At 40.0% G+C, this 288,358-nt stretch overlaps 13 protein-coding genes and 2 long non-coding RNA genes across 27 annotated transcripts in view; 7 read left to right on the forward strand and 8 right to left on the reverse strand.

Annotated features, from left to right (window-relative positions):
• Positions 1–6,185: 6,185 nt before the first annotated feature.
• dusp4 (dual specificity phosphatase 4) lies at positions 6,186–16,444 on the reverse strand. Its single transcript, XM_085165482.1, has 4 exons — positions 15,653–16,444; positions 14,223–14,350; positions 12,226–12,445; positions 6,186–8,811 (listed from the first exon to the last, which is right to left on the reverse strand). The coding sequence occupies exons 1-4, from the start codon at positions 16,020–16,022 to the stop codon at positions 8,423–8,425; spliced, it is 1,107 nt and encodes a 368-aa protein (XP_085021608.1). The 5' UTR covers positions 16,023–16,444; the 3' UTR covers positions 6,186–8,422.
• A 278-nt stretch (positions 16,445–16,722) lies between these two features.
• LOC146514502 (uncharacterized) lies at positions 16,723–73,390 on the reverse strand. 2 transcript variants are annotated; one of them, XM_085165475.1, is made up of 11 exons: positions 72,873–73,390; positions 72,096–72,173; positions 71,872–71,956; positions 71,553–71,588; positions 69,572–69,711; positions 69,115–69,238; positions 68,624–68,768; positions 67,601–67,711; positions 64,949–65,076; positions 56,345–56,432; positions 16,723–17,208 (listed from the first exon to the last, which is right to left on the reverse strand). In XM_085165475.1, the coding sequence occupies exons 1-11, from the start codon at positions 73,060–73,062 to the stop codon at positions 17,065–17,067; spliced, it is 1,269 nt and encodes a 422-aa protein (XP_085021601.1). In that variant the 5' UTR covers positions 73,063–73,390; the 3' UTR covers positions 16,723–17,064. The 2 variants fall into 2 exon arrangements, with proteins under 2 accessions (XP_085021601.1, XP_085021600.1); XM_085165474.1 differs by lacking the exon at positions 16,723–17,208 and adding an exon at positions 47,293–48,776 and having other exon boundaries at positions 72,873–73,386.
• Positions 33,752–35,814, forward strand: LOC146514503 (uncharacterized). Its single transcript, XR_014874951.1, has 3 exons — positions 33,752–34,410; positions 35,226–35,398; positions 35,718–35,814. It is a non-coding gene; the product is annotated as an uncharacterized LOC146514503 (long non-coding RNA).
• Positions 73,391–75,285: 1,895 nt separating the features above from the next.
• On the forward strand, positions 75,286–134,951 carry LOC146514504 (5-hydroxytryptamine receptor 4). 2 transcript variants are annotated; one of them, XR_014874949.1, is made up of 8 exons: positions 75,286–75,454; positions 96,419–96,500; positions 98,213–98,386; positions 99,191–99,391; positions 100,498–100,651; positions 103,082–103,746; positions 133,034–133,119; positions 134,377–134,474. XR_014874949.1 is itself a non-coding variant. In XM_085165472.1 (7 exons), the coding sequence occupies exons 2-7, from the start codon at positions 96,478–96,480 to the stop codon at positions 134,468–134,470; spliced, it is 1,311 nt and encodes a 436-aa protein (XP_085021598.1). In that variant the 5' UTR covers positions 75,287–75,454; positions 96,419–96,477; the 3' UTR covers positions 134,471–134,951. The 2 variants fall into 2 exon arrangements, 1 of the variants encoding a protein (XP_085021598.1); XM_085165472.1 differs by lacking the exon at positions 133,034–133,119 and having other exon boundaries at positions 75,287–75,454; positions 134,377–134,951.
• Positions 134,952–139,654: 4,703 nt separating this feature from the next.
• Positions 139,655–143,946, forward strand: LOC146514505 (G2/M phase-specific E3 ubiquitin-protein ligase-like). Of its 6 annotated transcripts, none has more exons than XM_085165480.1 (11): positions 139,655–139,980; positions 140,071–140,567; positions 140,680–140,783; positions 140,939–140,972; positions 141,088–141,149; positions 141,467–141,550; positions 141,935–142,146; positions 142,323–142,504; positions 142,730–142,902; positions 143,178–143,392; positions 143,509–143,946. In XM_085165480.1, the coding sequence occupies exons 5-11, from the start codon at positions 141,112–141,114 to the stop codon at positions 143,742–143,744; spliced, it is 1,140 nt and encodes a 379-aa protein (XP_085021606.1). In that variant the 5' UTR covers positions 139,655–139,980; positions 140,071–140,567; positions 140,680–140,783; positions 140,939–140,972; positions 141,088–141,111; the 3' UTR covers positions 143,745–143,946. The 6 variants fall into 6 exon arrangements, with proteins under 6 accessions (XP_085021606.1, XP_085021602.1, XP_085021605.1 ...); XM_085165481.1 differs by lacking the exon at positions 139,655–139,980 and having other exon boundaries at positions 140,071–140,375; positions 140,476–140,567; positions 140,740–140,783; positions 141,935–142,251; XM_085165476.1 differs by having other exon boundaries at positions 140,939–141,149.
• Positions 143,947–144,016: 70 nt separating this feature from the next.
• LOC146514506 (uncharacterized) lies at positions 144,017–148,262 on the reverse strand. 2 transcript variants are annotated; one of them, XM_085165473.1, is made up of 4 exons: positions 147,776–148,262; positions 146,433–147,162; positions 145,224–145,442; positions 144,017–144,622 (listed from the first exon to the last, which is right to left on the reverse strand). In XM_085165473.1, the coding sequence occupies exons 1-4, from the start codon at positions 147,918–147,920 to the stop codon at positions 144,412–144,414; spliced, it is 1,305 nt and encodes a 434-aa protein (XP_085021599.1). In that variant the 5' UTR covers positions 147,921–148,262; the 3' UTR covers positions 144,017–144,411. The 2 variants fall into 2 exon arrangements, 1 of the variants encoding a protein (XP_085021599.1); XR_014874950.1 differs by lacking the exon at positions 146,433–147,162 and having other exon boundaries at positions 144,019–144,622; positions 147,776–148,258.
• A 4,187-nt stretch (positions 148,263–152,449) lies between these two features.
• On the forward strand, positions 152,450–171,084 carry slc26a1 (solute carrier family 26 member 1). Of its 2 annotated transcripts, none has more exons than XM_085165471.1 (8): positions 152,450–153,364; positions 164,625–165,108; positions 165,196–165,402; positions 167,205–167,451; positions 167,551–167,782; positions 168,143–168,326; positions 168,803–169,090; positions 169,190–171,084. In XM_085165471.1, the coding sequence occupies exons 2-8, from the start codon at positions 164,701–164,703 to the stop codon at positions 169,769–169,771; spliced, it is 2,148 nt and encodes a 715-aa protein (XP_085021597.1). In that variant the 5' UTR covers positions 152,450–153,364; positions 164,625–164,700; the 3' UTR covers positions 169,772–171,084. The 2 variants fall into 2 exon arrangements, with proteins under 2 accessions (XP_085021597.1, XP_085021596.1); XM_085165470.1 differs by lacking the exon at positions 152,450–153,364 and adding an exon at positions 159,777–160,472.
• An 8,947-nt stretch (positions 171,085–180,031) lies between these two features.
• On the reverse strand, positions 180,032–185,430 carry paqr3b (progestin and adipoQ receptor family member IIIb). Its single transcript, XM_085168677.1, has 6 exons — positions 185,234–185,430; positions 184,873–185,035; positions 183,441–183,596; positions 183,120–183,317; positions 182,878–182,968; positions 180,032–180,221 (listed from the first exon to the last, which is right to left on the reverse strand). The coding sequence occupies exons 1-6, from the start codon at positions 185,428–185,430 to the stop codon at positions 180,079–180,081; spliced, it is 948 nt and encodes a 315-aa protein (XP_085024803.1). The 3' UTR covers positions 180,032–180,078.
• Positions 185,392–205,138, forward strand: LOC146514509 (anthrax toxin receptor 2-like). Of its 3 annotated transcripts, none has more exons than XM_085168673.1 (18): positions 185,392–185,501; positions 191,208–191,279; positions 192,577–192,648; positions 192,752–192,833; positions 192,956–193,060; positions 193,825–193,893; positions 194,973–195,053; positions 195,151–195,211; positions 197,022–197,117; positions 197,863–197,932; positions 199,895–199,973; positions 200,164–200,259; positions 201,500–201,550; positions 202,445–202,540; positions 202,670–202,843; positions 202,924–203,004; positions 203,737–203,922; positions 204,126–205,138. In XM_085168673.1, the coding sequence occupies exons 3-17, from the start codon at positions 192,584–192,586 to the stop codon at positions 203,773–203,775; spliced, it is 1,245 nt and encodes a 414-aa protein (XP_085024799.1). In that variant the 5' UTR covers positions 185,392–185,501; positions 191,208–191,279; positions 192,577–192,583; the 3' UTR covers positions 203,776–203,922; positions 204,126–205,138. The 3 variants fall into 3 exon arrangements, with proteins under 3 accessions (XP_085024799.1, XP_085024798.1, XP_085024797.1); XM_085168672.1 differs by lacking the exon at positions 185,392–185,501 and adding an exon at positions 188,652–189,145 and having other exon boundaries at positions 202,670–202,827; XM_085168671.1 differs by lacking the exon at positions 185,392–185,501 and adding an exon at positions 188,717–189,145.
• LOC146514510 (ras-GEF domain-containing family member 1B-B-like) lies at positions 204,182–217,864 on the reverse strand. Its single transcript, XM_085168666.1, has 14 exons — positions 217,636–217,864; positions 211,620–212,159; positions 211,366–211,488; positions 210,836–210,973; positions 210,486–210,701; positions 210,234–210,308; positions 207,772–207,864; positions 207,514–207,616; positions 207,346–207,425; positions 207,091–207,186; positions 206,907–207,002; positions 206,592–206,715; positions 206,406–206,478; positions 204,182–206,295 (listed from the first exon to the last, which is right to left on the reverse strand). The coding sequence occupies exons 2-14, from the start codon at positions 212,151–212,153 to the stop codon at positions 206,262–206,264; spliced, it is 1,785 nt and encodes a 594-aa protein (XP_085024792.1). The 5' UTR covers positions 212,154–212,159; positions 217,636–217,864; the 3' UTR covers positions 204,182–206,261.
• Positions 217,865–233,539: 15,675 nt separating this feature from the next.
• LOC146514511 (uncharacterized) lies at positions 233,540–246,618 on the reverse strand. Its single transcript, XR_014875395.1, has 2 exons — positions 243,473–246,618; positions 233,540–243,426 (listed from the first exon to the last, which is right to left on the reverse strand). It is a non-coding gene; the product is annotated as an uncharacterized LOC146514511 (long non-coding RNA).
• Positions 246,619–247,465: 847 nt separating this feature from the next.
• LOC146514512 (chondroitin sulfate proteoglycan 4-like) lies at positions 247,466–266,645 on the forward strand. Its single transcript, XM_085168658.1, has 22 exons — positions 247,466–247,693; positions 250,801–250,964; positions 251,546–252,652; positions 252,752–253,162; positions 253,234–253,355; positions 253,999–254,107; positions 254,196–255,524; positions 255,630–255,722; positions 256,422–256,919; positions 257,031–257,159; positions 257,936–258,121; positions 258,210–258,392; positions 259,207–259,383; positions 259,601–259,799; positions 259,878–260,009; positions 261,173–261,351; positions 261,453–261,648; positions 261,740–261,911; positions 263,495–263,891; positions 264,002–264,154; positions 264,433–265,011; positions 265,155–266,645. The coding sequence occupies exons 1-22, from the start codon at positions 247,630–247,632 to the stop codon at positions 266,286–266,288; spliced, it is 7,713 nt and encodes a 2,570-aa protein (XP_085024784.1). The 5' UTR covers positions 247,466–247,629; the 3' UTR covers positions 266,289–266,645.
• On the reverse strand, positions 266,626–279,619 carry LOC146514513 (sorting nexin-18-like). The gene is made up of 4 exons (XM_085168667.1): positions 278,374–279,619; positions 277,755–278,048; positions 277,090–277,472; positions 266,626–271,750 (listed from the first exon to the last, which is right to left on the reverse strand). Exons 1-4 carry the CDS (start codon positions 279,093–279,095, stop codon positions 271,524–271,526), a joined length of 1,626 nt encoding a protein of 541 aa, XP_085024793.1. The 5' UTR covers positions 279,096–279,619; the 3' UTR covers positions 266,626–271,523.
• Positions 279,620–279,656: 37 nt separating this feature from the next.
• kiaa1958 (KIAA1958 ortholog) lies at positions 279,657–283,876 on the forward strand. 2 transcript variants are annotated; one of them, XM_085168669.1, is made up of 6 exons: positions 279,657–279,755; positions 281,572–281,881; positions 282,354–282,834; positions 282,919–283,098; positions 283,214–283,405; positions 283,489–283,876. In XM_085168669.1, the coding sequence occupies exons 2-6, from the start codon at positions 281,579–281,581 to the stop codon at positions 283,794–283,796; spliced, it is 1,464 nt and encodes a 487-aa protein (XP_085024795.1). In that variant the 5' UTR covers positions 279,657–279,755; positions 281,572–281,578; the 3' UTR covers positions 283,797–283,876. The 2 variants fall into 2 exon arrangements, with proteins under 2 accessions (XP_085024795.1, XP_085024794.1); XM_085168668.1 differs by lacking the exon at positions 279,657–279,755 and adding an exon at positions 280,329–280,678.
• Positions 283,877–284,169: 293 nt separating this feature from the next.
• The window catches only part of LOC146514515 (SOSS complex subunit C-like), a 6,253-nt gene continuing 2,064 nt past the window's right edge, over positions 284,170–288,358 (reverse strand). The window contains exons 2-4 of the mRNA XM_085168678.1: positions 286,475–286,571; positions 285,383–285,470; positions 284,170–284,565 (exon numbers count right to left, since the gene is read on the reverse strand). Of these exons, the coding sequence (XP_085024804.1) occupies positions 284,467–284,565; positions 285,383–285,470; positions 286,475–286,571 (284 nt within the window). The 3' untranslated portion in view covers positions 284,170–284,466. The remainder of the gene's footprint in view (positions 284,566–285,382; positions 285,471–286,474; positions 286,572–288,358) is intronic.

Below are 288,358 nucleotides of genomic sequence, written 5' to 3' on the forward strand. Positions count from 1 at the left end.
ATGTTTAGGCCCAATGCTGAATCGCAGAGGTGAGAGTCACAGGATGTGAGCAGCTATTGTGCAAAATGAGAGGAAGAGAGGACTTTGAATGCCAGAGGACAAAAGGGATATTCCAAAATGATAATGATCCAAAACACGCTGCCAAAATCACTATGACATCACCAAATATTCGCGTAATATCTATCATCATAAATAAAGGTCAATGTCAAAAGTATCGAAAAAGTAAATGATTTTTATCATACATAAGATCAGCTCAAACCTGATAACATCTAGAAAGTGCAATAAAACTCAGCCACATAAACTATCACGCGTTTAAATGACAACAAAGTTGAATCAACATTATTGATCACCTGACATTTTATTGCAGGGCTGTTTCATTGGTTATAATTCAGAATCAGAATACTTTACAAATCCCAGAGGAAATTATGCACATTTCAGTTTCAAAGTGCATACTGTATACCTCCCTAAAGCCCCAGCTGGATTATTTGTTTCACACTTCTTATGTGCCACTGCACCACTTTACAGCCCGCTTTAATGAACGTAACACTAAATCAGAGTCCCAAACATAGAACATAGACTGTATATAAAAGGTGGATGTGGGCACTGCGGTTTCTCGTGTAAAGTCATGCACACATTGCTTTGGAGTTGTCCACCATACTAGATGTGATACAACCATTGGTTGCCAGGGGAAAACTACATATTCCCTGATTGGTTGGCAGTGGTTCCTGGAGGTCGTAAAGTCAAGTTCAAGGTAAACGTTATTATCCCCAAGAGGCAATTTGTGGTACAGCCAGCTGCAAACATGCACACACTACCTAAAATCAAACAGACACAAACATGCAAAAGCAACAACACAGCATTCTCATTCAAAACACCAATAGCAGCAGTGACAAAAGAATAAGTACTAGATCAGTGGCAACACATTTTTTAAAAAGTGTAAATGGAGAAGGTTCACCCCCCCCCCCCCCCCCCCCCAAGTTAATGGTATGTTGTTAGTTACCACATGTGTGGAAAACCTCAATAAGAAGGTAAAGCCAATACAGAAGTGCTTTACACATGCATTTTTTCTAATGGCCAGCAGGGGGCAAAAACAGTCTGGTTGTACAGAAGCCTGTTTAAATTGACCCCTACTTCTCACTTGACCTTTGACCTCAGTGAACAATTTTCTGGTGAGTGTTTGGGCTCAGTTGCTAGCTTCATGTCTGATGATCACAATCCAGTCTTTAAGTCTGATGTCACTAGCCGTGTCTGGGCTCAAACTCCGCTGCAGGTCCATAAATCAAACGATCACTGTGGCATCACTGAGAGTTGAAAAACTGTCTAAAGTCTTTCGACTGTAATAAAATGATCAGCGTTCTGCTCTACCAGGTGTAACAATTGAGTTTAACATCCAGGCATCCATGAAAACGGAATTTATGACATTTAACGGAGTTAGAAATTAGCAGGAAGTTAGCTCGCTAGCTTCCTTCTAAATACAATATAGCATGTCCTGACTGTGGGATTTTGGAAACAAATTCAAACGTAAAGCTCTGTTATCACTTCCAACATAAATGAAGACAGAAAACTAAACAGCAGTGACGTTTGTAGGGTTACTGAAGTTTGGCTAGCTGGTATATAACGATGTGCTACATGGCCGCTAGCGACACAGCTATGTGAGCATAATATAAACACGCTAACTTTTTTCCACTCTATAAAAGTTAACGTGAGGATTCTCAGGAACAAATTAACAACACAAAAGCCATATTAAACGCAGACTACTTTAGGCCCAGAAGCAGGATTCGTCACGTCATCACTTAAAGACCGGATAAGTTGATAAGATCATCTGGTCAAGCCACTGTCACTGAGAGTGCAGTGTCCCTTTGTCTTGCAGTCAGATGTTTGCTCATCATATCTGGTTTCAAAATAACACAGCAACAGCCAAGATGTTGAGCTCAAGGTCTCATGCGGTCTTCAGAAACCAGTGGCTGACAGCCATCTTTTATTTACAGTCTGTATACAATTGCATGTTCTTCCCTGAGATTAGGAAAGCTCCATTTTGCTTACCATACTGAGTTTACTTGTTTTCTGTACTAGGAGATAAATGACCAAGGGGGTTTAATCATTTGGCAGCATCAGTGTAAGTAGATAAGTAAGCACAGCAATTTATCAAGAAAATGTTCCCCGGGAAGGATGGCGAGAAAAAAAGAATAATCACCAGTAACCCACACAGATAACAGTGAGAATCACCATTTATGTAATACTCCATCATCATTTGTGGTTAAGGTAAAACGCCAACACAGGGTTCAGACTGGAACCAGCTTAAGAGCACTCAGACTGTTGTGTAATATTAAAAATAAACCCTTTCCGCCTGTGCTCACACAGTGTATTTAATAAGAGTACTTTTAAATGTTTTAAAATCAATAATTACTCTTGAAATGTCAATTTAAAAAAAGAGTACCTGAACACAAAACACAGGGGTGAGCTGTTACTGTGATAGCAAACCATTACTATGCATTTTGGTAAACACACAAATGGTTTGTGTTGGATTTTGTACTTGTAGCACAGCTTCTTAGCTTATCTAAATAACACAAGGGCTACTAACATCAAGCTACTAGCTAATCACATGGCAGCCACTCAGCTCATTTAGACAATTAGACACGGTCAAGACGACCCGCTGAAGTTCAAACTGAGCGTCAAAAAGGAAATTTAAGCAACTCTGAACGTGGCATGGTTGCTGGTGCCACACAGGCTGGTCTGAGTATTTTAAAAACTGCTAAACTACTACTGAGATTTTTCCTGCACAACCACCACTGGGGTTTTACAGGGAGTGATCCAAAAAAGAGAAAATAAGTACATTTGTTTATTATAGGACTTTTTAAGACAAGGAACAGTCACAAAACACTTTACCGAGGTATCAATAAAAGCCAGACCACACCAAAGGCAAAATGGACACGCATGGACTGAGCAAAACACCACAAAGATTACCTAAGCGTGGACGAAACAGCTGCGTTTTCAAAAATACCCGTGTAGGTGTGGACGTAGCGTAAAAGAGTTAGCAGTTTATTTTCTTACTACCTGTAAGTTATTGCAGATTACTTGTATTTACTTAATTGTTTACTAAATATTTGAGGTGTGAAATAAACCGCAATGGAGCAAAATATGGGTGCGTGCGGTTGGAGGATGTGTTTGTGCGTGTGCGTGTGCGCGCGGGGGGGTGGGGGTGGGGGGGCAACATATTTCTTGTAAAACAAAGGGGGCCCAGCAAAAAAAGTTTGGGAACCACTGAATTAGATGCTTTAGATAGATGGGAAAATAGTCCACTACGATAATCCAAGCGTGTTCGCTTTTTGAGACAACGGTCCTGAGTTTAGTTATATTTCTTACATGAAAAGAGCAAAAACAAAAACAAGAGCAGGTCAGAAGTTGATGTGAGGATCGAATCTTAAAGACTGATTGAAAATAATCCCAGGGTTCTGCACATTAGCTTTTATGTTCGGTGAACAGGAAAAAAGCCCAAACGTTGTCTGATTTGGGCAGTAATGCTCTCAGGGACAATAATTAGATACTGTCTTTTCTGAGTTAAGCTGAAAAAAGTTATAGGCCGAGCTTATAGACCAACAGGTATCAGGCCTAACATTGGTCCAAAGGAAATTGCATTATTTGACAGGGTTTTCGTGGAGTGATTGGAACCATTAAATGTCTAACCTTTGAGATCTGATTGTATATATTTTGTATAGATGGGTACTAGTCCCAGCAGTTTTACCTCTATAACCTGTTTGTGTACCGTCACTGGTTCATAATCTTTCACAGTGTACTGCATCCCGTCAGTGTGAATCGGTGTTCTCAGCAGTAGGTGGCACTGCAAGATCATTTTCACACCAGTTTAACAAGTGAAGGGGTAAACAATGAAGAATACACGCAGCTCTCATTTATTGCTCCCATTTTTTATACATTTAGACAAGTTTACTGACTAAACTTGATCTGAGTTTAACTGATCGCCATCATGTCTCATTAACAGAAGAATTTAAACACCATGGCAGTAACAATAGACTGTATCACATTAGATTTACAAGAACCTACTAATGTTCTGGTTCCCTTTCACTTTCTCGCTCTAATAGTTTAAAGCAAGTTTAGAGGTTCAACAGTGTCATCAATATGTGTTTATGACGATTAGTTACTGATATCACCCCTTTGCTAAGTCATTGCTGCCCTTACACCTGTGTATATGCATTCATTCCTGTTCTTACATACTCTAGAGTGCTTCCCAACTTTTTTCATCTGACCAACATCTAAAGCCCTCTGGAATCAAAAATCCCTTCATCAACACCCTCTTTCATGTTCAGATGTGTTCATTTGAGCCCCTTTTAAAACGTTTTGCTTTTGCTCTTAATGGTTTTCATTTAGCTTTATCAGTCAGTGTCACTGAACCTTCTCAGTCATTTAGCCGTAACCACTGGCAACCATTTGTCCACTAATGACTTACTACTACATTTACCAGCTATGCATTCAGTTAAATGTATATAGCACCACATAACAACAACAAGTCGAGGTGCTTTATGCAATAATAGAGAGAAAACCCCAATAATCAGACGACCCCCTGTGAGCAAGCGCTTGCCAGCTGTGGGAAAGTACTGATATCGCACCGTGAGGTCTTTAATGATACGATGGAGCCTGATTATTCCAGACCTTGTATGTAGGGAGAAGGATTTTCAATTTCATTTTGAATTTAACAGTGAAGAAAAGACAGCATGTGAGAAATATGCTCTCGCTTTCTAGTGCCTGTCAGTAATCTCGCTGCAGCATTTCAGATTAACTGAAAGGTAAGCCTGATAAAAGTCCAGTCCAGTTCAATAAATGCTTGAACTAGATTTTTTAGCATCACTCTGAGACAGGATGTTTTCTAATTTTAGAGATATTCCACAAATGCAGGAAAGTAGTCCTACATATTTGTTTGATATGCGTACTAAAGGAATTATGCTTGTCAAAAATGACTCCAACGTTCCTCATGTTCAAAGTAATCTTCCTGCGCACCTTTCAACCTCTTAGTGGAAATCTCAATATGCCCCCTGGCACCAACATGAGCTGTCTTGCCCATCCAGGCAGTGGAAAAAGATAATCTCTAATGTTCGGATTTGGTGGGCAGCCCACCTCCAAAGTCATCCACTGCCCACCGTCTCAATACGCCGAGGCTGAAGAAACTGACTGCTCTGTCTCCATGAGCACACCAATGAGTCATATGTTGTTCAGGGCATTTTCTGTGTGTAAGTCTCTCTCCCTCCCTGTTTGGCTAACAAGTTTCTTAAAAATAAGCAATTAAAAAAACTCCTGTGAACTCTTGTATCAGAGTTCAGATCATTCTCTTTGACTGTTCACAGCCGGACTTTACAGTCTCATCTGAAAACTGCTCGTCTTGACCAGAAATGATCCTTCACACAAAATCTGCTGATGTTTCCTCTCTGAACAAGCGTGAAGGGCCGCGGTGAAATCGCAGAGCTAAACACTGTCGGGACAGGAAGCAAAAGTTGACTTCAAATGTGAGATCAGTCAAACACATGAAAATATTTTGACGGCTCCTTTTTTTCTATTTTTTTTAAAAAATCATCTGTAAATTTGCTTTTACTTGCCTGTTTCTACTTTTTATCCATTATTTTTAATCAAGTTTTAACTTTTCTGCTCAAACCTATTCCGGTCCACTTAATTCCTAGATTACATATTAATTTCTGCCTTTTCTGAACACTAATTAACTAAGATAATCTCTCAACCTGCACCCTCTGGAGTACAACCTTTGGTTGGGAATTAACACACTAAAATGCCAAGTACAGTAAGGTTGTTATAATTAACCAAAACTAAACTTAAAACTAAACCTAGATGTGAAAAAACATTTTACCCATGTAAAATATTTATAAAACTACAGTTTGGGGAAAACTAATTATATATTTCCTCTATTTTTATTTTTTTTTTAAATTAGTTTTAGTATTGTTAATTTGGTCAAATTTATTATCCCAACTTGCCTTATGAAGCTTTGATGGACATGTTTTCAAGTCAAAGTCAAAATGAAATAAAAATGAAAAGCAATTACAAAATATAAAACACAAACCAATAATAAATTTTACCATAAGCTGCTACAAATGCTAAGTGGCAAATTGTATGCTTTAATAGATTGGAGATTATAGTAGTTAATCCCATCATTAAAAAACCCACAAAACTTTAATTAAGAACATTATTTATTCAACAGTGAAGCTTCAGTAATAAATAAATGCACAGATCATTTATTCCACAATAAAACCAAAAATTTGTTTTGCTTTATATATAAGGATTGATATTGCCATTATGAGTGAACAGCATTGACCAGAGACAATCAAGACAAGACACTTAACACAGAGAGGCGTATAGACAGACAGATGTGTATGGATTACACAGATGTGTACAAAGTATTGCATTTTTCACTGATTGGCTGTTTTCTTTCTCTCTCTCTTTCTCTCTCTTCACAGTCTAGTCAGTTGAGCATTGCCATGATGTGCAAATCAGTCAAAGATTACAAATACAGTATTGCATCATTTCAAAGTGCTACAGAGATAAGTGTCGACAATCTTTTGAAAAAGACCAAATTTTGTTTTTTGTTTTTTTTGGTTTATTCTGGTGACTAGTTGGATTTGGATTTTTTTTGCCTTTGCTTGTCTGGCACAGTGTAGAGCTCAGCCTGGTCAGAAGCAAACATAATATAAAATATTATCTCAAATCGTGATATAATAAAGCTCTAAAATTAAAAAAAAAGAGGCAAATTTTATGTTTATTATAAAATATATAAATAAATCAAACGAATAAGTAATTTTTTAAAACCTGGATTCTACTTTTTATGATCTTCAATGGTGAGTGGAAAGAGCACCCGTGGTTTAATGTCCTACCTTTAACATTTCTCCCATTGTCATCATTGTGTTGTCCATTCAAGTACCCATTCAAGCATGTTTGCATGTTTTTGTGGATTGGGAAATCTTTTGCACATATAAATCTACTTGTGTGTTTTTGTGTGTGTGCTTGTGTGAGTCTGGCAAATGATGAACGGAGACAGTTTTGCTTTTTCGATGCTGCGGCGTAAGAGTGAACAGAAAACAATGCTCCACTGGCAAATCCATAGGATACCCTTGTGAACAAGGCACAAACATCTCAAAGGACCATTTGGTGATGATGCACATTTTAGCCTGTTATATAAACAAACGACAGCTTCCCAAAATACCTCATATGAGGCGGTGTTCGCTTTATTTCAGTACTCTATAAAAAAAAAAAATACTGAGAAGGTTAGAAGCCAGTGTCTTGTGTATGTTTTGGAAAATTATCAGTAGTAAAAACTTCATGACAAATGATGGTTTAAAAAAGTACAAAACCACCATGATGGCCCTTTAAGTCTCTGTCGTCCAAAACTACTATGCTCTAAAATCTGCACTCTGATCTAAAAGGAGACTCCAGGAAATTTGGAAGATGTTGCCACAAAATGTCCCAAAAAGCATGTATGTATGGGACCAGTAGAGGGGTTTCCCCAGTCTATTTACACAGACCCTGGCTTTTTCATTTATTTGGCATCTTATTACATTTATTTAGCCTCTCCAGTGTTAAGATAAAGGGCGGATGAGGGGGGTGGGGGCAGACAGGAGAGGGCGAGATGAGAAAGGAGAAGGATGGAAGGAGTGGGCAATATAAAAGGATGAAAAGGAAAGGAGAGGAAGGTGTGGGGAGGGGGAGAGACAGGGAGAGGAAGAGGACGTATGAAAGACAGGAAGCTCCGGTCGGAACGCCGGCAGAGCACCTGTCACTGAAGAGGCTCCTGCTTTCTATCACCGTCTCCTCCCCTCGTTTTTTTCATCTATCTTTTTTGTCTGGCAGAAGGAGGGACACCCAAAGGGGGAAAGAGCGGGTGCTTAAAATTCTTCCTTCCTTCCTGTGTCCATCTCCTCTCCTAAAGACCTGTCGTCTCCATAGCAACAGACCCTGTCTTCATACTGAGCTTATTCAGTTGGCAGTCATGAATGTGTGTGTGTGTGCATGTGTGTGGGAGAGACGTAGAGAGAGGGGCAGAAAAAGAGAGAGAAAGACAGTTTTGCTGCTGTTCATGCCTCTCTGTGTCAGGGTTGTGTGTCAGTGTGCCTCTGTCGGCGTGATTGTTTTGTTTTTTTTTTTCTTTTCCAAGGAAGAGTTTGTATCTTTAGTAAACATCAGTCCAACACTCCATCTGAACTCAAAAGCCAGTTCATTTTTGGTTGATTTAAATAAATGTCAATGACATGAAAGGAGCATTGGCTGGTTTTTAAACTGTAAAAACAGTTTCAGTCTTTGAGTTCTGAATCAGGCACCATGACGCTTCTCACCTCCGTGCTCTGAAGCATACTACCAACGGCAGCCCCAGTCTGTGCTCGCTTTGTATTGAGGGAAGGCTTGGATTGTCTGTCTATCAGCAGCCGGGGGAGGTCGTGATGGGGCTGTGGTGCAGGTAAGCGGGGTTCACAACAGAAACTGGGAAGTTGAAAATGAACGGCGAGGTGGGCGTGGCTGCCTTTGAGGTGGTGGTTGTCGTGGTCTTGGGTCCGAGCAGCGGGCTTGCCGTGGCGGCGGCTTCGGCGGCGCACGAGGTGGCAAGGAGCTGCGACTCGAACTGCAGCAGTTGGCCCATGAAGCTGAAGTTGGGGGAGATGATGCTGCGGCGCCGCCGTACAAACTCGAACGCTTCGTCCAAACGTACCCGCTTTCGCTTCATCAGGTAGGCCAGGCAGATGGTGGCAGAGCGGGAGATGCCTGCTTGACAGTGCACCAGCACTCGCCCACTGGAGTCCCGTACTGAATCTGAGAAGACAGAGGAGAGCGGGTCGGCAAGGTCAGTAAAAAATAAAAGATTATTTTTTAAGCGAATACATAAAAGACTGAAATCTCTTGACAACTGTGAGAGGGGTTGCCGTGGAATCTGTGAAGATGTCCATAGTTTTCATAGAATGACTGTTATGGACTCAGTTAAATGTCTCAACAAGTACTGAATGAATTGGAAATATCCAGCAAACAGTTCAATGTTGACTAATCACTGGCCGGTGGACTTTTATTAACATCTATTCATGGTTAGTTGCAAATAATTGCAAATGGCAAGGACTTCCCTGGATATTCTTGTAAGCTTTCTACTAAGATAAAGTATGTGTTCAACAATTATTTTTTTTACTGTCTTGAGGCTTTCTGGTCCAACTTTATTTTCTAGTGAGCTAGCCATGGCCCTGGGTTTGTGATGCTGACAAAGAGGCAACGTTCATATTAGTCTGACACTTTATGTTAACTATGCTCAAATAAGACAGAAATTAGACAGAAACATAAATGGCTTAAAAATGTTATTTTTTTGTACAAAAAAAAATATGTGGCCTTCTATTCAATATCATGTTCTAACCAGATTAGTCATTGTTTTAAAAAAGCAGATTTAATTTCTTCATTGTCACAATATGATTAATATGTCTCACTTTGTAAAGAAATATTGCTTAGACCTCTATTCTACATGGAGATAATGTCAACATCTGTTCCTCTATAAATTAGTTTTCACAGTCTTACCATTGTCAGTTTTGACCAGGGATATGATGCCAGAGTTTCAGGCATGTTTGCTGGGTAAGTTTATACAGGCCTAAGTAATTAACAAGCATGTACCCTAAGATGAAGCATCAGTCTCTGAACCCTTTTTTAGTGTAAGCATGAGGTCATGTTTGATTTGTTCTTATTGAATTGGTATTTAGGAAAACTAAGCATTAAATGTTAACAATGTTTTCAATATTTTGTAATATATTAACAAGGTAACGTTGTCAATCTGCACATGCTAGCATGCTATCACCAAGCTAGCTTAGTAGCGCACTTTTTGTTTTGTTTTGTTTGTTTGTTTGTTTGGGGGGGGGGGGGGGTTGTTCTGTTTTTATTTTTATCTGAGCACTAAGCTTGTGTAATTTGTTGTAGCTAATTTAAGTTTGAGCTTTCCATCTTTCTATTTAGTTTACTGGCCCTAATTAGCATTCAAGAGTCAAATAATGTTTTAAATAAGCTACATTTACATTTTATAACATATTAACATTATGCCATGTTTGATGTAACATACTACTTACATTGTCACTAATGTAATCATGATTTTTCTATAGTAATTTTGTATTTATCTGGAAAAGTTAGTTACCAAGTTATGACCAAATACAACACTGTGTTTATGTGTAGCTAAACTTGCTTGAATGATTCTGTTGTAATGACACTTTTATGATTTTAAGTTGTAAGTGCTTGTGGAATCTGTAGCACTTTATTTAAGAGTGAGCTTTCCATCCTATTATTTAGGTGACTGGTTAGCAATGAGATAATGTAAATCTAATTTTAGATTAAAAATAAAAGAAATGTCACTAGTTCCTTCTGAATAGAATTAGCACTTTCAAAATAAAGTTAATCAGCAACAATTTGATATTTTAATATTTTTTTAAAGAAAAATTGCAAAAATCAAAAGGTCTCCAATTCTCAAATACACATTTTTTTCTCTCTCATTACTGTAAAATAAATATATTTTGGTTTTAAACAAGACATAAGAGGAAATTATGACATGTTGTGCTTTTTGTAAGCTGATTAGAAAAAAATATTTTATTCATGATTTATAATGAAGAAAATGAAATACCTATCAGTCACTAATCATCGCTTAGTACATACACTGTGAACAAAGTGTCACATGAATCTACATTTTGTTTACAGCCACCAAGTATTTTTAAACACAGCAGATGTACAGTGAGGCTTTGCCTGTTTTCATTTCCTGTCCTCCACACTTTAACGCCTTCTCCTCGCTGCACAGTCAAACCGATAACTAACCTCAAAGTGAGAAAGCAGCGAATCACATTTTACTGACACGCGCAAGTGCAAAATTTGAGTCATCAGCCTTTCTTTCACACTTCCTCCCCCAACCTATTTCTGCTTCTACTTCTTGAAGTATGTTTAGATGCATGCCATTACTCCATTAGGAGAATAACCAGATTTAGGTAACAATTTAAGCCAAGCATTTACAGTTTCTCCTCTCCCCTAAAGCCTCAGTTAGTGTGAATAGTGGGACATCGTGTTAATTCCTGTATAATGTGTATGGCTACCTGCAGGAAGTCAGATGCACAGTATGAGAAGAAAACAGAGTGAATTTATGTAATGTGTTATTTTTTATGTTTAATCTAATCTAATATCCTGAGTTCTCACTCCACAACCTCTTGGGCACATGAGCAGAATTACACAACATCAGATGTTTACTGGCCTTTCTTTAAATGCATAGATTGCCTGATTGCTAACAACCAGCTTCCTGATCTCTCACATCAAATATCTAATTTTTCTCCCTCAGTTATTCACACACAGACAGACTTCAGGTAACTCCACCACAGTGCCTGTTCCCTCAGTAACACTGGATGAGTCAGACTCGACTCTGGTCCCACAGCATCTAACTATGACGCATACCAGCACCTACACAAACACACGCTCACAACACAGAAATCACACACACCGTGCCTTATGCACAACATGGATATGCCAAGGAAAAGCAAAGCTTAGACTCGCCTATAACACACACACACAAAACAAGATTATGGTGCAGAGAAATTACTGATGGTAATATTTCATCATTCCATATAATCTGTCTTATCTCTCAGTGCTTCTGCAGTGTCTGCTGAGATGTATACGATTAACCTGGAAATAACAATTGGTGACAGAGTCCCATGAATAAATGTCTGAATTGTCATCATCATCATCATCGCTGGAGCTTAAAAGCTTTTCCATGACAGGTCTCTGAACAAATAAAAGCTCCTTTATGGGAAAAAATTCTCAAACTCTAGACAAGAAGTGATGTTTTAGATAAAGAGGAAAGGAGAACTGCATCAGCATGAACAGTGAAAAGCCACCATTTTCCGGATACTCGAAACTACTGAATCCACAAAGAAAGAAGGAACATCGCAGTCCAACCCCCACTGCTCGATGGAGGAGGAATACTGGTTAAAAATGCCAGCTCAGTCTACTTAAAGTAGACATGTAATATGTTGACCTGCAACTATTCTGATGTTCTATTAGTCTTTTCCTATAGCTTTAGACACATTATCAGAAAAATAATAAGTGCATTAATCAATAATGAGAACAAATCTTTAACGTGTATCAGCAAACACTGCAAAAACTCATACGACAAAATATTCACCCAAAATAAACAAAACTCTTCTCATGCATACGACACACTTACACACTGACCTATGAACTCGATAGCCTCCAGGAACCAGGAGCTGATTTCTTCCTTGTGGTTGTCCTCCACAGGGATACATTTGTACTGGTAAGCCCCCTCGAAGTGGTTGGGACAGTCAGCTGACACGTTCAGCAAGGCAGAGATCCCTATACTATCCAAAACCTCCTTCTTCGAGGCGTGAAGGGCGCTGCCAAGGTAAAGGAAGGGAAGGATCTCAACCGGGCCACCCTGGAAAAAAAGGACAACGGCAAGTTGATCATTTATTATCCATCCATCCCTGCGTTTTCTTCCGCTTATTCAATTCAGGGGTCGCAGGAGGGTGCTGGAGCCTATCCCAGCTGTCCTAGGGCGAGAGGCGGGGTACACCCTGGATAGGTCGCCAGCCTGTCGCAGGGCTGTCATTTATTATTATATTTTAATAATCAGCAGTAAAGGCAAAGATTTACTGTTATGAGGCAGCTTGTAGGAACATTTCCTGACCCGAGCAGCATGTGGAGCTACACTGGAGAATAGTCCTTAGGTGAAAGCCAGTGTGCATGGCAAGACAAAGAATTCATTGTCTCGGTAAGTCGCAGAGGCCAGATACCAGATGACTTCAGTATAAGCGTGACCGCCCTTAAATATTTTGTTAATCACATTAGCCATGCTTCTCAGCTTAATATCTGTGTGAATAATGCGAAACTCACTTGATATGGGCCATTTAGTTTGTCACTTTTTCTCTTCAGCTGATTTATATTTTCACATCTGGAGACAGAGTTTACTGTTGGAGCTGAGCGTCTCATCGACTGGCTTATAATTATGAGCACAAAACCACTGAATTCAACGTGAATGTCTGTGCATCTTTATTGTATCAGCATATGGAAAACCTTCTTTCAGAAGCTCTACTGGGGAAAAACATGCTCTGCGACAGCATTTTCACAGAATGTGATTCTGTAAGCACAAACGCGTGAAAAAATGTGAAACAGACAATTAAGCACACGAAAAATCGTTCAAGGAAAACAGGCAATTTCGCTGTGATTGACACTGCACTGGTGCAAATTACATGCACGCATATCGCACATTTAATAACACGTATATTCCAGTTTAGAGCCGGATTATGTCACTGCTCAGCCACATCTCAGAGGACATGTTAAAGTAAGAGCTGACGTGCCGTTTCCCCTTTACTGGATCTGAAAGGTCAGCTGATCAGCAGTCTATACCGGCGCTTATTGACAAGAGCTGCGGCTGTTTGTGTCAGTGCTGCTGACGAACTCGGTAGTGACACAGCGTCAGGAAATGATCGATACTGCTAAGAGGTGTAATGTGAGGAGGGGGATGTTTGTGGTGGTGGCGAGCAGCCCGCTAAATCTATACTGCCGCTGCTGCTCGTGCAGGAAGTGGAAGCATTTCTTGAATTAAAAATGCATCTGATGGTTGAGGAGATACTATCAGATGTTTTTCTTATAAAACACACAGAGGCTGGCTTGTCTGTGCCGCTCCCCTCGTGGGTTCCAGGGGAATTAAACCCTGACCACATGTGACTGTGAGCATTGCGTAAACTCTGCAGACTTGAACAACAGCTTACTAACCAGCAAAACAAGGCCAACCAGGTCACAGGAAGTGCTACAGAGGTGAATCAATGCCCATCTATGACATCCAGGCCAGCGTGTTATTATGCGCCAAAAGACTTATTTAAATAACAAGAAGATATTCAATTTTTGTGTTCATAATTATTATTTTCTCTTGTGTTGTTTTCTGGCAGTCAGAATGGCAGCTGACCTGCCCCTGAGCAAAGCAAATAACTGTCAAGGTGCTCTGTGTCAGTGTGATACATAAAAAAGGACGTTTTCTTCTTCATGTTTTTATAAACTGAATGCTGAAACACATTAACATGCACACTACTTGCAGCACAGAGAGGACTTCCATCAGTCTGACACTGGCGGATGTTAATCATGTTATTACAGGCAGATGTTATTTTAAAGGCGAGGTGCGTTTAACACTTTTTCTGTGTCGCGTTGCATTTTACCTGGTCATAGTGCGGCGTTCCACACGACGAGCAGGCAGAGTCGATGCTCGACTGGCTGGTGAGGGACGGTAAGGATTTGGCCTTTAAACAAAACTCTGGATACTCTGTGAAAAATCTGTCATATCCCCCTATAACATACAAAAACAACAAAATACATAATGTCACAATCGCATATGCAGTGCTTTGCTGTAGGACATTAATAAGTGGTGCAAAATAGTACGCAAAACATGTAAGAATGAGTACCACGGGAAAATATTACAGAAATAGCAGCTTCCTTTTTTAGGGGTGGGGGTGGGGGGTTGTTTACTTCTCAAAACACACCACAGATGCACATATGAGGACAAACGAAGCCTGCATTCACATCGCAGCACAATCTACAGCAGGATTTCCAGTCTGCATTCAGGTAGCTTGACGCAAAGTCTATTAAACCCCTGACGGGCTGTCCTGCGTCTGCTTGCTGTGGATTTGAAAACAGTTTCATCACTCTTTTGTTTTGTTTTATCATATATCTGTAGGCAGTATGTCGCTCTCTGCACCTCAAGGATCAAATCAGATCAACTGAAATGTGTCAGATTTACAAGCTGCAAGCATACATTTATGTTCTTCGAGGCATCAGCATCAAGAGGATGCACAAAAAAAGAAAGAGTGAAAAAAGAATACGCCACAGCTTTCAACAGCCTCGAGATTTTTCAGCAGTCTATATATAGGGTGTGTAAATCAAATGCTGATTTTAATATTTCGCTGCTTCCTGTGGGTGATTTACCCGAAGCGGACTCTGTGTAGAAAGATTATGTGTGTGTCCTGTAAGTCCCTCCGGTTTGATGTGGCTTCTACGCATCAGCATTACCTCATTCACTCAGCTCACAGCCATTGGTCTGTGTGTGAATGTGTGTAGATGTGAATGAGTGAGTGAGAGTGTGTGTTGTTTAAAAAAAAATACACCAGTGCATTTGAAGGGAGAACACACTGAGCAGGATATATTCAATATCAATATAATCATATTCAATATTCAATATAGTTTATTGAATAACAATTTATGTTACACACATAAATTTTTAAATATCCAATATCTCTTAGTGAAAAATAAAATATCTGGTGGCCTAGAGAGGATTGTAGGTTAGCCACTGGAATATAGCAATTCATTAAAATGTGGTCATTATTATTATTAATGGATGTCAGTACATATATTCCAATTCTTATTTTACTGTTTTTTAAAAATCAGTTGTTAAAAAAATATAATTTATTGCTAAGCATAATGCCTACTGCTTACACTGTATCAGTTATTATAATTACTACACCCAGCCATTCATCAGTTACATTACATTTACTGCTCTAATTGAAATAATTCATGTCAGTCATTAAATTTTATGATGTAACTGGCGCTGCTACACATCACAGGCTAGGATTAAAGAGTAAACGACATAATTTACCTTTGAGCAGGTATATGCGCGTATCGGAGGAGTCCCTGCACAGCGCGTGGAGCACCAGCGTCAAGGTGCTGTCCTCCTTCACCGTTTCCGAGTCCGGCGTCCTCTCGTCGTACAGCACTGCGGCGGAGTACATCCCGGAACGCAGGCGGACTCGGACCTCCTCGTCCCCGGCCAGGATCTGGTCCAGGCTCAGCACGGAGCCCTTCGCCCTGCGGCGGACGATGGTGTTGCAGCGGGCGTTGACGGCGCCCCGTATGTGCCCCGCGCTGAAGGCGAGGAAAGAGCGGCAGTCCAGCAGCAGACACTTGGCACTGTCCTCCTTCAGGAGCCGCTTCAGCACCGTGCAGTCCATCTCGTATAGCTCCTCCATTGGCACGTCGTTTCGGGCTGTTAGGCTGTGCTTCACGGTCGTTAAATCTCCTCTCTCGTTCTTTCTAAGCCCCCTCCCGACCACCGGACCTCTCGGAACCCGGAGAAGGCGCACGGATCCTGCGGTGGATTCCCCTTGCGCTTCTCCTCTATCTGCGCATCAACACCGTCATGATCATCATCATCATCATCGTTGTAACCGCACTACTTCTTAAGCTCAGTCCGGTCACTTCTGTCTCTTTCTCCTCTCTGCCTCTCCGAGTATTTTCTCCACAGGACTCTTTCTCTTTTTTCCTGTTTTTATGAATGGGTGCATCGCGTCACGGCGGAGGTGACGTCAACCAACCAGCAGCCTATCGCAAAGCGTCCAGTTTCCCGTGCCCTTTCCTCCTCTACCGTTCATTCATAAAAACACACACACACGTCAATGAAACGAGAGAAGAAGAAGATTAAGCGCAGGAGAGTTTGGCTTCATACCATAACAAGCTTTTCTTCATAACTTAAGGATCATTCTTTAGGTAAAAAATAAATAAATAGGAAATTAAACATATTTTAAAAGTGTGTGTCAAAGTAAGCAAAGCAGTACAAATAAATGTAAGTGTTATAGAAGTAAATTTGAACTATATATTTTTTTTATATCTGACTGATATTTTACAGTTTAAACTTACAAATGATTTTTTTTCATAATCAAATGAACCAAATAAGACTCATAATTTGTAAAGGATATCATTTGTCATCACAAATGTAGGCTACTATAAGCTGTATTATAGTCAGTCTACAAGTTTAAAAAAATTCATAAAATAAATTAATCTAAATTTCAGGTTTTCGCATGTGTTGGAATTCAACTGACTGCATATGTCAGACTTGAAAATCCTCAGCTCAGTTTCATTTTATTCAAGGCTCAGTGTTAGAAATGCTGCTGGTGGACTGCAGGTGGGTGTGCGCTTACGTACAAGGGTCCGTGTGTGCGTGTGCATACGTCTGGGTGTGCATCTGTGTGTGTGGGTGTGTGTAATCCTACAAGCGGATGCAATTTGCATCTTCTATCGCGCAGCCTTGGCGAGCGTGCTCAGGTATTTGCATGTTGATCTCATTTCCATGGTTACGAGAGGAAAGAGAGCAGCACGGCGGCGGATGACAGGAGGAAAATGCAGACACCCTGACACAAACAGGTGGAGAGAAGACATCTGAAAGAGACAAACAAACAGACAGCAGGGAAAAATGTTTAACACTTTTATGGGTGGGCTGCTGTGGGAGAAAATAATGTGTTTGAGTTCCCGTGAGTGTTTGGATCTATGTTGTGGAGGCTGTCTCTTTCATTTTCATGACTTCATCTGTTCACTATAAGTAAAATCTGATGGTAAAGTCGAACAAACCCTTGAATAATCCTTACCGCTATACTGCTTGTTAAAAACGAGGTTGTCTCGGTGCAGTACCATAGCAATTTGGTACTATGGCAACTTCCTCAACAGACAGAAAGGTATAGGCAGTGATGGAGCAAAGGCTGACTTTTATCCATAAACTGATGCCCACGTTTCCCACAATGCAGCCGAACACGACTCCCTTTTTTAGTACAACAGGAAGAATAGTAATGCCCAGGATTACAAAAATGATCTGTAATTGCCTCACTGGGTGATGTTGGAAAATCCCAAAACTGTGCCTTTAAAGATGGATGACAGGAAGCAAATAATGAAGACAAATGGACTTCAGGCCTCACTCATTATTTCTGTAGTGATTATATGATAGAATATGGTCATTCTCACTCCTGGTATTTGCTGTAGTTGCTCTTTAGTATTCACCTGACAGGGGATATATCCCTGGTTTGATTCCAGGAGAAGACAGAAATCCCTTTGGGGTTGCACGAGGAAGGCCATCTGATGTAAAATTGTGACAAACGTCATTGTTTGCCAATTTTCTACCAAGGTTTTTCCTCTTTATTTGTCACCTTATCAGACTTGATACTCTACATCTGATTTGCCCATTTTATATATAAAAAGAAACAGAGAGTTGGAACACCATGTTTAGCATATGTGTATGGACTACAATGGGCAAATAGCAGGAAAAAATGAATGAAAGGACTGTGACTGTTAAGCCGGAGAGTTGACAGAAGGTGAGATGGAAGCTGACACAAAGAAAGGCAGGGTGGGAAGGAAAACGGAGAAGGTGAGGAAGAGGAGGGCGGGAGGTAGAAGAACAAAAGAAGAGGTGTCTACTTGTGCTGGACTGCAGCCTCTGGCATCCCATATAAACACAGACACACATGCACAACACCGCACATTACTATCAAGCCTAAACAATGCCTCCAACAGACGGGATGGTGCTGCTGCCGTAGCAACAAGGGAGAGGTGTGGGAAGGCGGAGACAGAAGCCAGGGGGGCTGCGAGGGGATTGGCCGGAAATCAGTTCTGTGCTGATGTCATCCTCCCCTCCCTCCCTTTGCGCTCTCATGTCCACCCATTCATCCCCTCACATCACATCCCTCGCTGGCATGCCGTCATCTGTCAATACAGCAGACGGGAGAGAGACAGAAACACAAAGAGGGAGGATATCTCCCGCTTCTGTTTACTCCGTTTCCATCTTACACATCTGACTCTGCCCATTCCACGTTTAATTTTTGCTTATTCACAAGCTCTCCTTGTGAATAAGCTCAGGAGGACAACAGGGCTGTGAATGCAGCAGAGGCAACCAAAGGGTTATTTATTTACCCTTGTTTTTAATTGTGCACTAAGTAACAACAATGCAATAATAATAAATGTCAGTGTAAATTATATATTCACATACACAGCACATGTATACTGTTGACTGATAGCAAGATTACAACAGCATATAAGAACAAGGCACAAAAAAGGTCGCCTCTCACAGGCCCAGCTCCTTATGCCTGGATATCAAAGTGCCTTTGAGCAAAACACTGATTCCTTCTTTAGTGACAGTTTAGGTTCTGGAAAATTATTCATGGTCTTTCCGTGTCAATTCTGTGTGATATAATAAACTGGAATGTAGAGACCAGAAAATTAAGGAACACAGAAAAGAGTTTACATAAGAATGAAATAACTGAGTGTTTCAGAACAAACAAGTGGATAATGGCAATAAGACCGGTGACATTAGAGGAAAAAAGAGTAGGAAAATTGTGGAATCAAAGATTTACAGAGTCTGTCTATGTGTGCAGCACTGATGAGTCAAATATCCAAATGTCAAAGGCCACTATGTATCTGTAAAATACACAAAAGCATTTGTGTTATAGTGCAGATCATTCAGAAAGTTGTGAGCAATTCTAGTCTCGTAGCAAAACGTTTTTGTGTTTAATAATTATCACCGACATTCAAAATGATGCTTAAAGTTCCTGGTTGGTTCAAGTTTTCATTTTAAGCTACCATGTACATCCTGAGACCAAAAGTTCTTTGGTTTGGTTGTGGAGACTTGCACAGACAGACATGCAGCTAAGTGATGAAACCAACATATCTACATGTTATAGTATTCAGGGTAATTGATGAAACTCCACACTACAGGTGAAATGTTATCATATCGAGCGACCATACACAGGTGTAGAATGTAAATATCTTGGAAATCAGTTATTGTAATTGACACATATTTGAAATCCAGAACAACTAGCACATTTTTAGCAAATTTGTAATTAATTGCATGAATGGACAAAAAAACGCTCTGTCTGGAAACAAAAACAACACATCAAAGCTTTCCAAATATCTGTGAACCTAGCATGCTAACCACTTTTATACACAATCTATGACCCTAACACAAAGCTAGTAGACAAAGAACTCTGGACCTAACATGACAGGTGCGCAACCAAGCAGCTAGAACTCAATTTACAACAACAGCAGAAATGAAAAAGGCTTGTGGGATTGTACATGTCTGCCTGTAGTCTTTCCTACACTACAATCACTATCACCAAATTTGTTGTGACCTGCACCATGGCTTGTTTTTCTCTGACTTTGTGCCCAAACGATATTGTGTGACGTATTGAGTGATTTAAAAGTGTTGCTATTTTGAGATTACATTTTTTATTGCATGTACATGCATGCTATGAGTAGTCAGCCATCGATGAGAGTGTGCTGAATTTCCCCATATATAGAATACAAAGTCCAAGATATGAGATAACTTAAACACCAGCATACTATAAAAAAACAACACACACACACACACACACACACACACACACACACACACACACACACACACACACACACACACAAATCCATGCCTCCCTTTAATCCCATAATCCAGTGGTTAAGCCTTGACTGAGTGCTGCTACGTTCTCATGAATGAGTTTGTGTTTTGTCATGTGTGACTTTGACAGAGGCAGAGAGGCAGATGTATGTGCTTTTTTGAGAGTGAAAGTAACATGTAACGAAAAAAAATGTCAAAAAAAGCACGAGGAAGCAATAAAGAAAGCAAAAGAATAAAGTAAAGAGAAAGGGTGAGGGAGAGAGATGGCATGATTTAAGCAGCGGAAGTGGGCAAGCGATGAGGCGGGGGTTGTTCCTGTTTGCAGCTGATCTATTTTTTCTCTCAGAGACATGTTGATGCTTATGCTTTTTTTTAGCTACTAAGAAATTTAACCTTTCCAGAGGAATGCTTAAAAATGCTGATTTTTAAATCAGTCATAAAGTAGCGCCCCACCAAATAATGGCAGCAGTTTCAGAGGCCTAAAGGGGTAAATTATTTACTCATCACAAGAGCAAATGGAAACTGTCTTGCTATGTAGGAGAATATTTATTCTCTTTTGTAACCAGTAGTACCAACTCTGGCCTGAGTTTGTGATCAGCAATGAGTGAAGTGAGGAATTATCTCCAAATCTACATTTTAGCATTTAGAAAAGCTAAAAATGCAGTCTTGATTTTAAGAAACTGTTCTAATAAACCCATATTTTATAGGTTTGAACTATTTTAAGAAAAATATTGAGCATATTTTAAATTTGATGGCAGCAACACGTCTCAAAAAAGTTAAGATGGGGCAACAAAAAGTTGGAAAAGTAAGTGGTACTAAAACAAAACAGCAGGTGGAACTGGCAAAAGGTAAGTAAAATGATTGGGTATAACAATTTAACAATAATGTTTCACAATTAATATATGCAGTAGTTTTTTTTTAAATCTTGTTTCATTGCAAAGACTTTGAATATCTCATCCTCTACAGCACAAGGTTCAGAAAGTCTGGAGAAATCTCTGTGCGCAAGACAAAAAAACAAAAATTAATACTGGACAATGGAGCTCCCCGGGCCCTCAGGTGGCACTGCATTAAAACAGGCATGATTCTGTCATTGAACTCACTGCATAGACTCAGGAACACTTTGAGAAATAATTTTTTGTGATGCCGTGCCATCCACAACTGCAGGTTACAGCTCTATCATGCACAGAAGAAGGCATATGTGAACATAATCCAGAAACATCATCATCTTCTCGGGCTCATCAAAGCTCATTCAACATGAAATGAGGCAAAGTGGGAAACTGACCTATGGTCATATGAATCAACATGGATGTCACTTTCCCCACAATGAAGAAGAGAGGGACCATCCAGCTCGTTCACAGTTTTCAGTTCAAAACCCTGCATGGTACGGGGGTGCGTTAGTGCCTATGAAATTGGCATCTACATATCTAAAAGGCACATCAATTCTGGGAAGTATATACAGGTTTTAAAGCCACATATGTTCCTATCTTTTAGGCCATATTTTATTACTGCATCTATTCCAACAGCATGCATCGCAGTGGAAGAGTCCAGATGCTGAAGTTGCGTGCCTGCAGTCCAGACCTTTCATCAGCTGAAAATATTCGGTAAATCGTGAAATGAAAAACATAACAAAGAAGATCCAGAACTGTTGGAAAAGAAAACCTTTGTGAAAAGAATGTGAATAAGATGTTGGGTTTATGAGATTTACAAATGGTTGGATTCTGTTTGTATTTGCATTTTACACAGCAACCCAACTTTCTCAGGGTTGGGTTTGTATATTATAGATTTATCTGCATTTCTCTTGCTTGTCTGTCACAGACAACAAATGTTGCTTTTATACCTTCATTCTTCGTGATGGAGTTCAATGGCGAAATGCTTTGGGCTTGTTTTCGTGCCAGTGTAATGTTTGCCCAGACCTGTTTGTGGAGACTGCATGCGTTAATGAGTAATACATCTAACAGGTCACCAGCTACTTATTCCCATTTCAATGCAACTTAGCGGGGGCACACACACACACACACACACACACACACACACACACACACACACACACACACACACACACACACACACACACACACACACACACCAGTTTCCTTATTTGTTTTTTTTCTTGCCCACTTCCTTCTTAGCCTTAAGCACAAACAGCCTGACTTCTCCCATGAATGAGCCTCAGTTTGTGGAAACTATTTGTGCAATTTTCAGTTTTATCCTAAAGGCTGTTACTTTTAATTGAATGCAAACCCCCCCCCCCCCCCCCAAACAATAAATACGATAACCACAGAAAATATAATAGAAGTAAAATTGTAGTTTTCAAAAGATTCATATAGAAATTGAACCCTTTTTGTAAAGTATCTTTGGACAGAGCCTAGCTTTGTTTAGCTGCTGAGCTCACTATCTCTGGTCATTGCTCCAGATTCACTGACAAGATGAGAAAGTGGTGACAAACTACTAAATGTTTTTTTCTTTTTTTCTAAGACGCTAAAAAAATTAACCTCTGTGAGGAGCACTATGAATACCTGCAATCCACATTACAGTGTGAATCAGCTTGGTTTCCCCTTGGTCTCTATCTCTTTCTCTCTCTGTCTTTCTCTCTCTCTCACACACACACGCACACACACACACACATACACACACACACATAGAAAAACTCTCGTCATTCAAATATCACTGCATATTTTGAATAGTCAAAGCAGCACAGGATGAAACAGTGAGATCATATTCAAAGCTATTCACATTGGATACCAGAGGACGGGGGTGCATATTGGGGTCAGCGGGGGAGCTGGCCCTAGGGAGGGACACCCTCCCCTCCCTTCTTTTCCTCCCCATCCCCGGCTGCCTCCCTCTTCACGCTCCACCACACCCACCCACACAGGTAGGGCTTTGGGGTGCGGGTGTGTCACCAGGGTGCAGGGGAGACATTCCCCCCCCCTCTGTCCTCTTCTGGCCACCTGTGCCTCAATTTTATCTCACAACTTAGACATCCACATTACTTACACTCTCATAACACACACATATATATATATATAGGGCCTTGAGGGTGGGCACGTTAACGGCGTCCAGTAGACGGTCTGTGTATTCAAACCTGCCTCTGGCGCCGGTGCCCACCTCTCAATTTTAAATCCATGTAGACATTGAGGGTTCTCGGGAGGGGCCGTGCTAACACCTGCTGCTCTCTGGCAGCAGCACCATGCTCTCCCTTGTTTTAAATACACTTTAGAGCAACACGCAGCAACACTACACTTGAGCGGGAGGAGGGAGGTATGGGGTCTTAACACACCCCTGTTCTCTGCTAGCCATCGGGGCGGGGGGGCTGGGAAGAGATGCTGGCTGTCCGATTGGCCTCCCTGCTGCTGCGGAGCCTGGGGCGGTCTGCTTGCCTCCACCCCGGAGGGAAGGGTAACATCTCTTGGGTCTGGGTGCCGTTTCCATCTCTGGGGGTGAGGATACCTGGACCCGGGGTATAGAGTATGTTTGGGGAGTGTGATTGTGTGTACATGTCCATTTACGTTTATTCCTGCGTTGGGTGAGTGCTGAGTGTTTGTATATGTGTGCATGAGGGTGGGAATGCATGTCTGTGTCTGTGTGTGCCTGTTTGTCTGTGTCTATATGTCAGGTCGGGTCTTAGACTTCACCTCTCTGGGAACTCCAAGGCCCTCCAAAGTGTGGAGGCCTATCTCCCCTCACCACACTCCCTGCCGGTGACTGATGCCCTCAGGGGTCGGTGCGTTGGTGGTTCTTGGTGTCCGGGGCTGGGCGCTCAGGTATGTACCAGCTCACTCCCGGTGACTACTTGGCGGGGCCTGGCGCCTGCTGCTCGGTCAGGCCTCTTCCGGGGCGCGGGGGGCCCTCGGGCCTCCGGCCTCTGTGCCTGCGGCTCGGTTCACTCTGGCACAGCTGGCTGCCGGCAGAGCCGGCGGGCACGCCGGTGCAGCCCCCTCTAGCTTCTGCCCGGTGGCTACTGGGTGACCCCTCATCTGGGGATCCTCAGCCCTTCCCATGAAGGTGGCACGGATGCCCCTCCGGTGGTCCTCCTTGGGCTCTTGCACTCTGGGGCCTCTGGATGTCTGGGGCCTGGATCTCCTCCATGCCTGCTTCATGCCCTGGGGGACGGGGCTATGGCTCTCTACATCCTCTAGCAGACCATTACATGGGGAAACCATTTGAATACAAGCGCGCCGATCCACACAGGTGTGCACATGGGTGTTCACTATTCGTAGACTTAAATCACACCTTTCTTGGCTGCTACTTCAAAGCACATTGTGCGCTGTCTGTCCTGCGTGCTGCACAACAACATTCAATATTTAGTATTTACTGCTGTTTACACTTAGCTAGATTAATGCGATGGTGTTGTGTATAGTATGTTGCATTGTTTTGTTTTTTTTTTTTGCTTGTTTTCTATTCTTTTTCTCTCAACAGGTGATCCCGGAGATATTTTTTCTTCCCCCCTTTCTCACTGTCCCTCTCCCCTTCTGTTTTTCTTTTCCTTCCTCTTTCTTTCTCCCTTTCCTATCCCTCACTCATGTCTGTCCCGTCTGTAACAACTGAAAATAAAATAAATAATAAAAACAAAGGTCGATCAAATGGACCAATACGGCAATGCCATGATGATCCATTTGGCAAAATAAATCCATTGGGTGTCCTTGTTGGTCTTCAGACAACAATTCTGACGGCTAAAGAACCAAATGGGACAGGCGAAAAAAAAAAAAAAAAAAAAAAAAAAAAAAAAAAAAAAAAAAAAAAAAAGCTATTCACATTGTGTATGACTACAGCGTTCAAACTACGTTTTTTAAATTACCGCATTAAGACAAATATTGTTTCAGTTGATGTGAACACGATTACGATCGTGGCCAGGATGAAGCTATTGCTCTTTTGTGGTACCTTCCTGTCATAAATACTGTCTCACAGCCTGGGCATGAGTCCAGAATGCTTTAATATTTGGCATTTGGCATAATATAAACAGTCTAGTGCGGAGGGGTGTACAGACAGTTGGACTGCCAAAGAGCAATGACGATAGGCAGTCATCATGTAGTGGAAGATATTAAACAGTGCCCACCAGAGTTTTGCATCACTTACTGTTAATGCTTACGTTCTATTGGAAGCTTTTCTCCTGTACTGAATACTTGTACTTGTGCGTGAATGGGCTGTTACCTGACGTCAAAACTGAAGCCTTCTCCCACACCAAACAGTCCATTTGACTGTTTTTGTACGAATAGCTTGGGTTAAATGCACCAACAGAGACATTAATGAATGCCCCGGTAACACTAGAGTGAAAACAGGAAAATCTATGGTTGCCTGTGGATTGCATTGATTTATTTTGCTAATGGAGAACAATTAAAAATAGTTGTGGTTACCAACTGGTTGCTCAGAGGTTGGCCATGCAAAACCCTCAACCTCTAAGCAACCATCTTTTGATCGTAATACGATTGCACAGGTCGCCTGGTGGGGGGCAGCCTATTTCCAAACAGAAGGGAAGAGAGTTCCAACAGATTGTTCTGACTCAACTGGATGCCAAATATTGCATGATACTACAGCCCGTTCTCACTCCCGAGGCGTAACATGCCGACGTTTTGTCTCGTCCTGCGGCGTTCCTGAGGAACGCGAAAGGAGGCCTTCGGCGTTCTTATGGTACGCGGTGGGTTATGGCCGAAATCCAGTGCAATGACGCTCCCGCGGTAATAGACGTTCCAGCCCTGTATTCCAGCCCTAAACCTAACCGTATCCCTAGCCCTAACCATAACCTTTTTCCTGACCTTAACCAGGACTTTAGTGATGTTAAATAGCGTGTTTCTAAGCAATTTGAAGAAAAAGGGCGAACATGTGTAGATTGAGTCCATACGGTTCTCATATTTCCTCATTTTTCCGAGGTCGTCATTTAGGAACGTGGTGGGTAGCCGAAAACGTAATATTTTGACGATTTGTCACCTAGCGTAAAATGTTACGCTTTGGGAGTGAGAACGTGTTGCGGATACTAACCCCAGGTTGTTCTGCAGTGCATCCTTCTGAGTGTGAACGTTAGATAGAAAGCACTTATGTAGAAAGAGCATAGAAAGAAAGTGCTTGGGTGAATGAGGCAAGTTGTGTAAAGCACTTTGAGTGCTCAGAGTAGAAAAGCACTATGTAAGAACCAGTCCATTTACCATTTAATTGTCAGCTTGAACCAAACTGATAGCAAACTGACTCTGTCTGACTGATAGACCAAAATTGCCCTGAAGATGATAAGTGGTCACAGGCCTAGTCCCTGTCTTTGAAGCAACCATTTCAAAGACAAAGAGACCGCAAGTTCATGGCGGCCATAGCTTTTATTGTGCCATAGTCTCTAACCATTATTTTCCCCAAAGTGACTGCAGCATAATTTTACGAGTAACTTTAATGACGGCAACTATTCACTAGCATTAAACTCAGACACACAGTTCGCACAACAAGAGAAACTAATCTGACTTCAGAAAGCTAACTGCAAGTTGTTCGTCAGCCAGCTGCTAAGCTAGGTAGCTTGTCTGCTTATGCTCCACATAAGCAGACAAGCTTCCCTCTGCTAAAATTTGCCAGAAGAACGAGTTAGGTCATGTGACATCTAGCGATGCCGGAATGTGACCAAAAAATGCAAAAAATCAAGTTCAACATCCGCAGGTCATTCAGTTCATGGAGGAAGCTTTTTTTTTGGTCTGCAGATCAAAAAAGTTCCCATAATCTTAAGTCAAATAATAAGGGATAAATAAACACTCACTGTCAACATGACTTACTATTGGTACACAGCATGAGTTTGCCATTCAAAGTTCACCAGTCTTGATTGAGTCAATCTACTGGAATAAATTGCCTTTTACCTAGATTTGCAACTTGATATCCACCTATTTAAGACAATAAAATAAAATTAAACGAAATATACAGCATACAATAAACACTTGAATGTGTGCACAAAGTAAACCGTTTAACAACCGTTAAAAACCTTTACATTGTAATGGTTCATCTTCTTCTTTTTGTGACTGACTCATCCACAGTGTATTTGTGAATGAATGACTGTGAGGATTATCTGCAGGTCAAAAACAGGGAGGACTAACGCGTGACATGCCCGCATGTGTGTATGTGAGTGTGTGTGTGTCTGACATGTGGCAGTGTAAGCAGAACACAGACGCAGGGATTAAAGACAGGAAACAGCTTGCCGTTGAAACCCTTTCCACATCTGCACAACAACACACACACACACACACTCACACTGTTGGCTGTTTACGTGTCACTCTCTTGTAGTTTGTTTGTAAACGGTGCAATTAATTTGGAAATCTGTATGCAAAAGTTGTAAATTTTCCTACTGCACACAGACAAAGACACACACAACCAGGCACCACTCTCTGTGTTATGTGGCAGAGGTGCATCCGACCTGACACAGGTTGACGTCATTAGTCTGTCATATTTTTTTGTCTGAGAGTGTGACAGAGCAAGAAACTGTGGTTACTAAGGCAACGACTGGGTGGGGTAGCAAGTACGACCAGAAATGACAGGTAGAGACGCAAAAATACGTATTTGTACATAGGTCCTCAAATGCATTTATAAAGAAAAGCAAACTACGCTGAACTCACGCTGACCTGTGTCTCCTATGACGTCCTGTTTATTTTCCTAGAAAACAACAAGAAGGCCAGCTGACCATGATAGAGGATATAGGAGGAGGGGAGACAGGGGTAGGACGGGAGATTAATAGGGGAGGAACGGGAGGAAGTGGAGTGTCCTTGTTAATGTGACATTGTCACATTTAAGTGACTAGATTTCCTGTGTGTGACTGTGTGTGTTTGTGTATGAGTGCAGTGAGTCAACTGCCCAATTGCTTGACAGCCAACATGACCAACACACAAGTGAAAATCTCCCTCGCCGCCTCCCTGGTGGCTCCTTGGTGGCTCAGAATGAAACTCTGGGTTTGAGGTGTTATCACAATCTGCCGCAGTACAGCATCGCTGAATCACTCTATGTACTGTCTGTGGTAAGATCTGACAAGCTATCATTTCCTGTCTGTTTCCTACAGTACTCATGTGTCTCCCTCAGCAGTAAAAATAAGCACCAACAAAGTCACGATGAAATGTAAGGTTTTAGTTGTTTCCACACTTTTATTCAAACTCTGTGGTGCCCCATGAGATTTAAAGAATAAAGCTGTTAACTGTTAAAACTAATGTCGCTTTTTAACGTTTTTTTGTTTGTTTGTTTGTTTTTTGTTTTGTTTTTGCTGTAGTCTGCAGTGTGGGAAGATTTCTTTTCACCTACACTTCTTCAAAATGAATTCAAGATTCAAGAAATTCAAGAAAATTTGGTTGTATTATGCAATCATGTCAAAGTTTGGTTTAGTTCCAGTTAGTTTCCACTGTGGGTTTGTTTGGAACAATTATTACATTACAGACACAACATATAATCTGTAGCCAGTCACAAAAATACATATACATCAATGGGTCCTAGAACATGTTGGGTTAAAAGATTTAACAACACTGACAAAGACTAAAATAAATGAAGAATTCTGTATATTTGTTTTATTTTATTCACATTTGTGAATACATATCTTAAGTCTCTAATACTGTGCAAAGTCTTGAGCTAACCCTATTTTCTTTATATTATGTTTCCAAGGAACCACATTTATTTATATGTTTTAAAGTGGTCTTGATCATTCTCCAGGCTTTCTAGAAGTCTTTCCCTATAGATTGGATACATGTCAGCAGGTCTTATGGAAGGATGAATCCAAATGTGACATTTTTGGTTGTTGTTGTCAACATCTACAGAAAAAGTCAGGTGAGAGGAACAACCTAAGAACAACAGTGATTGTCTGCAGCTATCTGTAAAACACGGTGGAGGCTCATGATTTGGAGCTGCACTGCAGCTAGCGGTGTTGGGGATCTTGTCCCGTCTTTCTCCCCTCAGCCCAACCAGTCATGGCAGATGGCCGACCCTCTCTGAGCCTGGTTCTCCTTGAGGTTCCTTCCTGTTAAAGGGGAATTTTTCCTTCCCACTATCACCAAAGCACTTGCTCATGGGGGGGAGGGGGGTCACATGATTTTTAATGAACATGTTTCTCAGCAACTCTGTACTACACTGTAAGAAATTTTTAACTGTTACAAACTAACTACTTCTGTCAACTTTTCTATTTCAGCTAATTTAGTGACTCATATATGGTATATTTTTACATCAAAACCTTGGATAGTGCAACTCAAGATCAGAAAAAAGCAGTGAGAATTGGACTGGCTGCTAAAGACGACCAATTTAAATTCACAGAACAATAAAAATACTAAGTAGATGGAGGCGAGAGCGGTGCAATCATGACTCTGATGCATGTGTTTTATTTTTAATTCTATGAGTCAACGTTTCAGCAAATACTGCCCCGGAAAAACCCACAGTAGTGTATAGGGCATATTCACCTACAACTTGAATCACCACATAGGAAAAAACAAAAATCTAATTAGAGGTCATTAACAGCCAGACTTTTCAGTTCATATTGATGTTTATGCTTGGATAAATGAAAAACATAAAAGAAAAGATTTATTCCAATTAGTCAGTGATTTGCCCATACTGCGTGACTCCTATATAAATATAGACGATGGAGAAACTAACAACAAACACCACACTATCCAGCGGCCCTACCGATGAGGGCACTGCTGTCCTGAAAATGACTAATCACATTAGGATAGAAATGTTTATCTGCAACAATACAACTTTGTATGGAATCATGTGACAAGTGGGTCTAAATCACGACACCAAATGACTCCAAATGACAGCAGAGCCACTCATTCCTCACTGAAAGTCAAGGATTAAGATTTTTGTTTCATTTAACCCCATGATTATCATTTGGTATTTTACTGCTCAAACTTAGCAGCTTTTTAATCTAAATAACATGAACTTTTTCATGCTCTTCTGCCTAAGTTTGTTGTAACAACTGGCTAGTATAGTTACTGTTTCCTTCCTATTCCATTTTTTCTGACCTCTGCAACACTTTTCTGTTTTGCTCAAAGATTCATTCAAAAACTTTTTTCCACACCTTAGCACTTTCACACACATTCACACTCCAATGAAAGAGAGCTGCTCATTGGATTCTTTCTGTTTTTTAGAGAACTCTCTGTAAACGTAAAGATGGTTGTGCAGTGAAATCCCAGTAGATCAGCATTTTCTGACATACTCAACAAACAACAACAATACAAATGTGTATTCCCTTTCATGTGATTGGCTGATTAGATATTTGTCTTAATGAACAGTTGAACAAGTACACTTAATAAAGTCTGTGAGTGTATGTATCATGAAACCATGAGGGTAAACAAAGGCATAATTGATCTGAGTGAGTTAACCTCCATTAAGCTGTGTCATGTTCATCATCACATGGGAAATTGTTAACACTATAACACATGTGCTTTTGTGTTTTTTCTTCAAATTTCTCTTTATGAGCAGGACCTGAAAACTTTGAAGTTTTAGTGACAAGCTTTTCTTAAAAGTTGCTGAACTTCCCGAGTCACCTGTAATGGTCAAACTGCTCTCTGCTGTAACAGGTTAGCGCAACTTCACATGGTTCTCATTCTGCTTAATCTAATCTGACGTATCCTTTTTTAGGATTAACTTCCAAGCAGGCCACAAAATAGCATTATATTTCAGAAGTGAGGGTCGAGTCACATTTACTGGACCTCTCCGCTGACCTTATTGTGTTGTGGCTGATATGACATGATATTTTGCTCTTTAAAAGCACACTCCATTATCCACTTTGACTTTGCCATGGATACCAATTGTATGTTTTTGCTGCAAGCCATTTTGCCTGTGCCCTTTGCTTTAACGTGTTGTCTCTAAATACCTACCCCTGGGTAAGGGCAACTTTTGAACAATATTTATCGTGTTTTGCTGTGAGAATGTGAGGACCTTACATAATTTTGAGATTGGACCAAATTCAGGGAACCAAAGATAGTTAAAGGGATTTTCTTTTTTAAAAAAGAAAGATGACAGCATTGCTTGTTTCAGATACGTCCTACTAATCAGTGCCCACTCTCACCGCAGGGGAAATGCTTCCATACTGAAAATGTTTCCCATGAATTAAGCCTTGAGCAGCGTCACACAAATGCCTCAGGATTGTGCTTTAAAGGAACTGAAACTTGTGGTTGCCAGGAAACACTTGATAATATTTTCGGCCACTTCTCTCATTTGCTGTCTCCGGCTAGGAATTCTTCCCATCTGTGCTGCTCTTGAAATTCACCTTGTTTATCATATTCAGCAAAGACACTATTGTGGGTAGTTTACTTAATTATATCTTCAACTCTTGAAACCATTGAAACCCCAAGAGGGAAATACACTGAAGGTTTGCTGGAAGTCAGTCCTACATCCACACAGAGGCCATCCTTCAGTCTCTAAAAATATATATTTTTGTGCAAGTATTTTCACAGTGTTGAAACGGCTGTTATCCTTTCTAATTATCCAAAGACAAACATCTCCTAAGCTCCCAATGGGATACATTTCCAAGGAAAAACAGGATGGGGAACACAGGGATGACACAATTAAAATAAGTCTAAATGTGTCTTTTTCTGTCCAAAGACAGTTCTTACATAATAAAAACACAAATATTACATTTCACCACATGTGCTCAGATTGGACATTTTTAGATGGGCTATACTAAAATCGAACTAAAAACTTGAAGAATTACTCTATGAGAGTTTGTTGTTTTTGATCTTCTGTATTTATCTCCTTTGTCGTGGTGGTGTTAAGTACTCTTTTTGTTTGCCTCATCTTTTGTAGCTTATTTAATCTATAAAGTAAATATGTCCACTTTCACTCTGATTATTATTACAGTGTATTTATGCACTATAATGGCATATTTCTATGTCATATAATGGTAAATTGTACTGTTCGTTTCTTGTGACCTTGCTTTGCTAATGCTGCTTGTGGTCAATACTGTGGTTAGACTCACTGCATTAGTCTAAAAACAAAATGTTGAAACAAGGAAACTGACCCTCCAAAAGTTGATTCTGTTCATCTGGACGTAGCGTTTTGTGGGAGAAACGTTTCGTCACGGAAACTGACATATTATTATCTTAATAATATTGTATCAGTTCTGTGTTCCTGTTGACAACGCACTTCTTTAGGCAGTTAAATCACTGTACTTAACAGGGACATTGTGTTCATTCACATTACTTTTTTAGCAGTCTGCATAAACACATTTGCATGCAGATATTTTCACCTACTATGTGAAATACAATAGAGGCTCTTTCCAAAAAGAAAGAGTACTGTCATTGGTCAGCTGTCTTTAGCACTACGAGTGCAACTAAAGAAGAATTAGACGCCTACACGCTTACATTTTACATCATTTGCAATGCTTTCATCTTATGGATATGAACTTACTTAAACTGTGATAACACTCAATTATCAACACAGCTCCAGTTCGATCTCTTCACCTATTTATGTATATTGTTACACACCCCCATTTTCTCACTTTTTTCATTATCAGTTGTGGACATCAGCTTAAAAATTAAAATTAACACTAACAAACAGAATCTTTGTAGGAGGAACGCCAAGGTGTGAGGAAAAAAAATGTGTATTCCCTATTCGTTTAGTAAGCGGTTGCTGGTAGTTTCTAAAATTGAAATTGGTTGCGAGATATTTGTGGTCTTGCAGGGTCTTTCTGTGTGGAGTTTGCATGTTCTCCCTGTGTTTGCATGGGTTCTCCCCGAGTACTCCGGCTTCCTCCCACAGTCCAAAGACAAGCACTTTGTGGGGATAGGTTAATTGAAAAATCTAAATTGTCCATAGGTGTGAATGCGGGAGTGAATGTGAGTGCGACTGGTTGTCTGTCCTGTGTGTTAGCCCTGCGACAGACTGGTGACCTGTACAGGGTGTACACTGCCTCTCGCCCTATGACAGCTGGGATAGGCTCCAGGCCCCCCGCGACCCTGAAAAGGATAAGCGGAAGCGAATGGATGGATATTTGTGGTCTAACACTGAAACCTTCCTAATTTCTTTGATTACTAGCAGAATATCGCAGTTGCCTGTTGCATGGAAGATGCCAAATTTTCTCTTAACCCTTACCAACTGTTCACTAAGCAGTACTGAAACAGTCAAAACTGCAACACAAACTGGAAGACAAATTCCCATCAAAGTAAAAGCTGTGCTTTCTGAAATCTGTTGGCTGCAGCAGTAAGGCACAACTTCTACTTTGAAGATGAACATTCTTCATTTCTGGTTTGTGTTCTAACCCTTTTTTCAAGTTAGTTAGTAGCTGGCAAGTGTTTGCAAGACAAGTTAGCATTTTCAGTGGACACTACTGTTACTTTCCCCTATAAAAGGTCCAGGTGATGAGGGAAAGTAACAAAAGGTGTCCAGGTTGAAAAAAGGAGACAGGGAGGCAAAATGGTTAGATTTAAAAAAAAAAAAAAATTATAAATATTTCTATTACTAACTAAAGGAAATGAGACGGACAAGCCGCTAACACCTTTTAAAGAAAGAAAACAACAAAGCTCAGATGTTGGTCAATAAAATGAAAATATGTCAAAAAGGGTTAGTACCAAAACACACTCCTCTCCACAGAGTCGGAGCAATCAACTACCATACACACAGCTAACTAGCTGTATATGGAGGACCACGAGAGCCACGCGCATCGAAATAAAAAATCCTGTGCTTAATTAATGAATTGTAGAATAAAATCTGCATTTGTAAATTCATTTTTGAATTCCAATTTAATAAACTGATTTTTAAAATGCTTTTTAAGTCTTCATTTCAAAAAACGTTTTTGAATTGCACTTTAATAAACTTCATTTCAAAAATCTTTTTCGAATTGCACTTTAATAAACTGCATTTCAAAAACCTTTTTCGAATTGCACTTTAATAAACTTCATTTCAAAAACCTTTTTCAAATTGCACTTTAATAAACTGCATTTCAAAATCCATTTCCCTTTCCTGTTCGCTCAGGGATTAACATGTGGATTAGCAGTTGGATTAGCAGTTGGATTAACAACTTCATTTTAAAAATCCTGCTGCTATTCAAATTAGCCACACTGTGGGATGTAAGGAGCTCTCTGATTGGTTGGTCAGACACAGGCTGTCTGGCAGCCTGGATTTTTCTAGCTCATAGCTTCGCCCTGCTAAGAAGCGTGTGCTTGTACAAAGGCGTTCGGCCTCGACTCGACACGGATATGTGAAGAATGAAGGGACCCTGCAGCAAAACGGAGAGCCCAACCTCTGACTGAGTGCCTGTTTACAAAGTCTGACCACCTGTGAAGGTAACGTGCTAACGTGGCTAACGCTAGCATCACCGCACGTAGCCTAGTTATTTTAAGGTCATCTTAGCTTATGAAAGTTTTACGTCGCAGCTGTACAAGCTAGCTACGTGTTTTGTAAGCTGCTGTGCTCTTCACAAATAAAGCTGGAAGCAGCTCAGACTGTTAGAACCAGCACTGAGGCCCGTTACATTTATACAGTGTTAGAGCAACGGCTGCAGCCTACAGCCTTTAAACTAGCGATTAAAATGAGTAAACTCGTCAGTCCAGATGTTACCACATTACTTTGTGATACTTGTGAGTTAAAACAACTGAGACAGGCTGATTAAAATAACAGCTTTCAGTTCTCTCATTCAGCATATAAAGACTTGAGATCACACTACTGATTTCAGTTCATTTAATATGTGAGTGCACAGATTCATTCTCAACTGGACATAAACGATGATCAAAGGTTGTATATATGATGAATTCATCAAATCCCAGCCTGTAACACAGTGAGCTGAATCTTAGCTTTGAATCTCCAGTATATTCTAATCAGTGCAATGTAAGCATTCACTGAACCTACAGTATCTACACCTGTGTGGTAAATGTGTGGTAAAGCTACAGATAATGAAATTTAATTATTAATACAATATACATCATGAGAAACGAAAGCTGAAATTGATTCAGTTTAGTACTTTTCTCTGTATGCTCTGTGATTATAAAGGCCTTAAATTCTGTGATATATACTGTAAATGATTTTCACAGAGGTCTTAAAGTACTTAAATCATTGCTGATAGTCTGGTTGTTTATATTTTCACATGTTTTTGTGTCTGTAGGGCTGTTTGATGACAATTTGGACTCCTCTGGGAGATGAGGACACACCCACATCTGTTCCATACTGCAGCCATTGATGGTGTTACGGCTCTGAGTCAGCTTTGGGCCATCAGATGCACACACTGGAAAACCAGCACCTGGACTTCATGCAGGAGAGACGGCCTCAGTGATTTAGGTTCATAAGCGAGTTCAAACATTTCTAGCCTCTTATCACTTAGATTTCTTAATCCTAAAAGTGAATGCATTTAAAGCAGGAACTGCACACCTAGCCATCAGAAGTGTGGCAGCATGAGTACAGTAAAGTTTTGTAGGGTCCTTGTTAAAAATTCCACAAGCACCACACCACATTTGTCATATAAAGTTCCATTTTTTACAGTACATTGTTGAAATTATAAACTATATATTCTAGTTATTCACTTGTCAGTAATTTTTGAGTAAATGGATGTCAGTGGTGATTCACCTGCAAATATTTTTAACAAACTTTGTTTTTGTAGAATTCATCAGCAGCTGTGGAGAGATGCATTTGAATATCTTCTGGTTCCACTTCTCCTTACCTGGAAGCTGAGCATTGCTGATTTCTGACAAGGACACACACCTTGTCACCACCTATACCATGATGTATATTGTATTAATAATTAAATTTCATTATCTGTAGCTTTACCACACAGGTGTAGATACTGTAGGTTCAGTGAATGCTTAGATTGCACTGATTAGAATATACTGGAGATTCAAAGCTAAGATTCAGCTCACTGTGTTACAGGCTGGGATTTGATGAATTCATCATATATACAACCTTTGATCATCGTTTATGTCCAGTTGAGAATGAATCTGTGCACTCACATATTAAATGAACTGAAATCAGTAGTGTGATCTCGAGTCTTTATATGCTGAATGAGAGAACTGAAAGCTGTTATTTTAATCAGCCTGTCTCAGTTGTTTTAACTCACAAGTATCACAAAGTAATGTGGTAACATCTGGACTGACGAGTTTACTCATTTTAATCGCTAGTTTAAAGGCTGTAGGCTGCAGCCATTGCTCTAACACTGTATAAATGTAACAGGCCTCAGTGCTGGTTCTAACAGTCTGAGCTGCTTCCAGCTTTATTTGTGAAGAGCACAGCAGCTTACAAAACACGTAGCTAGCTTGTACAGCTGCGACGTAAAACTTTCATAAGCTAAGATGACCTTAAAATAACGAGGCTACGTGCGGTGATGCTAGCGTTAGCCACGTTAGCACGTTACCTTCACAGGTGGTCAGACTTTGTAAACAGGCACTCAGTCAGAGGTTGGGCTCTCCGTTTCGCAGCAGGGTCCCTTCATTCTTCACATATCCGTGTCGAGTCGAGGCCGAACGGCCTTTGTACAAGCACACGCTTCTTAGCAGGGCGAAGCTATGAGCTAGAAAAATCCAGGCTGGCAGACAGCCTGTGTCTGACCAACCAATCAGAGAGCTCCTTACATCCCACGGTGTGGCTAATTTGAATAGCAGCAGGATTTTTAAAATGAAGTTGTTAATCCAACTGCTAATCCAAATGCTAATCCACATGTTAATCCCTGAGCGAACAGGAAAGGGAAATGGATTTTGAAATGCAGTTTATTAAAGTGCAATTTGAAAAAAGGTTTTTGAAATGAAGTTTATTAAAGTGCAATTTGAAAAAAGTTTTTTGAAATGAAGTTTAAAGTGCAATTTGAAAAAGGTTTTTGAAATAAAGTTTATTAAAGTGCAATTCAAAAAAGGTTTTTGAAATGAAGTTTATTAAAGTGCAATTTGAAAAAAGGTTTTTGAAATGAAGTTTATTAAAGTGCAATTTGAAAAAAGTTTTTTGAAATGAAGTTTATTAAAGTACGGAAGCGTAGAGCTGCCACCCAGGCAAAAGAAAAATACAAGTGTATCACGTTATAACGTGAAAAGTTTATTGTTCTAACAAGATACTTTTCCTGTTTGTACAATATACTATCATGTTTGTACAATATACTTTTCACGTTTGAACAACATAATATCACGTTATTACAATATACATAATTATCACGTTCGTACAATATATTTATATTGTACGAACGTGATAATTATATTGTACGAACGTGATAATTATGTATATTGTACGAACGTGATAATTATATTGTACGAACGTGATAATTATGTACATTGTACGAACGTGATAATTATATTGTACGAACGTGATAATTATGTATATTGTACGAACGTGATAATTATGTTGTTCAAACATGAAAGGTATATTGTACAAACATGATAGTATATTGTACAAACAGGAAAAGTATCTTGTTAGAACAATAAACTTTTCACGTTATAACGTGATACACTTGTATTTTTCTTTTGCCTGGGTGGCAGCTCTACGCTTCCGTATTAAAGTGCAATTTGAAAAAAGGTTTTTGAAATGAAGTTTATTAAAGTGCAATTTGAAAAAAGGTTTTTGAAATGCAGTTTATTAAAGTGCAATTTGAAAAAAGGTTTTTGAAATGAAGTTTATTAAAGTGCAATTTGAAAAAAGGTTTTTGAAATGCAGTTTATTAAAGTGCAATTTGAAAAAAGGTTTTTGAAATGAAGTTTATTAAAGTGCAATTTGAAAAAGGTTTTTGAAATAAAGTTTATTAAAGTGCAATTTGAAAAAGGTTTTTGAAATGAAGTTTATTAAAGTGCAATTCGAAAATGTTTTTTGAAATGAAGACTTAAAAAGCATTTTAAAAATCAGTTTATTAAATTGGAATTCAAAAATGAATTTACAAATGCAGATTTTATTCTAAATGGTAAATGGTAAATGGACTGGTTCTTATATAGCGCTTTTCTACTCTGTCCGAGCACTCAAAGCGCTTTATACAGCTAATTCATTCACCCAATCACACCCATTCACACAAGCACTTCTAATCTTAAGTGCTAAGTATCTAACATTCATACACATTCACACTCCGATGGATGCATCGGAGAGCAACATGGGGTTAGTATCTTGCCCAAGGATATTTGGCATGCAGACTGGAGCAGCCTGGGATTGAACCACTGACCTTCTGGTTAGTGGCTGATCCGCTCTGCCACCTGAGCTACAGCCACCTCTACAATTCATTAATTAAGCACAGGATTTTTTATTTCGATGCGCGTGGCTCTTGTGGTCCTCCATAGCTGCAACCCAACTGCTCTCTGGCAGTAAAGCTCACCTTTCTCTGGCCTTAAGTATTCTTAACTGCTGATGGCAGGACACACCCACACATCCATTTTTTAAAACCTGTGTCACTTAACATCCATCAGGTCACTGGCAAAATGCTTTGATTAAACCCCGCACCCTTTTTTAAAAGATTAATTTGAACCTGCACCTTTGCATCAGCCTCACAATTTACGTGTCACTTACACTACCCAGTGAGCTAAGCTGGCACTCTATAGTTTCCCCCTTTTAAAGAATTTACACTTTTTGCAATAGAACTTTTGATGCAAACATTTTAATGCTAAAATGTACGAGACTTCTTTTTAAATGTAACATCTTGTAATTTCTTGCAATTTGCATTTTCAGTATGCAGCTATAACAAAACCCAAGCCTGTCATGTGAGGCTGTACGCAGGCAGGAATGGTGGTAAGGAGGATCCAATGTGCAGACGCTCGGAGGCAGAAAGTAAACTCAAACTTAGATTTATTGCTAGATGGCAAATAGAGAACTGGTAAAACTGAGAATACAAAAACTAACCTGAAAATAACAATGAACTGAACAGGCAGGCAGACGGAACACACAGCATGAAATGAGGGTAGATCACAACACAGACCAAAGAAAACACAGGGTTTAAATACACAGAGGAAGCAATTGGGGAATGAGAGACAGGAGGGAAACACAGCTGGAGCAAATCAGGGCTAACGAGACAAAGGAAGCAAAACCAGACGCATTAACATGAGATACGGACTTTCAAAGTAAAACAGAAACCACAGACTGAACTTACAGACACAGACTCACAAGCAGGCACTGCAACAGAGGGAACAGAGACGTGGGACCAGGGCAGACACAGTCACTGACTGGACACAGAATAGAGGGAGTATGGAAACCAAAATATAAGAACTACATAATCACACACCAAGAAGAACTGGGGAAAATAGAAATGCAAAACAGAAAACAAAACCATCGCAATAATAAACTAAGATCAGAACACAAATAAAGGTACAAAACTGAAACCACCAGGTCAACGACCAAGGTACCCTAACAAAGCCTAACTGTTTCACTTTAAAGATGTTAAAAAGAGTTTTCAAAAACTACAGAGCTGAACTTGAGAAAACTTGGTAGAGAAGTGAAGCATAAAATTTTTAGACTCTCAATTGCTTTTTTAAAAAAATTTCAAAACAGAGTACTGTCATAGATGTGTTCGCTTCTAGTTTTTAATAGATATAAAGTCAGAAAATGCTAACAAAAACCAACTAAGTTTAGCAAAATTAATACCTTAAAAAACGACTGTCCATTAGTAATACAGCTTTGACATAACTCCAGAATTCAGGCATATAGTCGAAGTTAATCATAATATTAGCCATATTAGCCACACATCATGCTAACACTAATAATCTTCACAAATTACTGCTAGGAAACTGCCATAAAAGGTAATTGAAGGGAATGCTGTTGTTATTTGACACTATATAAATAATATTTAATTTACTTTAAATTTAGCAAGAGAAGCTGCTCTGGCAATTACAAAAAGGTCAGACTATAATGCAGCTGCTCACTCTTTTTGTGAGGCATACCAAAGTACCTGTATGTTACATAGTGATGTGAATAAGTCACAAAAATAAAAGCTGGACTTCAAATGAGGTGGGTATTGGATAACTGGATACTGGTTTTGCAACTACAGAATTTTTATCACATGCAAAATAAACAGAAGTGAAAGTTGGATTCTTAGTGTCAGTGTCCTGACATTTTAATCTGAACTGTGTGAGCATGGTTAAAGCTGTAAAACAAACAAGCCTGGTATTGCTGTCTCTGTAACTCAGCGTGTTAGCAGGCGACTTTCCTAATAGCTAAGGATAAACATGCTTTTCAGAGGTGTAACTCCAAGGAAACTGCACTGCACTGAGGGTAAAAACCAGCAGTATTTGTGGATGCTGTTTCCTTGTTTCTTTTTATTCCTTGTCTGCTCAATTGCTTGCACACTGAGGGGAATGGGGCAAGATCAGTTTTTTAAATATGAATATATATATCTCATATATATTACTACTGTCTGAGCAAAAACATGGCTCTTTTCCTGGACAAATATCTTATTTTATTATTTACCTTTAAACATGCATATCATTACCAAAATCCCAAACTTAAGCAAAAATGTCATTTTAGTGGCAATACTTAAGAGATTTTATATTCTTAGTAGACTCCCGTACACTTTCTCTGGCATCACAGATTCATGTTATAGTGACCGTTTTAAAAGGTGGATCATTATAAATGATTATATAAGTATCTGCAACACCACATTGGAACATTTTGCCCTTTGCAACACTGTATAGCTCCTGGATGTTTTTAACAGTCCCCTCCTATTCCGCCTCTTCCTCTTTTTTCGTCTCAAGCGGATGTCACCAGAGACATAACTATTACCCCGGCAGCTAAAAACAGGTCAAGTGTTGCTCCGTGATGTTGGCTGCAGTCCCAAGGAGAGGAAAAGGTGGTGAGATGGAGGGGAGCGATATGGGAGCAGTAGAAAGTGTTTAAAAGACAGAGTGAGTACATGTCACAGAGAGAGCGAGGGGGGAGTCTAGAGAGCGATGCTTTTACTCAACTGTGTTCCCGGCCGCTCATCCAACTCCCCTGTTTCCTCTCTGGCTCTCCCACTCTCCCTCTCACATTACGACCGGAACATCATGGAACGACACTTTGATTTTGAAATCATAATGACAGTCACAACAGGACAGTGAGTCTTAAAATAGTCTCCATGCACAGTAGCCTACGATTTTCAAGGTCAAGGTATTGCCTATGCAAAGACTAAAAGCAGCAGGGCAGATTGGTTTAATTAATTCCTATCCACACATCAGAGTGATCATTTCAGTTTAATTTTGTTGATGCCAGAGGTCACAGGAGGATGGCCAGATTGATTCGTGCTGATAGGAAGGCAACAATAGCCCAAATACCCACTTGCTCCAACCAATGTATGCTGAATGCACAACACATGGGACCTTAAAGCAGATGGGCTACAGCGGCAAAAGACCACACCGTGTGTCACTCCTGTCAGCTAAGAACTGGAAATTGAGGCTGCAGTTCACACTGGCTCACCAAAACTGGGCAACGGACAACTGGAACAATGTTGCCTGGTCTGATAAGTCTTTATTTCTGATGCAATATTCAGATGGTATGGTTCAAATCTGCCATAATATACATGAAAGCATGGACCTATCCTGCATTGTATTAATGGTTCAGGCTGCTGGTAGTCATGTAGTGGGATGTGGGGGATGTTTTCTTGGAACATTTTGGCTCCTTAGTACCAAATGAGCATTGTTTAAGCACCACGGCCTGCTTCCAACAGGATAAGACATCATGTGACAAAGCTCAAATCATCTCAGACTGGCTTCTTGAATATGACAATGAGTTTACTGTACTCCTCCGCAGTCACCAGATGTCAGTTTTATAGAGCACCTTTGGGGTGGGGAGGTGTGAGGAGATTCGCATCATAGATGTGCAGCTGACAAATCTGCAGCAGCTGTGTGATGCTGTCATTTCAGTATAGACAACAATCTCAGAGGAAGGCTGCAAACCACCTTATGGAATCTGGGCCGCTAAGAATTAAAGCTAAAAGGGCATTTAAACCAGTCACAGGAAGATGTACTTAATGAAGTGGCCAGTGAGCGTATTTGTAGTACACAGACATTGCAGACCTTTGGCTTTCTAGCTTTTAGTTTGTTGAAGAATTTGAAGAAATACGACAACTTGCTTTCCAAATCTCTTCCCACAAGTTGGACTGGAATGATGGCAGGGTCACGTCAAGAGTAGGGCCTGGCCTTGGATAAGCCTCCCTCCACCAATGCCAATAAACTAGAATACTGTTAACCTTACAATGCACAAATCTACTGGTCGAGAGCATGGGTAGGACCAGTGGTGAGTGTCACTGACTAAATTTGTTTGAGTAAAAGTACTAAAGTAGAGGTTTAATATACCTTATTTAAATATATCTATTTTATGCTTACTCCTAATTCTACTACACATTTGAAAGCAAATGTTATACTTTGTACTCTGTACCATTCATTTGAAAGCTTTAGGCACTTATTGTTTTGCAGATTTTAAAACATAATTCTGCTTTGGTTCTGTATTAGTATAAAGATACCCAGCAATCTATAAGACATTACAATCTCCAGCAGTTACCTTAGAGTGAGTACATTTACTTTAGATACTAATAATATTTAATAAATAATATAATCACATTCTGAATAAAGTTGGGGGGCTACGCCACAGGGCAGTTAGTAGGTCTGGGCCTGAATTCTTCTGAATGTCGAATCATCAGCAGAGCTCCTTTTTCATTTCATAAACATAACATATTAACTTGTGGACACGCCGTTTAGAGTCATGGAAAGGTGAGTCAATACCATGGAACTTTTTTTTTGACATATTTGCACATGTATTTGCATATTTGCAAATCCATGACCCCCTTGGAGGCAGTACGTGCAGATATAGGGGATGCACTGATGACAAACTGATCACACAAAAGTTCACTTTTCATAATCATTTTCATAAATACAACAAAACTGCATTCCCAAACAAAGCTGGTTTTGTGCTTTTGTTGACAGAGTGAAAAAGTCTGGCTGCAGTTACAGTAGACGGCTTTTCAGAAGACCCTTAAACCATCTGTGAATTGGTCGGGGTTTGGAGTTGCTTCGCTGCCTCAGGCACAACGCAGCTTGCAGTTATTCATCAACAATGAGTTGTGCATCATGTGAAAGATTACTTGAAGATAAGGTGAGGACATCTGCCTGACAGTGAACCTGAATCAGAAGTGGACCTTTTGGCTCAAATTCCCAAATCCAAATAAAATGTCTTGAAAATTAGCAGCGAGTTATGTCCCGGTCAAAGCTTACATCTGAATCCCACTGACACTTTATGGAGGGATTTGAAACAGACATAAAAGACAAAAAAAAACAAAACAAAAACCCTCAAAACATCATTGAACTGAAGGAATTTTGCATGGGAGGTTCATAAAAAATTCCTGCAAGCCAAATCAGAGACTGGTTGAATATTCCATCTGTAAATATTGAGTATGCATATCAAGAAATGTCCAAATATGTCAAAAAAGCAAAAAGGTTTTCTACTGGATGTGCTAACTTTTTCTACATAGCTTGAACTAGTTAGATTACTTCTACACATGTTCAGCATAAAAGCTAAATATGAGCTTTTCCTCTTAATTAAAGAAAACATAATATAGGCACAATTTTAAATTCATACAGCTAAATCCTCTCATGAAGGCTTTCATTCTTTGAGCAACCTGAAACTACCACCTCAGCTTCTATCAGACACAGACTGGGATATTATATGAACAATTTTGTGTAATAAATGATGATATACTTGTATCTGCTCCTGAGGCCTCCCAGGGTGAATTCGAGCGGCAGTGCAAGGTTTAGCAGCAAAGGGAAGATAAATGAGACAATTAAACGGGGCTTGATGGCACCTCTGTGACTAAGGGCTTTTCCTTCCTGCCTGCTTAAGTACAGACAAACAATAGTAAGCAGCAAAGGACAGTGTGTCCAACACTGACGGGCACACACTTAGGTGTTTATGTGCATGAGAGTGTGTCTCAGTGTCTCAGGTTTGCTGTAGGAATTCAGTCAGCAAACAGGCAAAGACTTGTAGACACCTAACAAGACTGTGGCTGTACTGAAACATATCATCAGTAATGCATCAATTGATAATTTCTTACACATAGTATTACTGTGATAGATCTCAGTCTTATCGTTTTGTACTAAAGAAAATTAGTACTAAAAGTACTAGTAGTAAAATTAGAAAATTGTTATTTTTGAATTCACCCAGAAGTTTGTTTTCAGCCTTTTCAAATATTATAAATAGAGTGCCGAGAAATTCTATACTGAAAACAAGAGCATCTTTTTTTTAAATAAAAGTCAGCAAGTTCAAGACAGATCTGCTTTAGTTCTTCTTTTGAAAATGGTTAGTTTCAGTTTAATTTTTTATTAGTTTCACTATTAGTTTTTAGGGTTTTTTTTATTATTGCAGTGTGATTGGTATTTGTCATCAGCAGAAGCTTCAGAACAGTTTAATATTTCAGCTGGTTTTATATTATTTCTGATAGTTTATTCTTATTCTATTTTTTTCTCATGTAGTGTTAGTTTTTAGTTTGGTTTTAATTACTATGACACCCAATAAACATCTACTACATAATGTTATCAAATCATGTGTAGGCCATTTGTAGATGTTGGGTTTCTTGTCTTTACTTCCTGTTGTACACCTCGCTGCAGGCCAAGAGCTCACTGGAAGTGGACAGATGGACAGTGAACAGTGGTGTAGTAGTTAGCCCTGCTCATTAAAACTGACCTCAGGCTTTGTTTTATCATCTGGATGCAATGTCCTACCCCCAGTCCTGTCTGCCATGTGACTGATGTAACTGCCTGGTCCTTGGTGGTGCTGTTTTTTAAAAACCTTCACAGAAGTAAACTGTTTTCAAAGCTTTGCAGCTAAGCGGTAACCAGAGAGCAAACAAAGTCAATGTTTTTTCTCAATTTTTAGCAATTAAAGTCCTTACCAATGGCACTGCATCTGATAGGCTAGTAAATATGTTAGTTTACCTATGAATGTGCCGCCTAGAATGTACTCTATCAACTAGCTATCAGCTTCAGAGTGATGCTGTCACTTGATCACGTCTTCACTGCACAGAAAGCCAATTTACTACCCTGACTTTTTCTCTATAGATCCACGCTGTTGTTGCAGCGTGTAGTTTGGCATTTTCTTGGTGCAATAAGCAATGCATTACCTAAAAAACACACTGAACCATTTTTGGCACCTCCACAGATGATCTTGTTACCTGTGGCATGTGCACTGATCCATCCCCGCACCTCTCAGATGTTGAGTTTTGAACTGTCATAGCTGAAAATGGGTGCTTTTGGATAATCTTTATGTATGTATTATCTTTGCAAGTGGCAACTTTTGCAAAAAAGCAAAAAACTTGTTCAGCCTTCTTCTACTCGAACTTTAGCATTTAGCTAACTCGGGCCTGTACAGTCTGAGATGTGAGATGTGTGTTTTACAGTTTCTCTGAGTGTTGCATTGCCTGACCTTGGGGTGAATCTGCTGGGATGTCCACTCCTGGGAAGACTGGAAACTGTCGACGTAGAATGATGGACTTAAAAATGTATGGAAAAGGACTAATAACCCTTCCCAGATTGATGGGCAGCAAACGTTTTTTCTCTGAGATCAATTATTTCTGAGATCATTGCTGATGTCTTTCCTTCTTGGCATTGTGCTATCAAATACCTGAATTCTCCATGTCTTTCATAGAGGTGCTGATGCTCAATTAATCACTTGCACTTGATTAGAGTCCTATGAAAGCAGTAAGGGGCTAATTAGTTTTTTCACACACTGCTTCTGCTTTTGGTTTAGTTTCTGTTATTGAAATAATGACACGGGGTAATGTGTCATGTGTTGTTAATTTTAGAACCTGCTAACGAGTAGCTGATTTTTATTATGTCCTGTTACATAAAATCTTGGGATTGAAAGAGGGTATACTTTCTTTGTTACCGTGTACTCAGTTGCAAGATGTTTCAACAGACCTTTTTTTTTTAATATTAAACAGCCTTCGAGCCTTTTAGTTTCTCTGTGCCAGCTTTAGTGAAATATTTTTGCAGCACCATATTCAAAATAAGAAAGAAAACTCTTAGTTTTGACATTGCTTATATTGCAATTCAATAAAGTACTGAGTTTAAATGGTTCGCATATTTTCACATTCTCTTTAATTTCACACATCGGGTCATATCTTATCATCTGACCATTTTATAATACATAACATGTCAGAGACAGTGGGAACTCTCTGTCTTTGGACAACAATAAGCCCTTAGTTTTAACTCTACAATCTGTGGATGTGATCTATCTGTTAGGACCTCCTTCACTCCAGTGTGCATGACAAACAGTGTACATTGTACTGCAAGATCCTTTCTACATAATGAACACTAGAGCTTTCACCTACTTCTGGATGAACTGAATGAACTTATCATTATCTAGCACATTCCTGAAATTCACTCAATGCTGAATTCACAAAAACAGCTTAGAAGATCATTGTTTAAACTAGACCTAATTTTTAAATCACGTTTTAAAATATGATTATGTGGGCAACAAGACAGAGTGGTATGCAATAAAACTGCAGATATCTCAATAAGGCAAGTTAAAGGGTACACGAAGGTGATATACTTGAATGACGTGAGAATTTCACCAATTTATTTTTTAGGCTAGGAACCTTTGTTTCTGTACAGAAGGAAACATCAAGAAAATGACAAGTCTCTCTAAGTACATTTTCTACCATAATGACGTAAATTTAAAATAAGCTAGTGAAAGAATCTTTAGACCAAATGAGCATACTCTGAAAAATAAACTGCTGAACTTAAACAGGGAGCATTTTACTCAGCGCACTTGAACACTTTAGTCTGCCAGTATTCTCGCTGGTGTTTTAAACTAGAAGCAGAAAGTGGATGGTTAAATGACGAGGGAAAAAAAGCTCCAATAAATAAAACAGAGCCATATGTCCTTATGCATAAGAGGATACACTCTAAGTCGCTTTTGCCTGTCATAAACTGTGAGTAGGAGCGTCAGCTAATGGACAAGTGCAGGCAGAAGAGTGAGTCATACCAGTCTGCTCACAAGAACCTCATTTTCTGCCAGATCCTGTGTGATGTATGTCTGCAAGTGTGCGCATTAGAGAGAAACAGTGAAAAACACGGAGACGAGCAACATGCATGGCGGCAGCTTAGCCGAGTGCGTGCGAGAGAGAGAGAGAGGAGTGCAGCAAAGGGAACAGTAGGTTTGTTGAGCAGCTCCCACAGGACAAGAACATCTTTCCGAGACGTGCCTTTAGCTGATTATGCAGACAGCGCAGCTTACATTTCACATGTTAGACAGCTTAGGTGTTACTTCACTGACAAATCTTTATTGGAACAAAACAAAACAAAAAAAACAGAAAAAAGAGTGCTCTTACAGCACCACCAACACTTCATAAATTACAGCATTAATAACTTGTTTTTAAATTGGGACATTTTAACTGTAACTGTATGTATTTTTAATACACTTCAAAATGCTTTTAAAAATACTGGCCTGTAAACAGTCTTTGCCCTGTCACCTTTTTTTTTTTTTGCTTGACAACCTCTTAGAACCATCCTGTGGAAAATCACTGCACAGTAAAACCTAAAATCTTGAGGTCAGAAAAATAAATTACTAATATTTACTAATATAATGCATAAAAATACTACAAGAATTAAATTTAAAAGTTTTTTTCAGCCAATAAGATAACATTCAGATATTCAGAACATTGCATGAATCCTATGTCAAACCTCACGATAAGAAAATGCAAGTAACAACAAGGTATCTAAGTGATACAGCACAATATGATGCATGTATACTTCAGCTGCACATTAATAAATATGACAAACTGATTCTTATAAATGTAGGAGGCACAGAATCGTTTCCATTTATGACTCAAATCATTCATGGTGCTTAAAATTCAGACGCGTGCTCTGAATTGCCTTCTGGCGTCATTTACATGGAATTCAGATGGCGTGCCAAGTGAACGCTTTCAAAAATAACCAGGTTAGTGTGTGTATGGGTGCGCGTGTGAGACTTGCATACTAAAAGGAGGCAAGTCGGTATGACGAACTGTTGCTAAGCACTGGTGGTTGCTAGGTGGTGGTGGTGGGGGAGACAGGTTTGCAGTCAGTGATGGAATCTGAGGGTTTACCTCGATTTTCATCCGTGCACGTGTCCCCCCTGGATGGATTTTTTTTGGAGCTTTTCTGCTCTCATTCTGCTCTCATATATACAAACATAGAAATGAGCACAAGGGAATTTTAAGCAAGAGGCAATGTTCATATTTCTTGTCAAAAATCTGGTCAATGTTTTAAAATGTTGCAAATTACTCATTAAAAAAGGCAGAACACAAACATCCGTTTAGCAGTTTCAGAGTCAACAACTGAAGAATGACTCATTTATCTCGTCTCCCATTGCAGTCATCAAGGAAAGCTGCAGAATATCTGGCAGAGGAACAGACAGTGAAACCAGCACTCGCTCCGGCTTTCCCCGGGATGATTACTGTACTATATACAGCGGGGAGGGGGAAAGCCTCACAGTTTGCTGGCTTCCCTTGGCGTGTCTTAAGATATTCTCCAGTGTTTTCTGCACAGGCATGTGTGACTTTTAGTAGAGTTTTTAGGTGCATCGTGGAGCATACTGTGCATCCCTAGGTGGCGTCACTTCTGCCAGATAGGGTGTGATCCCGCTGGGTAAAGGTGACGGTGGGGGGGTTGGCAGGGCGAGACACGGGCAGCCATTTGTACTCGAGGTTCTGCACTGGAGGGTCCAAACACCAGTCAAAGTTGTTTAACAGGTACACGCACGCTTCCTGGCAGCAAAACACAAAAATACTGTTTTCTGGTTGTGCTTGCTCCATTTTACATAAACGAAACTTATGTAGAGTGAAGAGCTGCATGGGTGTAAGTGACAATTTTCTATTTTACAGCCGAGCGAAAACAAAATGTTAAAACTGAAGGCACTTGGCAGACCTAGAGCATCCACCAACGCTGAATAAGTCTCCAACTTGCAAAGCTACAGCCTCCACATCACTTAAAGCCTGTTTTTGTATGTTCCTTTCCAGGTTTGAAAATAGCAATGCAACAACTTTTACCAGGTGAGCTGCAATGGAATATTTGGTCCTTTAGACCTGCAATCAACAATGCTTACATTCAGACACAAAATCGTACAGTTAGAAACACATTTTCCTTTGAGCAACACAGAAATCTGCATAATTTGAAGAGAAGACCTTTATTTAATTCCATATCATTCCTCTCAGTGTCACTCCTTTGCATTCCCTTCTCTTTCACTCATTCAATATATTGTTCTAGTCATCATTCTGTTTTATATATCACTATTAATCCATTCTATTACTCTATTTTATTATTTTCCAAATAACTCTATTCTATTTTGTTTAATTACTTTTTACTGTATTTCAATTTTCACTTCTGTTCAGTTCGTCTAGATTTCCTTTGCTTTCCCTCCAATACCCCATCATTCTATTGTATTGTATTTGTTGTATTTATTCTATTCTATTTCATTACTTTCTATTTTATTATGTTTTTTCTACTGTGTTTCATAACATTTCACATAATTCTATTCTCTTGTATTCAATTCTATTACTTTTTTCATGTAATTATATATATTCCTATTTTAATCTATTTTATTCTATTCTACTCTATAATGTCTATTTTCTTCTATTCCACATAATTCTACATTCTATTCTATTATTGCCAGTCTATTATTCTATATTGTCCTATATTATTAAGCATTACTTTCCATTCTCTATTCTATTTCATTTTCCCCATACATATACTATTCTATTCTATTTTATTCTAGTAAGAGCACTGAGAGCTCAGAACTGGTGATGTCATAGACAACACTCCTTACCGGCTTATCCTCAGCCATGGACCTGTCTAACCAACACATATTTCCCCTGCGTCTCTCCACTTTATGAATGAAGATTTTCCTTGTGAGGGGGAGGATGAATGAACGGGGAAGGATCAAGGGAGTAACGGAGAGGAGGGGAGAGGGAATGAAGGGAGAATTATGAGAGGGGGGTGGGTAGCGAGGACGACAGGGGGAAGGATGAAGTGAGGCGATGAGTCACATCTCTGACCTAGATCCCTGCAGTCTACTTTTTACTCTGGTCATGCCCTCATCCTTCTGTGTGTGTGTGTGTGTGTGTGTGTGTGTGTGTGTGTGTGTGTGTGCGCGCGCAAATGGTCACCCTGCTGAAAGCCAAGCAGATGTACTTTAATCTGCCAGTCTGATCTTTTCTGTAATTAAGCACGGTAAGAGATGTAATCAAACACATGCATCATTAAAGCAAAGCAGATAGCTCACACTGGCAGTTATAAATTTATCATAATTAACTATTTAAAGACAGGATTAACAACTTAAAAACTGAGATAAGGGAAGATTCTGTTTGAGCAGCAAAATAAAAGCAGTAAAAATATAGTGTACATTTGTGTTGTGAAGCAGCATCAAACACTGTTTCAGTCCTCTCTAAGAGGCAACGCTGCTCATTGCTATGGATGCCAGTCTGTGTCATTTAATTTAGAATGTACTTAAAAATATCCAGTAAAGTCAAATAAAAGAAATTTTATTAAAACTGTACACATCAAAAGTATATAATTTTTATAAATGTAAATTAAATATATAAAAGTGTAAATAGTAAAACAGGAAGAGAATACCTGTGTGATCTATTCCGAGCTCTACATCTATACAGCTTTAATAAACTACATAATTTCTTAAGCATCTGCATTTAACACTTTTTCATTTTTTTTTACTTTGTGTATTCACTACTGTGGCCAAATATATCGATATCTCCAGAGACAGAGACAAATCATGACAATCGTAAATAATCCAAAACAAGCAACTGATTATCTATGATGAGTAATCCAATTTGAAACAATAACTGTCCTGCTGAAGAGGGACAACAGCCGAACGAGGAGAGACATTAAACTGCTTTGAAGTACACCTGAGCTTCACTCAATCACACCCAACATTTTCAGTGACTCATAAGTGTGAGTGCAGGGTTGAGTCATCCCTCACTGTTGCATTTTAGATGGTGTGCATTAACACCCCCATGTATCTTGCTGTTTTTACTGTTAAATAATCTGAGAACAAAAACATATAAATGATGTCTTAGTGCAGTGGTTTCCAAACTTTTTTTGCTAGGCCCCCCTTTGTTTTACAAGAAAAATGTTTGCGCCCCCCCCCTTCTCACGCACACATCCTCCAACCACACACACCCATATTTTGCTCCATTGTAGTTTTTTTCACACCTCAAACATTTAGTAAACAATTAAACAAATACAAGTAATCTGCAATAAATTACAGGTAGTAATAAAATAAACTACTAACTCTTTTAGGCTACGTCCACACCTACACTGGGATTTTTGAAATGCAGCTGTTTCATCCACACGTAAACGGCGTTTCCCATCACTAAAAACGGAGATTTTTTAAAACTCATTTTTTTGCTTTTACGTGTGGACGAGGAATACAGAGTTCGTCACGCAACATCAAAGGTGCCTTTTTTCACATCACGCTGTACGCCACGTTTACATGAGATGAATTGCAGAATGGCAGATAGAGACAAAATACTGTTAATCTTACTATCTTCAGGTTTTACACGCTTACATACACACAGGCAGTTACTGTCCCTCCATTTAGAAAGGCAGAGGCGTCACGGTGTAATTATTTTACGTGTAGTTTTTTTTCATGTGTAATAATGTTCAACATTGCTATCAATGCATTTTTCAAAAAATGCCTCTCTGTGCAAAATGGGTTTAAAAATATAAACAACTGTGGAATACTGTTTGTCCGTGTTTTGAACAGCCCTGATGAAGTGAAAACCAATTCTGCATGGGAGACCTACCTTGTCACTTGTGCAGGTGAAACCAAAGGGAAGATATGTTTCACCATATTTTCTAGTCTTTGGCTTAGAATGAAGTTGGTTTGGAAACATATTCAGCTATGCTTCATCTCCTGCTTTGCGTTTCTGTGGGCACCCCGTGCTAGCAGTGTCCAAGCGTTTTGTCCCCCCCCCCCCCCCCCTTTCATACCGCGCCCCCCTGCGATGGCTCTGCGGGCGGGCCCCACACTTTGGGAAGGTCTGTCTTAGTGAATGTAATCTACCAGCCGAGGTTCAATAATATACTTAGCGTTTGTCACTTATCTGGCTCAGTGGATGTGGACAGCTGCGATAACCCTCTCATTTCCTTTCCTTTTCTCTGCTCAAATGTCTTTCAGTGAAGAAAACAGGACAGCTCTTGACCTTGGGAGACTGCTGCCCACTGGCTAACAATAAAATGCAAAATATAAGCCCTGTCACCCATCCAAAGATTTTTCTTTTTTTCTGAAATGTGCTTGCTCTTTTAGATGTTTACTGGAAAAGTCTAATATTTTTGTTTGTTGGTTGGTTATAGACTTTGACAATGATGCACCTGCCTCCTCAAGAGCAGCGGTCCCCAACCCCCGGGCCATAGACCGGTACTGGTCTGTGAGTCGTTTGGTACTGGGCTGTGAGAGTTGAGGCTCGGGTGTGAAATTTATGGGGGTTTTTTTTTTACCATTAACTCGGTTTCCCTGGATCTTTTCCTGTGTTGTAGTTGTGTGTCTTATTTTGAAAGAAATATTTACGTGTTACCATAGCGACCAGAGAGCATTAAGGGGCAGAGAGGAGGATGTTACTCTTAATGTTGTTGGCACATTTCAGGAGGACGCTGCTAATAAAGTTACACAATTACACAGTGAATTCACATTTATTATTATATTTACAAAATACCACAGTTTTTTTCTTGGTCATATCATTTTATTTTGTTGTATTTATCCGCGACACCTTAAAGGCCGGCCCATGAAAATATTGTCTGACATTAAACTGGTCCATGGCACAAAAAGGTTGGGGACCGCTGCCCAAGAGGGTTCCTCACCTGGTGAGGTGTTGTGAAGCAGTTTTTCTCAACCATGAAAATAATTCTGTGATCATCCACCTCAGTTGTCTTCTGGGGTCTTTCACTGAAGCAGTTTTTCTTTTTTGGTTTTTAGCCACTCCTGAAATGTTTGCTATCACTTTGATATGTTTGCTTTTCATCCTTTACTTGCATTCGATATATTTTAAGATTTTATATTGCCAGTACCAGCAAACAGCTACCAAATGCAAGTTAAACAACTCCAAGGCTCAAATGTCCATGAAAATGCTGATCAGTCAATTGCACAATAAGTTTTCTAATTAGTTTTAGTAGATTTTAGTCTAAGTAGATTCATTAGCCAACTACATTTTGTACAGATATAGTTAAATACTAATCACACATATATGCTCTGCTTTTCCTGGGTGTGTGGAAGATATTCCTGTGTGTCCTTCATTGTGGTAATGTTAGCATCTGAGTACCTCTTTTGAGGAGGTTTAGAAAAAACTAAAACACTGTTCTAACAGTGCTCTGAGAATCCAGACTGAGTTATTACAGTCACACTAATATATGACAGAGCAATACAAGAACAAAAACACTCCTTTACTTCAAAGTCTTGTACACAAGCAAGTGTTGTTGTCTTGTGAGCAAGGGGATTTTTTTTTCCTGAGGCATGCATGCATGCAGCTAGGCTTTTCATGGCCATCGAAACATTTAATTCATATTTATGAGTAATTTAACAGGACTTTTGAAAAGAAACATTGTAATACATAACAACTCATGGTGCTAATGTTATTAAATGACCTACTGGATAAAATCTGTAGCCATTTCAACCAAATCTTTGGCAAATATGCAGAAATAAGAAGCCTGCTTTCATCTACCACAGCCTAAAAACAAAGTTGGTCACAGGTAAATCTGTAAATCAGTGATGACTGAAAGTCTGTAATATTTTCTGGAAATCCACTGGCTCACAGCATTTGTTGTTGACTTGGTGTCACCGCTTTGACTTTCCAGTGTCAAGCTGACAACACATACGCACACGTTTATTTACGTGCACTCCTCTTTCTAGAAGGAATGCCCCCACATGGGAAATTAAATCTCTTTGCTTCCTGTTGTCACACCTGTAACACACCTGTCTTGTTCTCATGGCTTTAATGGGCTGCGTGTGTATATGCGTGTGCCCAGTATATAGGCAACGGCAGCTATGGTGAATATACCTTTGGGATTGTGAGGTGGTTAAAAGGGGACAGTCAGTGCCCGGATCTTTCCCTCTCGTATATCTAATAAACACACGGACAGCCAAGCATTTCGTCATTCCCATGAGCAGTGCTCTATTTACTGAATGGTTGGGGGATGGTTTCCTTCTCTGAGTGGTTTTTCCACTGTGTGTGTGGAGGCATGTGTGTTGGGGGGGGGGGTTGCACAGCCACAATCAGTTGAGCCGCAGCTGTCATCCACAGCTGGCTCGCTGTGAGCGTTTTTCCCAGTGCACTTCAGAGAAAGGTAAAGCAGTTGACCTGTTCTGCTAATGAAGCTCTGCTAACTCTGTGTTAAACTGTAGGCTATAAAAGAAAGATGCGGCAACCAGGTCTAAAAAAAACCCCAAAACAATGAAGCCAATCCAGCCAAGTGCCGCAAACCTGGACTCTAATGTCTAATGGCCAGCCAGGGGTTGAGTTCTTTGATTACCCAAGGAAAAAGGCCAGTTACATATCAGTCAATTAGAAACCTACCTTTCTGCTCACATGGCATGCAATCTCAGTGGACTCTTTATTGGTAACTCTGCGGGCTCAATCACTGGTTTCACGTCTTAATATATATATGTCATGATGTCTATGTTGTAACTTGTGGTCCTTGCTAGTATAGGGTTGGACCATAGCCACAGTTTCTTGTTCTTAGCAGACAGAAAAGTTCAATGTGTTGTGTGTTCAATACACATTAGTTGGAGCAAGTAGGTATTTAAGCTACTGCTACCTTTCTATCATCTTGAAGCAGTCTGGCCAGACTTTTTTGGACGGTTCTCTATAAAACCTAGAGATGGTTGTGTGTGAAAATCCCAGCAGATCAGCAGTTTCTGGATTACTCAGACCAGCCCATCTGACGCCAACAACCTTACCACATTCAAAGTCACTTAAATCACCTTTCTTCCCCATTCTGATGCTCTGTCTGATCTAAGGAAGGTCATCTTGACCATGTCCATACATTAATGAGTGTTTGAACAGGTATACCAAAATAAGTGGCCCCATGGTGTGGAGGTTTACACATTCGCTTAGCAAGCGATTCTCCTTTTGAATTGCGTCAGAAAGGAGATCCAACATAAAACTTTGCCAACTTTGCATGTGGAGCAACTTGCTGTGGTGACCCCTTGTCATTAAGGAGCAGCTTATCAAAGTAGCTTGATAAACTGCTATGCACAAGTTAGCATTATCCTCTGTTTCTCTGTTCTGACTCACACCTTTCATTTACGTTATATTTCCTCTAACTTTGAACAATAACAGCATATGTCAGTTTACTAGCTTAAGCTATTACTGTAACCGCTACAAATAGCAACCTCTTTACAAATGACAGATATGGTTAGTTTAGACCCCCCTCCCCCATTTACATACACAATTAATTACAGTTAAAATGATATATAAACATACAACAATAACTGAACCCTTTAATCACACTTAACACAGATGCAGTAAATAGATTCACTCTTAGCTGTTTTTGCATTAAAGGATTGACATGAGAGGCTCGAATAAGATCTCAGTGCAGGAGGATTTTTGTAAAGATGCTGTTATAGGTGCCGTGTCTCTGTGGTTTGCATAACGTTTTAACGCATATGGCCTACATATTCCCAAAAAACCCCCAAACAAGACACTGAATTTTTGTTTGACTGCGGCAAACACAAATATCTTTTTAAGAGGATTATGAAGTTTCTATTTTTACATTTAATGATAACTCTTTAACTAATTTAACCAAACTTTTAAGACTTGTTTACACAACATCTAGAAATTATATTGCTGATGTTCAGCATCCAGAGTGTGAAAATCTAAATTAAGAACTTCAATTTTTTTTGAAAGATATTAGTTTTGTTAGTGAAATTATTGGGGACAACTACAGACAACCTAACTGGATGCCTCAATCTCACATCAGTAATATTTCGCTCAACTGAGACCTTACTTCACATCTGATCAGCTGCATCGCTTGCTGTCTCTAAATAGGATAAATCCATTGCAAGTAAACTTTCCATCGACTTTTCAGCCGATTTTCCTCCACATGTAACCCAGAAGCCCAAAATATAAAATGCAGAGCTGAGGCTCAGAGACCACAAATCTTTCAACAAGCCATTAAATGCACCAGAGTCTCAGAGAGGAAGTAAAAAAAAAAAAAAAAAAACAGAACCCACATAAAAAACCTTTTATGTTAAAGAAGTCACTTTTACAGTGATAATTAAAGAGTGTGTGTCGATGTATTCTTTGTCACACTTGTGTGTGAAGGTCACCTTCAGAAAGACGTTGGTAAGTTTAGCTCCAATGCAGCTCCTGGGCCCGTTGCCAAAGGAACACAGGAAGTGCTCATGGCCTTCGTTCCTGCATATGCAAAACACAAGAGCTACAATTAAATTTTGCATAGGGTAGACAAATCAGAGATGCAAAAATCAATCAATAATCTATCTTGAACAGACTTCACAAACATCAATCAAAAGGTATATCTTGAAAAAATGGTTTTAAAAAAAGATGCACGTTATGCAAACTTATCCCAAATGGTATTTGAGGTTGTTTAAAAAAATAGCTTTTAAAGTTGTGTTTCATCCATAAGAAATTCACAGCATGGCATATGACCATATTTAAATCTGATATAGACCAACCAGAGATGTATCTTGTAGATTTTTTTGTCAATACAAAGTATTTTTTAAGTTAGTTGTTCAAACTAAAACACCCTGACTGTTTTTATTTCAGGTCATTGTTTCACTTTATGTTTCACTTTACTAATGACAACAAAAAGGGTACTAAGAGAAAGCAGGTCTTCCACCAAAGCCAATTCTCTCATCTCTCACTTTTAAAGAAAATGAACTGCAGCTTCTCTGTGGGCTCTTCTTTTGCCCACACTCCACCTCTGCACCAAGTTTTATGTAAATTGGCTTTGTAGTTGTTTGTCTATATGATAAAAATGCTGACAAATGGCACCAATCGCTTGCCTCCATCTCAGCTCTTGGCTGGGTGAAGAAAAAATGTGTACAAAGAATAAGGAGAGCATTGCTGCACGGTGCTGCTCATCATCAAAAACTCTACAATGCATCATACAAAGCACCCAGAATTCTCGATCAATCCAGCTGACCCCTCTCTCTTTGGCACAAAAGGCAAATAAATTAGACCTCAAAGGAAACCAACCAAGAGTGCAGCTTAGAATGAAGTTCCACAAGACAAATGAACAAAAATCAGGGACCCAACTTTACTCCATCATGCCTGCTTTCTAATATTTCCTAAAAATATACTTAAGAAAGCAGGTCCTTTCCAACCATTACTCAATATCCATCTGATGCAGGCCGTGTCTTGCCTCTAATGGATCCTGTCTTCCTGAAACCTGAGCTCTGATTAAAAGCAAACAGGAAGCATTAGTGGTGCGTATAGTCTGGGTCCACTGTGTCAGATGGTTTGTGTGTGAGAGAAGTGTTATTATTAGTGTTCTCGCTAGCATCTGACTAATGGTTTAATGTACTATTAGGTACATCCTGAAACAGTAAGATGTGCGGCGTACACTATAGGAAGGGAAAGGAAGTCTTACCAAGCACTCCATTGTAATGCTATATCAAATATGTTGAGTGGATAGGAAGTGAATCAGAGCAGTATACTCTTGTGTGAAGTATAATTCATTTTTCTGCAATAAAGTGTAATGAGAAAGCTCTGTGAGAGATCATGACTGAGGCCAAGAGGGTATCATCAAATTAATTATTAGATAGGGAAGACAGGGAAGAGGATGAACAAATAGCTGCAAATCACTTAAAAACTCTCATCATTTATTTTCCAAGTTCAATGGCAAAAAAAAACCCCTACATCAAAGTTGCACTCACCAGTCACTTCATTAGGTACACCTGTTCAACTGCTTATTAACACAAATATTAACAGCATTAATGACCTGCTGAAGTTCTAAGTGAGAATCAGAATGAAGAAGAAAGGTGATTAATAAATAAAGTAAATATATAAATGACTTAGAAGGTAGGATGGTTGTTGGCTCCATGCCTGCTTCATGCCCTGGGGGACAGGGCTATGGCTCTCTACATCCTCTTGCAGACCATTACATGGGGAAACCATTTGAATACAAGCGCGCCGATCCACACAGGTGTGCACACGGGTGTTCACTGTTCGTAGACTTAAATCACACCTTTCTTGGCTGCTACTTCAAAGCACATTGTGCGCTGTCTGTCCTGCGTGCTGCACAACAACATTCAATATTTAGTATTTACTGCTGTTTACACTTAGCTAGATTAATGCGATGGTGTTGTGTATAGTATGTTGCTTTGTTTTGTTTTTTTTGCTTGTTTTCTATTCTTTTTCTCTCAACAGGTGATCCCGGAGATATTTTTTTTTCCCCCTTTCTCACTGTCCCTCTCCCCTTCTGTTTTTCTTTTCCTTCCTCTTTCTTTCTCCCTTTCTTATCCCTCACTCATGTCTGTCCCGTCTGTAACAACTGAAAATAAAATAAAATAAATAATAAAAACAAAGGTCGATCAAATGGACCGATACGGCAATATGGCAATGCCATGATGATCTATTTGGCAAAATAAATCCATTGGGTATCCTTGTTGGTCTTCAGACAACAATTCTGACGGCTAAAGAACCAAATGGGACAGGCAAAAAAAAAAAAAAAAAAAAAAAAGGATGGTCGTTGGCACCAGATGGGCTGGTCTGAGGATTTCAGAAACTCATGATCTACTGGGATTTTCCCACATAACCATCTCTAGGGTTCACAGAGAATGGACCAGAAATGAAAGTACCCAATCCAAGAAGGCAGAGCAATGGTTCTCTGCCTTGTTGATGCCAGAGGTCAGAGGAGAATGGCCAGACTGGTTTGAGCTGACAGGGAAGGCAACATTAACTCAAATTACCACTCAACACACAATACATCAAACCTTGCAACAGCAGAAGAAGACCATGACAGGTGCTACTCCTGTTGGCTAAGAACAGTAAACGTAGGCTACAGTTCACGCAAGCTCACCAAAACTGGACAACAGAAGACTGTAAACAGCAACAGTTCGGGCTGGTGGTGTGGGGGATATTTTTTTAGCACACTTTGCGCACCTTAGTACAAACTGAGCATTGTTTAATGTCCATCCCTTTATGACCAACACACCCATCTTCTGATGGCTGTTTCCAGCTCGATAACATGACAATTACTGTACTCAAATGGCTTCCAACACATCTCAATCCAATAGACCAGCGGTCTCCAACCTTTTTTGCGCCACGGACCGGTTTGTGCCCGACAATATTTTCACGGACCGGCCTTTAAGGTGTCGCCGATAAATACAACAAAATAAAACTAGTACCGGTACCGAAAAAAAGAAGATTTATTCATAACACACGTGAAAAGAGTTAACGATACAAACGATAAGAAAATAACGCTGAAAACCGATAAAAACCCTGAACCCTAAGCCTCAACTCTTACGGATCGGTACCGGTCCGAGGCCCGGGGGTTGGGGACCGCTGCAATAGAGAACCTTTGGGATGTGGTGGAACAGGAGGGTCACATCATGGATGTGCAGCTGACAAATCTGCAGCAACTGTGTAAAACTATCATGTCAACATGGACCAAAATCTCTGAGGAATGTTTCCAGCACCTTGTTGCATCTACGCCATGAAGAATTAAAGCAGTGAAAGCAAAAGTGGTCCAACACAGTACTAGCAAGGTGCATCTAAGAAAGTGGGGTGTGAGTGTATAGCCTAGCTCACGTGTCAAACTTGAGGCTTAGGAACACTAGTGCACAAACTAATGGGCGGCATCTTGAATTCTATGTGTCATTTATATGCAGTCTATTATTTTAAAACGTAAAGCCTATTATCAAAACTGTTATACTTAGTTCAACTAGACTATGACAAACTCCTGGCATTATCTTTATGAACTGGTGACTCTGGTTTGTGTCGTTTCTAAGAATTCATACAGTGGCTGACGTACGCAAACACAGACATTTCAGATAATTTCTACTTCAAATTAAAAAAAGATGTCTCTCGCTATTTTTGGAGACAAGAAGAAAAGTCCCTATTCTCGGATTTATGTGAAACTAGCAACACAGCCCACTGCAATAGCTAAGATTTTTATCTGTGCTTGGTAGCATTTCTGATTCACTTATCTAGGGCCAGAGTCTGTGTGGGCGTTGAGCTGATAGGATGTTAACTTGCCAGCTCCAATATTTGCCTCCAACAGGAAAAGCACACGTACACAATATACGACGAGTATGAACGGGAACACACACGGTAGATAATACACCCAGCTACTGCGCAAAAAAATAAAAAATAAACAGATGAAACTGTGGTGATTGTAGGTGGGCTTGTTATGTAACAGGACTGCAGTCATTAAATTAAACAGCCAGGTGGCAAGTATATGAGCTGGGCAACTATCAAGAGAGATAGGAAACCGGTCACGAGGAAGACTGGCAGATGGAAAACCAGAGACAGGAACAGTTGGGAGGAAAGGGAAACAAACACGGTGATAAATGAAAAATAAAGACAAGCAAAGACAGGCAACAGGTTTGCACGGCAAGGATGAAAGATATATCAGCTTTGGTCACACAGATCGCTTCTCGGGGTTCAATAAAATGTACTGACAGTAGGAAATATCAAAAAGGTGACCAGAATCATCCACACAAATACACACATCTTCTTAATGTGGATGACTCACACCTTTAATCGAGGTATAGTCAAACTTCTAGCGCCTACACTCCACGTTTCATCTTTGTCTTTTGTTTTTTTTTTTTTGTGCAGTTTCTTATTGACTTTTCTAGAGTTTTCTTTTACATCATACTATCTCAAGGAAAATCTCCTCTGACTCACTCCTTAACCCTGCACCATTTTACCTGATGCTCACACACGCAGACACAAAGCATGCCATCTATGCATAGATTTCTCTTCTCAGCTGAGTGTTCTGCTCACACACTTCAGAGTATTTAAAATGGTGTCCATTTCCAGGCTAAAAGTATCTGCCTGTTAGGCAGACTGAACAGATTTTTGACTCTTTGTTTTTTTGCGCTATAAGTATCTAGTTGGATCTATGTCTTAAGTTATTAAGCTGTTTTAGGATAATTTCTTTTTTGAGTTTGTGTACCATCTTCCATCTGTGTCTCCTTACTTCACAGATGGAAGACCCCCAGTTTGAGACCAGAAAGAAGCACAAACCCAGGGGGTAAGAAGCTAGTGTGCTCCCAGTGCTGGTTCCCAGCTCCGATAAATGGAAGGGCTGCATTAAGAGGGGCGTCTGCATTAAAATCTGTACCAAACCAAATATGTGGAATCGTCTGGTGTGACGACCCCTTGGGAAAAGGCAGAAAGTACCTTCTACTTTAATACCTGAGAGAGTTAATCTATGCTGTAAATGCAAACCCCTCTGAAATCCAATGCCGTAACCTGACTAAAGCTCGCACTGTGACTGTTGAATTCAGCACCATCAATTCCTCCTGAGCTTTTCCGGCTATTTCTTCTGCTTCCATTTTTCAAACCGATCGGAAGATAATGGATCGGCTCAAAGAGAGAAACTCCAAACTGCCAACTGTAACATTAGATTGCTTCATTTGGTGTGATGGTTTTATCTGGTTTAAAGTTTAAGTTAACATGTAATTAGGTTAGTTTTAACAAGATAAGAGTGAAGAAGAGGTCTCTATACGCACCTTCAAAAATGACAACTGATGGCAGTAGATTTCTCTGCTCAACAAAAAAGTAAATAAAGTAAATATATGCAGTATATATAAGAAATTCAACATTATTACTGTTTCATCGCAAAAAGGATGGGAGTTTCTCTGACTCATTCTTCTGTAACCCATCACACTCTATCCCAGGGCATTATGGGAGAGAAAAAAGCTTCTCCCCCCACTCTACACACAGACACACACTCACAGAAATACACACAGGGGAATCCCTATTGGTGAAGATACTGACAGGTGACCAGTTTCCATGGCAGCAGCTTCCTTCCTACATACATACATTCATAGATTTTTTTTCTCCACTCTCTGTCACATGAGAGAGAGAGAGCATGAATGACAATAAACAGTTGAATGAAGGAAGTGAATGAACAGATGAATGGCTGACTGAGAGAACGAGCCAGCTCGGGTTTCATTTTACCAGAGCAGGTAACAGACAGAGAGTCTTTATGCATCTCCTTTTGTATTCAGAAGGCTTTTTTTTTTACTTTCCCAGCAGACAGTCTGAGCAAGTACATGTAAAAGCGATGCAGTCAGACTTGTGTGCTCAGGCTCTGTTATCTATCTGCATTGGTTGCTATAGTGAAGACGTGGGCGTATGTATATGAAGTACTAACCAGCGCTCTTTTCTGCTTTGCGGTCATAAAACAAGTTGTAGAACAGACTATTGATTTAATCTTGCTGTCATCTATTTTAAGAGTGTATTTCTATCCAGTAAAACTGTGTATTTTAGTCTGACCGCAGCAAATGTGGCCTAAACCCCCTCAGCTATTCTTTATGTTATTATTGAAACAGGAAGTTATTGTGTGGTACCTGCTGCAATTAGTAATCCATTATCTGTGCCTATGTTAATACAGTATAACTTTGTCATTTAGTCACGTCATCAACAGCTTCAGAACCTCTTCAGCTGTTCATACTTTCTGTATAAGCATAATACTGTGCTATAAAGACTGAACAATATGGTGCATTTCCAACAGGGTGAAGAACCCAACACAGAGATAGTTTTTACAAGGTGCTGAACTGAAAACCTTACATTACACAAAATATAATCGACAATACAGGTATTCACCCTGCCTGCGCAGCAAGCCATTTGGCCATTATATAATGAAGCTAAAGCATTTTGGGGATATGTAAATTGTGAATAGCATTATATTTGCCATATGTGCACCCATCAGGTATAACATTATGACCACCTGCCTAACCATGTGTTGGTCCCACTCCCAAAAAAGCCCTGACCCATCAAAGCATGGACTCCACCAGACCCCTGAGAGTGTGCTTTGCTATCTGGCACCAAGATGTTAGCTACAGATCCTTTACAGTCCTGTAAGCTCTGAGGTGGGGCCTCTGTGGATCAGATTTGTTTGTCCTGCACATCCCACAGATGCTCGATTGGACTCAGCTGGCGTTTGGGGTGGCTGAAGCTCGAGAGGTAGAGCAGATCATCTACTAATTGGAAGTCCATTTAACTCAACTCATTTTACTCAAACTACTCCTGAATCATTTTTGCTTTGTGGCATGCCTCAAAGCAGGGTCCATTACTAAAATTCTTTCTTTTCAGATTTTATCGAGTGGCTTATAAATAACTATATGTATAAATGCACATGGAAGAAAATGCTCTATTATTTATTCTTTTATCTTTTTCTTTGTGTTTTTTTAAACATCTTTTTGTGACGCATTTCCTCGATCCCTGATGTGTCACAGCACTAAAAGCTTCCTCCCACTTACTCTTTCTAATGCTGATTGTGTTTGAGTGTGCAAATGTGGCGTGTTTGTAAGTATGTATCAGTAAGGGAGTATAAACAGAACTGCCCGTTTGCTTCCTTCTTGCTTGATCTAAGAAATTTTCAGAATAACAAACAACAACAACAAAAAAAAAATCACCATTTTTTAAATTTTACCATTTTTTCCATTGGTCCACAAAGTCCTGTCCGTTCTTGAAGCTATTTTGTCAGTTTACAATTTTCTACTCTTTGGCTGTGTGTCGGTCACATTTATTTAATGTTCAGGTCAATCCAGCAAGAAAACCTATGTTTGAAAATAAAAGCCCATGAAATTAACACCTCATTTGAGGCACAGCTCATATATTTTAAGTCTGTGGGAAAGCCTTTATTAATAATGTTTTTCCCTGAAAGACTGATACATTACCTTTTCAAGGCTGAAGTTCTAGGCATAATTAATTGCTTTTTCTAAAGACATTAATGACTAAATACTGCATGGTTTGCGACTTTCAGTGATGCTGGGAATGACTAGAAACCTTCGTTTTAACCCTCTTGCTTTTTCATGTTCTTGTACAATACTACTCTTCATTGGTGCTAGGATGCCAAAGACACTTTGGTCTATATCTGTAAAGAGCTGTTAACTTGATAATAGCGTTGTCAAAAAAGAAAGGAAAAGATACTAACTGGTCCTCAAAATTACTGGTGGATTATATACTCATTTGCAACAGTACTGTTACCATTAGTGCTCTCCTCATGTCCTCCAGTTGACACACAACTTCACACTGCACTGCTGTACTTTCACACTCTATGAGGAATTTTGAGAGGTCAGTAGAGCTCCCGTTTCATCAGCACTGAAGTATTAAACCGTTATCATGAATGTTTACCTGGCCGGCACGTACATTAACATTTGCTGTTTAACTATTAGCAATTGACCAGTTACTACTTAGTTAGTAGTTACAACTAAATAATAAAACGATAACATTAATGTTGGAGTAAGTAGCAAAACATTATCTAATTTCCCTGACTGTAGTTTTAATAGACAACATGAGTTTTACAGGATAACATAATTATTTGGGTTTGAAAAGTGTTATTTTTCAGTCAGTCAGCAGATTGAATGTGAGAAAAGTTCATCAGCAACTACACAGAAACAGTAGCAGTCTACTTTAACTGCTCCATTTCATCAGCAACAAAAATATGGTACCAAGTCACCAGAAGCGCAGCACTACCTCGCTGCCCCTCGTCCTTTTGTGTTTATGTGTTGGTTTTTTTTCCCACTACCTTTTTACAATCTTTAAACATTTGTCATATCTACACTTTGCATTAGTGATGCAATGTTTTGCACCATATCAGACAACTTAAAAAATCATGTTGTCATTGATGTTATTGTTTGACATCGAGTTTGAAATTCTACTACCACGATAACACTCCTTGACAACTAGAAAATAAAATAAAAGAATGAGAGAAAAAGAGAAAAGATCCTCACCTTCCACTCCATCTCTCTGGCAGGAAGGCATCAGGCTCCTGAAACACCTCCGGGTCGCGATGGATGGCATGGCTGATATAAATCACACCAAAATCTTTAGGAACATGAAACCCCATGAGCGTGGAGTCCTACACAAACATACAGAGAGACATATTCACATTATTATCATATTATTAAATATCATGTGGGTAACAAACTTGGCTTTGAAATGCTTTCCTGGTCTTTTACTGAACGCTTGTGTTACTTTACACTGCATTTTACATGTGTACATATGCACCTGACCTGCAGTGAAAATGGCACAATTGTAAGAAAGAAACTTTTGACTCTTTCCCCCATAAAGACAACATTTGGCAAAAAGGGGAAAGGGTTAAAAACCCTTTTAAACCACAGTGAATAGGCCCCACTTTTAATTCTGAATAAAAACTCAATTTTAAACAAAATATCCCGGGCCCGGTTTTCCATTAAGCCCTGGTGAAAAGAGCCACCTTGGGGCAAAAAGACCAATTGTTGCCCTTTTAAATCACCTTTTTCACTACATCCATTAGCAGCCGCACTAATGGACTGCTGGAGAACATGATCACTGTTTCTCTTTCCTGTGCACACTCATTTTTCTCTCTGCCTCTCTCTGGTGGAGTGGAAAATCTTTTACAAATCTCTTCTCCATTCTCCCTCTTCTCATTGAGAAATGCCTCAGCACTTGGTGCTGGTTTCATTCTTTCTCCCTCCTCCCCTTTCTCTCATTCACTCTTGCACACAGGTTGTAAAACACCACTGCATATCTTAGTTCCACCTGATGGGAGGATCCACTTTTTTCCACCTGATTGTGAATACTAATGACCACTCATTCTCCTACACACTTCCCTGCACACATAAACATCTCATCAGTCCTTTCAGAGGAGGCACAGCACTTGCCTCTTGCATTTTCTGGCAGGGCATCAGCTATGGCACTGGCAATATGTCATTATTAACAGCCAGTTGTCTTCAAAGTACTGCTTTTCAAACTTTAGCTGGAGTATCTTTAAGTATACAAATATTCTCACAGCTGCTCGAGTCACTGTAGATATTCTAGCGCCCAGTCCTGTAAGTCTTGCTCGTGCATTTGTGTTTATCTTATTTATATCTCTGTATAAACCACCGAGGCTGGCAAGAATGGTGCACTGGTATGTTTCACAGGAGTGACAGAACTTTCCACTCCGCTTCAGAGCATCACCAGTTCACTTTACCCTCACTCAAAAACACTGGCCCCGTCCCCTCCCACATTCGCTTCCTTCCGGAGGGGAAGAGGAGGAAATTGATCACAGAGAGAGATCAATGTCTCTGATTGGACTGTTGCATAAGCCTGTTTGCTGAAGTCACAGGGTTCAAAGACTGCCACGGAGGGAGGAGGCGGACACACTGTTGAATGCCCCATCCTTGGGGTGAAAGCAGCACGCCAGTCAGTAGGTAGTAAGTCGAGACGACGTGGGCTTTGACTATCAGACAGATGTCTGATCAGTGTACAGATTACATTTTACTAGACTTTTCCCAGCAAACACGCCTACAAAATATCAGTTTACATAATCACATGAGAACCAACGGACCATGCACAGCTAACAGGGGGAAAAGAAAAATAATAGTACAATTAAACAAACTTTAAGATATTATAATAACTGACACGTGGAGTGGTTTACCTGTGGTAAACCTCACAGTTGGGCGAACCTTCACAGCTGTAGTTGTAAAAGCACACAAATAAAGGTTTCAAGAGGACTTTCACTAACACTGACTGCTACTGTGAGAGAACAGAAGAAGTCTCAAAACGACTGTAAAGTTGAATTACAATATACAATATACAATATTTATTTACTAAGTCCTTCTGCAGGACAGCATACACAGACAACGCTCTTAGAAAAGTGTTTCATCTACAGTCAGCTGTCGCCATCTAGAGGAAGGCAGCACAAGACAAAACAACTAATGCTTACTACAAGTACTACTACAATTACTTCTACCTCAGGATTAAAATTATAAACACAAATACAAACCATAAAATATCTGAAAACACAGGTTTGCTGGGAGGTATTTCAATAGCAACCTGTTCACATGCTGCTAGATTTATTTCCTTTGAATTCAGAAAGTTTTTATTGAAGTTCAAATTGTGCTGACCGGTGACATCTGAGCAGGCTTTGGTTTCATGCAGGTGAAGAGTTCATGTGGACCAAAAACAGGAAAAGGATTTGCCAAAATGCAATCCACTGAAACTACTGGTCATCTGACAATGACTAGGCTTTTTAAAAATGCAACAATCCGCAACAGTAAACAATCTGCCCCAAAGATTAGTCATTACCTTAAAGGCTAAGTCACCTGACTAACCAATAAGTTCCCAATTTAAGTTATTACTGCTGCAGGGTTGTATTTTTTCAGTTGTTAAATATTCTCATGATGATGTTCACTTCTGCACTCATAAACTTTGGACCTCTGAATAGAACTAAATAGATTCTGCAAAAAGATTTAATAAGTTTTCTAACTGACCAGATGAGTGATGGAAAAATCAGACGTGTTTGACATGGATACGAAATTAAAATCTTCATCCTCTTACATTTTTAAGACATTACTCACGGAATAATTGTGCTAGATGAGGAGCACTGGCTCATTCACTGAAATTTACATAAAAACTACCTGATCAGCTATTCTGCGTCCACCAATGAAAGGAGGCCATAGCCTCTGCACCTCCAGCAGCACCCGGCACAGGTAATCAGGGTCTTCTGCTGCTTGACGACGGGCTTTCTCCTGAACATGGAGACAGAGACAATGAGCTATATGTCAGAGCACAAAGATTTTTACTGAAAACTGAAACATTTTACATATAGAACCTACATGAATCTGAAGTGCTGCTGATGCTGACGTTTGAGTTATACTGGTAAGACTCAAAATTAGAGGCGTGGGATGACAGCTTTGATTGCTTTCGTTTTTTGTGTCTTTAAAAAAAAAGTAATCAGGTAATGGCATGGTGGATGTCCATCGTTTATTTTCTTTAAGTTTCCTTGAAGACGTTTCACCTCTCATCCGCGAAGCTTCTTCAGCTCTTCAGAATTGAAGAAGCTTCTCGTCCAAACATTTTCTTTCCAAGCTCCTTAGACCACTGCATGTTGATGTGTACAAATGGCTACCAAACATCGCAGCTAGCTGGCTAACCTTAGCTTCAGGTTTGTTTTTTTGGCCCTGTGTAAACTGCATTTTTGAGTATGTTGAGCATTTTTGAGTCCTTCTTCACAGTGTGATTGGTGGACTCCATTTCTACCCTAACACTGGCTTGTTTTGATCACTGTTAGTATTTTATGAGGCACTAAGACAATCAGCTTAACTGGGATTTTATACTTCAGTGTTAAATCTACGCCGTAGGAACACTAACCAGAAACCCTTCTGAAACACTACACTGTAACGTACACTATATGCTATGCCTGACCTGACATACACCTCCTTGGAAAAGTAGCTAAATGTTGCATCAATGCTATCTACAGCTTTTGTGACTGGCCTGTTTACTACCGTGGATTCCTCCTGCGCATTTATGGCTGCTTTTCCTGCAGTTGTTGAATAGACGTGAAAGAACAATAATCACTGCCTTTACAAAAAGATATAACAAGTTGGGTAACACCAACGTTCTCTCTTTTTATTGTAAACTCTTCTCCTGTATTTGTGTACCTGTCCATTCCCACCAAGTGCCAATGTGAAGGAGGTGAGCAGTGATGCCAGGGCTTTCGAGATCAGCGCTGAAATGAACAACAGGAGGTGCTGGGCTGCAGAACTTGAGTCAGGCAGCGGCAAAGAACCGAGAGAGCCAACAAAACTGGAGAGGGCCGCAGAGACAGAAAAGAAAGAGGAAGGATCCTTAATCAAGGGCCACTTATACAAATCAGAGCATCAGTATAGACCCAAGGCCTCCACTAGAGTCTGATTCATGTTTGAAAGGAGAGATTTATACATCATTTAACTTCAGTCAAGTGAAGTTTATTTGTGTAGCATTATTCTGACACAAGAGGAACAGAAAGTGGAATACAAAACATATAAAACATATCTGTCTTGATATAAAACATGCACAAACAATCAGGATAGAAATGTAACTATTTAATTGAGAAAAACTTGTTTTTGTAAAAGCAGCAGTGGCAGATGAACTGAGGTGTGTGCAGTCTCACCCCTCTTTGTCATTCTCCAGTTTATCTTTGATGATGTCCATCAGTTTGTTCCTGGCATCGAGGGCAATGGAGAAACCCGACGACCACATAGGAACCTTGACATTTACTGGAGCAGAGATCAGACCTGCAGGGTGAGGGGGAGGAGGGCAGAAGGTGCAGAACAAAAGAGTCAGAAACACAAAGATGAATGTGTGCGGTCCCAGAATGAAAGAGGAAGTTGGAGATGGTGCAATAGTCTATTGCACAAAACTTGAAGTTGCCAAAAAAAGACAAAAGAAAAAATTGTCATGTTTTAACATTACCAGAGGTGTTAAGATTGATCACTTCTTAGTGTTATATTTAAATAAAAATAAGTTGCAGAAAGAACATCAATGCAAAAGGCTGCAAAAAAATTAAAATAAAAAATTAGCACGAGGGTTTTTGTGTGTGTGTGTATGATTTATCTGTATGGCCCTACCATGCCAGTGCTGGGTGCACAGCTGACTGATTTCCTGGAAAAGTTCAGGTTGCTTCTCAGCTCGTACGTTCAGAAAAAGGCCCAACACCAGCTCTGTCCCCAGAGACTTAAAAACAGTGTATACACTCTCTGGCTGACCACTACACAGACACACACAAGTATACAATCGGAGACACATTGATGAGTTTATTCAAATTCAACTTATTTATACAGCGCCAAAACACGATAACAGTTTCCTCAAGGTGCCTCTATATTGTAAAGTGGACCCTACAGTAATACAACACAGAACTGAACGATCAGATGAGCCCTTATGATCAAGTACCTGGGTGTCAGTGGGAAGGAAAAACTCCCATTTAACAGGAAGAAACCTCCAGCAGAACCAGGCTCAGGGAGAGACTGTAATTTAAGCAAGTGACTTCAAGAAATACTGATAGAAACACATCATAAAGCTGTATGTGTATGTATGAAAATAATAAAAACCAACATCTGCAGGAATATTATAAACATTGGATGTTAATATTTTAGTGTCCTATCAACTACATTTAAAAAACTTCTGTACTTTTTTCACATGGTGATATTCATCTTCACAGCTTTGGTTTCAAAGTTAGGTTGAGTGTGTTTGGACAAAATATTGTCATTGTGGTTGTGTGAATTACATCTGCGGTGGGTGGTGTACACTGTATCTGTACATCAGCACAGTGTGTTTGTAGTGAAACAATCAGGATGTGACTGAAGTGCAGACCTTCAGCTTTACTTCAAGGGGTTCAAGGCGGTTACTTGTTTAGTTATTGCAGACATTTTTACACACAGTCTCCCATTTTCAGAGGCTAAAGTAATCGGATACACTAACATATTTTTTATTACAAGGATTCTTCTTCCTTTCTTTTTCTTTCAGTGACTTGGCCTTGATAAACTCTTGAGTTGCTTTTGCAGTTGGCTTTGAGTAATTATCCATTTGTACTGTAAAGCGCTGTCTGATCAGTTCTGCATCATTGCTCTGTGCCCTTCACAATTCATCCTGCTCCTTCTATAAACATCATCAATAAACACGAGTGACCTGGTTACACTGGCAGCCATTCACGCCCGTGCCACAACATCATCTCCACCATGTTGACAGGTGATGTCTCCTTCAGATCAGGAGATGTTTCTCTCCTTCTCTATAATTTCCTCTTCCCTTCAAGTTAATCTGGATTGCATCTGTCCAAAGACTTTTTTCCCTAGAACTGTACAGGCTCTTTTAGTTTTCTGGCAAACTCTACTTTGATCTTCTTGTTCCTGAGTGTAACCAGTGGTTTGCACCTTATGGTGAACCCTCTGTATTTATATTCATGATGGCATCCACTGATTGCACACATGAGACTGATACACCTATCTTCTACAGATTTCTTATTTCTTAAGTGATTTTTTTCTTAAACAAGGTAAGAATCTGTGATGCTACACCTGAGTTCTTTTTTAAGATCTCTTAGTGTAGCTGAGCTGTGCAACCCTTTTTAATAAAGTGCTAGATTGTTGATTTAGACAATCTTGAAGTTTTTGATCTTAACATTTTTGCTATCATTCTAATAGATTTTGTTTTTTTAACCCTAATGATGGCCCCCTTTACTTGATTCACATCTCTTTAAACATCCTATTGACACTTCCAGTGAAAAGCTCAAATGTAAATTCAAAATTTCAGAGATTCTGTTAGTCATGAAAACAACATGAAATAACAAGGGGACATGTCTCACCTGGTCATGAAACTGCTTGTCAGTAATTTTTCTGATTAATTTTGAGCCTCTGAAATAAAGGACTACATACACAGTAAAAATACTTATGGACCTAACTTTACTCTTGCTTATCAAAGAGTATCACTTTTTAGTTATTCGGACTGTGAAACAATACTTGTTGTAAATCTCATTGTATTATTTGAGCTACATTAATACATAGAAATATATCCGTGAAAAAGGTAAATATGTGTGGATATAACTGGTGTAAGTGTTACCTGACAGAGAGGTCCTTCAGACAGCGCTCACATACACTACACAGACACAAACAGACAAGCATAACATATTTTAGTCTTAACTAAAAGTACAACTGTTTTTTTGTAAAGAACTGTTGTTTCTCAAACAAACAGGGACTCAGCTCTCGCAAGAGAAACCTTTGACATAGATGGACACATTTCAACTGCTGCAGCAGTGAAAGGTTTGCAGTTGCGTCACATATATCTATGCAATTATTTCTGCCACCAACCCAAACCTCAGTCAGAGGCATCCCCCAGCTATCAAATACATGAATTACTGTTGTAACAATATTATGATTACCTTGCGATATAATCACTCCACGATCCCAAACAGCTTCCTGTAAAGAGGCTGGTAAGTGACAGGCGGAGAAGGCATGCCTCCTCACCTAAAATATACCAATGCAAGTCACTGTTTGCAAAGTTTTTTGCTTGTATTTAAAGCATGTGGAGTAGGAAAGGGAAAATTGATACTCAAATTGAATGTACTTTAAGTGTGGGCCATCTTGTATGTGTGTGAGTGTTTACCATTAGTAGTAACAATGGTGTCACCATACATGTTTGTCATCAAGTCAGTTGGATCCTTAAGAAACAAACTGGACTTCTCTGAAACACATCACATAACATCACTGCATACCCTTCAATCAAACGTCCACGTCACACTTTGGTTCATTTGTACTAAACACAACATGCATGGAAAATCTCTGCTTTTTCTCATGAGTGCATCTGTGATCTCATTCCTATTTTACAGCATAACAAAAATATCATCACATCACGATGCATAAGTTGAATAAATCATGCCATGGGATATTTAAACTGTTTAAATGTGAGAGGCAGAAACGATTAAATTAAGGTTGGAGATATTTGTATTTAGGGGACTAAATTTGTTTACACAAAGTCCTACCGCTAGCATGTGCTTTAAAATTTAATTTATAAACCTTTAATGTCCAGTAAGTCATGTATTAAAAAAAATCTAAATCACAAATAAATACAGTGTGTTAACATTAACACTTTAAAAAAAATCCATTTTCTCTCTCTCTCTCTTGGTATATTTTGGTCACTGAATAGGCCCTATCCTCATTTGAAGTGTGCAATATAATATGAGTAATTTATTAAAGTGCAAGTATTTAAATCATTTGTAAAGGTAAAAACAATTATATTTCTATAATAATAATATTTTCCCCCAATACTATCCCGAGTCTCTCCCATGGACTACTCGAGGAAATTTCTTTCCATATATCCCTTTGACTGTGGAAGCAAAGTTTAACTATGTGTCGTAAAAGAGAAAGTGTTCAAACACTATACCACACAGCAGCTCTCTCATCCCTTGCACAGAGCAGATAAAGGCTGTCGGTCTGTTCATTAGGCGGCAGAGAAACATTCTGCTCCGGTGTTTTTCAATCCTCTGCTGGCAGAAGCTCACCGGGTCCCGGTAGAACTCCAGGGACTTGTCCCCGAGCAGCGATACACCTGCATTTCCTGGTAGTTTAGACATTCAGAATCTGAGTGCAACGACGTTTATCTTCTGTTTGGCTTGTAAATGGCACTGTCAGAACACCAGGAACTCTCAACTTTTTAAAACTAGGTCCAGGTCCGATCTAATTCCTTATTTATCTGTGACTATCCACACGAGCGACCTTGCGAACTCTTGCTAGCTTAATGTTGTTTCTGTTTTCTCTGAGGTACCGTAAAGTGCCCACCTGCACCAGAGAGTGATGCGTTGAGGTGTTGCCCGTAATTTAGATTGACGTTGTAAAGACGGATTAGTTACATACAGGGGCAGTCACCAAGTTCAGCTAACTGGTCAACATTAAATTTGGATCAGGTGTGGTGAAGAGTGAAGAGGGAGGGTCACAGGAGCTGTGTCCCATTTCAGGGTCTGCACGCTTGAAGTACGCGCACTAGGCGTACTACGTACGGTGCGTACTATAAGTACGAGAAGTGCGGAAGTGAGAGGCTTGTGAAATGGGACGGTATATGCTTCGTCGCGCTGTTCAGGTTGCCTAGCAACCATGATACTAACCACGAGACACGTTACATACAGCTTTGTTTGACATAAATGAAGGAGAAAAATGTTTTGTTGGTCATTCAGTTTTTGTCATGACATCACTTTGATTAGTTGAGTATCTGAGGCTGAGACCACAGGACTGTAAAACATGATTCAAGGGCTTCATTTCTGTACTGAACAGTCATTTAAGACTAGCTAGTAAATAATAATTAGTTAATGTTGTTCATGAGACTAAAGTCATCTCACTATGGTAATGTAAATATCATATGGCCAATATTATAGTATTGTCAGATTATTATCTATCTATCTATCTATCTATGACTGACTTTAATTATCCATAAAATCATCAGATTCTCTGTAAGATTAAGGTCGACTATATATATATTTAGAAGTAGAGGCTTTAAAACCAAGTTAACGCTGAAAGTACAAACATCACTAATGTCACACAACTTTGCCGGCATGTGGCCAACAGCAATGTTTTAATGTTCTTCGTTATTAAACATTCGCACATGAATAAGTGACGTCATATTCAGTACTTACTTTTGACAGCCGCTCCCTTCTTGCAGCAAAATTATCCACACCTACCGCCGCGCTATGAATTGTGGGATATATGGGACCACGAAGCGTGCACCGGACCACGCTTGATATTTGGGGAAATCGACAGCGCATTTGTAGTGTGCATTTGAAGTACACTTCGAATTGGGACAGCCGTCGTCGCGTGGCGGTGACGTAACCGCACTTAAAATGCGTACTTCAAGCGTGCAGACCCTGAAATGGGACACAGCCAGGGAGAACCTTTGTGTTCACACTTTGAGAGTGCGGAGTAGTGGGATATATAAGCAGGCAAACCACTGACTAACATGGGCACAAGAACTTTTTATGGGATGAAAAAATATAATGGGACAGTTAGGGTCATTCAAGTTCATTCAGTGAACTTGATGAGAGAAACGGTGAGCAAGATCCACAGAAAGGAACAGTAAGGAGACCAGGGATCAGTTAATGGTCGTGCGTGTGCAATAGTGTGTATGTAAATGATGACGTGTGCAAGTTTGTGGGTGTGAGAGAGGGTAAAGGGAAATGTAAGGTACCAGGATGCAATGATGCACCAAAAATCAAGTGACAAAAATGTGATATATAACCCTAACCCAGACACAACACAGAATCACTTTTTCCATTTGAATCTGAAAAACTGTAGGTAAAACTCAGTGCTGAGGTGTTTGATGAAATATTTTCATCAAACACTGAGCTGCACAAGACTGTAAACTTTACTGCATATTGTCATCCACTTTGAAAAACATATATCCAAGTATGTTTCGTATATTTGCTGCACTACTGTTTTTTTTTTTCCACTTCTGATTTTGTTTTGATTAAATATTCTCGTTCTTGCCCCCCTCCCCGCCCCGTGCCACCCGGTCAAAAAAAAAATCTTAGAAACGCCCTTTCCCGTCGGGTGTGAAAACAGGTTAACCTTCTTTCGTCACATCAGCTGCGTAAAAAGCCTGACTTTAGAAGCACCTACAGTGAAGGCTTTTGACCACTGCAAATGTGAAGTTCTAATTATGTGGGATAGAGAGGTAAAATATGATGTCCACTCTCACATGAAGTTGGCCAGTTGGTCACCCGCAGCTGTACTATAGCATGCAGTTTCCCCCTTTGCCACACGATGGCGGCAACGATCACCCCGCCTCTCTCTCTCTCTCTCTCTCTCTCTCTCTCTCTCTTGGTGGGACGGTCACTTGTCTGCAGCCCGTGCATATCGGACTCGCCGGGCTCGCGGCAGCTTTCACACTTCTGTCATGTCAGTAGGAATATAAGGGGAATACACGCGCAGAGGGTGAATATTTGACTGTGCGCAAGGGAGGCGTGGAGCCCGACACAGGTAAGAGCCTCACATGAACATTTTTTTTAAAGTTTGGCAAAGAGAAAGAGGGATACCGTGTGCTCACTGCAACTTCACACACACCTACTGTCGAGAGCAAGCAAACATGAATAAATCAATAATAATAACAAAGAGAACAACGCAAATGTAAACTTTTTTTTTGTTATTTTGATGTTCTTGTTTTGGAGTTTCTTATCACCGTTATCACACCGACTGACATCTTGCAGGATTGCTTGACCAGCCAAGTAGCCTAATCCTGTCTCCAGCCTTAAAATTGATTTTAATTTGAATCTAAGCCTCTCTATAAGTACTTGACTCTTGTGTGAATACCACTGCTTATCATCAATTATAATTTTCCCACACATTTGTTAGCCAAAAAGAATGAACAACTTGTGCCTCCACAGCTGTTTGTTTTTGTTTGTTGTTTTGTTTTTTTAACATGTATTCATCATCTGTATACCTTCAGCTGCTTTTTTTCTCGTATTTTTCCACTCATGCACCCAAAGGAGAGACTTACCTCATCAACTTGTATTTTCTTATCCGTACTGTCAAGCTGAGTGATTGGCACATTGTGGGAATAGACTATGTGAATGACAAAGTAACCAATCCAGTCTCCATCATGAAAGAAGATGCATTTATGATTTCAGTAGCCTGTCTGTCACTCCTTGATTCATGCCTGATCACCATGCAGTGTCATGAATTATAATTTTTTTGCAGCTTATCACCTGCTTGTGAGCAAAAAAAAAAAGATGAGGCCACAGCTATGTTTTCCCATCTTAATTCTTTACCCATGCACATGCTCAAAGAATCTATTTGTTTTCTCAACTTGCTGCATACTATTTTCTTGTGAATTAGTTTCTAACATTTAGTATGCCACCCTTCTTCTTCTTCATTTTGCTGTAAGTTCATGCAGGGGAACTTCTTCTTGGTCACCGCCGATCGCATGTTTTATGACCTAACATCTATTATTTGACTTAGAGGTGCGTCAGCTTTAGTGTATGGATGAGTAAACATGCACTCGATGTGCTTAATGAGGGGACATTGAAGCTTCAGTGCCTGTGTTGGGACACATGAAAAGGTCAAATGTTGTTCAGTTACTAAGGAACAGGGAGTTAATTAGTGACATTTCATCACAGAGGTGATGCACTAATTTCTCCTTTGCTGCTATATAACAACATGAGCCATGCACGCATATAGATCTACTTGAGGCTGGACTCAAATACACACACCATCTACTGAATGCACTTCAGCATGCCAAGCAGCTGCTGGAGGCTGCTCTTCACTTGATTAAGCTTTTAATTGACTGTAAACAATGTAATAGCGCTCTACAGTAAAATGAGTGTTCTGATACACTGCGCTGGTTACACCAAATGTGTGTCTGTGTGCCTTTGTTAACAAGAGAATTAAGGACAGGATTTTTTTTAAAGACATGAAAAGCTGACTTTCTAAAAGCCTCCCAGGCAGTAATTTAAAACAAAAGTAGATTATGTGCTTATGTAAATGACAAACATTCAGCCCAGTATCTACAGAAAATAGATCTGATGTGGTATGAGGTGGTAGGAAGGTCTGGGTGGTGGAGGCAGGTCTAACTTTCATAAAGACCAGAGCCTGCCTACTTTCACAGATGTGTGATCAGCAATAGTCATAACCATAACATAACCTAGTGGGCAGGTTGTGTAAAAATGTTGAAAGGAAGAGTTTTAAAAATGCTGACACTGAGTGAATCAAATTTCTTGCTTGGTGACAGGGTTGGAGAAGCTTTCTGCACAAAATTCTTTTGATTAACTACGTACAACCTAACCAACAGCTACTGCTACTATAAAAGTTTTGTAAGGGTGTTTAATCATGTTTATGTGCCTTTTATTGTGGGAAAGTCTTTGTCAGCGGAGTATGCTGAATGCAGTTTAGTAAATCACTTTGTGACTTTTTATGAGGGCAGCAGGTTGTTTTCAATGTTGCACTGGATTTGCCAAGCGGGGTTTTGTTTGATGAACTCACTTGAGGTATTTCCCGATTTGAGTGAGGGGATGTGTTTGATAATGTGGGTCAGTATAAAGAGTCATAATGCTCCACACTGCCTGAAAGTAGGGGTGTCAGATACATCTTTACTGAGTCCACACTGGGAACTGATATTCATATCAAGGTGGCAAACACTGACGTGGTTTATTGTCATGCCTTTATTTATTGTAAAATGCCAAGATCCAGTAGATTGTACTGTAGAACCACCCTGAGTATAGTTTTGTAATAGTTTTCTGTGTGACTTCAGTCTCTTACATTGTGGGGGCCATTGCAACACCATGATTCTCCCATTTTCCAGCCTTTCTGCTATAGAGTTGCTGTTGTGCTTGGGATCATTGCCCTGTTGCATGACTTGGTTTCAGCCAACCCAGCCAACTCTAGAATGTCGACATGGTCGACTGCAGTGACTGCAAGATGCTCAGATCCCGTGGCTGCTAAACAAGCCCAAATCAAATGTCAACTGACTTTGTTCATTGTTGTGTGGGGTTGGAAAAACAGCTTCCACTGACTGTACTTGAACTAGCATCTCAGTGAGTGCAAGTAGGGCTCTGAAGGTCGATCAAAGAACTTCTTTGAGAACTTTTCCAAAGTTGACAGTTGGTATAAGGTATTTATGATAATGTAGTGTGCATCAGATATGATGCGGTGACATCTACTGTGGCAAGATATCTACACTTTGGTCTTGCCTTATCTAAGTTATGTGGAGAAAGAAAGAGAGGGAGAGAAAGAAAACCAGAGGGGAGAAGAGACGGTGAGAAAGGGGGGAAGAAAGAAAGAAAAACAAACCAAACGCCTGGATCACCTGTTTGGGGAAAAAAAACAGAAGAGAAAACAAACAAACAAGAGCAACATAATAAAAACAGCACCATCACAATAAACTAGCTAGCAGTAGATAACAGTAGATACTAAATATTAAACGATATTGTGCAGCACGCAAGATAGACAGTGCACAATGTGCTTTGAGGCAGCAGCCAAGAAAGGTGTAGTCCGCGTCTGTGAACACCCGTGTGTACACCTGTGTGCACACCTGTGTGGATCACCATGCTTGTATTCCAAAGGTTTCTCCATGTAACGATCTGCTAGGGAGTGTGGGGAGCCATAGCCCCATCCCCCAGGGTATGAAGCAGGTATGGAGGAGATCCAGGCCCCAGATATCCAGAGGCCCCAGAGTACAAGGACCCGAGGAGGACCACCAAAAGGGGGGGAACCGTGCCACCCTCCTGGGAAGAGCTGAGTAGAGCCCCAAACGAGAGGTCACCCAGCAGCTACGGAGCAGAGGCCAGAGGGGGTTGCAGTGGCGTGCCCGCGGGCTCTGCCGGCAGCCAGCTGTGTCAGAGAGGACCGAGCTTCAGGCCCAGAGGCCTGAGGGCATCCCATCCCCCGGAAGGGGCCCAGCCGGGCCACAGGCGCCAGGCCCCGCCAATCGGCCACCAGGAGTGAGCCGGTACATACATGAGCGCCCAGCCCCAGTCAACAAGGACCACCAACACACCAACGTCTGAGGGCATCAGCCACCGGCAGGGGGTGTGGTGAGGGGAGATAGGCCTCCGTACTTTGGAGGGCCTGAGATGTACCCAGAGAAGTTGAGTCTAAGACCCAACCTGACATATAGACACAGACAAACAGGCGCACGCGGACACAAACGTGCATTCCCAGGTATTTATTTATTTAAGGTATTTATGATAATGTAGTGTGCTTGTTTTTCATCAGATATGATGCGGTGACATCTACTGTGGCAAGATATCTACACTTTGGTCTTGCCTTATCCAATTTATGTGGAGGCTGGAGCTGCATTTAGTCCCAGCTGCATTTAGTCTTTTTCTAATGTTACCGTTTACTGTTGTACTGCTGACATGCTAACTGATTGTAGATTTTGAGATGTAGCTCTTGAATTGATCTAGTTTCTGTGAGCGTTGCACAGTCTGAACTTGGGGTGAATTTGCCGGACATCAACTTCTGGGAAGACTGCGCATTGTTTTAACACACACCTGAATGCTCCAGACCAGCAACCTCCCAAAGTTTTTGTTTTGATGCAGGTGCTCACATTTGTCGATGATCAGTTAATCAAGTGGATTTGATGATCAGTACCATGCTGCTTTCCACCCTCTTAATTCTTATGGAAGCAGTTATTGTATATGTACTTTCTCACAGGACTACATAAAGTCCTGTGAGGAACTTTCTTTTTCATCTGGGTGTACATTGTTTGCACACAGGATGCATCAGCCATTGTTTAATTCCACTCTCTCGTAATAAATCAACTTGACGTGGCTTCAAAAATAAGGACCACTAGAGAATCATTGTCTGTTTTTAAGACTAAATACCCCCAATCCTGTATCCTTTGGTAGCATCTGGTATAGGAACATAAAGTAAATTTTAGAAATCAAAGCATTAATTTTAATTTACTATTATTAGATAACATATGGTACCAAAATTATAAATCAAGGTAAAAAAAAATTCTATTTTTTTATATTAGAAGAAAACTCACACTCCTAAGGGAGGTGCAAATCCAGTGCTGGACAGCAGCCAGCAGACTGAAAGCCTTGACCAGATTACAGGTATGGGTGTCTTAAGGTGAATCGGCAGATGAAACAGGATAGTGTTTGGAGACAGTGAGTGAACTAGAGTGACCTTCCAGTCAAACAAGATTTTAATATTTTAAGGTCCCAGAAAGGTCCCAGAAATAGTTAGTTTCCTGGCTCTCCCATCACCTGCTCTACTGTCCTTATTAGCCACTCTCTACAGACATGTAGAAAAAAGCCACCGCCTTCAGGCTAAATTTAGGCCATCTGTACAAATGCCAACTCATTAGCCTGATTCCCAGCATGGACCAGGACTCATTCATTATCAGTGTTACCTCACCCATATCCGTCTTTCGCATCTCAGTTTATTGACAAAGATAGCTTATCGTAATATGTGCTATAGTAAACAGACTACTGTCAACACAGATATACTGTAAGTTCTTTGTTTTGGTGTACTGCTAATAAAAACTGGAAATGCTTTTACATTTTTACAGCCAGTAAACACAAGTCATTTGATTTTGCTTATTGTTGTCTGGGTTGAGAAACAGCTTCCACTGGCTACACTTGAACTAGCATCAGCATTGATTACTTAACATGTTATATATGGTGATAAATCAATAAATAATGGTGACCTATTAGCAGTGTTGGGTAAGTTACTTTAAATTAGTAACTTAGTTACATTACTAGTTGCTTCTGTCAAAAGTAACTCAGTTACTTCAAGTTACTCGTTACTTTCAGAGTAACTAGTTACTAGGGAAAGTAACTTTGGTTTTACTCAGAATTCTCTTGTTAATGTGTTGCGTCCATAACTTTGCCAGTCTTCTAGCTTGCTTATTGCCACAAGTGCACTGTGCCACCTACCAATAGAAAGGTGAAAAATAATGTGCATATTTCCACGAGAGAAATCCCACGCCTGGACCGTCGTTGACCGATTCTAGCCTGCTTTTTACATCCAACATGAAAACTGCAGTCGTGGTGCTTTCGATTGTAAATTCTGCCTTCTGAATAGGAAGATGTAGGTAACACCAGACTGCAGATGAACTGCATACAGGGCTGGACTGGGACAAAAAAAAAATTGTCCCGGGGAATTTGACTAGAGACCGGCCCACCATTATAGGAAAAATCATAAAGACTTTGAATGAAAACAAACACTGTTGTGACAGTGATGTACACTGTTCTGATGGTATATATGTATCAATCTATCAATTGTTTGTTGTAAGACTCAGATAATTATTTGTTAAAAGCTAGACATTTTAAATGAGAATAAGAAAGAAAAGTATTTCCTTGTGCCCCCCTCTCCTTGTTAATGCCCTACCTGGGCCCCTGACAAAACTTTGCTAGACCCGCCCCTGCACAGTTACCAGCTGTCAGCTACTTAGAAAAGGATCCTGGTGTTATTTGTCTCTCAGAAACAGTTCATAACTTCCTTTCAACTCATCCATGTCACCTAAAAGGTAAACCTGTTTCTCCATCACCTGTTCAGCTCTGATGATTCAGTAAGGACATCTCCTGGTTTCATCTTCATGTTTCCCTCTCATCAGATAACCAAACTGATATCATGACCAGCAGGTTTACAGCTGTGGCTCCAACAAACATCAGCTGATACTAGAAAGTAATATTAAATAAATTCTAACATCAGCTGATCAAGCTTAAACGTGCTGCTGGTTTCCTGTTTCTGGCGCAAAGTGGGCAATAAATAAACAAGAGAGAAAAGCCGATCAGCTGATCACTGATCACTTTCATGATTGAAGTAGAAACGGGAGAGGGAGGGGGAGAGAATGAGAGAAGAGGCAGCTGCAGCGTAAACACAGAATAACTCCAGCTTTGTGTCTTTTTCATTGGAGCTGAAGTCCGGGACAAGATGTTCCTTTTCACCTCAATACGAAATGCAAAATATTTTCTCTCAATACGAGACCATTCTGTTTTTTACAGGATGGTTGGCAACTCTAATAATTAACCATATGAACAAAATAAAGTTCAACATCAGTAACATAGCACCCACCCAGCTGTATAGAAACTCCTCATGCTAGCTAGTACACTGTACGAAAAAGTCAGAACAACGAAAATAAACTCCACCTAAACTTGGTTTATATCTGACTCAGATAGACTGCAGGTCATAACTTCTTACCTGAAGTTCAGTTCACCTGATACTCGGACCGGCGGCCGCTTCGGGTCTCTCCTCCTGCCTCCCTTTTCCTTCATCCGCCTGCTGGCTTCCACCACTTGCTAATGTTATTGAATCTGTGGAAGCTCCGCGGAAGCCACCACACGAAGTAACGAATAACGAGCCTATCTAAATCCCAGTTACGAGTAACGCTTTCCTGGTTTTGGCATAATAACTAGTTACTGTGCTCGTTACCACAATAATAACGTAGTTACTGTAACGCGTTACTTAATAACGCGTTAGTCCCAACACTGCTTATTAGACATGCGTGTGAATGACACTGCTGACAGCTGATTAGTGTTCTGAAGATTGCCTGAAAGTAGCCTGCACTAAGTAAACGACTGAGCTACATCCCTGGTCACTGATGTTCGCTTGTCACGCTCCAGTGACAACCGAACATGGTCATCATTTCCAAATTTGACTGTTATCAGATACTAATCTAGGTGAGGGAGCTTCTAAAGCCGATAATAATCTGCTGTGCAGAAGTGAAACCTGAGCGTGAGCCTCGTGTTTGGTGCAACAAGAATTAAATGTCAGATTTGTGATTAAAATGCCCAGTAAAAGAATCCTGTGACTACAAAACAGGGTAGAGTTTCATTACTGGAAAAATGTATTTTTTTCTTTTAAGATAAGAGATAAGATAAACCTTTATTAGTCCCACCCGTGCTAAATTCTTTGGTCACGGCACAAAGTTAAGAGCAGTGAAAATTAGGAAAAAAAAAATACAATAGATTAGAATAAGATAAGATAAGATAAGATAGAATAACATACTATACAAAATAGAATAAAATATTATATACAATAGATACAAATAGAATAAAATACTTTGTTATATTGGGAAAATTGCACTTGGTACTATTGCACATCAGGGAGACAGGGCAAAAGTTATCATTGTGTATTGGAACTGTGTGTGTGTTTCCAAGAAAAATTGAATGAGACTTTTTATTCTGTAGAGAGATGCAAAGTTACTCGGAAGCAGCTTGTCACATGCTTCTATTCTTGGTGATATATACAGTAGATGGTATCGGTTTTTCAGTTAAATATTATTGCAGTAAAATTTCGTGAAAGAAGAACTTCAAATGGACCATCAGATAGGAGTTCAGCTTCAATAAATGGACCTTTGTTAAAAAGAAGGCCATGCAAAGCAAAGTGAAATATTAAACATGCTTGAATTAATGTCATTCAGCATGACTTTTAAATAGTTGTTTCCTTTATCACTTCTAATTTTAATTTGGTCTAATTTTTTAATAAGAAGATTATTTTCTTGGTATTGTTATTCCTTTTATTGCATAATAGTTTCCTTGAGTGTCTTGTAAGTGTGAAGTCGACACTAGCGCTCTGAGAAAAACGAACTAAATCCACGGGGAGGTCCAAAGTAGGTGATGGCACTTGGTTGATGTTTGATTTCCACAGCCTGCCTGCCTTTTCCACACAGCCTCTGTGCATGCATGCTTATATGCTGCACATTGTACTGTATTATTTACTCATTGTCCATTCTTCCCCTTTTCATTTCTGAGCTTGCATGCTGATTGTGACGAGCACACTCGATTACTCGCTCACAACCCATTACCCACATAGCTTTATCCACAATACACACTCCATGTGCTTAGACTTGCAGCTTGTTCCAGTCATGCATGTAGCACACTAGTGTGTGATTTAGGGGATCGCTGTGAGGACAGGTTTTGAATATTAGAATATTACTAGAATATCAGAATCGCGTATAGATGTTAATTTGAGTGTTGTAATTGTGCTCCACAGATGATCAAAGAGTTTTTATTCTTTATAGTATACCTCTAAAATCAAAGAGAGGAACTATGTGCTCTCAAATTAATGTAAATCAATTGAGAACTGGAAGTTGACTGAGAGCTTAGTTTTTGTGAAACATGTAATTATAGTTATCAGTGGAGTTCATCTGTTTTCAGCTGTAGTTGATATTCTAACAATTTATTTTTTCTTATTTTTGGCTGCTAAGTGCGATGTTAAATAAAAAAAAGCAAAAAGCGAATTGTTTGTAGATGTCAGCTAGTTATAAAAATACCAGACCAACTGTCCTGTTCTGACATCAGTGCTACATCTTTAGAGCTTTTGTTAACAGAGAAAGAAGCTTGTGAGTGGAGTATGCGTTGGATTTGATTTACTGCAGTCGTCTCTAAATTGCTACCTAACACTGTAGCCTAGTTTGAGATGTTGATTCTGACTAGACTAGATCCAACCAGTCTGGAATGTGTCCGTCTTTTTCTTGTTTGACTAGTGTCAGTTGCTTTAGGTGACTAATACAGCAAAAGTAATTGATCTGTTTGTGTAAAAGTGAAATATTATACAGATTTTTGTTTCTTTCTGAATTTCTGAAGAACTGGGTACTGTATACTAGTGCTGTATAGCATGGTAAGTTATAGTTTAAAAATCAGGTGGTCCATTTAGTTTATAGCTCTCTAACAAAAGGAAAATTGTGGCTCTTGATAGTTCCAAAGATGCCAGTGTTGTGACTGGTCACTGAAAATCTGACAATTCAACAGTCTATTAAGAGCCAGTCGTTCTGGAGAAAAAATTGTCTTGGATTTCTTTGCTGTTGTAGACTGATTGCAAGTAACTAAGGTGACCAGCTTTTGATTACAAGGTACTTGCACACCAATCAGAGTCAAACAGCTTTTTGGACGTCGAGTATTGGAGTGGCTGTATGTAGCTCAGGAGGTAGAGCAGGTTGGTGGTTTGATCCCTTTGATCTTGGGCACTATGCTGAACTCAGAGATTGTTAGATAGAAAGCGCAGGTAGAAAAAAGTGCTTGTGTGAATGAGGCATGTTGTATAAATCACTTTGGGTGCTCACTTAGTTACAATAGTAAAGTGTAATATAAGAACCAGTTTATTGTGAGTAGTTAATGTGAATTTCTGTGTATGTAAATGGCAACAGATTTTCATCTGTTTATCACAGTTAATCATTCTGTGGTCACAAACAGATTGCGTGTGATTGCCACCTTGAGCACATTCAATCACAAACTGATTTCAGATTGGTTCCATTTCGTTTCCATTTCACCATCTGACTGTGACAGGTCACAGACCTGATTCCTGTCTCTAAAACAACCGTTTTAACCGAAACCGGACTGCTAACTCATTGCACATCGATGCAGTAATTTTGTTATGCTGCGGTCCCCATTCACTGTTTTGCATAGCGTGACTATAGCGTTAGATGACAGAATTTATGAAGATCCGCATGTAGTCACTGAAGCTGCCACAAGCTTTTCACAATGATTGTGTGTAAAGTATGTGTACTAGTCATAATTCAGCTGAAAATTGTCCAGTAAACCACAGACTATGCCTCCTGCCTGCTTGCATGATGATACCAGTGCAGAAGTAGTTTTGTTTTGAAACAGTTTATAGCCTGTAAAAGCAAATGGCACAGTGACTCATAACAAAAGAAGTGCAACGAAACAGGGAAACAAAAGCAAGTTGGTACACTGCAGTTTCTTTATTGTTATCAGTTAGCCCTAAACCACAGAATCAGAATCAGAATGTAGAATCAGTATGTAGATCTCTCAGTGTCTTATTTCCTCCCATCAGCCCAAAGTTAATTAGTTTCCTAAAACTTGCCATTATTTTATGCTTTTATTTTGGAAAAAGAAAAACTAGGGTAAATCTGAGGAACTCATTTATATGGTAGTGCTAAATTAGGTCACCAGAATCAGAGTTACCAGGTCCCAAAGCCACTCAATACCCAGAGTAACTGCTAATAAAACACCAAAGTACTAATTAACTAGCACAAATGGATCTACCGTGGATTTGCACCATTCATCCAAAAATATATTCACTTTTCATTTGTCATTTTTTGTCATTTTTTTGTGTAAAATGCCTGTTTTCCTGACTGGGTGTGAATTTATCCAGTTTACATTTCATTTCCAATTATTATGACACACACAAGTAGTATTGAAAGGGGGGAGCTGGGTGGCATGGAGGATTACAGCACAGTGTGTGAGTGTAGGTAGCTGGCATGTTGGCGTTTATACTGTAAGCGCTTTTCTAGAATCACTTTGGTTGGATTTGGATACAGGCAAATGACTTAATTGGGAAAAACAGATGAAACAAAATGATCTTTTTATAGATTTATGGATGTGTAATATGGGACTGAATTAATATAATGAATGCCAGATCTGATATTTTCTTGCTATCGTTAATATTAACTTGCACTCCACAGCTTCAGGTGGTGAGAAAAGCCTCCCCAGCAACAGTTTGCTTACTCAGACCTTACTCTCCAACAAAACTGCAGGATGAAGGACTGAAGATCATGATACGTGTCCTCGGCAATGGAGCGAGAGGCTGCTCCTCCACATGCAAGCAAGCAAACAAATGTGCATATGGGCACACACAAATGATTCAACAAGCTCACAATCAGAGGTGTGAGAATATGTGAGAAGTATTTACGTCCCACCTGACAAGAGACAAGTGAGAATTAAGGAGGAATTAATTAGTTGCCTTTACTGCTTTATAAGCAGTACAATGGTCTCCACACACTGCTGTTGCTGTTTAGCAGAAAAAGAACATTTGCATCTTTCATATGTTTGACAAATAATAGCATTAGCTCACGTTTGTCAGAACAAATTATTAGAATTTTATTACACATGCTGGAAAACCTCCACTTTTATAGAGTTTGTAAGTGTAGCATGAATTAAATTTTACAGCTTACAGTGACAAAAGTGATTGCTTGATAAAGAAGACTACAGTTAGTCACATTGATTGTTCTAGATTGTCTTTACCTTACTGTCTTCCCATTGAATATAGAGTTAGAGTTTGTTAACAAGCACATTTCCAAAAGTCTAATGGACCTCTAATTGTTTGTTGCATTTCTTATCTGTGCAGTCCCGTATTCTGGCATTTGAAGAGGTGTTTTAGTATTTACACACATTTAATAGTGACTGTCAGCGTAAATCAAGAATCACAGAAGTGATTCTGTGTCTTTTAAGGGATATCTTTGACTGGAGCAAAAACCTGGTGGACTTCAATATCCACATATTCATTTTTTTTTTCACTTTGAGCAGCCCAGCAGATCAGGAAGATGCCCAGATGGCGAGTGAGCATCTTCTAAATGCAGCTCAGTTCAGATGAGTCAGTCAGTTCTCCTACATCATGTGACTGCCTGTTTGTTTTTGTTTGTCACTCAGCCTCTGTCTGCATCTATACAGTCTACATCTATTAAGACATAAAGGTGTTTGTATCGAGAAGATACGTGGATCTGTTTGAAGTTGTGCGTGTATATGATGTGATATTTATTTATCTTCATTTTGTACTGTATAGCTGTGCTATGATGTTGTAGGCCACGCAGTGCTTGCATCTCAAAACCACCTGTGGGTACTGGGTTGATTTTTGAGTTCATTTTCCTTTTCTCACTCATTATTATTATTTTTTAGATTATTTCTTCTTCCATTTCAGCACAAATCTGTTTGTTTCAATCCTTCACTTTGAACTATCCAAGAGAGTTTTGTCTGTTGATACCTACCTATATATTATCTAGTACACTACGGCACATAGTAGGCCTATTTCCACAGAACAGTTTGGTACTGTTACCACAACTGTTACCACAACAGTTTGGTACTGTTACCGGTCCCCTGCTCGTCTAATGCACATGTTTAAGATAGGCTCTGAATTGTGCATCCATTACTGTCAGAGTGTAGACAGATAAAGCAATTAAAGTTCATGGAACAAAGTGTGAGTGTCAGAATAGTTGAACGTGGGTTGTAATATAAAAGTGCTTTGAGTGCTCTCATAAACAGCCCACTTCACTTCGAGTCCAAGTGACGCAAATTTTGTCTGCGCAGACATCTGTGGACCCTCCAACTTTTTTGTTTCTGTGTGGACTTTTCAGCTTGAGCACTACACTGCAATATAGCGACTCATCGTATGCTCTCAACATGATGCTTGGAGTTCCGACACATGTAGCACTGTACATCTCAGAAGTGGCTTTTCTCCCTTAAAAATAAAAAAGTGTTTTGTTTTGGGGGGCTTTTAAACAGAAGCTACATTGAGCTTCACAAAGCAATTGGGTGTGCCAGGAAGTTAAACGCAGGAATAGGATACAGACAGTATAAAAGATGAGTGCCAGTCATTGGTTTTAAACTGTCAATTTTGGCTATAATTAACTTGTTTGGATGAAACGGTGGAGTGCTAATTTGTCAGCTAATGCTAACTGGCTTGGTTAGCAAGCTGCACTCATAAATTGCCTAGGGGAACACACAAACACTCATACTGGCTAATTAGTGCTACTAAATGGACTAATAAAATGATAGCATTTTATATAGATAATCCATTAAAAATGCTGATGAAAACTCACTCCAATCAGAGTTTTTATCAGGGGTAAATTACCCATAAGGTCAAAACTATATATTTCTTACTGTGCTGTAAATATGCTTTTTAATGCTGTAAATTTAGACATTTTAACATGAGTCAGCTGACTGCCTTTTGGAGCTGGCTTCAAGCGGCACCCCAAGGAACAATAGCTTTTTGTTTCTGCTTCCACCTTTTTCAGCTCTGGAGTTTGCTCTGTGGAACTGCATAAAGAAGCTTTCTTTCTTTTTTTTAAAAAAAAGATCACATGTAGATCTAAACACTCTGCAGCTAAAACGCTCCTGGTGTATTTTGAAGCCATGTGCGGGATAAAAAAATTGTATTGACATTCAAAGACATCCATTTATTCTGCTCTTATTGTTACTTGTCTACCTATTTAGGAGGATGTCCGGCAGATCCACATAACATTGCTCTTGTAAATCACAAACAGCTGCACTAAGTCAAGTCCGTTGCCCAGTTACTCCAAAACAAATGGAAAAATGAGGAATGAGAAATGCTCTTTCTTTTGTGCACTATCTAGCCATCCATCTTCTACTACTTATCTAAGTCTGGGGTACAATTTAAGGTGTTCCCAAGTCAGCCAAGAGGTGTAATCCCTCCAGTGTGTCCTCGGTTTGCCTCAGGAGGTCCTCCTGGTTTGACATGCCTGGAACACCTGATCTAGAAGGTGCCCAGTAGGCATCCTGGTCAGATGCCCGAACCAGAGTAAACCAACGGGTCTACTCTGCATGGCCGAACTCCTCACCCTCATCTCTAAAGCTGAGACAAGGATGAGTGAGGAGTCCAGCCACCGTTCAGAGTAAACTCTGCCACTTATATCCCCAGTCTCATTCTTTTTCGACACCTTCACTTTTACGCTGAGCTCTCGCTTCATCACAACAGGCTGGTGCAGAGTCCACATCACTGCTGACTAGGAATGGGTATTGTTTAGGTTTTATCCGGTACCAAACCGGTACTTTTGAAATGGTGCCAGTGCTTAAAGAATGGAGAACTCACAATTTGTCCAAAAACCTCTCATGTTTAGCTGTTTTTTTGTGAAAAGATAACAATATTAGCCTTTTCTGCAGCTATAGGGGATTTATGGCATCACTCCTGGCTGGAAGCAGTGCTTAATCAATGGGAAAAACAAATTTTGTCCAAAAACCTCTCATGTTTAGCTGTTTTCCACTTTTTCTTTGGTCATTTTAGCCTTTTTGGCCAGGGTGAAGGGAGTATCTGCCATCAAACAAGAAGACAGCCGCATGTAGCTATGACGGTGTTTGCTAGTTCACCTTATGTGCATTAATGTAATAACGTGGTTAGCCTACTCAACGTAAATTACACACGAACAACATTAAGCTACTCACTCAGAGATCCTGCCATCATCATCTGTCATCATTTCTGCTACACTGGCAGGACTAGGGGCCAGGACTGTAGTGATGGGTCGTTCGCGAACGAAATGGCTCTTAGAGCCGACTCTTTGAAGTGAACGACGCGAGCCGGCTCCTTATTGGGAGCCGTGAGTTTTTTTTTTTCTTTCTCTCACCCTCTCTCTCGCCCTTTTTTCCGCTAAACTCCGCACACGCGGCCTGTACTTTACGCTGAGCAGAGGGGGGAGGGGCGTTAGTTACACTCAGAGCCAGAGAGAAAGAGAGCCAGGGACAACAACGTCACATTAGAAAGGTATAGTAATCATCCACTATTTTCAGTTGCAGATGATAAAGGATTGAGAAATCATGCAGGCCCATATGACAGAGAATGTGCATCTTCTTTTTGTTTTAATATTTTAATTTATATTTAATTGTGTTGTGGTTTGCAGTGTTTTGTGTTGTTTCACGTTAAATTTGTTTAAAAGGAAAAAGCTGAAAATGTAAAAATTTTAAATGTAAATAGTTGTTTTTTGTATTATATGATTTATTTATTACATTTTATGTGGAGTGAATAAATAAAGTATATTTATGGTGGCCCTTAGAGACAAAGCATGTACAAACTCCAAAACACGTACAAACTCCTAAGCATGTACAAACTCCAAAACGCGTAAAAACTCCAAAACACGTAAAAACTCAGAAGCAAGTACAAACTCCAAAACACGTAAAAACTCAGAAGCACGTACAAACTCCAAAACACGTAAAAACTCAGAAGCACGTACAAACTCAGAATCACGTACAAAAGACAACAGAAGTGCTCCAGGATGCTAGGGCGCAGTGTTGAGCTTTTGTTTCCTAGTGGCTACACAAGCCAGGAAGTATCAACAACCGGATTTGGTGTGTGGTAGTAACAGGTAAATGATTTTTTTTTTTTTTTAATTATTTGAATAAATATGAGTGCTTGTCTATAAATACACAAACAATACACACATGCTTTCAATTGTGTAATTTAAGTGATCTGGGTAGCTCTGTTTTGGAAGTTCAGTAAACGCTAGAAATGTGTTTTGGAGTTTGTACGTGCTTTTTGGAGTTTGTATATGCTTTAGAGTTTGTACGTGCTTTGTCTCTAGGGGCCATATATAAACATATATAAATAAAACCACTTTTTTTTAACATTAGTAATTCCTTTTCTGCATAATTTTATATTATTGTTAATGATTAAATAATTAAAGCAACAAAACAACCTGAAGAGCCGGTTCGGAGCCGAAAGAGCCGGCTCTTTTTAGTGAGTCGAGCCGAAAGAGCCGGATCTCTAAAAAGAGCCGGAAATCCCATCACTACAGGACTGTACTCCTTTGGTTCTTGGGGGATGTTGCTAACTCCGCGTCTGATTACAGGCAGCATAGTAGATGTGCACGGTGTGAGGTCTCGCAGCAAGCTATCAAATACGGTGCTCAGCTTTTAACAAAACGCTATACGTCGCCAGGTGTTTCATCAGATTCGAGGAGTTACCTCCTTTGACAGTATCACAGTATCACCTTAAAGCACTTGTTGCAGGCTGCTGAGTTTGCATATTTTGCTGTGAAGTACAGCCAGACTTTTGACCGCTTCGCCTACCTACGTACCTGGGCCCGCCTACTACGCTTGCAAAGGTAAAATGATTGGCTAGAATTCAAAGTGTGTGACATCTCAGGCGGGAAAAAAGCACCGAAATAAAGCACCGAAATGTGAGCTAAATATCACCCTGCTGGGTGCGATAGTATATTGCAGTTACAAAACACTGGACATCTTGTCACCCTCTGTTTGTTTGGCCACAAATTCTTATCGTCCTCATAGCTAATGCTCTCTCTTGCACTGTTTGCTCCATCCGTCCTCTGCACTCTTCCTCATCTGTCTATATTTCTATATTCTGTCTTTCTCTAACACATCCTTATTCTTCTTCCTTTTCCACTGATAAGTTGTTGGGGGTCATCAAATGTTGACCCTTGCAGCTCCTTTGTGCCGATGAATTGAATATGTTTTAAAATGCTCAGTCTCCTGGCTTCACCTGTGTTGACCACAAAGAATCACGCGCATTACATTTCCTCAAATGTAGGAATGACACATTTTTTGTTATTGAGCCAAAGCAACTGAGATAAATAGACATGGAGTGCTGTTTACATGCAATATTCCTTTTATTTAGGCTCAGAGCCTACGATGGCAGTGACGGTGATATTAACATTAAATAAATGTTAACATTGTCAACTGTTGAGTATGCAGCAGATAAAAAGGAGACATAAAAGCAATCTAGTGCCTTCGTGCTCTCTGCTTTCCAGAGTTCATCCTGTTCTGTTTGGCTGTCAGTCAGATGTGAAATGGACACGGTGAGCTGTGAAAACACACCCCCCTGGACTCACATCATACAAGAAAATTGCAGTCAGAAATATGGCTCATCTCTCCTCTCCCTTTCCTCCCATTGTAGGAAATTCCAGATTAAGCAACTATTTTTCTCATTTCCGACATGAGAGTAACTGAGTGAGCAACGACTAGCAGGGTGGGTTGTGTTTGTTTTGCTGTTGTGGCGTTGATAGCATATGAGTGTGTTTGTGGCTGAAAGAGGAAAAAATGCTGATTAGTTTGCTGTGAACACCATTTAAGATGCAAACAATTTAAATTTCAGCTGACTATTGAACACGGGCTGAATGTAAAGCTGAACACCATCCAATCTATGCACCATTGTTTAGCTGAATTATTCCTTCAGGAACGTGACATTCACCTATATTTACTGTGTTTGTAATCAGTGGTTTTGTGTTGTAATTGCTACAGATTACGGAAAATCGGCTTAGCTAGTACGTGCTCAGATGTCTAATGAGCCGGGGGCCAGCTAAAGGTGTTAGTATACTTGTTTGAGCCTGTTGAATTGGCCAGGTGTATGATTGTGAGCAAAGAAGCAGGGTTATAGGTATTTTCTCTTGAAAAGCTACAATTTACAGGGCCTCTAAATGGTAAAAGGTAAATGGACCGGTTCTTATATAGCGCTTTTCTACTCTTTCTGAGCACTCAAAGCGCTGTACACAACTTGTACATTCACACAAGTACATTTTTCTGAGTGCTTTCTAAGTAACATTCACACACACATTCATACTCCGATGGATGCATCGGAGAGCAATTTGGGGTTAGTATCTTGCCCAAGGATATTTGGCATGCAGACTGGGGAAGCCAGGGATCGAACCACCAACCTTCCGATCAGTAGATGACCCGCTCTACCACCTGAGCTACAGTCTACAAAAGTTGACTTTTATTTCATTATTTATGCTTTACGGCCTGAAATGCCCCAGTTTTGATTTACACCGGCCATTTTGTTAGGTACAGCTGTTCAACTGCTCATATCTAACCAGCCAACCACATTGCAGCAACATGACCCAAACTCAAAAATATCATTTGTTGCAATCAAGGTATACAGAAAACCGTCTCTGAACCCACAACACGTCAGCTGTGAAGCAGATTGCCCAAAGCAGCAGAAGAGCACGCTGGGTGCCGCTCTTGTAAGCTAAGAACGGGAAACTGAGGCTAAAATTAACGCAGCCCATCCTGCCTTGTAACAATGGTTCAGGCTGCCGGTGAAGCTATGATGTGGGGGATATTTAGTGGGCACACATTCAGCTGATTAAAATGAATAAGCGTAGCTGTAGTTGTTGACCATGTCTATCTCTTTATGAGCCCCCAGAAGATTTACCTATCTTCTGATGTCAGAAATCTCAACTAATCTCAAACTGGTTTATTGAACATGTCCAGATGGGCTTTACAGTTACAAGATCTCACTGCAATAGAGCACCTTTGGGATGTGATGAGGGGAGGTGCATTCTATGCATGATAGCGACATCTGCAGCAACTGTGTGATGCTGTCATGTTAATATGGACCAAAAGATCTGAGGAATGTTTCCAGCGCCTGTGTCATGAAGAATTAAGGCACTGTTGAAGGTAACAGGGGGTCCAACCCCATACTAGCAAGGTACTTCAAATCAATGCCTGTATTTTTTTTTAAAATAAAGACACAGTGATTCAGGAACATTATTTTTTTAATAATCTATCCTCACGAGTCCCTTATGTGTTTGAAACCCCCCCAAAACGTCTCGGCTCTTGTAAGTACAAATGGTATGCACTGTATACTCTTAAGCAGGATGCAGCGGAGGTGGTGTACTCTACCTGGGTCATGTTATCTCTCTAATTGCTTTAAGGAAGTGGAGCATTTGATAAAAGACACATTGAACTTTTCTTGTCACGTCTGTTTTGTTTCAGCCCACTTGTTCAGCGCCACTATATTTTTCATGTCTAGTAAATGTTATGTACAAGTTCAAAACATACGTAAGTCTGGACAGGTCAGAGCGAGAAAAGCATTACTTACTTTTTAAGCCAGGATTAAGACCCATTATGAATCAGATGAAATAAATTAATATGTGTCTTATTATAGTCAACACAGGAACAGAAACGAGTTCAAATTCAACTTAAAGCTGGATAATACACAGATATCACATGCAGTAAACTGTAATCTGTCCACAGGAAGGAAGTACTGTTGACAGGAGCGTTGGCTTTCACAGTCTGTCAGGTAATGATACTGACCCTCAAGTGCAATAAGCTTGGACGGGGATCATAAAACGGCAGAAAAGCACATGTTGAAATAGGTGCTTAAAGTTGATAAGGCATCGGCAACTGTGCCAATGAAAGGTTGTTCCTCATGAACAGATGCTTAATGTCACATGTGAGAGGATATTCTCCAAGTATTTTTAGAGGTTTTTTTGTCATTTCCAGTCAAATAGTATGCAAACACTATACAAACAAATAGTATGTACTTTTGTCCTGAGTTGGTGTAATATATTTATGAATCCTAACCTTAAGATCAGCTGATAAGTCTGCCTCTTTGGTTTGACATGAAAAAGATTTCAATGGGAATCCAGTCACAAGAAAAAATGTCTAACGTATCACACTTAGCTGTAGCTATGCTCCACAGTGTATTAGTTTTAAAGTAACAGCTGTGAGACTCAGAGATTCCTCCTCTTCCCTCCTATTCCTCTTTACTATATTTTTAACCCAGGGCTTGTGACTCTGGTATCCTAGCCAAACGTAAAATGGAACTCTAACATGTGCTTCATGTTGCAGAAGCATCATTTCCTAAACTTAACCAAGCAGTTCTGGTTAGTAACACAAAACAGTGACTGAAAACAAAAAGAAATGTGACAGAGAAAGAAACTAAAATCTAAAATAATGATACAGCACTGGATACAGACCCCAGACCCTGCAGAACTTGTTAGTTGTTTTAAGGCAAATCACAATTTTCTTTGATGTAAAAGTGGTATATTTCTCACCAGCAGTAGGGAGTTGATACTGAGTTTCATTGGGATTGCAGACACTGAGCCCAAAAATAAATTGGCCATCCCCAGAATTTTTCCATGGCCATAAAGTTGATATTTGTTGTCCAGAATGCATCCATCCATCCATCCATCCTCTTCACCTTATCTGGAGTTCAGGGTTGTGGTTGTGCGCGAGTCTATCCCATCCCGTATCTGTCATACACACTGTAGAGTTTGCCAATCTATCACAGATGCAGTAACATGAAAGATGTAACTATTTTTTTCTGAAATCATTCTCTCATTCAGTCCCTCTTACTTCTTCTTTAGAAAGTTCAGGGTGTGTTAAAAGCACAATTCATTTAGCCTTTTATCAAAGTGTTTAAATGGAACAGACGTTTTTTTTTCCCCAAAATGAATACTTTTATGGCTGTTTATGCACTCTTTTCTCTCGTCCATCTGTTATTTCAGTGCCAAGCATGATTGTATACAGTGCTCGGATAGGGATAGTGGGGCCCTCATGGTACACTGCAGATTTACTACTTATTTGCACTATTACTGCTACAGAACTTTGGGTTGCATTAAGTGCGCTATATAAGGAAAAGGAGTAAGAACCATACATATGCAAAACACGAGAAAATGGCAAACTCACTACCTAATAGCAAGTCTCAGACTCAGCAAGACTCAGATGTTCAAAAAACATCCAAGATTCATGCTCGATAACTCTAAACCTTGATAATTATTTGACTTTTAAAGTGGTATCACTAGGATTGCTTTATTCATTGGCATAATTAAAGCAGCAAACATAAACAGCGTTTCTTTCAACGGGAGGAACAAAGGTTTTGATCTTTACCAGTCCCGGCAGTCCATCAGTAGCTGGAATCCGACTTTTGACATTCATGAAAAGGAAGTAAGAAAGGAGAATTTCCCCTTGTGGTACTCACTCATGTATGATATTATTATTTCATTATCAAGATAAACTAACATGCTGATTTAATCTGGCAGCAACAGCTGCTGCCTGCCCGCTGCAGACTGTTTGCCCTATAAATATCGCACGTTTTCAAGCTGTGATCTAATTACTTATTTGAGGTACAAGTACCACATTTTTGGCTCCTTAATGGGTGCCACAAGATGGACAAACAAGAATGTGAAATCCAGTCAGTTCAGATTCAAGAAGGTCAACTACTATTTTCAGAAAAATGCAGACTTACTTTAGGAGCCAGTAACATTACATCATGGTTGTGTGTGTGTTTCAACAGGGCTGTAGCATGGGGTGATGAGGACTCTCCTTTGCTAATCTCAATGCAGATGACTAGTGATGGCCACAGCATCACCTCAACAGTAAGTCATAACAATCATAAGCCAAGTGTGTTTAGTCCCTGCTAACTTTAGCATGAATGTCACAGTTTGAGGCTTTTTGTGGTTTATTTCAATTGTTCTTTTTCCAGGATAGAATTACTGAATAGCATACGACTTTAATTACTTTAAAAAACAAAAATTGAATGCACAAGTTTGAATATGTTTTGGATTTTTCTCTAATCCGAAGAGGATCAAAAGTATACACAGAGGTTCAAATATATAAATACACCTCCACTAATATTTAGTTAAATGTTCCTTAGCAAGCTGCACCTCAGCTAGATGCTTCAGTATCCACTGGTCAGATGACTGAGCATTATTTCTGGCAGAATTAATAGAGTTCATTTAAATTGGTTTTCTGGCATGGACCTGAGTTTTTAGCACTAATTTTCAGTAGGGTTGAGGTTAGGGCTTTGGGAAAGCTGTTCCAGAAGCTTAATGTTAGCCTCCTTTATGCATTCCCAAGCCAGTGTTGTTGTGGTGAAGTCTAGAGTTTGAAGGTAGTCTTTCCTTTTCATTACTGCATCCACTTTGTGTACCAGTACAACTGGTAGTAAAACATCTCCAGAGCATGATGCTACCACCACCATGCTTGATAGTTGGCACAGTGTTTTTAACTTTACGTATCCAAACCTGTGGTCAAAAAGCTCAGTTGTTTTCTAGTCTGACCATAAAGCTTTTCCCAAGAATGCATTTCGAACTTGAAGGTGTTCATTTTGGAGCAGGGGCTTCTTTCTTGGTTGGCACTCTCTCAGTCCATTAGTGAAGTAGTACCTGTGTTGATCCTGAACATCCTAACCAATTTCCTTTCATTTGAGGGGGGCAGTTTGGGTCTTCTTCCAGACCGTGTTTAAAGATGGCTCCAAGAGATCTTCCTAACTTGTGTAAAACTACAATTCTTCTTCTTAGATCTTCACTGACTTTCCCATTGTCAAACAAACACTTTTTCTGCTGCCAAAAAGAAACTACCAGTTGTTGCACTAATGAGAAGTATTTAATAGGCCTTAGCTTTGTGAAATTAAAAAACAATGTAGGAACTTCACTCATTACAACATCACTTATTAAAAGATTTAATTGTGAGTATGTATGCATAATTTTGACCCTGTGTGGATTCAAGAAAGCACTAAATAAATTCAAATTTGTTGAAGTCATTAAAGATGTATGCTGTACCATCTTTACACACTGGAAAAACCCAGTGCCTCTGTGATTAATAAAGTTTGATTCTGGTTCTGATTATCTGAATTGTCATGACAACCATGAGTGATTATAACCTTCTGATGGTGGTGTCAGCCCAACTATAATTACACAGTGTGCTAAATGAAAGCACCCCACAGCCATTTGATTGATTTTTTTTTTAATTTTCTGAGGGAACTTGCACAAAAAGAAACATTTATCACATTTGGGGAAAAACATGTCTCGTCCCAGCTTAAGCTGTTAGCTGATTTTCATCTGCAATCTCTTGGTAGCTACATATAATATCAGTTGACCCATAAAATTCAGATACATGTCAGAGATACAAGATACAAGTAACATAATATAAAATAATCAAATTTACATGCAAAGATAAACTAAGATAAATCTATCCATACCCATTGTAAAACTTACATCATGCATATCCCATTCAATAACCAGACTATAGCATATGCAACTAATAACTGACTTATTGGTCGGTTACTTGTTTTATTTTTCTCTTGCAGTTTGTTGGATGATATAAAAAACTCTGAACAACAGCCGGGCCAACAGGAGCAGCAGGAATTCTTGAGCTCCCTGGAGACCATCGCTCTCACCATCTTTCTCTCGCTCATCATTATCATGACAGTTTTTGGCAACCTGTTGGTCATGGTGGCGCTCTGCAAGGACCGACACTTGCGGTGAGCACTGTTGTCTTTCTCAGCAGCAGCTGTGGTTTTTGTGGCTTCAGCAGAGAAGAAGGTTTAAATCTTCTGTCTCCTCCACTTGCAAATGCTCCCTAAAATCTTTTTTGAGAACGTCCAGAAAAGCCATAATAAAAATCTAGTAATCTTAAAAATAAATACAATAAACCTGACATAATGTAGCAAAGTTTTTTTGAGTGAGATAATGACTTTCAGAATTTCTTTTTCCGTCTTTTAAAATTAAACCAGCATTTGAAGATCTGTTTTTTTCTCAAACTACATGGTTCTCATTTTGGCAATAATATTTAAACAAACCCATCAAATGTCAGAGCACTCAAATTTCATTCAGCCTGTCATGACAAACCCTGTCAGGTAGACAGAAAGATGGGCATTAATTTGTTTTGACATTTGGTAACTTCCCCAAAAATAAATTTTTTGGATCTCTGCCTCAAAAGTTTTGAGACCTTATTAAAGACCTTTATTTAACCCTGGAGAACCCATGGGGTCAGAGCCGACCCCATTGGTTTTCTAGGGAAACCATGGGGTCAAATTTGACCCCATGGGTTCTCCAGGGTTAAGATAGACTTTACTGCAGGTTTTCTTCAGTTCATACAAGCAAATGGAAGTTAATACTATTTATTTATAAAACTGTACTCAAAAACATGCCTGTCTTTCATATTTTTACAGAGTTGCGCCGACTAAGCCGCTCCCCTTTTTAAAGACAGAACATTTAGAGTAAATCAAACTTTTTCTGGATCTTTTTTTTCCTCCAACTTCTTTATGGTTGTCTTCTTCTCCCAGAAAGAAAAAGACAAACTACTTTATTGTCTCGCTGGCGTTTGCTGACTTGCTGGTTGCTCTGGTCGTGATGCCCTTTGCTGCCATCGAACTGACTACTGGCCAGTGGCGCTATGGAGAGATTTTCTGCCTGGTGCGAACATCTCTGGACGTCCTGTTGACCACAGCATCCATCCTGCACCTCTGCTGCATTGCACTGGATAGGTTTGTGTTTGTGTAAAAAAGGCATATATTGATGGCGCAATGTGTTTCCCCACTGAAAACATTTTTTTTTAAAATAGGGTTTGATTTAATGTTGAAGACAGTCAGTTACTTACGTTGCACACCTAACAAATGATCCGTCTGTATTTTTCTACCACTTATTTGGGTCGTAGGGGCTGCCCTCTAAGCAGGTACCCCAGACTTTCCTCTCTTCATCCAGAGCCTCCCGCTCTTTGAGAAGAAAACAAAACATTATCAAACTGGCAGAGACCTAATCTTTCATGTGTGTCCAGGAGCGGAGCAGGTCGGCCCTCGGGTAGTCCTCTTGGTAGGACATGCCCATGCAGTGCTGTTTATAGATTTCAAACAGAGAATAATCATTTCTACTATTCTCACAATCCTCTTCAGCTTATGGCTATCCTCAGACCTGCTGTTTGCAAACCAAGCAGTAATTCAGTATGTAATAATGTTTTTGATGGCCCGTCTGTATGAGACTGTCAATGCTGAAGTGAGGAGGTCCGCTGTCTTCCTTCTGCAGAGGAGGGAAAAAAGCTGCTGTGCCTTCTTGATGACAGCTGGGGTGTTGTCGCTGGAGGTCAGCCCTCCAAAACTCAATGCCCTTTACCCTCTTTACCGCAAATTCGCTGACTGTTGGTGGTGGGAGATAACTGAAGGTAGCCCTCCTTAAATCTATGAGATCTCAGCAAAGGCTTCTGATGTCCCTTAGAGAGTCACAAACAAAAATACGACTTTGACAGGCAAACCTAGCTGTTGCCTTATATTGCCTTTACTGGTGTAAGCAGATCCTGCTGCAAGCATTGGTCATGCCACCATGTTGAACCTAGTATTTCTGTCAGTAAAAGTGAACAGAATCAGCTATGAAGAGCAGTTTAATATCACAAAAAGTTAGTAAGGTTTCCTACAAAAGTAGGAAAAAGTCTGATTTATTTCACAGCAATGGCTGCACTACCGTCATACAAGGATCAAATAAGCCAGAATAGAGTATGGGCCCAATACCCCATACCTCTGAAGCACAACCCCCCCATTCATTTTTAAATCTGTATGTTAGTATAAAGTATGTGTGTGCTAGTGTCTGTGTCTTATTTCAGGTATTATGCCATCTGCTGCCAGCCATTGGTGTATAGACACAAGATGACCCCAATGAGAGTGGCAGTCATGCTCAGCGGCTGTTGGCTCATTCCCACATTTATCTCCTTTCTACCCATCATGCAAAGCTGGAATGCCATCGGGATCGAGGATATTGTAAGTCCTCATTAGCTCAGATCAGAAACCATCACTAATGAGATCAAAACAAGTGGCTACATAGTTCTAATTCTTACATTTTGTTTTTACTACAACCCCTGAATCAAACCAAACAGACAGTATGTTTAAACAAAGTATCACAAAGAAAAGTTCATACCGCTCTCAAATGCCTAAAGAGAGGTATGTTCTTTCTTTGAGGGCAAAAGCAGCATTAACCTCTCCAGTCTAATATTCTTTGTTTCTAATAACATTTTCAATCCCTGAAACAATGGCACAGTAAAAGAATGATCACAAAACAATTCCAGTCCCTGTGGAAGCTTTCTCGCTGCGAGCAAAGACAGCACTTCAACAAGCATTTTCTTCTGGTTTAGGTATGTTTTGGCATGAGCTTGTTTCAGAGCTGCCTTGAAATGAGCAGCAGGACTCCCAGAGGCAGGCAGGGACAGATGAATTTATTCATCCAGACTTAATGAAAAGCTCTTTTCTCTTATCTTTCTGTCTGGCAGCGTACAAAGCCAGTGTTACTTTTTTAATGGCTGTCTCAATGGCTAGAAGTCATACACGGTATACAAAATTGCATAGGATTATTTTAAATGCTGTCTCTGTGTGTGTGTTTTTCATTACGCTTCTGTTCTGTTTCAGAGGGATTGTTTGAAACTGAAATTTCTTCTCACTAAGCACAAGCTAAACCAAATAGTATTTGTCTGGTTGGTTTTAAAGGTGTCTGCTCATGGATAGTGATCAGAAACTGATCTCTGTCTTGAAATGCTCAATTTGGGAGATACCGTCTGCAACAAGGCTTTCTGTCTGTAGAGTAAAATCTAATTAAATTGAGCTGGCCAAGTTGATTTCAGATAGAAATTTACCTTAGGGACTGGTTATCACCGTGGTCTATGCCATAAGCTACACGGAGCTTATACCTCAAGCACTTCTATGGAATAATAAACAACTCCCGAGCAGAGACAAACCAGATAACTGGGCAATGTGGCAGAAAGCTGGAAGTACTTATGTTATTAATTTATTTGACATCTAACACTTTTAGTCAACTAGTAGAAATCTGTAAATTATTACACAGTTCTAGAGGTTTGACCAAATGAGTAGTGCTCTGTTTAAATGGTTGGGCCGTCCTTTCAACTATTCCACAGGTAGTCCACTCAAACAGCTACTAAAAAAATTACGATGAGCAAAGGAAACACTTCCAAAATTTAGAATTAATTCCAGGATTCACATATCTCAGGTATGCGACCCTTTGCTCAAAGCTAAGAGGCAATGGATAGAGGACCTCTCAGTGCTGAGAGTGGTCTGCATAATATTGAGGCATTGTACAAAGAAATGTATAATAAATGTATACGGCTGAAAATAAAACACAGTTGGCAACAGACAGAAAAACAATTACACAGATGAAAGTTACCTTTCGTGGACTTTTGCTGTAAGTGTGAGGCTCCTGTTCTGCATGTACTCTGACTTGTTGCAATCACAAGGCTGGAGGAATAATATCAAAAAGGCTATTTTTTAAAGTATTAAAATAAAAATTTCACATCTCCGCAAAGTCAAGATTCAACTTCAAGACTCTGACATCTCATCCTTTGAAAAAAAGCTAGATTATTCTGGCTCTTATCGCACCTAAGTGACACTGTGGGAGTAAGCACCCACCTCCATATGGAGAATGGACAACAACAGCGGCACAGTTGGCTGTCTGTGACACGGTTACTTACAGTTTATTCAGTAAGCTTTGTGAATACATGTTTACCATGTGGCTGTTGTCAGCTTAAAGAACTTTTTGGTTCATGTAACACAAAGATGAATGTCACATTTAATAATTAGGGAGGAAATCGATGTGATGGACTTCCTTTCTTTACTTTCTTTTGATAATTATGTAAGTGTGAAGCTTTGATTAAACCTAAATCTTTTTCCAATTAACACGTAGTTGCTCAAAAAGTATACAAACCTTATTGTGTGTAGTTTCATTTACAGGTAGGAATGATTATTATTATTATTATTATTATTTCATTTTTCACCAAACTATCAATTTTTTATTCTAGTGTCCCAGGGTGCAGCATTACCTTACTGCACCCAAATGCTACATAGAGGGATAAGATAAAATTAATCTTTCAGCTCAAGGCAATTCTCCGCCTGCAGATTTTTAATTTACTTTGACCTACTCATGGTTTATATAGAGGACAAAGATATGGGCAACTGGCCAGACAAAGGATATTCCAAAGTACTTTATTATTACAATATGTAGCATTTACCTCTTTCTTTAGCCCGCCTTAACTAAAAGGCAGGAAGCAGAGGGAAACAGCTGGCCTAAGTCTTTCCATAGTTCCAGTTTTTTTTTAATGTTTTTGTTCTTTGTTAAGCTAAACTAATCCCCTCCTGGGAGCCCCATATTTCACTTGTTTTTTCTTCCTGTGTCTTCTCTCTTTGCAGATTGAAGAGCGGCGAGCCTTGGCGGGAGGCTCGAACGACACAAGTTGTGTGTTTCTGGTTAACCGGCCGTACGCCCTAATCTGCTCTGCAGTGGCCTTCTACGTGCCGCTGGGTCTCATGGTCCTAGCCTACCAGCGTATCTATGTTACTGCCATGACCCATGTGCGGCAGATAGAGACACTTCAACGTGCCGGCTCTGCTCCGGTCACCGGCACAATTCCAGTCATCACCGTGAGGACATCCACTTCCTCAGATCCTTTGGAGCATTACCGCCTTAGGACACCAACAGGTTCCTCCTCCTCAGAGCAGGCTCCTGTAGGTCACAGCCGCATGCGCATTGAGACCAAGGCAGCAAAGACATTGGCGGTTATAATGGGTTGTTTCTGCCTGTGCTGGGCTCCATTCTTTATCACCAACATAGTGGACCCTTTCATCCACTACTCGGTACCCTGGCAGCTGTGGACAGCCTGGTTGTGGCTTGGGTACATTAACTCAGGGCTAAACCCTTTCCTGTACGCCTTCCTAAACCGGGCTTTTCGGAGGGCGTTTCTGGTCATTCTGTGCTGCGGGGATGAGCGGTACGCACGGCAGGGGAGCTGCTCCTATGGACCAACCCACAGAGCATGCTCAGCTGCATCAGTCAATGGGACATCCATGGCACTGAGGTAAACACACAGGCAAGGCACAAGTCACATTTGTACCAGTCTATCTATAACCAGTGGCCTAAGACATATTTGATCATGTAAGACTGATGGCAGACGTCCCTTAATGTTAATGTGAAGGGCAGTAATTTCAGTGAGTGAAGGGGCGTAAGTGGATCTGAGTGAGAGAGTGTATGTTTTTTTGCTCAGCGATCAAGGCAAGGCTTTGATTGTCCACAATAAACAAGAATCACCTGTTTCAGGTTAACATTAAGGTCACATTTGTCATTTTTCAGGGCAATAACTTGTGGATTGTAATGAATACCTAAGCCAGATGCGCTACTACGTCACTGATGTTCTGTTTTTGTCCTCACTGATTCAAAAAGAAATGAAGGCCTTGGGCAAGAATGAACTTTAATTAGTCATTTCCCGCGAAAAGACCTACACCTAAACCTTTCTGTGTCATCTGACTGAAAGATTGTTTGTTTTCCTTAGTCTTTGCCTGAGTTTAAAAAACTGAGAAGAGGACGATACACTGGACTTTTATTAGTTCATTACTCCATCTATTTGACACACCAAAAAGATAATTTTTTAATGTTTTTAATTAACTAGCAGCTGTTAAGAAGAAGAAGACCAGCAGATTAAAGAGGTTCATCATCTTGAAAAGTGGAAAACTGGAATTGTCCCTTTGTTGACCTCCTCGAGGTGATCACTCGCAATTAAAAAACACAGTTATGGTCCTACATAATACAGAAGAGACACTCACATCAGTCCCTGATGAATGTCAGGGACATTTTGAACATTTTGGACGATTACCTCAGTGCCCTTTACAAGGGAAATTTATTGCCACTAAGTCTCATTTGGAGTGTTATACTCGTGCACCTGGACGAAGATAATCCCGTGGCCTATTGTGAGCTGCCAAACTTTATTTTGTTGCATTATGTTGAGCCACATAACTCCTGCAGTTTTATGAAGGTAAAACAGGACTGCATCGCAAATCAGTAGAAGAGGGGGAACATAGTGAGTGTAGTTTGACATTGCTTCATGGAGCTGTGGAGGGAGAGAGGGAGTGCCAGCCAAGGACTTTAATCTGAGCAGTAAGAAGAAAAGTGGAGAAATCGCACTTTTTCACAATTGTGATAGAAAAGTGTTGTAGCTGCAGACATGTAACTGTGGGGAAGATTTTCATGGCCCGAATATTGCTAGCTGGCAAGGTATTACTCACTGAGGGAAATGGACATTTCTGTTGCTGTTTGAATCCAGTTTTATTCATCACACTGTTTGGATTCCTGCATCAGCTGACACAGAGATCATCCAAAGGACTGTGGCTGAATGAGCATGGACAAGAAATTGATCTTGGTCACCCTTTGCACCACTTGCTGGACAAGCAGCTGAAGACTTTCTCTAACATCTGTTTCAGCTCTACCATCACAAGGATAAAACACAATTTCACATACCACAATCCATGTATCCACTGTGAATTTAAGCTCCTGAGTAAATCATATTTACATTTTGATTTATTGAGTGATTTTTTTTGCACTGTGATATTTATTTAATCACAGTTCTTTTTCACATTTTGAGTACTGTAGCATTTCCCAACTTTGGGGATAAATAAGGCATTTCTTATTTGATCATATATCATTTTATCACATACTGTGTGCCGCTAGTTGCTATCCTAGGCTCACATTTGTGATAAAATGAATTTAATAATCATCCCTTCTTTTAATCCCTTGTTTTCTGATCATGAGATTTGTCAGATGCTTTTCATGAAACCATTGGGAAATTTTGAAAGAGAACATTCAGACTTTGACCCACACTTGCACTTGTGCTGTGTTTTTCTGCAGAAGCTTCTTTAACGTTTAATCATGCCGTTTAATGCAGCACGTGCACAGTAGCAGCTGGGGAGAATGATGAGGAGATATGGACAGTAATAACAGAATGTAGCAACAGCAATATGAAGATCAACCATTGTGTTTTTTCTCTTGGTAGTCACTGAAATAGAATTTACCACTAAAAGTTATTTATTTGTAGTTTTTATTCATCATAAAGTGTAGTAAATAGAAAAAAATAGAGTCAAATCAATATTCACTGTGACTCACCTAATGGTGTTAGTAAATTACAAGTTATCCTTAATGTCTCCATCACAATAGGCTAAAAGTAGGATGACAACCACTCGTTTTTTTCCTTTTAATGATCACAATTAGTTTCAGTGATCGGTTTTGAGCCCAAAGAAATTGCAGTCTGACTGCAGTCACTCTCAGACAGATTGACGAAGGCTTGCAAATAATTGGCTTCCAATTTATGCAACGCCTTTTGTCAATCCTTTTGCTGTCCTGCAAAAGGACATCACTATTTTTGGAGGAATTTCTATTTCAAATCTATGATTTGGCCTGGCTATACTCTGAATATATTCTGGCTATACTGTGAATATATTAGTTCATGTAAAGTTCTATAGAAGGCCAAATATTGGCAGTCTTTGCAGGTTGAATTTAATTACCAACTTCAGCTAATTCAGTGGTAAAATGAGAGCAGATAGACTCCATTTCTGTCACTGTCTTGATGCGCTAAAGTTGCTTTGACTATAGCATTTTGCACTTGGACAGTTCTTAAGATACTTGGCAGGCAGGTTACTTCAAGCATCTTGGAGAATTTCTCTCACTGTCTTCTTCATGTAATCTGAGACGGAGTCAGGCAATAGAGGCTCCCAGGGGACCAAACCATCTTCCTGTTGCTGGAGAATTTGTCTGGGTTTTGTTTAGGTAAACTAGCACCAATCTAACATGGTGAACTTTGTAAGTATTAAATTATAGAAAAGTGGAGCAAAAAGCACCCTTCAAAGAGGAGCTAAAATGCCCAAATCTGGCTAAATCTTGGTTCTTAGTGGTTAAATAGCACGGACAGTGGACAGTTTCATATTTGTCTTTTTTACAGATTGGCTCTTCAATGTAATTATAATATATAATAACACTAAAAGTCCAGAAAGCTTTTCACACCAGGACATCTGTTGATGTTATGGTGCTGATTTAGTTGACGGCTGTGTTTGTGCTCTCAGCTTCCGCGAGCTGGGAGAAAGATGGAGGAGACCTGCTTGTGTCTGCACTGTTTAACTCTAATACAAGTACTTCACTGCTGAAGAGAAACAGTGAGAGTGCGTGTGCACTCATGCACACGTGTGACAAATTAATTCATACAAAATACATGCAAGCACAGGCAGTCACACCTTTTGAACGTGTCGAGAAACCTTCTGCGTGTGCATCATCTGTGCGTGTCTGTTATATGAAATAGAAAAATGAAACACGCTTTCCTGATATCTCAGCTTATGGCATACTAGTTTTAGCTGTCATGTGTTTCCATGGATTTCTGCACGTCGGTGTGTAGGAAACAGAAAGGCAAACAGTGTTAACTCCAATCTGATGTCCTGTCTTAAATCTGTCTCCGATGGAAAACAGACTTGGACAATCAGATTAAGGCCGGCAGGATACTAGAAGCTGAAATTACTGGAGAAATCTCATTTTTATTTCAGTGAGATGATGGCCTTTAAGGAAACTGTTTTTCAAAGTTACATTTAAGTGTCCTCTGCCTTTTTAAAATGTCTTTGTCCATGTGTGATGGCACATATGGAAAATGTTGGCAGAGTAGTAGGATATGAATCCAATGGAAAGCAGAATTGTTTTACAACAGATTCTAACATTGGTATTTCTTTGCTTTAGCCTGATTTTAATGACATGCTTTACATTTTAAACGCTTTAAACTGTTTGTTGTTATGAATTGGTGCCATAAAAATCAAACTGACTTGAATTGAATTGGTATTATTTTGAATACAGTCCATTCTTTATTTACTTTGCCTAATTACTTTCTCCACTAGTCATTTTTTTAAATGTGCCACCGTCTTTTGTTTTTCTAAAATTGAAAAAAACAACAACATCCTAACAATTAATATTTCGTGCATATTTTTTGGTCATTTGGATTTTCCCTTAACTTTTGTTTTTTCAATAGGAAGAGCGCCATGTGATACATCAAACTTATTGGTAATGTCACAAGAAAAACAATGGTGTGCTTGGTTTCAATGTAGTTTTATTCTTTCATGAGTTATTTACAAGTTTCTGACCACTTATAAAATGTGTTCAATGTGCTGCCCATTGTGTTGGATTGTCAATGCAACCCTCTTCTCCCACTCTTCACACACTGATAGCAACACCGCAGGAGAAATGCCAGCACAGGCATCCAGTATCCGTAGTTTCAGGTGCTGCACATCTCGTATCTTCACACCACAGACAATTGCCTTCAGATGAAACCAAAGATAAAAGTCTAAGGGGGTCAGATCGGGAGACCTTGGGGGTCATTCAACTGGCCCATGACGACCAATCCACTTTCCAGGAAACTGTTCATCTAGGAATGCTTGGACCTGGCACCCATGATGTGGTGGTGCACCATCTTGCTGGAAAAACTCAGGGAACGTGCCAGGTTCAGTGCATAAAGAGGGAAACACATCATCATGTAGCAATTTCAAATATCCAGTGGCCTTGAAGTTTCCATTGATGCAGAATGGACCCACTATTGTTGTAGTGAAAGTGATGGTTTGGTGTGGTATATGGGCCACACCAAACCATCACTTTTGTTGGTCCAACAGTCTTGGAGGGATCCATCCAATGTGGGTTAGTGTCAGACCGATAGCGGTGGTTTTGTTTGTTAACTTCACCATTCACATAAAAGTTTGCCTCATCACTGAACAAAATCTTCTGCGTGAACTGAGGGTCCTGTTCCAATTTTTTTTTGCCCAGTCTGCAAATTCTGTGCGCTGATCTGGGTCATCCTCGTTGAGATGCTGCAGTAGCTGGAATTTGTAATGGTGCCATTTGTGAGTAGCTAATATCTGCCGAAGGGATGTTCGACTAATGCCACTCTCCAGTGACATGCGGCGAGTGCTACGCTGTGGGCTCTTGCTACGCTGTGGGCTCTTGCTACGCTGTGGGCTCTTGCTGAATGAAGCTAGGACAGCCACTGATGTTTCTTCATTAGTGACAGTTTTCTTGCGTCCACATTTTGGCAAATCCAACACTGAACCAGTTTCACGAAACTTAGCAAGCAGTTTGCTAACTGTAGCATGGGAGATGGGTGGTCTCGTAGGGTGTCTTGCATTGAAATCTGCTGCAATGACCCGGTTACTGCGTTCACCAGATATCAACACAATTTCGATCCGCTCCTCACATGTTCCCAAATGATGGGAAAGTTTAAATCTGACATAAACTCAAGCCACGAATATGTGCACCGCACAAAAGACAAAAACCTCATGAACACAATGATTTTAGTCACAGTGGACATGGGTAAATGGTCAAGTTTGTCAACCACAGTTTTAGGATAATGATACGTTTTCCAAGTTGAATCTCACCTCTCCTCTGCTCTTCTGTCATTCGCTCAGCTCTATCATCTTTACCTCCCTCAGAGCAGCTGTCATCAGTACTTAAAACAGTGTGGGCTGGATGTGTGAGCTTGAGTTAAAAAAGTAAAAGAAAAATAAAAGAAACAGAGTTAAACAAGAGTGAAAGGTGCAAGATGATGATGATGCATAGTGTGGTGAAGCTGCAGTCCAAGCTGCACATTATCCTCGGACGTTTTACTGGAAGAAAAGAAGAAGAGAAAGTGTACATACTGAAGTACTGTGTAGTTTGATATTTTGGGGAAACCAGATTCTTGTTCCCCTAAGTGTTGAATGTCTGGTATGAGAAATAACCAACAACTCAGACTATCATACCATTCCCATAACACATAATCAGTTTGAGTGTGATGTAGCGATGATGTACTGTTGAATTCTGTTAATTCCGCTAAGTAGCGGATACTGTTATCAGCTGTGTGATTGTTATTGAGACTGAGCAGGATGATCTGCTGTAGCAGAGCACTTCTGTTTAGCCACTGAAAAACAGTAGAATTTGAAATCTCTCTGGAATGGAAGACATCTGGGACGAAAGATAGATCACTCGTTGGGTCAAAGCCACGCTGGCATGCCCTGCTGATATATGACTCTCTTATGTTGAGATAAGATGAAACTTTCAGCTCCATATTGGAAAATTAAGTCTATTCCCAGGGATTTAGAAGACAAATAAGGAACGAGTGCAAAATGCAACACACAAATTCTACGATAATGACACCAGGAAGGTATTGAAAACAATTGTTGAGGAATATTAAGGGGGAATTCCAGATTTTTTAAAACTTTTTTTTTACATTCACAAGCTCTATTTTGCAGTCAAGAGAAGTACCTCTCAGCCTATCAAAACAGATGTATATCTTCCCCTGTGGGGCTTGTGTCAGATCACCCACAGTGATTACTTCTTTTAGATGCTATCATTATTAGCTCTGGCGGGTCTTAAAGACAGAAAGAAAAATGTAAAAAATAAAAGAAGCTGTGTTGGAAACTGGCACTTGTAGTGTTTGGAAGCACTCTCAAGCAGGGAAAGTCTAGCAAAAGGGTTTTTTATTAATCCCTAAAGGCAAAGAACTAAACACTAGTGCGCAACTGTCTAGCAACCACTGGTTGCTAGTGCCACAAACTGGCTCAAAGTGGGTGACAAAGACGGAGGTGTACTAAAAGAAATGACGAGACAGAGAAGTTTATCTGGGCCTGCTTGTGTAGTTTGGAAGACTATCTATAATAGCGGGTCAGGACTTCTTTGAGACAGTGAGAGGGTCTCGTCACACTAGGGAACAGTGAGTAATCCCCAGCTGATTGCAACAGGTTGCTAACAGCCACTCTGGAATCAATCTCTAAAGCTCCAGTCACACAAGCCTAGACCCACGGCGACCACTATCGCTAGGGAAAAATGTGTGTTCCCCAACCGGTTGGCAAGTGTTTGCAAGACGTTGGTAACTGTTGCCAGTTGAAACTTGTTGTGGAGAGATATATGGTAAGAACAGGATTAAAGCATACCTGTCTTCAGGGATTATTCAACTTTTGCACTCCATCCTGGCTGAAGACATGTGACATATTATTATTATTACTATACCTGGTAACATCAGGTGTATCGGATTTGCATACATGAGTTTTTAAACCTGCATATAGGTTTAAAATATTATTAGTTAAAACTTTGAGGCTAAAACTTTGAGGCTTTTTCTGGTTTTAAACATTCTTTGAAAAGATGATGTAATCACATCATCTTTTCAAGAGAAAATGTGCCCTCCATCGCTACAGACAATCAGACATTTCAAAACATAAGTGTTACATATTATACCTTGAACTCATTTTGAATGATCCCAACTTAAGTAACAGGGTTTATTAAACATCTTCCCATCTTGTAGGCAAGTTATGATTTCACCGTCTAGGACTGCATAAGATTTGGTATTTTCATGGATGACCTTTTGTCAGTCTCTCATGGTTTTCCTTCATGTCATTAGAAGACTATAAAGCATGTTAAAATGTATTAAAGTCAAAGCATGATCATGAAAGTGTAAGAAACTTGCTGGTTGTCAGTGTAATCGCCAGCTCCTCCTGCTTTGATATAACAATTTCTCCAGGTGTGTAACTGTGAGGATGAGAAGAAGGTCAGTGGTGAAAGTGAGCATGTTATGACTAACCACAGACAGTTTAGACAGGCGAGGCAGGACAGTATAAACACTCCAGTCTGTGATTTATTATGAGACTAGTATGATTTATTATTGTTTGATTGAAACGTCAGATCCTCCAGCAGCTCCTCTCTGTGTCTCACTGCTCTCGCTCTGGGTTTCTTACTCAGATTTCTATCTTTTCCTTTGTTCCTTCGTCTTGTTAAATATAATAATGTAAAAATGTTGGACTGTGTTGCAATTATCACTTTTTTTCTAATCTCCAGCCGCAGCCTACTACTTCCTATTCTATTTTGTTATCCTTGACTTCTGCATTTATCTAAAGGGATCGTTTCCCTTAAATTGAGAGTGAAGGAGGGAAAAGTATGAGAAAGACAAATTACATGCAGTGCACTATTTGTGCCGTTTGTTATAATACATGTAATTGAAAAACAAGACACTGGGTGAGTAAAACACAAACTGACTGCATGAAAAATAATTAGACAGTAACTAAAAGAACAAAACTACTAACCTCTTGGTTTTATTGCTTCATTCATTCTCTTTGGGTGAGGTATATCAGTCACTTGGGCCAGACTTTCTGAACCTCACTGGAGACTCTTAAAGACACTCATATAGCCCTTAGAGCCACTATCCATCTTTGTCTCTGTGCTTCTGTGCTGTAATTGTGACAAGTCGGACAGTAAAATTGACCCACACTGGCTAATCAGGTCTTTGAAATCTCATTTAATCAGCCTATTTTCTGAGAGGGACAAAAGATGTGGGTTGTTTTTTATTTGCTTTCTTTAAATACAATTTAGGACTTTTTGAAACCTTTTGCTGCCTTCGGCTCATCATATTTAGTCAGCATCCTAAACAAGAGCTGAATAAGTTTTTAAACATCTATACAGTAGGTCATGTAGCATTATCCTTTAGGCGGCTATACTTAGATTCTTGACACTTAGCAGTGTTCTGGTAAATAAAGAATAAGAGTTCAAATATTTCAATTAATATCTTTATGATTAAATAAGTTAATAAGTAAATAGTTATGGTGAGGATGACTGTAGACACTCACTGTTATACCTCTCGCTTCACCTCCTCTGTACACACTGACATATATTTCACTAGAAATTCAAATTTGCATTCATCGCTCCGTAAGACCTGTTGCCACTGATTTTCAGACCAGTTCTTGTGTAAGTCAGCATAGCTCAGCCTTTTCTTCCGGCTTCCCTTCCTTAAGGTTGACTTATGACACGAGATGGATCAACCGATGGCCCTGATGAATTCCTGCTTCAGATCTTTTACTGGATTTTTTCCTATTTCTTCTGGACATGACTTTCAGATGCTGTTCATCTGCAATAGATAGATTATTAGGATCACTTCTTTTGTCCTTCTCTTGTCCAGTTTCCTCAAATGTTTAAGGACACACTGCTCAGTATGCTGAGAAGTGTTTGGCAAATAGCTCTTTGGGAATTTGTTGGTGCAAAAGTAATATTGTATTCTTCTCAAACTTTGTTATTGTTGGAATTTTTCCATAAATTCAACTCAGGAAATCAGAACAGAATGTGTTTTTGCAACAGGCACTTAAAAAATTACAATAAAGTCTGGCTTAGTTAATCTGTTTGAATAAAAGCTAACTTTGGAGTTTTGCTATCAAAAAGAAGGGTGTAACCAATGTAAGAAATACTGGTTTGAAATCCCTCCTGATCAGAAACAGGAAATGCTTGTTCAAAGTCAGTCCTGTCAGCAGAGCTCTGGCCACTTTTTATATTAAATCCAAGAGTTTCACCAGCATGGTGTGTTTAATATTTTCAGTGATTTTTTTTCCAGTAATGACATAAAGTATGCTATTAGCTTAAGTGAATAGTCTGTAACAAAAATAATGCTAAAAACACATGTAGCAAAATATTCAGATACTTCTTTCTTCTCTGAATGCTCAGTTTTATACATTACATTTGTGTCTCTGTGTTGCTTGGCAGAAGTCTTCAACTACTTATTTTAGCTTCAGATGAATCACATACTTTACATTTCTCAGTCTGCCCAAAAGAGTGAAGAATAACGGACTCATGTCCGATACAAATGATGGGAAAGTTTAAATCTGACATAAACTCAAGCCACGAATATGTGCACCGCACAAAGCTTAAATTAACTTTGGGGTTGAGATTGAGATGTTCAAGGATTTGTGTGCTCATTTCATGTTTCCATTGCTCTGCTTGTGTGTTTTTATTCCAGACTAACTGCAGAGCAGTAAAGATGTCATACAGCTCACTTGAGTTAAAACTTTGAGGAAACTAGTTGTTCTGATGTCAGGTAGGACTTCAGAGGCCTCTCCCTGCATGCCTGACAATAAATTTGACTTTATTGCCCCTTGTTGCACGAGGGACTATAAACTGATTCCTGTGTCACTTTCTGTTCTATGTAAGTGTGTGTAGACAAGATCTGACAGTTTATTTATGTGTTTTAGAGGTTGCAAAATGTACAGCAAGCTAAATGCAGATATTGTTCTGAGAAAGACTGATACAATGAAAAAAACTAATCAAAAGAGACAAATGTGATCAGTGTTTTTATTACTTTTTTATTTTTGACTTGTGTGGTAACATTTGTTTTTGTTGAAGTTTAGCCAAGAGGTCAGTGAGTTTTAATTTGTATCATTTAGACAAGAGGCCAAGAGGTCCAAAGAGATACGGATGTAAGTGAAGGAGGTCATGATTAGGCTGAAAAATCTGCAGGTAGCGAAAACTTTAACCTCATCAACGATCTGGTAGATTCTTAAAACGAAGGGTTACCCTGATCAGATCAGCGACACCAAAAGGTCTGAAAGATCACATAAGACATCAAAAGTTCATGATTCCAGAATTATTTCCAAAGTCAAGAAAACAGCTTTCACAACATCTAACCAAATTGAGAACACTCTTATAAGGTCTGCATCTCACTGTAATCCAGAGATGCCTTCATAGGTCTAACTACAGAGGGTTTACATGCAACAAGGTGGAAACCATGGGCTGTTTTCCAGAGCAGAAGTACAACCCATCCCTTCCATTCACTTTCGCCTGTCCAATTTAGGATCTATGGATTAGCTGCTAGCTACACCATGGACAGCTCAATGGTTTGTTAATACTTTGATGGATTTCTGTTGCTGGAAAACAAAGGCCAAATTTGGGAAGCTATAAATAAAAATAATTGTAATTCCTAAAAAGTTAATGCAATACTGTTGTTAAATCCTTTGATTTAAATGAAGGTTGATATGCAGCACACAGTTTACTTTATTCCTCAGTTAGCTATTAAATGTCTAAAACCACTGTATATAATCATAATCTCAGTGAGAACTTTGATTTTTGTTTTGGTTAAAGCTTGTTAATATTTTGAATGAGACTGTCAGGCTGATATTGAACTAAAAATAAGATGACACAGTTCTGCAGGCTGTAGACAGACTGCAGCAGAGGCTAAACAAGGTCACTTCCCAATCTGATTAGCACTACTTCCTTCAGTACCTCAGTATCAGCACATGCTCACAATGTAATTGATCTTCAGTTTTTCTTTTGTTGTCGTTGTTGTTGTTTTGCTTTGTTTATTCAGACAAGCCTAACTGTGTATTTTTAGAAAAGCCTGGTTCTCAGCGAGTCACACATATCCACACAGCTCGGTTTAGCCTCAAGGCTTTGCTGTTTCCCTGCTAAGCTGCTCCATGAGCTTTGCTTTGAGCCCAGATTTATGTGTCTTGGAATAATCTCTCCAACAAATCACACATTTTAAACGTTGTATTAAGCTAAAAGAGACAGAATTTGAGAGAAAAAACTATTAATTTTAACTGACCTGTTAGTCATCAAACTGATTTAACTCCTGGTGGATGACAGAATTAAGTCTGACTTGCTGAAACCTATCTGTAAAGAGTCTGATGGACTGAAGAGAGGAAAGAGCTCTCAGAGCTACCATCATCCATCAGTTCTGATGTTTTTCTGCTGCTGCTTTTGAGTTGGACTTTTCACTTTAATTATTACATTTTGCCAGAAGATGGATGGTGGGTTTTTTTGTCTTGGAAGCTACGTCCATCTTTTATATAAAGTGTATGATGCACTCAGGCAGCTGTAGCCAGGAACTATCTGCTTCAACTCCACCAGTTAAAGTCACTGAACTGAACTTCTTGATCCCTGTGTGTTCCAGCTTTAGCCAAAAGATTCTATCTGTGAGACTCGTTTTAAATATTTCACTTACCATGACCCATCAGCATGGCTGTGAGTTCGATCGACAGAAAGATAGTCGCCTGTTCTTTTGTCTGAGGTGAACAATTTCCATAGTTTTCAAGTCCTCAGAGCTTCTTCCAACATTTCTGGTGATGCCAAATAAAACTCAGTGTAGATCGCTCCTTTTATTTTAACCAGTTTTTATTAAATAATAACAACTTTCTCTCTTGGCCACAGATAGATATACAGTAGCAAATCTCTTAGGTAGAAAAACGTTATTAGCAGAATTGATCCTCAAAGACACACACACACACTGTACACATGTCAGAAAAGACAAGAAGGAATCCCAGTGGCAAATGGGAACCACTAGGAAAGCCGTAATCACGAAAGACAAGCCTGGGAAGTCAGCTGAATGGGAAGAACAAGATCCAGGCAATCAACAATGACAAAAAAGTGCTTGTGTAAATCGATGAATGTACATGTTGTGTAAAGCACTTTGAGTGCTCAGATAGAGTAGAAAAGTGCTATATAAGAACCAGTCCATTTACCAACACCTACCCCCTGCTGGTCATCAGATACTTTGCTGGGACAGCTGGCCAAAAGTTTAGATAGAATTCACTGATATCAAGAAAATGCATGCAAGCACAGCATCCTTAGACTGCGTGCTAAGAAGGAAGGAGGCTGAGGACTAGTGAGTGTTAGAACCACTGTCCAGGATGAAACAAAAAAAGATCCATGAGTACATTAGAAAAACTAATCACGTTTTGTGAATATCTCAGGCAGCAAAAACACAAGAAAGAAGAAGAGCAAGAAGAGAACCAACATGAAAAGACAGGTCTCCTCACAGCATGTACCAGATAGAAGGAGTGGCTGGTATTGAAATAATCTATAAATGGCTGGACAAAGCTGGGCTAAAAGACAGCAGAGAGACAATAATCATGGCAGCACAGGAACAAGCTCTAAGCACAAGCTCGATAGAGGCTGGGGCCTGCCACATCAGGCAAGACCCCAAGTTCACGTTGTCCAAAGATGCCCCTGAGACAATCCAGCACATAATAGCAGGGTGCAAGATGCTAGCAGGGATGGCATACATGGAACGCCATAACCGAGTGGCTGGCATAGGAACATCTGTGCCGAGTATGGCCTGGAAGTCCCAGGTCAACATAGGATACGCCTCCTAGGGTGGTTGGGAATGACTGAGCTAAGATCCTGTGGATACTTCCAGATAGAGACTGACAAACTAGTGCTGGCTAACCAGCCGGACAAAGTAGTGGCGGACACTCAAGGTCCCAGGCCTCTGGTAGAGGATCTGATTTTGAAGGATAAAGACCTCCTGTTACAGCTAAAATCAAGACTATATCCATCTTTCATATTACTCTGTCAAAGGGAGGTTGCTTTGAAAACTTTTGGAGGGTGGCATAAGGTGTTTGAAATTTGTAAAGAATTCCCTTTAACTAGTAGTTGCCTCACATCTAAAACCCAAATCGTAGTTGTGTTCCATTATTAGTTTGATAACTCAGTGATGGCTGGGATCTCAAGAAAACTATGGGTCCCAGAAAATGGTGCAAAGCTCACTGTAGTATTCCTAAATAACTAGCTCTGAGTCACAAGGTTCAGTTACGTTTGGCAAGGCTTCACGAAACCCAAAGATAAAGCGACTTTTAAAAAACGCAAATGAAAGACCAACGTCAAAAATAGGCACAGCACCTCATTATCAGGTAGTCGATCTTTGAGCAGGAAGTTAGTTGACTTAACTTCAGTGGGAACGAATCAGGACCAAATGTCAGTCAGATGAAATCATTTTCATACTTCTCTAACAAAACAAGGTCTGTTTGGAGAAAGGAGGGGATTTACCCTTTGTTTTCTTAAAGTCAGTGCTGGATATATGAAGAAGCCTCCGCAGACACAGCTGCACAGAGGCACTGAGGCAGAGCGATATGGTGAGAATTAATCTGTTCACATACGAATAAATTTAAGATAATGATACACCCAGAACCAGATTAAATATTTAAACTGATTTAATCACGCTGTGCTATGTAATCACATAACATCAAATTTAACCTCCCCATGATAATTTAGGACATCACAGCGTAGTGGTCTGCGATGGAAAGGAAAATAAAGTATTATTAAATAAATAAAAATTGTCATGTTATGAATTTGTAATCAAGCCTGTGCTCATCATAGTTTCTCTTGAGTAATGTCTTGAGTTCAGCCTTCAGTCAGAATGGCCTCACATTCATCCATAGCAAACACTCAGAGGATTTTCTGTCCTAGAAAAGCAGCACAGATTGATGGTACCGTTTGTGGTTTGCTGGTTATTATTAAAGTTTGTTTTCAAAGCTTATTTTAGCTGTTATTATCATTTTTATTTCTTTTTTTTGCCTCAGTGTTGCCACTTTTGAGTTTTCATTTTCTGAGAGTCAAGGGCTCCAGAACATGTTTTTTTTTAATCAAGAAAATCATTCTGACTCGGGGCCCTTGTCTTCTGTTGTCTTTAGCATGAGGGCTCGCATATTTTAACACCAAGGTAATTAGGCATAAACTCTCATCATAAATATATGTGCACTGCCTCTCCAGTAGCTGATCCTTAATGTGGAACATTTCACTTTGAATAACGTAGCCCTTCAGTTTGGAATTGCTTGTGGCTTTTGTGAAGAAACTCTTAAATTAAGTTGGCTTACATGCAGCCATGAGACATCTCTGTCCAAATAAGCAAGTGGATGCTGTGTGGCTACACACTTCTACTGGTGTGCAATGCTGCAGATTTTAGTATCAATTTGAGACCAAGTAAATTCAGAGCCAGTACAGCCAAAATTATAAAGGCAGCTTATGCAGGGGAGAGCAGTGTGTCATGATTTATGAGATGAATCATCATCAATTTGCAAATTCTGAATACATCTTAATGACAACTAAATGACACCCAGATTTTTCCCTCTGGGTGGCGCTGTCACTTGGTGTTCGCTCGCTCGCTCTGTGTATAATCTTCACGTGCTTCATCCGAAGCACACTTTCTGTGTACTCACTACCTAATTTATAGTATTCACTCACTGTCTCTGTACTGTTTCGCTAGCTTAGCTCGTAGCCGACCCGTTAGCACCATGGCTACTTCACCTGTCCCTTCTGCACTTTCTTGCTCATTGTGTCAGATGTTTAGTTACTCCTCGGCCTCCTTTAGCAGTAATGATATCTGTAACAAATGTAGCATATTTGCAGCTCTGGAGGCCAGGATTACTGAACTGGAGACTCGGCTTTGCACCCTTCTCTCACCCTTAGCTAGCCAGGCCCCTGTAGCTGGTGCAGCCGAAGATAGCGTAGGCCCCGCTAGCTGTTCCCCGGCAGATCCCAAGCAGCTTGGGAAAGACGGCTGGGTAACGGTGAGGAAGCGTAGTCCTAAACAGAAGCCCCAGGTACACCACCAACCCGTTCATTTGTCTAACCGTTTTTCCCCACTCGGTGACACACCCGCTGGGGGTCAAACTCTGGTAATTGGTGATTCTGTTCTCAGACATGTGAAGCTAGAGACACCGGCAACCATAGTCAATTGTCTTCCAGGGGCCAGAGCAGGCGACATTGAAGGAAATTTAAAACTGCTGGCTAAGGGTAAACGTAAATTTAGTAAAATCATAATTCACGTCGGCAGTAATAACACCCGGTTATGCCAATCGGAGGTCACTAAAATCAATATTGAATCGGTGTGCAACTTTGCCAAAACAATGTTGGACTCTGTAGTTTTCTCTGGTCCCCTCCCCAATCAGACCAGGAGTGACATGTTTAGCCGCATGTTCTCCTTAAATTGCTGGCTGTCTGAGTGGTGTCCCAGAAACGATGTGGGCTTCATAGATAATTGGCAAACCTTCTGGAGGAAACCTGGTCTTGTTAGGAGAGATGGCATCCATCCCACTTTGGATGGAGCAGCTCTCATTTCTAGAAATATCGACAAATTTATTAAACCCCTCAAAATATGACTATCCAGAGTTGGGACCAGGAAGCAGAGTTGCAGTCTTACACGCCTCTCTGCAGCTTCTCTCCTCCTGCTACCCCCCCCAAAAACCCATCTCCATAGAGACTGTGTCTGCTTCCAAAAAGACAAAAAACAAACTAAAAACCAGCAACAAACAACTTAAACATTTACAAAGAAAGAATAATACAGTATCCACATCTGAACCAAAGAGTAAAACAGTGAAATGTGGATTATTAAATATTAGGTCTCTCTCCTCCAAGTCTCTGTTAGTACATGACTTAATAATTGATCAACAAATTGATTTACTCTGCCTTACAGAAACCTGGTTGTAGCAGGATGATTATGTTAGTTTAAATGAATCAACACCCCCGAGTCATTCTAACTACCAGAAATCTCGAAGCACAGGTCGAGGGGGCGGTGTGGCAGCAATTTTTCACACCAGTCTATTAATTAATGAAAGACCAAGACAGACTTTTAATTCATTTGAAAGCCTGATGCTTAACATTGTCCACCCCAGCTGTGAAACTCAGAAACCAGTCTTACTTGTTATCATCTATCGTCCACCTGGGCCTTACACAGAGTTTCTGTCTGATTTCTCAGACTTTATATCTGATTTAGTTCTGAGCTCAGATAAAATAATTATTGTGGGTGATTTTAACATCCATGTTGATGCTAAAAATGACAGCCTCAACATGGCATTTAATCTGTTGTTAGACTCAATTGGTTTCTCTCAAAATGTAAAAGAACCCACCCACCACTCAGATAAAATAATTATTGTGGGTGATTTTAACATCCATGTTGATGCTAAAAATGACAGCCTCAACATGGCATTTAATCTGTTGTTAGACTCAATTGGTTTCTCTCAAAATGTAAAAGAACCCACCCACCACTTTAATCACTCTCTAGATCTTGTTTTAACATATGGCATAGAAACTGAACATTTAACAGTGTTTCCTGAAAACCCTCTCCTGTCCGATCATTTCTTGATAACATTTACATTTACAATAATTGATTACGCAGCAGTGGAGAGTGGACTTTATCAAAGTAGATGTCTTTCTGAAAGCGCTGTAACTAAGTTTAAGAATATAATCCAGCCACTGTTATCATCGTCAATGCCCTGTACCAACACAGAGCAGAGCAGCTATCTGAACGCTACCCCAACAGAGGTCGATTATCTTGTTAATAATTTCACCTCCTCACTACGTACGACTCTGGATACTGTAGCTCCAGTGAAAACTAAGGTCTCTAATCAGAAGTACCTGACCCCGTGGTATAATTCTCAAACACGTACCCTAAAGCAGATGACTCGTAATCTGGAGAGGAAATGGCGTGTCACAAATTTAGAGGATCATCATTTAGCCTGGAGAAATAGTTTGTTGCTTTATAAGAAAGCCCTCCGCAAAGCCAGAACAGCTTACTACTCATCACTGATTGAAGAAAATAAGAACAACCCCAGGTTTCTCTTCAGCACTGTAGCCAGGCTGACAAAAAGTCAGAGCTCTTTTGAGCCAACCATCCCTTTAACGTTAACTAGTGATGACTTCATGAACTTCTTCACAAATAAAATTTTTATCATTAGAGAAAAAATTACCAATAATCATCCCACAGATGTAATATTATCTACAGCTACTCTTAGTACCATTGATGTTAAGTTAGACTCTTTTTCTCCAATCGATCTTTCTGAGTTAACTTCAATAATTACTTCCTCCAAACCATCAACGTGTCTTTTAGACCCCATTCCTACAAAACTGCTCAAAGAAGTCCTGCCATTGATTAATTCTTCGATCTTATATATGATCAACCTATCTCTAATAATCAGCTATGTACCACAGGCCTTCAAGGTGGCTGCAGTTAAACCTTTACTCAAAAAGCCATCTCTAGACCCAGCAGTCTTAGCTAATTATAGGCCAATCTCCAACCTTCCTTTCATATCAAAAATCCTTGAAAGAGTAGTTGTCAAACAGCTAACAGATCATCTGCAGAGGAATGGTTTATTTGAAGAGTTTCAGTCAGGTTTCAGAGCTCATCACAGCACAGAAACAGCTTTAGTGAAGGTTACAAATGATCTTCTTATGGCCTCTGACAGTGGACTCATCTCTGTGCTTGTCCTTCTTGACCTTAGTGCAGCATTCGATACTGTTGACCATAATATCCTATTAGAGCGATTAGAACATGCTGTAGGTATTACAGGTATTGCACTGCAGTGGTTTGTATCATATCTATCTAATAGACTCCAATTTGTGCATGTAAATGGAGAGTCCTCTTCACACACTGAGGTTAATTATGGAGTTCCACAGGGTTCAGTGCTAGGACCAATTCTGTTTACATTATACATGCTTCCCCTAGGCAGCATCATTAGAAGACATAGCATACATTTTCACTGCTATGCAGATGACACCCAGCTCTATCTGTCCATGAAGCCAGATAACACACACCAATTAGTTAAACTGCAGGAATGTCTTAAAGACATAAAGACTTGGATGGCCACTAACTTTCTGCTTCTTAACTCAGATAAAACTGAGGTCATTGTACTCGGCGCTGAAAAGCTTAGAAATGTGGTATCTAACCAGATTCTTACTCTGGATGGCATTACCTTGGCCTCCAGTAACACTGTGAGGAACCTTGGAGTCATTTTTGACCAGGATATGTCCTTCAACGCACATATTAAACAAATATGTAAGACTGCGTTCTTCCATTTGCGCAACATCTCTAAAATTAGAAATATCCTGTCTCAGAGTGACGCCGAAAAACTAGTTCATGCATTTATTACTTCCAGGCTGGACTACTGCAATTCATTATTATCAGGATGTCCAAAAAACTCACTGAAAAGCCTTCAGTTAATCCAAAATGCTGCAGCAAGAGTACTGACAGGGACTAGAAAGAGAGAGCATATTTCTCCTGTTTTGGCTTCCCTTCATTGGCTTCCTGTTAAATCCAGAATTGAATTCAAAATCCTGCTCCTCACATACAAGGTCTTAAATAATCAGGCCCCATCTTATCTTAATGACCTTGTAGTACCATATCACCCTATTAGAGCACTTCGCTCTCGCTCTGCAGGCCTACTTGTTGTTCCTAGAGTATTTAAAAGTAGAATAGGAGGGAGAGCCTTCAGTTTTCAGGCCCCTCTTCTGTGGAACCAGCTTCCAGTTTGGATTCGGGAGACAGACACTATCTCTACTTTTAAGATTAGGCTTAAAACTTTCCTTTTTGCTAAAGCATATAGTTAGGGCTGGACCAGGTGACCCTGAATCCTCCCTTAGTTATGCTGCAATAGATGTAGGCTGCCGGGGGATTCCCATGATGCATTGAGTTTTTCCTTTCCAGTCACCTTTCTCACTCACTATGTGTTAATAGACCTCTCTGTATTGAATCATATCTGTTATTAATCTCTGTCTCTCTTCCACAGCATGTCTTTTATCCTGTCTTCCTTCTCTCACCCCAACCGGTCGCAGCAGATGGCCGCCCCTCCCTGAGCCTGGTTCTGCCGGAGGTTTCTTCCTGTTAAAAGGGAGTTTTTCCTTCCCACTGTCGCCAAAGTGCTTGCTCATAGGGGGTCATATGATTGTTGGGCTTTTCTCTGTATCTATGAAGCGCCTTGAGGCGACATTTGTTGTGATTTGGCGCTATATAAATAAAAGTTGCCAGTGTTGCCACAGTGTAGACTTATCTTCCAACATGCATGATGTTTGCAGTGTTTTCATTTACAGCTGTAAAGTAGTTCCATCTCACTTACTGCCTGCATGGCTCTTCTTGGTGTCACTGAGTCACATGATCACTGGACAACTAAACACAGCAGAGCAGGGAGGAGGGAGCAGATCAAAGTGTGCCCGCGTGAGAGGTCATGTGTAAGCAAACTAAAGCAACACACTAGTCACACTAGTATTAATCCAATACCAGCAGTGGCATCGATAACGGGCTTAAGCGCTGTAACATCATCATAAGCTGGTTTATTAAAATATGAATATGAGCATGGTCATCAAGGAGGGGCTATAGACTATATGGCTGCGTAACACAGATGCACATAATTAGTTTAGTTTACTATATTAGTTAATAATTAGTGCTCATAATTAGTTTAAAAAAAACCCTGCATATTAGAAACTAGAATTTGACTCACCCAAAGCAAATCAGAGGCTTCTTCAAAAGTTGTAATAGTCAAAATGCACACAAACAGTCACAGATCCACAGATAAAGCTCAGCAAATCTAATCAGTGGAGGTGAAGCATAAAAAACAGCCTGTACAGATGAGAAAGAAAAGCTTTCTCAGGACTCTGCAGTCCTGTGAAAGACCAAGTACACTCCACAATTCAGTAGCTTGTAGACCATTTTTAACAGAAACAACTTAAAATAATAATTTCACTCAAGTTTGCAGACATGTGGTTCTGTCTGATTATCCTGCCACAGCATTTCAATCGTTCACGATGCTCTTTTCCTGCTGTGCTTGGGACCTTGAGACAACTTTAGTTGTCCAACAGTTGGCCTTACATTTTACTCACGTCACCGATTCATTGTCAAATCAATATCTGCAAGTTGCCGGGTCATGTGGCTGCAATACAAGCCCAAATCATTATCCCCCCACCGCCATGCTTAGCAGCTGAGGTATCAGGTTTTTGTGCTGATATGCTGTGATATACTGTGATTTGCTGTGATATCATATGCTGTCTCCACTTTTGTATCATCAATCTAAAGAAAATTGCTCATGTGGTCTGTTCTGATGCAGCTTTGCACATCTAAGCTTTGCAGCAACGTTCTTTTTATAGGCAAGAGGATTTCTCCTGACAAACCTTCCAAACATGCCATACTTGTTCAGTCTTTCTCTTGTTGTACTATCAAAACATGATAACTGAGGCCTGTAGAGTAGTAGTTCTGTTTCCAATTTTAGCTTTCAAGTCATGTTTTGTTCAGAGGACTTTGTGTCAGTGCAGTTCAGGTCAGGTCCCATGCTACTAAATTATAAAAACCACTTCTAGCCAACTGTAACTACTCACTGATTAAGGCCAGAATTTACATTCACCTTAAGTCATGCTTGGAATTGAGGTCATTGCGTCCTTTGACTCCCAGCTGATCTGTCTGTTGACCTGGAAACACTAAAGCCTTACTGGCCCAGAATCTGGGGTATCAGTTCAGTTCATACCGTACAGTCAATTAGTTTGTGAATTTTCTGGTGCAGAGTCTTAGCCTGTACTTGATGTTCTATCTGTGTGTGTGTTTATGTTTGAGAATGGATGATGAATTGCAAATGTAAACACAAATGAGGACAGAGAAATAAATATACTGAATTTATTTATTTGTTTTTTTAGTAAAGTCTCTTTTGAGCATTTATTAGTTTCTTGTGACTTTGTTTTCTGGCCTAAATACAGTGGATCTAAATGCTTTGCTTAATGGTAATGGTTATGTAAATTACACACACTTATTGAGCCCAAACGCCTCACATGGACAACTCATTAACACCTTTAAAAGGGCAACCATCCAACTTGTAACGTTGAGGCTGGCGTCCCCACTTTATCTCGCTAACCTGCTTCTTGGCGTTCCTGTGGGAAAACTTGTCTTTTTTTCTCTATCGGCGCTCTCTCTGTCTCACACACACAGAGTGAAATTTGATTATTTAATGTCCTCAAAAGATATTAGGACAAAATTAAAGGAACGCAAACCTCTCCTCTATCTCGTCTTGATCTATCCTAAGGTCACGTTGCGGATCAGATAATGTTTTCATGCAAGCGACTTGGTGTCTGTAGTTTAGGACGCTGATGTTGTCTTGAGGTTGAGAAGGAGATGAGGCATTATTGAAGACCAAGCGAGAGGAAGTGGAAATATGTGGAAAAATAGTGGAAATTTGAGAAGCTACGTGGAGTATAGGTAGTCTGGCTTATTGAAATGTGCACACTGCAGGCAGCTACTAATTGAATAAAGTTGCTCTAATAATATGTACAGTAGTGTTCATGTGAATCATTTCCTGGCACAAAGCTGAATAAAGTTGCTCTAATAATATGTACAGTAGTGTTCATGTGAATCATTTCCTGGCACAAAGCTGAACTATATATGAACCTGAATGTTTCCCTCGTAGTGCCGTTCATCTGTCTAGATTGAGCTGTGGTGTAACTAAAACGCTCTTCAAGCTGCGTAGATACGATGCCTCCAAAAATGTATTTGTGAAGCAGTGGAAGTTGCTGCCCCTTGATTGCTTTCAATAATTAACCGTTCTCTGTCCTCTGGCTGTGTCCCAGAATACTTGAAGACAGCCTGTGTGCGCAACCACTCAGTCAAAAACCTGGCCTTGACCCATCAGATTAGAGAGGACTGTTAGTCTACGAGCATTACATCAGAACATCTCTAAGAAACTTCACTCAGGTTTTGGACAGCATCACAGTACAGAGACTGCAGTTTCAGAACCTTAAAATTTGGGGGCAAATATCTGGTACTATGAATATGGAGCTCAAGTTGACATAAAATGATTGATGCTTGAAAGATATTCCGATGTCTGATCTCTGACAGCAGATTTGGAGGCCTGTAGGAACCACAGTTTTTCGTGCAGGGGGTTGAGATTTTGTTTATAGCCTCTCGTGAACAAGGCACATGATACTCTTTCAAACTGTCCAAATCAGTCAAAGGGCTTCACAGAAGGTAAAGCTTTTTAAAAATGGACACAGTTTCATCTGAGTTTGATGTGTTAATCTCCAGATATGACACCGTTCCATTCATATGGATTCCAACATTCAAGCTTCAGATATTTTCCCGAGAAAATGTAGGGACTTTGCTCAAGTATTTTTTAAAACAATCCTTCAAAAAGTAAAAGATGCTAGATAAAAATGTACGATTTTACTGGTATCTTCAAAACTCATTTTGGGGTCTTTAAAAGTTCAGAAAGTTACATTGATGCTGTCGGTAAGTTTTCAAACTTTACTTAAGCATCAGAGTCAATTTTCCAGAAGAAAAATGGAGCAAATGTTGACACTGCAAAGAAACAGAGGAAATCACCATCGCACACAAAAAGCAGCGTGAAGAAAAAATAAAGCTCATGCGAACTGCCTGCTCGCCTTTTAAACTTCCTCTTTACCAAAACAACCACAGTCTCTTTAAACATTTGTTCAAGGAGACCAAGTCCCTCCTTTATTCTTGAGTGACGGTTTGATCTACAGCCTCAATTTGTCAGACTGGATTTGAGCCACAGATCAAACTGACAGATAAGATCAAAGCTGGCAGCTCATAGATGCCAGATGCAGTTATGAAATGTGCTGCATTTGGCTGTTTTCAACCTTCTGATTGAGAACTGCTGCTCAGTATCTAAGAAATGTTTCCATTCGTTTTTAATAAAGTTGTTAACAGTTATTTTCTTTAGAGTCTAATGCAGCACAGCTGAAGAGTGCTGTTTTCCATCATTGGCAGATCAGTTAATTTATTATTTCCTATTTAATTAAATTATTTATATGAGTTCCAAAATTTCACCAAGTGAAACCTTTCTGATATGTAATTTAAAGTAGCACCATATCTCTTACTTGGTGTAAAACTCGAAAGATTCAGTTCCTGGTCGTCACTGTGGTATAAACATATCCAGTTTAGTACTGTAAAGTAAAATACAATCCGCAAATACTGCTAACAGTTTGGCTTCAAGTCATAAAACTCTTCCAGAGTTTAAAATTTCTGTGTGTAGGATCTTTGTTACCCTTTCCCCGTTTGTTCAGTTCAGCCTCATTACCTGCTGTTAGGGACTTAGGCAAAAATAGGAATCTTCCCTTGAGACAAATTAGTAAAATGCCACAGAACATTATTGTCCAGAAAAGCCTCCAGAAAGCCTGGAGAACTATCGCTCAAGACCAGATAAAAAAATAACTTGGAAAATAAATAAATAAATCGTCAAATTCCATGTTGTAGTGACACAAACAATTACCCGCCTCTCTATAACATGGAAGCGCCTCTCAGGCGTCATAGCAACCACACCCAGCACGAGAAAGCTGTGATAGATGTGGCAATCCCAGCCAACAGTGATATCAGAAAGGAGCATGAGAAAATCAAAAAGTACCAGGGCTTGGAAGAACAACTGGAGGAGCTGCTGAAAGTAAAGTCCAAAGTGGTCCCAGAGGTAATAGGAGCTTTTGGAGCTTTGACCCCCAAACTGGAAGAGTGGCTCGATCCAATCCAGCAGAACCCGCAAACTCCCAGGCCTCTAGTAGAGAGTCCAAGCTTGAGGAACGCACACATGTATACACAACCCCCACAAGAGGGAAAAGAGGGGAAATTACTATTCATAGATATGACAGAAAATAAGACAACACATACTAGGTCTCTTTTAATCAGAGAGGGGAGACTCCATTAAATGCCTGTCATCAGTTACTATAAGTATAATAAGTGACCTCATCCATGACTTTCAGCCAAGAAAAATTGATTCAAACTTTTCATTTTGAGTCACATTTTATTGGTTTTAGGCTAAAAAACAGAATTGCTAGGATTAGGCACCAAAAGTTAAGTTTAAAAGGTTAAAATCTATCTTCCCATGACAATTGAGAGTTTACACGAGAGAGTACATTCACTTGTTCACACGACTGCTGCTAATGGGCTGAGGACTGTGTGTGTTAATATTTTTTGGGAATGTGTCTGACACTGACTGACTGCAGTCAGAGAACATGCTTCATGTTCATGTTTTGCTCTTGAACAATACCATATATGTAAGCACAGGAAGTGAGCTTTTCTTTGTAGTGATAAGCAGCATAAACAACATGTTTGTGAACCATTCTTTAGATGCAGAATGAAACCAAATCCAAGTGAGATCAAGGAAGGAGTTTATATGCAGTTGTAGAGCTAGGCTTGGATTTGTTTATCATGGCATTAACAGGGATTTTATCTATCCCCGGTTAGATAGTGTGTGTAGCTTTCACATTCAGAGTACTGGGATTAGCAGGGTTTTATTTTGAATCAGAAAGAGCAATGAGATAAATTTCTGTTGGACGGAGAGCTGTTGAAGGATTTAAACAAAACAATAGAATTAAAATAAACTCAATAAATGTCTTCCTCAAAGACAGTAGGGACAGCTTTGTGTGCCAGAACATGAGAAATTAATTTTTTGAAGAGACAAAAGTTAAAATTATTTTTCTGATATTGTTTTTCTACCTACTTGCAAAAAATGAGTGTGCTCAGAGGAAAGCCCAAGAGCGACACCACAGACTCTAAGTTAGCACGTTAAATTTTAAAGTCCATGAAAGTAAGTTATAAAAAGACTGAACAACTACGGCTTTCCAGGAGAGAGACTGTTTTCTCTAAAAAGACGATGGCAGCACTTCTTACATTTGCTAAGTTGAATCCAAACAAATCACAAGACTTCTGTTGAGACCAAAATGCCACAGTGTATATCTTCATGTTTGGTAAAAACCAGACATGGCAGCGCCTTCAACACCTCAAATCAAATGTCAAGCACGGTGGTGGAGGGGTGGTGATGATTTGGGCTTGTTTTGCAAACACAAGACTTAGGGCACCTTGCAGTCACTGATTCAACCATAAACACCTCTTCCTATTGGACAATAATCCCAAGCACATGAAACCTAAAAGATAATCTGTTCAACTGAGCCTCAGGTACCTTGGTGTGATCTTTGATTCTGCCATGTCCCTAGAACAACACTCTCGCCAGTTGATTAGGAATTGCCTTTTTCAGCTAAGAAACATCTCCAAACTGCAAACTTTGCTGTCTAAATCTGAGTTAGAAATGGTTATTCATGCTTTCATTTCTTCTCGCTTAGATTATTGTAACAGTCTTTTTCTTTGTTTGAGCAAAAGGAATCTTGACCGTCTCCAGTCAGTCCAGAATGCTGCTGCAAGGCTTTTAACTAAGACATGAAAAAAGAGACCACATTACACCAGTGTTACGTTCATTACACTGGCCTCCAGTACACTTCAGAATTCATTTTAAAACCTTGGTACTGACTTTTAAAGCTTTGAATTGTGATGGCCCTGCCTACATTTCTGATCTTTTAGAACCCCACGCTCCCTGATCTTCTAATCAAAGGCTGTTGGTAGTCCCACGAACTTGTTTTAAGACCAGAGGAGAGACCAGATCTTTTAGAGCGGTAGCCCCCAGGTTGTGGAATGCTCTCCCTCCATCATTACGTTGCCTTGATTGTATTTATTCTTTTAAAAAGCAGCTTAAGACTCATTTATTTAGATTGGCTTTTAATTAGATTTGTGCTGTGTGTTTGATTATTAATGTATTTTATGTATTTCTGTTTTATATTACTGTGAAGCACTTTGTGGTTTTTATCCTGTGAAAAGTGCTACATAAATAAATTGATTTGATTTGATAATGTCCCAGTCCAGAACTCAGCCCGAGTGAAATGCTTTTTGGGGACCTTTTCTGGGACCTTAAGAGAGATGTCCCGAAGTAAATTACCACAGTCCTCAATGAACTAAAGCAAAGAAGAGTGGGACAAAACAAAAAAAATGTGAGAGATTGAAAGTTTTACAGAAAGTGGCAATTCGATCCTCATAAAGTGTTCCATTTTTATGTAAGATTGTGACTTTTTTCACGTCTTTTTTCAAAGGTTTTGGTATCCTAAACTGTAATTTTACCACTGATCCTGGTCTTTGTTGCCTTTTTGGCACCAAACTGTTCCTCCTGAGCTTTAGACTAACACAAAAGCAAATTGTTGCTACAGTTACCTTTCCTCAGAGGCATATTTGCCAGTGACAGTTAATTGTTTATAAGTGTAGATTTTGAGGATATGTTAATAGTTTTTTTTTTTACCCCACACACTGTCAGTATGTATTTATTTGTATGCCCGTTTCCTTGAGTCAGATCCTCAGAGCTTGAGCGTGGTTTTGCCAGATACTCACGCTGATCCCTCTACTGGCTGCTGAGTGATAGGCATCTCTTCCATGACTGTGTGACAGACGGACAGAGATAGAGCTGTATTTGAACAGTAAACAAACTTGCTGTACCGAAAACACACAAAAAAGAGAAGAGCAGAAGCTAACAGAACATTTCTGTTTGTCTTTCTCCCATTGCCTCCTCACCCGGGGCATGCCTCCACATTGGACTCAGTGTATGCCTCTGTGTGTGTGTGTGTGTGTGTGTGTGGTCATTGTGGTGAATGATCTGATAAGAAGGAGCTAATCCTGTTGATCCTCTGTGGTCGGTCACCAGTCTTCACTCAAAAGGGAAAATTAGATGTTGTGCCTCTCCAACTGCATGTTTTTGGGTTTGTGACTCGTGTTTGAATGGAAATGTCAATTTACTCTTTAACTACAAGCAAACTGATATTTAGTTGTATACTCATCTGACACTTTATTAGGTTGACCTTGCTGGTCCTGGGTTGGAGCTCTTTTTTACCTTTAGAGCTAGCTTAAATTCTTAATGGAATAGATTCAACAAGGTGCTGGAAACATCCCTCAGAGATTTTGGTCCATATTGAAATGATAACATCAAATAGTTGCTACAGATTTCTCAACTGCACATCCGTGATGCAAACCTCCCATTCCACTACATCCCAAACATGCTCTATTGGATCGTGATCCAGTGACTGTGGCAGTCATTTGAGTATGTTGTATTCAAGAAACCAGTTTGAGAAGATCTGAGCATGACATAACAAATTGTCCTCCTGGAAGCAGCCATTGCAAATTGAGTACTCTGTGGACACAATGGGATGTACATTGTCAGCAATAATACTCAGATAGGCTGTGGTGGTTAAATAATGCTCAGTTGGTACTAAGGAGCCCAAAGTGTCCCAAGAAAATACCCCGCGCACCAATACACCACCAGCACCTGAACTGTGTATACAAGTCAGGATGAATCCATGCTTTCATGTGGCTCACACCTAATTTTGACCCTACTGTCTTAATGTTGTTGTTGTGACTCAATGAATTAGAGGTGGTTGGGCAGAAAATTCCCATTAGATCAGCGTTCTCCAAAATGATCAAAATAGCACAACATAACAACCATGCCACATTTAGGTCACTAAAATCTTTTTTTTTTCTATTCTGATACTCCGTTTGAACTTCACCAGGCTCTCTCCAATGCATTTAGGCGTCTACATGCCTAAATGCATTGACTTGCTATCATGTGGTTGGCTGATTGGATAGTTGGGTTAGTGAGCAGTTGAAAAACGTGGCCTGTGTGTACATGATGCAGCTCATGTCCACTGCCTGAACTAGCTTTCAGAACAAAAGAAGAGAAAACAATCCAATACACAATGTGTTTGGGATCCTGTATCATCACTCTGCCTCTCGTTGTCAGCCACAGCTCCAGCTGACTGATACTGCTGACAGTTATCAGACTCACCATTATGACTCATGTGAAAATGTTGGATAATCGTCACCCCTGGACGGACTCGCTTTGGGTACTCAATTAGAAATATTTTCTCTCTAAGCTGCAGAGACATTAGTAAATACCATTAGCTGAGTTCAGAGATAAAAACCAGGACATCACATCAGTTCTAAACTTAGGCAAACTAGTTTTCATCATATAGAAACTAAGTACCTGAAAACTGGGACTTTTCATTTAATTCTTTCAAAAAATGCTGTTTTAATTACTTTGAGAAGCAGGATGAGAATGTAATTTCATTTTATTTATGTGAGAGTATCCACACTATATATCCATAATAATATACCAAAGGTTTCAATTAACACAAGGCTGGTTAATGAGGAAATGTCAATTGAGCAGCAGTTTTTAATGTTACTGCATTATCTTTCAACTACAATCATTGGGAACTTAATCATCAAATGCCAAAAATGACTTGATGATGCTCTTTAAGTATGTTTCTTTAGGCTGTAGGAAGTATTCACTCTGACAACATTTCCAAAAGCACCACAATGTACTTTATAAATGGACTGGCTTTGTGATTATAAGTAATCTTTACATGTGTTGGTTGATATCTACAGTTAAAAGCCTGATATATGTATATTTCTACATAATTTGGAAACAGTAGAAGTGTCCCAGCTGCCTTCATTTGGAATATAAACATATAAATTTTGCTGCTGTTTTCTTCGGCTTGCTTCAGTGGGTTGCAAACACACCAGTGGAGCCAGACATGCACACTAAATCACAAAATATCTTCACTTGTGCTATGTAGAGCTTTTTTTTTATTTTAATTTTGATTAGTACTCTAAATAAACGGTCCTTGCAAAAACAAATGCTACAATTCTCCCTTTTCCATTTTGAAGTATTTTCTCTGTTTGCTCCCTTTCTCCCATTCCCCCGTCCTCCCTCTTTTCCAGGGGAACTTTGTGCCTTGCTTTGACAGCAGTTCCCCTTTTTTCTGATTTCCCATGCCTTCTTCCTCTCATATTCCCACCGACTTTTCCACAAAAGCTCTCCTCTGGTTGTTTCTGCCAGCAGAGCTATGATACATTTGTGTTTGCCTTGACCTCAACTCATCCTTCAAACATGGAACTTAAAATTTCACTCTGTATGACACACAGTAAGTGACATTACCCGTTAGAAACAGAAGCACATTTACAGTGGGGTGAAAAAGAAAGTACTCCATCTTTCACTTCCAAGGTTTTATGTATCTGAGCATAATAATAAAAAAGAATCGCTGACCTCAGATGACCAGAATGACATGATATATTTCATCATATCAGTGTTTATTCAAAAAAAAAAAAAGTAAGGCAAAATGCAGAAGCAGTGTGTGAAAAACTAACTACACCTTTACTGCTTCCACAGGAATTAAGAGAGTAATCATCATCAGCAAGTGTGGCCATCTCTATAAAAGCAGAAGTTTTGGCAGTTTGCTGTTCTGGAGTTTTCAGGTGTGTGTTAACACAATGCCAAGTAGGAAAGACATCAGCAGTGATGAATGAGAAGCCATTGGAGCTCAGTCAGGGAATGGTTATATGGCCATTTCTTCCATTACTCTATTGTGAGAACAGTTGCATTCTTCCTAGAAGTGGACATTCCAGCAAATTCACACCATGGTCAGATTGTGCAGTGCGCAAAGAAACTCCCAAAAAAGTTAGCATGTTACATGTTAAAGTTTTTGATAATACAATTGGAAAAAGATTGCACAAGTATGTCTTGTTTGCCAGGAGAAAGCCTCTTTTCTCTAAAAAGAACTAGACAGAGCTTAGGTTTGCAAAATTACATCTGAACAAATCACAAGCCTTCTGTCCTTTGGACATACAAGACCAGTGTATAGATGTCTGTATATAATGCAACTAAAACCCAGAATATCAAGACGAATACCTCATACCACCACCATGCACAGTGGTGCAGGGGTGATAATTTGGGGGGGGGGTCACAAATACAGGGCCTGGGCTCCTTGCACTCATTGAATCGACCAAGAACTCGTCTGTATACCAACATATTCTATAGTCAAACATGAGGCAATCTGTCTGACTGCTAAAGCTTGGCGTACCTTGAGCTGTGCAGCAGAACAATGACCCAAAGCACAGCAGCAAATCTGCAAGAGACAGGCCAGACCAGCTGAAATGCTGTGGCAGGACAGCACAGCATGTCCACAAACCTCAATGAACTGGAGCAATGCAGTAAAGAAGAGTGGGCCAAAATTCCTCCTGAATGAGAGACTGATAAAGTCGTACAGCAAATTATTACTTCAAGTTTATGCTGCTGATCTACTGAATCATGGGGTAGACTTAGTTTTTCAGACACTGCTTCTGGTTTTTTGGGTCAGTGTTTTTTAAATAAATAATGACGTGTGTTGTTGTGCATCCAAGGTGCTAAATAATTTTAGATATGTATACAAATAAACACACATAAAACCTTAGAGTTAAAAGAGGGATACTTTCTTTTTCACATGACTGTATGTACAGGTTGGTGTGCTTCCCTTTTACCTCTGCTGAAGGGAGAAAAATCGCTAAAAAGAATTCATCTTCCATGATTAGCATGAAAAAAATAGGGCTTTTAAATGACCTCATTTCACATGTCAGCTTTCTTTCTGCCTTTGCCTATAGCATTGTAGATGTGAAGTGTATATGAAGTTTACTTTAAGACTGTCTGACTTAAGGCTTAACTAACGTTTACTAAAGGCACCTCTGTCTAATTTTCAGATTGTCCTTCCTGCCAAACCGGAGCTACAGTGACAATGGACGGACAATTTTGGCCAATGAGCAGGAATCCCAGGACTCTCTTGGACCTCTATGAGGATGACTATTTTAAAAACAGAACTGTGATGAACCTTGAGGTGGACTTCCTCAAATAATAGTGATCGTGTCCCTTCTGGATATTCGAGCTATGATAATGCATCATCATTGTCTGATTTACTTTACTTACTGGTCCTGTCCATGGATCTCTAAAGATGTTCATTACTCAAGTGTGGAGCATCAGAACGGACTTGTTTGTTATAAAATAGTTGGATCAAGGAACTGTGCAAATGTTTCCAGGCATGCTCTTATTATAAAGCCCAAAGAACTAGTCTGGGATCAGTGAACTGCAAGCCCATCCATGTTAACATAATGTGAGACTCATTAACCTAACTTAAAACAACAAGCTGTAGTAGATCTACCTGCCTGCTGGTCATACAAATGTTTGTTCATATAAGAATACGGCTTCTTTTACAGTACTGCTTCCTTTTCTTGTCTTTTACCAGCATAAACTAAACAACTAAGGTGGCACTGGAGTCTGACACAGAGTTTTTAAAAAGGACTTCATAATTTCTGTTTTTCATTTCTAATCCTGCTGTGAACAAAAACACCAAAGACTGAAGACATGGACATTTTGATTTGATTTCTCCCAGGAAAGGCATCAGCGGCATCATGCAGTTCAAACAGTGCTGAAGCACCTGCATAACGTTTTCATGGAGCATAAAACATGGCCGGACTTTTGTCTGCAGGCCAGCGGCAACGTTGAAGTGTAGCTTTACGGCAATGTGAAAAAATGTATGTCAAAACATTTATCGTGGTTTTTATCGTTCTGCAGAGAATGACGGTGATTTGTGTTGGAGAATATGCTTTACTTTTGTAAATTTATAAGATAAACTTCTGTAACAAAGCACTGAAAGTTCAGGCGCATTGCCATAAATGTGTCTGAAAAAGTGAAGGTTTCAGGAATGTGAAGAAAAATCCGCTGTGGTGTTTGTGCTTGTGAATGAGTCCAGTTTCCTGTATTCTTTCATGTAAATAAGGCTGCTGTGAAACATGAAGAGAAATCACTGGAGCATACAGTCACCGGCCACTTTGTTAGGTACATCTGTGAAACCACCTGTAGGTGCAAACATTCAGTTAGTTAATCACATGGCAGCAATTTACATTTACACATAGTCAAGACAAACTGCTGAGCTCTGGAGGAAAAAGAGGGTCCAACCTTGTACTAACAAGGCATAACTAATCAAGTGGCCAGTGACTGTAGTTGAATGAATAAGACACTTTGAAACAAGAAGCAGTCTCACATATCAAAAAATAGATACAACAGCAATATATTAGAACACCAGAAGTAATTTCTAGTAGCCAAAGCAGGATCAGGATCAGGAAATACCTGCGACCTTCTGTCACATATTCAGTTTATCTCAGAGTTGGGCCTTAAATCCTGCAAACCTTTCTCAGTCATGTATTTCATTATGTGTGTCTTAAGGAAAGTAAAAAAATTTTTTTTACTGAAACAGGAGAAAATCTTTTCAGCCAAGGTTCACCAATTATAATTTAGAGAAGTAGGAGACTTTATGTCAGTGAAGCACAAATAAGTACATGTATATACCAATACAGCGACTCACTGAGTGCTTTATGAGCTATAGGTATTACACTGCCAGTGCTGGGTTGGACCCCCTTTGCCTTCAAAATTGCCCTAATTCTGTGTCAAAGATTCAACAAGGTGGTGGAAACATTCCTCAGAGAAATTTGGCCTGTATTGACATGATGAAGTTGCTGGAGATTTGTTGGCTGCAAATCTGTTATGTTGTATGGTAAAGACCTACAATAATACAGAGAAAAACCCAACCAGGTGACCCCCTGTGAGGAAACAATTGGCATCAGTGGGAAGGAAAAAGCACAGAGAAATACATACACATAGCACATCAGACTTGAATACACTCACTGGAACAAAGTCTGACAATTGCTCATATAATCAATTGCCCTCCCTGTTAGATGTCATGTTTCACAACATGAAAAAAATATCAGCAGCCTCATGCTTGCATTTACAGAAGCACTGCATCTGCTGTAGATTGTAATAAATTCAGGATCGGGTTTATTTTGCACAAAGGCAGTTTTCAGCTGAGGTGGGTATGAAGGTGTGGAATTTCACAAACGAAGAATAACAGACTTGGAGTTTTTGAGTTGCTTGATCAGTGGACTGATCAAGTGGACTGTTTTAAAGGCAAATTAGGTGACATTTGACCACTAGAGGGCAGAAACACTGTAAAACAACCTCAAAGAGCCCTTCAGTGGGATTTACACCTCAATGTTAAATCTACACTGTAAATTACTTGCCTAGGTATGTGCTAATGCAGCTTGTAATGATTAATTTGCCTATTCCAGCACCATCTAGTGTTTTATTAGAGAAACTGCAGAACAGTTGCACAGCCTGCAGCCCAGGCTCTACATAAATTCATTGCATAAGCCTAAATCAGACTTTAAGGGAGTACCTGTAATTACCTATTATTACTAATTTTGTCTAATTGAACATATGAAAACAAGTTGATCTGACATAGTGCCTACATTTAAAAACAACAACTAAAAGCAGTACAGTTTGGCACCACTGGTGACTCCTTTACATTTTCCAGACTCCTTTGATTCCAAGGTTTATTCTAAGTTTAGCCCACATGTTGTCTGTCTAAGTTGGTCTCCATCTATCACAGCGCGTTTTGAGTTTGACTTACAAAGGCGTGAAGCTATTATCCGCCTACTGTCTGTCATCACTAATATTTGCGTTATATTGTCCTTCTGCATTTAAAGCATCAGTTAACACCTCTTCTTGCTTTTTCTTCTCAGTCCACAGCCTCCACGTATTTCATGTTTATTAGACGTGATAAAGATGCCAAGAAATGAAAGAATTTTAAACATTTTGGCTTCCAATCTGCAACAAGGTGTAAACAAAAAATAATAGATTTGTCATATAAGGCTCATATGTTGCACATGTTAACAAAGAGTGGTTTATTTACACATTGACTCTGCACCAGGCAACATTAGCGTTTACTTGGTAGTGTTTTTGGCCACCTAACAGAATAACATCCAATAGACAAGCTCCTTTTAGCTCTGTCTCTTATATAGTCCATCTGATTGCTGAAATCATTAAGATCCATCTTCTGCTGGAAAGAAAATACACATATATGGTCCTTAGAGTCTGTATTTTAAGCAGATTGTCCTCTTTCCCCCAGATTTTGGCAGGGGGAAGCCTATTGTAGTATTTGTGCCTTCTATTGAACGTTCACTTGTCCCAAATTGAGCTCTGTGATGTGATCCTTTCTTCAGCAAGCCGGCATGAGAAAGCAGGCTCTCTGTGAGGCTGAAGCATTTTTAACAAGCTTTCATTATTGTTGGAGGTGGTAGGCAGTAATTACACACAAAGCCCCTCATCAGAATCCTGTTTGGTAACAGCAAACCTGAATATCTCCAATCATTCCCAGTGCTGCTAAAAAAAGAAAAAACTAAACAAATGAGTTAGGTTGGGAGTGTGCTGGCCGTTAACTAAACGGTGAATTCATTATATTGTGAGCCTTCTCACAACTCTCTGACTCCACTGCAATCCTTCTGGGATTATATCCTGTCCAAGACCTGGAGATCTCAAGGCTCTGGCTCATATAGCACCACAGTGCCAGAGCTGGACTCGGTCTTCTAAAAACATTTGGCTCGAGGATTAATCTGAAGCTAACACAGGAACAGAACATTATTTTTAACCTAACAAGACATAGATTTATACTTCCATCTATGGTACTGAAAAAAAATAATGTTGACTGCAATGGAGATGTTTTTCTTTCAGGGTCTGAACTCTTATAGCAAACAGGCCTGCACAACGCAAAACAATTTGTTTGACGATATAAAATGTGGTACCTCATGATGGGGGTTTATCACTCTTTCCACATGGAGGCAAGATCTTAGAGTTAACTTCAAAGCACGGCCCCAAGAGCCACTTTTAGGTGTGTCCCATTCATTGGGAAGCAGTCCCACATGGTTCCTACTGGAAAAACTTAAATAAGCTAGCTGTAAGCAGTTCATTAAGCTTATTATACAAACTGACTGCAACTTCAGAAAACACTTGCAAAAAGAAAAATGCTGTAAAAAGAAAAATGCTACAAAAAGAAAAACACTTGCAAAAAGAAAAATGCTGCAAAAAGAAAAATGTTACAAGAAGAAAAACACTTGCAAAAAGAAAAATGCTGCAAAAAGAAAAATGCTACAAAAAGAAAAACACTTGCAAAAAGAAAAATGCTGCGAAAAGAAAAGCGCTGCAAAAAGAAAAGCGCTGCAAAATGAAAAGCGCTGCAAAAGCACACACAACACAACGGAAATAGGAAAAAACACAACGGAAATGTTCCTGGGGAGACAATAACCTGACGGACCAGTTGCACGAACCAAAACATGCTAACCAGCGGGACTGGGAGACACTTCAAAGAAGTGGAGGAGAGGTAAATGTGTTGTAATCTCATGATTCTAATAATACTACAGATATGTTTGCAGTGTTTGGGAGAAACTAAATACATGTAACACTGTCACGTATTTAAAATACAAAAGTAACTGTAACTGAGTAACTGTATAATAGGTGATATTCAGAATACAGTTACTTTGTTGAAATAAATAGATTACACATCATTCTTTTCCTATTTCGTATTTTAGGCTATGCCCTCTCTATTTTTGGTAATTCCACTCTGGTGGAAACCCAAACAAAACACGCATTAAGAGGCTCTAATGCCTTTGTCTCAGTTTCACGGCCCATGTCACCTCTACTTGCGGCAGTATAATGACATGACAAAATATTTGTCATGTTCAAAAAATTATTTAATATGAAGGCAATAGGCAGTTCGGAGCTGCGGATATATATATATATATATATATATATATATATATATATATATATATATATATATATATATATATATATATATATATATACATACATATATATAATATTTGACTGCTTTGTAAAATAAATTGCTAAAATCATACAACTCATGTTTTTCAGGTTAAGATGTATTGTCCATTCTGTGGATTCCAGTTTGAGAACTTGACAAAATTTTGCTGTTCCTGTGGAAAAGACATACGTTTTGTACCAGCTAAAGATGCTTCCACAGAACAAGAACTTCCTGCTATTGTAACTCCAACTCGTTTTAAAAAACTTAAAAGGGAAAGATTTGTTCAGGTGTTTGTAATTTACAGATAGTGTCATAAATTTTTTTTTTTAAAAAAAGGAAAATTAGAGACATCAGGTGTCATGTGACTAATAAATCTGCATTTCTGAAAGCAAAGACATTTTTCTGCTGGATGTGACTGTGGGGAAGAGGTAGATTTTTTGTGCATTATGTTCATAAGTTTTTTGAATAATGACTTATTCATGTTTGCTTTTGAATTATAAACAACGATAGACCAATAAAGAGTCTCTCTGTCTTTCACCCTTTTCTCCTGTTCAGCCAAGACAGTTGTTCAGCAGTTCTTCAAGTACCGTGAAGGTAAAGAGGCAGAAAGGAGGAGGTCCCCAAATCCAAAAAGAAATCAACAAAAACAGCGAAGGTATAAATAAAATGTTTTTTAAATGTTAATCTGTTGTCTGACAACACTTTTCTAATATGTGACCACTTTTTTTCCTGAAATGTAATCTAGATTTCTGTTGGGATCATGAACAAAAAAAAGACTGGCATGAGACCCATAAGATGGAAATCACTACCATTACATGTTGACCCAAGCTGGTCATCTGAGAGGCTGTTGGGTGCTGCCATTAAAAAACTGAAAGATTTCAACCAAGAAAGATGTAGAATACATCCTGCTCTACCCTGATGGCTCTCAAATAAAAAATATTCCAGGAACTGACACACCCTTTACGATTGAACTCTACAAAGAGGCCGTTGGCAAGTCTTACCAAAGAATTACACTATTTGTCTGCACCCTTGAGGACTTTTTGTCAGAATGTAAGTTAAATAGAATTGCCATTAATTCTTTTTTATAGTCATATTGTTAAAGAATCTTGTGATTACTGTGTTGAAATTTTAACCAAAGTATTTCCCACAGTTCCCACAGATGTTAGTGTTTCAGAAGATGAGGAGGATGATGAAGTTATCGTTAGGGTACCACCCGTTACGTCACCCCTCTCTGACACAGTGGTATGTAAATCTCAAGAATTCATTAGTTCGAGATGTTAGTGCTCTCAGTTCCGGCATAATGCATTCAATGTCTGGATATAAGACTAATATCATTCTATCGTTGTATATATAGTGGTAAGAATCTGAGCAGCCATAATCAACGAGTTTGGTGTTTGATGATTTTATCTGACAGCTTTGGTCAAGTCCAGAAAACAGTACACCAGAGCCTATACGTCGGTAAGTTGGCTACCTTCTAGCACATTGATCTGGCCTCTGTGGCAGGTATATAAACATCTAATGTTTTTAACACTTTAATGTTAGCATGTGATGGCCACAAAAGCATGTTATGTTTTATAACATTTTCTTTTTATCATTGGATCAATATTTTATAGGTTACCTTCAATATCCCAAACATCTGATGTGCAAGTATATAATACTCTTTTGTATAACAATGTTGCATATTTAATTGTTAAGTTTCATTTGCATGCCATTACATCTGCAGTTGTTATGGTATTGTGTTGTGTTTGTGTTTATGCTGAAGGTTCAGTGTGGTACAGAATCTCAAATGGCATCCACATCAGGAGAACATACTACAAGTTACAAGTTAGTCTTAAGTTATAAAATTACATGATTTCCCCTAGGGATCAATGAAGTATTTTGATTCTGATTGTGATTCTAAAATTTAAAAAATATAAAATGATATATCTTGTAAATAATTATAAAGTAATAAGCTCAGTGAAACTGTTTTGGTTTTTTTTGTTGTTGTTTTTTTTTAATTACAGAGGTTCTCTATCTAATCCATAACTTGAGCAAATTCAGTCATGGTGAAGTACTTCAGACCCAACCCAGCCAAATGTAGAGCCAGAATTACTATTACATAAAATGTATTTTAATCTTCTGTTTTTACTCTTCTTTCACAGTATGTATACCAATATCTATGCACCTGTCGTTATTGACAGCAGTTCTTCAGATGCTGAGGGAGAGGAGTTGCAAAAGGAAAACTGGTAACTTTCATATCTTGAATAAGTACACTAAACCCATAATGTTTGACTTGCAGTTAGCCTATTTATCAAATATTTCTTTACTAAAAATAGTGCTGGGTACTGCTGCTATTTTTGATCCTAACCTTTTACAGGAGCAAACATAGCTTAACTGTTCCTGAGAAGTTATTCTGCTGATGATTGTATTCAGAAAGAAAAGATTCTTAAAATTATTTGGTTGCTGATGATTGTTCTTCAGATCACTATTTTGCTTTTTAAAATGAATTAACAGAAAAAGGCCAATTGATAAAGCAAGAAAAATTACTTAAAAGATATTAAACCAAAAAAAAACCCATAAAGTGTAAATAGTGTAAATATTTTGTTGCTTTTCACTGACTGATTCTACAGTGATGAACCTGATGGATTGACGGCTGCAGATGTCATCTCAAATCTGGCTCTGAAGATCAACAAAACCTCCTGTAGCAGATTCAACATTAACCGAGCCAATGTCTGGGATGGTGCCTACCGAGGCTTCAGAAGGTCTTCATATAGTCCCAACTCTGGCATGATGGTGAAATTCTCTGATGACGTGGGACTGGCTGAAGAGGCAATAGACACAGGTGGGCCTACTCGAGAATTTCTCACCCTTTTGATGGAAGCCATAAGGACGAGAAGAATATTCGAAGGAAAAGACTATGCCAAATATTTCACATTTCATAGTAAAGGTATTTATTTTTTTCACTTTTTTTTCCATGTTCAAAATTACTTTATTATAATGTAATGTCTTTATCTTTAGCTGCAGATGAAAATGAATATTTCTACGTTGGAAGAATGATTGCAGTTTCCATTGTCCATGGTGGTCCAGGGCCATGTTGTTTATCTCCAAACTTCTTTATGTACCTTGTTGGAAAAGACAAGACATTCGAGGCACCAATTGATGATATACCAGATGAAGAAATCAAGAAGGCTCTACTAGAGGTAAATTTGTGATGTTATGATTATGACAAACGCCAATAAATGCAAATTTTTAGTCTTAGTTATCCACTTAACATAATATTAGTAACTAACTGATGCCTGAAAAGATTACTGATTGTGTAATCCAAGACTGTGTTAAATTGCACATTAATAGACAGCATGCGAAGGATGTCACTTGTGCATGTGTGTGTGTGTGTGTGTGTGTGTAATATATATTTTTCTCTTTAGATAAAGAATGCAACATCTCTAAGTGAGCTCCGAGTAATCTCAGAAAAACACTCAAGCATGCTCCAGACAGCAGGATGCTATCGATTCATGAGGACACTGGAGGATAAGAAGAAGGTAGTAGCGGATTACATTCAGTGGTACTTCATCTACCGAAACCATCTTTCCATCCAAAGGTATAGAATTCAGACTATTATGTGCCCATTTAACATAATCTTTTCAGAAGAATAAATTGTTACTTTTTTTTATTCCAGTGAAATTTAAAGGACGGAAAAAATATATTCTAAATGCAAGACCTTTTTCAGGAGGACTTCTTTCTTGTAGCAGGATGAGTGTCTTAGCTAGATAAGAATGTTGGTTACTTTCTTAACACAGTAGTTTCCCATGTGAAGTTTTGCTTGCTTGCACAAATAACATTAAACATTTTATTAAAAATTAGACTGTTTTCTAGTTTCAGAGAGGGTCTAGCAACACTGGATTTTCTAAACGCCCTGGAACAGCATCCTTCACTCTTCTTCTCATTCATGTGCTACACTGAGACCAGGCTGACAGCTGATCTTCTTGAGAACATCTTCCATGTGCAATTTGGTCCACTTGGCAGCTCTAGGCGTCAAGGGAAGACAAGAGTACTAAGCTACTGGCAAGACTATCTGCTTTCTGTAGAAGGTATTAAATTTGTTTGAAAATGTTGAAATGAGTACATTTATGTCAGCAAAGTGTAATGGCCCCTTTTTCCTGTTTATTATCATTAGAAATAACTTTTTGTCTCTTTACATTCACAGAGAAAAATGGAAGTCTGTCTCTTGAAGACATCCTTATGTTTGCAACTGGACTGAGAGAAATTCCTCCTGCAGCAATTCAGCCAAAGCCACAACTTCTTTTCCAGACCACTTCACGCTTCCCTGTAGCAGAAGTCTGTGCAAATACTATCAAAATCCCAGTGTTACACAATTATGAGGACTTCCAAGAAGCCATGGATTATGGCATCCAGAACTCTCCTGGGTTTGGGCTTCCCTAAGGTCCAAGTCCTTTTGCTTTTAAGCCACATTTATGGTTTTAGCAAACATTTGAAGTTTGTGATTTTAAAATCTGAAAATTTTGTTTCTAATAATTTATAATAATTTTGGTAACATAAAGTTTAATGCATCGCAGAAAGTTCAATCAGGTTTTGGAATTTCAAAAGCATAATATCATAGTTGGACAATTGAACAAGTTAGACATATTTCACTGTGTTAAGATTTCTGAAGTACTGAGACACGCTAGTATAATAACACAGGAAAAAAAATCTGATAAATTCAGTTAAAAGGCTTTATTTAATCAAACACTTCTGTGTTTGATTACATTTTTTGTAAGATATGCAAGTTGTTCTTGGAGTAAAAAAAAAAAAGAAAAACCCACATAAATACAGGTCTTGCAGAATGCTTTTGTAAACCTTTGTTTGTAAAACAGATCTCCAAATTAATCAACGTGTTTGTTACAGTACCTAATTAAAAGGAACAAGTTATTTTGTACAGTATGGTCTTTTGATTTCTTCAGGCAGAAAGCGTACACACTGAAAAGTTGACGGTAGTGAGACTATTTATATAAAAACTATGGTACTATTTTTTTTCAATACTCATTAAAGTTGGTTTGTGACAATTAGTGTCAGTGGTAATTGTACCCACATCTAGCAGATGATTTTACTTCTAAAGTCCAGTCATATTTTTGAGTGTTATATAATTTTCAACTGCAGTAGTCCAGTTGACTGGTCGAGGGAGCTCACTCTGTCTTTCCAAGTTTGTGAAATGAACCTGGAGATTGTCGTCCCCACATAGACTGTACTGAGCAGGTAGAATGTCATCAAACTGGTGCAGGATTTCTTGAGGCACTTGGAATCCACACTCTCTTCCACCATACCTTAGGTCAGTCAGAAAAATGAACAAATCCAGGTACTATCCTTCAAGGTTACAGCAAAAGCGCAAAGTCAATCTTATAATTAAAAGTCAGTTCTGGAAATTGTGATTTTAAAGAATCTTAATTATGCATATATCTACATTTGTCGTTTTTAGCCAAGATGTGATCCAAAGTTAAAATATGATTGTCTAACTTTTTTTTTTGTTGTTTTGGAAAAAAATATAAAAATAAAACGTATGTGCATGAAGTCAGAGAACAGAACTAATGGCAAAACACAAGTGGCAGCTTTAATTTCTATTCAGCAAAAAGGTGAAAACAACAAAACACACTATTCAATTGCTAAAGTGTGTGTAATACCTGCTGTGAGTAACAGTTAGGGCAAATTGTTAAACCTAAATGACATACTGCTTGCTTAACTCAAGTGGTTAGGTCAAGAAAGAAAAGAGTGCACATAAGGCATGGACTGTTCCTGAAACATTTTATAAATGAACAAAAGGTGGAATAACAGCAAGCTGGACAGGTACCCTGCACATAGAATACACTATACTGAGGAAGAAAAAATTTAGTAAAACTATGAAATAAAATACATGGACTAAATACATACCTATGAGGCAGGTGATACATGGCTTCTGGTTTACCAGATGGACAACAAGATTGGCGCACAGGTCGGATGGTGTGAGTGTTCCAGAGATCTCTGTACTCGTCAAGCTCTTTTTGCAAGACATTAAGGAAGACATATCGTAGAAGGCATTTATGTTCATGACTGCCGTTGAAAAGATGCCTCTCCCTCAGGTCACTGAAGAGTTCAATCCAGAACTGAGTTCTAATGGTGGAATGACAAGGCATATAAAATTTAATAACACAAGTAATTCAATGTAATTGTCCTCTTTAAAAAAAAAAGTCGTAATCTTAAGAATATTGAACTGTGCGCAATTTCGTCCAAACAAAAGCTTATTCACATGTTCTGAAGTGTTTCATCAATGCACTGCAGGAAAAAAAAGCAACTTCACACAAATAACAAAATTTAACAATATGATTAATCTTTCTGTTATTCCTGCATTTGGCGGTTGAACTTAAGAAAAGTTGTAATATACAGGTCTGTCCATATAAATGTACCATTTTGTTTCTACATGAACACTGAAGCTGTTATCACTTGTTAGATACCACACAGAAATCCAAAAGCGAGTGAAAACATCAGTATTTTTTTTTTGGCACACAAAGTCGAAGAAATGTCTGAAACAAACGACCTCCTCTAACAAATTTCTGTCATGTTGGATCAATGTTCTTATATTACTCATATTACAGTTCTCAAATTTGAAGAATCCCTTGTTCTTTTATTTATATGACTCCCTACATGTAAACTATTTGATCTAGATGTTAGTTTGGTACTACGTAGGCACACAAATTTGAATAAATTTTACTCAATTTTAAATAGATCAATCTTTACTGATGCCATTGCCTCTAGGATTTATAATAATTTATTAAAATGTTGAATGTCAGTTTGTTTGTTGTTTTGTATAGTTCCTTTTTAGGACTTTTGTGGAATGTCTGAGTCGGATTTTCTTTTTGAGTGTGTTGTTTTAATACAAACAAATGTCACTGGTATACCAAACCATTTATTATAGTTTTTGAAGCAGTCGTGCATCACATGAGAAAAATGTGTAGGTGACTATGTTTTTCTTTGTTTGTTTGTGACTGTAATTTAATATTTGAGTATAAAACCCCACCCACAAAAAAAAGTATATCACTGACCACAGAACACCTTCAGAACCATTCAATTTTACTTTCAGAATATATTTTAAAAGCCATGTACCTTTGCTTTCTGAACGAAGACCACCAACTTTCAATCCGTTGATTTGTAGTTGAGGTGCCATACATATGACTGTGGGCTCCTGCAAGTTCATCTCCATGGTCTGATCTTAAAGCACAGTGAATTGCTGCCATTGTGCCATTTTCTGTGCCACAGTCTGTACGAAGGCATGCTGGAAGTTGACCAAACTGTGACACGCACTCCATATAATATTTTGCAATGATACCTGGGTCATTATTTGAGCTGCCACAGCTGAGCCACATAACTTTCCTTGAAAATCCATAGACACATGCACTAATAGCAACACCAAAGGGCTTCAGCTTATCATAACCATCCACATGCCACACTTGATTTGGTCCTTCTGAAAAATATCCTCTTCGAACAAACCTGCGTTTACAGCGACGCTTAACACCATATGGATCTAGTCTTGAGAGTATGTGCATTACATCATTTCTTTTAACTTTCAGATTATACTTTTGTTGCAGTGTCTGACACATGGATCTGTAACCCAGAAGCTGACCTGAGCCTCTCAGTTCTTGTGTAACAGTGGAAATGACAATGTCAGTGGGAGTAAAGTCAGTCCTTCTAGTCATTCCAGCATCTTTTAGCCTCCTCTTTAATGTTCTCAGACTCATACAAATATTATGCTTGTTTTCAAGAAAATCCAGGATCACTTCATATGTATGGCCCTCAGAGAAATACTTATTGATGATGTCTGTGACTGAGACTGGGCCTAAGGTTGAAGAGAAAACATGAAAAGATAATTATGACCGCAGGAATCCACAAATGCACTTAATAAGTGTTTTTAAAAAAATACCACATCTGAAACAACTCTCAATAAACATGACTCAAGTATTTAATCTTCTTGATGTGTGCTTAAATAAAGGCCAGCAAAAGCTCAAAGAACATGGACCAGGATTCAGGACTTATCACTCTCATTAAGACCTCTATGCTGACAACTCAAAATGAGCAAAATTAGAGAAGTTAGAAGAATTTCGTCACTGTGTACATATGCCCTATTAAGTAATAAACTAGTTTTTAAAATTATGCCGTAGAACCGGTGGCAGGCTTAAACCAGAATACAGTTCTTAGTACCTACCAGTTCATGCCTTTGTGGTTTTGGAATTCTGATTTACCTTTGCATACAGAGTCTTTAACAATACAAAAACCTTAGAATAAGGAAATGAATATAGTACTTTGGAATGGCACATGAATAATAATCCCCCCCCCCCAAAAAAAAAAAGTTTAACACGCACTACTGAAGCTACTGTGGTGTATATAAGTCATTATGAAGCAATTAAAAGGTGAGCAATAAATACTAGAACATAGGAAAGTGAAGTGCTTACCATTCTCTATAAAAGGTGCTAAAACTTGAATGTTAGTTCCACAGGACCCACAAAAAACTCCAATTTGCCCCACTAGCTGGATTCCACAATATGGGCAATACATTGCCTGATGAAGACACAATGCCAAATTAAAACCTGAACACATTAACTGCAACACTCCTTAATGACTTTGACTTATTAGTATTTGTTCTCGAGTTTAAAAAAGCTTCATTTCTAAGGCTACATTATCTTTGTTAGACTTATCTTTGAATGTATATTCCAGATATCTGTAGTATTATTAGAATCATGAGATTACAACACATTTACCTCTCCTCCACTTCTTTGAAGTGTCTCCCAGTCCCGCTGGTTAGCATGTTTTGATTCGTGCAACTGGTCCGTCGGGTTATTGTCTCCCCAGGAACATTTCCGTTGTGTTTTTTCCTATTTCCGTTGTGTTGTGTGTGCTTTTGCAGCGCTTTTCTTTTCGCAGCATTTTTCTTTTTGCAAGTGTTTTCCGAAGTTGCAGTACGTTTGGCCTCTCAGGGCCACCGTATTATTAGATATACTCCTGCTCAACCAACCTTCTTAACCAACAAGTATTTTCTTTCATAACACCAAAAAAAAAAAAAAAAAAAGAGTTTGAAAATTGAAGCACAAATCTTACTTCAACATGCAGCAAGTTTTACTCATCGTGTACATCAAGTTGTAGCGGGCTCTCTACTGCCCCCTGTTATCAGAGCTCAAAACAAATCCCACTGGTTGGGCAAATTTGTAGGTAGTTTCTATTGGGAAAACTGGGCTAAAGAACAGTGCATAGCCACAACCAGCACCACCCGGCCCTGTCTCAAACGCAAACAGTTGTTTCTTCAAGTCAAGTATAAGATGAGCAGAAGACATCCAGCTGCGCAACAAAAACTAGTACCGACACACGGTGCTACTTGGAATACAACAGATGAGCCAATTCAGGTGAGGGGGATTGTTTTTCCCCATTAGTCTTATAAAGCGACGGAGTGTAGATGTCTTTAATGGATTTGGAAGTTTAGAAAATGACTGGTGCAGTGCAGAGAAAAATGGGATGGGGATAAAGAAAGCAGAAATCAGAGACTCTCATAGACTTCCTGCTTAATACCACCAGATGTCGTCGCAACACTACTAACTGTATTGGGCTTTTCTATTCAGCGGGTAGAGTAGGATTTCATATTACTGAGGGGGGAAAAGACTTCTGTTTATTTGTTTCTTCAGATTTTGACAGGAAAAGCATCATGCCTGTTATAAGTGACAGCTTTCCAACACAGAAAAGCCTCCATCACTATGATAAGTGTTATGAGCTACAAGTCTACCGCTGGAACTTAAGCTAAACTATCTCTTTATGATTGCTTTGTTGTTATTATTATTACTATTATTATTAAGGTATGAAATGGAAATCTCACAGGAGTGTAATCCAAATTCAACGATTGTTAAATAATTTCAAGTCTATATTTAATCAAAAACAACAAGTAATAAACGACCAAATGCTGAAAAATCTATATACACACAACTGTTAAAGCCGAAAATCAGTTTTGACTGTGCTCTTCAGGCCATTACGCCACATTGTATTAAACACAAATATCACTTTATAAAATATACCTGACAATTTATTAGGTATAGATTGCTCTTAATGGGCCGGGCCACCTCTATTGGCTTCTAAGATGCCTAAATTCTTTGTGATTCAAGATGCGGGAAACACTCCTTAGAGATGTTGTCCATGCCATCCTGCTGGAAGAGCCATTAGACGCTGTGATCATAAAGGGATGAGCATGGTCAGCAACATTGCTAAGGAAGACTGTGGCATTTAAAGCACAGTTGATACTAGGGGACAGGAACCATTGGTACAAGTCAGGAAGGATCCACGCCTTTATCTTCTCACCGTACCATCCAAATGTCACAGCAGAAATCAAGATTCACCAGACCAGGTGATGTTTTTCCGTTTTCCTGTTTGTTTCCCATGATCTTGTGTAAGTTTCCTTTCTTAGCACACAAGACTGGAACCTGGTGTAGTCTTCTGCTGCTGTAGTCCACATTCTTCAGTTTGGCATGTTGTGCATTCACAGATCCTTTTATGCATCTTGTTTGTAACAAATGGTTATTTGAGTTACTAGCCTTTCATCAGCTGCAGTCTGACCCTTTTCCTCTGACATCATAAAGGCATTTTCACACAGAGAAAGGCTTGCTATCAACGCACAGCTGCACTTGTTATAATAGCATGGTTCTGCAGCAAAGCCCAAACTGCAAAGTGACTTCATGCACCCCAAAAGGTTGATTCTGTTCATCTGGACATTTTCAGTGGGAGAAACATTTTGTCACTCATCCAAGTGACTTCTTTAGTCTCAGCTGACTGCAGGTTTCCCCAACCTTATAAACAGTCATTTTAACCAACATTTTAAGTCACTTCATGCATGTTTTGCAAACAGGCTTTTATGCTCCATGTTCTCTATCGTGTCTTCTTTCACGCTGCACAAATGTCTTTCATACTGAAAGAAAGTAGCAAACATTTCTTTCCGTCTGATGTACATCAGTGGTTGTAGAGTCTTGTTTGCATTCATTTAAATCTAAAAGGTACAAGTGCAATCAATGAGCCAAGAGGTGAATTAATGGGAATTAGGAACTTCTACCAAAGAGCATGTTTTGAAAATGAATGAATTAATGCAAGAAAGAAAAAAAGAAAGAAAGAAATGAGCTTATTAAGACTTTTGGGATATTGTTTAGGCATGTATTTCTTTCTTTATGCATATTTCAGTTATTATTCATTGATGACATGTGTTTTTGTGCGTGTCTCTTTTCTGCATGCTCCACTTTATAAACAGCAAACAACATGCTTGAAGTTCACCTTTTGCCTGTGTAAAATAAATAACTAGGTCTTTTGGTTATCGGTTGATATGTTAGTGCTTTGTCAGCAAACAGCTGTTTTGGGTAACTTTTTAACGGAAACATTATTATCATCATTCAAGGGAAGTTTGAAGAAGGGTTGTACTGGAACACCACAATGGCTCTTTGTGCATGGGGCTCTAAAACTCAAGTTACCTTCCATAAACTGCTAATCTTCCCTGAACGTTTACATCCCAGGACAATGGTTAATTCTAGACAAATGGAGTTAAATGTAGTTGACGGAGCCTTTGGATGAATCCATCAGTGTCTTCTGTGGGATCCATTCAACTGTTGAGAAATCCTGAAGATGCAGAGAAGGTGATGTCGTGCCATGAGGTTGTCAAGATGTAACTTTGGACTTGTGGCAAATTACTGTTTAACGTTTTGACAGGGCAGTTAAGCAGTTAAATGTGGCTGCTCTCGTTAGCAACCCAGATGCAACAACTACGGTTAGGAACACTTGGATTAAATGCTTTAAAAAAAAAAAATTAACCTGATTACAGAAATCCAAGGATATCAGTTGATGTGTATAACACGAACCTTTGTCTCACCAGGCGCTTCTTCCAGAAATAAGTGCTCTCTGCAGTCCTACAAAACACTAAGCGCAGTGTATGATTGATTAGCTTTAGCAGCAATAACTTGAAGCAAATGTTTTCTTTATGACTTTATCAGTCTCACATTGTTGTTAAGGAATTTCGACCCACTCTTCTTTACAACATTACTTCAGTTTATTGAGGTTTTTAAATATTGATGTTTGTTTAGGCTCAGCTCTCTTAAGGTCTCGACACATCATTTCAATTGACTTGAAGTCTGTACTTTGACTGGGCCATTGCAACAGCTTGATTATTTTCATTTTCAACCCTTCGGTTAAAGATTTGCTTAAAATCATTCTCCTGTTTGTGACCTAATATTGGCCCAAGGAAATGACAGATGAGCTCACATTTGACTCTAAAATACTTTGGTATACAGACGAGCTCACTTTCAACTCAGCGACTTCAAAACAAGCCCAAATCATCACCACCACCAGGTTTGACAGCTGCTGTATTTGTGTGATATTGCTAGACGTCTCCACCTAACCTGAGAAGATACTTTCTCCTGGCATCCCTTCCAAACAAGAGATACTTATTCAGTCTTTTTATACTGTTATAATTAGACTGTTACACAGTCGAATTATACTCTTAGAAACAACAGTGGGCAAGTTTACTGCTGATAATCTTCCTCCTTGGAATGCTCCAGACAAACAAATTCACAACACTCACCCTCATTGGTGCTCAGTTAATCAAGTGCATTGGGTGCCCTTTCCCATATGAAAAAGAAATAGTAAAAACTTATATGGTTTACTCATGAAAGTGGCCACTTTCTCATTACTTTCATATATTGTTTTAGTAAGTATCCAAAACATACAAGTTTCATTATATAATTTTTCAAGGGATCTTATATGTGTTTTCACTCTTGTATGCTTTTCATACAAGTTTCATACAAGACAGATAAAAACTTTATAAGATTTATATATATCTTTTCCATATGGGTTGTTTTTCACATACTGCTTCAGGATTGGTGCTTCATTTAAATAATGGAAAGGTGGAATATTTCATGTGTTGTTGTATGTAAATATTTCAAAACCTGATAAGGACCAGATGACTTTTCATCCTATCCTGATATCCTATTTCTTTATCCTATGTTGTTTCTTTTACACACAACAGTATATACGGTTACTACAGGGTGGGCCATTTATATGGATACACTGTAATAATAGTTACGTTGAAACAAGCACACCATTGTTTTTCTTGTGACATTACCAATAGGTTTGATGTGTCACATGGCGCTCTTCCTATTGAAAAAACCAAAGTTGTATCCAAGATGGCCGACTTCTAAATAGCCACCATGGTCACCACCCATCTTGAGGAGTTTGCCCCCTCACATATACTAATGTGCCACAAACAGGACTTTAATATCACCAACCATTCCCATGTTATTACGGTGTATCCATATAAATGGCCCACCCTGTATTGTTTTAATAATAAGGTTGTTGTCACCTGCTTTCACCTGCTGTTCAAACCTGCTGTTATTGAAGGAAAGCAATTAGAGAGAAGGGAGCTAAAACAGCTTGTTTCACATAGTGAATTACACTGATCACAACACTAAGCTCTTAAAGCAGGAAATGAGCATAATTCTGCCCCTTTTCCAGATGATCATGAGAGGCACAGAATATTTTTATCTGTTATTTAAAAGACATCATTAATAGTTAAATTAATGACAGTGTAAATATGAGCTGTGTTTATGAGCTGAATAGGAAAGAACGGGATTTGTTTGTTCCCTTATGATAATACTGGAATATGATGAAATTTTATACTCAAAATACATCATCTTTACAAATATGCACACACAAACACAGACACACACGCACTAGCAGGAGCTTAGTTACCATGGTTTCCATCATCCACAGACAACGGTTCCCCTCTCTCACTCCCTCCTTCTCTCATATTCTCTCCCCATCCCCCCGCCAGGCTCTTCTCCCCGGACAAGAGGGGCTGCTGCTCCCATCATGCTTTGCAGTAGGAAGCAGGAAGAAGCCAGATATTGTCAGCAAGCAGCAAAGTGGACAACAGTACAGAGGAAAACAGACTGATAGTGAACGAGGAGGCAGGACTCAGGGAGTTATGGCCAGTGTTGCCTTCAGGACACATTCAAGCTCTTTCGCTCTGGGTAAGTCCTGCCTCACATTGCTTGTATTTAACCAAGACTGTATCCGAAAAGCATGATGAAGCAAGTAGATGGTGGAGCAGGCTTGCAGACATATGCATGCTGCCGGTGGATTTAAAGGGGCAGTGCAGTAATCCTTTCAGATGGAAAAAGATAAGGGTCTTTACTGAAAGAGACAAACAAATGATACAAGACTGAAGAAACTGTCACTTCAAAGACAAGTGCAATATCAACAGTGCAATAGTGACTGAGTGAAGATAAAGAAGCAAATTGCCACATCTCACTGACAAATATGCCATTCAGTCTAGCATATAATGCATTGAGGGACACACCCACACACTTGCACACACAGAGAGACACAGTGTCCTTTACTGTGAATTTCAGCCCTATTTATTATCCCTTGCAGACTTATTTAGATAACAGCAACAAGCAGATAACAAACAATCTGTGCCAAAATTTGCATGTTTGTCCCTCAGGAACAATTAATCTGAAAAAAAAAAAAAAAAGCTACAGAATCTTAAAAAGTTGGACATATTCCAATTATGTTATCATTGCACTGTTTTACTGGAGAATTTCAACACCTGATTACATTTCTTTGGTCTTACTCTTGAAGGTTTTGACTATAACTACGTCAAGTTTAGAGTTTTAAAAACTTCTTCAGAGCTCCTTTGTTGTTAAAACAACATATAAATACTATGATTTAGCCACCCCTCATTCACACCCCTGAGGCAGGGAGGACGTAATCGGTCATGTTTGTTTGTCTGTATGTTTGTTTGTTAGCAGTCTAGTGTGCTCAGTTTTTAAGATCTGTTCAAATTTTGTCAGTAACAGCTCAAGCTGATTTAATTTTGGTGAAACCAAACAAGGTCACACCAAATGTGAAAATCAGTAAAAACATTATATTACCCACAGTGTTTTTATTCATTGTCTTCAAATTGAATGACAATATACTAAGCCATGGGAGACATGAATACCCTGACGGGCTAAGCACTTGACCTTGAACTTCATTGTTAGTGGACAAGGTCAAAGTTCACCTAGACAAAAAAAATCGAGTAATCTATCACAAATATGGAGCGAGCATGTACAGCATGGAGAGAGCAACTCGGCTCCAATCACAGAGGTAAAGATAATAAAATACAACAATTTGGTATGTAATGCTTCAAAGTCATGGGTCAGACAGCAACATGTTGTAATACAAACAGACTAACGTCAGCATGTTGTAATAAAAACATCATAAACATCACTGTTTTAGTATAACTCTTGCTCTTCTGGGAGGGGCGGTGTGCACTCAGAGTGCTCTTGTGTCATTTGTTTAGCTAAAGTAATGGGAAATAAGTGCAAGGATTCTTTTAAAGGGCAAAATTACACAGAAATACAGTACATTATCCAAAAACAGAGTTTGTACATTGCTAACAAACTTGAAAGTCAGTATTTGGTTTGACCATCTTTATTCTTTAAACACAGCCTGAACTCTCTTTGGCAAGCTTTCTCGTAATTTCTTGAAGTCGTCTTCAGGAAAAGTTCTCCAGGCTTCTTGAACGAACTTTACAGCTTTATATTTAATATTGACTGTCTTTTGTTCTGTTCTCTGTCAGCATGATCCCAAACAGTAATGTTCAGGTCCAGGCTGTGGGGAGGGAGGGCCAATCCATGCCTGTTTTTACTGCTTGTTTTTAGTGCACTAGGAGTGTGTTTGGGATGATGGTCATGTGGAAAAATGAAGCTGTTATCAATGAGATACTTGGTTTTGCATGATGGATCAAAATTTGACTCGAGTTTTCTACATGCAGCCCCAAACCATGTCAGAGCCTCTGCTGTGTTTAACAGGATGCTCTAAAATACAATGGTACCTCTGTGGTACCTCTTATCTGACTCACTTCTCTTTGTGAGTTGAAAGAAAAAACATTCAAATTTGGATCATCACAAAGTCATCACTCTATAAGACCTGTTACCACTGATTTTTAGCATCAACAGATGCACTTCTCAGGCTGTGTGGCCAGTAGGAGCAGATCTACTGTTGTGGCATGTGCCACCCTAAAGTAATCTCTAGCCATCCCTAGTGCCACCCTGGTTTTGCATATGACAGTGTTGTTTATTAAAGTAAGCTAACATATTGAGCTTAGCTGCAATTAACATTGAATAGAAATTCTATAACTGAATATATTACATAATGTTACATATGTTTCTGTTGCACTCTTGAAATGCCATGGTGAGTGTTATACACTAATAAAAAAAAGAAAAGAAAAGCGCTATATAAATGCAGTCCATTATTATTATTATTATTATTATTATTATTATTATTATTATTATTATTATTATAAAAATCGGGTTTGGAATTTTTGTGAAAAATAGGTAAATTTGTTCATGACAGTGCAGATATTTGACATTTTGTGTACATTTGAGCATTTAACAATTTGATTATTTCCAAAAAATATATACAAAATAAATAAAAAAGACAAAAGCCCCAAAAGAGTGTAAAACGTAGACTTCTAGTTAGACTTGTATTTCTAACTGATCCACCTCATGTTGTGTAGCTTTCTTGATTTTATTCTTATTGGGCTACATGCTTATTTATTACATAGATTATACAGTACTCAAAATCAAAATTCACTTTTTTATATAATTGAGTGTCTAATTATCTGGGCTGAAACCAATAAGAAGGTTACAGACTATATTTATATGAAAACTGTGTATACTTGCTCTATTTGATGTATTTTAACCATATATAGTACATATTACAGAAGTAACACCTACATACATGTGAAGAAATTGCTTTGATTTTGCCACCCCATCTGATTTCCATGCCACCCTAAGAAAATTTCTCTAGATCCACCCTGGTGTCCAGTCTTTTTTCTTGTTTCTTAAGGTCATGAATTTCAGATATTGTTCATCTGCTACAGATAGTTTTAGGCCTGCCACTTTCTTTGGCATTATTTGGAGATTGAACAAAAAGAAAAGTGACCAAATTGAGAATGTTTATAACAAAGTTTCTAAAGATACAATTTAAAATTGGTTCTTTTTATGTGTAGAAACAACACTGGTTAGACTCAGGTGTGTTTTTTAAGTTTGATTGGATTGAAAGTCAGTGAAAAAGCAGCCAATGTTTAAAGAAGAACTCTGAAGGACCTTCAGAAAACCTGCTCACAACCATTTTTAAAAATGACAAGAAAGTCTGTCTCCTTGGAAGCGAAATATAAAGAAATGAAGCGTTGCTCAAGAAGAGGTTTTTTTGCACAGCACTGTAATTGTCGTAACACATGTTTTATGTTGATCCAGTGGTTCGATGACGATTGTTAGCACTAGGTCCTGTACAGCTACATTTGGACATTTAACATTTATTGGATGCCAATTTATTCCTGTGGAATTCTGTGAATTTCATGTACTCAATGCATGAAGGCTCTGTTACCCTTGGCTTAACTCTCTCATAATTAATTCATTATTATTAGTAGTATTAGTATTTTATTTAACAGGATAACACAGATTCAAATAACCAATCCATGCACGCCACCAGGTATTTTGGAATCATCAAATAACCTGACGGTCATGTCTTTGAACAGCTTTAAACCTAGAGTCTTCTTACTATGAGATAACAGACTGATGATTTGTTTTATTGGTTTACTTATGTATCTAACATAAGTACACTATCAGTTTCATAGGTTTACTTAGTGTTTTCTTTATTCTACTCTCTCCTAGCTTACTCCATGGTAAAGTGCTGTTACCAATTGCTTTCCCCCCATTTTCTAATTAACGATATCCTCGGGTTTGTTCAGTCCACATTTAGATTGAAATTCTTCATTCAAAATAGGCTTAATAGTTTTGGCCCCTCATGCCCTGCCAAGCATTTATCTTCATATTAGAAACCCTCGGTCACAGCTGCAACAGAAACAGCAAAACATCCCTGGAGGCTGTTTGGATGTTGAATTTAGCTATGTGACAAAGTGTGGCTATTAAATCTCGTAAACTCGTAATTCTTTTCGTGTAGTATCTTATCGAAATGGTCTTATTAGCAGTATGTCATGTTCAGCTTTATGTTTTGTCTACCCAATTGTATTGAGGTTTACAGTCCTACATTGATGTAATAAAATAGTTTTCACAGGCCTTTGAAAATTTAAATCCATCCCATCCTTCAGTCACTTGCAGAACCATCTTTAGCAGCAATGGCTATGTAATGCTTATAAAGTCTGACTTTTGGAAATTTTGGTCCACTCTTCTTTACAAAGTTACTTAAGGTTATTGAGGTTTTCAGGCATAGCTCTCTTGAGGTCCTGCCACAGCATTAGACTGAACTTTTGCACCATCTTGATTCTTTTCGTTTTTATCCATTCTGTTGAAGATTTGCTACTATACTTGGTATCATTGTCCTGTCACATGACTCTGTTTCGGCCAAGTTGTAGGTGTCGGACAGATAGCCTCACATTTGACTCTAGAATACTTTGGTATAGAGAGGAGTTCATGGCCCACTCAATAACTGGATGGTCCCCTGGTCCTGTGGTTGCAAAACATCCCCATCACCGTTCCACCACTGTGCTTATATGAGGTATTTGTACTGCTTTGATCTGGTGCAACTTTGCAAATCTAAGCCATGCTACTATGTTCTCTTTAGAGAAGGGACTTTCTCCTAGCAAAACAACCCAACTAACCATGCTTTTTCAGTCTTTTTTTAAAATCGTGCTATCATTTAAAATACTAAGAAAAGCTTGCAGAGTCTGAAATGTAGCTTTTGGGTTGTTTTTTTTTTTTTTATATTTGGCAATTTCTGTGATCTCACCTTGGGGTAGATTTGCTGGGACATCCACTCCTGGGAAGACTGGCAACTATTTTGAATATTTTTTACCTGTGAGTTTAGATAAATTTAGACACACCCGAATGTCTGTGTAAGCATGGGTCATTAATTGCCAATATTCCCCTTTTCATACTCCCAAGACACATACTGCAACTGAACGCTGGTACTGCCAAACTCACGATCTGTTAATCATTCGATTAATCAAGGTCATATGAAAACATTATTTTTCCCAATATTCTATATAATGCTTTTCTACTCTGACAACTCAAATCATTTTTTCCTACATTTAACGTTCAACCATTCATACAGAACGTCTGTGCCATCAAACACCTGTCATATTCAGACTCTGTATCTTGTCCATGGAAACTTTAAAATGCAAAGTGGAGTAGCCAGTAATCGAACCACTAATTTGATCAGAAGACGGCATGTCTACCAGCTGAGACCAAGCAAAAGCAACAGGTACAGGCATCAATGACAATTGATACTGTGATTATCTGATCAGGTGAGAAACATCATTTAGAGCAGGACCGGGCTGGCTTGCAAATGCATGGCAGCATTAAGACTTGAGCAGCTTAAATATTGGACCTAAATTAGATTCACCAAGTGGATGTGTGAATAGGCATCAGGACAGCCGTTAGCTGATGTGCGATAACGCTGAGATCAGTTGGTGTCCCAGGATTGTGATTGAGTTTATTTAATAAATGCTTAATGCCACACTTGCAGACTCTGTACAATGCAATTCACCAATGTTTCATAAACATCGCACATGCAAAAACTTATTGGAATGAGCTGCTAATATAAAACAGATTAAGCTGAAATATAACAACTGCTCATTCACACAACCTCACAGTGCACTGCCTTGGAATACAGTGATGAGGTATGAAGTGGAACAGCTGCATAGCTGTTAAGAAATGCTGGTTTAACCTGTTAAAGTGTAATAAGCTCAGTGCAAAGATACCAGGACTGTTTTCCTGATCTTTTTAGAAAGATTTTAACCAGAGTAACCAAGTAATCTCATTTGAGCCTAGAGCAACTCTCACAGTCCCCCATTGGGCAAGATCGCCTTTAAAAAGCTACTGATTCAATCAGTAACACAGCTACTGAGTCAGTATAGGTACTTCAGCTTGTAAAGGGCTGGTGTGTCACAGTTTCTCTGCAATATTCAGTCAATGCACTAAAACTGAAAGTTTTCAGTGTTCGTGCGCACTGCTGCTAAATGTTATGTTGGCACATTTTGACTGCTGAATTTGTTTTTCCACCTCCCAGGTGCCTTTTTGGTTTTGCTTTTACAGCTTTCGCGAAGCAGGTAATGCCTTGTAAAACAGTATGTATATGTTTATTTTTATCAAGATCTCTGACAAATGTAGACAAAGTGTTGCCTTCCCTTCTCTAGTGACAGGGATTCACAATCGCTGTGGAAGATTTACACGCTAATGAAGCAATTTGACACCTGCAGCTGCCTATGACTCAAAAAAACCCACATGTAAATTGGTTAGTAAGATACTAATGCCTTTTTATCCGGAAGCACAAATACCATATTTATTGTAAATCCTAATTAAATGTGCTTTGATGAAAAAAAACAATACTACCACGTCAGATTTTGCTTTATATTACACAATACTGAATTATTTTTAAATGATTATATGTGTGTGTATTAAGAACTGTAATCAATTACCGAACCTTGTACCTTATAAAATAGCTGATATAACCTCAGATTAGATTAAGGTGCTAATTTATTATTACGCTATTGGTGCAATGTTACTCATTCTGTGTGTGCTTTGTGTTTTTTAATCCAGTCATATAGGAACAAATCATTGTTTTAATCATTATGCAAAGACCACTTAACTCACAGGTGACATGAGTTTATTTTAAGGAAAGCTGTTTCCCAACAGCAATTCTCTGCTTGTCACACCTTAGGTTCTGTTTGCCTTGTAATCCACTCTGTCTACAAGATATATTTAAATACTATGGATATGTTGACACAGAGTCTAGGTCCATTTTAACATGGCAAACACAATCACGGCCCGAGCCATCCAACAGAGTGGATAAACACTGTGATCCAGTAAAAAATTGACTCAATTTAACCTCTTGCAACAAACACACTTGCATATAAATACAAGACCCACCCACTCCCAGCTATCAACCCAGTAGGGAGGGAACAAAGCGCTGCTCTTAACTCACCATATACATTCAGCTCTCACATCGACTGGTCTGACTGCTTGCATGACATCTGAGATTTGAGGACAGGAAGAGAAAAATACACTCAGAGTTGACTTAAATATGACACAGTGAAGACGGCTGTTTGTAGTTGTGCCAGTGACTCTACAGGTGAGTGCATTATTATATTTCACTGACTGGAACTTTTCTATGAATTTGGATTTGGACGTAGAGGAAATTTTGGCTTTGAAAGCTGAGTTTGTTTTTCACTGGGAAGCACAGTTCAAAGTTGTTCTTTATAGTGAGAGTAGTTAGTCTGCAGGGAACAAATGTCTGTGTTATTTCAGGAGTTTTTGTAATTATTTATTCCCCATTTGCAAAGGTTTTGAACACCACAGAGAAAGGTGTTTTATTTAGTTCCACCCATTTCAGATTAGAGATGTTTCAGAGGTATTAATGATAAATTACACCTACTGCGCTAAGCTGGCATGGAGCGGTTGTGTGACATTTTAGCTTAATCATTGTTTTTCTCTCTAGATGTTATCCTCGCTGTCATCTTTGACATCACATCTGTGTGAAACAATTCTGCAGCCTGACTTAAACGTGTGTAATGACTTGCAAAAATGCCGGTTCTCTGACTTGAGGTTAGCTTCAACACAAGTTGCCTGCAGAAGGACTGTTGGCTTTGGAAGACCTCAGATTTAGTGCTCATTATGTGGAATGCCACATTTTCTATCTGTGTACTTTAGGCCACTGCAATACTATGAAAGTTTCTGCGTATGCACATAATATGCAGACCTGGCCTAAATTAGTCACTTTTTGTGGTACACACAAATTTATATTTTGAGATTAAATTATTAAATGACAGCTGGGATGGACTCCAAGATGAATTCTAAGCAGCTGAGAAGTGCTTTCATCACATGATTAAAGGCAGAAAACATTGATTAGAAACGGCTGACTGTCACACCTTCAATCAGTTGGTTTCGGTGCTTTTCGGGGCTGACACTGAACTAAATGAACTAAATTTGTTTGGGTCCTCAGTGTGAGTCCTATTCCTCAAAGCAGTTAATCTTTACAGATTGTATCTGCTGGCGGGGGTGAGCTACCGAGCAAACAGCAAGGCAGCTCTTGATTTCTTTTTATGTGTTTTTCGTCAATAAGAAGGGTCACAATTTATCTCCTGTCACTTCTATCAGTTAGAAACTTCAGGTGAGATTTATGATACCCACATGAACATAGACTTGTTTGTTGTTTCAAAGGAGCCGATTCTGTGCTGCCTGAACAGTTTTTGATCGCAAAACAAAACTACCCAGAGACAGCGAGTTTAATAAAAAGCAACATAAAAGTTAAATGTGAGCAAAACTAATCAGAAACAAAAACAGCAAATATATAAAAGATAAACAATTCCTATCAAGCCATTGACTACATAACACCCAGCGAAGTCTACAGTAAATCACAGCACATGTCAGCGTTCTGATGGCACAAACAGATTACATGTCACTTGTTTTTTTTATGATTTCTGAGACATGTTATCTTAGCTGCAGCGCTGCTGCTACTGTATTGTTGAACACCAGGAATGTGCTGATAAGTTAATATCTATATATAAATTATACTCTGTGCAACTGTAATGGCTTTTAAAAGCTAGTTGAACATTATGTGTTTAGAAGCAACAAAGCTCTGATAATCTCCCCTAAATATTTAGGACAAAAAAGTTTTTTAAAAATTAGAGGTTTGGTTAATTTAACACTTCAGTAAATAGTATTGAGGCTTCATTCCAATAAATGTTAAGACCTATGCAGTCAAAATGCTGAGTAACTAATAAGCCTGTAAAACTGTGAAAGCATAATGCTTTGCTTATAGGTCAGAGCTGATCCTGATCCTGATGACATTGAAGGAGGAAAAATCAAACATAGAGTGGCCTACTAATACACCTAGCTCCAAAAATCCTGTCCTCCACATAGTCCTCATTTATGAAATAGCTAGCCAGCGATAATGAACCGTCTGCTGCTTAAGAAGCAATGATTAAAAAGGGACAATACAGTTTAATTATGGTTTATTGCAGTGGTCCCTCGTTTATTGTGAGAGTTACGTTCTAAAAATAACCCGCAATGAGTGAAATCTGCGAAGTAGCCAGTTTTATTTTTTACAATTACTATAGATGTCTTAAGGCTGTAAAACCCCTCACTACACACTTTATACACTTTTCTCAGACAGGCATGAACATTTTCACACTTTCTCTGGTTTAAACACTCTCAAAGTTCAAACCTTGTAGAAAAATAAGTCCAGTATTATAGAATGAAACCAAAGGCATCTGCAGGTGACAACGTTTCATTGACCTTTTTGTTTTTGTTGGGGAGAAAACTTACAAGCATACAGTACAGCACTTCAGAGTCACACTGTTTAACCAGGTGAGCTATAGCAGCACCTGGATAGATAGTGTATAATTTTTTCTTATTTAAAAAAATAATAAAATTCATCCCTGTAACCAAAAACAGTACCTGAAGCATTTTTTTCATTTAATGTGACTTATTTTGAGTTAGTTATTGTATGTGGTGTAATAGTTTGCCCATCACCTTCTGTGCTTTGGGACAAATATGTTGCTATGCTTCATTTAGACACTTTTGACCCAGTTTCACTGCAACTTGAAAACCTATGACAGTTAGAATTCATGTACTAAAGCGTAATATGTATAGTGTTTCATGCCTACTTTAAGCTAGGTGATAATAAAAGGAATCTAGCAAGCTCAAACTGACAATTTCAATTTTATTTTCATCATGGCTAGTTTTAGCATGCTAAACAGAGCAAAACACAAGTTCTGCAGGCATTTGGACTGCATGCTCTATTGTCTCACAGCAAGACATTTCCTGGTTCTGTGCTGAGATTGCATATTTGTCCTTAAGGTTTCCTCTCACAGTCCAAAGAAATGTGAGCTAGCTTAATTGGTGATTCTAAATTGGCAGTAGATTTGAGGCTTGAAGTGTATCAAATATGATTAAAATATTGCTAAAATGACCTGATGATGTAAGTGCTGTTGCAAATTTCATTCATATTTGTTCAAACGTTTCACTGAACAAATGTGTAAAAACACATTTGGATTAATTGTCTGGGAATCTCACATATTTGGAGGCTATAAAATATAAGGATAAGGATAAGTCATACACGATAGCCATAAGATTAGGCTTTGTCCTTTGAATCCCTGAAACAATTTTCATGGTAATAGTTTTTAATAAATTTCACTAAAAATACCAAATGTTAACTCAGTGTTGCACTAGGTCAAAATATGAAATTCACCACAGTCATTAGGCTTCATCTACTGGGAGCTGTAATGGTTTGCACATAAGTGAATCCATCCACTAAACTATTGGAATGTTAGATATGACAAAGTAAACTCAAATGAATGCAAGCTTCCAACTAGACAAACCTTAGTTTTCTCATTCATTTTCTTAACCTCTTACTCAATTTAGAGTTGCATGTGGGGCTGGAGTCTTTTCTAGCTGTTATTGGGGGGGAAAGGCACTACTGGATAGGTCTATCCAACACATGGGCATTCCTTTCCATTTATATTTCTCTTTTCCAAAACCAGCACCAGGGATCATTTTATAACAACTGCAGTCATGTTTTGTTCTGTGCTTATAAGGCCATTGTCAGTAATTTCCCATCGCTTTGGTCTTCAGTAACCTTGTCCCCACTCAACCCCAGCATAGCCACAATAAAAGAGTGCAGGGGTATAAGATAAGCTATGTTTCACTTGTGCCTTACATCATATCACAATTTAACCTTGTCCATATTGTAATTAAATCTTTAATGACAGGATCTCTCTCTCTCTCTCTCTCTCTCTTTGTGTGTGTGTATGTGTGGTATGTTTGCTTCTAGACAGTGAGGAAGTTTAACTTAATGGCACATCTTGTCATGGCTTTTCAATGGAGCTAATTAACCCTTGCCCTGTTGTTAGTTTATTTACAAAGAAAGATAGTGTTAAGTTAATTCATAACCCCGAGTGAATGTTCTCTCACAGAGTTCTGAATCAGCAGTTTAAAGGATGTGGAAGAATGCACAAAGAAAAAACATCAGCAAAATGTCATCACAAAAACTTGGGACCGTTACAGAGAACAGCATTTGCATGTCATGAGAACTGTGACTTAAGGAATCCATAAAAGATGGAGGGCATTTGTTGTTTGGTCCAAGCTGAACTTTTGGATGAAAATGGTTTAAATGGACCATCCTGACAGCCGTCAACAAATTTGTTAGACCTCAAAGTTACAAACAATGCACTCAAGTAGGAATCACTGGATATAAAACTGTATTTGTCCCTCTCTTTCGCAGGAGCAAAGCTGACCACTTCATTGTCAACGCTTCCCTTTTCCTTACACTGTGCTCCCTCCTCTTCCTCTCTGAGACCATGGAGGAAGCTGCCAACACCACAGAAACCCCACCGGCCGTACCCATTCTCTTGGAGCGACAAGTTCGCCAGCGAAAGCCTGCAGTGTCAGTCCTTAAATCAAAGCTGAAGCAAGCTGTAACTTGCTCTGTGCCCAGAATCCGATCCACCCTGTCGGGGTTTTTCCCTGTGATGCGCTGGTTGCCTAAATACAACGTTAAAGAGTATGTCTGGGGTGATGTGATGTCTGGGATGATTGTAGGTATCATCTTGGTACCACAGGCCATTGCTTACTGCCTGCTGGCAGGGGTGGAGCCCATATATGGCCTATACACCTCGTTTTATGCTAACATCATCTACTTCCTCATGGGGACATCCAGGCATGTGTCTGTAGGCATCTTCAGTCTCATGAGCCTCATGATTGGACAGGTAATTAATCAGAATCTGGTCAATCTCCCTCATGCATGTTAAGCATGCAGCTAAAGATTTTATGTTGTCATTTTCTTTTTTCTGCAGGTGGTGGATAGGGAGGTGTTCAAGGCAGGTTTTGACCTCAGTGAGGACTCAGCAGTGTCTAATATTGATGTCCTTAATGATACACTGGGCATTAACCTCACAGTCACTAAAGTTCACACTGTGGAGTTAATGGGTATGCAGTGTGGGAAGGAGTGTTACGCCATCAGCATTGCTGTTGCTGTTACATTCCTGGCTGGAGTCTACCAGGTAAAGAACACAATTGTTTTTCTGTGTATTCTGTTTTTCAAGCACCTTTGTTGGCAAGATGCACACACCGATACAGTGCTATGAAAAAGTGCACTGTATCCTGTTTTCTTAGTTTTTTGCAGATTTGTTGCAGTTTCATGTTTCTGATCATCAAACATATTTTATTATTATACAAAGATAACCCGAGTAAATACAAAAATGTAGTTTTACGAACGTTGATTTCATTTAATAAAGAGAAAAAAGTTATTAAAATCTATCTGACTCTGTGCAAAATAGCAATTGCACCCTAAACTTAATAACTGGTTTTGCAGTCCTTTGCAGCAAGAACTGCAATCAACCATTTGCAGTAACAATGAGTCTTTCACATCACTGTGGAAGAATTTGGCCAACTCTTCTTTGCAAAATCATTTTAAATCAGCCACATTGGGGGTTTTGATCATGAATAACCGATTTAAACCTAGTTAAGCATCTCAATCTGATTTAAGTCTAGGCTACTCCAGAACTTCATTTTGTAATTTTTGAGCCATTCAGAGGTGGACTTGCTGGTGTGTTTTGGATCATTGTCCTTCCGCATAACCCAAGTATCCTTGGGCACAAATTGATGGCCAGACATTTTCTATCAGAATTTTCTGGTAGAGAACAGAATTCATTCAGTTCCATCAATTACAGCAAGTCACCCAGATCCTTAAGCAGCAAAGCAACAAAGCAGCCCGAGATCATCACACTACCACCACCATGTTTGTCTGTTCTTTATTAAATGCAGTTGTAGTTTTATGCCAGATATAATGGGATTCAAACCTTCCAAAAAGTCCCCAAAGTCTTTGGGATGGTCAGGATGTTGTTTGATAATCAGAATCAGCTGACTGGCCCGTCGACCGCACGAGCAGCGACCTGGATAAGATTAACCTTTGCGCTCTTTTTGGTCACCAGTGGTTTTCACTGCCCATGGATGCCATTTTTACCCAGTCTCTTTCTTATTGTTGAATCATTTACACTGACATTAACTGAGGCAACTGAGACAGTTCTTTAGATGTTAGTCTGGGTTCTTCTGTGGCCTCCTGGATGAGTCATCAGTGTGCTCTTGGAGTAATTTTGGTAGGCCGTTCACTCCTGGGAAGGTTCACCACTATCCCAAGCTTTCTTCATTTGTGGATAATGGCTCTCAGTGTGGTTTGCTAGAGTACCAACCCCTTAGAAATGGCTTTATGACACTTTCTGATAGATATCAATGACTTTGATTCTCAGCTGTTTATTTAAATGTATTTAAATTGTGGCACGATACATTTCATTTTTAGCTCTTTCAGCCTACTTCAGTTTGTCAGACAGGTTCTATTGAAGGTATTTATTTTATTCTGCATTTTTCTTAGTAATCAGGTCAGGGTGTAGCTACTGAAATTGAACTTGGTTTTTCAAAAAATGGGCTCAATCACAGTTAATTCACGATTTAACAAGGGAGTAATTACTTTTTCACACAATCTATGCAGCCTGGCCAAGTGTTTCATCCTACTACAGTGATAATGCTTTACTTAAGGATGGTAAAATAATACAGCACAGTTAGATGATGTGTTTCTGTGGAAGGGTCATTATTATGATGATGATGATCTCACAGCTATTGCATTAGAATTTTTCCAGTTTTCTGGTATTTATTCTTTTCCACACATGTCACACTGGACTTTGGTTTCTATATGCTTCTAACTTGAACCTTTTTCACAAATCGATCAAAACACCTGCAGCCAATTAACAAACCAGCATTTTTTTTTTTTTTTTACTCTCTCTCCTCTACATCCTTGTCTCCTCGGCAGGTTTTGATGGCAGTGTTTCGACTGGGATTTGTCTCAGTTTACCTTTCGGCTCCCATGCTCGATGGCTTTGCCACCGGAGCATCCTTCACCATCCTGACCGTGCAGGCTAAATACCTCCTGGGTTTAAAGATTCCACGTCACCAGGGCTATGGCACAGTAGTCGTTACCTGGGTCAACATCTTCTCCAACATTCACAAGACCAACCTGTGTGACCTCATCACTAGTGCCATCTGTATCTCAATATTAGGTCAGTCACATTTGGATACGTCACTCAATATAATGTAACCTGGAAAAATAAAAATTTCTTTAACATGGATTTTTATTTCACAATACATTTTTATTTCAGTGGCAGCAAAGGAGATTCAGGAGCGGTATAAGGATCGTCTGAAGATGCCTCTCCCCACTGAGCTTGTAGTAGTGGCCGGAGCTACACTAGCCAGTCATTTTGGAGAGCTGAACAGCCGTTATGGCTCTAGTGTTTCTGGTCTCATCCCCACAGGGTTCATGCCTCCCCAGCTGCCCGGCTTTAGTCTGATGTCCCGTGTGGTGCTGGATGCCATTCCTTTGGCAGTCATTAGGTAAAGTGAAACCAGTTTAACAGAAGGTTGACTTTGCAGGAACATGTGCCTCTAATCTTAGTTATTACAGATACATATCAGTAGCCACATTATTGTCTGGACGGGATGCACGACTTTGAGTTTTGACTGGGCTTTCCTTTCAAAACACACATACCTAGGGTCATTTCCACCTCTATTGTTTGCATTTCTTTTAAAGGAAAGTGGTATGGGAAGTTAGATTCTTCAAACTGCTGAACTTTCTAAAAAGCCTTCTTGATCCGTTAAGTCCTGTTTGATAAGTTGCTAGAAAACATGCTCACCTCAGGTGAGATGAATTTGAAAACTTAAATATTCACCAAAAATATTCTTCTTGTCTTGTAGTTTTGCCTTCACGGTGTCTTTGTCTGAAATGTTTGCTAAGAAACATGGCTACACCGTTCGTCCCAACCAGGAGATGCTGGCTATCGGCTTCTGTAATATCATTCCCTCCTTCTTCCACTCATTCACCACCAGTGCAGCACTGGCAAAAACAATGGTGAAGGACTCCACAGGCTGCAAGACACAGGTACATTTCTTCTTTGACCTGAAGGAATAGTCTAAAATCTCTCACTTGAAGATCTTGGAAAAAAAGTGTTCTCGCTACATTTAGTTGTGAAATCCTGGTGAAAGCAAGTGATGTACTAAAAATGCCTTGGGGAATACCCTCTGAGTTGTAAGTCATCACTGGTGATAACCCTAACCTAAATTGACTTTTTTGCAAAAAATGTGAATGTTTTTTGATGTATGTCAATTAGATTGATTATTTTCTTTTTTTGCTGATTGCCAAGACTTAGTCTGATTACCCAGGGTTAGGTTCATCACTGGTGACAGCTCAGACCTCCACGTTATTATCCTGCTCAAACTTTCCTGTGAGAGAAAACATTTGTAACCTTTTTCGAGTCTGTCCTGACGTCAAGTGTCCAGTGTTAGTATTTATGTGGTAATTTGATTTCTTCATAACCTTAACTATCAGCTCTGTCTGTCTTCTACCATCTCCACCAGGTATCAAGTCTGATCAGTGCCCTGGTAGTCCTCCTTGTCCTCCTCTTCTTTGCACCTTTCTTCCAAGCTCTCCAGAAATGCGTGCTTGCTTGTATCATAATTGTTAGCCTTCGGGGGGCACTGAGAAAGTTCAGGGATGTACCGGCTAAGTGGCGTGCGAGTCGAAATGACGCCATCGTTTGGCTGGTTGCCATGTCAGCCACAGCTCTGATCAGTGTGGAGCTGGGCCTACTTGTAGGAATCATCTTTTCCATGATCTGCTTCATCTTTAGGACTCAAAATCCAAAGGTAAGCAATTAAGGTCATTTTGAATGATGCTTATACTAATAATTGGAAAATGATTCAAGTAATTGTGAATAATCTCAACACTCTGGGGTTTGATGTCAGGTCTCCCTCCTGGGCCGGGTTGATGACACCAATTTTTACGAGGACTTGGAAGAGTATAAGAACCTTGTGGCACCATCTCGGGTTCAAATTTTCCGCTTCCAGGCTCCTTTGTACTACGCCAATAAGGAGTCTTTTCTCAAGTCTCTCTACAAAGCTGTCGGAGTCGAACCCTTCTTTGAGCTGACCAAAAGGATAAAGGCAGAGAAGAAGGCCAAAGATGCATCTGCGAAGCAGGCCAAGGCGAACGGAGAGAAAAATAATGGAGATGTTGTAGTGAGACTGGTCCAAAGAGAATTGGAGTTTCACACAATAGTTTTAGACTGTTCTGCAATCCCTTTCATAGATTCAGCAGGCTTGGCTGCTTTTCTCGGGCTGGTCAAGGAATATAAAGGGATTGGCGTGAGTGTGCTCCTTGCCTGTTGTAACACTTCACTCATTGATACCCTGCAGAAGGGAAAATTCTTTGGTAAGAATGACGAAGACATGGGCAGCCTTCTGTTTCACACAGTTCACGCTGCTGTTGTCCATGCTAACAGGGCAGCTGCAGCCACAGAGAGCAGGTCAGAGGACTCTGAGGTGTAGGTGAGCCAGAGGAGAAAGAGAAAAGAGAAAATATGTGCCCGGTTCATTCCTCTGTTCGATTTCCCACTGGTATTGTGAAAAAATGTTTAGGCAGTATCAGTTTGGGCATTAGATAGCTCTATGATGCTTTTTGTAACCCTTCTTTTTAGAAAACAATGGAAAATATATTTTTAAGCTTTGTGCCTATTAAATTTGATCCAAAGCCTTCTGTTTCAAAGATATAAAAAAATGGATTCAAGTTGGCAATGAGTAACGCAAGCCAGAGTAAATGAGCGATATGGTGAAGACACATATCCAGTGATAAACCAATGAGACAGAAATGGCTTAAAAAATATAACAAATTTTCTGCTTTTAAAAGTAAAAATTGTAAAGGTATGAAATCCAACTTTACTACATGCATTTTTAAAATCTTTTTCAAGTGTACTTCATTATATTTTTTCCAAGTAAGATGAAGAAAATGTGGTCCAAAAAGAGCTGCAGTAGGTGTTCTCAGTCAGTAGCAGTCAGTTTCGTTTTGTTCTGTCATGAAGTTCCTCTTTGCAGGAAAAGGAAATGAGCTGGAGGAGTAGTGACACAAACAAACACATAGCTTTTTAACTTTTCGGTGTTAATGACTGAATATAGACTTTTGCAATTAGTTTTCAGACAACAGTTTTACATAGTCTAGAGTTAAGTGAACCTGAATTTTTTTCAGGAGCTACCCCTGAAAAAGCATTAGTGACATCAGTAAATAAGCTGTAATAGCAGAGCAAGCACTGATGAACTCTGAATCTGTGCATGCTTGCCTGTAGTGTATAACTGGATGTATGTTTGCTTTTTTTAAAAAACTTTTTTTTACCATTTTTGTTTTCATTCCCAAGCTAGTTTCCACTCAGTTTCTGGCTAATACTCTGTGTGCAGTTTTAGTACAACACACATGTGCCACAATATGAAAGTACTGTTTACTGCAATAAAAGATAAGTCAGTTCAGTTTACATACCTTGAACCTCTTGGCCAAAGTCCGTAATGGCTTTAACCCGGGGTTGTAGAATCCAGATTTAGAGATTTATCTAAGTGCCAGCTATTACCTTGGACGTTAAATCATTCATAAAAGGCTGGTTAAAGTTTTCCTGACACCAGGAAGGAAAGTTATACGTGACACATGAGGACTATGTGCTTTTCTCAGTGTGAGTTAGGTGAGGGTTCATTACAACATGCTAGTACTATTGGACTGTTCCAATGGCCCAAATGGGGAAAAAAGCCTGGAAAGAAATAGTAACATATGATTAAGATGTATATGGGGACTTTGATCAGGTGAAAATTAAAACAAAAACTGGTGCTTTGAGTCGGCGGCAACAGGTGATACCATAAACGTGGACTGATTCACTGCCATTAATTGTTAAATTCTCACTCTCATATCTTTGCTAAACCACAATTTTCCTTGAACTCTTTAAATCTTTCAATTCAATTCAGTTCAATTCAATAAACTTTATTGATCCCGAAGGTTGGCCCCGAAGGAAATTGGGTAATTTCTTTAAAATTTAAAAATTAATAATAAACTGAGACTATCTATGTCAATAAAAAAAGATATGTTAGGCTGAAGTGTTGAAAAACTGTCACTGTAATATGATGTGGACATGAGACAACTGTAAATTTTGAAAATCATTATTTTCATACATTTATGTTGTCATCTACCATTTCTAAGATTATTATTTTTTTACTGGAATCGTGATAGTGACTTTTGTTTTTAGCAGGAGTTTCTTTGATTCTTGTCTTAGAGACAGCGTTGACGTTCAACATCATCAAATGTTTAACACTTAGATTAAACTGTGTCTTTAGAGAAACACCTGTGGGTGTGATTTATTATTACAATTACTAATATTATTGTTAATTAAAATTGGTTAACCAACAAAAGGATGTCATATAAAGAGAGACTACTTAGCATTTTGATAGAAAAACATGTATTCAACCTACAATGGCCAGTACTTTATACTTCGTAACTGAGGAAGATCATTCTGAAATTGTTTCACATTATAAAGATGCAGCTTTTTGCAGATTGGTGTTTGTGAGCTCTGCCTCTCTAACATGATTCGGTTTAAACCCAATCATATTACTGACCTGTTACAAAACACCCTTAATTGCAAAATATTCCTCCAGGTTTTTTTTTTCCTTTTTAATACTTTAGCACATATTTTTCAACCCTTTTGTTGCCCCTGTCTTTTTTGAGATGTGTTGCTGCCATCAGATTCAAAATGAGGTAATATTTTTCATGAAATAGTAAAATGTCCCAGTTTAAACACTTGATATGTTTTCTATGTTCTACTGTGAATAAAGTATAGGATTTTGAGAATTTAAAAATCACTGTGTTTTGCTTTTATTTACATTTTACCACGTGACACTTTTTTGGAAAATGGGGTTGTAGTCACAGTAAATTTAGACCTTCATGCATTTACGTGTACAATTCAGACTCTTGTTTCATCTACTCTGTTTTTATCTGGATTGTTAGATACATAAGTATCTGTCTCCTTACTCTGCAAGGAGTAAGGAGACAGATACAAAATTCAATAGATAAAAAAAAATTAAAATAAATAAAGATGAAAACTGGAAAAAATAGCTGCAAAAAAGCAAAAATAACAGCATGACAGAGAGGGAAGAGACCCCACCATGGTGTGTGCATATGTGTGAGCAGTAAGTAACTTTCTAGGACAGATTTATGCGTATTGTTTCTGTCAGTTAACTCAGATTAGCAAACTGAGTCGGGATTGCTATAGGCAACCGGCCTCCAACGTTTGATAAATATATCGTTTTGAAGTCTCGTTGAGTATGTTATTTGTTCCATCTGATATATGCTTCAGGTCTGAGCCACTTAACTGTGGTACACTTGATTGCTTCAGTTAGAAATATTCCAAGATATTATTTAACTCTTGCATCACTGCCCTCTGGTAGCTCACCCGTCATCTATCTTGTGATACAGCCGTATTAATGTTAGTTTCCCATGTGAAGCTTAAATTCATATTCAAAAACATCATATGGAGATGACTTTAGTTTGCTTCCCAGTTTGCAGTTTATTAAAAACTCTTTCCTATTCATTAGATTTAAGTCTTTAGTTGAAGATACCAGTAGGAGTCTATGTAGGCTCTGTGATAGGGAATGTGAATTCTTCTTTTAACTATTCAAACCACTTAAAAAGCTTGTTGTAGGTAAGCTAGTACATACTCTGACAATCTTTTGATTTTCTTTGCATCAGTCCATCTCAAACTGAAAATTGTATTTATTTATTTATTTTAATTGGGACAGATTGCTGTGAAATTTTAGCTTAATTTTTTTAAAAGGCCCATCCACCCACTTTCAGGCCTTTTTTCTCCTTTGAAATTTGAGACAATATTTGAACATAAATACTTGTGAAGTCAAAAGCCTGAAAATTTCACTGGACTATTCAGAATATATAATTTGGGACCGGGTACATAAACAATGAATTGGGGAGTTAAAATATGGGAGAAAAAAAACAAAACATTTAAAGCATTCCTGTTCCATATCTGAGCATAACAAAGAAAACAAAATAGATGTGTTTCACAATAATGCAAAATAAAATGGAGAAAATGTTTTAATATGACATTCTTAGTCACATACATGCAGAAAATATGCTATAGAAATAGTCAGGTATAGCTAATATGTATCACACTAGTTATTCTAATCTAAATAGAACAACATTGTGGAGTTTCCATGTAATTTCAGGTGGTAGTAATTACAATGGAGTAAATAAGTATTTGAAAAGCATTTGATGCATGAAGATAACATTTCACAGCAATCATTATATATGTTTAAAAGCTGAACTACAAAATGTTTAGGTGAATTGGAGATGGTTAGCAAATTTCCCACTTGTGGGACTAATAAAGATAATAAAGATAAGATAAGATAAGATAAGATAACTCTTTATTGTCATTGCACAGTCATACATAGTACAATAGTACAATGAGATTGGGAAACTGTCCTACGTCGGCACTACATATAACACAACATGACACGATACGACACATCACAACGCAACACAAACAACACAACACAGTATATTAACTTAGTAATAAAAAAGAAGAATAAGTGTATGTGTATTGCACACTGTTATTATTGCACATTAATTATTATTGCACCTTGTTATAAATATAAATATTATTATTGTTATTGTTTTAAACATTGTTACCTCCCCCCAAAAAAAGTCCAGGGATGTAGCCAGTCAGGTCAGCTGTTTGCATTGATCAGGGCTGTTGCCCTGTTGTAAAAGCTGTCCTTGGCTGTGTCCCATTTCAGGGTCTGCACGCTTGAAGTACGCGCACTACGCGTACTACGTACGGTGCGTACTATAAGTACGAGAAGTGCGGAAGTGAGAGGCTTGTGAAATGGGACGGTATATGCTTCGTCGCGCTGTTCAGGTTGCCTAGCAACCATGATACTAACCGCGAGACACGTTACATACAGCTTTGTTTGACAGAAATGAAGGAGAAAATTGTTTTGTTGGTCAATCATTTTTGTCATGACATCACTTTGATTAGTTGAGTATCTGAGGCTGAGACCACAGGACTGTAAAACATGATTCAAGGGCTTCATTTCTGTACTGAACAGTCATTTAAGATTAGCTAGTAAATAATAATCAGTTAATGTTGTTCATGAGAATAAAGTCATCTCACTATGGTAATGTAAATATAATATGGCCAATATTATAGTATTGTCAGATTATTATGATATATATATATATATATATATATATATATATATATATATATATATATATATATATATATATATATATATATATATATATCACTGACTTTCAGCTTGTTGTGTTTGTGGATATATGACTGACTTTAATTATCCATAAAATCATCAGATTCTCTGTAAGATTAAGGTCGACTATATGTATATTTAGAAGTAGAGGCTTTAAAACCAAGTTAATGCTGAAAGTACAAACATCACTAGTGTCACATAACTTTGCCGACATGTGGCCAACAGCAATGTTTTAATGTTCTTCATTATTAAACATTCGCACATGAATAAGTGACCTCATATTCAGTACTTACTTTTGACAGTTCACTTTTCGGCCGCTCCCTTCTGCCGTATTTTGCGGCAAAATTATCCACACCCACCGCCGCGCTATGAATTGTGGGATATATGGGACCACGAAGCGTGCACCGGACCACACTTGATATTTGGGGAAATCGACGGCGCATTTGGAGTATGCATTTCAAGTACACTTCGAATTGGGACAGCCGTCGTCGCGTGGCGGTGACGTAACCGCACTTAAAATGCGTACTTCAAGCGTGCAGACCCTGAAATGGGACACAGCACTTGAGTCTGTTTGTCCGGGATCTCAGCAGCCTGAACCTCCTGCCAGATGGCAGCAGCTTAAACACCCGGTGTCCTGGGTGTGTACCTGGGACGGTACACACCCGTCCTGGGTGTGTACAGCACTTGCCCTCTTGAGACAGCAAGTGCTGTACAGGTCCTTCAGGGAGGGAAGAGGATGTCCAATGATTTTTTGGGCCATATTAATGACCCTCTGGAGTGCCTTTCTGTGTGCTGTGGTGCAGCTGGAGAACCACACACCGATGCAATATGTCAGCACACTTTCAATGGAGACGGTCAGCAGCTCCTTCTTCAGGTCCATTTTTCTGAGGATTCTCAGAAAGTGGAGACGCTGTTGGGCCTTCTTTAAAACCACAGAGGTGTTAGAGCTCCATTGGAGGTCTGTGTCTATGTGCACACTCAGAAACTTGAAACTGGAGACCCTTTCCACGCACTCCCCGTTGATGCTGACAGGCTGCAGCTCAGACTTCCTCCTTCTGAAGTCAACTACCAGTTATTTTGTCTCGGTGGTATTGAGGTCCAGGTTGTTATCTACACACCAATCTGACAGCCTCTGAACCTCAGCTCTGTACGCCGTCTCATCTCCCCCTGAGATGAGCCCCACCAGGTGGGGTTTAGGGTTTAGTTAAGGTTTATCTTAACTGTCACACAGAAAGATGATTGATGGAATGACTGTTTTGAGAGGGCACAATGTCTTTTATAAATGCAATATTTCTTAGTGCAGAAATTTGGATTTTTTCCTCTAGATTTTTAGGGTACTGTCAGTTCCTTCACCTGCACTCCCCTCAGGGGAGACGCCTGAGAAAGGCGGAGCCTGTGGGGCATAGGTGTCAAACTCTGGCCCGCGGGCCAAATTTGGCCCGCAGCCTAATTACATTTGGCCCGTGAAGCCATACCAAATTATTATTAGAGCTGGCCTACTGGTATTATACAGCTAATAGATATATTGTTTAGTATTAAGCTTTGCTTGTTCCATATTCAGTTTTTCAGCAAAACTTGTTTGAGTCCATAAGAAAAGATTCATTCTTAAATGTGGAGGAAGATTTTTTTTCCAATAAATATTAATGTTAGCCCGCGACCTTGTTCCAGTTTTGAATTTTGGCCCACTGTGTATTTGAGTTTGACACCCCTGCGTAGGGGCTCAGAGAGCTTTTTTAATAGTAAACCAATAGGTTTTGACACCAGGAGGTTTTGAGGCAGGTTAATGTTCCTCAGAGGTCTCAGAAAATACAGTGTCTGTTGTATATTTTTAATAAGACACTGTGTGTTGTGTGTCTATTTTAGGTATTTTTTAGATGTGTGTGCAAAACAACTTGAAACTAGAGACTCTTTCCAGCTCCTCTACATTCATGTTCAGCTGCGGGTTGGCTCTCTGACTTCTCCTAGCTATCAGCTATTTGGTCTTTTTTGGTATGTATTATGAGAATAGACACTGAGCTAGCTTTATTCTCAAAGAAGCTCAGGCTACGTTTACATATAGGCTGTAGACAGTGAAATATAATGCCAACTACAGCATTAAAATGAAAAGTTCTTAAAATAAAAATTGACCGTTTCCAAAAATGCTGATCACTGCAGACACTTCTCTGTACAAACAGCCATTAGCTCATGAGGTAGTACACTCAAGGCTGTTATTTGCTTGCATAATGATCATACTTTGAAATATTGACACTATGTCTCATAATAACACCGCAGCAGGACTTCATCATACTGTTGCACACTCACACGTTCAAGTATATATGGGACACCCATCTTTTACCTATTAACTGTAAAGAAATGAAGAGTAAGCAGTTTGTCTGCTTGTACATGTCAATGATTGAATAACTTTGAACCCCCTTGAAGTCTGCATTGCCACAGTTTCCACATGCGAGGCCTTCGGAGTTAAAATGTGGCTGAATTGGGGTCAATTATAATCCAGACCTAACTAACAAGGTAGTATCGTAAAATACACATTATTTACATCACACTGATAGAATTCTAAAGTGGGAAAGTGGAAGACGTATGAATGCATTGTGATGTCAGAGGTCGGAGGAGAATGGCTACAGCAGCAGAAGACCACATCGGGTGCCACTCCTATTAGCTAAGAACAGAAACTGAAGCTACAATTCAAACAGGATCAAAGACTGGAAAGCTGTTGTCTGGTCTGATGAGTCTTGATTTGTCCTGTAGCATTTAGATAGTAGGGTGACAATTTGGTATAAACAATAACATCAATGCATGGCTCCAGCCTGCCTTGTATCAACTCTTCAGGCTGCTGGTGCTGTAGTGGTGTGGAGGATATTTTTTTGACACACCTTTGGTCCCTTAGTACCAACTCAGAATCATTTAAACACCACACCGGAGTATTGTTCCTGACCATCTCATCCCTTTATAAACACAGTGAGCCCATCTGCTGATGTGTCATGCAACAAGGAATGAGGATTTATGCTGATGCTGTGAGGATGAGACATGACTTCTGACCAGGCAGTTCTCATCACGATGCCCCTGTATTTAACAAGAACATACTTTTCAAACTGTCAACGTGAATCACTTACATTGTGAGCTTTATCTGTGGAGACTGTGAATAGAGAGAAATAGGCACAAAAAACTAGATTTAATCCACATTTTCCACTGAACTCTGCATCATAAATGAGAAGCATTTCAATGCTGCCTACTACTGGTTTTTACGAGACCTGCAGCTTCCTCAGAAACCAAAATGAGCTAATCTTGCACCTCTCTTAAATCACATCAACCTGCTTTATTTTTAAGCAACTGAAGCACAAAAACTCACAAACAACTGATTTCCCACCATTCTTTATTCATTCAAATAGTTTAAAAATATCTTTTCACATAGGCACTGAAATAAATATTTCACATCGCAGTAGTCAGTGCCACCGCAGTAACATACAAAACACACTAAGGAAAAACACAACCAAACAGCAGTCCAAGCAGATCAAGCATTTAATGCCAAAATAAAGACACTTAAAAAAAAAAAGAGTGCTTTTGAGTGCTGCCGTCATGACTGCAGCAGTAAGTGCTCTGAAAAGAAAGAAAGAAAACCACACTGGCCTTGGAGTGTAACAGTTTGATCATTTTGTCCTAGTTTAGGCTCAATTGTGGACCCACAGATTGTAGAAGTGCCATTACAGTACAAACAGATAATAAGGCAAACCTGATTGAATAATGCAAAAACAATACAAACCACCAAAAATATATAACTGTCCAAAAGTACATTAATTTGAAAAAGAAAAGGAAACTGATACATATCAAACTGGCCTTGTTAAAGCAACGCGGTGGAGATTATCAGTATTTTTTCCTCACATTGTTGCGAGAGGCTTCATGATAAAAGGACTGATGGCTGATAACAGATATCCGCTACAGCTGACTGACCTCCCGGGCTCATCACTGAGTGCTATGTTAAGTGCTACTGCTCACAGCAAACTGTGAATTCATAGTCACACGTACCGCTGCTAAAGCATCATTTCCTCAAAATTAAATATGAAGGAAAAGATCTCGTTTCTTCTCGTCAGACTCATATCAGCCACCACATTGAAACTCCTGTGAGTTGTGGTTGATCTGTTTTACAATAGGGCACAATATCAAAACTGGAAGCGTGCCAGCAGAGACAAATGCACTATCCTATCATTTGATCAAACAATTGCAATAGATAGACAACCACAGGTCACTTAGTACCTCTCTAATGAGCTGTGCTGAGTGAGATGAACTGTAAGTAAGCTACAGCAGGACGACTGAAACCAGACTCCCAAATTATGTAAGATGAGATTGAAGACTAAAAAATATATACCCATCATCTCAATGATAAAAATTAGTTTAGCATTAAGATTAGTCTGTTTCTCTCAGCTGATAACAACAGCTTTGATTTTATATATTGGCTTTGCAACTTTGAAGAGCATTTAAAGTATTTTTTCCCAACATATGTGTTCAAATATAAAAAAATTAAAAAAAAACTTCAAGTACTGAGTGACTGTTTCTACCAAAGAGAGGTAACTCGCAGTACCCAAACGGTAACGTTCAGCTCCCTTGAGTTTTTCTGTCATTCCCACTTCTTAATCAAGACATTTCACACAGAACCAACAACAAAACAAGGCAAAAAATAAACAAAATTAAAATAAATAATTGTTCACACAGGCTAAGAAGTAAGATTCAAAGGATTCAAAATACCTATTGATATTTTTTACCGACACTTCTGTACAAAAACTACAATCATAAACAACCATGAGAAAATGATTTTATCACCCAAATATTTTCTACAAATACAAAAAATACAGTTTCATGCATTGATCTAATAGAGCTCACTGTTTTCTGTGCTTTAGAGGCTGAGTTAGTGTGGCCGACCACATCTAACATCAGCTCACAGTCCTTAGGGAGCAAACACAATCCCAGCACCAACCTCCACCTCCAGTGGCTCTGCTAAGCCGTGGGATGCAGGTACCTTCTCGGCATATTTATATATATGTGTCATTATTAAAAAAAAACAAAGTGTTCAATCCCTCCAGCAGAGGTTTAGAACAAATTTCAAGCTGAATTTAAGATGTTCTGAGGACACCTGGTGGCCAAACATTTTACTGACATGCTATATGTTTGTGTCAATCGGTCAGCTGTCTGTAATCACATCCGCTCATTCTCCTTTAATGCATGCAGTGGCTGACATGATGTGTTCATCCATTTTATTTTATTTTGGACAGTTAAATTACAGTGAAGGGTGTCAGACATATTTCTTACTGAGGCTGTGCAGCTGCCCTAATCCCTAATGTGGATTTCAGATTGGGAAGATAATCTGCGAGTGGTACACACAGGTGAGTTGAACAGTGTGATGGAGGGCGTATCATAAAAAAGCCCCCTTATTTCTACCGTGGGTACTCAGAAGTACCTTGTCGTTAGGTTGACAAGGTAGAGGTCACAAAAATACAGTTCTTCTCATTATTGTGTTGTTTTTAGGTAGCTTTACATTACAGTTACATGATGAATTTCACTTAGCTCCTGGTGGTCTCTGCTGGGCAAGACTGGCTGTGTCTAAAGTGCATGATGTACACAGCCGTCTGATGCCACCAGTAAAACATAGCCACCACAAGTATGTGCCACACCTGGTGGCTGGCACCCAGGTAGTTCAACTGGCCTGGAAAAAGAAAAAATAAAGTGTAAATATAATGCATTTATTAATTCTCATAATGTAGAACTGTTGTTGAAAGAAGTTCAATCGTTTAAAGAAAAAACAAATAACAGATGGATGGATGGGACCGTACTCTGTAGCGGTCAGCGAGTTTAATGGCTTCATCGTACTGTAAAATGAAATGTCTGGTGCGTCGTTGTCATGGCGGTGTATACAGTACCCTCTTAATCATTAATATTTCTGTTTATGATTTTAATTTATGTCCACATAAATTCACCATTTCCTGTTTAAGTTCATTAAGCAGTTTATTTGACTGGTAAATGGACCGATCCTTATACAGCTCTTTTCTGCTCTGCCAGAGCACTTAAAGCACTTTATATTTAGCATTTCAGAATCAGAATCCTTTATTAGTCCCAGAGGAAAGTATGTGGTCCCAGCTGCTCCAAGACAGTAAGAACAGTAACTAACTCAACTAAATTAAAAAATACAATATATTACAAAGTTACAAAATAGCTTTAATTATAAATATCCCAGTTTATATATATATATATATATATACAAAATTAAAAACATATGGTTGAATTGATGTGCCTTTCTTATCATATCAGACGCCACAACATTGTGATCCCCTATGTAGCCGGTGTATCAGAGAAACTCAGGAGAGTTTTCTCCAAGCATGACATCCTGGTGCATTTCAGACCCAGCAACACGCTCAGACAAAAACTGGTTCACCCAAAAGACAAAACTCCTAAACACAAACTTAACAATGTGGTGTATGCTGTACAGTGCAGCGAGGAATGCCCAGACCTCTACATCGGAGAGACCTTACAGCCACTTCACAAGCACATGGCACAACATAGAAGAGCCACCTCCATGGGACAAGACTCAGCTGTCCATCTGCATCTTAAGGATAAAGGACACTCTTTCGAGGATGCCAATGTTCACATTTTGGACAGAGAGGAGAGATGGTTTGAAAGAGGAGTGAAAAAAGCCATTTATGTCCACTGTGAGCGACCATCTTTGAACAGAGGCGGTGGTTTACGACACCAACTGTCTGCCATCTATAATCCAGTTTTGAGTTCCCTCCCCAGACGCCTTAACGCCCTCTCACATCCTGGGCCATCTGACCTCAGGAAGTCACATAATAGGGTAGGGCCAGGTTTCACAATGAGCTCACCCGAAACCCTGGCTGATTGTGACCCACACCCGCTTTCACACCTTGGCTCATGTGATTAGGTAGAGGATCATCAGGGGGTCCTTTGTCCCTCTTTGGGGGGGAAACTCCCACTAGGTTTAAATCTGGGACTCTCCACCATTTGACCCTTAGAACTGAAGAAGCTTCTCTGATGAGAGGTGAAACGTCTTCAAGCAACTCAAAGAAGTCCAGACACTTTTCTTTCCAAGCTCCTTAGACTACGATGACCTGGATGACTGAGAACCTTCACAAACATTTTGTTTTACACTTACATTTACGTTCCTCCACTCCACTTAAGTTTGTACCAGTTTGTGTCTGTTGATCAGGGTGTCATTTCCTGTCCTACTGGTTAGTTTGTCGACCCAGATCTAGCAGCAGTCACACTGTGACATGTCATCTTACATTCCTGATACTACCAGCTTATTTCCTCAAATGCTTTTTTTTTAACTGTAGGTCTCAAGACCATTAAGGTCAATTTCAGTACTCTGTCACTCTCAAAACAACTTCACTCTTGTAAAGCTGCTTATTTCATCATGTATCATGAAAATGGTTCCTAATGTGAACGGGTATCGGCACATAGGTGTGGTAAGGATAACAGCTGAGTAGCTTTCATTGTAATTTTCCACTTCTGATCATGCTTTGTGAATCGTGTGAGTTATGGCTAAGAGACATAAAGTAGGGAGATCTACAGCCTGAGAAGCCTCAGAGCAGGAACTTCATACCCAGAATGATGATGATAACAGTTTAACTGATGGAAAAGGGTCAGATCAGCTCCTTTTTATATGAAAATGAACCCAACTCGTTCACTGGATTGCCAGATAGAGAAGTGTGATTCATCACTCCAGAGAACACGTTTCCACTGCTCAAGAGTCCAGTTTTGGCGTAACTTACACCACTGCATGTGATGCTATGCATTGCGATTGGTGATGTAAGGCTCACCCATGAAAACCCTTTCAGTGAAGCTCTATACGCACTGCTCTTGAGCTCATCCGAATGTCACGTGAAGTTTGAAGGTCTGTAGTGATTGACTCTGCAGAAAGTTGGAAACCTCTCCACAGTATGCACCTCAGCATCCACTGACCCCACTCTGTTAATTTACGTAGCTACAACGCTATCACTTCATGGCTGAGTTGCTGTTGTTTCCACTGGCTTCCACTTTGTACTCCTAACAGTTTACTGTAGAATATTTAACAGTAAGAAAATTTCACGACAGGACTTTTTCCACAGTTGGCATCCTATCAGGTTACCTGGCCAGAGCAACCCATTCTTTCACAAATGTTTGTAGAAGCAGTCTGCATGCCTAGGTGCTTGCTTTTATACACCTGTGGCAATAGAAATGATTGGAACGCCTGAATACAATGATTTGGATGGGTGAATGCATACTTGAAAAGTTGATATCAAAATCATTCACTCTGCATAGCCAAAAGCAAACAGACACAAATGCTGCCGCAGACAAGCAAAACTCACCAGGAAAATATCGCTCAGGGATTTTGGTGACGTAGAACAGGAAGGCAGAACCAGCAATCAAGTACATTATTATAACTCGAGGCAGAAACAGCTGAAACAGAGACAGGAAAGATTTATTGTACACAGGGAAAATCCTCATTTCTGGGTTAAAACCATAGTAACAGCATCACAGCAGAAACGGCTTGTAATAAAGCTCTAAAACAATACAGTGAACATACAGCACACAAGCTTTGTTTCCTGACCTGCACAACATCGGAGGTGAAACCACCATTGAGCCAGACCCAGTGGCAGGCAGGAATCGTGCCAACACCTGCCACGCAACAGAAGATTGACATCCGTATCCAACGCCAGTCATTGCTGAGGTAACGAGGGTGGACCTGAGTGCTGAAGACAGCCAGGATCAGGGACAGCACTGTCAGCAGGTAGACCTGCCGCCAAAACTGCAACCAGGGGAAGTAACAGACAATATAAAACACAGCGCAATATGAGCCTGAGGATCTCCAGTTTCATATCTTAAAGGAAAAGGAATTAGCCAGCAACCTGATACTAATGTTTGTGCTTACAGCATTACAATAGAAAGCGTAGAAGATCCCAGGTACATAGCAGCCCAGGATGCCAACAGAAATGCCTGCATAGTCCAACGCCAGCCAGCGGCGGCAAGTCTTCTCCGATCGATGACACGAGAACAGGTGATACCCCACTGAACACAGCATGCAAACCTGAGAGGGAAGCAAACAGCACCAGATGCAAACGTTTTTTGACAATTTCTTTATGTGTAGAGCATTTTTATGCATCCATCAAGCTAATCACATTTGTGACTACACAAAAAACTTTGTGTTCCTTTAACACATGAGTACATTATACCTACATAAGAATCACACTGACTAGTTATTCACTATATTAAAAGATTTCAAACCATTTGCGAGTGAAACTTACAACACAAACAAATACACAGCTAAAATTTCGAAATCCGCTATCTGTCAACAGGAACTCTAAACTTCACAGCTACTTCTATCTACACACCTGGGAAGGTGGCAGTGACCTGAGTGCACCTGTAGCAAGAAACATGAAACCTATGTTAATAGCTTTGTTCAGTCATGCAATTGCACAAAGCTACCCTGGTAAAATAAAACTGCTTCACAAACAATATCTGGAAACAGAAACATCCTATGCCAGCCAAAAGATTCATTACAAAAAATGCACACTTGTTGAAAAAAAAGAAAAGAATCATGAGAAAGTGCTTTATTTTTGCACAGAGAAGTGTCCAGCTGCCTGATTAATGCACTGTCTGGGCATGCCCTCACAGGAATTAAGATGGATTTTTGCCAAGTTTTAACTCCCTGCACAAGCTTTGCCCTGGTGGGTGGTGTCACCGTTTGCATTCATACTTGTGCACTGACGACGATTGAAGCTGAGTGTTATACTTGAAGCAAATAAATAGTGAACAACCCTCTCTTTAACTAAATGCAGGAAAGAGAAAAGACTTTAGAATTAGCTTGGGCCATAGACTGCTGATCAGGGAGCAACAATGGCAAAGAATGCCATGAGGATGACATGCAGAGGATTGGCATGACAGAGTAGGATGCTAGCGATAGGGTGAGATGGATTCAGGTGATCAGCCATAAGGAGCAGCTCAAAACTGTAGTTTTAGTCGTTTACTATACAAACAATGACAAAAAGCAATTGAACAACTTCAATCGCTATGCAAATATGAGGCAATCAAACTACTAGCAGGCTACTAGTTTACACAGCACTCTCTTTCATATACATTTTGCTTAATGCTACAATCTGAATGACATGTGCATTATTTATCCTGTTTTTTATGGTATTTTTATTCCTATTTTCAACATTATTTTATTGATCTATGGTTATGACTGGAGGGATGGTTATTTTTAAATTAAGAAAGTGATTTGTAATTTTGCAGCGACAAAACAATCATTAAATCCAGCTCACAGGAAGCTCAAAAACCATCTTGCATACATACACACAACTTACCTGGAAACAGAAGAGTCCTATAGCGTAGATGACATAGTCCTCTCTGTTGGCTCCAGAAGCTGGCAGGACAGACAAGAGGTCGTTGACTCCCAGAGAGAAGAACAGCAGGAAACCCAAAAGGTGGCTCCAGATATTCACCGTCTCATTGGACAGAATAAAAATACTGCAAAAGAAATGTGCAGGATGTTTGCATGTGCATGGTTTATGTGCAAATGTATGGATATAATCACTCAATTTCCCCCCTTCTGGTCTGTAATGCTATATATTTATATCTACAAAGTTGGGCAACTCAAAGAAAGATAAATAACAGTAAAGGCCAGAGGTGAAATGCATAAGCTTGATTTTACAGTATTCCCAGCACCTTTTCAGGCAGAGTTTGGAGGGCAGGTGAGCCCTGTAGCCGTCTGTGATGTAGGGGTTTTCCTTCAGGAAGAGGGGGATTTGTTCGTAAGTGTACAGTCGTATCCTTTGGGGTATCAGCACCGGCCAGTGCTGATAACTGCCTAGCTCTATGTAGTGGGCAGTCTTCAGCAGTTTCTGGGGCATCTTCAGCAGCATCTTGCTCGGGGCTCCTCTGGCGGTGTAAGGCAAGCTGAGGGAGGCTAAGGCTGCATATGGAAAAAGGAAAGGTAGGATTTATAAGGGAGTGTGCTATGATGGTAAAACAAGTCCTCCTCTATCTGAAATCAGTGCTGACATTATGTCATATCTACAGGATCAGGGTTACCGCCGTTGGTGTGTGTGTATTCATCTATTCCCTAACCCTACCTCCTTAAAAGCTCTCAAATCTCAGCACCACATTCTCAGTTAAGTCCACAGGCTCTCCGCATATCTTTCCCTTTTAAATAAACCCTTTAAAACAGCAAACTAAACACACTAGCGTGCCCGACTCGCACGTCAAACGGTTTGTTATTGTTGGGCCATGCTAGCTAATGCGCACGCTAGTCCGCTAAAGTGATGTGAAACGGGGTTACAGAACTCACCATTAGTCCCACTCCGACTTTCGATATCCCCGTTCACACAGTTCAGCTATATCTGGATGGCTTTTAACCTGACACGTCAGTAATAATGTTACATTTTAGTGAACAGACACACTACCCCCCCCCCCCCCCCGTCTTTCTTCTTTTGACGTTGATGGTAAACAATGAAACGGCACAACGCTGCCACCAACTGGTGGCTGTGGAGAATTTCACCCTGCGGTGTTTTATTAAACTTGAAATGAAAACAACAACAACAATAACAATAATAATAATGATGATGATAATAATAATTTGTGGAAATGTATCCTAATTACTGATGTAGGTTAATTTCCTACAAGGCCTTGTTCTCTACAAAGGAATGCATTTCAAACTATAATAATAATTTTATTTTAGCGGTTTGAACACTTCCCAAGAGGCATCACGCCCAAGCATTGGTGGACCATTTAATTATAATGCCGCTTGTTTATTTAATAAGTTTGACTGGTGACCACACCTAAAAAATACTGACTTTTTGCTTTCTCGCTGAAACTGTTGCACGTTGTTTAAGCCCCGGCCACCTCCCCCCATCTTGCCAGAGTTGTGAGCTACAGTGGTTTGGGCAGCAGGCTTTAGTGTGTGTGTGCGTGGGTGTGCTTAAACTCGGTGAAACTTTGGTGTTCTTTCTTTTATTGTAAGCAAAGGTGTGCCCTCCCTGTGTTAATTAGTTCATCGTTGTGGAAGCAGGTAGGGGTTCTCTGCCATGTTTCTTTCAACAGTTTTCTCCTGTTTTTGGCTAGACAGGGAGCTCAGCCATTGTATTTTGTTTTGGTTAGATAGTTCTTGCTTTGATTTTTAGCTAAAGGGGGTGTTTTGTTTGTTGTTTTGACCCTGAAGAAAAGAGCTTCCCTGTGTTAATTTTTACTTTAGTAGTTTTGTGCAATAAATCATGTGCAATCTATTTTCCAGTAGTTCATGTTTTCTTTTTCACTTTGTGTTACCCCTCACCCCAGTCAACACTTCGCTTTTAAGTGGGGCGTAACACCAGCATGCCACGAGAAAAAAAACAAACAAACAAACAAACAAACCAAAAACTACAGCAGTTATTTTCATTTTCTCAGATCTACAATTCTTACCCATGTTTGTAAATTGTCAAACATCATCCTATACTATAATGCCTGAACGTGACAAATCCTTTAGCAGCTGCTTTACGTTGTTTAAAAATTGTGAAATATTAAAGCAAATAGCTGTTTTGTGATGTTGATATCTATTTGCCAAAATCTCCAAGAAAGTGGTTTTGAGCAAGCCATGATCTTGAACGAAATAAGAAAATTAATGGATGGTCTTGAGCCTCCAGCCTTTCTGAAGGTCTTTTAGTCTTTCTTTGGAGATTGGATGCTTTTTCTTAATCTACTGCCTCTCCAGAGCTCAGACTTCAACATTATTGAAGCACTGCAAGATCATTTTGCTAGAGATCGGAATACAAGGCAGAAAACATCCAAAGAAGAAGCTGTGGAAGTCCTTCTGAAGCCTAAAGAACTATTCCTGAACTACAAGAAAGCGAAAGAGAGTTCAGGCTGTGTAGGAAAATAAAGGTGACCATACCAAATATTGACTGTTCAAGCTCATAAGAATTGTACAAACTCTGCTTTTGCCTTTTATACTGTATTTCAGTTTATGTTTGCATGTGTTTCGATAAGTCACTTCTTCTTTTTTCCCATTTCTAAGCAAAATGGGAAATAGATGATGGCTCAAGATTTTGTCTTTAGAAAATTTGGGGTCTCCACTATAACTTGAAACAATAAATAAAATCCAGTTTGAGTTGGTATTATCAGAGTATTGTCAGTAAATAGGAGCATCTAATATCCAGAGCCCTGCTGTCTCCTCTTCCAACCACACCCACATAAAAAATAATAAAATACAAAAACATGGACCATGATCACGACCCAAACAGCCATCACAAGAGAATAGATTCCTCTTCGCTGACGCAGTGACTTTGGTATGTTATTAGAGTTGCATTGTCATGACTTCATCCTCTTGAAAGTTGACACTGGGAAGCCACAGGCTGTGAGGACATCCCTACAGAGAGTGCAATGACACATGATTACAGCACTCGCTCACAAAAGAACTCCAGGAATGAATTAAAAATGTTTTTAGTCTCCAAGATTAAAGCTCCTGGGGGGCTGGTGTTAAAGACTATAAAAGTTTATATATACTGTGTTGGAAAACAAAGTCTCCGTGTGTCGCTGAGCAAAGGTGGGGACTTAATTTCAGCACATGGAAGGAAGATGCAAGTGTTCATGCAAAACAACAAATCAACCCTGCGCACCGAGGGCGTTGTGTTTGCATTTTCAATTGTTTCCATCTGGAAGAGATTTACAAGAGCACGATGCACTTGTTTGAGACACGAAGCATAAAGTTCATCTCATGAAAGGGTGATTTATGAATCAGTTAGACCTGTATTACAACAAGACACGTTATTACCGATTACTCCGAGGGGGATTTTCTTTTCTTTTTGCTAAATTTTGAAGCGATTTAAGTAGGAAGAAGAAGGGACTCGTGTTTATATAGGGGAAAAGGCTCCTAAAACAAGCTCAGCCGAATGTAATATTTCAAAATATGTTCTTTTTTTACTCATATCAATGTAAAAACGTCTCAAATACCCCAAACAGGAAGATAACTGAAGTTATCTTCAAAATAAAAGTTGTTAAAAAGTTTATCAGGAAAATGTTTGTGTGAATAAATATTTTTACACTACCGTGCTCTTTTGCCTACTCACGCTTTTTTTTATTAGTGTCTAAATATGTAATGCAAAATAACTTCAACATGCTATCTCTTAGCGTCCCTATAAACTCTTAATTAATTAATAACATATAAGCCATTTTTGGCAAATAAGGAATCCTGGAAGTGCAGAGGGAGGAAGCTCTCGTCTCGTCTCATTGGCAGTAGTTTGACAGCGTCACTGTGAGCAGCTGTGCGCCCTGCCCATTTTATTTCATGATCAGCATGCAGCTTCAAGGGGAAAATACCAAATGCCCTCTCACACCACTGATTCAACATGTGAGCAGGGATGAAACTGTGAAGATTAGAGACTATCTTTAACCGCACTGACTGATTTTATTTTATTTTTTATTTTATTTGTGTTTTCCAATTCCCAAACACGTTGTTGATATGTAGCCTGAAGCACAGGTTATGGATCGCATGTGGATATGCTGCAAAATCATACTCCTTGCAATTGTTTGTGTGAGTTCGTCATCTCTGGAAGAAGAGGACGCTTCTTGCGATGGGGCGTTTGATATTTATTTTGTTTTAGACCGGTGAGTTACGAAGGCTAGCCTGTTTTACCCGTGCATTAATTCATTAATTAATTAAATACTTGCTACCCCAGGGCAGAGACTTACTCAGTCCTCTCCATGTATGGCTATGTTTAGTTCCTCCTCTGCTAGACTGCAGGAGTGACCACAAAGTTCACTCTTATTATGCTGTTATTCCCAACAGCGACAGATCAACCTGCTCCCCGCTTATTCTGTGTGTCTGCATGCACCAGAGAATAAACAGACCCTTCACCTCTTCTGTTTATTCTGCCCCTTGCAAATGTAGTAACTTTTGGAAAACATGATGTAGTCAAATTCGGTCACAGATCTTTTTGTTTTTACATTTTATCCTTGCATCGGACTGTATTATTGTCGTTAATGTTAAAAGTACAGTGTTGTGCGAAAGTCTTGAGCCACCCCTCATTTTTCTTACAGTTTTCCTACTAGTTCTGAGCAGTAGATCTCCAGGCTTTCTGGAGGTCTTTCAGAGTTTCTCTTTGGACACTGGCTGCTTTTTCACTCATTTTCAGTCCCATTCTTGTACATAGTTTTCAGAGGGATGTGTTTTTTTTGTTTGTTAAGCCACTTAACACTGATCTCAAGCATAAAGGGGGATCTAACTGAAGGGATAAAAAAGACAGCCTAAAACCAAGCCACTTTTACTACTTTGTTACTAGCAACTTGTTGTAAAAAGATAATTTGCGTCCCTTTCTTTATCCAATTCTACAAAAAATGCAGCAATAAGGTGATTAACAAATAACTTTTAACAAAAAACTTGATACATTTTAGTTTGGTGTGCAGTGTGTCTTTAAAAAATAACTATAAGAGGAGGCTTAAAAGCTATCTACAGCAGACGAACAGTATCTGAAAGCCGTATCTTTAAGGAACAGAAAATAATCCAGCAAAGACCTGATACAGGGCCTGAGAGATAACCCTTCAGTCAGTGGATCTACTGTTCACTGAAGCCCCATCAGAAATGATCTCAGTGGAAGGGTGGCTAACAAGAAGGCATTCTTAATGAAGGAAAAGAGAAAAAAAAAGGCTGAGGTATGCAGAATTATGCAAGAACTATACAGAAAATCAATAGCAACAGGTCTTATGGAGTGATGAATCTAAACTTTTGGTTCAAATTTTTGCCTGTATATACAGAGGAGGTCCGGTGAGAGGCACAACACAGAGTGTCTACAGCCATCTGTAAAATTCGATGTAGTCTCTGTCATGGTTTGGAGCTGCATTGCAGCCAGTGGTGTTGGAGATCTTTCCAAAATTGATTGAATTATGAACAAAGAAAAACACCATCAGATTTTGAGTGACCACAAAATGCCATCTAGAAAGCATCTTATCAGCAACAGCTTCACTTTTCGGCATGACAAAGATCCCAAACACATAGCCAGTGCAGTAGAATTTTACCTGGAAAGAGGAAAACACAGTGTAACAGTATAAGCCATGGATTGGCCTCCCCAGAGCCTGGACCTCAACATTATTCAAGCAGCGTGGAATCATCTTCACAGAGAACAAAACAGAAGGCAGCCAGCATCCAAAGAAGAGCTTTAAATGCTTTTTAAAGACGCCTGGAGAACTAATCCTGAAGACTACTTCATGAAATGATAAGACAGCTTGACTAAGAACAACTCAGGCTGTGTTTTAGAATAAAGATGGTCACACTAAATATCGACTTCAAGTTTGTTAGAACTGCGTTTTATACTGTATTGAAACATTTTCCTAGTAGAATATACAGAAAAGAGCAATGGTGCAAAGACTTGCACAATAATAGATTTCTATTAACTGTATTTTTATTTCTGTTTGTAATTCATATGTTTATGGAGTAAAATACTACACAAAATGCAGAATCAAACTATATATGTGTCTTATGCAGAAAATATAAAGCACATAAATAATTTCTGATTTATTGATTAATTGATGGAGCTCCCCATGTGTTTTCATATAACTCTATTGCAGTTGTGAATCCTTGGTGATAAAGCTAAATAATGTTAAATGAAGTAATATTTTAGCACATTGTTTGGGTACATTTGATTTTTCACTCGGCCGCTGCCTGTTTTTGCAGGTCAGGCAGCGTGTGGGGACACTGGGATGAGATCTATGGATTTGTGGAGCAGCTCACCAGGAGGTTTGTTAGGTGAGTAGATGTTTTTTGCCAGTATTAATAGCAAACAGATTAATATCTCCTCATTCTCTGTATAATAAATTACAGAAAATAGTAAAAAAAAAACTAAAAGAAGCTTTCGAGTGCCCTTCAAGCACATACAAGAAGTTGAACAGAGGAAACAGAGTCAGTGGTTGAAACAGTAGTGGCTAGCAGAAAGTAGGGCATGCCTATTTCAGGCACTAGACATCACACAAGGCAACCAACTGCTCCAAAACCCCTCTGGGCAATAGCACTGAGGGTGTGTGTGTGTGATATCTTTAAGTTTAATAGCAGACTGCTAAATATAAGAACCAAACATGCAGCAGATGTTGAAGGTGGTGCCAACCACAACCGGCAGTCCTGTCCCCCTTTCACAGTAGAACAAGCTACAGGGATAATGGCTCACTTCCCCATCTCAAAACTCTCCCATGTTATTAACATTTATTAACTGATGTTTTTTTTGTAACAACCAGCTGCACCACTGTGGCACAAACCACTTTCCCCATCTGTCATCATAGCATAACGTGGTCCTGGAGACATCTACTGTAGCAAAAAATAGTTTGTGTACTTTGGCAGGTGTTTAAATCAGGGTCAGTGTGGACAGATTTCATCAACACAGGCTACATGAAGCTTCACAGCTGCAAAACTTAACGTGCGTAATGGTAAATTGTCTGGTTTGTCATTGGGACCGTTGTGCGTTCTTCGTCTTGCCGAAGACCAGTTTTGCGTGTAAAGGGCTAACCCTGTCATTAGTGAACAACCTGCTCTGACACTTGATTAGTAAAAAGATGGCAAACCCACAAGTACTGAAGCTGCTGAAAAATCTTTTCTCCTCCTCTCTCCACCAGTCATCCAATAAACTCAAACTGCTACCCTGTTTCATTATATAGTATTGTCAAAGAAGGGTGTGGTGAGACAACTCGTTGGCCTTGTGGCTGGTGTGCAAGTCCCTGTTTTGTTAACTAATGTCACGGATTGATATTAATGCGAGACTCTGTGTCTGCTTTGTCACCATCTTTGTGGTTTTCTGTGCGACGTCTTATAATATAAAGTGACTCAATGCCATTTTAATTGACTATTAAATTTTTGTTTGACAGCATGTGTATTATGTGTCACTGCATGATAGCATGTGAGCATACAAAATGTAAGAAACACTGATACCGATGTGTTTTTATTTTAAGCAAGACTGGAATGCATAATCATGATATGACGCAAAATGACGCCAATATGTGCTAACATGTAATATACATTTGTGTATTCACAAAGTGTGTTTGTGTGTGTGTTCCAGCCCCAGGATGAGGGTTTCTTACATCGTCTTTTCAGCTAGAGCTGTTGTAATTCTCCCACTAACTGGAGACAGGTATATATTTCCCTTTTCCTTATAATCCTTCTCCTCCACTTCACTCAGACAGTAAATCTTTCTTTCTTTTCCTTTTTTTGAAATTGAATTGCTTTTGTTTCAGATCTAAGATAGATGAAGGCCTGGAGAAGCTGAGCCAAATCACACCTGCCGGTGAAACGTTCATGCACGAAGGTTTGAAAGCGGTACGCGCTCCTTTCTAGTATTGCAACTTCCTGCCTTGCATTGTTTTCCTTACAGATGCTTCCTTTGATTGTTGTTTGTTATTTTGGGGCTTTTTTATTTAAATAATCTGTATTTTTGGCAGGTATCACAGCAAATGAAGTCACAAACTTCACCATCATCCAGTATTATCATAGTTCTTACTGATGGCAAGCTGGACATCTACCCGTATGAACTGAGTGTACAAGAGGTAAAACACACACACACACACACACACACACACACACACACACACACACACACACACACACACACACACACACACACACTAATGGCTTAGTGGAATATGCTGTAAATGAGGAGCTGGATGAAATTTGAGAAAAATATTATGTTGAAGGTCATGATGAGCATCCTGTTAAATTTTTCCTGAGAATACCAAATGTTCTTTCACGCAGGAAGGATTTGAAGACACTTGATGTGCTGTTTTTGTGCTATATCATGTCAAAATGTGGGTTGTGAGCATATAGCACAGTTTGTGAGTGCAGTGAAATCCTTTGGGGCTGGGGTTGTGTCAGGAAGGGCATCCGGTAAAAAAAAAAAAAAAAAAAGCCAAATCAGATATGCAGAGCCATCCTCCGTGGTGGGGACCCCCCCTTGCGAATAAGGGAGTAGCCTAAAGCAGCTTTGATAGCATGGCTGTTTGAAAAAACACACAAATTCACATACTTCTCATACCCTCTTCTCTGTTTTACTCTGTTACAAATCTCAACCAAAGAAAAGTTGAAAGGCTCAGTTTGTTCCGTTTGTATCGTGTTGCATGAACCAGACAAGCTGCTGCTGGCTGGACAAACAAAACTGTTTGCTGTGAAATCTTAATCGTAATTTAAAATATACAGCATTTGCTGCAGCTGAGCTGTAACAATAAAAAACACTACTTTGATGTTTTATAAAGTCACATGGATTCACTGTATGTCTGTAGAATCATGGCTTAAGTTTTCCTTTTGTGATTCCCAGGCTATGAAAGCCAGAGAGTTTGGAGCCAGAGTGTACTGTATCGGGGTCATGGACTTTGACCATAGCCAGGTAGGTGTGGGGGCTTCATTTTCTACCTCTTCCATACAGCACTGGGAAAAGAGAAGACTCTCAAGGCCTTGATACTGTTGCTGATATTGTTTCTTGTTTAAACACCTTTTATTTGTCTTTCTGAGTAAATATACGTGTCAGTGTGCGAAAGCTTCAGTGGGCTGTTGTTTCTGGCCCAGATTTATTGACACACCTCGACCCCTTTTGCTTATCTGTTCGTGTCAATCCAAAAACCTCCAAAGGGCTGAACAGCAAGCAGCTGTCAGGGATTTGTAGTTTGTGGTTCATGATACATTTGTTCCTGTAAAAAAAACAAAAACACTGAATACATTTTCTCAGGCAGCTTATGTGAAGTTATTATTTGTTGGGATAGGCTGTGATTTCTTCCTGTGCAAGTATTGAGTGGTTGAAAGAGACGATTGTGGTGGAAAAGAAAAAGCAGGAAATCTTGTGCAGCCGCAAACTCTTCTGCTGACTGCAGTGACTGTAAGCAATACAAAGGGGGGAGGAAAGCTGTTGTTCTGTTGTGTTTTTTTCATGCTAATAAGATTTACAGTCCAATGCAAAATCTATAATTACAGTTGCTGAGAATCATAAAATGATCTAAACAATATTTCAATTAATGTGGCATCTATTGCTGAACATCCCCAGCCCTGTTTATTTCTGGTTGATGTTTCAGCAGTCTGAATGACATTATTCATTTGTGTAACATGAACTAATACATATTTAAAGTGCTTAAGTTTACATAACATATAATCTGTAATGTCTTCAGCAGTCAGAGGGCATGGCTGATTTTCTGCCCGCTGACTGACCGACAATCTGTGGTCTAAAGGAGGAAGTAATTACATCATTCTCTAATTGAATAAGGCCAGGCAAACTTCCTGTTCTGCAATCGTTAAAGCAGCAGATGAAAGCTTCAGCCAGCTCCCCAAAGCTTTAATCTCCTACTAGCAGACTTTGCCTCCCTAAATGCCCAAGCACAAGCCAAAAACCTCCCTGAGAAGCAGAAAGACATGAGAACAGAAATTTGAAATGCTTTTTGTATCAGTAATCTTTTGTTGTTTCCACTTTGGCCACAGCTTGCTGAAATAGCCGATGGCAGAGAGCAAGTCTTTCCAGTTGTGTCCGGCTTTCATGCTCTCAAAGACATGGTGAACTCGGTGAGGTCACGCGACATGCAGCGACATGCAGTAGCGTTCACGTGCAAGCTGTGGCATGGCGAGCTTATGCAGAGTCTTGTATCTCTGTATCTCACAGGTCCTGAAGAAAACCTGCTCTGAGGTTTTCACAATTGAGCCGCGGAGTGTTTGTGTGAATGGTGAGTTTAATCAAAGTAGTCTTAATGTCTTAAAACTTCATGTAATTTTGAAGAGGTGTTTGTGGTTTCGTAATGATGAAACCCAGTGAGTTTGTTATTTTTGTCCAAACATATAGAGTTCCATGAAGAAAGAAAGAAAGATAGATAGATAGATAGATAGATAGATAGATAGATAGATAGATAGATAGATAGATAGATAGATAGATAGATAGATAGATAGATAGATAGATAGATATGGAATAATAAAGGAAAAATAACAAAGTCTACAACAGTAGGATCTTTAATCTTCCATTACTTAACAACCTCAGTTAAAAATGATAGTCCAAAGAGCATGAAGGTAAGAAGTTGTTGACAAACTAAAGGACCCACTGCGGGTCACAGCACATGTAGACCAAAGGGTGGCCCGTGGCGTACCATGCAACAGACGAGCTTCTGAATTATTCCTTTTATATCACATCAGTGGTTGGGTGCAGGTGCTTACTAGGATGCGCTGTGGGAAGAAGACAAGCTGAAGGAGACAGTGTGATGCTTTGGGCAATGTTCTGTGTGTAAACCTTTGGTTCAGCCATGTAGATGTTACTTTCACACGTAGCACCTGGCTAAGCATTGTTGCAGGCTCTTGCCTCTTTCAGCAGGATAATGTGCCCAACCACAAAGCAAAACTGGTTTCAAGAAAGGTTTAAGGAGAACAACAATGAGTTTAGGTGTTGACTTGGCCTCCAAATTCCCAAGATCTCAATCCATTTGAGCAATCTGTGCTGGACAAACAAGTCTGATCCATGGAGGCCCCCCCTCGCAACTTACAGGACTTAAAGGATCTGCTGCTAACATCTACATGCCAGATACTACAGCACACTTTCAGAGATTGGCATCTATGGCTCAACAGGTCAAGGCTGTTTTTGCAGCAAAAGGGGGAACATCACATTGTTAGGCAGGTGGTCGTAAAGTTAAGCCTGATGGGTGTATATATAAGCTGGGAGCTAGGTAAACAACAAGGCACAGGAGGGAGCAGAAAAGCAAGGAGCCAACAGTCACAAAGGAGGGAAAAGAAGCATGAGTACAACTTGAATGAGACACAAGAGAAAACTTATTTTTTAAAGTGAAATGAGAAATAACCAAAAGGCAAAATCATTGAAGGACAGAAAGAACAAAAAACAAGAAGAGGGAGGACAAAAAGCATTACAGCATAGACAGCACATGGGAAGCAAAACAGGGAAACACTGAAGAAACTCAGCAGGCATTAAAAACACACAAATACTCAAGCACCTTTACTATGAAGCAACTTCAACATACCCAGGATCTTTTTCCATGATCTGGAGTCACTCACGTGATCAGTAGTCTGGCTAAGCATTCACACAAATGTGTTTATCATATTTAACTCATTTCACCAGTCACAAACATGGACAGGTCTGCTTGCAACACCAATTTTACAGATTTAAAAAAAAAAGAAGATTATTAATGGAGAATTACTTTGTCAGTAGGCACCGGATAAAAGCATATCTTGGTAAGAAGTGAACTTCCTTCACTGTCAACCTGGATAATAACAAATCCAACTTAGTTTTAGTGGTAGTACCGGCCTTTGGAACCTGAAGTGACCAAAATAACAAAATCTTAAGGAAAATGTTCCAAGAATAATAATGAAGCCAGAAGACTCAACAAAGAAATCCAGGACCCAGGATGTGGCTGAAAGCATCGCCTCACAGAGTCACTTTACTTTGAACACAATGTTTCATGTTTAATAATTATTGTTTTTCTTTGCTGCCATTCAAGTGCACTGTCAGGGTAATGTGATCTACCTGATGTTTCCCAGAGTCTTTCAACGTGGTCCTGAGGGGAAGTGGCTTCAGCGGCTCCAAAAGGATGGACAATGTACTCTGTTCCCTCACCATCAATCAAGTGACCCACAGTCAGTAAAGTACACACACTTATGATTCACACACCTGATGCATATGCATAGATAGCATTTAGATGCCAATGCTAAAGATTCAGTCTTCGCATTGCTAAAGAAGTGAAACAGTATCACAGGTTCACTGCACACTGATACTGTAAAGCACTCGAGGATTAAAGTGAAATTCCGAAGTGAAAATGTGGTATAGTGTGCAGATCTCTGGGGGCTGCAGTGGAAAATCAGAGTCATGACGTCCAGAAGCAAACAGTGGCTGCTATTTATTGACTTCAGCCAGAGAACAGAGGAGATATTATGAGAGTAGAGTGCTCGTGAGCAGAGGGAGGGACGAGGAGGGAGATGATCTGTCTCATTAGTCCATTACCAGATCAATGGCACAGGGTGGAGTTACTGAGAGGACATGAAGAGATAACACAAAGCTGTATCTGGATCTCTTGTGTTTACTTCTTTTTGCAGTCGAATTACAAATTTTAAATTGAATTTATTCAGTCAGTATGTCACAGAAAACAGCCAAACAGCTTAATGCTTCTTCTGTTTGTAGCGTCTCTCAACCTGTGTAAATACCAAAGAAGTTGCACAATAACATTAAGATTAATTAATTTTTTTCTAACTTGCCATATGTAAAATTAAATGATGAATTAAATGATATGTCTCTGCTACAAGAAGCCAAAGCAGCTAATTAAAGTAGAAAAGTATGGACCTTTTTGGGCTTGCAGAGTTCATCTTTGCCTCCTCTTCCTTTCAGCTGAAAAGCCAACAGTAGTGAGAGATGGGTATCTGCTCTGTCCAGCCGTTCGTCTAGAAGAGGTCGGACAGTAAGTCAACACACACGCGAGCACAAACACAGAGTGTGTGTAACAAAAACCGGAGCCTATTGGTGCTTATTTGCCTGCAAGATACCTTAATGAGATACGTCATTAGGTTGCACTGCCACTCTTATTTGCAGACAATGTGCAAGATAGAGCTAAAATGTTCGATAGAAGGCAAAGGGGGCTAAAATAACTTGTTTCTGTTATATGATGAACTATGAGGCAACACAAAAGGTCCCGTATTAGATAAATGACAATTATTTTGTATTTTGAAACATGCAAAGCTATAATGTAGAAAAGTCCCAGGATTATAAATATGGTTCTACACATGAATGTAATAGGTTCACTTTAGGTGTGGCAACATTTTCAAAAGCTGATGCATAAAGCCTCATTATGAACACTAACATGTGTTCATAAACTTGTGCATGTCACCTCAAGGCACTTTAAATGGTAAGAACAAGACTTACAGTAAATCCTTAATTTTTGCATTCATTTAATTAATGTAATTAAGAAGGGTAAGTAGCAGTCAGGTGATAATCAAATGCACTTGATTAACTGATTATTAGTAAGTCTGACCACCTCTAGAAGTTCTGCAAGTTTGCTAGTCTGAAGGTGTGTGTCAACCCAAAGGTCAAAATCCTGAGAGGAGTGGACATCCCAGTATATTCACCCCAATGTCAGACTGTGCAATAATGACAGCTCAGTTAGAAAAAGACTAAGCGATTGGGGCTCGTTGCCAGGACAAATGCCTTTGTCTACAGTAACAACATGCCAGCTCTGCTTAGGTTAGCAAAGTTGCATCTGGACAAACCACAAGATTTCTGGAAGAATGTGCTTTGGACAGATGAGACCAAAGTGGAGATGTTTGGCTGTAATGCGCAGAACCACGTCTGGCAAAAATCAAACACAGCATATCATCACAAACACCTCTTACTCATTGTCAAGCAAGGATGGTGGTGGAGGAGTGATGGTTTGGGCACTGGACCATGGCATCTTGCAGTCACTGAGTCAACCATTAACTCCTCGTTATACCAGAACATTCCAGAGTCAAAGCCGTTTGTCCAAGAGCTAAAGCTCGGCTGAAATTGGGTCAATGATTGCAAGCAAAGCAGCAAAAGAAAAAAAAAACAAGGTGTTCAGACTTGAGTGATATGCTGTGTTGGGACCTTAAGAAGACTGTGCTTAAACAAATGCCCCAAAACTTTAAATGAAGCAATGTTGTAAAGAAGTGTGGGTCAGAATTCTTCCACAACAATGTGAGAGACTGATAACATTATACAGATAAGAATTTGTCATTGCTGCTAAAAGTGGTTGTACAAATGTTTGTTGTATAAAGAATCACGACGTGTACTTAGTTTTTTACAAGACTGTAGTTCATCAACATTTCTTCATCTGACTGACGTTGAGATTTGTTCTCTGAAAATGCAAACAGGCACAATGTTTACAGTAAAACTGTGTCAAAGTGTTGGATGAACAGAAGCCAGGCTGACCAGCGTGGCATTTAAAGAGTGAGTGAAGGTTCATTTGACTTCCACACTTAAAACAGTCAATCCCTCTCTCTCTCTACTTCTCCTCCTCAGCCCTCACAGCTGAAAAAGTCTCAGTTGGGTTGAACATGAAGTTAAAAAAGCATTTGCAAAAGCAAACAACCTTTAGAAATAAGGGAGTCTAGTCAAAACTTGATAAGAATATGAATGATGGTGACTCACTATTGCAGCAACTCCTGGTTCTTAATAATAATTTGATGATTTGACATTTAATTTACAACCAACTTTCCATCTTTGGTGGATTTAATCAGCCCCTTGACACTATAATTATATTTAAATCAATGCATTTACATGCTTCATTTGAGACTACCCCACACATGTTTTACTATGATTCTAACTGTAAACGTGCCAATAGTGTCACACTGAGCTCTGAACAGGGACTAGATCTCATGATGTGTTCTGTGATTCTGTTTATTCACAGATCAGTTGAAGTGCTGGTCAGCTTAAACCATGGAAAGTCCTACATCTACAGTCCCATGAGCATCTATGCCACAACATGTGTGAGTAACATTAATTCTGTATAACACGAACAGTTTTGAAGGAGTTACCTGCATGTGTGATGTCACACTGCCCTCTGTTATTTAATTTAGATACAACACTTTTTTGTGTAGGTACAGGAGAGCATACTGACGTAACTGTGATAGATTACAGAATAAGATCAAATAATGTTGTGTTGTGTGTTTTCTGCAGTCAGATGGGACCTGGGTGCTCTCGTTCCTGTTGGCTTTGTTGCTGTTGCTGGGCCTAGGTTTGGTCTGGTGGTTCTGGCCTCTCTGCTGCACCGTGGTGAGCTTTGTCCTTGTGCATTTTTGTACAACAAAACTCATTTTGAAGGCAGTAGTTTTCACATCAGCATATAAAAAAAGAAAAAGAAATACAAAAGGACACAGGAACTAGTAAATGTAGTGAGGTGTTTGAGTCGGAATGAATTGTTGTGGAATTGAATGTCCAATGAATGTAAAGTGAAAGGTACCAGTTTGAAAAGGGGCCGTGTGCACTATAACCATAAATGTTATTATTTGGTGCACTGAATAAGCTTAAAGCTCATTTGCATCTGCAGTCCCTCGGCAGGTTAAATGCAAAAGATCACAGCGATGCGATGTCGCATAAAGAGTAAATCACAAAACACACGTCTTGTAGGTTTTGGCCATAAGCACCAAACACAAATAAACAGGCATCAGTGTTAACAAGTCTGTCATGGTCCTGGGTCATGTGACCCAGTATTCTGAGTTTCTTGATGTTTTTGTTATTCTTTTCAGTCTGGTTTGATTTCAGTTTATCTAGTTACATTCTGTCATGCCTAGGTTACAGTTTTAGTTCATGATTTATCAAGCTCCCCATCTGTCTCATCCCTGTGTGAAGTTTTCTGTGTCAGATTGTCATGTTAAGTCTTCGTGTGTTTATCTGTCATGTTTCATGTCCAAGTTTTCGAGTCAAGTCTGGGTCTCGTCATGTTTCCCGTTTTATTTTGAAAGAGCCTTGTGTTTTTTGTTTATTGTATTTAGCTTCACGTCCCCTGTCCTGTCATTATGTTAATTGTTGTCAGCTGTTTTCCCCATGTGACTCTTCCCTTGATCATTCCTTATGTCTATTTAGTCTGTGTGTTTCCGCTCAGTCAGTGTCAGATCGTCTGTTATCCTCACCTCATATTTTCATAGTTTCCGTTATTGTGTCACTGTGTTTCACAGCCTGCCTAGTTACTCTGTGTTCATAGTTTTTTCATGGTTCTTTCACAGAGTGTCATAGTCTTTTTAGTTTACACAGTGTTCTTAGTCTCCTTAGTTTTCCCAGTTTCAGTGGTCTCTAGTGTTTTTGTCATGCCATCAGCCACAATAAAGGCTCGCTTTATTTTTGGAAACCTAGTTCTGTCTCCACCGTGTCTGCTCGTGGGTCTACCTCATCTTCACACCGGCGCACCCCGCCGTGACAAAGTCTGCAAATCTTTCAGCAGATACTTCAGTCTGCTTTCTGTCAAAGATATATGTCATTATTGTTGTGTATAATATTTTCGTTTCGTTTCTCGCAGGTCATCAGAGACCCCCCTCCCTCTCGCCCCCCTCCTCCACCCCCTGTGATTGTGAGTACTCCACTGACTGTTTTTTTTAAAGCCATATTTTCTTTTTCCAAGGACTTCACATCACTGAAGGGACGCTTTGATTTTTTTTACCACCCGTTGCCATTTTGGCAGTAAAAGCAGTGAGAAAATCCAATTTTGGGCAAATACAGAAGGAGCGTAGGTGGAGCTGGGGAGAAGGAGCCGACAGAAGTGGTTTGGTGGCAGATTTTATTCATCGAGCATGAGTCAGAAGGCAAAGTTCTCTCATTGTAAAATAAATAAATTAGAAAATGCAGTTATGTTTTTGCATGACAAATATCTCACCACTGCAGCTGAACCTTTGGTGTAAATCCACTGGATCTATAGATTATAAACTGATGAGCAACACAAAACCTTTCTCTCTGTTTTTAATTGCTTGATTAAAAAAAAAAAAAATTGGAAGTACTTATTACAACGAAGCTTTTATGCTTATTACATATAAGTCTTCAGGCTCTCTTTGTGGATAAGCATCTACTGACTGCATTCATGTACTTCATCTAATCCAGTCATTTTCAACCATGGTGGCATAAACGTTTTCCTGTGTGAATTTTGTGAAGAAATGTATCATGCAGGTAGATTTAAGTCCAAATTTGGAGTTATTATCAAAAAAATTATATTATCTCGTATGTACTCAAAATTTCAAGTTTTATTTCTCAAACTTCTGAGTAATTCTGAGTTATTAAGGCAAAATTTCAAGATACTAACCTAAAATTTTGTCTCATGGTCGGCAGTTTTATTTTTTTTTTTCAGTGGCTACATTGTCGCTCTTTAGCTCAATATAAAGTATTTAGCAAAGGAACGTTTTAGAATAGTACTATATAATTTTTAATATAATAAAACTTTATTCAAATATTAAGAAAAAAAACTTTGTTTAAGGAGCCAGAAGAAGACCCTTTGCCCAAACACAGGTGGCCTACAGTGGATGCTTCATACTACGGTGGCAGGGGTGCTGGAGGGATCAAACGCATGGAGGTAAATTTAAAAAAAAAAAAGAAAGAAAAAGGTTTTACTGCTAAGCTTGTGTTGTTGATTTGCTAATGTTGCTATAGTGAAGATGCAGTAATGTTAGCTGTCTCAGTCAGTTGTGCCCACATGTTGCAGGTGCGCTGGGGCCAGAAGGGGTCCACAGAGGAGGGATCCCGGCTAGAGAAGGCCAGAAATGCTGTGGTCACTATGCCAGAGGAAGTGGAGGAGCCCATCATTCCTCGACCCCCACCAAGGCCTCCTCCGGTCTACAACCCCTCATCGCACTCCAAATGGTACACCCCCATCAAGGTGAGATAACGATCTCTTTAATATTTAGGTCCTTTGTAAGTTGCCTGTTTTGTAATGTTTTTGACTGACTTTGCCTTCAGGGACGTATTGATGCGCTGCTGGCGTTACTGAGAAGACAATATGACAGAGTGGCAATCATGAGGCCAACACCTCAGGACAAGGCAAGAAATATCAGCAGCATTATTAAAAAAGCTTACGAGAAACACGGCTATCAATTCAGCATGTTATCATATAAAAAAAAATCTCATTACATCCAGCTGGACTGTCACCAGTCTGTGAGTTTTGCCAAAAATATTCAACCATCAAATTGGTTAGATCAGTGATCCACCCTCTTGATCCCCCAGTGATTTGATTAGATAACAGATAATAATAATATAGTGCCAATCTTGCTGTTTTTTTTTTTTATGTGCACAACAGATAGATAACAGCTTGCTGTATCAACTCGCTTGTTATAAATAACAGTTTAAATGCCAACGCCTCCAGAGTGTGTCATGAAACAGCGCACATGAGCTACAGGCTGCTTAATGGTTTAGTTTAAGTCTTATTTTGAGACTTCACGTGGATTTACTGTATCGATCCTCCGTCAGCTGAGCTGCTGGGAGAGCTAGAAGCAAATTGGGCCTTTTCATCATAAATTTTGGGGCTTTGAGTTCACGCTTTTAAAAACCTCTCAGTGGGGTTAGAGCTTAATAATGGATGTGTTATGAAAGGTTTATTGTAGAGTATTCCACTTTATTTTAAAGCAGTTTTTGTCTTTAGTGGTGCATCAAGGCTTGGGTGGGATAAGTTGTGCTTTTTTACAGCATGTTGAATTTAAAATCACTTTACATTCCCACTTGACTGCGGTTAAATGTTTAAATCGGACTATGGCGTGTCTCCTTTATTTTCTCCAGGGCCGCTGCATCAACTTCACCAGAGTTCAGAATCACTGATGTTCAAACACGAGGCTCAGTTTTCCCGTTTTCCTGCCAGTTTTGCCAAAGATGACAAACATGTGCGATCCAATATGAAGAATTACTGTGTATTGTAAATAAACCTCTTTATGTATATTGTGGTGTCACAGTTGGCTTTTTACCGTGGTAACTTATGCTGAGCACATAACTGGGTCAGAAGCTGGTTATGTCTTGGTTAAAAATTGACTGGAAGTGCTTTGTTTTCACAAAACCTTTTATTTACATTATGCTGTACGTGTGATATAGTCTCTGCTGAAGAAATTCTGTATGTATGCAACCTGCTGAGCCTCATTTCACAAACAGCTCCAAATGAAGCACAGCAGCACAAGCTGTGTGCCTGACATTGTCACCAGAATTTGTATTCGGCTGCAGAGTTTTTTTAAAAAAATGTTTTGTCCTTATATGCTGCAAGGTGTTCGTACAACACTAAAATTAAAGCTACTAGAACACAAATTGATTAACCCTACTATTTGTAATCTGTATTTTACTAAGAAAACCCAAACTAAAGGAGTCTCCATGCATCCTGTAATATTGAAACAACCAGCCATTTAGGGTAGCAGGAGCATGCACTAGCTGTCATACAGCTAACGGCAGGGTGAAGTAGCCAGTCTGTCCAAGGGATAACACAGACATTAAGCCATTCATACCAGTATTTCAAACTGCACGCATGTCTTTGTGCTGTGGGAGGAATGTTACACAGGCACATGGTGTAATTAAATTACATCTCTCTCTGCTACGAGGCAACACTGCTAACCACTGTACCACCACACCATCTCATGTTTGCATGTATGAGTAGTAAAAAGAAATACAGTATATTGAATTAATTTACTTGTTTTACACAACTTGTGATGGTCAAATCACCAGATTAATGATTTTTGCAGCATTGCACTTGCTTTAGTTGCAGATGCAGTCCTGTTTTATTTAGTTCTTCTAATCTTTATACGCCTGCTCACTCTTGTTCTGATAATGTCCTGGTTGGACTACGTGGTGCTCAGCTGATCTATTTTATCAGGGTGAACAGTCAAAGATGCATCAGCAACCTCATATGTAGAGCCCAAAGCCTGGGTCAAGAAAAGGAGCACAGCGTTTTCATGATTCTTTTATTTGAAAGAAAATAGATCATTCTCTTTACACAAAGACCTTCAGTACAAGTACCCTGACTGATGACACAAAAGATACACAAAAAAGTAGCATATATGACAAATAAAATGACATAAAACACAGCACTCACAAGTGGATTTCAAAGAACCACATCGCATATCACACACACATCAACACAGCTGAGATGAGAAGAATAAAAATCCTGTTTCTGTACACACACACACACACACACACACACACACCAGTTTGCACTCATAATAGTGTTTTTTTTTAATATGTAAACTGGTGTTTGATAGCTTAACAACACAAAACCAGCTAAAAAACAAGCTCCTGGCAGAACATCAAATAAAGTACATAAAAAAATACGACTTAATACTATAGCATAGAAAGTTGCCTATATTACACAAGAACACACTGAAGTGCATTCTGATGCAGTCTGCATGGTTATTATGTTGCTGTCACTTACACAGTTTTGCATCACCACCAGAGTCAAAGTGTGCACATCACAAAATGCTTAGCACTGAATAACACGTGGTTGATAAAAGCACTGTGTCAATGCACGCTGGAATAATGTTGCTGATGTACTGCCACGTATTATGAGCTTCAATTACACAAAGATATCAAATGACAGTGCAAAGTGGGAGCTAATGGAGTGGATATGATGCAGGTTCTGCTCGAGGTGTTAGCATTAAAACTGAGGCATCCAACACGACAAGCAGCAATACCACAAGCAGCTGTTAGCCCATTATTTATAACGCAAATCGATGCAAGTCAGTCCTTTCCTTTGAGATTTCAAATCTCTGTGGTCCTCAGCAAGGATATCTGCAGGCAAGGAGCGCTAATGTAGCTTTGAAACTCATTTAGGTCCACGATGACTTTGTTTAGAGATGAAACCTTCCCTTCAGCGTGTAAGTCAATCCACAATATGAGGCCATTGTGGCAACCGCTGGAGGTATAAACCCAGTCTGCAGACCTCTGGCCAGTCGTCTGATATTCTCTGAGCGCCTTGGACAGAGCTGATTTTACAGAAGCAGCACAGCTGATCCAGGCTCTTCTTGAGAATCATTAGCTTCATAAATGATTCAAATCCATGAAGACTTGTTGGAAAAGAGGTTACAATAATAACATAAAATGGGCTTCTTTGGCACTGGATGAGTTTTATGGAATGAGTTCTGTGGAGTGCTCCTTGTGATCTCAAAGCCCAAATGCAGTAATATAGGCAGGATGTGGTCCCAGCTTGTTTGAAGTCCAACATCTTAACTGTGGCCATAAGAATCTTCTGTGTCCATATTATAAAACGGAGAAACCTGTAGCTTTAAGACACCTGATTCATTTTCAGTCTTTAAAGCAGAGATTTCCTGGCCTTAGGTCCGATTCTCTCGATGGAGAAGCGAAGATCTAAAATACACAAGATAAGTAACCAGTGTTATTACACTCAAAAATTGCCCTTTTTTGCATTAGTATAAGGTTTGGGATATGTGGGTGTGTGGACATATGTCTACACCTACCGAAGTGACCTGCGACTGTCTTTCTCCATGTTGTTCTCTGGTCCTTCGCTCTCATATGAAGCCAGATGCAGCTCTGCAACAATAAGATAAACAATAATGGCTTTGTTTGTTTCCTAAAGCTGACAAACTATAGCAAACATTTGTATGATTGACATCTCCAAGACGCAGGGGAGACTGAACACTGACCGTCTTCGGTGAAAATGGGTGTTGTGACAAGGTACTGAAGGATTCGCCGGTCTCTGTCGAACGGACAAACAACCTGACGCCAAACCAGGAACTCGCTCACCTGTTTTGCAAGCTCCCAGAGTTTCTGTGGAGACAGATTGTACAATAGATTATAATGGGCAGATGAAAGAAAAGCATCATGAAGGAAAATGCATTGCTCTTTTTAGCCACAAGGGGGAGTCACAACATCACATGTAAAAGCCTGAACTTGTACTGCTACAAATCTGACCGTTTTTAATCATTTAAACAACATCATCTTCTGAAATGTGTCCTAACCTCAAAGTTTATGTGTCCATTGGGCAGCCTACTGGCACAGCCTTCATTCAGGAAGTAGATGTCTTTAATGAGGAGACTGAAGAAAGGAATCACAATCTGGAGGAGAAACACACCAGGTCATTTACGTACACATTCACCACCTGGAGCTTTTTATTTTCAGAGTAAATCCTGGGTGCTCTCTCACCTTCTCCTGGCTGCTGTGTGCGGTCTCAGACCTCTGGGTAGCACCGCGGAGCGCAGTGCGGTAGTTACTGAAGTTACTGGATGGGTCCATCTGGTGCTGAATGAGAGCACACACAAGAGACGGCCATCAAACGCAAATCCGTGTGGGCATGCTTAAAGTTTGCACATGGTGAGGGTTTGAAATCCTGAGCAACTTGAAATCTTAAGTTTACATTACACTACACAGGATTCACTGCTGCATGCCAATTGTCCTTACCTCCAGAATTTCAAACTTGTCCGTGTTGACTTTATTCCAGGTTTTCTTCAGTCTAGCGACAGGACTCATGTTCATCCCAGCTGGACACAGAGAAAGGGTGAGTAAATGCAGAGCACTTACGGGGTCAGATCGAGCCAACGAGCTGTATGTGTGGCATCAAATACTCACTGATGATGGCCATGAGAGAGTTGAAGTTTCCAATGTTGAAACACTCCTGAGCAACATCGATGAAGAACTCTATGATCCGCGCTCTGTGTTTCTTCTTCATCGGCTTAAATGAGGGAACAAACAGAGCAAGTCAGTACAAATTCAATATATGTACAAAATTATCCACCTTTGGAGTGTAGTAAGAATCTAAGAGTGGTTTGTAGTTCAGCTGTGCATTCAAAGGCGTTCCTTGGTCCAAAACTAATCACAACAACTTACCATACAGATCTCAGTGGCCACAAGATAGCTCAGTCTGTTGAACCAGCTGACGTAAGCTTCCAGGTTGCTAGTTTTACGTTTCCGAAAGAAACCCTGAAACACAAATTATGGCATAATTAAAACAAAGAACAAGTCTAGATCTGAGTGCATTTCTGTCTGTATTTCATTATTTTTGAAAGAAGTTAAACATTTAAAACTGTGAGTCACAGAAAGGACCATTTCGAAATTAAATTAGATCTTAGAACCTAGATCTCTTTCATTTTATGGACCTCTAAAGCTCTGACACCTTCATAAATTCCATCACTCACGTTCAAATGTGAACTTACATTAACCTCCTAAGACCTGAACTCTTCCACAGCATGCATTTTTAATTTCTCTTTGATATTTGGGCATTTTGGGACTCGATGAATGTAAAAACAAAGAATGACCAGATTTTTTTTTTTTTTACATGATTTTTGCTTCTAAGAAAAATCAGAGCCACATATGAGGATATTCCTTTAAAATTTCGATAGAACAGAAGCTGTATAATGTCCTCGTAAGTGGATATCAGGCCCTTGTAGAGCATAATTTTGTATTTTGGTGTAAATAACCCAAAATGTGATGTCCACATATGGGGATGCCAGGTCCTAGGAGGTTAAATTATATCTGTACTACTTTCAGCTCATCATCTATCATTTTTAGCTAGCAAACGGTCCGCGGCATTTAACCAAAGCTATTGGCTTATTATTTTAATGTTTGCCCTCTGTTTAAATTTAAGGCATGATTAACATTTGCATTTTATCAATTTCTGTAACTGAAAATTTCAACAGGTTATCCACAGCTTTAACCAACACTCTTTTATACAAGATTTTACCTAGCTATTTAAGTTTACATTTAGCTAGTAATTTCCACCATTTAGCATAATCTTAGCGAGCTATATCCACTGTTTATCTATTATCTTTAGCTAATAATTCAACTCATACTCTAAGCTAGTTATACTGCCATAGCTAACAATTTCCAGCTTTTTCCATGCTTCTAAAGTAATTGGTTACTGTGTATCTGTTTTTCTTTTACTGACAATTTTTATCCACAGATAGCCAACAACTTCAACTACAGACAAACTTAACAATCTTTCAAATATATGGTTTCTATAGATCTTATCTATTTTAATCATCTAATAAAATACCCTTTTGTTATTGACGTTTCTGCTCGGAGGTAGGTCTGCTCAATTCTTTAATTATGTTTTAATTTCCGCTTTGTTTTACTTTTTCCTCATATCAGTCAAGCTAATGTTTGTACCTTTTGGCTACTTGTTGGTCTTCTATTAATATTTGTTCCCCGAGATTCAGCATCATCGGCATAATCTTCTTAAGGTTAGCCAATAAATTATTTTATAAATCAGAAATAGAAGGAGACAGACTGCTGCTCCTCTATAATTTCCTTTGCTAATGGATCCTGACAGCCTTCACACCCACACAACCTCTGGACCTGCACTGAAGCCTGTGACGTGTCTACTTGTTATTTTCATCTCATTTACATCTACTTTGGTGCCTTTTGTTTTTTTTTTTTCTATAAGGACACTCTGTGGTGAACTTGTTTCTCAGAGGCCCTTTTATATAAACAAACATTATAAAAGCTCTGTATAAATAAATTTGACTTGTCTGTGATGATGTAATCTCAGAGATTCATGGCTCTATTAAATGCTTACACAACAGCGACAGCCCACTCCACTCCAAACTTCCCCTTCTACACTTCAGGACCCCTTTCGCTGACTCAACTGCTCTTTTATACAAAATGGGTCTTATATAACTGGCACAGCACTGGTTGGAGCACGGCTACAAACAGTGGGTGAGCACTTGTTCTCAGCAGCAGTGATTGAATATGACCCTTCAAGCTCACTTACAGGTCCCTCAGATTCACTTAGACATATGCAAAAGGACTTTTTCATACTGTGTCTGAGCTATGTTAAAAATAACACTGCACAAATTGTTATCTATCTGCCAGTAGATTCTCTGATGTGGTTTCCAAAGCATATTTACTTTAACTGAAGCAGACCACAAATTACACCCAAAGCAGGCCCAGAATATACTTCAAATCAAAACAATAAAAATTGACTCAAAATAACTGCAATCGTCTGCAGTCCTTTGATGCTGATAATTATAAAGAGGTCATGTTACTGTGTTTTCAAGCAGTCTTTACACAGTAAAGCTGCACGCAGCAAGCCGTAGCTGTTAGATCTATCTGCTAATTGCGACTGGAATGAGATTAATTTATATGACTTTGCACAAGCTCCTCGTGTCTCCAGTTTTATCATGTAGAAGTTCAAAAGGAAAAAAGCAAATAATGAAATGAAAAGTAAACCTAAGCCTGCAAGTTCCTGAGTGAGAAGATGGGAATTTTTGTGAGCTGCTTGTCCAAAACTCGATCTAAAACGCTGGAGGTAGAGCTAAGCTAAGCGTTTTTTCATTCAAACTCAATTGTACCTTATGGTTCTCCAGAGGATCCTTCATGGCAAACGTCTGGATGAACTCCTCGGGACCAATAAAACTCAGTCGGTCCTGAGGGCAGAAAACAGAACATAAAAACAATTAAGACAATGACAACAGCATAAGACAGACAATCATAAAAGCTCGTTAATATAATCTACAGACGTGCTTCGAAGGACTGAAAACAATTTCTCTCTACAGAATCCGATAATAAGCACAGGCACCTAAGTTTTAACGCCAACTTCCTACCAGTTCAATGTGTGTAAGCTGCTGGGCGAGGACAAAGGGATCGTCGCACACGCTCAGTACGTCGCTCCGCTGAGCCGATGCTTGCTTGCTCTTCAAGGAAGCGGGACGCTCCATTGCCGCCGCATTGAGCGCAGCCACAGCCTCCTCGTATTGGCCGAGGGCAGAGAGGCGTTTGATAAGACGCTGGGTCATCTGCTGCATGGCTCGCCAAGAGTACTGCAGCGTGACACAGACAGCACAAATAATGAAAACTATGACAGGGAGGTGTGAATGAACTTGAGATATTTATGTTGAATTATTGCAAATTCATTGCATGAGAAGTTTTAACTACAGGAGCTCTGAATGCTAACCTCGTCCCCTCGGGCCACGTGAAGCGTCATGTCTTTAAGGCAGCGCATCATCCTCTCGTCCCTGAAGTCGTATGGAAACGTCTCAGTCCACTCGGTCAGCAGCTGCACCAGCTTAGGGGCCACCTCACGGAAACGAATCTGAAAACCATCAGATGGTGCACTAAGTGACACTCAGGCAGACATGATTTGATTTATCTTGTGAGTAAATCTCTCTCTGGTCAATAATCTAAATGGCATGGCCCTCATATCTTTTAAAACACACAAGAGTAGCTCGCTGTTTTTCTAAGAGCATATTCTGCCATTATTTATTTTATCTTTGCAGTTTCTGTTTCCGAGTGTTCCCTTGCCTGGATTTTATTTGCTTGGGGAAAAAAAAGCAGATAAATACTTTCTCTCAGAAAGAAGCATGTGGGTGAGAGAGCTTGTGGATTTTATAGTGGGTGGAAGGTTGTGTGGGAGCAGAGAGTGAGTGTGACGAGAAGAGAAGCAAATTATAGCCCTGTGTGTGTTTGTGTGTGTTGCCAGCCCACCTTATCCAGCAGGGCATCTCCAGACCGCTGCTGCTCCACACACAGGTGACAAACCCTCGTCATGAGCTCGTAGGGGGGCAGGAAGAGGCGTGAACTCAGCAGGAAAGTGAACACATACGACCTCTGATGAGGAGGAAAGAACAAGAAGAGAAAGGTCAACACAGCCAGGACAGCAGACCTCTTTTCTCAGACTCAACTCGTCTATTCTAGACCACTCCGTTTCTCACAAAAAGACCATGTTTCCTGTAACGTACGTCAGGGTAGTAGTCCACTGTGGGAACCAGGTGCTGGATCAGAGCCTCAAGAGATGCAGACACCAAGCTATTGTCATGGTAACACATCTCCCCGTAGCTGGTGGTGACGCCGTGTCCATAAAACCGCGCTTTTGCCGCAGCTACGTTGTTGTTGTTGCGACAGGACTGGTCGCTGCTGCTGCCGCTGCTGCCGCTCGTGTGGCGATGTGCGCGGCCTGGACAGGAAGTGCTGTGCTGGCGAGGGCTGTGAGGCTGCGGCGAGGAGTATGGGTTTTCAGACAGAGCGCAGCTGGTGTAATGATGCTCCTTCGCATTCACAGAGGAGACAGAGGCGCTCCGATAAGCCCCGCTGTGAGGCTGAGGTATGTCATAGGGGTTCTCTCCAACTGAGTAGGCGCCGTTGTAGATGTTCTCCCTCGCAGGTTTCGGGACAGTGCTGCTCCGGTACGGGCTGGTAGGTTGTTGGTGGTTGGCATTGCTGCTGTAAGGGACGCAGGAGCTGAACTTCCCAGCATATGGCGTTGTTGGAGGCATGATGACCTTTACAAAACATACAAGGAGTAGGTTAGGGTTTATTAAATAAAGATTAACAGCCTATTTATATGCAATTTCATGACATGATAATACATTTTCTCAGTCAGCTGAGAAATACATGATGGATAACATGCAATCTTGAATATATGTTTTTCATAATTCACATGAAGATACATCTTCCAGCCAATTTAAAGATTCCCAATAAGCCAGATATGATAAACAGGCAACAGGGAGGGTTTCTTTTTTTTTTTTAAAGATAATTTATATTTGCTTCCTGAAACCTCATTCTAAAGCCAATCTTTCTGGAAATGGGTATGAAATATCCCAGGAAAATTAAGAGATGATTGCACAGCCTAAACAGGAAAAGAGCAACAATCAGTAGGTTTCCCCGGGTATCTGAAACAGTGGACGGCACAGGAAGAGGCCCAATAAAAATAAAACATTGCATTTAGTTTGTAGAAACAGAGGCTTTCAAAGTGACACTTTGCATTAGTCAAACAAATCCTGACAAGTTATAATACCAGACATGTAGGTGTTGAATGAAGTAGAAAGACTTCTGTGATTAAATTAAAGCAGATCTTTGTTTTCATTTTCTTTCTCCTCACCCTTACTGCAGTGTCTATGTCCAATTAACCATCAAAAAATTATAACTCCATTGCACAAGCCAGTTTTAAAGAATAATTATGACGCAGTTTCTTTCGTTGATCAGCTAATCCATGATTTCCCAAAGGTTTCCCAATAATTATGGCACAACAGTTGTCAACAGACCGATCCTTTTATAGTCAACTTGAAGTCACAAAATCGTGACTAGTGTCTCTTGCAGCGTCTTACTGCGTTAGCCTGCCCGTCTCTCTGGGAAGCCGAGTGTTGTGAAAATACGTTTAAGCAACTCCATCACGCAAAGGAAAGACTTAGGAATGTCTGTGAAAGGAATTAAACTTAATCACATAATTTTACCCCTCCTCTGTCTATACTTTCTGGTTCTGAACACAAACATTTCTCCTTTGGACATTTACAGCTTGGAGAAAGTCATTTGTTGGTGAAAATTTCTACAAATCAGCTTATACTCACAACAACAACCTGCCAGATGACACAACAGCAGTGACCCCCCCCCCCCCCCTCCCTTTGTCTTAATGGTTAATATAATTGGATTTGAGTTGGGTATGCTGATCCCAGATCACCACCGAGGCGTGCTTTAACTCTGGAGCCATCTTTATCCTGCTACTGTTGTCTGTCTTGGCACCACATGCCAGCATAAGCGAGCCACACACAGTTACATACGAGCAATGCACATATACTGTGCCAGAAACAAAACCCTGCAGGAATCCAGCAGACTTTTGTTTGTACATCACAGTGCCGACAGAGGAGTGTCTGCCTGAGCCAACATCTTACGCACACACACACACACACCCTTGTCCACAATGGCGCCTAGCCCCATGCCGGTATAATCCAAACACACACACACACAAACAAATGATGGCTTGAGCGATGCACGCACACACGCACGCACACACACATATACCACAATGTTTGGCATGTTGCCAGTGTAAGCCAGTCCAGTGCCAAACCATCTTTTGAACTCTGTGATCTCAGCCTGCTGTTCTTCTTCTAACTTAGTTAGAGATTACAGTGTCTTTACCTTCCTCGAATTACAAATGCAATCTGGAAAAGCATGGCTGCGGTGGTCAAGTTGAGATAAGAGTCCTCTCAGTAATATTTACTCCAGTGTAGATGCCTTTTGTCCTTCTGTTTGCATTGGAAGGTGACCTTGTGCAAAGGGGGATAACTAAGAAATTGGAAAACAATCCTGTGTTTTTCCACACGGACTTCCTGAAAAATTGACCCTTTGGATAGTTGCGGTTTCCCCGCTGCTGCACTGCAATTGCACTCTTTCTAAATCATAGGTTGGACTCTCCGTGAATGACTTAATGATGGCATTGGGAGTATAATTTCATATTAAAAGCATTGTTTATATTGTCTTGTTTGTAAACTTTGAAGATTGCAGGCTTAAGAAGCAGACTGATGTGAATATAATAATACAGGAAAAAGCAAAAAATGTACAGTGATGTAAGAACATTTTTACCAAGAAAACCACTTTTGTACTAGACCGTTAAACGTCTGTGCATTTTCTTACCAGCTGGCATCGAAACAAGACTGCAGCGCCCATTGGCTAAAATGTCATGAAATGGTTAAAACAAATTGAACTTTTGATGGTGCAGCAGGAAAACCTCATCCACTAATGGATTTACACCAATAAAACGTGCTCGCGCCGCAACAACAAGACAAGCCAATTCGGCGGATTTAAAAAGGTCTTCTGTACACGAAAGCTGCCCATGTCTGGCTTTTAATGAATCTGAAGGCGTTGTCAGAATACCTTTTTCTAAAACCATTTAATGTGGTTTTAAAGAGTACACCTAGCAATGCTGTGCCCTACAGGAGGAGGGGGACGGGGCAGGGGAGGAGGTCTTCAACAATAGAAGCATTATCTATCCTGTCATGGCATTAACAACCACACAAAGACCCCCAGGAAGAGATCAGAGCAGATCCCAGCAGATCAGACACACACAGCAGCTTTCACACACTCTGGTCTCTGCTGTCAGGCCATACGACGCCCAGCCTCTGCGTGAGCTGAGCCTGGGATCATTTTTACATCAGTCAAACCAGAAAAGCAGACTTTACTCATTCTTCTCTAAGGTGGGACCTCTTATTATAGCTCTTGTGCAGTGAAGTCACAAATAATAATCTGCCAGGCTTAAACAAGGACAAGACTTTTTGTTTATGACTTCAATAAAACAGCATATCGAAACCCATTTACTGGCCTTAGTAGAGATCGCTTTATTTATACAAAATAAAAGCTACAAGGTACTGACCTCAGAACAGCCTGGACCAACTGCCTTAGCTTAGATGAGACAGGGGTTTGTTTGACTCCTGTTTTTTTTTTGTTTTTAAAAAATCTAATAAAATTCAAAGACTTTAAGCAGCTGGTCAGTAGCAAGAAAACAACAGTCACGTTTTCTAAATTAGCACCTTGTCTTCCACAAAGTTCAGCAGGTAGGTTAACACAGTGTGTACCCATAAAAATGGTGTCATGAGAGGAGCAGCGGAGTAAACTGAAGGCAGAGCCTGCGCCTGATAAGACGATCCATAAAACTATTTGTGAGAGTTTTAAGATGTCAATGTACTGCAATGCTATCTTACTTCTACTTTGTACCCAATGTACTTTGACACTAATGAGGTACAACAGACAAGGTGGGTGAGTGAGAGAAGCATGACAGTATGGAGGAAACTCCTGACAGCCGGGATTATCGTTATCAATAATGAGGCCAAAGTTCAGACTGTGCTCATGACACTTATTTGTGGCTTGCGTGTACAAGAGTTAACCTTTTAAAGAGACGCTGTACAATGATGTCACTGACGATTTGTCGATTTACGTGGGAGGACTAGTAACTTCACCTCACAACATAATATCGTAGAAAAATAAGATGGCTCTTCTTTTAATTTTTTATGATTGAGCACATCAGAAGTCAGCCAACTGAACCTTTTAAAGATTATAAGACTGGACAGATTTACCACATATTGCTTGCTAATCACTTCACCATGTGCCAATTATGCTTTCTACAATGGTACACTAGTTATATATTTAATTATTCTTTTACAGCCACCGAATGATTCAAGTTAAAGCAAACTGCTGGTGTTAATTGAAAAAATAAAGCCCCTTTACACCCTGTTGTGCAAACAAAAGCAATCATCTCAAACTCCCACCAGGGTAAGTTGAAATAAAATACAAAATGTATTGCTGCAGGTCTCCCCTGCACCAATACATTTGGTGTGAAGAACATTCTAGTGCTCCTCCATGTCAGATTTTAATTTTCAAACAGCCCCATAAATGCAGCATGCCAATGGACCAAGATGCCTTCATGTGTTCTGTGCAGGAAATTTTTTTAATGTGTTTATGGGGACATGACAAGGACTTAGGACACATCAGTAGTGAAAATCAAGACACATGCAGTGATTTTAAAGGGAGGATAGATCTGTTTTTTGGGTATGCAATAGATTTTCAAATCCCTTTAGGTAAAAATTGTCTGACACATTGACTTTGGGGGTTTTGCAATTACAGAAAAAGCCTCCTTGATGAAATTCTTCATATCTTTGTCCAGATGTTGTTTTGTTCTGCTTGGCTGTCCAAGCATCAGAAGCTCCAACCTATAATGCTTCAGGATTGCATTCTGAGTGCAGGAAAGCAAAGTCACACGTCATCAAAGTACCAACCAAATTGCCAAACCAAAGTAGGAGGAAACAGCCCTAGTGTCCAAACAAATGTGGCGCAAGGAAGTGTGCAGGTCAGGGGAGGCCCACAGCAAAACACCAGAGGCTGGGACCCGGTGCCTGGTTTAAAAATCTGATAGATAGGCAAACAGAGCCGGACACAAATACCAGACTCAGATCGACAGGAGAGATACGCACAACAGGGCTCAACCACTTATGAGCCTGTTGTCTTCTTCTATTTCCATACACAATGGATTCAGTGATGCACTTTCATACAAATACACACACCTGTCTCCCGTATCATCTGGTAGGCTAGTACAGTATTAACCTACAGCCAGAAAGGATAAACACTACTACAAAGCTATATTAAACCTAAGCTTGTTTGGGGATGGAGGGGTTGACTACCAACCTCTGTACAACACACAGATGTCAGCATTTAATTTTAACTTAGAGTAAGTTGACTTTGAGGTAGTTCCAAAGACTCAAATGTTGCTGGCACCCTTCAGACCGCCTCAGTTAATAATTAAATTAGTTTAACTATTTAATGTGAGATTTATTTAAGCAGCTTCACAAGCTCACAGAGTACTGACATTCTTTTAAGTGACTGTGGGTTTGTGTAGAAGTGTGTGGAGGCTTTTTCCTTGGCCATCAGCACACACATTTTTTCTGCCATTCTTTCTTCTTTTCCCTACAGACACACTCACACAATCTGTTACACACACACACACACAAACCAGCCCAGCATGCCTGCTTAGCATGATGGGGTTCAGACTGAGTCATAACACACTAAAAGTAAAAGCTGACTGTGAAAAAGTCATGCTGTGCAAGCATGGTCCCATCGCAGGTGCTGGTGAGTAATACTCGTTTGAGTCTGACAACCAGCCTAATTATAAACTCCTATGGGTGGCACAATAACAACAACAACAACAGGTCGGGAGTGAAACTGGGCGTTTAGAGAGAAAATAGTTCATCAGATATAGATCACTTTCAAATATTAGGTGAAGTAAATACGTTTTTTAAATAATAATAAAAAAAAACAAGGAAACTTTAATCAACTTTTGCGCAAAAAAAGGCATTTCTATAACTCGATTATGCCTATGCGAAAGTTATCTGTTTATATTTCAATAGCAAAAATAGTTTTATTATCACAAAATGAATAAATAGTAGTATATCCTTTCTCGAAAAATCCACATAAGCAACACTCCAAACAACTTACCTCTGAAACGGTGCTACTCAGCGTCCAAATACTGTGTCTCTGCCAGTAACCTTTGAGAAAATTAAAAGGAAAACAGGTTTTCCACGCTACTTCGAGTCTTTCTCACGTCGAGGAGACGCTAAACGTGTAACAAACAGGAAAATCTTTTAGCTGCTGTGAGTCCATGCAGTGCTCTTCTCCACTGTCTGTCTCCGCTCTTGCTTCTTTGAGTATTTGAACAAGCAAAAGCTCGCAATAACCCACAAAGCCAGACGTATTCAAATGACTTCCACAGAGCCGGGAAAACTGACCAATCAACGCAAGGGGGCGGGTGGCGACTAGGCCCAATCACAGAAAAGGGGTCAAAAAATCAAAAATCTCCCAAGTTCTGATTGGCTGACTCCCTCTCCATCTAAGTTCTGTCTTTTCGAGTGAAGCCTGGCAGCGAGTGTTTTTGTTGGAGAGCTGAAATATGGAAGGTATACGGTTTCCGTAGGGAATGTGTTAGTGTGTGTGGCTTTATGTTGGTCTTAGTGACTTAAAATATAAGAGAAAAAAAATCCCTGAATAGTGTTTTATTTGTGTTTCTGTAGGGCTTATATATTTCATGAATTGGACAGTATGTGTTACTCAGAGCACTTGGTTTCACTTTTTCCTACCTGCCAAATGTTGCCATTTATTTCAGCACTGTAAGGAAATCTGTGTGGAGTGGTCAGATTGTTTGCTGACATTGGCTCCTGTATTACCAATTCTCTATAGTTTGATACTTTCGATTCTTCATCTGGCATCTTGGAAGCCAAACCAGGGATTTTCCTGCATGGAGGAAAATCTTGGCTCCTCCCTACAGCAAAGGAGAAAAAAATCACTGGGTACAATAGGATAATGTATAAATATTTGTCAAATAAGCTGACATGGACTACTTGTGCATATGATCTGTAACAAGCAGCATTATGTAATCTTTTGCAAAAAAGAAAAAAGAAAACTGCAAAAGTGTGTGGCAATGTGGCTGAGAGGGGGACTTATTAACAATTAATAACAATGTTGATCTCTCGAAAACATTTGTTACTGATCACTGTCTTTCTGTTTGAGATGAAATATGTTCTTTAAAATCGGATTAGCTCCTATTTTGAACCTTCTCCTGGGATATATGAGACTATTCTCTGTTTAAAGTGTTCATGTCCTTCATTTAAAGGATATTTTAGTTTCTGTCAGCACTTCACTAAGAGATGAAAGAATTGCCAAACTTGGTTTCAAAGAGCAGAGGTAACCCAAATGTGTTATTTGACTCTATCAGTGGTATTGTCGCTCCTGGTCTACCTGCTTTTCCCATTTTCTTCAAAGGAATGTTGCAAACTTTCTTACTTAGCTGATCTGGTCAAATTATTTGACTTGATAAAAGCATCTTCCTACTGTTGCGACATTTTACCTGAATTCTTGTTCATAGGTCCCTGTGTGCTGTAATCTACGTATCACTGGTGTCTAGTCAACTCCCTGCTTATTTTAAGACTATGGTTATCCACCCAGTTTAAAAACAAACAAACAAGCTTTACCCTTCACGTCTTAGCAGTTGCAGACCAATTTCAAAATGAGTCTTTTCCCCCCCTAAGATTTTAAAAAACGTTGTGGTTAAGCAGCTTTCATTTGCTCTATACAAATACATTCCACTGCTCGTTCCACTGAAACACCTTTTCTTAGACATCTTGATGTGAAATGATGCGGAAAAATGTTCTCTTTTAACGATGCTGGATCTGATCTCTGCCTTTGATACTTTTTACCTTGGAGTGGGTCTCTTCATATCGGTCTGAACAATCCTTTTCTGTGGCTGCTTTTAGGTGCAAGTCCTCTTCCACTTCTTTTGCTTATGGTGTGCCACAAGGTTCTGTTTCGGGGACCTCGTTTTTTGTGTTATATCTGCTCCCTCTTCAGCCCTTTTAAAGACATTTACATTCAAGAAGTTTTCTCCAACTTCATGAAGAGAAAACAGAAGTCCTTACTTGTGTACCTGACAGATTCGTTCCACTTTTGCCAAATCTTCTGTCAGGAACCTTTGAGTAGCTTTTGTTTTCACCTTTCACTCTGGATGTTCAAGTTTAAAATTTCATTTCTGGTTCACTCTTTCTTTTATCATTTAAGAAATACTGGCAAGTTGATTTCCAGCACATCACGCTCTGAAATGGAAATTGTTATTCATGCCTTTATTTCATCACACCTCAGTTATTGTGGTTCATTGTTCGCTTGTCTTAAAAAAGCTTCCTTGGAACGTCTGCAGGTTTTTCAAAACACTACTGCGAGGCTTCTGACTCGGTTTTCTAAGAACTCACATGTCACAGAATTGCTAATTCATGTTCACTTTGTTCCCATTTACTTGAGAGTCCATTTTAAGTTTCTGGTTTTTAGCTATTAGAGCTTCGGGTGGACAAGCACCAGCATACATCAGGGAAGTTTTACATTTATACATCCTTAGCAGGTCCCTGAGGTCATGGTGATCATGGCCTGCTGGCTGTGCAAGATACAGGGGCAGAGTACATGTCAAAGTTTACAATTACTCAGTGATCACTTTTAAAAATCAGCTAAAAACTCATCTTTGTAAACTCGCTTTTGGGTAACTTTTGTTCTTATGTTCTAGCACTTTTGTTTTGAAGCACTGTAATATTTATCTTCAAACGTTCTATAGAAATGAAAATTACATTACTTGCTTTACTTTAATTAGTTGTTTATGGCTTCAGAGTTAGCTACTAACCTTTAACGCCTCTTTTAATCATTATCATGCATGTAAAGGTATTATAATGAAAACACTTTTACTTTATTACTCCTGTAAATATATCTGTCGACGCAAAAGCCAAACCTGCAGTTCTGCAAAGCCCTTAAACTGCAGCTGAATTGACTAAATTTAAACTAAACACAGTTGTCGACACTCAGTGGTAGTATTTACTCAATCTCATACAGTAAGATTTTGAAAGAATTTCACAACCCACAAAAGATTGGAGACATTACTCAACCCATGGCACAAAGTTATCCTTAAATTGAAGAGAAAACAAGAAAAATAACATTGTGATGTAACAACAGGAATACCACATGCAACACGGTCAAAGAAAACAAAATTCAGACTTCAACAGAGTGCACCTTCTTCTCTTTTTCTAAATGTTTAGAATATACTCTAAATATATATACTACTCGCCCTCGAACGGTCAAATTTCCTCTGAAATATGGTAATTAAAGCAAGGTGGGTGCACTCCACAGCCACCCCCTCAAGGCACTGCTGGATCCACCTCAGCTCAGTCCGATCATTTTCATTGCATAAACGTCAAATTACATAAACACCAGCTTTAGACTTGCAGCACAGCCGGGCCTTCGGGTTGTGGGTGGCGCTCATTTTTTGATCACTGACGCCTCTTACATTCTGACACATCACCATTCAGGCAAGAATAGCTGAGTCTTTCAGGCTGCGGGGTCTTCTCATTTAAATAACCCAACTCCTACACCAGGCACCCAAGTGCACCGCTTCCGGCTCATCAGTTCATCTGAGACTGAAGCACAACTACGCTCTCATGCATGTGTGTGCATATGCATCTTTTTGCCTTGATACTTGACCTTTGCATTGCTCAGTGACAGCTCTCATTAGATTTGGCTTTGCAGTTGACTACTTGACGCCCACTGATGCTGGAGTGTTGTTAAGGAAGACTTCCTGTCAGAGTGGACGACGTCAATGCAAATACGATTAACCTGAAGAAGTGGTTATAAAGTGTTCAGGATTTGATTATTCAGTAAACTGGCAGCCACGTATCCTGGCATCTGATCACAACGTCACAAATGTCTTTCTGTTTTACATACACTGATTTTAGTTACCTAACTGTCTAAAAGTAAGTGACAGTGTGAGTGGACAAGCGGCATGCAAATCGTGGCTCAAGAGTTGGGAGTTCGCCTTGTAATTGGAAGGTTGCTGGTTCAAGCCCCGGCTTGGACAGTCTCGGTCGTTGTGTCCTTGGGCAAGACACTTCACCCGTTGCCTACTGGTGGTGGTCAGAGGGGCCGGTGGCGCCAGTGTCCGGCAGCCTCACCTCTGTCAGTGCGCCCTAGGGTGGCTGTGGCTACATTGTGGCTCCAATGTAGCTTGCCATCACCAGTGTGTGAATGGGTGGATGACTGTATATGTAAAGTGCTTTGGGGTCCTTAGGGACTAGTAAAGCACTATATAAATACAGGCCATTTACCAAATGAGCTGCAGGGCCAGACTTAGGCCTGCAGATCATTTATTGGGCTTTATTGGCCCAATAAAAAGGTGGTTTGTTTGAACATGTTAACACATGGGAAGATACATCAAATGCATAAATAAAGTGGATGTCATCCATGGGCTTCAAGAAAATAACTTGCCATGACACGTAGACAGACAAAGCAACAGATGTTCCTCACATCACATTGACATCATTCATCTCAGCTACTCATTAACTAAAATCATGATTAGGAGAACAGGCAAAGGTAAAATGAAAAGATTGGATTTCATGTCTTACAGGTGAGGCCCTCATTTCATGTATAGGTTCATACAGAGTTTTCTAGGGCACAGTTCTGTGTGACCTGGGAGTAATTTCACTAAATAGTCTCAATTTACCCTTAAATCCGATTTAATCCTGCTTATTTGTACAACTTTTACAACACAAACTTTTACAAAAGCATAATAGCCACCTTCAAATGTGACCAAGACAATATTATTTAAGATTAAATCATTTAAACACGTGTGTTCAAAAAAACATCGTGTTTTGGATTTCAGGGAAACGGTGACAGGGTTCAAAACAAGTGATGTCAGCCGCCACCAGAAGCAAACCTGTGTGTCGCACTGAGTGTGGGTGTGACTACGCAGTGACAGCTGGGTGAGATCATTACTGTTCGGGAAAGGGGGAAATAAAGAAAGGGGAGAGCTCAAAAACTGGGGGAGGGGTTGAGTATAATGGGTCTTGGGGGCAAATGGGTGGGAGGCTTTTATGGTGACATTCTTTCTCTGAGGAATGTGTGCAGTTGTATGCTGCAGATATATAAAAAGCAGGAGTTCAGTGAAGAAGAAAAGAATTTTAAACACGTCCTGTCTGTGTTTTGCATTTATGCTTGTGACAAGCAAGCTTGAAGATAGCAGAGGTTATAAATAGTGGTGATATGTAGACTATATGAGGGGAGGGGAAGCGACAGAGGAGTGGATTAGGGGGGGAGAGGAAGACGGGTTACTCATAGGCTTCCAGTAAGAGGTCTGACTCAGCTACTGGAAGCCCCTTGACCCTGTCTGGAGAAAATATGTTTTCCAATTATCTGTGTTTTTAAGTATGCCAAAGGAAAAAAGGCAGAAAAACAGTGCAACAGTAAATATGTAAGCTAAACTACAGATTTCACTACTTTCCGTTTTCTGGCTTCAGAAGTGTGTAGAATCTTGTAAACTGTGGAGAGTGCACATCCATCCATGAAGCTGTTCATTTTCTGCTGCTTATCCAGTTCCAAGTCACAGGGCCAGCAGTCTCTGCAGAGCTGTACCACCACTCTCTTCAGCTGTACCACCAAGTTCCCAAGCCAGCATTGAAATATAATCTATCAGTGAATCCTGGATATGTCTCCTCCCCATTGAAATGTATGAAACACCTCACCTGGGAGGCATCCCCATCAGATCCCAGAACCGCTTCCCCTGCTGCAGATCTAAAATAAGTCCCTTCTAGATGCCTGATCTTCTCACCTTGTCACTAAAGGTCACCCCAGACACCCTTCAGGGGAAGCTGATATCTGCTGCTTGTTTTGGGAACCGCCCACAGCTTGAGGCCACTGGTGAAAGCACTGGTGAATGTTGATCAACTAGTCAATCGACAGGTTTGCTGCTGGGTTCAGCGCTGCTGTCAACACAAAAACCCGTACGGTGTCTTTGCAGACGCTCCTTGGATCTGCCGTATGTTCAATCTCAAGACCTCTGATGTACTTGAAATGCTTGACTTGAGGAAACAACTCCTCCTTAAGCCGGGTGGAGCAGGCAATACACCCATTTCCGTCTGAGAACCATGGGCTCGCGCTCAGAGGTGCTGATGCACATCCCAGCAACGCTGCACTCAGCTGGAAACTGATTGCCTTCATTGCTCAGTGAAGACAATAGGACCACATAATCAGCAAAAAGAAAACCTTTGTCCGAGGGCGTACGTAGAAAACTGTACAAGTTTGACCACATTCTTACTGTGATTGTATATCAGCCCCAACAGCGCGAAATCCCAAAGCAAACCCCTCAGGACAGTGTTTTAATATCTTGTCCTTTGCGCACAGATAATGAAGAACAACACTGATTGTATGCTTTTGTCAGTCAGCCAAATCAACAGGCCTCAAATCGGTTTTAATGATGTTTTGACTTCTAGAAAGCACATGAGTATGTGAGTCACCGTTTATATGAGCTGATTCACTCTTCATCATTCCCCAGTCCTATAAAAAGAAGAGAAACAAAACTCTAATGCATGCACCCCCTCCCTGCCACAAGTCCTGCATGGGCTCATTGTCCCATCCCCTCTCTCATACTGCGCCGTCCTTTCCTTGAAGTGATCCGTCTTTAGACCTTGTGACCTTCAAACAGTGTTCCTATAGCAATGCTGAGACGAGAAAAAGGGGATCATTTTCACCCACGGGAACAGTAATGACAGAACCTGCTGATCAGAGACTCCATTATGAGTCACACGGCCGATCTGTGGAAACACGCCAACTTTTGCTGCATATGTAATGTCTCATTCTTCTGTTCATATCTTTTTATTGGCCTTTAAATATTGAAAGAACAAGGGAAATGCAGGTGTTTGATTATGTAACGGATGACTAAGGTTCAAACGTCAGTCGTCATCTGTGTGTGCTTTCTCCTGCTGTCGAGCACAGTTACAAACGCCCGATGAGGCATTAAATCAAGAGAAAGGAACTGTTGTCTCTCCAATGTAAGTGACTGTTCCCTCATTCCCCTAACTTTTTGTGTTTTTGGCGTTTTCTACACTTGGCACGGATTTTGTTCTCACTGTTTGAAAATACACAACAGCTCATGAGAAAAAAAGGAGTTTTGTTGTCACCTGGTTATATAACCCATGCAAAAAAGAGGAAACCAAAATTTAGTTGGTGCATTTCCATCCTTAGTGTGAATCAACTGTTTTAAGTTACTTAAATTAAAGATAAAGCAGCAAATTTGAGGGGTAAATTGACTGATCTTTCAATGAGACACCAACTCCCTCCCCCATCTTTCTCTTTTGACCTGTCTGGCTCTTTCTGTGGAACTCTCTGCTGATGGATGGTATAAAGACAGAGGGACTGTTTCCTGGATGTGCCCTCAACTTCCATGTCACACACACAGATATCCTCCTAGGATGGGAGGTACACATTTAAACACATGACCTACGTCCACACAGGCGCACCTTACATCCTTTTTCAGTAGAGAAGTTAATATCCTTACACTGACCTACATTTGCTTATTGTTGTTATTGTATACCACAAGTGTCTGATAAAATGTCTGAACATAACAAATCATTCATAATATGCGTGTGCACACATTTTAGGCAGCTTATAAAAACACAGCATGTACCTGTGAAAAGACATGGGAAAAGCAGATGAACCCACGTTACATAATTCTCATCAGGTAAAACGTTTTGCCAAAAGCTACAATGAAAAAGTAAATCAGTGCACAGATAATTATATGATATGTGCAACAGACTTGAGCCACCATTTGTTTCTCAATATTTGGTTAAATGGGAAATGGGTGCAGTGGTTCATTGAAACATGTGCAAACGCACATGGAAATACAGCATTTAGGGCAAAAACAGGTCTGTACAATTTTAGCAAGCTTGAATATCAATATGTGGTTTAATCACCTTCATTGTTCAACACAGCCTGAGAAATCTATAATTTTTCTTTAAGCAGTCTTCAGGAATAGTTCTCCAGGCTTCTTGAAGGACATTCCAAAGCTCTTCCTTGGATTTTGGCTGCCTCTTGTTCCGTTTGCTCTGATGCTTTCCAGATGGTAGGATCAAAATCTGACGGTACTTTTCTGCATTCAAAATTTTGAAAAAATCCCCAACACCACTGGCTGAAAAGGGGCCCCAAACCTTGACAGAGCTTTCACTCTGTTTTACAGATGGCTGTAGACCAGGGGTCTCAAACCTACGACTCAGGGACCATTTGCGGCCCACGTCACCCCTATTTACGCCCCATATATCGACATGAAAAACTATAATGCAGTTTGGCCCTTGAAGTTACTTTTTCTGTTAGGGAGAATTTGTTTGCTGTTAAGTGCAATGTTAAAATAAATTCTTTAAAAAGCAGAAAATTATTTAATATGAAGGTGATATGAGCAGAGATACAAACATGTTGAGGAAATGACTGTGTTAGTTCAGTGATTTGTAAAGAAAATTTTCACTAGCAGTCTGAAACTTATGTACACGTATGTGTGCATTTTTATTTTGTTAAATATGAACAAAATTATAGCAGAAGTGCTGCCATGTGTCTGGCCAGAAAGAGAGTACCAATGTGTTTATTTGGTTGTTCAATGAAAGGGTTCAGTTAGTTAAGAGTGAGAAAAAAATTGTATTTGCAGTTTTGTCTTGTTATACAATATTTGAAATGTAAAAAAAAACAAACAATTTTCTGAAATATTTGTGGGTGCTTTCTTGTTTGTTTGTTTGTTTTTTGTACTACTTGAACAGTAAAGTGGCCCTCCAATGAGACGAGTGTGCCAGCAGTGGCCCACAGCTCATTTAAGTTTGAGACCCCTGCGACAGACACTCACTGTGGGACCTTCTTCCTGATGTCCAGCATACATATTGATTAACATTTGAACCAAAGATTTTGAATTTGTATTCATCGCTCCAAGAGACCCCTTGATGTTAATTTTCAGTTTAGTTGTTGTGTAGTTTTGTATACCTCAGCTTTTTCTCCCATTTCCCTCCCTTAAGAACTACATATTGACAGCCATCCTACCACTGAGACCATTTCTGATGAGACTGTAGTGAACAGTAGATGGATCAACTGAAGGACCAGAAGCATCTCTCAAGTGCCCTGTTAGATCTTTGCTGCTCTAGTTCTTACTTTTTAAGGACGTGACTTTCAGATATTGTTCATCTGCTGTTGATAGTTTTCTAGATCTGCTGCTGCTTCTTTTGGCTTTCTTGACCAGTTTCCTCAACATTTTTAACAACACACAGCACAATTCAATTCAATTCAATTTTATTTATATAGCGCCAAATCACAACAAATGTCGCCTCAAGGCGCTTCATAGATACAGAGAAAAGCCCAACAATCATATGACCCCCTATGAGCAAGCACTTTGGCGACAGTGGAAAGGAAAAACTCCCTTTTAACAGGAAGAAACCTCCGGCAGAACCAGGCTCAGGGAGGGGCGGCCATCTGCTGCGACCGGTTGGGGTGAGAGAAGGAAGACAGGATAAAGACATGCTGTGGAAGAGAGACAGAGATTAATAACAGATACGATTCAATACAGAGAGGTCAGTTAATACATAGTGAGTGAGAAAGGTGACTGGAAAGGAAAAACTCAATGCATCATGGGAATCCCCCGGCAGCCTACATCTATTGCAGCATAACTAAGGGAGGATTCAGGGTCACCTGGTCCAGCCCTAACTATATGCTTTAGCAAAAAGGAAGGTTTTAAGCCTAATCTTAAAAGTAGAGATAGTGTCTATCTCCTGAATCCAAACTGGAAGCTGGTTCCACAGAAGAGGGGCCTGAAAACTGAAGGCTCTCCCTCCCATTCTACTTTTAAACACTCTAGGAACAACAAGTAGGCCTGCAGAGCGAGAGCGAAGTGCTCTAATAGGGTGATATGGTACTACAAGGTCATTAAGATAAGATGGGGCCTGATTATTTAAGACCTTGTATGTGAGGAGCAGGATTTTGAATTCAATTCTGGATTTAACAGGAAGCCAATGAAGGGAAGCCAAAACAGGAGAAATATGCTCTCTCTTTCTAGTCCCTGTCAGTACTCTTGCTGCAGCATTTTGGATTAACTGAAGGCTTTTCAGTGAGTTTTTTGGACATCCTGATAATAATGAATTGCAGTAGTCTAGCCTGGAAGTAATAAATGCATGAACTAGTTTTTCAGCGTCACTCTGAGACAGGATATTTCTAATTTTAGAGATGTTGCGCAAATGGAAGAACGCAGTCTTACATATTTGTTTAATATGTGCGTTGAAGGACATATCCTGGTCAAAAATGACTCCAAGGTTCCTCACAGTGTTACTGGAGGCCAAGGTAATGCCATCCAGAGTAAGAATCTGGTTAGATACCATATTTCTAAGCTTTTCAGCGCCGAGTACAATGACCTCAGTTTTATCTGAGTTAAGAAGCAGAAAGTTAGTGGCCATCCAAGTCTTTATGTTTTTAAGACATTCCTGCAGTTTAACTAATTGGTGTGTGTTATCTGGCGTCATGGACAGATAGAGCTGGGTGTCATCTGCATAGCAGTGAAAATGTATGCTATGTCTTCTAATGATGCTGCCTAGGGGAAGCATGTATAATGTAAACAGAATTGGTCCTAGCACCGAACCCTGTGGAACTCCATAATTAACCTCAGTGTGTGAAGAGGACTCTCCATTTACATGCACAAATTGGAGTCTATTAGATAGATATGATACAAACCACTGCAGTGCAATACCTGTAATACCTACAGCATGTTCTAATCGCTCTAATAGAATATTATGGTCAACAGTATCGAATGCTGCACTAAGGTCAAGAAGGACAAGCACAGAGATGAGTCCACTGTCAGAGGCCATAAGAAGATCATTTGTAACCTTCAATAAAGCTGTTTCTGTGCTGTGATGAACTCTGAAACCTGACTGAAACTCTTCAAATAAACCATTCCTCTGCAGATGATCTGTTAGCTGTTTGACAACTACTCTTTCAAGGATTTTTGATATGAAAGGAAGGTTGGAGATTGGCCTATAATTAGCTAAGACTGCTGGGTCTAGAGATGGCTTTTTGAGTAAAGGTTTAACTGCAGCCACCTTGAAGGCCTGTGGTACATAGCCGATTATTAGAGATAGGTTGATCATATATAAGATCGAAGAATTAACCAATGGCAGGACTTCTTTGAGCAGTTTTGTAGGAATGGGGTCTAAAAGACACGTTGATGGTTTGGAGGAAGTAATTATTGAAGTTAACTCAGAAAGATCGATTGGAAAAAAAGAGTCTAACTTAACATCAATGGAACTAAGAGTAGCTGTAGATAATATTACATCTGTGGGATGATTATTGGTAATTTTTTCTCTAATGATAAAAATTTTATTTGTGAAGAAGTTCATGAAGTCATCACTAGTTAACGTTAAAGGGATGGTTGGCTCAAAAGAGCTCTGACTTTTTGTCAGCCTGGCTACAGTGCTGAAGAGAAACCTGGGGTTGTTCTTATTTTCTTCAATCAGTGATGAGTAGTAAGCTGTTCTGGCTTTGCGGAGGGCTTTCTTATAAAGCAACAAACTATTTCTCCAGGCTAAATGATGATCCTCTAAATTTGTAACACGCCATTTCCTCTCCAGATTACGAGTCATCTGCTTTAGGGTACGTGTTTGAGAATTATACCACGGGGTCAGGTACTTCTGATTAGAGACCTTAGTTTTCACTGGAGCTACAGTATCCAGAGTCGTACGTAGTGAGGAGGTGAAATTATTAACAAGATAATCGACCTCTGTTGGGGTAGCGTTCAGATAGCTGCTCTGCTCTGTGTTGGTACAGGGCATTGACGATGATAACAGTGGCTGGATTATATTCTTAAACTTAGTTACAGCGCTTTCAGAAAGACATCTACTTTGATAAAGTCCACTCTCCACTGCTGCGTAATCAATTATTGTAAATGTAAATGTTATCAAGAAATGATCAGACAGGAGAGGGTTTTCAGGAAACACTGTTAAATGTTCAGTTTCTATGCCATATGTTAAAACAAGATCTAGAGTGTGATTAAAGTGGTGGGTGGGTTCTTTTACATTTTGAGAGAAACCAATTGAGTCTAACAACAGATTAAATGCCATGTTGAGGCTGTCATTTTTAGCATCTACATGGATGTTAAAATCACCCACAATAATTATTTTATCTGAGCTCAGAACTAAATTAGATATAAAGTCTGAGAAATCAGACAGAAACTCTGTGTAAGGCCCAGGTGGACGATAGATGATAACAAGTAAGACTGGTTTCTGAGTTTCACAGCTGGGGTGGACAATGTTAAGCATCAGGCTTTCAAATGAATTAAAAGTCTGTCTTGGTCTTTCATTAATTAATAGACTGGTGTGAAAAATTGCTGCCACACCGCCCCCTCGACCTGTGCTTCGAGATTTCTGGTAGTTAGAATGACTCGGGGGTGTTGATTCATTTAAACTAACATAATCATCCTGCTGCAACCAGGTTTCTGTAAGGCAGAGTAAATCAATTTGTTGATCAATTATTAAGTCATGTACTAACAGAGACTTGGAGGAGAGAGACCTAATATTTAATAATCCACATTTCACTGTTTTACTCTTTGGTTCAGATGTGGATACTGTATTGTTCTTTCTTTGTGATTGTTTAAGTTGTTTGTTGCTGGTTTTTAGTTTGTTTTTTGTCTTTTTGGAAGCAGACACAGTCTCTATGGAGATGGGTTTTTGGGGGGGTAGCAGGAGGAGAGAAGCTGCAGAGAGGCGTGTAAGACTGCAACTCTGCTTCCTGGTCCCAACTCTGGATAGTCATGTTTTGAGGGGTTTAATAAATTTGTCGATATTTCTAGAAATGAGAGCTGCTCCATCCAAAGTGGGATGGATGCCATCTCTCCTAACAAGACCAGGTTTCCTCCAGAAGGTTTGCCAATTATCTATGAAGCCCACATCGTTTCTGGGACACCACTCAGACAGCCAGCAATTTAAGGAGAACATGCGGCTAAACATGTCACTCCTGGTCTGATTGGGGAGGGGACCAGAGAAAACTACAGAGTCCGACATTGTTTTGGCAAAGTTACACACCGATTCAATATTGATTTTAGTGACCTCCGATTGGCGTAACCGGGTGTCATTACTGCCGACGTGAATTATGATTTTATTAAATTTACGTTTACCCTTAGCCAGCAGTTTTAAATTTCCTTCAATGTCGCCTGCTCTGGCCCCTGGAAGACAATTGACTATGGTTGCCGGTGTCTCTAGCTTCACATGTCTGAGAACAGAATCACCAATTACCAGAGTTTGACCCCCGGCGGGTGTGTCACCGAGTGGGGAAAAACGGTTAGACACATGAACGGGTTGGTGGTGTACCTGGGGCTTCTGTTTAGGACTACGCTTCCTCCTCACTGTTACCCAGCCTTTCCCCAGCTGCTTGGGGTCTGCCGGGGAACAGCTAGCGGGGCCTACGCTATCTTCGGCTGCACCAGCTACAGGGGCCTGGCTAGCTAAGGGTGAGAGCAGGGTGCAAAGCCGAGTCTCCAATTCAGTAATCCTGGCCTCCAGAGCTGCAAATATGCTACATTTGTTACAGATATCATTACTGCTAAAGGAGGCCGAGGAGTAACTAAACATCTGACACAATGAGCAAGAAAGTGCAGAAGGGACATGTGAAGTAGCCATGGTGCTAACGGGTCGGCTACGAGCTAAGCTAGCGAAACAGTACAGAGACAGTGAGTGAATACTATAAATTAGGTAGTGAGTACACAGAAAGTGTGCTTCGGATGAAGCACGTGAAGATTATACTGTGAAAAAAGAATGTATTTAAAAGTTGTTAATTAAACTGCTAAGCAAATAAGCTACTCAGAAACACCACTGTGTTTGAGCAGGAACAGGAAGCGATACTATACCACAGAGCGAGCGAGCGAACACCAAGTGACAGCACCACCGACAGCACACAATGCTAAGATACACCAGAACTGGCTAATAGCACTTTGGGACTCACTTTGTTGGTACAAAATAACAATTTGTTGCCTGTCAAACTGTTTTATCTTTGGCGTTTTTTTAATCGATTCAGCTAAAGAAATGGGAACAAATTATGTTTTTGTGACAGTCTGCTCATAACAAAGTGCCTAAAGATATCGTTTAAAATTGGTTCTTTGTTAAGCTGTTTGTTTTGTGTGGACACAACACTGCTTCATCCCTTGAGTTGCTCCTTTTTTCTGTCATGTGAAGGCTGTGTGCAGGCAGGAGTGGTAGTAGGAGGACCCAATGTGCAGACACTCGGAGGTGGAAAGTAACTCCAACTCAGATTTATTGCTAAACTCAAAAGGTAACAAACTTGCAAATAAACTTACGCAGACAGAACACACAGCAAGAAGAGGGTAGATCGCGACACAGAGAAACACAGGGAGAAATCAGGGAATGAGTAACAGGAGGGAAACACAGCTGGGGCAAATCAGGCCTAACGAAACAGGGGAAGCAAAACCAGATACGTTAACATAAGACATGGACCTTCAAAATAAAACAGGAAACAGACGTGTACCAGAGACGTGATGAAGATAAGAACACCAATAAAAAGGTACAAAACTGAAACCACTGGGTCAACGACCAAGGTACCCTAACATTTTCTGCTTGAATCATTCATGGGTGAATGATACAGACATCAGTGATAAGTGGCCTGACAAACAAACAAACAAACAAAAAAAACCATTCTTCTGAAAATGGTCTGGACTGGACTGAAAATGAGTGAAAACCTTTTGAAAGCTCTGAGAGCTATTGCTCAAGACCAGTTTTAAAAGATTACAAGAAAATCTGGCTGCTTGGGAGTAAAATATAAAGAAATGAGGAGTGTCTCAAGACATTTGCACAGCTGACCTTACACTGACCTTACTGTCTGTTTTTCCACTACAAATAGGTAAGATAACATTCTCAGTGTTGACGATGCCTCTTCTTTCTTAAAGTGCTTTGTCATTAGGTTTTCCGTGTGACCATGACAAACAGCATTGATTTGCATTTCTTTGGAATCTTATTTGGGGAATTTTGCAACAACAAGAAGAAGAAATGTATAAAAATAACAGAGTAATACAGCTTTGTTTTCAAAGAAAGTTAGTTGTGGCTTTATTCTGCACTCTGAAGGAGGTCACATTTCTCTCCACTCACTCACTTTCTCTACTTGGTTTGCTTGCTCTCAATTATCCCTCCTCTCATGTCCCTGTTTACTATCTAATTAAAGCTGACGACCCATGGAGCCTAAATATTTAAAAGGAGGCAGTAAACACATATTCAAGTAACTTTTTTTAAATACACCGCGTAGGCACTTCTGCTTTTCTTTCAGCTCCATATCGGCACAAAGTGCCCACTCCACTACCTCCTCATCCTACCAATAAACTGTTAACCCAATAGAGGTCTGAGGTGGGTTGTAAGCTGCCCACGCTCTTACTAAAAACAAAAGTAAAGATACATCTGGGAGTGAGCACAGTCTGTGAATGGTTTGATTTACTTCTGTAATTTCACTGTAGCTCTGGTGGTTTTACTGTAAACCACTCCTACACTGTCTGCAGATGTGGCACTGGATTTAGTGGGAGGGAATAAATGTCTGTAGTGAGTGTATGGTGTGTGTGCTTTGCTACATGTTCAAACTAAATAGGATTCTGAGGAATTTTCTGTTTTCAGAGTGTTTTTAACTAAAACTGAATTTACTACATGGGATTATGAATCAGTCACAGTGACACAGATACTCTAAAAACAACCTGTAGACTCACTGAACTCTGACCTCAAAGAGCTTCAGAGGAGCTATGCAGAATATAGTCATGTTTTGAAATAAAGATTAGTCCAGCAGTCTGGACTATTCTATTATGTCGATCTTGCGTGCTGCACAATAACATGTAATATTTAGTATCTACTGTTATCTACTGTTAGCTAGTTTATTGTGATGGTATTGTATTTTTTATGTTGCTCCTTTTTGTTTGTTTTCTCTTCTGTTTTTTCTTATCTCCATACAGGTGATCGAGGTGTTTTGTTTTTCTTTTTTTTTTCTCTTCCCCCCTTTCTCACCATCTCTTCTCCCCTCTGTTTTTCTTTCTCTCCCTCTCTTTCTTTCATTCTTTCTCCCTGTCCTATCCCCCAGTCATGTCTGTCCCATCTGTAACAACCGAAAATCAAATCAAATAAATACATAATTATAATAAAGGTCAATCAAATGGACCAAGATGGCAAGTCCACGATGATCCACTTGGTAAAGTAAATCCACTTGGCATCTTTCTTGGCCTTCAGACATCAATTCTGATGGCTAAAGATCCAAACTGGACAGGCAAAAAAAGTCTCCCCATAGTTCATTTTCAGAAATCAAGCTTTAATGTTTAAAATAGGCTCTTTTGAACCCAAATTACAAACGGTTCCTTAGTAATGTTAGTGAGAAGAACAAAAGCAAACAATCAGCACTTAAAATGGAAAAACAAACAAACAAACCCCAGTTCCTTTGGTGAACATGAAAATGAACTCCCTTCATGCTTTAAGAGCAAACAGCCAGGGACCCTGTCTATGTCAGTGGTTCCCAAATGGAGTGGTCGAGGGGAAATGGTGAACCATTAGGTAAGTGAAGGGATTTTGTGACAGCTACACTATTGTGCAGAGCAGACTTGATCACACCTTTTAAACAGGAGTGAGTTCAAGTTCTCTCACCTGCCTGCAGCAGAACTTTGGCCTTTAAGCTAAAACAACTGTTTGACTGAGTGAAATACTGCGTTTCAAACCAGCATCAGCCGGTGTCAGTCTGTACAAATAAGTCACACTTAAAGTGGATTCTCCTGTTTGTTCATTGTCTCTTATCACACACGCACACTCATTATGTTAATCACATTACCTGGATATCAGATTGCATACTCCAACAGTCTTAAATATTTCACATGGACAATATTAAAGTTAGGAATTACATTTATAATTTAAAAAAAAAACGGATATCAGTAAACACTAGTTTTCAGTAAATAAATCTTTTTTTCTTCTTTTTTTTTTAACTCTGTGAAGGGGAGTCCATTGCTGTTGCTATATGGTCAGAATTATGAGTGTGACAGCAAATTTAAAAAAGAAACAAACTGTCAGCAGCCAGAACAAGTAAAACTTTTGTTTCTTTGGTTTCAGGTGGTGTGGGGGATCTCACAAACCCTCACATGGGATTTATACCTCTGTAGGTACGTTGTAAATGCAAACCCCTGTGAGACCCTAGGACATAACGTACACACTAACCTCGCATGGGCCTTCCTCATCAGTGTTGTTGATTCCTCCTATGCATCTCCAGCTACTTCATTGTTTCAGTTTTTCAGTTAATCAGTGAAAGAATAATACTCATTACCTATATATAAATAATAATAACCAAAGTCTCTGACATGTCAGCAAATTCCTGCAGCAAGCTTGCCAAACCTATCAGAACAGACACGAGAGACTGTTCAGAGAACTGGAAAAACTTGTGGGACAATTATGTTTGAATCAGATACAAAAACTGAGCACAACAAAGAGAAGGGACCCAAGAGGGGGGGAAAGAGTCCCAGCATTTCATTTGTTTCTATCTTGGCTGGCAAGATAGAAACAAATGGCTGCTAGAAAACCACAGATTCACAGCCACAAGGTATTTAACAAAGAATTCACCACGGACAAGCATGAATGCTGTTAACAGCTCTGGCCACTTGTGTAGGTTATGTTGTAGGCTCTGCAGAAACTCACAGGAGGCATCTTATTCAGATGCCTGAACCACATTACCTGTCTTCTTTGAGGAGTAGCCTCTTTAGTCCAGATGACAGAGCTCTTCACCCTATCTTTAAAAGAGAGCCCAGCCATTTTGTAGGAAGTTCATTTCCATCACTTGGGCCCCAAATCAAATTTTTTGGGTCATTACACAGAGTTCGTGACAATAGGTGAGGGTAAAAACGTAAATCAACATCTTTGCTTTTATGCTAAGCACAACAGATCCCCTTTGTGAAGCACCACCTTTGGTGGATGAGGGGTTTGTTTCAGTGGTCCCATCTGGGGCAGTTTGCTCCTAGTGGGGTCTCCCAAGGCAATTTGGTCCTGGGTGAGGAGCCAGACAAAAAGTGGTTCAAAACCCCCAAACACAATGACCGTTAGACCAAGGGACCAGTCTACTCTGCCCAGGACAGTGTAACCAGGGTCCCACCCAGAAGCAAAGGCCCGGGCTTCTGAGCGAGCACCTGGTGGGTGGGCCTTAGCCCATGAGGCCCCACCAGGCATAGTAGAGTGAAGTAGCATAGGTCTACTCTCCTGTGAGCTTACCAACCACAGGAGGGACCACAGAGGGTTTGGTGCCTTGTCGACTCGGTGACAGTCGGAAGCAGGGCCCTGGTGGTCCTATCTCTGACTTCCAAACTGCAAAAATAAAATTTTTGGAGTGTGTGAAACTGTCTTGTGGAGATTGTTTTGCAAAGAGAGAAATTGCAGGAGTCATTGTGATGCATTGTGGAGCTCAAGAATAAAATAATTTGGAGTCCAGTAACAGTGATGCCAGTTTAGCTCACTGGAAAGAACAGGTGACAGTATGTTACATGGCTAAAAGTGGCAGGCAAGGGTTTGACCCCGGCCCTTTGCCACGTGTCTTCCCCTCTCTAGTTTCCTGGCACTCTTTACTGTATCAAATAAAGCCAGAAAAAATATTTTTAAAAAGAGACCAATAACAGTATTTAAAGTGGGCTGATTATGATTTTCCTTATTGCTGTCATACTCTTGAAAGAGATGCAAAGCATATTCATGCAATGTATTATACCAGAGTCTGGAAATTAAAAAATATATTTATCAGTGATGCTGATATATTAGTGTGTTTGTTTCTTGTGATGTTGAACGTAATAAGCTGGATTCATTTTGTTTTATGCTACAGCATTTTCAAATAAAAAAAGTTAAAAAGATTTGTTGTATTAATGCACATTTTTCTTTGGCCACATTCGTCACTGTGACCCAGAATCTTTATACTTTGAAGAAAGTAGGACCGCTGCTCACATTCCTCACATTCTTCTACATAATAAGATGGCTATATTCATTGTAGTGACCAAATGTACATTGTCTACACTAACCGGGAAGAATGCAAAGGAATCTGAGGGCATTCTGGACCTTCCATTGTGTACCACCATGGATCAGTGAAAAACAAACATATTTTCAAGCAGGGGCTATATTGTTTCTCCATATGTTGTTGTGCTGCAGATGAATTCAGTCTCCAGCTGAGTCCAGCTAAAAGCGTTTGTGCTGGCCTTAAGTTGCAGGTGCAGGTTCACAATCAAACCCCGGGGAAGGAAATGGAGGGGAGGGGTCTGAGTGTGACACAAACAGGAAACGAGCTTTGTGTTCCTGCTTGCTCCTTGGTGCACACGAAAGGTTTATTCCAAACTTTGTGTTTTTCCAGGGTATTTTGTGGGCTTTGCCAGGAGCTTACATAACAAACACTGGTGGGAGATATCAACTTACTAAAGCACTAAAATCTGTAACTGACCAAATTTTTAGCTTCACTCAGACTTATGTGAGTGCAGATCTGAGTTACTAATTAGTGGGAGCTCTGGGCAAAGTTTGAACAACAAAAGTTTGTTGTTCTAATGAACAACAAACTTTCAGTTTGTTGTTCATTAGATATGGGACACCTGTCCTCCTTGGACTTGTTGATGTGTGATGACGCAAGCCTTTGTAGTGCTGTAGGAAGTTCTCTGGAAAAGAGCATGAAGCAATAACAAACCCGAGAGTTTCAAATCTGCAAAAAACAGCTTAAAACCACAGAAACAAACAATCTTATTTCAAAGAAGAGGGCGAGTTTATTACTGAAATGTGATCTCCTTTTAATAATTAATATTCACAATGACTTGGCGGTCTGTGTGCGTGTTTGAAAAATGTCCTGCACATGTCCTGCACATTGTGGGAACAGATCGTTCCCCTGCACAGGAAAGACGTTAGGAGCAACAAGGGTGTTGGGAGAGGAGAGGGAGGGAGACCGGGAGAGTGACGGGTGGGCTTTTCAGGGAAGAGAGGAAAGGAAAGGAGAACACCCTCTCGGCCACACAACAAAACCTTTCTCTCTGTCCCTTACCCTAAACCCCTCCACCAACACGTGCAAAGTGTTTAACAGTAAGTGCACTGCAGTGCTGCACGACAACAAATAGTGTGTCACTAACGAGTCACAGCAAACATTCCTGTGCGTCTGCATTTTGTTTGCTGTCCACTTACTCCCGCCGTGCTAGATTTAAAACGCGTCTCGAGGCAGTTTGTTGTGGGAGGGGTCATGTATTTGTTTGTCTGTGATGTTTTCCAGTTTTGAAAGTCAGTGTTTGTCACTGACTCCTGCACAACATAAGGAATATCTGAAATAGTTTTTGCCTGAGTTTGACCTTAGAAAACGTTTCAAAAAAGAAAAAGAAGAAGGTTTGGCATCTGCACAGGGTTTGTGCAATTCTGTAGTAACTAATACAAAAATAAGAGACTGTTTGTGGGTTAATCAATTTTGCAGTTTGACCGTAGCTGTTTCATAACAGAAATATATCCTCCATGTCTGGTGGAAACATTATTGTCAAGATTTCAATAAGGAAAAGAAAAAATTCCGCCAAGACTGCCAAGAGTCTCCGAGTTTATCCAACTAGATTCAAAAGTGTTTCATAAGAGCGAAGATAGCGTCAGTTCTTAAGTGAGTCTGTAATCCTTTGGTTAGGTTTAATAGTTTTCACATGGATAGCTGTACAAATGTACATAAGGTTTTCATACATCAGCAGTGATTTGTGACCTGAATCTGGACCGTAAACAACTCTTCTTTTAACACCAGCACCAAAGGGTGGGAGGATTTGCTTGTTTTTGGAGTGAAGTGCCACTTCAGCTCCACTCATGGCAGTGATTCGTTCCTGTAGCAAAAGACAGACACAGAAGTGGGACGGGAAAGAAAGAGAGAGTGGGGAAATCAAATTATAACTGAGCTATTTAGCATTTGCACAACCTTTAGAAATGAAGCGAACCTATTAAATTATTGCATAAGAGCGGCGCTTGCTATTATTGGCTTTAATAGGGCAAAAAATAATAACGTGTACAAAAATCAACATTTTTTGTAACAAGTGGGGCATTTCCACAATGTTTCACATCATAAAAACAGATGCTTTTACTACTACATTAGTCAGCAACTTACAGTGTCATTGCCAGCCACATTTCGCCTGTCCCCAACCAAGAAAACCAGCAAAATACTCTTCAATCATTAATCTAAACATTAGCATTTTAAATACATTGAATGTGTTGGAACTTGACTAATGTTACTTCCCTTGTGTCTCATTCTGCTTCACGGAGCCGGGGAAACAAACAGGCCAGACTAGACCAGGAAAACAAAATGAAAGACTCTTTCACAAAGAGCATATATAGCAGTCCCTTTTCATTCTCAGGTTTCTGAACACTGCTGTTGTCAAAGCTCCTGGAATCTATGTGGTAAGCGCAGAGACCGCAGACTGTATATAGATGATGGTCACAGTGTGATGTCACCCTTTGGTTAGAGAAATCCTGTTTTGAAGCTTCATCATTTTTTTTCTAATGTTAACCCATGTTAACACTATAAACATGGACTAACACTGAGGGACCGGACAGAGCGTCATGCAACAAAGAAGCTTGAACTTATACTGGCTGACATCATCCTTAAATGGGTCCCCACTGCACCATTACATAGCGAACAGATGCCTGCATCTATATTATGACCCAAATGTCAGAGAACCTTTAATGTCATGGTCCTCGGGTCTTGAAACAAGAGTTTGTTTGTCACAATTTATGATTTTGGTCTTCTGTTTATAATGTTTCATATTTTCTGGTGCATTTTTACCCAAAGTTCTTTGCTTTAGATGATAGGTTCACTATGTTTGAATAGTCTTGTCTTTCTGTCTTTCCACATCAATTTCACATGTCTGTCATCTGTTTAGTTACTTCCTGTTCTAATTTGCTGGCCTTTTGTGCCTTGTGCTTTCCAGTTTAATTTTCTTTGTCTCGTTTGTCCTGATTTGTTCTCTTTGTGTCGCCAACTCTTTGTGTTTCCTAGAGGCAGGCAGATTGATCCAAATATCGTTAGTATTGTTACTAATGGTGGTATTGGGATGGGACCAATATTAGCGTGGTAGAATCGATGCTTTGTTTCTATCCTCTAAGTTCATATAGCTCACTGAATTGTGTGTGAATTGATATACCTCAAACATGAACATGAAAAATATCTGAACCTTTTGGCTCGGTATTGGTATTGGCAATACTAACCCTGTATTTACTTGGTATCATATTGATACCAAAATGTGCAGTATCGCATTGCATAGCTGTGTACCCGTCACCTCATTACATTTGTATAAATTGTCTGTGTTGCCCATTTCCCTTCTTCATGTTCTCTCTCATGGTTGTGTGTCTCCCTGCTCTGATTTTTTGTTTTGCTCTTTTCCTGTGAAATACCAGCAACAGGACTGAATTTGGAGTTCATTCCCTGTCTCCCGAGTCCTGCATTCACATCCAAATCCTGCCAACCACACAGCCGTTTATCACATTTAAGACAAATCCCGAGCAGCGATGGCACAGTCAGCGCAATAAAATGACAGTTTGACGAGGCAACACAGTGACATTTTTTTAAAATAAAAAACTAAATCAAATTACTCCCAGATTATTGAGGATCAGCTTTACAATACACAGTGCTGTTTAGCTCATAGCTGTGGTCAGTCACTCATTTGTCTGATGGAGTCCCAGCAGCTCTCACTAATTCCCTCATATAAATAATACAAACCACTCTGTGCCAAACACACGCTGCTGAGTGACAAGAGAGAGGCAAAATTTGTGACTTAAGGAATCAAAACAACAGCAGACCACCAACATTTGGTTGACCGCACAAGAGCTGAATGCGATCTTTGAATCTGCTTTGGGCATGGCTTACATTTAAAAAAAACGGTCCAGGGCCGCATGCTCTGCCAAGGCTGGAAATTTCTTTTAAAGTGAAACAAATCCCTGGATCCAGGATATCTGGATCTGGATTAGTTTGTCATATTTTCTTAAGAACATGAAGATGATATATTGTGAAGATGTATTGCAAAATGGCAAAGAAAGCTTCCAAAAATTCCTGGATCTAGATTAGGATGGACTCCATGACGCCTTAGCTGTGCCAGACTCTGCCTCTCAAATAATCAAATAACCTCCTTGGCAGAGGAAATAACGTTCAAGTGAAAATGTTGCATTTAAGTTTTGCTTCTGTTAATATTTTAGTAGATTAAAGTGCTGCTGAGGTGCACCAAAATTTACTTTGGAGTAGAACTAAGGATACAACAGTTATCAGAATACAACTTCTGGTTCATGGAGAGCATCAAAATGTGAATAATTTTCACGAAACCCAGTTGTAAACATGAAATTAGACCACTCTGCAGACAACAATAGCTGATTCATATCTAACTCACTTACTTTCTTGGTTCAGTTTGACCTTCTGACCCCACTTTTTGTCTCAGATTCTCAGTCGTGGCCTCCTAATTAGTTCAACTTTACAATTGGCTCTTTCATACCGAGGCCCTCGCTGTCTTCCCAAGCTCAGTGTTGTTTTTCAAAAGAAGATGCGACACCACGGAGCTGTTGTACTAGTTGTACTGGTTTGGGTGGAGATAAAGGAATCTGTTAAAGGAAGGTCTAAAAAACAGTGGGTGATGGAGCTTGTGTTAATGCATAGTGAAGAGCTTTGTGCATTCGTTGATGCATACAGTACTGTTAATCTTTTTGATGGTGCATTTATTTTCTTTAAGTATGCCTACTTTACTGTTTCTTCTTTGCAATGTAGTCATACACTGATTAAAAATCATGACTGTATCTTGAGGGGAACATTCACTTTCAATTTCTCTAGCCCTCTCCACATTATGTGCTAAATTCAGTTTTAGCTTGTTTAGTATTTTGGGAAGGTTTTCAGCAGCCACTTGTGTAAAAATAGATTTTGAATCAGAATCATTTTCTGAGAAAATGTATCACCGTAGCTAAAGAAAAGATCAGAGGAAAGTTTCACTGAAAGAAATCTGATGTTAACTTGACATGTAACGCATTTCCTTCTTTTAAACTCACAAACAAGTCTTGTTTGTTTTTACAGACTCCAGGCTACAACACAAGTGACTGAAAGCCAACCAGCAGCAAAACTGTGACAGCACGTCACACTGTTGAACTGCAGTGTCCTGTACGTGTCATCGATCACATGTTCGAGTATTTTATGTTATCGTAAATGTTTGCTCGGTGAGATAAAGCGATGCTCCGTGTCTGCTAGTGACAGAGTCCAGCTCCTGCCTTTGTGCAAAAGCAGAAGCAGACTATGTTTTGCTTAGAAGTCTTTTAACAAAGTTAAATTATCTGATCAGCTGCAGGGTCAACTGGTGGCAGTGAGTCAGGCGAGCAGCTGCCAGCAGCCATTGTGTGTGGAGCGTGACCTTTGTCACAGTGATGGAGAGGAAGAGTTAAAATGAGAGCAGAACAGTCCTCGTCTGAAAGTGTGAAATTGTGTTTGGGAAACAAGCAGCGCCTACGCGTGTGTGTGTGTGTGTGTGTGTGTGTGTGTGTGTGTGTGTGTGTGTGTGTGTGTGTGTGTGTGTTTCAGTGAGTGACAAAATAACATAGAAAGAGAAAGAGCAAAGAGGTGCATGTGACCCGTAAGCCATTTATGTAAATTTTTGCACGCATGCAGCTCTAAAAGTGTATACCTGTGCTTCAATGTTTTCTTACTTGTTTTTTTGTAAAAGCAAGCACCAATCTCCTTTCACATGGCAGTTTATTAAGCTGAACATGGAAAAAATAGACAACACTGATGACCAAAATGTCCCCTTGCATGAGCACGTTTCTTCCATTTCTTCAACTTTCTTACCATTTTGGAAAAAAAAAAAAGTACGCTCATTTCCTCTCATCCCATCCCATCCTTCCTCCTCTGCAATTTCCCTTCCCATCACTCATCACTTTGAGCGCTGATCCGGCAGATGTTGCCCATCTTTATTTTCTCAGGACTTTGAGAGGAAAGCACTTGTAAGGTGGGATAGCTGGGCCTCAAGCTGGAACTCAAGTCTATTAATTTTATCGAGAAGCATAGGTGCACCTTGCTAGTACTGCCTTGGACCCCATTTTACCTTCAGAACTGCTTTAATTCTTCATGGCACAGATTCAAAAATGTGGTGGAAAAATTCACCTGAGATATTGGTCCATATTGACAAAACAGCATCACACAGTTGCTGCCATGATGTCAATCTCCCGTTCCACCACATCCCAAAGGTGCTCTACTGGATTGATATGTGGTGACTGTGGGGGCCATTTGAGTACAGTGAACTCACCGTCGTCTTAAAGAAATCAGTTTAAGATGATTTGAGTTTTTGGGCATGATGTTTTATCATGATGGGAGCAGCCATTAGAAAATGGGTATACTGTGGTGGACATGGACGGTGACAATACTCAAGCAAGCTGTGGTGTTTAGATGATGCTTAACTGGTGTTAAGGGGCCCAAAGAGTGCCAAGACAACATCTCCTACATTATTACATCAACTTTTGATACAAGCGTGGATGGATCCTTGTTTTCATATTGTTTGCACAAAGCCCTACCATCTGAATATAGCAGCAGGAACTGAACCTTATTGGATCAAACAACGTTTTTCCAATCTTCAGTTGTCCAATATTGGTGAGCCCAGTTTCCTGTTCTCAGCTGACAGGTGCTGCTGTCGCCCATCTGGTCCAAGGATTAATGGGGGTTTTTGTGTTCGGAGATGATCTTCTGCATATCTTGCTTGTAAAAAGTGGTTCAGTTACTGTGCATTAGCATAATATTAGAATGTTAGAGTTGTAGTTCCTTATTAACAGTATCCTTGATTGTCTTACATTCATTTTCCCATCTTTGATCACTGCTATCAATGCCTGTGTTTTATGATGTACTTTCTTCTCTGTAAGTCACACTTCACTTCACTTTCACACACATGCACACACACACACACACACACACACACACACACACACACACACACACACACACACACACACAAAGACTCTAAGGTGTCCCCGAGCAAAGGCAGCATCTGGTCTCAGCATCAAGTTGCATGTTTTGGCAAAGAAATATCAAATATCTTAAAAGTTCCCCTAAACATTTGAAGAGTTGCCTTTAGACATGGAACACACACACACACACACACACGCACAACACACACGCACAACACACACACAAGCAAAGTGTGTTAATAGTGTGGTATATTATATGAGCCAATGCCGGAGAGAGAACACTTACCATAATAAATGACTGATCGAGCTCTAGTCTATCCCACACACACACACCACCACACCTGAGCTGTGTTTTGTCAAGTTTTGTTAAAAATGCCATGATATTTCAGGCAAACTGCCCAGAGAACAGGAAAAAACCCTGCAGGTTGTTAATTATCCACCTCCTGTCTGAGCGAAAGAATCCCGACCTTCTAAATCTCCTTCTGTCGCTAATTTTCCCCAGCACTCATCTTTTCTTTCTCTTCCTTCTTATGCAACCTGTTCATGAATACAAAATGAATGTGTCACTCAATTATTGTTTTCATACTGGAAATGGGCGAATGGCTCAGGCCAAGGTTTACACCAGAGCCCACACAAGGTTTTAAGCTTCCTTCCATTAACTTTATTTTTACTCCGGTATCAAAACAGTGAGTCATTTATCTTCCCTGCATAGGTGCATAATGTGCTGCACTTTTTCTTCTCTTGTAGTAGATTGTCCCCATGCAAGCAGAAACCAATACAAGTGCAAGCACGAACACACATGGCAACTTTCTGTTTTCTTTACATGTTCATTTATAAACATTGTAAAGTGGTGACTGCATAAGAAGCAGGGTTTGAGTCTCTTCCTTCTTCTTTCTTCTTTCTGTTTTTGTTGTTTTAGTTGCTTTCGGGGTTAAATCAGTCCCAATCCTCTATCTCTTCCAGCTCCGTGCTGTTTAGCTTGGAACCAGGTGGTTCCTGTTCTCTAACTTGTGCAATACAGTTATGTAGCTGTACAATCTCAGAAAACCGCCCACATTTCAGGTCCTTTGGATAGATTTATATGAAATATTTGTACGACATGTTGCCTGCTTTACTGCGAGCAGCGGCAGAAGACTGAATTGAGTTTATTTTTCAGCGAATCTCTTTTGTATTAAAGATAATCTTTTGCCGTTATTTGTACTTTTTGTCTTTATTCGAGCACTTCTCCTCCCACAACACCACAGTTTGTCCCAGTCCTTTGATTGACTCCAGCAGGGAAAAACAACTGAGTTTGCACTATGACAAATCCCCGGCGTGCAGAGTTGTGTAAATTGTTTTTGTAAAAGTGAAAACGAAACGCACAACATCTGTTTTGATTTGTAAAACTGCATATAACGCAAATATGGTAACTCAATTTTGATTGTTGCTTTGATTTCTGAATATAGATTAGTGAAACTTTTAGTGCAGTCAGAAAAAAATGTTACATTTACCAAAAAAAGCTGTGTGGTTAAAAAAAAAATAGGATTGAGGATGATGGCGTGATGGGCGCGTCACGTCTTCTACCTCTCTGATGTGCCCATCAGTCTGAAACAGGGTAAATCTGGACTCCTCCGCCCACATGACCCTTTATCTTTGCCCAAGAGTTCTTCATGCTCCTGAGCAAATAGACAGTGAATCAGTTTGTGATACTCCTGCTAAAATATATCTCAGTTAATAGTGATGTTACTGAACTTTTCCCAGTTTTTTTGTTTTTAAAAGATTTTTTCCTGTCATCAGCTTCATTAAGTTTAGCAAAAAGTGTGAAATTAGACTGGTTTGATCTGCTGTCTGCTAGCTGAGCTTTAAAAACCTTTACAACCTAAAAGACAAGACAGTAATCCTCTCAGCGTGGGATCCAGGCTCATTAAAATAGTCCACTTCTCCTGTCCTGAACTGTGACCCACTTTGGTTGTGACCCTTTCGGTTTAAGAAACCAGGCTGCAGAATGTATTATTCACTCTGCTGGGAAATAAACCTAAAGACAGAACTCCTTTTGAGTGAGAGCCAGGCTGAGTTTGAATGAACACAGATCCACATATTTTCATCCATCTAGTCAGCTATTATCTAAAACCACTGGGGCAATTACAGTCAGTAAGAGGAACAGAACGATGGATTATCACAGCATTGTGTCAGATTTTTAAGTAATTGCATTCATTAATTCATTAATTTCAACTAGGCCAGACTAGTAATAAGACTCCGTCTATCAATTTTCTGCCAATTATCCAATCTGGGGAGAGATATGTTCTGGACAGGTTGCTAGTCTATTGCAAGGCTAAGACAGAGAGCTCATTCATGCTCTCTGTCTTAGAGAGTCACAAGTCTTTACCCAAAGACTGGACCGAGAATAATCCTGATTTTTGAGTCAAAATATAACATAATTTTACAAAAGCCCATATGAGCCCATAATCTCATCAGGAGTCTTTACATTAGTCAAACAAACAGCCCATAGACTTGTATAGGACCAGAAGTATTTTTGTAACTGCAACTGTCGCCGTCTGGTGGCCTTCAGATAAAAATGCAGCTTTACGGCACTTTAGCTTGACTCTTCTCTTCTTAGCACTTACAGCCCAATCTCAAAATTACTTTTTATTGCTATGATTTTAGAAAGAGTTGTGGTTCTATCTGAGTTAACCTTTTCTGTTGCTGCTTCTAAGTTCAGGTCCTTTTCCACTTCTCTTGCCTACGGTGTGCCACAAGTTTCTATTTTGGGACGTTTATGGTTTCTGCTATCTGCTCTCTCTTCCACACATTTTAAGCACAATTCTTATCACTGCTATGCAAATGACATTAAATTGTATTTCTTTTTAAAGATATTTATTAGCTACATATCTATTATACCCGCTTAGACTCCATTAAAAGTTGAAACACTTACAATTTTCTCCAACTTAATGAAGAAAAAAAACTGAAGTCTTTGTGTCCCCAATGGATTTTTTTCACTTTTGCCAAATCTTCTGTCATGAGCCTTAGAGTAACTCCTGACTTATCCTCACTCGGGATGCTCATGTTAAAGATTTCTGGTTTGCTCTTGCTTTTATCACTAAGTTAACTTCCAGTGTGTCACACTCTGACATGTAAATTGTTATTCATGCTTTTATTTCATCACACCTCAGTTATTATAATTCATTGTTCACTTGTGCTCACAAAGCGTCTTTGGAACGTCTGCAGGTTGTTCAAAATGATGCTGCGAGGCTTCTGACTAAGTCTTATAAGTACTCACGTGTCACACTGTAGCTAACTGAGCCCCCAGCCTGAGTTCTGTGGGCTCAGTGATCCCTTTTAAAAAGCAGTTACTTTTTTTTATAAGATTGCTTTTGGCTAACTTGTATATTTAAGTTTTAGCATTTCTGTTGTGAAGCACTTTGTGATATATTTAAATGTTATGTTCACTTACTTTAGCACTGGCTTCATTTTTTCAGACCCGGAAGATAGTGTTTTATATTGTCTATGATGATGCCTTGAAGATTTCCATGAAAGCGATTTGTATCGGGACATCTTAAAAAAAAATAAGGCCTCACAACTATAACTCAGCTATCCTGGTCAAAGAGGTTTTTTGTTGTTGGTGTTGTTGGTGTTTTTTAAGTCACCCCATTCCGAGTTGTTGTGAAGAAAAGTATCAACAGAGGCCAAACTGGATTTGCAATGGAAACATGCTTTTTAATGATGTAAAGTCGGGCATTTAAACATGGGAGCCGCAAGTGGCGCCTAGAGGTACTGCAGTTTTTCCCACTTGCACATTGGTCTCATTTTTCGGCTCTTGAGGTTGCCCCATTTTCTGAAAGTACCTTCTCATTCCCCCCCCTCCATCTCTGTCTCCATATGCTGCAATAACTCCCTCTTGTGTTCCCGACTGATACTTACACACACAGGTCTCCTGAATTTGAGGGGAGGATCCGAGGGTGGAGCTCCACCTCTCTGCGCGCTGCTCACAGACACAGGTATGTTTGGTTTTTTGGGAGGGTTTTTGGAGCCAAGTCTGTAATCCAAGGCCAGCAGCAGAGCATGAAGAGATTGTCCTGACGTTGTCAGTGTTGGAGTGACATGGGCAGTAAAGATAATCGGCTGCATAGTCATGCATCCAGATGTTTCGCTTAACCAAGATGCAAAATAGATTTTAGGAGCCTACATAACCATGGGGAGTGTTTTGGCTGATGTTTTTCTGCTGCTGCTGATCTCCACCGGACACGTTTATGGAGGTAGGTTCCTGCAGAGGAAAAAAAATTACTCCTTGTCTTAACCTAGATGTAAAAGTTAAACCTGGCATTTGTTTCAATACATTATAGCAACGTGATGCATTATAGCAACGTGAGAAAAGTTTTTATCTTTAGATGCATGTGAATAATAATTCTTAAGGGTTCTTGGCGTGTATTTTATACATTACTGCTGCGCTGAAATGATTTCCATCATTATAGAGACAAAAGAAGGTTTTGCTGGTGTTATTTAGGCCTGTTTATTTTTTTTTATATATTTTTTTTTACAACCTTTGATTTATTTTAAATGGATCTGGCAGTTGGTTGCTTATTATCTAATCCTGTCTAACATTGCAGACTGGTGACATATGGCATTATGATGGATTATATTTGGGGGAAAATGCTTGCCCTTATGTTTTATGCTGCAACATGGTTAGTTGAGCTGATGCCAGGAATTTTACATTTTTGGTGGTGGTAATCCTCGCAAATACAGCTTTGATCTTAACTCTTAAGCTCTTCTCTGCAATACATTTCTTTGTCCAAGAAAACAATATGTCATTTTCTCCACTACAGGTATCTGCCACTTAAATATAAACACTTAACAACATTTGGAAAGTTTTTGTAAGCGTGCAAAACTTTCTAATGGTCACCAGCTTTGCCTCGGGCAGTTACACATGTCTCTGTACCACACCTGTTTGTCAGAGCACATAAGTGACTTGCATTCACATTGGAGATGTCTGCGAGTGTAGGAAGATTATTAATAATCCAATGTTCACTGCTATCATAGAGGCAGATTAGAGATGCATGGACAGACGTGGGTTATACTGACAGCGGGCTTATAGGCTTTATGCAGAGCGGCATGCTGGGCCAGTCTGCTGACTGAGTACTTCACACTGCAGCACATAAAGTCAATAAAAGCTTTCATAGCAAAGTTTTCCCACTCAGAGATAAGAAGGGATTTTCAGAAAAAAATGTCAAGCCATTGGGACATATGTTACAGTGCAGACACATAAATGTAAATACTTTTTCTCATTCTAACATTTTGTACCAACATTGAAATTTCCCTACATTTACAAAATATACATGAAAAAATAAATTCTGTGTTAAAGTTATCTACAGCAAGCATGCGCTAAACACCTAAATGTCAGATGTGTAACCAAAAGCAAAAAAATATGTTTAGAGACCAAATACACGTCTTAACAAAGTTAATAGACCACCACCCAGAGTAAGTTTTATGCCTAAATTAACATTAGCATTAGCACTCACCAAAATCACTTTTGAATGTGTCTGTAACTGTTAATCCACCAGTAAAATATAATTATTGTTTTTTTCAAACATTTTACAAAAAAGCTGAAAGAAATAGTGAAGAGCATTCTTATTATTTTTTCAAATTAGGATACCAAATTACAGTTTTTACTTGTATTGCTGTAACAGAAACAAATTCATTTTAGTGGTTGAATGTTGTCCTTGATCAATTTTTGACTTTTCTAAGAATTCCAGTGTGTCAGCTCAAATTTGCCTATAAAAAGTGAAATTAGTTTGTTATTTGCTTAATAAACACAAGTTATAAGTTTAAACAAAGTTTTGATAGATTTGTTGTTATGACAGGTAGTCTAATGGATTTATTAATCTTAACTATGAAATAGTTAAGATTATACAGGCCTGGATTGTTAATATTTTTCCTGTGCGATGTGGAAACAAACAAACTTTAATTTACCTTTAAAACGCATTGATTTTTTTGCCACCCTTTTTTGTCATATAAATTGTCCCTGAATCATTTTTAGTGTCACCAAACTGCAGCTGCATGCATCCAGACACATGGCTCTGACCTCTATCCATTGAATGTCACACTTTGCACAAATGGACAGTCAGAGAGCGTGTCGCTGCTTTGTAGATCAAATCGATGATGCTAAAAACACTCGTACTTTTTTGGTGCTCATTTATATTTAGTGGTAGATATGCTGGCCTCATTGATAGATAAAAGTATGTTGTAATTACATACTTATAAAGCCAGAGACGGGCAAGCATCATCTGTATTTAATTATAAAGATCATTGGACTAAAGGTGAATAAAAACAGAAGTAATGGAAATGCTTCTTGAATTTTTGTCAGCACTAATTCATGGCTCAAGATGAATATCAAATACTTTATATATGATCTATATAAAAGAGATCTGCCACCACAACTGTTTGGGTTTAAACTGTAAGAAACAAATGTTTAAAATTGTGGGTAAAATTACAAAATAGCGTATTGCATGGACTGTCCTGTAATTATAAAGCAGTTTTTGTCATTCACAGAAATAACTATTTAGAAATTATTAAAAAATAAGTAAATAAAAACCTCAAAAAACAAAAATTAAAAAAATTAAAAAAACAGGAATTTCTTTGGAAAATCTTTTTTTTTCCTTTTACTGTCATTTAATTTATCTATAATAACTTTGGTGTAGTATGAATGGCCACAGAGATGGTCTTTATCATTAGAAAATACTTTGATGCCTTTTAAGAAGATGAAATTCTGCTTTAACACTATGCTTTACTGTGTTTAGTGCAAATGTAATCATGCTATCATGCTAAAATGTGAACGTTCCTAGTATGTGCTCTGCTGTATAAGTACAGATTTACTAAGCCACAGTCATGCCTCACTTTGTCTTTTTGACATCTGTCATGCAATATAGTGCACATTATTGCCTTGATTGAAACTCCTTCTAATGTATATTTTCCCCATAGTTTCCCATTGAAGTTAATGGTATGTATTTTGAACTAAAAGACCAATTTGCGTCATCTGGGTCAATGGTGGGGTCTAATGACGTCTAATGAACCCCTACAGAATGCATTAGTTGTCATTAATTGACTTCAGATAGCAGGTACAGAGTGCACATAGTGACAGATCAGTCAATGCAGGTTAATGGAAGAGTTTTTTCCTGGTAGAAGGTCTATAATCACCACCAGATCGCTATGAGGGCTTCCTGTATGGTAGCAAATTAAATTAAGCTTAATCCTGAAACATGGCTGTCAGAGCATCTTTGATTAACTACACGATGTTTTAGTGATTTCGTGACCGCTCAGGCTTCAATTTATATTTGTCTTTTTTGTTGTTGTTGTTGCACTGCTGCAGTTTCATTCTACGGAGATGGCTACATCTACCTGCGGACAGTTGAGACGTCCATACAGACGTTAATCAATGTTCGATTTCGAACCTCCAGTCAGTCAGGGCTGCTGTTTTTGGCAGCAGGACACACAGACTTCATGCTTCTGGAGCTGATCTCTGGGTACCTGCAGGTAGGAGGTTATAACACAGAAGAAACTAATCTTCTTTATCTCAAAGACACAAAAAATGTGAGACAAAGTGTATCACTGTGAGACAAGATAAGATAAAGGCTATATCCATTTCAATAAAATGGCTACGGATTAGTGAAAACTGTCCAGGGGCTGACGTAAAAAAAGGAAAAAAAGGGTAAAAATTGTCCCTTGGGCCATTTTAGCTCGCTAAATATGCTGGAATTTACTATCCAGAAGAAGACCAGACAGAAGATTAAACCCAGAAATCTTGGTGTCAAATTGCTCAGCGAGTGGGGAAAAAAGTAACCCCCCCGGCACTGCTTTAATTCCAGACAAGTTCATACACGAGTGAGGTTAAGACAGAAAACCACAATAGCTTAATAAAAATACCAAGTACAAGTCACTGGTGCTGTTAGAGAGATCTCAGTTGCATTTCTATTTGTGGAAAAGCCTTCATTTTCTTCATTTTGTTTTTTATGTACACACATATTAAACATGTGATGTGGGATATTTTGGCTTTCCTTGCAACTTTTTTGAGTTTATGAACTTTTTCCTTTTTCGCCTTCCCCCTTAATCCTCAGGTGCGTCTTGATCTGGGCTCAGGTGAGCATTCGTTGCGCTCAGAAAAGGGCATCCATCTCAATGATCTGGCATGGCACACTGTGGATCTCACCCACACCCGCCATAATATCACTATGACTGTGGACCAGAACTCCCACACCGGCCTACAAATACAGGGACCAGATCTGGAGCTCGGTGTGGAGGATGGACTCCTTGTTGGCGGGACAGCTGGATTAAAACATCTCTATCTTCACAACATCTCCTCTGGGTTTAGAGGTTGCATGGATGAAGTCGTCTTCAATCAACATGACTTACTGTCCAGTCTCAGGCCACATTCTGGGTACAAGACCGTCCATGAGGTATCTCTGGGCTGTAGTCCACAGTTTTCTGCAACAGAAGAAGATCCTGTCAGTTTTTTCAGCTCAGAAGCGTTCATGTCACTCCCACCGTGGGATGTGCTTCAAGAGGGAGTGTTTGAATGTGAACTACATCCCGCTGCAAAAGAAGAAGAAGACGGCATTGTCCTTTATAGCTCTGACAATCAGGGTGGGTTTGTTGCCATTGAGATCGTACGCGGTCATCTGGTGGCTTCGGTAGGAGGTGGAGAGGGGAGTAAAACTGAGCTGCATTCTTTAACAAATGTAAACAGCAACCACACCTGGTACACCATCCAGCTTCACTTGCTGCCTCACAGTGTTCAGCTGAAGGTAGGCAAAGAGCTGGTGAAGGCCAGTCTGAGCCCAGAGATTCAGGTCATCCAGCTCACAGGGCCTCTCTTTGTAGGAGGGCTGGATGAAGCAGCTCGGGGACAAGCAAGGCGAGCTGGATTGATTTCTGTTCCATCTGGAGGAGAAGGAGGAGGCTCCTTTAAAGGCTGCCTCCGTGAAATCAGGGTGAACACTCAAAAAACAGGCCTACCTCATACCACAGTCACCAAGGATGTCACTGTGGGCTGTAGGACAGGGCAGGCTCCACAGAGAGCAAGTCTCACCAGCCCAACAGATCTTCCTGGGGTTGATATCACAACTGCACAGACTGACGCGAAGAGGAGTCCTAACTTCCTGATGCTGAGGAAACTAGAAGTATCTGAGGGAGGCCGGGCACCTCTTGAACCAAAACACATAAAGGTAGTGCTGATCTGTCTTTTGAGTTTAGTGTTTTTTAAGTAATCGTGAAAATAAAAATAAGCAGCATCGATATATAATTCTCTTTGGACTCTTTGCCAGGTGAATTTGGACTTCCGTAAACTGGGCATTCATCCATCCCAGTTTATGTTCAGCGTTGAGGAACAGCCTGTTCATGGCCAGCTCCGGTTGGACCTGAGTCCAGACCCCGACAGGATTTTGGACGAGGGCCAGGAGAGGACCATCACGATAGGAATTGAGGAGAAGGACCGGACGTTCAGTATGCTGGACCTCTGGCAGGGCAGGGTGATGTACGTTCACAGCGGCTCAGAGGACCAGAGTGACTTCTTCACATTTTCAGTCTTCTCCAGCAATAAGAAGGAGCTTCCTGTGTTTCTCAAGGGCAACCGTCTGCACCAGTTCGAAATTAGCATCAGTCCTGTGAACGATGCCCCTGTGCTCAGCCTGCCAGAGGGAAACTATTTTACTCTACTCGAGAAGTCCAGACGACAGGTAGGTACAGCAAAATGTCTGAGTAATTATACGTACGAAGATCAAAATTAATACATTCACAATTCCCCCAGCTGACTACAGATGTGCTGAGAGTGCTAGACCCTGACAGCAGTCCTGAGGAGCTTGTTTTCAGCTCCCTGGGAAACCTCAACACTGAGGCTGGATACCTTGAGCATCAGGATTATCCTGGCAGGTTGGTGTTACGGCTTATACAGTTTTAATAGGGCATTGCAAATCTTTTTAGATCCAGATACTGAGCTCTTTTGTGGAAGTGGCTGTTTGTGTATAATTAGTGTGGTCACTTTATACATCAGTATATTTTGCAGCATTACATAAACATTTAAGTCATTCCTAAACAGTTAATGTAATACTTTTGTGTTACCCCTTGCATTAAGGCTGAAAGCCTGCCCTTCAGTCACATCTTGCATTTGCACTCTCTCGTGTGTCTTGACAAATTTGACCAAACTGGCGAAACTAAAATTATATCAGTGCTGATTATTGAGAACATGTCTCCCAAATTTTGTATTTCTGATGATGGGATTTTGTGTTAAAGAGTCCTTCCAAAACTTCCTGAGCCTAGATGTGGAGAGTATTTCTTCAAAGCTGGGCCAAGCCCCTCATCTGGTAAAGTGTTTGTTGGTAGGAATTTTTCACAGACATTGCACCAAGTGACAAAAACAAATTGTTTCATCCACTTGTCTTGGACGAAGTCATTTGAGTTAGTAAGCAGTATTATTCTAATTTTTCCCCTAGTTTTCATCTTACTACAACTTTTAACTAAAACATTTTTTGTTGTTTGTTTTGACCTCCAAGGTTTTCACCTTCTTATCTTCCAGGCCCATCAACTTGTTCTCCCTAAACAATCTAGAGGAGGGTAAGATCAGCTTTATCCACACAGGGGTCTCAACTTCCAGGCTGGCTCTTAGGGTTAGTGACGGGCAGAAGGTGAGTAAAATAGCAGCTCGTCTTTTTTTCTCATCTTATGTCTTATCCTCTCAGATGGTATTTTGCCTCTTCCCTCTCCCTTTGTCAGGTAAGCAACACAGTAGTTTTGAGGATAATAACCGTGCCACTCGAAGATAAACTGGTGAACAACACCGGACTGGAGGTGAACCAAGGCGAAGCTTCAGTCATCACCACCAATCACCTTGCGGTACAAGTTAATGTGGCTGACCCCACAGTAGAAATCTGGTATAATGTTACAGAGTTCCCACAATATGGCGAGCTCCAGAGGTTGCACTCAAGCGGCGAATGGAAGCCAGTGACCTCTTTCTCCCAGAAACTTCTGGAAAAAGAACGGATTCGATACCTCAGCACCTACCGTGGCTTACAGATGCAGAATAACATCACAGACCACTTTAAATTTAAAGTCAGCATCGGTTCCCTGGCTAAACAAGAGGCTGTTTTCCCCATCGCGGTACGATGGATTCACTTCAAGATCACACGGAGTAAGATGGAGCTCAATGGCGTTCAGGCTGCTGCTCTCACTCCCGAGGACCTCCATGTGATTTCTAAGGGTGTTAAGCTCAGTGAGAGTGACCTCCATTTCAGGATGGTAACGGTACCCAAGAAAGGTCAGCTTCTCCTCAACAACAAGGCCCTACAAAGGAACTCAACCTTCAGCCAGAGGAACATCAGTGATGGTTTGGTAAGGTACGAGCTAATCAACCGGCAACATGACGACACGAGAGACACGTTCAGCTTTCAGGTGTTTTCAGCTCACTCCAACTCAACAACTTACGACTTCAGAATCAACATCAAAGCCGAGTCAACCACCGTCACTGTGATAAGCAAAGGTCTCTCAGCCATGGAAGGAGGGAGTAAAGTAATCACCAGAGATATTCTGTTCACTCACACAGCGAATAACCGGGAGGTCCTCTACAACATTATAGAGAGCCCCAGGCATGGGCACATAAGGCGGATCAACCTCTCCAACTCAACTTCAATTAACGACAACATTATGGCATTCACAAATCAGGATATAACTGAGGAAAGGATCATGTACGTTCACGACAACAGTGAAACTAAGCAGGATTCTTTCACATTTCAGATAGTGGTTTACAAAGCTCACAAACACGCGAACAAGAAAGAGAACGGAAATGGAGAACAACACACCTTTAATATCTCAGTGCAGCTCGTCAATGATCAGAGGCCCGTCAGGGTTGTGGATAAAGTTTTCCACGTGGCACGGGAGGGCCAGAGATTGGTGACGCTGAGTGACCTTCGTTATCGTGATGATGACTCAGATTTCGAGGACAGCTGGTTGGTGTACACACGGAGGGGGATCCCCATGGGAGAGTTGGTGCTGGCCAGTGATCCTAGCCACAAGTTGTATGAGTTCACACAGCGAGACCTCGAACAGGTAAGAGTAATAATGGTTCTTTTATAGTTTGTATATTTTTTATAAAGCCTGCTAATGCTTTTTTTATTGTTGGTCATGATGACCTCCTGCTTTTTCTCATCTCAGAAAAAGGTGCTGTTTGTCCACAAAGGAGTGAGTTTTGGGCGTTTTGTGCTTTTCGTATCTGATGGGAAGCATTATGTTTCAACACTGTTGGAGGTGATTATTCTCTTTTTTGTTTTGTTTTTTTGGTTTAATAACAATGACAGGAAGGGTAATGTTGCAGTCACGCTGAGGAAACCTGGTTGGCCACAAAGTTATTACGAGCATGTGCAATGTGATCTTGTTGCCATTAAATTGTTGTGTTGAAGACGAGGACCAAGTCTGCGGTGACTAGCAGTCAGTTGCTGACTTCAACAGTGACAGTGACAAAACATCAATAAAACTGAGTCAGTCTGCCAGCAGTTTATAATTGATTGGTTTCAATTTGGCAATTACACACAATCTATTTTCAAATCTGTTTCTGTTCACAAGCACAGAAATCTACATTAAACAGAAATAATTTTTAACTGCAAAATTACAAAGGCACTCAGCAGCCTTGCCTTCCTCTGGGAAACCAGTTGGTTACTTGCAATCTGAAAACTTGCAATGCAATCATCGGGCAACTATTGATTTTTTCCGAGTCATGTGATTCACTGTGATTGAACCATTAGGCCCATGATTGGCACAAATATAAAAAAGCTGAGTAAACAAAGCAGTAGATTTCTGGCAAAGATACAGATTAGGCACTCACTATAAATTCCTATGTGATGTGATTTATTTAATTTCTATTCATACCGTTTATTTGAGAAGACACTTTAGTGTGAAAATAATGAAGTTCATGTTAGCATGATTGGTCTCCTTTTCTGTGGGGTGCAGGTGATGGCGCAGGATCCTTACCTGCAGGTGGAGAACAACACAGGCATCATGGTCCAGCAGGGTGGGATCACGACCCTGACCTCTGCTAACCTCAGTGTCTTCAGCAACCTTGACATCAGAGAGCCACACGAAGTGACATTTGAGGTCTTCATCCCACCTAAACATGGCGTGATCTGCTTTATTGACAGAGAGAGTGGGATTATAACAGAAGCAGATGCAATTTCAATATTCACCCAGCGAGACTTGATAGCAGGGCGCCTGGTATATCGCCATGATGGCGGCCACAAGTTGTCGGATAGCTTTAATGTGACAGCAAGAGCTAGAGAAAGGAGCACAGAGAGGCAGGTGGAAAGAGGGAAGAGGGAGGTACATCTAGACATTGGAGTTTCGGTAAAGATTTACCTGGAGAGTCATCAGAGGCCACCAACAGTCAGAAACAACCAGCCAGTGGTGGTGGAAGAGGGACATAATATCTCTATAAGCAGGGACAACTTAGAGGTAAGCAAAACCAAGATCCTCACATATGCAGGTAAATTCTCTGATTATAAAATATGTTTAGTTTCATATTCAGCATCACTTTTGTGATTTTCTTTTTCTTTTTTTAACCAGGTGGTCCATGAAGACAGTCAGCCCTCAGATATAGTTTTTACTGTGCACAGTCTTCCCACAGTTGGCATCATTCAGAGGTTGTCCACTGACAACAAGCATCAACGCATGAATGGAGGACAGCACTATAAAGTAGGTACCTCTATAAGAGGCATTTAAATGGAAACTGACAAAGTAAAGTAGGCTAAGAGATCTCAAGAAGCAACATCATGGCGCGATCTAAAGGAGCTCAAGTACAGCTGAGAAACAACGTCACTGACAACTGTTAGCCTGGAAAGGGTTACAAATGCATTTCTAAGGCTTTTCAGGCTAAGACTGAAAATATACAAGAGTAAAAACTCATAACTGATTCCTCCAGTGACCCTTGGCGCAAATCACTTATATTAAGAGGACACTGATTGAAAAGGGTTGTCAGATATAGATCACACCATTGTCACATGCCCTTGTCTATTCCCTTGTCTCATTTCCTGTCACTTAGTGTTTGGTAAATGGACTGATTCTCATATAGTGCTTTTCTACTCTCCCGGAGTACTCAAAGCGCTCTATATAACATGCCACATTCACCCAATCACACCCATTCTCCCATGCTCTGACTCTAAACTGAGTGCTTTTTCTAACAACATTCACACACATTCACACTCCGATGGACGCATCGGAGAGCAACTTGGGGTTAGTATCTTGCCCAAGGATACTTGGCATGCAGACTGGAGGAGCCAGGGATCGAACCAACCTTCTAATCAGTAGGTGACCTGCTCTACCTGCTGAGCTACAGCCACCCCTGTTTCAGTCTGCCATACTTATACTGTCAAAAGTGCCCCACAAAAGTTGCACAGCACATTATTAAAGTATTTAATGGGTCACAATGAGGCTGCAGTCAAGGGGTCTGTTCACTCTCTCCCTCCATGCAGGGTATCAAAAAGCAGTCAACACCCACATTCACCCAGGAGGACCTGAACCAGGGCTTGGTCATCTATCAACAGCAGACCACAGGATGCACCAATGATTCTGTTCTGTTGGAAGCAACCAATGGGGTGACAAAGGTTGGACCTATCAGGCTGGAGATTGATATAATCCCAATCCTGCTTCCTCTGCAGGTAGAATCCTAAAAAGGTCAAACGGAGGTCAACTTACCAAACCAGAAAGCAGTCAGTCACTACTTTCTTCTACACATTTTTTGTTTAGGTGTCCGACTTGACCCTAGATGAGGGGTCTTCTATGCCGCTGACCTCTGACATCATTAAAGTCGCCAGCCATCACTTCTCTGGGATGAACTTCCTGTATCAGGTCATCACTCCACCACGACATGGACATTTGGAGCACAGCCGCATTCCAGGGATGCCTATCACGGCTTTCACACACACTGAGGTTTGACCGAATGCACTCAAAAACCAAGTTTGATTACACATGTAGCTCTTAAAGACTGAAAGACTCCATGTGTTCATCTCAGAGGCATCAAAAAGCAGGAAAATACCCTTTTTTACTAGAAGGGCAATCAACACAACCATTAGTTACAATTTTGAAAAAAATAGGCTCTTTTTTTAAAGAATTTCTCACAAATGGAGCAAACTAGGACACAGGAACAGTTGGTCATTTAATGGGTTCATCTCATGGGTGAAATGGTGCTGCAGTGGTTGGCACCATTGCCTGACAGCATGAACATCCTGGGTTTGTCCACTAGCCAGTGAGACCTTTATGTTTGTCTGAGTCCTCTCATATTCTCTCACAGTCCGAAGACATGCATGTAGGGTTAACTGGTGATTTTACATTGGCTGTAGGTGTGAGTGGTTATCCTCCGTCTCTTGCCCTATGGTCGCATTGATTGGCTCTATTCCAACCATGACGTTGTATTGGATAAGTGGAAAAAAATAGATGTTTTCTTCTTATACCCATGTTCTACCTGTTCACAAAACTTGTATAATCTTCATGGCCAATACTCAGGTCAAACATCCCTGATCAGGTCATGTCTTTTGCAAATAAAATCTAACATGAAATATACAAAAGATACACTTTCCGTTGACCTGCTGACCTTGAGCACAATCACCCTACAACAATACCTGGCAGATTTTTCCTTAAATTAAATGTAGCGCTCATCTTTGTGATAAAATGCTTCATACTATGATGTGAGCTATCATTTCATTGGATTTGTTTGTTCCATTTTCCACACAACATCTGTTTTTAGGTGGAACGGGAGTACATTTCCTACATCCACGACGGCAGTGACACCCTGAGAGACAACTTCACCATTGTGGCAAACCAGACGGAAACCAGGAAACACAGCCTGCCGTGCGCCGTTCACATCAACATCACACCTGTCAATGATGAGACCCCGGTGATTACAACCAACCACGGACTGAAGGTGGGAAATGCCCACACATTGATAAGAAGAGTCAACACAATTGTTATTTTCAGCTAAAATTATTTCAAAGACACACTTAAATCAAAAAGTCATGAAACAGCTTTTTTATTAGTACATATTAAAACAAACAAAATGTATCTATGTAACTATATATCTATATCTCTTTACAGTCATGCTGAGCCAAGCTGACTTGTCGTGTTTCCTTTCTGCTCTTCAGGTGTGGGTGGGTTCTGTTACAGAGATAACCACAGGCAATCTCAGTGCGGAGGACACTGACACTCCACCTGAGGGGCTGGAGTTCATAGTGACACCACCCAGCAATGGCCACTTGGCTTTGAAGAGCGCCCCCTCCAGACACATTCTGAACTTCACTCAAAGTCACATAGAAAGCAAGCAGTTGGTGTTTGTGCACAATGGTAAGCATGTGTTGCTGTTTTCTAAAAAGACCTTCGATTCAGCAGAGGAGTAGACCACATGTTTCTGTCTGTCTGCAGGCGCGCCGTCGGGTGGCTTTCATTTCCAAGTGAATGACGGCCTCAACTTTGCTCCTCGTCAGATCTTTAGCACAACTGCCCATTCTCTGATCCTCACCCTGCAGAGAAACCACCCGATGGAAGTCTACCCAGGTATACCTGCTCTTCCAGCTTCAATAAATCAGTAAATGACTAGATAAATAAATAAAGTGACTGATGGTTTTGAAGTCACATCTTGACCTGAAGTTAAAAAGACCCTCAGAATGGCCTCTGTACTCCACAGTCACCACATCTCAATCCAGCAGAACACCTCTGAGATGTGGTGGAACGGGACTTTCAGAAAAAAATCAATAAGAAATGTTTCTAGCACTGTGGTGAATCTGTGTCACAAAGAATCAATGCAGCTCTGAAGGCACAACAGTGACACGCTGATGTAATACACTGCATTGCCACTGGGTGGCCTCGCTACTCTAAACCACAGTGCCTTATGTTCACACCAAAACCTATAAAGCACATGCGTACAGTAACACCTACTCATATGTACAGCATTTATCCTTATATATAACCACACACAACTATTTACTTGCTTTGATGAGAAAAAATACAATATTTTGCAGTCAAGTAAAAAGCAGTTTATAAAAAACGTGTTGAGAAAATTGGTGTTGAAACTGGGAATATAGATTTACTGTTAAAGGCTAAACTTGTGTCGTTTACAGTGCTTCTAGCACATCAGTTAAAACTGCAAAAACTTGATCTAATGTGGCACTATTGGGGGGAAAAGAGAATTTGTGGCTCAAGAAGAAGTAAAACATTTCCTCCTGATCTCTTTTTTGGTTATGTTGCTATTTTAAGAACAATATGAACTACTTAGCTACAACTTTTCCGCTGACAATCAATGGACAGTCAAAGAAACAAATGACCACAGTTAGACATTCGAGTATGACATTTTTGTTTGATATATTTGTTTTACAATGTTATGTTCGATCTCAGATGACAAATATATTTGAACCTGGGCTGCATTTGGCACTTTGACTCAGTGACAGGATGTCTGTAGACTAAACATGCCCTACAAAGGTGTGGGGTGGGCTTGGCGTGGGTTACTGCAAGCATTGTGTGGGCTCATGCCACAACACACATGACATCTGGCCCATATTAGGTGTAGACTACTCCTGAGTGAAATGTACAGCAAAACAGCAGATGTTGGTCACGTTAAGGCCAAACACTCTGGCATTGTTGACACATGGCGTCACCTGCTACTAATACATTAAACTCGGTAGATTCACTCCTTAGCATTACTTTTTTTGTTTATCCTGAAGGCTCTGTGACACCAATCTCAGACAAGGAGCTTCAGGTGGTTACTAACATTGCTGACGGCAACATCAGGAGGAACCAGTCTGTGGTCTTTGCAGTGACCTCTCCTCCTAAACTCGGCCGCCTGGTCCGACGTATGCCGGACAACTCCACAAGAAATGTTTCCACCTTTACACAGAGCATGGTAGGGATGTGTGTGTCTCCATGTGTCAGTGTTTGCTTTTTCTAAGAGGACTAACTTCTGAAAGAAATTCTCTTTTCCCTCCTCATTTATTTGGCTCTTAGTTGGACGATGGCGTTATCCTGTATGATCAGAACAAGCCAGAGTCAGTGGGATGGTCAGCTACAGACACTTTTTCTTTCACGGCGTCTTTGCCTCCTGCTTCTCTTCCTCCACACACCTTCACCATCTTGATCTCCTACCAAGCCAATGAACATCACGACAGCCCTCAGCACAAGACCAGACTACTAAACAATGCAGGTACTATCTATGTTTCAAACTAATAAATATCCTGTGGCGAGAAGAATATAATATAAGGGTGACTACATTTATGTCTGTATTTATCACTCAGGTGCTGTGGTGGCTGAAGGAGGCAGGGTGACAATAGACAGGTCCAAGCTTGATGCCTCTAATCTCCTGGGAAAAATCCCAGAGTCCCATCGGAAAGACCACCACATCATGTATCGTGTGATTTCTTTTCCTCGCTACGGGATTTTGTCTATTCGAGGACACAATCTCACCAGGTACATAGCTGCTCTTATTTGTCATGAAATGAACTGAAAAACGAAATTAAAATCAAAGGAATGTAATACCATATACAGGGCAAAAGTAAATATATATATATATTCAATAAAAGATATATATCATTATACAGCTGGGATTAGTTTACATATACTATATCATGGCCATAAAAATTATAATTTGAAATCATTTTGGATTTTCCCTAATCCACATGGGGTCAAATGTATACTCTTATTGGGTTCAATGTCCTTTATACCTCAGCCAGATGCTTCTGGTATAATTCTGACTGAATATCTGACCACTCCTCTTGGTAGAGTTTGTAGAGTTCATTCAAATTCCTTGGTTTCCACAAATTTTTAATCGGGTTGAGGTCGGGGCTTTGAGAAAGTCATTTCAGAACCTTAATGTTAGCCTGCTTTATCAATTTTAAAACCAGTTTTGAGGTGTTTGGGATCCCGTATTTGTGTATTCAGTATTCATCACAGAGCGCTCGTCCTCGCAGGAGGCACTCACGGACTCGCGCTCTGTCACTGTCTGCGTTCCACCAATCACGTCCAGGTTTTAGCTCCCTAGCTATTGATTTGAGGTGAACTCGAAGACTTTGTAGGTGTTCCTCCTTCATCATGCCATCCTCTTTGTCCAATTATATCATTGCCACTGGCAGTGTGACGCTACTGCTACCATGCTTGATAGTTGGCACCGTAATCATAGGTTTCAAAGCCCAGCCTTTACTCTTCCACACATAGCTCTTGGACAAATAGCTCAGTCTTTGTCTCATTTAACCATAAAACCTTTCTCCAGAAGCCATTTGGCATGTCCATGTGAACAGATGCAAATTTTAGTTGAACTTGAAGGTGTTGATTTTCGAGCAGGGGCTTCTTTCTTGCTCTACACCTTCTTAGTCCAAACTGTCTCATTGTGGACAGCGACGCCGGCATTAGGCAGTTTCCATTCATGTCAGGCTTGAGTCTTGGTGGTTCCTGAACATTTTAACCAATTTCCTCTCATTTGAGGGTGACAGTTTGGGTATTTATCCAGACCTTGGCAAAGTAGTGACACATCCAAAGAACTTATACTTACATACAGTTGTTTGAACTGATCATCTTGAACTTTGCAGTTTTTTAGAAATGGCTGCAAGATAAGATAAGATAGATCTTTATTGTCACTCTTACCAGAACAATGAAACACAGTTTGGCGTCTCTCCATTGGCAGCTTGTAGGTGGTTTTTTTTGTTGTTGTTTGTTTGGGGTTTTTTTTGCAAGTGACCTTCCCAACTTGTGTAAAGCTACAGTTCTTCTACTTAGATCTTCATTGAGTTCCTTGGAGTTTTCCATTGTCACAGAGTCCAGTGACTGCTGCCTAACAAATCCTTTTTATGCTAGCAAAGAAATTACAATTTATAGTGAATCATGATCACTTAGGAGAAGTCAATAGGCCTCGGCCTTGTCAAGTTAAAAGACAATTCAGAACATTCAGCGCCACTTATTATTCTCTTCTTGTGTTGATTGATATATATAAATACATGCATCCATGTAAATATGAAAAAAGTATCAAATATGGCTTTTGGGTTATCGTCTTTTCTCAGGAACCAACCAGATTTTTCACAAGTCACCCTGAACAAGTTTGGCATCACATACTTCCACGATGACTCTGAGACCACAAGTGACAGCTTCACTTTTCGGGCCTGGGTGGCGCCTTTGGATCTCTCCTCTTCTTCCTCCTCATCATCCTTGTCGGCTTTTTCCTCTGACTCCTCCTCTTCTTCAAGCTCCTTTTCCTCTCTGTACTCTGCTTCATCATCTCCCTTTTCATCACTAGACACAGTTTCTCATCATCACGTTAAAGACACCACAGGGGTGACAGAGATGTTCAACATTACAGTAACACCAGTCAATGACCAGCCACCACTGATCAGAAGCAGGGCCCCCAGTATGAAGGTGGTAGTGGGGGAGAGAGTCGTACTTGGACCCAGCAGTCTTCAGGTGAGTAAGTGCAAAAAGGACAAGTATAAATTTAGGTAGAGCTGAAATTTATTTTTACATCTACAAAACTTTTACATCATTTCTTAATCCTTCACTTTTTCCATGTCGAGGTGGAGGACCATGATACTCCTCCAGAGGAGCTGCACTACCTCGTGATAAGTAAGCCCAACAATGGCTACCTGACGCTGGGGGAAAGACCGGAGCCGGTGACCTCATTCACCCAGTACGACGTCAACCACGGCCGGCTGCATTTTATACAGCAGGTGAAGAAGGTTTACTGCAGCAGTGAAGCCTAAACATGTATCAGTGTTATGTAATTAGAAAAAAAAAATAGCGTCAGACTTACATTGTTGTAATTGTGATTGTGCAGAGATTTAAAAAGTGCTGGACATGGTTATTGCTCAATATGCCTTATTTTTGGCTAAGTGGTGCCATTATTCTGTGGTAACAAAGCAGTGAATAAAGTTCATGTTTATGTTTTTTCCACTACTAATTCCTGCGTTGTGTCTTATGTTCTTCCTTTCAATGTTTCCTCCCTTAGGGCGTCCCCTCAACAGGAGTTTTCTACTTCAACGTAACAGACGGCCATCACCGTCCACTCTACAAGCTGTTTAGTTTGGAGGTTATTAAGCCCTCGGTGTCCATTGTGAACAACACTGGCCTGTCGTTGATTCAAGGCCGGACCGCGGTGGTCCTGACAACCAATCAGCTTGCAGCTCAAACCAATGGTCAGAGCCGGGCCACTGTCTCCTACACTGTCACCACACCCCCTCGCCACGGACGCATCGCTATTAACGACCAGGAGGTCACCACATTCCGCCACGAGGACCTCCAGTTTGGACGAGTCGTCTATCACATGACTGATCTCAGCGAGTCCGAGGACACCTTTCAAATGTCAGTGTCAGCCTCGTCACCTGGCGTTAATTATGGAAATGTAACAGCGACGGTGAAAGTGACTGTAGGGCCTCTGATCTACCTGAGAGAGCCAGTTCGAGTCCCCAGTGGTATCGCTGTGAAACTGGGAAAAGCCATGATTGATGCCTCAGAGCTGGCGAGAATCAGCCGAGCCAACCCGGTCTTTGAGGTTCTCTCTCCACCAAAACATGGAAAACTAGTGAAGGTAAAGCCATTTGTTGTAATGAGTTGGAGTTAGGCGGTCCCTTTCTCCAGCTGCAATGTCATAAAACTACAGTATGTCGCATGTCTGACTGGTTTGCTGTTGACTTTCTCCTCTGCTGTGTTTTCGTGTGTGTGTTTGTGTAGATAACATATGATCCTAACAGAGCGTCAGAGGTCCTGAAGTCATTCACATTCAGAGATGTGGTGCAAGGCCGAGTTGCCATCGAGGAGAATCTTAGTGACAGCGACAACCAGCTCCACAATAATGAATCCACGCTCACAACAGCTCAAGTCCACGCTCCCGCCACGCCTCTTAATGACTCTTTCAGCTTCCTGGTGAGGTCTGGAAATGTCCAGCCAGCAAAGGGCGAGCTTCACTTCACCATCTTACCTCATCACCAGATGCGTCACGGTCCTGGTGGTTTCAATAAAATAGACAAGATAGGTCGCGAACACACAACAGCCCGTCTACCAGCACACAACAGGACAACTGCCGGAAGAGCAGGACGGGAAGGTGGACGAGGAGGCTCTACGGCACACGGTGAGGTCACTGTGGGTTTGCACCCCCACATTTTATCACACAAGCACCACAACAGGACACATCACAAGTTGAGGCCTCATAACCGACTGGGGAACCACACACGGAATGGGAGTCCTGGAGGGAGGTCAAAGAGCAGCGTAGAGGGAGCAGGAGGAGGTCACAGCCATGCCCCCCAGCCCCATACTCCTTCCATCCCAGAGAAACACGGTCCGGAGAACCCTCCTGACACCCAGCTGATTCATGTCGAGGTTCTGCCTCGTCCTGCGTCGGACCCCCTCCTCATTATCCTTCCGCTGCTAGCTTGTTTGCTTCTCATTATAATACTCATAGTTTTGATCCTGGTGTTCCGCCATCGCAAGGAAAAACAAGCTCGGCTTCGACTTGTCCAGGAACTCGCTGCAGTGCCGGTTCCCAATGAGGACAGCCCGTATCTGGGCAGGCCAGAGCGGAGTGTGGCTATGCCCTCGGTTATGGTCACCCCACTCGGCTCTGCAAGCTGCCCAACTTCTCCCAGGGTGCCCACAAGTCCCCGGAGGAGTCTGGCCCCTGGAATGACCTTCTGGGGGCCATTTGAGGCTGATTTAGCTGGTGGTGATGGGAATATTAGAGGCTGTAACAGTAATGAAAGAGATAATAAAACTTCTAGCAATCCGCTTCCACGTACTGCAGGATTCAGGACCTCTGTGAGATCTAGGTCCCCGACCCCAACTCTAAAAGAGGGCCAGTACTGGGTTTGAGGGTAGTAATGCTGAAAAAACTGTGCCTTAGAGGTGTGTTTGTAGTGTGTGTGTATATATAAGATATGTGTCTGCTTTCCAGGGAACACCAATGGTCACCTAAGGCACATCCAACAGTAAAATGTGCAATGGCCATCACATTTAAGTTACGTTGCTAATAAATATGACTTTGTTCCATTAATACTGTTTTGAAATACCTAGTAAGGTGTTACCTTACTTTTAGCATTTGTTTCTAAGATGTGAAATACTCTTCTGAGTAAAAACAGAGGAAATTATTGCTTAAAAAGCTCTTCTTCCCTTTTTTTTTTTTTAAGATTTCCTAGTTATAAGCAATGAACACAACCTGCCCTGGGTCCTTCTCAAGAAAATTACATCTGTATTTTGCTTAAAGCAAAGAGTTGTTGCAATAATACATTTTATACTGAAGGAGGAAGTGAAACGTGGCCCAGGGTTCATTTCATTTAATGTGAACCACATTTACAGCAGCTATATTTTGAGTTAGTACATATATAACTGGCAATGGAAGTCACTCACCCACAGCTGTTGCACACTGTACAGATGTCAGGTGTTGCTTTTTTAAAACATATTACGTCAGCCAGTAGATCATCATGTTTGTACATACGACTAAATGTACTGTAAGCTATAACACTCATCCCACATGTACAGACACAGGCATTATTCCCTGTCCGTACTTTCCTGTGTCCTTTTTCTTACTACTCCTGCTGTGTAACTGCTTCTATGATCAATAATGATGCATTACTTGATTATCTTCAACATTTCTGTCAATTCTGACCCCTTGTATGGCTGCATCTGTTTGCCACGCACTGTGACAGTTTTTTTAATAAAAAATATTTCTTAAATACCCATGCTGTTTGTGCAAATCTAAACATGTTATGCTATTTTTAGTGGCATTTCTTTTTCCTTTTATTTGACCAGCACCAAGCATCTATGACAATAAAGTTGCCCATTTTAATACCAGAGTATTTAAACGAATAAAACCCCAACAGACAACTGACTGACTTTATTAGGTACACAGATTCAACTGCTCATTAACGCAAATATCTAATCAGTCAATTACAGTTTGGCAAATCACTGCATTTAGTTATGTAGACATGGTAAAGACAACATGCTGGTTCCAACAGAGCATCAGCAGATGTCGCAAAAAAGAGATAATATCCAGCAGGCATCTCTGTGGGGAAAAAATACTGTTTATGCCAGTCAGCTTTGAGCAGAAGGCAATAGTAAGAACCATTCGTTATAACCAAGGAATGCAGATAAGCATTTCTGAAGAGCAGATGGGCAGCAGCAGCAGAAGACCACACTGGGTGCCACTCCCATCAGTTACAAAAAGGAAGCTGAGGTGACAATTCACAGAGGCTCACCAAAATTGGACAACAGAAGATATTACCTGGTTCTGATGAGTTCCTGCTACAAAGGAGTATTAGTGCCGCATTTTGAGAATAAAGTTGGAAAAAAAAAAAGCAGCCGTGGCAAAATTATATTTTTTTCTTAATGTGGCCTTAATACTCTGTCACACCCTGCTGTGACGTTCAGATGGCAGAGCCAGGATTCGTTGTAAACAACATGAATGAGTACAGAAAACCTGTTTCTCTACATGTATATCTGTGGCCAGGCATGCACGTGACAAGCGTTAACACCATAACATACACCAAAAATTCTGAATGCATTGCACTGTAGACTTCCACGTAGATTCTTAATCTGGTCACATGCATAACATATGGTGTGAGTCCAATTTTTTGTATTACCGCTCCACAACCCTCATCTCTGACCTTTAAAACTCAATGAATCAGGCAGCGTTTAGAGAGCAGTACCTCAGAAAGGTCTTGGGTTTTTTTTGTTTTGTTTTTTTTGCAGGTAAGTCTGAACACATTCTAAACAAAGCACAATTTCAAAGTAAAATCAAGGCTGAGTGGAGGGGAGAAAGAGGACAGTCTAAATAATGAAGGGCCTTCAGTTGGAGTAACCTGATCTGCAGTCTTTGAACTCTGGTGTCAGATAGCAAGGAGTGAAGTGGTCCCTTCACCAGAGAAAACAAGAGATGAGAGACTTTTCTCTAGGAAGGGTAACATCACTGTAATCACATTAGATTTGGTCTGTAATTCAGTAAATTCAGTGCACTCCTCAAACAATTATGCCAATTGTGTTATGTTTTTTTTGTCTTGCATAATCAGTGAACAGAAACAAAAACCAAATCAAACATGCTCTTTCATGCATGTTTGTGCAACAGCTGTCAGGTAACGTGCGTAAAGAAACATACTTCTGATGGGAGGAGATATTTAGTATGAACCTGCTCCATGAACGGGCAAGAATGTGATAGTAAAGTGCCAACATATGTCCCCTCCTTAGCACAGTCATTAGCGTGGATATGCAGTGATGTGCATGTCACATGGTTAACTCTGTCTTAATGTAGCTTGGGTGATTAAAGCAAAAGTGCAAAGAGAAGCGCAGCTACACGTTTTTGAGGGAGTAAATACGTAAAGTAATGGATTACTGTTTTAATGTTAATGTGGACTGTATTTTTCTGCCTTTTTCTGTTCTATAGCCATCTAACTGTATTTGAATTTTGATACTGAAGTAACTGTGTTGGTGTAGCTGAAAGCTACACGGGCTTTCAGAAAAAGGAACATGGACAGCTGTAGAAACCATGGATGAGAAGTTTAAGTTACACCATTTGGTAGCCTGATTCAAAGAATCACAGGTAGTGGGTAACCATACAGTAGTGTCTGCATAAACAAGCCTGCATTGTTCCAATTCAGAGGTCACGTGGAAATCAGTTTGGGCGGAGCCTCATGTTCACCCTCTGATAATGAACTTTACATCATTTGGACTTACGTGAACCCTTGCATAACCCTTTATAGGTCACTCGTTGAAATGTTTGGAAATTCAATTTGGTCTATATTGCAAGTTTTTTATTTTTTGAAAACGTTTGTACTTTTCACATTTGTAATTTTCACGGTCCAAATCAAGGTCAGTGAAGCAGCCACATAAATTACCATATGGTAAGGTGGGTGGTAGGAAACATCCAAGTGGTTCTATGGCCTCCTGGAGAAGGGGAAACGAGGCTCATTTATGTCCAGTGACGTCACCAAACATTGTTTCTCACCTGATAAAGGGTTTAAAATGTGTGACCACCCCCAACCGTCTGCAGCAGATGGCTGCCTCTCTCTGAGCCTGGTTCTGTCAGAGGTTTCTTCCTGTTGAAAGGGAGTTTTCCCTTCCCACGGTCGCCAGGTGCTCGTTCAAAGGGGGTCATTTGATTGTTTGGGTTTTCTCTGTATTACTGTAGGGTCCTAACTTTACAATATAAAGTGCCTTGAGGTGACTGGTGTTGTGATTTGGGACTATATAATTGAAACTGAGTTGAAAGTTTAACACAAGAATAATAACACTGACTAAGCGCATCTACAGTGACAACTCTGGATGTTTCATAGGCTTTTCTCTGATTTTCAACCGTCATTTTTTTTCAGCGGGTACAGCTGATTATGGATATATTTTTTTGAAACTGTGACATGTTATTACAGCACTTTAATTCAGTGATCTTATTCTTTCACAAATGATTGCAAAGGCATGCTGAATGGCTAGGTAACTGATTCTATACACCCGTGGCACTAAAAAGATGAAAGATTAAGAAGTGTGGCACAATACCTTTTGTCCAAATAGTGTGTGATCATCACAAATATATTAATATTCATCAAAACAAACACCCTAAAATATGCAGAAAATGGGCTTATATTGTGCAAAAATGCCAATAATCAACAATACAGAGTCATAACTGAAATAAATTCTGCTTTTATTTTTTATTTTTTATTTTCTCCCATCATGTTATATTGAAAGTATATCACTTTCACTTTTGCTAGCGATCCAAGTGAACAGCTAAAAAACAACCAGGATGGTGGTTTGTCCCATTATAAACTTTGTAAAGTGAAATCACAGGAAAGGAATGAAGTCACACCTGATACCACAACTCAGACTGACAGTGGCTGATACTTTAAACCCCTGTAACCAACTCCACTGAACTGTATCTCTGAGTTTTAGAGAGTTTATGAGAAAATATAAGTAATATTAAACAAATCCTAACTGTCTCTCAGAGAGCTCAGCCTGCAACTCAATGCTGATTAAATCCAAGGAGCTTCTGGGTGAATCGGGCTCATTATATCAGTACACGTGAGGCATTGTGATCATATTTTGGTGGGGTGTTAGAAGGGAGTTGAAAAGCTATTATGTCTAGTATTTGAACAATGCCAACCCCAAATAGCATTAAAAGAATTGGTCTGTTAGTGATGCATGTCTGAGATGTACAAGTTGATCAGTTTCACAAGGACTGCCATGTTTCTCAAACAAAAAGCTTTCACTCTAAAGCATGTAAAATATGCTATAATCACAATCACTGCCTGCATGCTCTCGGTTTACTGTTTCCATGCCAGAAATAGCTGGCATTCGAAAGAGCTTTTAACCTTACCCTGAATTGGGTGAGAGACAGATGTAGCATTAGGTTTTCATAAAACATCTGGAAGTTAAGATTACTGCGATACCGCTTCACCATTAAAACATTTAAGAGAAAATGTTCAACCACAAAAAGTTTCAAATGCAAACAAGGTGAGGGTGATTCCATCACAGATTTCAAGCTGTGATGGAAATCCAGACTTGAAACCGATTCTGGAAAGTAGACAGTGCCCTCTTTCCTTTCATGCGCTGTCTTGTTAAAACAATACTGAGCAGGTCATTCAAGTTAAAACAAATCAGTACATTTATATCTTTCAGGCACTAAAACATCCAGTTCAAGCGATTTAGTTAGTTTTCCCGTCTTTGTTTGGGCTGTTGTTGATTGTTCTTTCCCGACCGAGTGCTCCCATGAAGAGGCAGTGGAGACGGTCACGTGACCCTGAAACTGTGACTCAAACGCAGCTCCAGTCATACTGAGAGCAGCTGTTTTAAATATCTGCTGCAATCCTGCTGAGTTGCAACATGTGTCTGAAGCGTCAGCAAAATCCTTGTTAATGGTACATTCATCAGAGCTTCAGATAATACAAGAAGTTGTCAAATGGCCTATATTTTTCTTCCAATGCTCCTACCAGACAGCGAGGAATCATCACATTAAGATTTTTCTTTTAAAGGACAATAAGATGCTCTCGATTATGAGAGGATGACACCACCACCACAACCCATTTCTTTAAGGCCTTTGTAGTCTGTTCTCTTCCTTGTCTCACTCTTGTGCTACTGGTCATCGTCATATCTCTGCAGTGCGTCCTCAAGCTTGGCCGTGATCTTCTGGAAGAAGCTGATCTGCTGGCGTAGGTGGTACTGCATCTGTGAGCGGAAGTCCCGTACACGTGTGCGGTGGAAGTGCTGGATTTCTGCCAGCGTGGCGAAAGAAATGATGTTGCAGCGGTCGTGGAGGTCACCTTCCTTCTTTGGGCAGTCTTTCACCTTGGTCAGCGCACCTGGGAAAATATATCGGAGAGTTCAAAAGTTAATTAAAAAAAAAAACTAAAAAAAAAAACGTATTCAAAAATATTCTGTGATCATGACAACACTGGAAATAAAACCCTGACACATTTATTTCTGAAATAATATTCTACAGCTATCCTTCTTGCTGTGCGGCAACAGTGCTAACCAACACTCTGCTTTGATATTCATCTATCTTAAAATACATTACCTCAAGAACAGGTTTCCTTTCTTTACACAGATAAAGAAGAACACTTCAGTGACAGATAGCTGATAAGATAATCTAAGTTTGCACAGTTGAAGTTACAGTCACTAAAGGTCGTGGCAACACATACACAGATATTTTTGGGTTTTTAGGTTTTAGCTCTTGGCCGACACGTAAACTGTTATCTCCATTTATCAGATCACTAAAAATGGAGCCTCCAGAGACACATGCCTTGCCTTAATGGCAAGCCACATTAATGTCCTTTTTGACATCATAATGTGCAATGTTTTTTTTCATGAGATAATTTCCTGTAATGGTAGGTGCAGGCAAAATACTGTTGCAATACATTTGTTATTCTTAATATCTGCAATTTTGTTCCTGCTTAGAAAGACAGGCGTGAGAATGAAGTACTACATCCAACACGAACTCTCATGGCCTCTCTGTCTGTCCAACAATCCCAACAATCAGATGACCCCGTGCTGACCAAGCGCTTTGGTGACACAGGGAAGGAAAAACTCCCTTTAATGAGGAAAAACCTCAACTCAGGCAGAACCAGGTTCAGTGAGGGTAACCGGTCTGTCGTGACCAGTTTTGGGGGGGATTTAAAACCATTTAAAAAACAACAACAACAACAAAAAACTACTAAGAAACACACTGGGCCAAGGGGAACAGACAAGGGGAGACAGCAACTATACATAAACAGAAGGGTGATTAGAGGAAGTGCAGACAGCTGGGGAGAAGAAGACATCTGAACTAAATTGCAGAGCCAAGACAAGGGAACTAAAAGCAAAGCACAAGGAAAAAACCAACTTTCAAAATAAAGCAGGAAGTGAGATATCTAAAAGTGGAAAATATGAATGAACGTACAGGAGACTTGACACAAAAAGATGGAGCACTGAGGGAAAAAAATTACTCTAAAGCAACTAAGAACTAATGAAATGGGTAAATACACTAAGGGAGAGAATACATTAAACAGTTTAAACAAGAACCAAATGCAAAGTTTAAATGTGCAAAATTTAAAAGTAAAAACTCACAAACATTGGATGAGACAATCTGAGACCATGGCATTGTCATGTAAATCACCACATGGGCTCAGGACACTTCAAGAAATGATCTTGAAATTAGACAGGTTAAAACTTTATTCGAGTATAATCCAAAAACGCTGCCATCTTCTCTGGACGCTTCTTATTAATGTTAATTTAAAAATCCTACATCTCTGATGGTATGGAGGATGCATTAGCGTGTGTGGAACTGGCAGCATGCACATCTGGAAAAGCAGCATTAATGCTGAAAGGTATATACAGCTTTAGAGCAATATATGCTCCTATCCAGAATCAGAATCAGAATCAGAATTTATTTGTCACATACAGGTTGCCCTGCAGTAAAATGAGACCCCCCCCCCCCCCCCCCCCCCCCCGACCTTACACATATAACACAGACATTACATTGGGGGTTACAAGTCGGAGATCGGCAGTTACGGAAAAAAACACTGAAATGTACACACAATGGGAAGGTACAAGAGGAAAAAAAGAGACCCCTACTCATGCTGTGCTTCCATGGTAGGACAGCACGAGAACAGGAAACAAAAAAAACTCCTCTGCACAAAAAAAGCACATGAATGTTCACAGCACAACATTATGAAGACATAACAAGCCACAGGGATGGGTAGGGGATGAGGAGTAATCCCAGGCAACACAGCAGACATCCTGCCTATCCACACAATGCAGTGTTTTTCAAGGTAGGCCTTGCATATATCAGCAAGCCAATGCTAAACTACATACTGTCCATGCATTACAGCAATATTGCTTTGCATTAGAAGGGCACTCAACTGGCCTTCCTGCAGTCCAGACCTTTCACAAACTGAAAACACTTGGCACATTGTGAAATGAAAAATACAACAAGGACATTTTTTAAAGCAGCCACTGGATAACTCAAAGACTTTATTATGAATGGAAGGAACAGGAGGACTCCTGCACAGTACTTTCTTTTTCCTCCTTTTTTTGCCTAGCAACTTTTTGCCCCCTAGGCTTCTGATTGGACAAAATTTATATGGTTAAGGTTATATCACCACTTGATTTTATTTTTCAATATAAAATTCCCATTATAAAAAAATACCCTTTTACACCCCCATTGACCAATTCTCAGGACTTGATGATAACAACAGAACCATTCATCTTCACAGCTTGCTATATGGTTGTGCTCTCTTTAGCTTGTGTGGTTTGACTGGGTTTTTTTTTTTGCTCAGATAAAAAAAAAAAGACACTCGTAGGAGTTCAGTTTTCTCCCTGAGACAACACTTAGTTGGTTTTTTGCCAAAATTAGAAAATTAAGACTTCAAAATAAATGTCCGCAAAGCAGTTGGTGACATCAGGGTGGCTGCACAGGAAAGAGGAAGTCAAACTCAATAGTCAAATCAAGGAAGTCTGGGATTTTTTTTAGAACTTCTACACAAATAATTAAAACACAATTCTACAAAAGGAACTTGTGCAATACAAAATTCACGAGGTCATAACTGGATCACATCAAATCAGGACATGTTGAGAAACCTGCAGAAATGTGCTGATTGTTGCAAACCTTTTCCAGGTTTCTTTGAAGATACCCATCACCCACTTATGACTCACAGTGTTTAGAGTGACTCAAGCTTTGGGGGGGAGGCTGTACAGTCCAGACAGACATGACCAACAAAGAGAGATCTCAGAGTGAAGGACTAACTCACATGAATGTGGAGGAAATTGCGAGGAAGCTGATCTTGAACGTGCTGACCTAGTTTCTCCTTCTCTCTATCTCACAAAGATCAGAAGCACAAGTTTGCCACCACAGTGAAGAAAAAAAAACTCGGACTTTGCTCTCCTCCCTGCCAAGGGGATTACTGAGCTATAATTTGAACTCTTGTTCTGTTATGCTGGTAGGAAATCTTGTAAAGCTCTGTAACTCTCCTTACCCCCTCATACATTCACCTCCCCTCTTCTTCTTCTTCTTCCTATTTTTCTTTAACCAACAGGAGGAAACAGGAAAAGGGGGGGAACAAAAAAAGAGGAGGAGGGGAATGTAATCCTGAGACCGCTCCATTTTGGATTCCTGTAGTCCCAGGGCAACAGAGTACAAGAGGCCCAGGAATTCCCACTCATTCAAATCAGATGTAGCCTTTGGACTTAAAAGACTGAGCTGGCATAGATGACTGTCACCGTAAGTGACATATGTAGTTCAACAAAGCAGTCAAACATGAGGTGCTACAGCTGCCACTTTATATGTTTTCTAATTTAGACATTACTGGAGAAAGTGTATATGAGACAATATGAGACTGATAGAAATTAGTGGAATGTGGAGCTGCTGCTGCTGAGAAAAAAATGAAGCCTGATGTGTCTGGAAATGCAAACCCTCTGGAGTCCTGTTTTCCTTCTTGCCTATTTCTTTATCAAATCAGATGCCTCGTGAACTAAGCCAGTCATCTTATGCGAATCTAAGTTATTTCACAACCCCAGCAGCAGTGTCGACTCTGCAGTATGGTTGATGGTTGAAGGATGTTACTCACCGGATACTGACCCTTTCTAACACCAGCAGAGATGATTACAAAAGTCTGAGAGTGCTTATTGTAAAGGCTTACAAATTCTTCTGCATGCTGTGTCTATTTTATAGTTGTGTTAGTCATTTTCTTTGGATGTGTTATAATTAGGGTTATAATTTAGTTTACAGCAGGATAGAATCTAATTTTAGATTGCTGAAAACTAGAAGAGGATATACCTTCTTACTGACATCAAGGGTAGGAAAACCATAGAGGTTTCTGTTACCACTGAAATGTTTAAACCCATACACATCAGGTCAATTAGTGAGCACAAAACTGAAGAAACTTGAGTAGACTTTCATTTTGCTTTATATTTTTGATCCAAATCAAATGATTTCATGGTTATGATCTGGCTTGTAGCTGGCTGGCTCACTTGAAGGCTTAAATGTATATAAAATGTAATAATTTTCTGAAACATCAGTGGACAAAATGAATGAGAAATTCACTACTGGAAGTGGAGGTCTTAAAAAAGTGGGCGGTCACTGTTGAGCTCTGTAAGTCCACTTGAAGCTACCGACCATGAATAAACAGAATCAACACTTTGTATGAAAAGGACAAAAAAATGTTGCCAGTCAGTGTTTTCAGTGATGAAACCCCAGAATTATGTCACTACTTTGTGGGAGATCACCTGAAATGTTTAAATTACATTGGCCTTTCTTTCTGAGATTTTAATCAATTTGGTTATAATTTAACTAAAATGTGTTTTACTGGTTTAACTGGTTTTTATTTGGCGTCCCATTTTATATAAAATACCCCGAACCAATGATGCTCTGTGGAGAGAAACTTTGGAATAAAAAACTTAACAGGAAAAAAACAGTGAGTTAGTAAGAAAATGGGCTTTGCAAGGCATAAAACAATGTGCTTGTTATTTGTCAACAGGAAAGGAGGTGAAGCCCTGTCAGTCACACGGACTATTGCAATTCAGGCTCGTTCCATAGTTGGGAGCTGGGATTGTATCTGGAGAACAGAGTTCAGCGGACCATAGAAACAGTGTCTCTCGGTCTGGCAAACGTCTGGACTCTGCGTGCCAGGAGAAACTCCCTCCTCCCAACCTGCAGGGAACTAATAAGCCAACTCCTGCTTTGTAAATGTGTGTGTGTGTTTTCAAAATGAGCAAATACAGGCCCTCGCACAGTGTTACAATGGACCACGGGTTTCAGTTTTCTACGCAGATTGACACAGCTCTTCACTAAATGAAAACAGATGTTTCTCTTGTTTGGGATACAGTCAGAATCTTTGTATGTCTGCATGATTAGCAGACATGCTAGAAGCATTTAAACGCATATAATTTTTTTTTTTTTCTTTAAACGCCAGTTAAAAGCTTCCCTACATACTTGGTGCCGAGTCTGTTTCCTTTCCTCTAAGTTTGTTGGCGTTTTTTGAATTTTCATAATTGGTTTGTTACTAATTACAATTTATTTTCCCAAGAAAGTATTTTAACATATTTAAGCAGTATTAAAACGTTAGCCCTGCATAAAAATGTGCTCAACATCTTTCCTTTACATTTGTGCTGTAAGACTGCAGAGCTGAATTTTTTTACCAACATGAAGACAAAGACACTCTCCCACCTTTCTGCACATGGATGATGTCAGGGAAGTTGGCCAGGTGTCCTTTGTAGATGTCCAGCAGGTCGGAAATGAGGTCCAGGTCCTGCCGCGGCTGATCAGCAAAATACTCTCCTATTGCCTCGTAAGACTCCCCCGTGTAGGAAATGGCCTTGTTCAAGCCCACTGAGTAGACCTGCTGGTCCAGCTCAAAAGCCTGGGCCAGGAGTTTGAAGGACTGTCCGACCTTCTGGTACTCCTTTTTGAACCCCGATATTTGTTTGCGGCCGAACTCGTTGATGCTGGTGTTCACGACTATGATGTTCTCGTCCATCTTCTTGGTGAATGTTTTGAAGCCTTCAATCTTGCTCTCGACTTCCTGCAGGTCCAGAGGTACAGACGGGGGGCTGATGGAAAAAAGAAAGGGGAAGATTGTCATTTTAAATCTTGAAGCTATTTTTTCTACTGCTTATCTTTTGCTCACTATCTGGCACACCCTATTTTTAAAGGCCTTCAACTCCAAGTTGTTAAAACAGAGCAAAGAATGTAGTTTATAATATTAGTTCTCTATACAAGGTCAAATATCTTTCAGCTAAACTTAACACTATTAAAAAGAACCTGACAAAAAACTTTGTCATTTCCCAAAATGCTATGTGCATCTTAATAAAGACCAATTCTCAGACTCCTACCTGATTGTGAGGAAGAAATTGGCCCCAACCAGCTCGTCCCTCTCTGCCTTCCTCTTTCCCTGCTTCCATGCCTTCTCATCCGCCCCACAAGTCAGGAAATGCTGGAAAACGTCACAGTGTGCCAGCACAGGATGGCTTGTCATGTGGTTCATCCACCAGATCAGACCCTTCCTCCTCTTGGAGAGGAAGTCCTCCTCGAAGCGGCCCGTTGCCTGCTTCTCTGGCAGGTGGGGCACTGAGATGACAGGGAAGCGCTCCACGAGCCGACCGTAGAGCCAGTCAAAGTGTTTATACCTGCAGGAAGGAGTGGAGAGAAGAGAAATTGGGACTGGTTGAATAAGTGAGGTAAGGTAAATGCCAGGAGCATGTAGTGAGATGGAGTGAAAAAGATAAATGGAGGGGAAGTGCAGGAATCTTTTCCCAACAAGCCCTGAGGGAATTTGAGTGTAGTTCAACTGACAGACACAGGGACATGGAAACAATGTGAAAGCTGTTGAGGGAACCTCAGAGAGGAAACAAGAGAAGGCTCCAGATGGCAAAAATCCACAGCTCTGTTTTTAACATTTCGTAAACCGCAGTAAAAATCTGAAAAGTGGAGAAAAGGGAAGACGATACATACCTGCGGTTGACTTGGACATTGGTGTGCGTTGGAGTAAGGCCATATGACATGTAGCTCTTCATCCCTTTGAACTTTGTTTGCTTGGTGGGGTCGTCAATGGTGCACGTGAATGGATAAGGGTCCTCCTGCCACTCGGGTCCATGCTTCCCCATCACCACACAGATCCTGTCTCCATCTTTCACAAAAGCTGACGCCTCCCCTAGCAGGAAGGCCTCCCCTCCGGACTTGACGAAGGTGGAGAACCTGTTCAGGTTCCTCCCCACTGTGGCTGAACTCTTGGCCTGCTGCTGCTGGGAGCTCCCACGGCCCGGCAAGGAGGTGGCAACTGGGTGCAAAGGAGGGCTGCTGCTGAGACCCTGAGGGACATTAGCCACAGGAGAGCTGTCGTCCCACTCGTCATCCCAGTCATCATCGCTGCCCTGGCTAGTGTGGAAGCTGCTGCTATCAGCCCCAAATCCCCTGTGAGGCTGGGAGGATGTGTAGGAGGTCTGGACTTTGGTTTGAGTCAAGGAGAAGCCATTGTTGTTGGAGGTGATGTGGTCTCTGATGATCTCAACATAAGAGGCAGGGAAGAGGCCAGCCTCCCCCCTGCTGTTCTCCCCCTCCAGCCAACCCTCCAGCTCCTCCTCGCTAAACAGAGTCACCACCTCATTCTCTGCTATGGAGATCTCTCCTGGATTTTCAGAGTGGAAATCGTACAACACTTTGGCCTTCAGCGCCATAATTTCAATACTGCTGCAATATATTTATAAATATATATTTCTGGTTCTGATTCTCAAAGCTTCCTCGAAAATGTTATGTCTTCCAGCACGATTAAACCTTTAGGATCTGTGTAGCTTTAATCAGATTTAGGAAGTTTTATGATAAAGAAAAAACCCAAACCATTTCACCTTTGACCAAATTAAACACGCTTGTATCTGTGATCCACGCGCAAAAGAATAAGACGGACAAGCAAAAGTAGTCCTGTATCCGACACCCACCTCCTCTCTCTCCTTTCCGCGGGTTCAAATATCATTAGTTTCCATGCCCAACTTAATCCAAGTCCGAAAACGCATTCAAACCCTGTCCTTTTTTCTCCCTTATGGAAAGACGCCGGCTATTCAAGTTTAAAGCCAACAAACTTGCGACGGCAGGATAGCCGTCTTTCCCCAAGATAAAAGCCGGGGGGAAAGTCCTCTTTTTTCCCCTCCTCTCTCCAAGATGCTTGTAAGTTAAAGGCACCAGCACTAACACGTAGTTACACAGGCTGACTAACGGAGGGTGGAGCCAGGAACAAGTTCAGTCAAGTCTCTGAAGTCGGACCAATAACTTTTAAAAACCAAAAAACTTCCAGCTTTTATACACTCATTGAACCAGACACGGAACAATCCACATCAAGCGGGGTATGTTAGATTAACTGGCCCAGTTAACCTGCTTTATGGGCTATGACGTCATTGCACGTAATCTTTGAACTGGTCTCGGGCTAATAAGCCTTATGTTAATTAGAGAAATTCGCTAGTCACTCTTCAGGATGCTAAAAATACACACTTTAAACGTTAAAAGTTAATTTGGGCTTTGATAAAAAGTTAAAAATAAAATACTGTTTGTGTTTTAAAGTAAAGTCTGCATCAGGTTCCTGGATGTTTCAGCTTCACCGGGCAGGAACGATGTGTTCGCATCAATTTGACATGCTGAAAGTTTCTGTTTGCTTGATTTGTAATCTGAGAAGATTTTTTTTGTGACAGCACAACTTGTTTGGCTGCTTATGCTGCTGTGAAAATGCTTTTAAGTGGGGTTTCAGGGAGACAAATAAGTATATATAAATAGGTAAAAACATGTTTTAACCCGGCAAAACAAATATTAAATGTTTTTTAACACGTCTTACAATCTATGGATGAATGGGATATTTTATTTCTCATCCTCTTATAATTTAAATTGTATCAAAACAAAAATAAAATAAAAATAATATGCATGTGCAGGATATATATTATAGTACTTTATTAATATCCCACTCTGCCCACTAGAGGTCACTGTTTCATCACCCACTGAAAGCAGAGCACAGTTCATCCTCCCGTCCACTTGCTGGCAGTAAACCAACCCTTTCATTCAACTGTGACGATATTAAACCTACCGGACAAAGAAGATAATAATTAAACAAAAGCTGGACATTTTTTTATTATTATTTTTAATCAAGCGTGTTTCGCGTCAGCACATAAGACCCGGGAGTTGCTTTGGCTTACTGCAGGCAGCTGCGGAATAAATGAGGACAGTCAGATTATGTGAAACCTGCATGGACCTGGTTTAATTTAGATTTCTTTTTTTAAAGGTAATTATGAGGAATGTGGATGTGCTGTAGGTGCTTTGTTTTCCTGTGTCTGTTAAATTAGGATTTGCCCGTGGACAGATTTGATCGAGAGGAAGATAAATTGATGAATTATGCCAGTTTAAATAAAATATAAATTGTTTTTAACAGGAAACTGAAGGACACTCTGTTTTTACAGTTCATTTGCTGTAGCTACAATTAGGCGTCTTGTAACCGACAAGATTTATTTTTATGAATTGGAAAGTTTTGCCTTCATAAATATGTGACTGTAATCTTTACCATGGTAAACTGAATCAGGGGATTTAGTATTGCAGCAGCTGCATGTTACGAGGTGTAGTATACAGCTGTTGCACGATAGGACTTGCAAAGCAACAAGTACTCTTTGAGGGTAATTTAAAGAGGAGAAAAGGGGAAAAACACTAACAGATTAGATGTGGTCATTTGTGGTAAACATGCATTAAAAATAAGCTAAAATCACCTTTGTCTGCTAAAGTGAAGACAGTAATATTTATTTTTTTTAAATCGCCAGTTTATATACAACAACATGAAACATTTTGCATAATGTAAACCCTAAAATTGAAGAAAGTCAAAAACACAAAAAACTGAAAAATAAATCTTGAGCCTCTAATATGAGAAGCTGTTCTTAGGACTCAGTTTAGGTCACACATGGCTGAAAATTAAGATGGATCAAATCAAGACTTGCACCGCCTGTAAATATGAATTTCCTTGAGTAATTATTAAAAAAACTTGTGGCATCAGCATCAAAGGAAAGAAAGATAACAGCAAAGGCAGCTGATGGAAGCAGTTGTTATCTATGATGCCAGTGATATTAGCAACAGATACAAATAAATAATATTAAAGTGTTTCTAACACCATGTTCTCGCTCTCTGTTTTAGACATCCTATGATGTCCAGCCTGGTTCAAACCACCTCGGACAGTTTGTGTAAACTCGTCCGCTGGGCTCACAGCCACGGCACCATCTGCAACCTCCTCCCCAGCTTGCAGCACATCACCCGTGGCTCCTACAGCAATGTGCTGACAGCTGAATCTGGTCTGCACTGTGGCAGCGTCCCCATTGCTGTGTGGGGCTGTGGGGCTGGACACGCCTACCACTGGCCCCTTGGTGAAAATGCAAACACTTGTGGTGGCTCAGCCAGTACCAGACAAGGCCAGGAGAGGTTTGCTGGAGGTCGTCCAACCAGTAAGGTGAGGTAAAGATGTGAGGTGCTGGTATTGTCTGAAATGACACAGGGATGTGCAAATGTGCAAAGAATTGGGTTACTGACAAATTCACATGAGCTTAGGGCCAGTGTATAATCAGCATGTGGGTTCATGAGCCTTTAATACTTTGTCTGTCAACATATGATTAAACCCAGGCAAGACTGGAAAATCCCTGCAGCCTTACTTTTATGTTGGATTTTTGGTGAAACAATGCACTCTTAAATCACTTTTACAGTGGCTTTGTTTTTGGAACGTGGAAGCTATGTGGTTACAAGCCATCTTTAAGTTACAGTCCATAGATTTCATGCAAGTTATGCATAATTTTAAGGCTTAATTTGATGTAAACTGGTGACTTACATGAAAATGAATTGTACAGTTGTCAGTAAAGCTATAGAGACAATTATGTACTGGATTATAAGGTTGTACAGTTGGACATCACCTCTTTCTAAATGTTCAGATTGCAGTGAGAACATCATGTGACCTCTCCTATAGTGAAGCGGCATCAGAGGGCGAGGAGTTCAGCGGTCGGCTTTTTGACATTGCTGCATGTGATTCATCAGCCACAGATGAGGATGGCGACTATGAGCCCCGGCCATCTAGGAAAAGAGGCAGGGCCCAGGGAGGAGCCATCGCGGCAAAGAAGGTCAAACAGGAATCCGCCCCAGCAGAAGATGATGACACTGGGCTCGCAGAGACAGACCCAGTCTGTGTTTTACAGACTCATCAGGCACCAAACACATACTCTCAAATCACACAAACACTGTGGCCAAAAAAGGCTCTTTCATCTTGCTGTCAGCCCCAGCATGGACAACATGTGGGGTGTGAGGGATCGATGGATCCAGAGTTGGAGGTACTAAGAGGAGGCAGCTGCACAGCAGGGACCACAGAGCAGGCTGAACGATGCAGCTCTGCCACAGAGACTACAGAGAAGAACACAGGTACCTGCTCGCATGCTTTCATGCCGTCAGGGGAACAAAACATAACGTTGTTTTTGTTTGTCATTTTTTTGTGCGTCTGTAAAGCTGAAGAAGACGAGAGTGAGCTGGAGAAGCTGCGAGCATTACTCTTAGCAGAACGCAGCCAAAACCAACAAATGACAGAGATGATCTCCAATTTGAAGCAGGACAAAGAGCTGCTGCAACATGAACTCACGAAGAAAGCTGAACTCATCTGTGACTTTCTGCAGGACAAACTGCGCCCCGGTAAGCTCACGAATCTGTGCCGTTTGTAACCTTACACAAAAATCACGTTCACTGAACTCGAGTTAGTTGGTTTCTCAATATCTTCAGTCCTCATCCTTCTCTTTCTTTCTTCTAGAGAAGAGGTGGCCTCGTTGTTCCACTCAGGTGGAACCTGGAAGCTCACACATGGCGTCCTCTGATGATGCAGCTGGGTTTGATTTGCCAATGCTGTTTGACTCATTTGAGGAAGTGGAGCTTCATCCTCTAGAGCGCCATCGGACCCCGAAGAGCAAGAGGAGCCGGGATGGAGAAAACACTCGAGTCAGGAGTAAGGACACATAGACACACTCTGATAAATGTGTCACAGAGTACTCACTGTGCTAAACATTGCTTTTTTGTTTTTATTGGTAGTGAAAAACGTGGTGGGTGTGATAGCACGCTACATGGCTGCCCTCCAGGAGTTTCGCCGCAGCGTCTCCATGAAGGTGGCGTTTGACCGCATCGGTGTGGACCGCAACACAATCTCTCGCACGGCGGCCATAGCAGAGCTCAGCCTGGCTGCTCCAGAGGTTTTTAACGCACTGACACCATGGGATGAGAAGGAGGAGACGCTGGCACACTACGCCCACCGCTGCCGGCAGGCAATGGACGACACCATTAAGGCCAAGATCAAAACAATGAAGACAAAAGGAGAACTGTTGCCCATTGTGTCAAAGTGACAGTTTCATGTATGGTGCTCGCTCTGCCTGAGGCACAGGCCTACAAAACTTCTGCATACTTTATGTATAACAAAGAAAAATGAGAGAAAAATACTACCTTAGGATTTTTAACATAATTGACTTCAAATCATATGTCGATTGTATTCCAACCATCATGGGTGCTTCCTGTCTAGTGTCTTGTGTAATTATAAAACTGACACTTGACTTTCACGGCAGATTCAGCTGCTCAGAATTCATCAGGTTCTAAAAAATGTGTTTCTTATGGCTGTTTTACAATAAACCACAAAAAATATTTTTTCCTCCATTTATTAAATTGATATCTTTCACCCTCAAAGAACATCAGTGGGTGTATTAGAGTCCAGAAGCACTCCTGTTATCATCTTTAATGTATGCAACATTTTTATTATCCACAGCAGAATGAAAACAGTCGAAATATAACCTTTACTGCAATGTTTCACAGCCATGTAGAACAGTCTTCTGATCCTTTGTGCGGGTTTTCTAAAAATCAGCAACCAGCTTTCTTAGTCGTGAAAATATAAGAGAGGTCATTTAACACTCCCCTGAGATCATTTACGACATCACAAACAGCTGTCCACGAGAGACGTGGTGTGCGCCCAGGTTGTTCCAAAACTGCACCTCTCACACCAGAAGGTAGATCGGACGTAAAACGTCATGACTCGGGCTCCAGGCGTGGAAGAACTGGGAGGATGAGGTTTCCAAATGAGGAGTCCTGAGTGATGAAGAAGCCTGAAGAATGTGCATGTGCATGCTGCAAGAAAAGAAATAAAGGTGTTAACTACAGGCTTGACAGCAGAGGGCCACCCAAACACGCAATCACACCACCAGCATGACATGAAGAATCTGTGTTTTCACTTATTCTGTTTTATCAGTTAACTTGTTGAGGTTGAATTTATATTGACAGCCTGATAACAAATCATAGTTATTTCCCACTGTTAATGATATAGAAAGAGGATTAAATGCAGCTCATTTTTAAATCCAGTTGCCTTGAAACCTCTAATCTACATTAGCACATACGCACTGCTAAGTGATACCCAGCTGGTATTTACTGGTATTTTCTTGTAACTGTAATTTACAAGAAATGCTGCCCTCAGATCTATCAGGCAGCTTTGAGACAGCATGCCTGAACCAATGATTATCTGGTTAATTAATTCACCAGCACTTAGTAAAAATATTTGGGATTTCAGATCACAGATGTGGGATCTGGCATTTGTTTATCCAGCAGATTAGCTCTGACACTCTCAGCACCAGCTGTAATCACTGTAACTTTAATCACAGCTGAGGACACAGTGATGTGGAGTCAAGCAGTAAACTTGTAAAATAAATGACTGAAACATTAAGGATCAATGACCTCACTGCCCCCCCCCCCCACACACACACACACCTAAAAAAAAAAAAAAAAATCCAGTATTAGTTGGGCTCCTATCAATAGGCTCTTCTAATGTATGCTGTGTAGGATTGCTTGTAATCACTGTAAGATTCATAATGAGGAGGGGTAATCGCAGGGTTGGTTTATTTAATTATTATTGAATGTGGTTGCACTTCTAGTAGCGTTTCTGGTGTCTTACCTGCAAGGCAGCTTTCTGCTGTGCAGCGATGTGCTGCTGTTCTGCGTTGTCCCTGAAGTCCTTAACACTGGGCCGGGCCAGCGAGATGCTACAGTGTTGAAGGGAAAAAGATGGCATGGAAGCATGTGGAAATGACCAAAGTCTTTTTTGTTCTGCCTGAACTCGGCCCTTTAAGCCTGACTAATGACAGGTTATATGTTGGTGTTCTAACATCATCATAAGTATTGTTCCAGGACCATCGCTGCAAATGTCCAGTCACATTGTTGTGAAGTCATAACATTAGAAAAGAAAAAGGCAACTGGCACCTTGTCATAATAATGAGGGCATTAAAGTTCAGGCTTCAGGATTTGAAGCAGCACAGAGCTTTACACACTCGGAGCATCTCTTAATATGTTATAACTGAAACAACAGAGGAAGAGCTGTGTCCCAAAGAAATCGACTTTCCCACTGGACTGTTTACAATAAAATAAGCATGTGGAGTGGTGAGCACACCTGTTACCTCAGATGTTATTTGCCACATTTGTCAGGAGTCTCTCCACATCTTGGATGGCAATGAAACGTGTTTTACTAGGGGAAATCTGTACAACAGAGTCCAGCTGTTGTTCCTTATTGCTCTGCAGGTACAAGCCAGCCATCTTGTTTAATGCTACTGGCAGGGAGGTGGGATTTAAACTGAAAGAGGTAAATATGGTTCTGTGAATTCCCGGGAAACTGCCAGTCATGCTGCTCACTCGGAACATCTCGGCTCAAGAAGCTTCCTAGAGACTGGATGTAGGCTATAACATGATATCTCAACCTGCATGCAGTGCAAGGAGACATATCCAACTTGATGTCTGGGAATTCACAGAACCAAAGTTACCTTCATAACTTACGTGTGTCCTGTCCTCGGATGACTTCTTTCATGTTTTTGCATCACTGTTGTAGTTGATGGTCCATATGCAACAGTAATTATGATGTTGTAGGACCAATGCCAACACGAGGACATCAGATCGTGACACATACTAATGTCCCAGGTAAGCTTTACACACAGACTTAATATCCCCCCCCCCCTCCCCCCCTTCTGTTACTTGGATTATGCTGTACTACGCCTACCTGGCTCCAGGAGTATTCATGGACTGACTCTGCATCAGTCGCCTCCTTTCCTTTTCCAGCTCTGCCAATATAGCCACCCGGGTCTTGTTTGGGAAGGCTGTATTACAAAAAAAGAAAGAGAGGGACAGCTAATAATGGCCACGTTTTTGGGTAATTATAATTGAATGTTGAATAAACATCCAAAAAGATTAAGCTAAACATTGTTTAAGATTATTTACCAGTTACTACTAAGCTTAGAGTACCGGTAGGGTTCAATGCAATTTTTTAGGATCTTATTTATAGCAAGATTTACTAGAAAACACAATAAAAATGATTCTTGTGATCGTGGAGGTTCTTTTTTTTTTGCCTGTCCCGTTTGGTTCTTTTGCCATCAGAATTGTTGTCTAAAGGCAAAGAAAGACACCCAATGGATTTACTTTACCAAATTGACCATCCCAGCCTTGCCGTATTGGTCTATTTGATTCACCTTTGCTTTTATTGTTTATTTTGTTTTCATTTGCTGAACACGGGACAGACTTGACTGGAGAAAAGAAAAGGGAGAAAGAAAGAGGGAAAGAAAAAGAGCGAGGAAGAGGGACGGTGATGAAGGGCAAAAAACAAAAACAAACAAAACAAACAGACAAAAAATGCATATATCGATCACCTGGATCACCTGTTGAGAAAGAAAAAAAGAGAAAACAAACAAAGAAAAAGAGAGCAATTTAAAAAACAACAACATCACGATGATCTATGTGAATATAACAGTAAATAGTAAATATTAAACATTATTGTGCAGCACGTAAGATCGACAGCGCACAGTGTGCTTTGAGGTAGGAGCCAAAAAGGGTGTAGTTTGTGTGTGTGAGCACCCGTGTGTACACCTGTGAGCATGGACGCGCTTATTTTTAAAAGGTTCCTTCATGTAATGATCTGCTAGAGGGTGTGGGGAGCCACAGCCCCGTCCTCCTGGGCATGAAGCAGGCATGGAGGAGATCAAAACTCCAGACATCCAGAGGCCCCAAGAGCAATGGAGACCAAGGAAGACCAACAGAGGGGCAGCCGCGCCACTATCCCAGAAAGAGCTGAGGAGAGACCCAGATGAGGGGTCGCTCAGCAGCCACGGAGCAGAAACCAGGAGGGGTTGCAGCGACGTGCCCGTGAGCTCCGCCGGCAGCCAGCTGTGCCAGAGTGACCGAGCCCCAGGCCAAGAGGCCGAGGCCACCCCACCCCCGAAGGAGCCCGAGCAAGCCCCAGGCTCCAGGCTCCGACAAGCAGCCACCAGGAGTGAGCCGGTGTGTACCTGGACGCCCATCCCCGGACACAAAGAACCACCAATGCACCGATGTCTGAGGGCGTCTGCCACTGGCAGGGGGAGTGGTGGGGGGAGATAGGCCTCCATACCTTGGAGGGCCTGAGATGTCCCCAGAGAGGTGGCGTCTGATACCCCACCTGACATATAGACAGAGACAAACAGGCACACACAGATACAAACATCCATTCCCACCCTCATGCTCTCATATGCAATTACTCAACACTCACCCGACGTGGAGACAGACATAGAGAGACACTGTACACACAATCACACTCTCCAAGCGTACTCTAAGCCCTGGGTCTAGGTACCCTTGCCCCTGGAGGGGGAAACTGCACCCAGACCCAGGTAGTGTTACCCTTTTCCCTGGGGTGGAGAGAAGCAGACCGCCCCGACTCCGCAGCAGCAGGGAGGCCCCACATTCCAGACCCCAATCGGACGGCCAACTCCTCCTCTTAGCCCCCCGCTCCAGCAGGCCGCAAAGAACAGGGTGTGTGAGGACTCCAAACCTCCCTCCGCCCGCTCATATTTGTAGTGTTGATGCATGTGTGTTCTAAGGTGCATTTAAAACCCAGGAGGGCATGGAGCTACCTGCC

This window comes from Neolamprologus multifasciatus, chromosome 7 (genome assembly GCF_963576455.1).
Source record: "Neolamprologus multifasciatus chromosome 7, fNeoMul1.2, whole genome shotgun sequence".
In the NCBI taxonomy this organism is placed as follows: domain Eukaryota; kingdom Metazoa; phylum Chordata; class Actinopteri; order Cichliformes; family Cichlidae; genus Neolamprologus; species Neolamprologus multifasciatus.

Coding starts and splice junctions, on each gene's coding strand:
- dusp4 (XM_085165482.1), bottom strand. CDS start 16,022: ATGGAGGAGCTATACGAGATGGACTGCACGGTGCTGAAGCGGCTCCTG. Junction 12,446..14,222: donor GAACGCCGCACTATGACCAG/GTAAAATGCAAC, acceptor CTTTTTTTCCAG/GGTGGCCCGGTTGAGATCCT. Junction 8,812..12,225: donor GGAGGCTATCGAGTTCATAG/GTCAGTGTGTAA, acceptor CTGTCTTCTCAG/ATTCAGTACGGGACTCCAGT.
- LOC146514502 (XM_085165474.1), bottom strand. CDS start 73,062: ATGTCTAAACTACCAGGAAATGCAGGTGTATCGCTGCTCGGGGACAAG. Junction 72,174..72,872: donor GATGAGAGAGCTGCTGTGTG/GTATAGTGTTTG, acceptor GATGTGTTTCAG/AGAAGTCCAGTTTGTTTCTT. Junction 69,239..69,571: donor GTGCACCCAGCACTGGCATG/GTAGGGCCATAC, acceptor CTCACCCTGCAG/GTCTGATCTCTGCTCCAGTA.
- LOC146514504 (XM_085165472.1), top strand. CDS start 96,478: ATGGCCACAGCATCACCTCAACA. Junction 96,501..98,212: donor GCCACAGCATCACCTCAACA/GTAAGTCATAAC, acceptor TTTCTCTTGCAG/TTTGTTGGATGATATAAAAA. Junction 98,387..99,190: donor TGCAAGGACCGACACTTGCG/GTGAGCACTGTT, acceptor TTCTTCTCCCAG/AAAGAAAAAGACAAACTACT.
- LOC146514505 (XM_085165481.1), top strand. CDS start 141,112: ATGGCATCCACATCAGGAGAACATACTACAAGTTACAA. Junction 141,150..141,466: donor GAACATACTACAAGTTACAA/GTTAGTCTTAAG, acceptor CTTCTTTCACAG/TATGTATACCAATATCTATG. Junction 141,551..141,934: donor GAGTTGCAAAAGGAAAACTG/GTAACTTTCATA, acceptor CTGATTCTACAG/TGATGAACCTGATGGATTGA.
- LOC146514506 (XM_085165473.1), bottom strand. CDS start 147,920: ATGTGTTCAGGTTTTAATTTGGCATTGTGTCTTCATCAGGCAATGTAT. Junction 145,443..146,432: donor TCTTCGTTCAGAAAGCAAAG/GTACATGGCTTT, acceptor TTCCACCATTAG/AACTCAGTTCTGGATTGAAC. Junction 144,623..145,223: donor ATGTATCACCTGCCTCATAG/GTATGTATTTAG, acceptor GACTGACCTAAG/GTATGGTGGAAGAGAGTGTG.
- slc26a1 (XM_085165471.1), top strand. CDS start 164,701: ATGGAGGAAGCTGCCAACACCACAGAAACCCCACCGGCCGTACCCATT. Junction 167,783..168,142: donor ATTCCTTTGGCAGTCATTAG/GTAAAGTGAAAC, acceptor CTTGTCTTGTAG/TTTTGCCTTCACGGTGTCTT. Junction 169,091..169,189: donor TTAGGACTCAAAATCCAAAG/GTAAGCAATTAA, acceptor GTTTGATGTCAG/GTCTCCCTCCTGGGCCGGGT.
- paqr3b (XM_085168677.1), bottom strand. CDS start 185,430: ATGCTGCTGAAGATGCCCCAGAAACTGCTGAAGACTGCCCACTACATA. Junction 185,036..185,233: donor TCCAAACTCTGCCTGAAAAG/GTGCTGGGAATA, acceptor TTTCTTTTGCAG/TATTTTTATTCTGTCCAATG. Junction 183,318..183,440: donor ACGCTTTCTATTGTAATGCT/GTAAGCACAAAC, acceptor CCCTGGTTGCAG/TTTTGGCGGCAGGTCTACCT.
- LOC146514509 (XM_085168671.1), top strand. CDS start 189,021: ATGGATCGCATGTGGATATGCTGCAAAATCATACTCCTTGCAATTGTT. Junction 200,260..201,499: donor GGCCTCTCTGCTGCACCGTG/GTGAGCTTTGTC, acceptor CGTTTCTCGCAG/GTCATCAGAGACCCCCCTCC. Junction 202,844..202,923: donor AATGGTACACCCCCATCAAG/GTGAGATAACGA, acceptor CTTTGCCTTCAG/GGACGTATTGATGCGCTGCT.
- LOC146514510 (XM_085168666.1), bottom strand. CDS start 212,153: ATGCCTCCAACAACGCCATATGCTGGGAAGTTCAGCTCCTGCGTCCCT. Junction 207,865..210,233: donor ATCCTCTGGAGAACCATAAG/GTACAATTGAGT, acceptor TTTGTGTTTCAG/GGTTTCTTTCGGAAACGTAA. Junction 206,716..206,906: donor ATGGACACATAAACTTTGAG/GTTAGGACACAT, acceptor CTGTCTCCACAG/AAACTCTGGGAGCTTGCAAA.
- LOC146514512 (XM_085168658.1), top strand. CDS start 247,630: ATGGGGAGTGTTTTGGCTGATGTTTTTCTGCTGCTGCTGATCTCCACC. Junction 258,393..259,206: donor CGGCTTTCACACACACTGAG/GTTTGACCGAAT, acceptor ATCTGTTTTTAG/GTGGAACGGGAGTACATTTC. Junction 261,352..261,452: donor CCACCTTTACACAGAGCATG/GTAGGGATGTGT, acceptor TTTGGCTCTTAG/TTGGACGATGGCGTTATCCT.
- LOC146514513 (XM_085168667.1), bottom strand. CDS start 279,095: ATGGCGCTGAAGGCCAAAGTGTTGTACGATTTCCACTCTGAAAATCCA. Junction 278,049..278,373: donor AATGTCCAAGTCAACCGCAG/GTATGTATCGTC, acceptor TCCTTCCTGCAG/GTATAAACACTTTGACTGGC. Junction 271,751..277,089: donor CATCATCCATGTGCAGAAAG/GTGGGAGAGTGT, acceptor ATATTTTCCCAG/GTGCGCTGACCAAGGTGAAA.
- kiaa1958 (XM_085168669.1), top strand. CDS start 281,579: ATGATGTCCAGCCTGGTTCAAACCACCTCGGACAGTTTGTGTAAACTC. Junction 281,882..282,353: donor GAGGTCGTCCAACCAGTAAG/GTGAGGTAAAGA, acceptor CTAAATGTTCAG/ATTGCAGTGAGAACATCATG. Junction 283,099..283,213: donor GCAGGACAAACTGCGCCCCG/GTAAGCTCACGA, acceptor TCTTTCTTCTAG/AGAAGAGGTGGCCTCGTTGT.